The following is a 288,358-nucleotide window of genomic DNA, read 5'->3' on the forward strand; positions in this document are numbered from 1 at the left end:
CCTATCCGGGACCAAACGGATTGTGGAGAGCAAATGTGTTACTGTGTTAATTATTGCTGTGCTCCGTCCCCTCTGGCTTGCCCTATTGGGGACCAAAGGGATTGTGGAGAGTAAATGTGGTACTCTGTCGAGTATTACTGTGATCCGTCCCCTCTGGCCTGTCCTATCTGGGACCAAAGGGATGGTGGAGAGTAAATGCGGTACTCTGTCGAGTATCACTGTGATCTGTCCCCTCTGGCCTGCCTTATCCGGACCAAAGGGATTGTGGAGAGTCAATGTGGTACTCTGTCGAGTATCACGGTGATCCGTCCCCTCTGGCCTGCCCTATCAGGGACCAAAGGGATTGTGGAGACTAAATGTGGTACTCTGTCGAGTATCACTGTGATCCGTCCCCTCTGGTCTGCCCTATCCCGGACCAAAGGGATTGTGGAGAGTAAATGTGGTACTCTGTCGAGTATCACTGTGATCCGTCCCCTCTGGCATGCCCGGTCAGGGACCAAAGCGATTGTGGAGAGTAAATGTGGTACTCTGTCGATTATCACGCTGATCCGTCCCCTCTGGCCTGCCCTATCCGGGACCAAACGGATTTTGGAGAGTAAATGTGGTACTCTGTCGAGTATCACTGTGATCTGTCCCCTCTGGCCTGCCTTATCCGGGACCAAAGAGATTGTGGCGAGTCAATGTGGTACTCTGTCGAGTATCGCTGTGATCCGTCCCCTCTGGCCTACGCAGTCAGGGACCAAACCGATTGTGGAGAGTAAATCTGGTACTCTGTCGATTATCACTGTGATCCGGCCCCTCTGGCCTGTCCTATCCGGGACCAAAGGGATTGTGGAGAGTAAATGTGGTACTCTGTCGAGTGTCAGTGTGAGACGTCCCCTCTGGCCTACGCAGTCAGGGACCAAAGCGATCGTGGAGAGTAAATCTGGTACTCTGTCGATTATCACGGTGATCCGTCCCCTCTGGCCTGTCCTATCCGGGACCAAAGGGATTGTGGAGAGTAAATGTGGTACTCTGTCGAGTATCACTGTGATCCGTCCCCTCTGGCCTGTCCTATCCGGGACCAAAGGGATTGTGGAGAGTAAATGTGGTACTCTGTAAAGTATCACTGTGATCCGTCCCCTCTGGCATGCCCAGTCAGGGACCAAAGCGATTGTGGAGAGTAAATGTGGTACTCTGTCGATTATCACGCTGATCCGTCCCCTCTGGCCTGCCCTATCCGGGACCAAACGGATTGTGGAGAGTAAATGTGGTACTCTGTCGAGTATCACTGTGATCTGTCCCCTCTGGCCTGCCTTATCCGGGACCAAAGAGATTGTGGCGAGTCAATGTGGTACTCTGTCGAGTATCGCTGTGATCCGTCCCCTCTGGCCTACGCAGTCAGGGACCAAAGCGATTGTGGAGAGTAAATCTGGTACTCTGTCGATTATCACTGTGATCCGTCCCCTCTGGCCTGTCCTATCCGGGACCAAAGGGATTGTGGAGAGTAAATGTGGTACTCTGTCGAGTGTCAGTGTGAGACGTCCCCTCTGGCCTACGCAGTCAGGGACCAAAGCGATTGTGGAGAGTAAATCTGGTACTCTGTCGATTATCACTGTGATCCGTCCCCTCTGGCCTGTCCTATCCGGGACCAAAGGGATTGTGGAGAGTAAATGTGGTACTCTGTCGAGTATCACTGTGATCTGTCCCCTCTGGCCTGCCTTATCCGGGACCAAAGGGATTGTGGAGAGTCAATGTGGTACTCTGTCGAGTATCACTGTGATCCGTCCCTTCTGGCCTGCCCAGTCAGGGACCAAAACGATTGTGGAGAGTAAATGTGGTACTCTGTCGATTATCTCTCTGATCCGTCCCCTCTGGCCTGCCCTATCCGTGAACAAAGCGATAGTGGAGACTAAATGTGGTACTCTGTCGAGTATCACTGTGTTCCGTCCACTCTGGCCTGCCCTATCCCGGACCAAAGCGATTGTGGAGAGTAAATGTGGTACTCTGGCGAGTATCACTGTGATCTGTCCCCTCTGGCCTGCCCTATCCGGGACCAAACGGATTGTGGAGAGCAAATGTGGTACTGTGTTAATTATTGCTGTGATCCGCCCCTCTGGCTTGCCCAATTGGGGACCAAAGGGATTGTGGAGAGTAAATGTGGTACTCTGTCGAGTATTACTGTGATCCGTCCCCTCTGGCCTGTCCTATCCGGGACCAAAGGGATGGTGGAGAGTCAATGTGGTACTCTGTCGAGTATCACTGTGATCCGTCCCCTCTGGCCTGCCCAGTCAGGGACCAAAGCGATTGTGGAGAGTAAATGTGGTAGTCTGTCGATTATCACTCTGATCCGTCCCCTCTGGCCTGCGCTATCCGGGACCAAAGGGATTGTGGAGACTAAATGTGGTACTCTGTCGAGTATCACTGTGATCCGTCCACTCTGGCCTGCCCTATCCCGGACCAAAGCGATTGTGGAGAGTAAATGTGGTACTCTGGCGAGTATCACTGTGATCTGTCCCCTCTGGCCTGCCCTATCCGGGACCAAACGGATTGTGGAGAGCAAATGTGTTACTGTGTTAATTATTGCTGTGATCCGTCCCCTCTGGCTTGCCCTATTGGGGACCAAAGGGATTGTGGAGAGTAAATGTGGTACTCTGTCGAGTATTACTGTGATCCGTCCCCTCTGGCCTGTCCTATCTGGGACCAAAGGGATGGTGGAGAGTAAATGCGGTACTCTGTCGAGTATCACTGTGATCTGTCCCCTCTGGCCTGCCTTATCCGGACCAAAGGGATTGTGGAGAGTCAATGTGGTACTCTGTCGAGTATCACGGTGATCCGTCCCCTCTGGCCTGCCCTATCAGGGACCAAAGGGATTGTGGAGACTAAATGTGGTACTCTGTCGAGTATCACTGTGATCCGTCCCCTCTGGTCTGCCCTATCCCGGACCAAAGGGATTGTGGAGAGTAAATGTGGTACTCTGTCGAGTATCACTGTGATCCGTCCCCTCTGGCATGCCCGGTCAGGGACCAAAGCGATTGTGGAGAGTAAATGTGGTACTCTGTCGATTATCACGCTGATCCGTCCCCTCTGGCCTGCCCTATCCGGGACCAAACGGATTGTGGAGAGTAAATGTGGTACTCTGTCGAGTATCACTGTGATCTGTCCCCTCTGGCCTGCCTTATCCGGGACCAAAGAGATTGTGGCGAGTCAATGTGGTACTCTGTCGAGTATCGCTGTGATCCGTCCCCTCTGGCCTACGCAGTCAGGGACCAAAGCGATTGTGGAGAGTAAATCTGGTACTCTGTCGATTATCACTGTGATCCGTCCCCTCTGGCCTGTCCTATCCGGGACCAAAGGGATTGTGGAGAGTAAATGTGGTACTCTGTCGAGTGTCAGTGTGAGACGTCCCCTCTGGCCTACGCAGTCAGGGACCAAAGCGATCGTGGAGAGTAAATCTGGTACTCTGTCGATTATCACTGTGATCCGTCCCCTCTGGCCTGTCCTATCCGGGACCAAAGGGATTGTGGAGAGTAAATGTGGTACTCTGTCGAGTATCACTGTGATCCGTCCCCTCTGGCCTGTCCTATCCGGGACCAAAGGGATTGTGGAGAGTAAATGTGGTACTCTGTAAAGTATCACTGTGATCCGTCCCCTCTGGCATGCCCAGTCAGGGACCAAAGCGATTGTGGAGAGTAAATGTGGTACTCTGTCGATTATCACGCTGATCCGTCCCCTCTGGCCTGCCCTATCCGGGACCAAACGGATTGTGGAGAGTAAATGTGGTACTCTGTCGAGTATCACTGTGATCTGTCCCCTCTGGCCTGCCTTATCCGGGACCAAAGAGATTGTGGCGAGTCAATGTGGTACTCTGTCGAGTATCGCTGTGATCCGTCCCCTCTGGCCTACGCAGTCAGGGACCAAAGCGATTGTGGAGAGTAAATCTGGTACTCTGTCGATTATCACTGTGATCCGTCCCCTCTGGCCTGTCCTATCCGGGACCAAAGGGATTGTGGAGAGTAAATGTGGTACTCTGTCGAGTGTCAGTGTGAGACGTCCCCTCTGGCCTACGCAGTCAGGGACCAAAGCGATTGTGGAGAGTAAATCTGGTACTCTGTCGATTATCACTGTGATCCGTCCCCTCTGGCCTGTCCTATCCGGGACCAAAGGGATTGTGGAGAGTAAATGTGGTACTCTGTCGAGTATCACTGTGATCTGTCCCCTCTGGCCTGCCTTATCCGGGACCAAAGGGATTGTGGAGAGTCAATGTGGTACTCTGTCGAGTATCAATGTGATCCGTCCCCTCTGGCCTGCCCAGTCAGGGACCAAAACGATTGTGGAGAGTAAATGTGGTACTCTGTCGATTATCTCTCTGATCCGTCCCCTCTGGCCTGCCCTATCCGTGAACAAAGCGATAGTGGAGACTAAATGTGGTACTCTGTCGAGTATCACTGTGTTCCGTCCACTCTGGCCTGCCCTATCCCGGACCAAAGCGATTGTGGAGAGTAAATGTGGTACTCTGGCGAGTATCACTGTGATCTGTCCCCTCTGGCCTGCCCTATCCGGGACCAAACGGATTGTGGAGAGCAAATGTGGTACTGTGTTAATTATTGCTGTGATCCGCCCCTCTGGCTTGCCCAATTGGGGACCAAAGGGATTGTGGAGAGTAAATGTGGTACTCTGTCGAGTATTACTGTGATCCGTCCCCTCTGGCCTGTCCTATCCGGGACCAAAGGGATGGTGGAGAGTAAATGCGGTACTCTGTCGAGTATCACTGTGATCTGTCCCCTCTGCCCTGCCTTATCCGGACCAAAGGGATTGTGGAGAGTCAATGTGGTACTCTGTCGAGTATCACTGTGATCCGTCCCCTCTGGCCTGCCCAGTCAGGGACCAAAGCAATTGTGGAGAGTAAATGTGGTACTCTGTCGATTATCACGGTGATCCGTCCCCTCTGGCCTGCCCTATCAGGGACCAAAGGGATTGTGGAGACTAAATGTGGTACTCTGTCGAGTATCACTGTGATCCGTCCCCTCTGGTCTGCCCTATCCCGGACCAAAGGGATTGTGGAGAGTAAATGTGGTACTTTGGCGAGTATTACTGTGATCCGTCCACCCTGGCCTGCCCTATCTGGGACCAAAGGATTGTGGAGAGTAAAAGTGGTACTCTGTCGAGTATCACTGTGATCCGTCCCCTCTGGCCTGTCCTATCCGGGACCAAAGGGATTGTGGAGACTAAATGTGGTACTCTGTCGAGTATCACTGTGATCCGTCCCCTCTGGTCTGCCCTATCCCGGACCAAAGGGATTGTGGAGAGTAAATGTGGTACTCTGGCGAGTATTACTGTGATCCGTCCACCCTGGCCTGCCCTATCCCGGACCAAAGGGATTGTGAAGAGTAAATGTGGTACTCTGTCGAGTATCACTGTGATGCGTCCCTTCTGGCCTGCTCAGTCAGGGACCAAAGCGATTGTGGAGAGTAAATGTGGTACTCCGTCGAGTATCAACGTGATCCATTCCCTCTGGGCTGCCCTATCCGGGACCAAAGGGATTGTGGAGAGTAAATGTGGTACTCTGTCGATTATCACTGTGATCCGTCCCCTCTGGCCTGCCCTATCCCGGACCAAAGGGATTGTGAAGAGTAAATGTGGTACTCTGTCGAGTATCACTGTGATGCGTCCCTTCTGGCCTGCTCAGTCAGGGACCAAAGCGATTGTGGAGAGTAAATGTGGTACTCCGTCGAGTATCAAAGTGATCCATTCCCTCTGGGCTGCCCTATCCGGGACCAAAGGGATTGTGGAGAGTAAATGTGGTACTCCGTCGAGTATCAAAGTGATCCATTCCCTCTGGGCTGCCCTATCCGGGACCAAAGGGATTGTGGAGAGTAAATGTGGTACTCCGTCGAGTATCAAAGTGATCCATTCCCTCTGGCCTGCCCTATCAGGGACCAAAGGGATTGTGGAGAGTAAATGTGGTACTCCGTCGAGTATCAAAGTGATCCATTCCCTCTGGGCTGCCCTATCCGGGACCAAAGGGATTGTGGAGAGTAAATGTGGTACTCTGTCGAGTATCACTGTGATCCGTACTCTCTGGCCTGCCCTGCCATGGACCAAAGGGATCGTGGAGAGTAAATCTGGTACTCTGTCGATTATCACTGAGATCCGTCCCCTCTGGCCTGTCCTATCCGGGACCAAAGGGATTGTGGAGAGTAAATGTGGTACTCTGTCGAGTATCACTGTGATGCGTCCCCTCTGGCCTGCCCAGTCAGGGACCAAAGCGATTGTGGAGAGTAAATGTGGTACTCTGTCGATTATCACTCTGATCCGTCCCCTCTGGCCTGCGCTATCCGGGACCAAAGGGATTGTGGAGACTAAATGTGGTACTCTGTCGAGTATCACTGTGATCCGTCCACTCTGGCCTGCCCTATCCCGGACCAAAGCGATTGTGGAGAGTAAATGTGGTACTCTGGCGAGTATCACTGTGATCTGTCCCCTCTGGCCTGCCCTATCCGGGACCAAACGGATTGTGGAGAGCAAATGTGGTACTGTGTTAATTATTGCTGTGATCCGTCCCCTCTGGCTTGCCCTATTGGGGACCAAAGGGATTGTGGAGAGTAAATGTGGTACTCTGTCGAGTATTACTGTGATCCGTACTCTCTGGCCTGCCCTGCCATGGACCAAAGGGATCGTGGAGAGCAAATGTGGTACTGTGTTAATTATTGCTGTGATCCGTCCCCTCTGGCCTGCCCTGTCAGGGACCAAAGGGATTGTGGAGAGTAAATATGGTACTCTGTCGAGTATCAGTGTGAGACGTCCCCTCTGGCCTGCCCAGTCAGGGACCAAAGCGATTGTGGAGAGTAAATCTGGTACTCTGTCGATTATCACTGAGATCCGTCCCCTCTGGCCTGTCCTATCCGGGACCAAAGGGATTGTGGAGAGTAAATGTGGTACACTCTGTCGAGTATCACTGTGATCTGTCCCCTCTGGCCTGCCTTATCCGGGATCGAAATGATTGTGGAGAGACAATGTGGTACTCTGACGAGTATCACTGTGATGCGTCCCCTCTGGCCGGCCCAGTCAGGGACCAAAGCGATTGTGGAGAGTAAATGTGGTAGTCTGTCGATTATCACTCTGATCCGTCCCCTCTGGCCTGCGCTATCCGGGACCAAAGGGATTGTGGAGACTAAAGGTGGTACTCTGTCGAGTATCACTGTGATCAGTCCACTCTGGCCTGCCCTATCCCGGACCAAAGCGATTGTGGAGAGTAAATGTGGTACTCTGGCGAGTATCACTGTGATCTGTCCCCTCTGGCCTGCCCTATCCGGGACCAAACGGATTGTGGAGAGCAAATGTGGTACTGTGTTAATTATTGCTGTGATCCGTCCCCTCTGGCTTGCCCTATTGGGGACCAAAGGGATTGTGGAAAGTAAATGTGGTACTCTGTCGAGTATTACTGTGATCCGTCCCCTCTGGCCTGTCCTATCCGGGACCAAAGGGATGGTGGAGAGTAAATGCGGTACTCTGTCGAGTATCACTGTGATCTGTCCCCTCTGGCCTGCCTTATCCGGACCAAAGGGATTGTGGAGAGTCAATGTGGTACTCTGTCGAGTATCACTGTGATCCGTCCCCTCTGGCCTGCCCAGTCAGGGACCAAAGCAATTGTGGAGAGTAAATCTGGTACTCTGTCGATTATCACTGTGATCCGTCCCCTCTGGCCTGTCCTATCCGGGACCAAAGGGATTGTGGAGAGTAAATGTGGTACTCTGTCGAGTATCATTGTGATCCGTCCCCTCTGGCCTGTCCTATCCGGGACCAAAGGGATTGTGGAGAGTAAATGTGGTACTCTGTAAAGTATCACTGTGATCCGTCCCCTCTGGCATGCCCAGTCAGGGACCAAAGCGATTGTGGAGAGTAAATGTGGTACTCTGTCGATTATCACGCTGATCCGTCCCCTCTGGCCTGCCCTATCCGGGACCAAACGGATTGTGGAGAGTAAATGTGGTACTCTGTCGAGTATCACTGTGATCTGTCCCCTCTGGCCTGCCTTATCCGGGACCAAAGAGATTGTGGCGAGTCAATGTGGTACTCTGTCGAGTATCGCTGTGATCCGTCCCCTCTGGCCTACGCAGTCAGGGACCAAAGCGATTGTGGAGAGTAAATCTGGTACTCTGTCGATTATCACGGTGATCCGTCCCCTCTGGCCTGTCCTATCCGGGACCAAAGGGATTGTGGAGAGTAAATGTGGTACTCTGTCGAGTGTCAGTGTGAGACGTCCCCTCTGGCCTACGCAGTCAGGGACCAAAGCGATTGTGGAGAGTAAATCTGGTACTCTGTCGATTATCACTGTGATCCGTCCCCTCTGGCCTGTCCTATCCGGGACCAAAGGGATTGTGGAGAGTAAATGTGGTACTCTGTCGAGTATCACTGTGATCTGTCCCCTCTGGCCTGCCTTATCCGGGACCAAAGGGATTGTGGAGAGTCAATGTGGTACTCTGTCGAGTATCACTGTGATCCGTCCCCTCTGGCCTGCCCAGTCAGGGACCAAAACGATTGTGGAGAGTAAATGTAGTACTCTGTCGATTATCTCTCTGATCCGTCCCCTCTGGCCTGCCCTATCCGTGAACAAAGCGATAGTGGAGACTAAATGTGGTACTCTGTCGAGTATCACTGTGTTCCGTCCACTCTGGCCTGCCCTATCCCGGACCAAAGCGATTGTGGAGAGTAAATGTGGTACTCTGGCGAGTATCACTGTGATCTGTCCCCTCTGGCCTGCCCTATCCGGGACCAAACGGATTGTGGAGAGCAAATGTGGTACTGTGTTAATTATTGCTGTGATCCGCCCCTCTGGCTTGCCCAATTGGGGACCAAAGGGATTGTGGAGAGTAAATGTGGTACTCTGTCGAGTATTACTGTGATCCGTCCCCTCTGGCCTGTCCTATCCGGGACCAAAGGGATGGTGGAGAGTAAATGCGGTACTCTGTCGAGTATCACTGTGATCTGTCCCCTCTGCCCTGCCTTATCCGGACCAAAGGGATTGTGGAGAGTCAATGTGGTACTCTGTCGAGTATCACTGTGATCCGTCCCCTCTGGCCTGCCCAGTCAGGGACCAAAGCAATTGTGGAGAGTAAATGTGGTACTCTGTCGATTATCACGGTGATCCGTCCCCTCTGGCCTGCCCTATCAGGGACCAAAGGGATTGTGGAGACTAAATGTGGTACTCTGTCGAGTATCACTGTGATCCGTCCCCTCTGGTCTGCCCTATCCCGGACCAAAGGGATTGTGGAGAGTAAATGTGGTACTTTGGCGAGTATTACTGTGATCCGTCCACCCTGGCCTGCCCTATCTGGGACCAAAGGATTGTGGAGAGTAAAAGTGGTACTCTGTCGAGTATCACTGTGATCCGTCCCCTCTGGCCTGTCCTATCCGGGACCAAAGGGATTGTGGAGACTAAATGTGGTACTCTGTCGAGTATCACTGTGATCCGTCCCCTCTGGTCTGCCCTATCCCGGACCAAAGGGATTGTGGAGAGTAAATGTGGTACTCTGGCGAGTATTACTGTGATCCGTCCACCCTGGCCTGCCCTATCCCGGACCAAAGGGATTGTGAAGAGTAAATGTGGTACTCTGTCGAGTATCACTGTGATGCGTCCCTTCTGGCCTGCTCAGTCAGGGACCAAAGCGATTGTGGAGAGTAAATGTGGTACTCCGTCGAGTATCAAAGTGATCCATTCCCTCTGGGCTGCCCTATCCGGGACCAAAGGGATTGTGGAGAGTAAATGTGGTACTCTGTCGATTATCACTGTGATCCGTCCCCTCTGGCCTGCCCTATCCCGGACCAAAGGGATTGTGGAGAGTAAATGTGGTACTCCGTCGAGTATCAAAGTGATCCATTCCCTCTGGCCTGCCCTATCAGGGACCAAAGGGATTGTGGAGAGTAAATGTGGTACTCCGTCGAGTATCAAAGTGATCCATTCCCTCTGGGCTGCCCTATCCGGGACCAAAGGGATTGTGGAGAGTAAATGTGGTACTCTGTCGAGTATCACTGTGATCCGTACTCTCTGGCCTGCCCTGCCATGGACCAAAGGGATCGTGGAGAGTAAATCTGGTACTCTGTCGATTATCACTGAGATCCGTCCCCTCTGGCCTGTCCTATCCGGGACCAAAGGGATTGTGGAGAGTAAATGTGGTACTCTGTCGAGTATCACTGTGATGCGTCCCCTCTGGCCTGCCCAGTCAGGGACCAAAGCGATTGTGGAGAGTAAATGTGGTACTCTGTCGATTATCACTCTGATCCGTCCCCTCTGGCCTGCGCTATCCGGGACCAAAGGGATTGTGGAGACTAAATGTGGTACTCTGTCGAGTATCACTGTGCTCCGTCCACTCTGGCCTGCCCTATCCCGGACCAAAGCGATTGTGGAGAGTAAATGTGGTACTCTGGCGAGTATCACTGTGATCTGTCCCCTCTGGCCTGCCCTATCCGGGACCAAACGGATTGTGGAGAGCAAATGTGGTACTGTGTTAATTATTGCTGTGATCCGTCCCCTCTGGCTTGCCCTATTGGGGACCAAAGGGATTGTGGAGAGTAAATGTGGTACTCTGTCGAGTATTACTGTGATCCGTACTCTCTGGCCTGCCCTGCCATGGACCAAAGGGATCGTGGAGAGCAAATGTGGTACTGTGTTAATTATTGCTGTGATCCGTCCCCTCTGGCCTGCCCTGTCAGGGACCAAAGGGATTGTGGAGAGTAAATATGGTACTCTGTCGAGTATCAGTGTGAGACGTCCCCTCTGGCCTGCCCAGTCAGGGACCAAAGCGATTGTGGAGAGTAAATCTGGTACTCTGTCGATTATCACTGAGATCCGTCCCCTCTGGCCTGTCCTATCCGGGACCAAAGGGATTGTGGAGTGTAAATGTGGTACACTCTGTCGAGTATCACTGTGATCTGTCCCCTCTGGCCTGCCTTATCCGGGATCGAAGGGATTGTGGAGAGACAATGTGGTACTCTGACGAGTATCACTGTGATGCGTCCCCTCTGGCCGGCCCAGTCAGGGACCAAAGCGATTGTGGAGAGTAAATGTGGTAGTCTGTCGATTATCACTCTGATCCGTCCCCTCTGGCCTGCGCTATCCGGGACCAAAGGGATTGTGGAGACTAAAGGTGGTACTCTGTCGAGTATCACTGTGATCAGTCCACTCTGGCCTGCCCTATCCCGGACCAAAGCGATTGTGGAGAGTAAATGTGGTACTCTGGCGAGTATCACTGTGATCTGTCCCCTCTGGCCTGCCCTATCCGGGACCAAACGGATTGTGGAGAGCAAATGTGGTACTGTGTTAATTATTGCTGTGATCCGTCCCCTCTGGCTTGCCCTATTGGGGACCAAAGTGATTGTGGAAAGTAAATATGGTACTCTGTCGAGTATTACTGTGATCCGTCCCCTCTGGCCTGTCCTATCCGGGACCAAAGGGATGGTGGAGAGTAAATGCGGTACTCTGTCGAGTATCACTGTGATCTGTCCCCTCTGGCCTGCCTTATCCGGACCAAAGGGATTGTGGAGAGTCAATGTGGTACTCTGTCGAGTATCACTGTGATCCGTCCCCTCTGGCCTGCCCAGTCAGGGACCAAAGCAATTGTGGAGAGTAAATGTGGTACTCTGTCGATTATCACGGTGATCCGTCCCCTCTGGCCTGCCCTATCAGGGACCAAAGCGATTGTGGAGACTAAATGTGGTACTCTGTCGAGTATCACTGTGATCCGTCCCCTCTGGTCTGCCCTATCCCGGACCAAAGGGATTGTGGAGAGTAAATGTGGTACTCTGGCGAGTATTACTGTGATCCGTCCACCCTGGCCTGCCCTATCTGGGACCAAAGGGATTGTGGGGAGTAAATGTGGTACTCTGGCGAGTATTACTGTGATCCGTCCACCCTGGCCTGCCCTACCCGGGACCAAAGGGATTGTGGAGAATAAATGTGGTACTCTGTCGATTATCACTGTGATCCGTCCCCTCTGGCATGCCCTATCCCGGACCAAAGGGATTGTGGAGAGTAAATGTGGTACTCCGTCGAGTATCAAAGTGATCCATTCCCTCTGGGCTGCCCTATCCGGGACCAAAGGGATTGTGGAGAGTAAATGTGGTACTCTGTCGAGTATCACTGTGATCCGTACTCTCTGGCCTGCCCTGCCATGGACCAAAGGGATCGTGGAGTGCAAATGTGGTACTGTGTTAATTATTGCTGTGATCCGTCCCCTCTGGCCTGCCCTGTCAGGGACCAAAGGGATTGTGGAGAGTAAATATGGTACTCTGTCGAGTATCAGTGTGAGACGTCCCCTCTGGCCTGCCCAGTCAGGGACCAAAGCGATTGTGGAGAGTAAATCTGGTACTCTGTCGATTATCACTGAGATCCGTCCCCTCTGGCCTGTCCTATCCGGGACCAAAGGGATTGTGGAGAGTAAATGTGGTACACTCTGTCGAGTATCACAGTGATCTGTCCCCTCTGGCCTGCCTTATCCGGGATCAAAAGGATTGTGGAGAGACAATGTGGTACTCTGACGAGTATCACTGTGATGCGTCCCCTCTGGCCTGCCCAGTCAGGGACCAAAGCGATTGTGGAGAGTAAATGTGGTACTCTGTCGATTATCACTCTGATCCGTCCCCTCTGGCCTGCGCTATCCGGGACCAAAGGGATTGTGGAGACTAAATGTGGTACTCTGTCGAGTATCACTGTGATCCGTCCACTCTGGCCTGCCCTATCCCGGACCAAAGCGATTGTGGAGAGTAAATGTGGTACTCTGGCGAGTATCACTGTGATCTGTCCCCTCTGGCCTGCCCTATCCGGGACCAAACGGATTGTGGAGAGCAAATGTGGTACTGTGTTAATTATTGCTGTGATCCGTCCCCTCTGGCTTGCGCTATTGGGGACCAAAGGGATTGTGGAGAGTAAATGTGGTACTCTGTCGAGTATTACTGTGATCCGTACTCTCTGGCCTGCCCTGCCATGGACCAAAGGGATCGTGGAGAGCAAATGTGGTACTGTGTTAATTATTGCTGTGATCCGTCCCCTCTGGCCTGCCCTGTCAGGGACCAAAGGGATTGTGGAGAGTAAATATGGTACTCTGTCGAGTATCAGTGTGAGACGTCCCCTCTGGTCTGCCCAGTCAGGGAACAAAGCGATTGTGGAGAGTAAATCTGGTACTCTGTCGATTATCACTGAGATCCGTCCCCTCTGGCCTGTCCTATCCGGGACCAAAGGGATTGTGGAGAGTAAATGTGGTACACTCTGTCGAGTATCACTGTGATCTGTCCCCTCTGGCCTGCCTTATCCGGGATCAAAGGGATTGTGGAGAGACAATGTGGTACTCTGACGAGTATCACTGTGATGCGTCCCCTCTGGCCTGCCCAGTCAGGGACCAAAGCGATTGTGGAGAGTAAATGTGGTACTCTGTCGATTATCACTCTGATCCGTCCCCTCTGGCCTGCGCTATCCGGGACCAAAGGGATTGTGGAGACTAAATGTGGTACTCTGTCGAGTATCACTGTGATCCGTCCACTCTGGCCTGCCCTATCCCGGACCAAAGCGATTGTGGAGAGTAAATGTGGTACTCTGGCGAGTATCACTGTGATCTGTCCCCTCTGGCCTGCCCTATCCGGGACCAAACGGATTGTGGAGAGCAAATGTGGTACTGTGTTAATTATTGCTGTGATCCGTCCCCTCTGGCTTGCCCTATTGGGGACCAAAGGGATTGTGGAGAGTAAATGTGGTACTCTGTCGAGTATTACTGTGATCCGTCCCCTCTGGCCTGTCCTATCCGGGACCAAAGGGATGGTGGAGAGTAAATGCGGTACTCTGTCGAGTATCACTGTGATCTGTCCCCTCTGGCCTGCCTTATCCGGACCAAAGGGATTGTGGAGAGTCAATGTGGTACTCTGTCGAGTATCACTGTGATCCGTCCCCTCTGGCCTGCCCAGTCAGGGACCAAAGCAATTGTGGAGAGTAAATGTGGTACTCTGTCGATTATCACGGTGATCCTTCCCCTCTGGCCTGCCCTATCAGGGACCAAAGGGATTGTGGAGACTAAATGTGGTACTCTGTCGAGTATCACTGTGATCCGTCCCCTCTGGTCTGCCCTATCCGGGACCAAAGGGATTGTGGAGAGTAAATGTGGTACTCTGGCGAGTATTACTGTGATCCGTCCACCCTGGCCTGCCCTATCTGGGACCAAAGGATTGTGGAGAGTAAAAGTGGTACTCTGTCGATTATCACTGTGATCCGTCCCCTCTGGCATGCCCTATCCCGGACCAAAGGGATTGTGAAGATTAAATGTGGTACTCTGTCGAGTGTCAGTGTGAGACGTCCCCTCTGGCCTGTCCTATCCGGGACCAAAGGGATTGTGGAGAGTAAATGTGGTACTCTGTCGAGTGTCAGTGTGAGACGTCCCCTCTGTCCTGCGCAGTCAGGGACCAAAGCGATTGTGGAGAGAAAAAAGTGGTACTCTGTCGATTATCACGCTGATCCGTCCCCTCTGGCCTGCCCTATCCGGGACCAAACGGATTGTGGAGAGTAAATGTGGTACTCTGTCGAGTATCACTGTGATCTGTCCCCTCTGGCCTGTCCTATCCGGGACCAAAGGGATGGTGGAGAGTAAATGCGGTACTCTGTCGAGTATCACTGTGATCTGTCCCCTCTGGCCTGCCCTATCTGGGACCAAAGAGATTGTGGCGAGTCAATGTGGTACTCTGTCGATTATCACTGTGATCCGTCCCCTCTGGCTTGCCCTATCCCGGACCAAAGCGATTGTGGAGAGTAAATGTGGTACTCTGGCGAGTATCACTGTGATCCGTCCCCCCTGGCCTGCCCTATCTGGGACCCAAGGGATTGTGGCGAGTAAATGTGGTACTCTGTCGAGTACCACTGCGATCCATACCCTCTGGCCTGCCCTGTCAGGGACCAGAGGGATTGTGGAGAGTAAATGTGGTACTCTGGCGAGTATTACTGTGATCTGTCCCCTCTGGCCTGCCCTATCCGGGAGCAAACGGATTGTAGAGAGCAAATGTGGTACTGTGCTAATTATTACTGTGATCCGTCCCCTCTGGCCTGCCCTGTCAGGGAACAAAGGGATTGTGAAGAATAAATGTGGTACTCTGTCGAGTATCACTGTGAGCCGTCCCCCCTGGCCTGCCCTATCTGGGACCAAAGGGATAGTGGAGTGTAAATGTGGTATACTGGCGAGTATTACTGTGATCTGTCCCCTCTGGCCTGCCCTCTCCGGGACCAAACGGATTGTGGAGAGCAAATGTGGTACTCTGTTGAGTATCACTGTGAACTGTCCCATCTGGCCTGCCCTATCCGGGACCAAAGGGATTGTGGAAAGTAAATGTGGTACTCCGTCGAGTATCAATGTGATCCATTCCCTCTGGGCTGCCCTATCCGGGACCAAAGGGATTGTGGGGAGTAAATGTGGTACTCTGTCGAGTATTACTGTGATCCGTCCCCTCTGGCCTGTCCTATCCGGGACCAAAAAGAATGTGGAGAGTAAATGTGTTACCCTGTCGGGTATTACTGTGATCCGTCCCCTCTGGCCTGTCCTATCCGGGACCAAAGGGATTGTGGAGAGTAAATGTGTTACTCTGTCGGGTATTACTGTGATCCGTCCCCTCTGGCCTGTCCTATCCGGGACCAAAGGAATTGTGAAGAGTCAATGTGGTACTCTGTCGAGTATCACTGTGATCCGTCCCCTCTGGCCTGCCCTATCCCGGGCCAAAGGGATTGTGGAGAGTAAATCTGGTACTCTGTCGATTATCACTGAGATCCGTCCCCTCTGGCCTGTCCTATCCGGGACCAAAGGGATTGTGGAGAGTAAATGTGGTACACTCTGTCGAGTATCACTGTGATCTGTCCCCTCTGGCCTGCCTTATCCGGGATCGAAGGGATTGTGGAGAGACAATGTGGTACTCTGACGAGTATCACTGTGATGCGTCCCCTCTGGCCTGCCCAGTCAGGGACCAAAGCGATTGTGGAGAGTAAATGTGGTACTCTGTCGATTATCACTCTGATCCGTCCCCTCTGGCCTGCGCTATCCGGGACCAAAGGGATTGTGGAGACTAAATGTGGTACTCTGTCGAGTATCACTGTGATCCGTCCACTCTGGCCTGCCCTATCCCGGACCAATATGATTGTGGAGAGTAAATGTGGTACTCTGGCGAGTATCACTGTGATCTGTCCCCTCTGGCCTGCCCTATCCGGGACCAAACGGATTGTGGAGAGCAAATGTGGTACTGTGTTAATTATTGCTGTGATCCGTCCCCTCTGGCTTGCCCTATTGGGGACCAAAGGGATTGTGGAGAGTAAATGTGGTACTCCGTCGAATATTACTGTGATCCGTCCCCTCTGGCCTGTCCTATCCGGGACCAAAGGGATGGTGGAGAGTAAATGCGGTACTCTGTCGAGTATCACTGTGATCTGTCCCCTCTGGCCTGCCTTATCCGGACCAAAGGGATTGTGGAGAGTCAATGTGGTACTCTGTCGAGTATCACTGTGATCCGTCCCCTCTGGCCTGCCCAGTCAGGGACCAAAGCTATTGTGGAGAGTAAATGTGGTACTCTGTCGATTATCACGGTGATCCGTCCCCTCTGGCCTGCCCTATCAGGGACCAAAGGAATTGTGGAGACTAAATGTGGTACTCTGTCGAGTATCACTGTGATCCGTCCCCTCTGGTCTGCCCTATCCCGGACCAAAGGGATTGTGGAGAGTAAATGTGGTACTCTGGCGAGTATTACTGTGATCCGTCCACCCTGGCCTGCCCTATCTGGGACCAAAGGGATTGTGGAGAGTAAATGTGGTACTCTGGCGAGTATTACTGTGATCCGTCCACCCTGGCCTGCCCTACCCGGGACCAAAGGGATTGTGGAGAGTAAATGTGGTACTCTGTCGATTATCACTGTGATCCGTCCCCTCTGGCATGCCCTATCCCGGACCAAAGGGATTGTGAAGAGTAAATGTGGTACTCTGTCGACTATCACTGTGATGCGTCCCTTCTGGCCTGCTCAGTCAGGGACCAAAGCGATTGTGGAGAGTAAATGTGGTACTCCGTCGAGTATCAAAGTGATCCATTCCCTCTGGGCTGCCCTATCCGGGACCAAAGGGATTGTGGAGAGTAAATGTGGTACTCTGTCGAGTATCACTGTGATCCGTACTCTCTGGCCTGCCCTGCCATGGACCAAAGGGATCGTGGAGTGCAAATGTGGTACTGTGTTAATTATTGCTGTGATCCGTCCCCTCTGGCCTGCCCTGTCAGGGACCAAAGGGATTGTGGAGAGTAAATATGGTACTCTGTCGAGTATCAGTGTGAGACGTCCCCTCTGGCCTGCCCAGTCAGGGACCAAAGCGATTGTGGAGAGTAAATCTGGTACTCTGTCGATTATCACTGTGATCCGTCCCCTCTGGCCTGTCCTATCCGGGACCAAAGGGATTGTGGAGAGTAAATGTGGTACACTCTGTCGAGTATCACTGTGATCTGTCCCCTCTGGCCTGCCTTATCCGGGATCAAAGGGATTGTGGAGAGACAATGTGGTACTCTGACGAGTATCACTGTGATGCGTCCCCTCTGGCCTGCCCAGTCAGGGACCAAAGCGATTGTCGAGAGTAAATGTGGTACTCTGTCGATTATCACTCTGATCCGTCCCCTCTGGCCTGCGCTATCCGGGACCAAAGGGATTGTGGAGACTAAATGTGGTACTCTGTCGAGTATCACTGTGATCCGTCCACTCTGGCCTGCCCTATCCCGGACCAAAGCGATTGTGGAGAGTAAATGTGGTACTCTGGCGAGTATCACTGTGATCTGTCCCCTCTGGCCTGCCCTATCCGGGACCAAACGGATTGTGGAGAGCAAATGTGGTACTGTGTTAATTATTGCTGTGATCCGTCCCCTCTGGCTTGCGCTATTGGGGACCAAAGGGATTGTGGAGAGTAAATGTGGTACTCTGTCGAGTATTACTGTGATCCGTACTCTCTGGCCTGCCCTGCCATGGACCAAAGGGATCGTGGAGAGCAAATGTGGTACTGTGTTAATTATTGCTGTGATCCGTCCCCTCTGGCCTGCCCTGTCAGGGACCAAAGGGATTGTGGAGAGTAAATATGGTACTCTGTCGAGTATCAGTGTGAGACGTCCCCTCTGGCCTGCCCAGTCAGGGACCAAAGCGATTGTGGAGAGTAAATCTGGTACTCTGTCGATTATCACTGAGATCCGTCCCCTCTGGCCTGTCCTATCCGGGACCAAAGGGATTGTGGAGAGTAAATGTGGTACACTCTGTCGAGTATCACTGTGATCTGTCCCCTCTGGCCTGCCTTATCCGGGATCAAAGGGATTGTGGAGAGACAATGTGGTACTCTGACGAGTATCACTGTGATGCGTCCCCTCTGGCCTGCCCAGTCAGGGACCAAAGCGATTGTGGAGAGTAAATGTGGTACTCTGTCGATTATCACTCTGATCCGTCCCCTCTGGCCTGCGCTATCCGGGACCAAAGGGATTGTGGAGACTAAATGTGGTACTCTGTCGAGTATCACTGTGATCCGTCCACTCTGGCCTGCCCTATCCCGGACCAAAGCGATTGTGGAGAGTAAATGTGGTACTCTGGCGAGTATCACTGTGATCTGTCCCCTCTGGACTGCCCTATCCGGGACCAAACGGATTGTGGAGAGCAAATGTGGTACTGTGTTAATTATTGCTGTGATCCGTCCCCTCTGGCTTGCCCTATTGGGGACCAAAGGGATTGTGGAGAGTAAATGTGGTACTCTGTCGAGTATTACTGTGATCCGTCCCCTCTGGCCTGTCCTATCCGGGACCAAAGGGATGGTGGAGAGTAAATGCGGTACTCTGTCGAGTATCACTGTGATCTGTCCCCTCTGGCCTGCCTTATCCGGACCAAAGGGATTGTGGAGAGTCAATGTGGTACTCTGACGAGTATCACTGTGATCCGTCCCCTCTGGCCTGCCCAGTCAGGGACCAAAGCAATTGTGGAGAGTAAATGTGGTACTCTGTCGATTATCACGGTGATCCGTCCCCTCTGGCCTGCCCTATCAGGGACCAAAGGGATTGTGGAGACTAAATGTGGTACTCTGTCGAGTATCACTGTGATCCGTCCCCTCTGGTCTGCCCTATCCGGGACCAAAGGGATTGTGGAGAGTAAATGTGGTACTCTGGCGAGTATTACTGTGATCCGTCCACCCTGGCCTGCCCTATCTGGGACCAAAGGATTGTGGAGAGTAAAAGTGGTACTCTGTCGATTATCACTGTGATCCGTCCCCTCTGGCATGCCCTATCCCGGACCAAAGGGATTGTGGAGAGTAAATGTGGTACTCTGTCGAGTGTCAGTGTGAGACGTCCCCTCTGGCCTGCGCAGTCAGGGACCAAAGCGATTGTGGAGAGTAAATGTGGTACTCTGTCGATTATCACGCTGATCCGTCCCCTCTGGCCTGCCCTATCCGGGACCAAACGGATTGTGGAGAGTAAATGTGGTACTCTGTCGAGTATCACTGTGATCTGTCCCCTCTGGCCTGCCTTATCCGGGACCAAAGAGATTGTGGCGAGTCAATGTGGTACTCTGTCGAGTATCGCTGTGATCCGTCCCCTCTGGCCTGCCAAGTCAGGGACCAAAACGACTGTGGAGCGTAAATGTGGTACTCTGTCGATTATCACTCTGATCCGTCCCCTCTGGCCTGCCCTATCCGGGACCAAACGGATTGTGGAGAGCAAATGTGGTAGTGTGTTAATTATTACTGTGATCTGTCCCCTCTAGCCTGTCCTATCCGGGACCAAAGGGATTGTGGAGAGTAAATGTGGTACTCTGTCGAGTGTCAGTGTGAGACGTCCCATCTGGCCTGCGCAGTCAGGGACCAAAGCGATTGTGGAGAGTAAATGTGGTACTCTGTCGATTATCGCTGTGATCCGTCCCCTCTGGCCTGTCCTATCCGGGACCAAAGGGATTGTGGAGAGTCAATGTGGTACTCTGTCGAGTATCACTGTGATCCGTCCCCTCTGGCCTGCCCAGTCAGGGACCAAAACGATTGAGGAGAGTAAATGTGGTACTCTGTCGATTATCTCTCTGATCCGTCCCCTCTGGCCTGCCCTATCCGTGAACAAAGCGATAGTGGAGACTAAATGTGGTACTCTGTCGAGTATCACTGTGTTCCGTCCACTCAGGCCTGCCCTATCCCGGACCAAAGCGATTGTGGAGAGTAAATGTGGTACTCTGGCGATTATCACTGTGATCCGTCCCCTCTGGCTTGCCCTATCCCGGAGCAAAGGGATTGTGGAGAGTAAATGTGGTACCCTGTCGAGTACCACTGCGATCCATACCCTCTGGCCTGCCCTGTCAGGGACCAGAGGGATTGTGGAGAGTAAATGTGGTACTCTGGCGAGTATTACTGTGATCTGTCCCCTCTGGCCTGCCCTATCCGGGAGCAAACGGATTGTAGAGAGCAAATGTGGTACTGTGCTAATTATTACTGTGATCCGTCCCCTCTGGCCTGCCCTGTCAGGGAACAAAGGGATTGTGAAGAATAAATGTGGTACTCTGTCGAGTATCACTGTGAGCCGTCCCCCCTGGCCTGCCCTATCTGGGACCAAAGGGATAGTGGAGTGTAAATGTGGTATACTGGCGAGTATTACTGTGATCTGTCCCCTCTGGCCTGCCCTCTCCGGGACCAAACGGATTGTGGAGAGCAAATGTGGTACTCTGTTGAGTATCACTGTGAACTGTCCCCTCTGGCCTGCCCTATCCGGGACCAAAGGGATTGTGGAAAGTAAATGTGGTACTCCGTCGAGTATCAATGTGATCCATTCCCTCTGGGCTGCCCTATCCGGGACCAAAGGGATTGTGGGGAGTAAATGTGGTACTCTGTCGAGTATTACTGTGATCCGTCCCCTCTGGCCTGTCCTATCCGGGACCAAAAAGAATGTGGAGAGTAAATGTGTTACCCTGTCGGGTATTACTGTGATCCGTCCCCTCTGGCCTGTCCTATCCGGGACCAAAGGGATTGTGGAGAGTAAATGTGTTACTCTGTCGGGTATTACTGTGATCCGTCCCCTCTGGCCTGTCCTATCCGGGACCAAAGGAATTGTGAAGAGTCAATGTGGTACTCTGTCGAGTATCACTGTGATCCGTCCCCTCTGGCCTGCCCTATCCCGGGCCAAAGGGATTGTGGAGAGTAAATGTGGTACTCTGTCGAGTATCACTGTGAGCCATCCCCTCTGGCCTGCCCTATCCGGGACCAAAAGTATTGTGGAGAATAAATGTAGTACTCTATCGAGTATCACTGTGAGCCGTCTCCCCTGGCCTACCCTATCTGGGACCAAAGGGATAGTGGAGAGTAAATGTGGTACTCTGGCGACTATTAATGTGACCTGTCCACTCTGGCCTGCCCTATCCGGGACCAAACGGATTGTGGAGAGCAAATGTGGTACTCTGTCGAGTATTGCTGTGATCCGTCACCTCTGGCCTGCCGTATCCGGGACCAAACGGATTGTGGAGAGCAAATGAGGAACTTTTCGAGTATCACTGTATTCTGTCCACTCTGGCCTGCCCTATCCGGGACCAAAGGGATTGTGGAGAATAAATGTGGTTCTCTGTCGAGTGTCACTGTGAGCCGTCCCCCCTGGCCTGCCCTATCTGGGTCCGAAGGGATAGTGGAGAGTAAATGTGGTACTCTGGCGAGTATTACTGTGATCTGTCCCCTCTGGCCTGCCCTCTCCGGGACCAAACGGATTGTGGAGAACAAATCTGATACTCTGTCGAGTATCACTGTGATCCGTCCCCTGTGGCCTGTCCTATCCGGGACCAAAGGGATTGTGGAGACTAAATTTGGTACTCTGTCGATTATCACTGTGATCCGTCTCCTCTGGCCTGCCCTATCCCGGACCAAAGGGATTGTGGAGAGTAAATGTGGTACTCTGTCGAGTATCACTGTGATCCGTACCCTCTGGCCTGCCCTGCCAGGGACCAAAGGGATTGTGGAGAGTAAATGTGGCACTCTGGCGAGTATTACTGTGATCTGTCCCCTCTGGCCTGCCCTATCCGGGACCAATCGGACCGTCCAGGAGAGCTGCCTGTTCCTTGTACTGGGGCAAATCTGGACAAGGTCCCACTAAAAGCCTCCCAGTTACACCGTCCAGGAGAGCTGCCTGTCCCCGGTACTGGGACAACTCTGGACAAGGTCCCACTAAAAACCTCCCAGTTACACCGTCCAGGAGAGCTGCCTGTTCCCGGTACAGGGACAAATCTAGACAAGGTCCCAATAAAAACCTCCCAGTTACACCGTCCTGGAGAGCTGCCTGTCCCCGGTACTGGTACAAATCTGGACAAGGTCCCACTAAAAGCCTCCCAGTTACACTGTCCAGGAGAGCTGCCTGTTCCCAGTACTGGGACAAATCTGGACAAGGTCCCACTAAAAACCTCCCAGTTACACCATCCAGGAGAGCTGCCTGTCCCCGGTACTGGGACAAATCTGGACAAGGTCCCACTAAAAACCTCCCAGTTACACCATCCAGGAGAGCTGCCTGTCCCCGGTACTGGGACAAATCTGGACAAGGTGCCACTAAAAGCCTCCCAGTTACACCGTCCTGGAGAGCTGCCTGTTCTCGGTACTGGGACAAATCTGGACAAGGTCCCACTAAAAGCCTCCCAGTTACACCATCCAGGAGAGCTGCCTGTCCCCGGTACTGGGACAAATCTGGACAAGGTCCCACTAAAAACCTCCCAGTTACACCATCCAGGAGAGCTGCCTGTCCCCGGTACTGGGACAAATCTGGACAAGGTCCCACTAAAAACCTCCCAGTTACACCATCCAGGAGAGCTGCCTGTCCCCGGTACTGGGACAAATCTGGACAAGGTCCCACTAAAAGCCTCCCAGTTACACCGTCCTGGAGAGCTGCCTGTTCTCGATACTGGGACAAATCTGGACAAGGTCCCACTAAAAGCCTCCCAGTTACACCATCCAGGAGAGCTGCCTGTTCCCGGTACTGGGACAAATCTAGACAAGGTCCCACTAAAAACCTCCCAGTTACACCATCCAGGAGAGCTGCCTGTCCCCGGTACTGGGACAAATCTGGACAAGGTCCCACTAAAAGCCTCCCAGTTACACCGTCCTGGAGAGCTGCCTGTTCTCGTTACTGGGACAAATCTGGACAAGGTCCCACTAAAAGCCTCCCAGTTACACCATCCAGGAGAGCTGCCTGTTCCCGGTACTGGGACAAATCTAGACAAGGCTCCACTAAAAGCCTCCCAGTTACACCGTCCTGGAGAGCTGCCTGTCCCCGGTACTGGGACAAATCTGGACAAGGTCCCACTAAAAGCCTCCCAGTTACACTGTCCAGGAGAGCTGCCTGTTCCCAGTACTGGGACAAATCTGGACAAGGTCCCACTAAAAGCCTCCCAGTTACACCATCCAGGAGAGCTGCCTGTCCCCGGTACTGGGACAAATCTGGACAAGGTCCCACTAAAAGCCTCCCAGTTACACCGTCCTGGAAGCTGCCTGTTCTCGGTAGTGGGACAAATCTGGACAAGGTCCCACTAAAAGCCTCCCAGTTACACCATCCAGGAGAGCTGCCTGTTCCCGGTACTGGGACAAATCTGGAGAAGGTCCCACTAAAAGCCTCCCAGTTACACCGTCCAGGAGAGCTGCCTGTTCCCTGTACTGGGACAAATCTGGACAAGGTCCAACTAAAAGCCTCCCAGTTACACCGTCCTGGAGCCATCAAGCGCTCCTCATAGGTTCAGTCTGTCATTCCCTTTTCAGCCTCCCCAATGCATTGCGTAGAGACTGTCCGAGCTCTCTACCCATGATATTTCTGTATCACTGACAAGCAATGCAATGCTATCCAGTTTCCTGAGCCAGTGTCCACACATCCCTCTGGTGTCCTGAAAAGGGTTTCCTCCACACTCGCCATTTGTTCTTAGTCGTCACACCATCACGACAAAGACTGAGAAGTCTGCTCGCTGGTTTCCGACACAAACACTCTCACACACACAAAGAGACGGACAGACACACATGCGGAGACATATAACACATTGAGATGCAGACACTGTCATGGTTCGGTCCGTGAAACCCGCATTCCGGTTCATGTTTCGGTCCATGCTCCTTATTCCAGGTTTTCCGGGTTTTCCCAGTTTCTTTTGAGGCAGCTGATTCTTCTTTGGGCTGGTCTCATAAATAGCTTCAGGATTCAGCCTCTGGCTGCTGGATTGTTCCTGTCCTAACCCCCGTCTGTATCCCTTCCCTTCACCTTCCTCTTGCTTTGCCTTGCCTCGCCTGGAGCCTTGTGTTGCCTCGCCTTGCCTCGCCTGGAGCCTTGCATTGCCCTGCAACCTGTGTCTGGAGCGTTGCCTTGCCTCTGCCTGGAACCTTGCCTTGCGTTTGCTTGCAGACTTGCCTCACCTCGTTTTGACTCTGCCTGGAGTCTTGCCTCGCCTCGCCTCGCCTAGTGTTGCTTCTGCCTGGAGCCTTACATCGCCTCGCTTCGCCTTGCTCTGCCTCTGCCTGGAACCTTGTCTCGTCTTGCCTCTGCCTGGAGCCTTGCGTTGCCTCGCCTCGCCTTGCCTTGCTCTGCCTCTGCCTGGAGTCTTGCATCGCCTCGCTTCGCCTTGCCTCTGCCTGGAGCCTTTCCTCGCCTCGCCTTGCCTTGCTCTGCCTCTGCCTAGAGCCTCTGCCTGGAACCTTGCCTCGCCTGTGTCTGGAGCCTTGCCTCGCCTCGCCTGTGTCTGGAGCCTTGCATCGCCTTGCCTCTGCCTGGAGCCTTTCATCGCCTCGCTTCGCCTCGCCTCTGCCTGGAGCCTTGTCTCGTCTTGCCTGTGTCGGGAGCCTTGCCCTGTTAGGAACTACTCTTTGTGTCCACAACTCCGCTAGGCAGGTCCGCCCGTTTGCCGCTACCTAGCTTTGGGAACCGTCTTGTCGTGTTCAGCGTTCTGTGTAATGAGTCCCGTCCTGTATCCAAGGAGGGGTCCCGTCCCGGCTCTGTGTTCTGTGTAATGACTCACGGGCCTACGTCCTGTATCCAAGGAGGGGCCTTGGTTTTCCTTGTCCCTGTCTCTCCCTCGGCTCTGTGTTTTGCGTCCCTGTCTCTTCCTCGACCAAGTCAAGGCTTTGGGATCTCGTACAGTCCCAGTCAGGTCCAAGGTCCTTTGCCTGTTCAAGCCACGGCGTTGTGTTCTCGTCTTGTCATGTGCCTCGCTCAGCCCAGGTGTACCTTGCCCAGCCCGGTGCTGGGGTTCCCTTGTCCTGTCCAGGAGTCTCACGTCCAGTCCTGTGACTTTCCTTGTCCTGTGGCCACGTCTTGTCCGAGCCTGGTTCTGGAGTCCGAGCCCGAGGCAAGACCCAGGTTCTGGGTCCTTGTCCAGTCTCTGGCTGGGAGTCCAAGCCCAGGCTCCCAGTTCCCAGTTCCATGTGCTGCTTCCGCTATCATCGTCAAGTCCCAGCCCAGGCCCGGAATCCTTGTCTCGTCCGGAGCCTGTGTCGTGTCCAGCGTCCTTTCTTTCCCACTGTCCTTGCTTCCTTCTTACGCCTAGTCCTGTTCCTGGTAGTTCAGTGCCTTTGGGTCCGGATGACAGGGTTAGTGAGGCTCCCAGGGCTTGACTAAATGATCTCCAAACTTGTGAGACGAATTGGGGAGCCCGGTCAGAAATAATGTCAGAGGGGTGCAGGCGGAAGACGTGATGGTCGAGAAGGTCGGCTGTTCTCCGAGCTGTAGGGAGTTTGGGAAGGGCTATGAAGTGCACCGCTCTGGAGAAGCCGTCCACCACGGTGAGTACGACAGTGTTCCCATCTGAAGGAGGTAGTCCCGTAACAAAATCCAGCGTGATGTGAGACCAGCGGCGGCTCGGGACAGGTAGGGGACGAAGCAATCCAGCAGGTGGTCGGTGGGAGGCTTTTCCACGGGTGCAAGCAGAACAGACAGAGACAAAGGAACGGGAGTGTCCAAGGAGGGCCAGCAGACATGTCTCTTCAGGAGGGACAGAGTCCGATCGATCCCGGGATGGCAGGCGAAACGAGACGTGTGCCCCCACTGGAGAACCTGAGATCGAACGGAATCGGGCACAAAGAGGAGATTGGAGGGTCCGTTGCCAGGGTCAGGTTGAGTCCGTTGGGCCTCTTTATTTATGGCCTCGATCTCCCAGGTGAGGGCAGCCACTGCACCGGATGGTGGAAGGATGGTCTCGGGGTTGGGAAGGCCCTCCTCGGAAATGTATTGACGGGAGAGAGCATCGGGCTTCCCGTTCTTAGACCCCGGACGATAGGTGAGTGTGAACCTGAACCGGCCAAAACATAATGCCCCGCGGGCTTGGCGGGAATTCGGGCGTTATGCGGTTTGGATGTATGCGAGGTTCTTGCGATCGCTCCAGATGATGAACCGATGTTCCGCTCCCTCCAGTCAGTGCCTCCACTCCTCCAAAGCGAGTTTGACCGCCAGTAACTCCCGGTTCCCTGCGTCGTAATTTCATTCGGCGGGAGACCGCTGGCGAGGAAAGAAGTCACAGGGATGAAGTTTCTGATCAGGACCTGAACTTCGGGAGAGAAGCGCTCCCTCCCCAGAGTCGGAGGCGTCGACATCCACAATGAATCGACAAGAGGGGTCTGGTTGGACCAGGATGGGAGCGGAGGTGACACGCCTCTTCAGCTCTGAGAACGCTGAGTCAGCTTCGGGGTCCCAATGGAAAGGGGTCCTAGGTGGGTAAGGGGCGCCGCCACCCGACCATACTCCCTGATGAACCGGCGACAGAAGTTCGCGAAGCCCAGAAATGGCTGGAGTTGCCTGCGTGTCGTGGGTCATGGCCGCTCCGCCACCGCCCGGATCCTCTCGGGATCCGCTCTCACTCGCCCGCTCTCGGTGATGTTCCCTCAGGAGATGAACTCACACTTCTCAGCTTTAACCAATCATCTGTTCTCCCTAAGCCTCTGTAGCAACTGACGGACATGAACTGGAAACTGCTGGAGAAGATTAGGATGTCATCCAGATAAACAGACACAAAACGGTTAATCAAGACTCTTAGGAAATCGTTAATCAGGGCTTGGAAGATCAGCGGGGGCATTGGTGAGGCCAAATGGCATGACCAGGAATTCTAAGTGGCCTAGAGCGGTGTTGAATGCCGTTTTCCACTCGTCTCCCTCCCTTATTCTGGCCAGATGGCAGGCGCTTCGTGGGTCCCACCTGGAGAAGATGGTGGCTCCGTGAAGTGGTTGGAAAGTGGAGTTTATGAGGGGCAGTGGATACTCGTTCTTTATGGTTTATGATTTGGGCCTCGCTAGTCGATGGGCGACGTAATGAACCAACCCTGTTCCACACAAAGAAGATCCCTGCGCCCGCCGGGGAGGATAAGGGTCGGTAAATGCCCGCCGCGGGAGATTCGCTGATGTAATCCTCCATTACTTCCCTCTCTGGTCAGGACATGTTATAGAGCCGACTGGTGGGGAGAGGAGCTCCGGGGAGGAGGTCAATAGCACAATCGTATGGTCGGAGTGGAGGCAGGGAAAGGGCCCGGTGCCTACTATACACTTGCCCCAGGTCGTGGTACTCCGCTGGAGCCCCGGACGTGTCAGGGGGTTCAGTGGCAGACGAGGTCGCGGTGGCTTTTACAGGGGAAAGGGCCGACTGTAGACAAGCGGAGTGACAAAACGGACTCTAGCCGGCTATCTTCCCAGTGGACCAATCAATGTGGGAGTTATGGCGACTTATCCAGGGGTACCCAATAACTATAGGAGCTTGAGGAGAGGAAATTAGGTGAAATTGTACCTGTTCCCGATGGTTCCCAGAGAGAACCAAAGACAGTAGTGGTGTTCAGTGAGTGACTCGGGCCAGACGTCTTCCGTCCAGTGCCCGGGCTTCCAGAGGGGTATTCAACGGCTCCCGAGGAATTCCGGCCCGGGAAGCTGTGACTTCATCCAACAGATTCCCCTCGGCACCGGAGTCCACCAAGGCGGACAGAGACAGGGGCTGTTGGTGGTAGTTTACAGTAGCTTGGATCTATAGTAGCACGAAAATGGCCAGTTCATTCTGTTACACGAAGCGACTGAGGAGAACCCAAGTGCAGGACTCAGGCACGGAGATTGAGTTGGGATGCTTGCGCAGACGTGAACTTTGAACAGCGAGCAGGAGGAATCTTGACACGGAGCTCTGATACGGAGTCTGGACACGGAGACGGGGTTTTCAGATAATATCTGGAGCTGAAATTGGGGCACGATAGGGGATTAACCATCGGGAGCCTGACAGCATGAACTGATTTAATAGTTGCTTTAAATATTTACTTAACCCCGGTTTTACAGCCCAGTCTGTCTCTCTTAAACCCGGAGGAAAACAAAATCGAGCGGCTAGAGGAACTGAGCGGGTCAGGCAGCATCTGTGGAGGGAAATGGAGAATCGACATTTCGGAATGAATGATCTCGACCTTGAAAGTCGATTGTACATTCCTCTCCACAGATTCTGCCTGACATAGAAACATAGAAACTAGGTGCAGGAGTAGACCATTCGGCCCTTCGAGCCTGCACCGCCATTCAGTATGATCATGACTGATCATCCAACTCAGAACCCTGTACCTGCTTTCTCTCCATACCCCCTGATCCCTTTAGCGACAAGGGCCATATCTAACTTCCTCTTAAATATAGCCAATGAACCAGCCTCAACTGTTTCCTGTGGCAGAGAATTCCACAGATTCACCACTCTCTGTGTGAAGAACTTTTTCCTCATCTCGGTCCTAAAAGGCTTCCTCTTTTTCTTTAAACTGTGACCCCTCGTTCTGGACTTCCCCAACATCGGAAACAATCTTCCTGCATCTAGCCTGTCCAATCCCTTTAGAATTTTATACGTTTCAATAAGATCCCCCCTCAATCTTCTAAATTCTAGTGAGTATAAGCCTAGTCGATCCAGTCTTTCTTCATATGAAAGTCCTGCCATCCCAGGAATCAATCTGGTGAACCTTCTTTGTACTCCCGCTATGGCAAGAATGTCTTTCCTCAGATTAGGGGACCAAAACTGCACACAATACTCTAGGTGCGGTCACACCAAGGCCTTGTCCAACTGCAGTAGAACCTCCCTGCTCCTATACTCAAATCTTTTTGCTATGAATGTCAACATACCATTTGCCCTTTTCACCGCCTGCTGTACCTGCATGCCCACCTTCAATGACTGGTGTACAATGACACCCAGGTCTCGTTGCACCTCCCCTTTTCCTAATTGGCCACCATTCAGATAATAATCTGTTTTCCTGTTCTTGCAACCAAAGTGGATATCTCACATTTATCCACATTAAATTGCATCTGCCATGAATTTGCCCACTCACCTAACCTATCTAAGTCACCCTGCATCCTCTTAGCATCCTCCTCAAAACTAACACCGCCGCCCAGCTTCGTGTCATCTGCAAACTAGGAGATGCTGCATTTAATTCCCTCGTCTAAATCATGAATATATATTGTAAACAACTGGGTTCCCAGCACTGAGCCTTGCGGTACCCCTCTAGTCACTGCTCAGTTTCTCTGGCATCATGTTTCCTACTCGAGATTCCAGCATCTGCAGTCTCTTGTGCCTCTCTTTTCAGAATGTGCCCCTTTCAGTCCTGCCTCAGACTGAACCAGGCTCTTCTGTCCGTTTTCATTTCTGTTCTGCTTCTTCTTTAGCCCATCACGCCACCGGGACACAGGCTCGGCAGATTCCTCTGCCTAGGGCCGTGATTTGATCGGGCCTGTGGCTTCCCTCTATCCACACGATTCAATCGTCTTCCAGGGGAACGTCCTTCCGATCCCAAGGATGAGGCCTTTAGAGATTTAGTTGACGTTTCTGTCGCACTGGGCTTTTACGAGATGGGGTTGTTAGAACCATGCCCAACACTCCTCCGTTCGTAGCCGGGCTTAGGCAGTCCATGGCCGAGTTTTCATTTCTGTTAGGAACTACTGAATGTGTTTCTGATCCCACGCTGATATGGAAATGGCCACAATTCTTTCCCACTGAACATACGGAGTGACATAATATTCATTCCACGAGTCTGCAGCGCGCGTAGTGGACAATCGCGGTACTGCAGGGGATCAGCAGCTCCCCGAAAGTGAAAGCATTCTGAATCAGGAAGTGCCGGGAGTTAACATGGCTTCGAAAAGAAAGGCCGAGAGTTGGACCGAGGAGGTAATTTGTCCCGTCTGCCTGAATTTCTTCACCGATCCGGTTATACTGGAGTGCGGACACAACTTCTGTCGCTCTTGTATCACACAGTGTTGGGAAAGGGAGGAGAGAAACTCCTGCCCGAAATGTAGAGAGGAGTTTGCTGACCGCACCCTCAGGGTGAATCGGGCCTTAGCAAATCTGGCTGAAAAAGCACGAAATATAAACCTGAATCCCAAAGGGAAGAGAAGTAAACTTCACTGCCAGAAACATGAGGAAGAACTGAAGCTGTTTTGTGAAACGGACAAGACACTGATCTGTGTGATCTGTGCGGTTGCGCTGGAACACAGACAGCACCGCTTCAGGCCGATTAAAGAAGCTGTTACACTCTACAAGGTAAAACTAACTCGAATTTGATTCTCACCCCATCGTCTATTGTCCACGACAAGAGCCTCCATAAACAACATATCATCCCCCCACCGTTCGCCATCTCCAATCGGATTCTACCACGAAGCACAGGCCCACTCCCACCCTCCACCACTACAACTCTCCGCGCTCTATAGGGATCGCTCTCTGCATAACTCCCTTTTATTCACTCGCTCCTCCCCACTGATCTCCCTCCTGACAGCGATACCTGCAAACGGGACAAGTGCTACACCTGACTCCTACAAACCCCTGCCTCACCACCATTCAGGGCTCCAAACAGCCCCAAATTCCCCCCCCCTCCCCGTTTCTTCCATGGTCGATTGTCCTTTCGTATTAGATTCCTTCTTCTCCAGCCCTGACCTCTTCCACCTGTCCCCTCTCTGCTTCTCACTTCATCACCCCGTTCCTCCTCACGTTGTCTCACCCGTCACCTGTCAGCTGGTTCTCGTCCCCAACCTTTTTATTCTGGCTTCTGTCCCATTCCTTCCCAGCCCTAATGAAGGGTCTTATCCCGAAACACCGACTGTTTATTTCCCCTGAATAGATGCTGCCTAACTCACTGAGTTCCTCCGGCATTTTGTGTGATAATCGGGTTGATCACCTGTTTCTTTTGATGCATCTTTGTTTCTATTTCCTTCACTCTCTGACTTCCAGGATCAGCTAAAATCTTCCTTGGACTCTCTCACAAAAAAGAAATCAGATTTCCAGGAAAAGCAGCAGCAACAGAAAGAGAAGATTTCCGGAGTTCGGGTGAGGCTTCCTGAGCGGAATTTCTGATATTACTGTCTAGTTTTGCTCCATTTAATGCAGAATAGCCGAGTACCGCAGCTACAGTGACCTGGGTTCGATCCTGACCTCTCCTGCCGTCTGTGTGGAGTTTGCATGCTCTCCCTGTGGCCATGACGGTTTTAGACATATCCCAAGAACATGCTGGTTAAATGGTTAATTACAATTAACCCTGTGAAGGTGAGGGAGAGTGTGTGTGAATCAGGTGGGAGTTAATGGGTCAATGAGGGAGAATAGGTTTCAGGAAAACTTAAGGGAATGGGGTTGATGGGAATTTCTCAGAAGTAGTATGGACCCCAATGGACCGAATGGTCACTTTTATGTCATAAGGAAATACAACACAGCAATGCAGTAAACTAATCTTCACCTTTCATTCGACAGAAACAGTCACACAGCGTTCAGTCCCACATCACATCCCAGTTTGCTGAACTGCGCCAGATTATCACTGAGAAAGAGCAGAGCTTACTCAGGGATCTCGGGGAGGAAGAGGCGAGGATTCTAAATCCAATGGAGAAAAATCTTCTTAAGATTCAAGAGAATATAAGGATTATTCAGGAGGAAATCTCAAAATTAAAGGAACAGATGGATCAGAAAGATGGTGTGATATTTCTCAAGGTGAGGGATTACATTTCAATTTATTTCTGTCAAATTGAACTAAGTGAACAGTGGTATATTTGAAATAAACACAGCACAGCGGCCAATTCTACCAAATCAATTACCGCTGCTGGTGACCTCACACAGAGTGTTCTCCTTGTATGATGAACCTCCAATCACTCCGCTAATGACATTCTAAATATCGGAGATTGATATTCGATCCTTTATCAGCAACATACAATATTTAAGCGATGAATTTTCTGCATAATTAATCATAAATTAAATTGCAATTAATCTGTCAACAAAAGATATGACATCTGCCGGCCCCAGGCTCAAAACAGCCCAGAACAAAGTACAAATACGTAACTTATTCCCTTCGCTTTTACCACGTCCCCACTCACCTGACTGGTTTTCGTAATAAACACGTAACACAGAATACAATGCAGACAGAAAACAGACGTGTTGCTCTTACACACAGCATTTACAAATAGCAGTAAACTGTTTCTCACCAGACAATTGATGCAACTATTCAGGGTTGTTGTTGTCCCAAAACTGGACTTCCACAACTTCTGTACATCCCAGGACAGAATGTAATCTTCTCTGAAATGGTTTACTCTGATCATAACACAGAGCTGCTGATTGTGTCCTTAATTACCACAATATCCTCTAAAACTCTCATTAACACCCAGTTCTAATCACAGGCTGTGAGTGTTTCTGGTGCGGTGGGTGTGAGGGTCTCTCTGTCAATCAGTGAGAACAAAGAATTTGACCCACACATCAGACTTATCCTCCATATCCGGTTTCCGTCAGATTAGGGAAACTTTACATGTTTCTTTAATTTTTCGTTTAAGTTTCACATTAGAAACGTAGAAATATAAACATTGAAAACTTACAGCACAATACAGGCCCTTCAGTCATCAGATTACGGAAACTTTCACTGTCTCTACTTTTTTGGATAAGTTTTACATGGGATTGTGTCCCATTTTCTGTCATGAGCAGGCCATTAGGTGCATCTTCTATCAATTTCCCTGGCCCCTCACGTGTTTATCCAGCCTCCCCATTACATTCAATCTCTGATGTTCCATTTCAACTACTCCTGTGGCACGGAGTTCCACATCCTCTTCACTAAATTTCTTGTGGGATTTATTAAAACCTCCTGGCATTTTATCTTTGGCTGAAGGTCTCCCCATAAATAGAAACATAGAAACAAAGAAAACCTGCAGCACAATACAGTCTCTTTGGCCCACAATGCTGTGTCGAACATCTACTGACTTTAGAAATTACCTCGAGTTACCCATAGCTCTCTATTTTTCCAAGCTCCATGTACCTGTGTAGGAGTCTTGTGAAAGACCCTATCGCATCCGCCTTCACCTTCGTTGCCGGCAGCTCATTCCACCCATTCCAAAACACTTACCCGACATCTCCTCCGTACTACTTCCAAGCACCTGTGTCCTCTCGTGTTCGCCATAATGAGGTACTTTTTCCACCTTCATGCAATCAAATCCATCACTAATCTTAAATTGTTCCATCTTATCATTCTGACGCCTTATCCAGATGGTAATGCACAGCCTGTCCTGTCTTTCCTGTAAGTTTCATCCTCTCAGTAATGGTCTAACTTTCAGAAACTTTCCCTGTAATTTACCCCGTGGTTCTGTATTGCTGGTGTGTGTTTGTGACTGTGGGAGAGGGAATTTTCAACATCTTGTAATGATTTGGATGAAATTCAAGATGTGGACAGTAAGTCCAAGTCTAATCAGATTTGTGTTTTTATTTATTTCAGGAGGAAGCTCGTCAGAACAGGAGGTAGGACATGCTCTTTACTGAAACCCTGTATGGATTTGTAAAATAGTTCAAAATTCCAGTTTATCACCAGCAGTTTAATATTTACAGAATCAGTGATGATGTCCAGGAATTGTCAGTGACAGATGAGGCACTACCAGTTGAAAAATTCGATCACCTCTATTTGTTGAACACAGTGCTGAGAGAAACATTTGATGCTATTAACCGAGGTAAAACTTACAAAGATTCATTTTTACTTATTTATGAGACACAATTAAGTTATAAGTTGATGCAAGGATTGGCTGTGATAATGGACTGAAGGGGAACTGAAGTTTATTTCACATCAACCCCACCGACTGGGAGGCATCACTATCACATGGTCAGCTGGAGATGTCAGACCCCTGAACACACCAGCACAGGGCCACAATACAACCAATACACGGGACTGGCAAATGAACCACTGTGTCCTGATTCCAGACACACTGCACTAACACGCCAAGACATGAATTTGAATCCTACCACAGGAGCTATGAATTTAATACCGACTTGATGATATTGTAGGAATAAAAGCGGGTATCAGTGTGGTGACGGGGATTGTCAGGAAAATACACAAGTCCTTCGTGCGCTGTGAGTGCAGACTCTGACTGACACAGGGCTTCACCCCACCCCCTCCTGAACCCGCAACCCTCACTGATGTTAGATGGAGAAGTGGGGAGCTGTAGTGACAAGGGACGGAATTGTCAGGGGAACAGACAGGGGAATCTGTGGATGTGAAGGGGACACCCGAATGGTATGTTGCCTCCTAGGTGCCAGGGTCAGGGATGTCTCAGATCGTGTCTGCAGCATTTTGGAGAGTGAGGGTAAACAGCCAGATATTCTGGTACATTTTGAGACCAATTATACAGGAAGTAAAAGCAAAGAGGTCCTGAAAATAGAATTTGGAGAGCTTGGTGGAAAGTTCAGAAGCAGTACCTCCAGGGTTGTAATTTCTGGATTGCTGCCTGTGCCACGTGCTGGTGAGGGTAGAAACAAGACAATTTGGCAGATTAAAGCGTGGCTGAGAAGCTGGTGCAGGGGGCATGTTTTCAGATTCTTGGATCATTCGGATCTCTTCCGGAGGAGGAATGACCTGATTAAAAAGGATGGGTTGCACCTGGAGCTGAGCGAGAAAAATATTTTCACAGAGAGGTTTGATAGAGCTGTTGGAGAGGGTTTAAACTCATTTGGTGGTGGGGTAGGGTTGGGAACTGGAGTGAAGGGCTAGGACTGATAGTAAAAATGCAAAGGTCGCGTGCAGTCAGACTGTCAGGTAGGGCGGACAAATGAAAAGAGAATTTGCAGCCAGCAGGGTGAGTATCAGTGCATTAGGGATGCAGAATTAAAAAGGGTAGCAGATACAGTACAGAAAGTGTTATATCTCAATGCATGGAGTATGAGAAATAAGGTGGATGATCTTGTTGCACTATTACCGATTTCAGGTATGATGTTGTGGCCATCACGGAAACGTGGCTGAAGGACGGTTGTAGTTGGGAGCTGAATGTTCAAGGTTACACAATGTATCGGAGGAAGGAAGGAAGGCTGATGGGGTGGTGTGGCTCTGCTGGTAAATCAGCAGCAAGATGTGACATAGGATTAGAAGATGTTGAATCTTGCGGGTTGAGATAAGGAACTGCAAAAGTAAAAATGCCACTGACACCAGTCATATACAGGCCTCCCAACAGTCAGAGGGATGTGGGCCACTGATTACAACTGGATATAGAAAAGGCTAATGAAAAGGACAATGTTATGATAATCATGGGAGATTTCAACATGCAGGTCAATTGGGAAAATCAAGTTGGTAAAGGATCTCAAGAGAGTGAGTTTGTTGAATGCAATGTGATGGATTTCTAGAGCAGTTTGTCGTTGAGCCTACTCGGGGAACAGCTCTACTGGATTGGGTGTTATGTATTGAACCAGAGGTGAGTAGTTAAAAGAACCCTTAGGAAGCAGTGCTCACAACATGACTGAGTTCAACTTGAAATCTGATAAGGAGAAGTGAAGTCTGACATTGTAGTATTTCAGAGAAGTGAAAGAAATTACAGTGGTCTGAGAGAGGAGTTGGCCAAAGCAAATTGGAAGGAGATGCTGGCAGGGATGAGAGCAGAGCAGAAATGGTATCAGTTTCTGGGAAAGTGAGAAAGGTGAAGGATAGATGTATTCCAAAAACAAATAAATACTAAAATGGCAAAATAGTAAAACCGTGGCTGACAAGGGAAGACAAGTTAATGCAAAGGCAAAAGAGAGGGGATACAACTAAACAAAAATTAGTAGGAAGACTGAGGATTGGGAAGCTTTTAAATATCTACAGAGAGAAACTAAAAGGATGATTGGGTGGGAAAAAATAAACAAGAAATTGATTTGAATTTAATTGACTTTATTACTTACATCCTTCATATACATGAGGATGAAAAATCTTTACGTTACGTCTCCATGTAAATGTGCAATGTGCAAATTATAGTAATTTATGATGAATTATATGTATAACATGCTGGTCAATATAACATAGAAATACAGATGTGTCATCATGAGTTAATCAGTCTGCTGGCCTGGTTGAAGAGGCTGTACTCGGAGCCTGTTGCTCCTGGCCTTTAAGCTGTGGTAGCGTATCCCGGATGGTAGCAACTCATACAGTTTCTGGTTGGGCTGACTCAGGTCTCCAATGATCCCTCAGGCCCTTTTTACACACCTGTCTTTGTAAAACAAGTTAGCAAACAATATCAAATTGTTTTTCAAATATTGTAAAAAAAGAAAACACAGATGAGAGTGGATATAAGACAGCTAGAAAATAAGGCTGGATATATAACAACGCGGGATAAAGAGATGGCAGATAAACCAAATATTTTGCATCAGTCTTCACTGTGGAAGACACGAGCGCTGTGCCCGGTGTTGAAGAGTGCGAGGGAAGGGAAGTGAGTGCAGTTACTGTTACAAGGAAGAAGGTGCTCAAAAAGCTGAAAGACCTAAAGGTACATAAGTCACCCGGACCAGTTGAACACCCTAGTGTTCTGAAAGAGGTTGCAGTAGACATTGTGGAGGCATTTCAAATGATCTTTCAAAAATCACTGGTGCCAGACGACTGAAAAATTGCAAATGTCACTTAACTCTTTAAGTAAGGAGGAAGGCAACAGAAAGGAAATTATAGACCAGTTAGCCTCACCTCTGTGGTTGTGAAGAAGGTGATGTCAATTGTTAATTATGAGGTTTTGGAATACTTGGTGACACTGTATAAGATAGAATAAGTCAGCATGGCTTCATTAAGGGAATATCCTGCCTGACAAACCTGTTCGCAATCTTTGAGATTACAAGCAGGATAGATAAAGGGGATGTAGTGGATGTTGTATATTTGGAATCTCGGAAGGCCTTTGAGAATGTGCCACACATGAAGGTGGTAACCAAGTTAAGAGGCCAAGGTATTACAGAAAAGTTACAGGCATGGTTAGAACATTGGAGATTGGTAGGAAACAGCGAATGAGAGTAAAGGGATCCTTTTCTGGTTGGCTGCCAGTGACTCGTGTTCGACAGGGGTCAATGTTAGGACACCTTGATTTTATGCTGTATATCAAGATTTTGCTGATGGAATAGACGATAAGATATAGGAGCAGAAGTAGGCCATTTGGGCCATCGAGTCTGCTCCACCATTCAGTCATGGGCAGATCCAATTCTTCCAGTCATCCCCACTCCCCTGCTTTCACCCCATACCCTTTGATGCCCTGGCTAATCAAGAACATATCTATCTCTGCCTTAAACATAACTTGGCCTTAACAGCCAGTTCTGTCAACAAATTCCACAGATTTTCCACACACTGACTAAAATAATTTCTCCACATCTCAGTTTTAAAAGGACGTCCTTCAATCATGAAGTCATACCCTCTTGTTCTAGAGTAGATGGCTTTGTTTCCAAGTTTGCAGAAGATACGAAGATTGGTGGAGGAGCCGGTAGTGTTGAGGAAACAGTTAGGCTGGACAAGGACTTGAATGAGGAGAATGGGAAGGAAAGTGGCAAGTAATATACAATGTTGTAAAATGCATGGCCATGCACTGTGGTCGTAGAAATAATGTGCAGATTTATTATTCAGATGGGGAGAAAACCCAAAAAGCTGAGATGAAAAGGGACTTAGCAGTCATTCTGCAGAATACCCTAAAGGTTAACTTGCAGGTAGAGCCAGTGGTGAGGAAGGCAAATCCAATGTTAGCATTCTGTTCAAGGGGTTTATATAGCATTCAATTCAAGAGCAGGGATGTGATGCTGAGGCTTTATAAGGCAGTGGTGAGGCCTCACCTTGAGTATTGTGAACAGTTTTGGGCTCCTCATCTAAGAAAAGATGTGCTGGCATTGCAGAAGGTTCATTTCATAAGGATGATTCCAGGAATGAAAGGGCTATCGTCCAAAAAAGGCTTTGATAGCTCTGTGTCTGTACTCGCTGGAATTTAGAAAGATGAGGGGGGGGGGGGATCTCATTGAAACCTTTCGAATGTTGAAAGTCCTAGACAGAGTAGATGTGGAAAGGATGTTTCCCCTGGTGGTGGAGTTTAGGACAAGAGGGCACAGCCTCAAAATACAGGGGGATCTATTTAAAACAGATGTGAAAAAATTTGAGCCAGCGGCTGGTGAACTTCTGGCCCATTTGTGTGTGTTTGCCCCCCCCCATCCCTCTAACCATTTCCCATCTGTGTACCTGCCCAAATTTATATTAAAATATTTTATTTTTACCTGTTTCTACAGCGGCTGAGGGCAAATTCAATTTACCAACCTCCCTCTCTCTGAGAATGTTACCCGATAGACCACTGAGAAAAATTTCCCATTTCAATTTCAATCTGAGGCCTCTGGTTCTGTACTCCCATTTCTTTGAAAAAGAAACGTTATTTAAGCTCCTAATTAATTATTTACCTCGATAAGGGGTCACACCTGAACATCCTACACTACAGCTGAATAGCCGAAGCTTATCCACTCTCTGCTTTTAACCCAAGCCCCCAGTCCTGGTAACATCCTCCTGAAGCCTCCTGTCCAGTGTAATGACATCCTCCCCATATTCGGGAACCGGAAATGCAGACAATGCTCCAAGTGTGGTCTATCATCGACATCAAAGGCCTTGCTGAATTTCATGTGGACAGTGTGGAATAGGCTGATGAATACAGGAGTGAAGGTGTTTTTTTAGATTGGGACAAGAAGGGCGGCGTGGGAGCTAAATTCTGAAGGAAGGCAGTTCTGTAAAAAACTTTGCGTACAAGAACGGCGAGACTGCTCAGGACAGTGCCGAGAGTTTAAAAAGATGACCACCCTATACAGAGGGCAGCGGAGTGGGTGGCAGCAGAGTGTAGGGCTTTGGCTCAACGGGCTTAGGCGGTAACGGGAAGAGGCGAGAGCGAGGCACCGACTCTTTTTCTCCCCTTGGCAAATCGGCCTGGACGGACGGGGGAACAGCAGGGCACATTAGCTAACGGTTTAGAAAGTTCGTGTGCTTGGCGAAGTAAGTGGGTGAGTAGACCTATCTTTCTTTGTTTCATTCCTGTAGAATTAGGTAGCATGTCTGCAGGGTTAGTGCTTTGTTCAGGGTGTCAGATGTGGGAATCCTGGGAGACCTCCAGCCTCCCTGATAGCCACATCTGCACCAGGTGAACCGAGATTCAGCTCCTCGGAGACCGTGTTAGGGATCTGGAGCTGCAGCTTGATGACCTACAGCTTATTAGAGAAAATGAAGAGGTGATAGACAGGAGCTACAGGGAGGTAGTCATCCCTAGGCTACAGGGGTCAGAAAACTGGGTGACTGTCAGGAGAGGGAAGGGAAATGCCCGGATAGTGGAGAGCACCCCTGTGGCTGCCCCCCTCAGCAACAAGTATATCGTTTCGGATGCTGTTGAGGGGGATGACCTGACAGGGGACGGCCACGGGGACCGGGTCTCTGGCACTGAGCCTGGCGCTGTTGTGCAGGAGGGAGAAGAGGAATGCGGTAGTCATAGGGGATTCCATAGTCAGGGGAACAGACAGGAGATTCTGTGAGCCTGGTAGAGATACCCGCATGGTGTGCTGCCTCCCAGGTGCCAGGATACGGGGTGTCTCGGTTCGGGTCCATGATATCCTGAAGGGAGAGGGCGAGCAGCCAGCTGTCTTGGTACATGTTGGTACCAATGACATAGAGAGGAAAAGGGAGGAGGTCCTGAAGAGAGATTTCCGGGAATTGGGAATGAAGCTGAGAAGCAGGACCTCCAGGATAGTAATCTCAGGATTGATACCTGTGCCACGTGCTAGCGAGGGCAAGAATAGTAGGATCAGGCAGATGAATGCGTGGCTGAGAGACTGGTGCAGGGGGCAGGGCTTCAGATTCTTGGATCATTGGGATCTCTTCTGGGGGAAGTATTACCTGTTCAAAAAGGACGGGTTACACCTGAACCCGAAGGGGATCAATATCGTAGTGGGAATGTTTAATAGAGCTGTTAGGGAGGGTTTAAACTAATTTGGCAGGGGGATGGTCAACCGGAATGATAGAGCGGCGGAGGAGGAAAACAAATAAATCTAAGATAGTGAGCAGTAAAGATGTCAGGAAGGACAGGCAGGTGATGGGGCAAATTTGCAGCCAATGGGATGAGTTGCAGTGCAATCAAAACAAAAAGTACCAAATACTGGACTTAAGGTGTTATACTTAAATACACACAGCATAAGGAATAAGGTGGATGATCTTGTTGTACAGCTAAAGATTGGCAGCTATAATTTTGTGGCCATCACTGAGACGTGGCTAAAGGATGCATGTCTCTGAGAGCTGAACGTCCAAGGATACACGGTGTATCGGAAGGATAGGCAGGTAGGCAGAGGGGGTGGCATGGCTTTATAGGTAAGAAATTATATTAAATCATTAGAAAGAGGTGACGTAGGATCGGAAGAATCTTTCTGGGCTGAGCTAAGAAATCGCAGGGGTAAAAGGACCCTGATGGCAGTTATATACTGGCCTCCTAACAGCTGCAGTGAGGTGGACTACAAATTACAACAGGAAATAGAAAAGGCTTGCCAGAAGGGCAGTGTTATGATAATTGTGGGGGATTTTAACATGCGAGTGGATTGGGAAAATCAGTTCGACACTGGATCTCAAGAGAGAGAATTTGTAGAATGTCTACGAGATGGCTTTTCAGAACAGCTTGTTGTTCAGCCCACTAGGGGATCAGAGGTACTGGATTGGATATTGTGTAATGAACCAGAGGTGATTAGAGAGATTGAGGTGACGGAACCGTTAGGAGGCAGTGATCGTAACATGATTGAGTTCGCTGTGAAATTTGAGAAAGAGAGGCCGAAATCCGATGTGTCGGTATTGCAGTGGAGTAAAGGAAATTACAGTGGCGTGCGAGAGTAACTGGCCAAATTTGACTGGAAAGGTACACTAGCGGGAGGACTGTAGAGCAGCAGTGGCTGGAGTTTATGCGAGAAGTGAGGAATGTGCAAGACAGATATATTCCAAAAAAGAAGAAATTTTCGAATGGAAAAAGGTTGCGACCGTGGCTGACAAGAGAAGTCAAAGCCAAAGTAAAAGCAAGAGGGCATTCAAGGAAGCAAAAAATAGTGGGAAGACAGAGGATTGGGAAGTTTTTAAAAGCTTACAAAAGGAAACTAAGAGGGCCATTAAGAGGGAAAAGATGAACTATAAAAAGAAGCTGGCAAATAATATCAAATAAGATACTAAAAGCTTTTTCAAGTATATAAAGAGTAAAAAAACAGGTGAGAGTGGATATTGGACCGATAGAAAATGATGCTGGAGAAATTGTAATGGGAGATAAGGAGATGGCTGAGGAACTGAACGAGTATTTGCATTAGTCCTCACTGAGGAAGATATCAGCAGCATACCGGACACTCAGGGGTGTCAGGGAAGAGAAGTGTGCGCAGTCACAATTACGACAGAGAAAGTACTCAGGAAGCTGAATAGTCTAAGGGTAGATAAATCTCCAGGACCAGCTGTAATGCCCCCTTGTGTTTTGAAGGAAGTAGCTGTGGAGATCGCGGAGGCATTAGCAATGATTGTTCAAAACTCAATAGACCCTGGCATGGTTCCGGAGGAGTGGAAGATTGCAAATGCCACTCTGGTATTTAAGAAGGGGGCAAGGAAGCAAAACGTGAATTATAGACCTGTTAGCTTGACATCGGTGGTTGGGAAGTTTCTGGAGTCAATTGTCAAGGATGAGGTTACCGAGTACCTGGAGGCATATGACAAGATAGGACAAACTCAGCATGGTTTCCTTAAAGGAAAATCCTGCCTGACAAACCCATTGAAATTTTTTGAGGTAATTACAAGTAGGCTAGACAAGGGAGATGCAGTGGATGTTGTGTATTTGGATTTTCAGAAGGCCTTTGACAAGGTGCCGCATATGAGGCTGCTTAACAAGATAAGAGCCCATGGAATTACGGGAAAGTTACATATGTGGATAGAGCGTTGGCTGATTGGCAGGAAACAGAGAGTGGGAATAAAGAATCCCATTCTGGTTGTCTGCCAGTTACCAGTGGTGTTCCACAGTGGTCCGTGTTGGGGCCGCTTCTTTTTACGTTGTATATCAACGATTTGGATTATGGAATAGATAGCTTTGTGGTTAAGTTTGCTGATGATACAAAGATAGGTGGAGGGGCCGGTAGTGCTGAGGAAACAGAGAGTCTGCAGAGAGACTTGGATAGATTGGGAGAATGGTCAAAGAAGCGGCAAATGAAATACAATTTTGAAAAGTGTATGGTCATGCACTTTGGCAGAAGAAATAAATGGGCAGACTATTATTTAAATGGAGAGAGAATTCAACATTCTGAAATGCAACGGGAATTGGGAGTGCTCGTGCAGGATACCCTTAAGGTTAACCTCCAGGTTGAGTCGGTGGTGAAGAAGGCGAATGCAATGTTGGCATTCATTTCTAGAGGAATAGAGTATAGGAGCAGGGATGTGATGTTGAGGCTCTATAAGGCAATGGTAAGACTTCATTTTGAATACTGTGTGCAGTTTTGGGCTCCCTATTTAAGAAAGGATGTTCGGACATTGGAGACGGTTCAGAGAAGATTCACTAGAATGATTCCGGGAATGCGAGGGTTAACATATGAGGAACATTTGACCGCTCTTGGATTGTACTCCTTGGAGGTTAGAAGAATGAGTGGGAACCTCACAGAAACATGTCGAATGTTTAAAAGCATGGACAGAGTGGATGTGGCAAAGTTGTTTCCCATGGTGGGGGGAGTCTAGTACAAGAGAGCATGACTTAAGGATTGAAGGACACCCATTCAGAAGGGAGATGCGAAGAAATTTTTTTTAGCCAGAGGGTGGTGAATCTGTGAATTTCTTGCGGCAGTGGAAGCCAAGTCATTGGGTGTATTTAAGACAGAGATTGATAGGTATGTGAGTAGACAGGGCATCGAAGGTCATGGTGAGAAGGTGGGGGAGTGGGACTAAATGGGAGAATGGATCAGCTCATGATCAAATGGCGGAGCAGATTCGAAGGGCCGAATGGCTGGCTTCTGCTGCTTTGTCTTATGGTCTTATTTGAATGCACCAATATACGGAATAAGGATCTTGTAGCACAGGTAGAGTTTGACAGGTACAAACTTAGGCAGGTATGACTTTGGTCGAAGGAATAAAGGCATAGACAATTCTGTAAACAGGGTGAAAATTCAAAAATCAGAGGTGCAAAGGGACATGGGTGTCCTTGTGCAGGATTCCCTGAAGGTTAACTTGCAGTTTGTGTCAGTGGTAAGATTGGCAAACTCAATGTTTGCTTTCACTTCGAGAGGATTAGAGTACAAGAGCAAGGATGTAATGCTGAGGTTTTATAAGGCATTGGTCAGACCACACTTGGAGTATTGTGAGCAGTTTTGGGTCCCTTCTATCGGAAAACATACCGGCATTGGAGAGGGTCCAGAAGATTCACAAGAATGATTCCGGGAATGAAAGAGTTAACATATCAGTAGTGTTTGATGGTTCTGGGCCTGTACTCACGGGAGTTTAGAAGAAAGGCTGATTTATTATCCCTCTCAACCCTATTCTCCTGCCTCCTCCCCGTAACTTTTGAGACTCTGACTGATGAAGAAGTTTACTTATTAACTTCTGATTTAAAAATCAAATAGGAGAAAATCTGCAGATGCTGGTAATCCAAGCTATACAGGTCCTGATGAAGGGTCTCGCCAGATCTCTCTGACTCATGTCTGGAGAGAGTTGATGTTGGGAGGATGTGGGTGGGTCGAGAACGGTAAGCACAGCCTCCGACTATAGGGATGTCCATTTAGGACAGAGATGAGGAGGAATTCCTTTATCCACAGGATAGTGAATCTGCCACAGGCAGCTGTGGAGGCCAAATAATTGAGTATATTTAAAGCAGAGTAACACACACAAATTGTTGGGGGAACAGCAGGCTGGGAAGTTTCTATGGAAAAGAGTAAACAGTCGACGGTTCAGACAGAAACACTTCATCAAGACCTGTGTTGCTTAACGGTTCCTGCAAATTCATCCCCTGTCCTAATGAGGGGCTGCGGCAGATGGGGTTGTGGGAAAGGGGACAAAGTCATCCTCACCTGCCATCTTTGCCCCCTCTAGCTTCTCATTACGTCTACACACACAGTTCACCCAGGGGCTTTCCACCCCTCCCCCTCCTGGTTCAATCTGCCATTCATCTCTCCCCTACTGGTTCCCATTATCACCTCCTTTACTGTCTCAAACCATCACACTCCCCCACTTCACACTCACAAATGAATGTGAACATTGTATGACGGGCCTGTTCCTGTGCTGTACTGTTCTATGTTCTCTGTTCCCAGTTTCGAAGAATGAGAGGAGATCTCATGGAAATACAAAATTCTTTCAGGGGTCGACAGGCAGGAGTGTGGGAGGATGTTTCCCCTGTCTGAGGAGTCAAGGGCCAGGGGTCTCTCTGCTCTCTGTCCAGCGGAAACCCCCACGATCCCCGGGGCCGCGCCGCCCGAGTCTCCCCCGCCCCCCCCGATCCCCGGGGCCGCGCTGCCCGAGTCTCCCCCTGATCCCCGGGGACTCTCTAATTCTCTGCTTCTCCCCCCAGTCTCTGTCACCCTGGATGTGGAAACGGCGAGTCAATATCTCGAGGTGTCTGGGGATCGGAAGAGTGTGAGACGGTCCGGGACCCGAAGGGATCTCCCTGACACCGGGAAGAGATTCACAAACCGGGCTTGTGTGCTGGGATCGGAGGGATTCACATCGGGGAGACATTACTGGGAGGTGGAGGTGACGGGGATTCAGCTCTGGTGGCTGGGAGTTGCCGCAGAGTCTGTGGAGAGGAAGGGACGGTTCAGACTGAGTCCGGAGACTGGATTCTGTATCATCGGGCGGTATTATGACGTGTTACATCGGGATTGTGACGTGGACCGTGGTCCCCCCTCCCCCGAGTCCCGTCTCCCTGCCGGTCCCATCCCCGGGAGGGTGGGAGTTTATCTCAGTTACGAGTCCGGGACAGTTTCATTTTACAACGCGAAGACCAAGTCCCATCTCCACACCTTCACTGGGAATAAATTCATGGGGAAACTTTATCCTTTCTTCCGGACTGGGAATCGAAACCAGTGGCTGAGAATCTGCTCCGGTTCCACTCCGGGTCTGTAAACGGGTCGGGTCCCGGGACCGGCGTCAGGAGTAAAGTCCCTGTAAATATAAATGTGCGGAGAGTGCAGCTAAATACGTGGCTAAGGAGATGGTGCATGAGGGAGGGCTTCATGTTTCTGGACAATTGGGCTTTGTTCCCGGGAAGGTGGGGCCTGTCCCGACGGGACGGTTTGCCCCTGAACTGCAGGGAACTAACATTCTTGCGGGTAGATTTGCTAGTGCTGCTCCAGGGAACTTAACCTAGATTTGCAGAGGGAGGGGAACCAGAGTGTTAGAGCAGACAGTGAGGTGGAGGAGGACTGCGTGTGTAGACAGAAATAAAAGGTTTATACATGAGGTTGTAAATTAATTTTCAGAACTTTTGAAATTGTAGAAAACAAAGATTTCCAAAAGAAAATAATGAAGAACATGACCAGAACATATGTGAAAAAGTGGCTACTTCAGTTTTACACCTATCGCAATAATTGTTTATGTTAGGAAATATTTTGGATAGTCTCTCCTTTGTTAAATAGTAACAGTGAACAATTTTAAATTGAATTAAACACTCATTGGCACATATCAAAGAAGAACTGACAATCTTCATTAATAAAGATCATATTAAGTTCTCTCTCCCAAACTTGTTTAATCTTTAGTGATTAAGGGGATCTGTTTTTTTGCAGATTTATTTATTTTTATTTTGTGATGGTCGATTGATGACTTTGTAGAGTTAATTAGCAAATATTCTCTCATACACACTTACTGCAATATCTTCAGGTTAGACATTTTTACAAAAATGTTTATCTAACTTTCCATATATGCAAGAATCTGATTTGTTGGATACTATTTTGAATATGAATCCTTTAGTAAGAGGTTCCATTGGTAGAATTTATAATTTATTTTTAATACATTAATACAAAAAGATAACCTCCCACCTAAGGTTTATACATGATAGAAATATTCGTTGTTTCAGACGTGATAGAGGGGGAGGGATTAAAGGGGGAGGAGTGACATTACTAGTCAGGGAAAATATCACAGCTGTGCATAGACAGGACAGCCCGGAGGGCTTGTCTACAGAGGCCATATCAGTGGAGCTGAGGAACGGAAAAGGTGTGACCACACTAATAGGGGTGTATTATAGACCGCCCAATAGTCAGAGAGAATTGGAGGAGCAATTCCATATAAAGATAGTAGACCGATGTAAGAAACAGGAAGTTGTAATAGTAGGGGATTTTAACTTTCCACATATTGACTGTGACTCCCAACCTGTAATAGGGCTAGATGGCTTGGCGTTTGCGAAATGTTTTCAGGAATGTTTTCTAAATCAATATATAGAGGTACCTACGAGAGAGGATGCAATACTTGATCTCCTATTAGGGAACCAGACAGTCAGGTGACAGAAGTATGTGTAGGCGAACATTTTGGGTCCAGTGACCATAATGTCATCAGTTTGAAGTTAATTATGGATAAGGATAGGCCTGGTCCTCGAGTTGAGGTTCTAAATAGCAGAAGGGCTAATTTTGTGGAAATGACAAAAGATCTAGGAAGAGTGGATTGGGATAAGTTGTTTTTTTTCCTGACAAGGATGTGTTCAGTAAGTGGAAGGCCTCCAAATGTGAAATTTTGAGGGTGCAGAGTTCGCATTTTCCTGCCAGGATTAAAGACAAAGTTAACAGGCATAGGGAACCTTGGTTTTCAACGGATATTGGCGATCTGGTTAAGAAAAAGAGAGAAGTGTATAGCAGGTAGAGGCAACAAAGAGCAAATGAGTTACTTGAAGTGTATAGAAAATGTAAGAAAATTCTAAAGAAGGAAATCAGGAAGAAAAAAAAAAGACATGAGGTGGCTTTGGCAGATAATGTGAAGGAAAACCTGAAGGGTTTCTACAAGAATATTAAGAGTGAAAGGATAGTAAGGGACAAAATTGGTCCCCTAGAAGATCAGAGTGGTCGTCTATGTGTGGAGCCTCACGAGATGGGGGAGATCTTAAACAGTTTTTTTGCAGCAGTATTTACTCAGGAAACTGGCATAGTGTATATGGAAGGAAGGGAAACAAGCAGTAGTGTCATGGAACATTTGTAGATTAAAGAGGAGGAGGTGCTTGCTGCCTTACAGCGCATAAAGGTAGATAAATCCCCCGGGCCTGACTTGATATTTCCTCGGAACTTGAGAGAGACTAGAGTAGAAATTGCAGGAGCCCTGACAGAAATATTTAAAATGTCCTCAGCCACGGGTGCAGTGCCGGAGGATTGGAGGGTAGCTCATGTTATTCCGTTGTTTAAAAAAGGCTCCAGTAGTAAACCAGGTAATTACAGGCCAGTGAGCCTGACATCAGTAGTATGTAAATTATTGTAAGACGTTCAGAGAGATCGGATTTACAAATATTTGGACAGCCAAGGGCTGATTAAGGATAGTCAGTATGGCTTTGTGCATGGTAGATCGTGTTTAATGAATGTTGTAGAGTTTTTCGAGGAGGTGACCAAGAAAGTAGATGAAGGAAAGGCTGTGGATGTTGTCTACATGAACTTTAGTAAGGCCTTTGACAAGGTCCCACATGGGAGGTTAGTTCAGAAAGTTCAGACATGAGGTATCCATGGAGAGGTTGGAGAGATTGAAAGAGTGCAGAGATTTACTAGGATGTTACCAGGTCTTCAGGAGTTGAGTTACAGGGAAAGATTGAACAGGTTAGGACTTTATTCCTTGAAGCGTAGAAGAATGAGGGGAGATTTGATAGAGGTTTACAAAATTATGTGGGGTAAAGACAGTAAATGCGAGTAGGTTCTTTCCATTTAGATTAGGAACGATAAATACGAGAGGACATGGTTTTAGGGTGAAAGGGGAAAGCTTTAGGGGGAACATTAGGAGGAACTTCTTCACTCAGAGAGTGGTGGGAGTATGGAACGAGCTGCCATCTGACGTGCTAAATGCGGGATCACTCTTAAGTTCTAAGATTAAATTGGATAGGTACAAGGATGGGACACGGACTGGGTTCAGGTCAATGGGACGAGCGGAATAAAGTTTCCGCACAGACTAAAAGCGCCAAATGGCCTGTTTTCTGTGCTGCAGTGTTCTATGGAGTGAAATAAACACGACATGAGAATTGTCGATCGATTAATTTTAACTCGTTCACCGCATCCGTCAACTGAACAGAAACACCGGGGATTCAGCAGCAGCTGCGGGCGGCGGGTCCTGAGCTCCCCCGGGTCCTAAAGTCTACCCGTAATGAGACAGGTTAAGTGGGACAAGGTGCTGACCGGAAAAGACAGTGAAGATTGTTCATTAAGTTCATCTGCCATTTCTTTGTCCCCCATTACTACTTCACCAGCATCATTTTCCAGTGGTCCAGTATCAACTCTCATCTCCCTTTCACTCTTCATGTAACTGAAAACTAATCTTTTAGTATCCTGATTTATATTACTGGCCAGTTTGCCCTCATATTTCGTCTTGACCATTCTTATGCCTTTTTTCGTTGCCTTTTGTTGGATTTTAAGAGCATCCCAATAATCCAACATCCCACTCACCTTTGCTACCCTATATGTCATTTCCTTAGGTTTAACACAATTATTACATGCCTTTTCCAGCTCAAACTGTGAATTGATTTAAAGTCAGTCCCATAATATAATAGTTTTTATCTGAAAACTATCTACCCTCGCAAAGATTGTACTGAAGACTGCATTTGATTTTTCTTCAGCCTTGTATGCTTCACATTGAAATAGTATGTGTTTCGACAGTTTCATAATGACAAAATGCACACGACACAGAATGAAGTTTTCCGATTAGTTACAAGGCATAATTAAGCATAGTGTGGACATTTCTAAGTCATGTGAATATCATTCCTTCCCTTGTTTTAAGCCCTTCTTCTATAAACCCAACAGGTTTATGTATTCTGTAAAGGTGTCTGTCCTTATGTCCATTATCCTACGTCTTGCCATAAGCCCCTAATTCTTAACACTACCAACCCTTTAGCTTCTAATTTGCTAATTGTAATGTCTATATCCACAGCTTAACATGTAACAGCTTTTGTTGCTAAACAGTCAACATCATCATTTCCCTCAACAGTCTGATGTTCAGGGCCCATAATGTGCAGACATATAAATCAAACTTTATATATGAAATACCGTTTGACAAGTTTCCAACAGTCAATCTGACCTACTGCCAGAATGACCTGTTTAAGAATCATCAAAACCGAAATGTATTCTGAGCATATTATAAGGACCAATTTCCTCCACCCACTGTAAGCCTATACTGTTGGGAAAGAATTCTGCTTTTTATGCTGATAAATGACTATAAGTCATTTCATTATCATTACCTGCAATTCAGGCACACAAAAACAGCCACACCAACATCCCCAGTTAACTTATCTTTTGATTCCTCTGTGAAAATGGTTACTGTATGATAATAACTTTCATTAATATACCGATGAACCAACAGACTCTCAGGCAGAACCGAATCCGATCGTGTAACCTAAAATCAACTGAAGTCATTGGAAAAAACAAGGTGGGGTTACAGAGAAAGCTACAGTGGGACATATTGTATCATCAAATACACCCATATTCCCAGCGTGATAACCCAGCCACCCAAAACAAAAAACACTCTTCTTGTGATGTCCCCAACCATCCTCCAGCACACCTTTAACAGGATGATCATTTCCTTGCCCCCGCAAATTAATCCAGTATGTTGACATCAACTTGAACCTCTGTTACTTTGAGGGCATTTGTCCCATTGCAATCAGTAAAGCCAAAACAGGAGACAACATTACCGCACCAGAACACTATCTTAAAGTCTGTAATTGTATCACATACAAACATTTTTAAATTGAAGATGAAGCTGATCCATAAGCCACACAGACATAATCAAGAACAGATCAAATTAAACAAATATAATTGGTCAACAAAGATTTTCATGTTGCACCCAAGAATACCCACATAGATGTCTGAGGAGATTTCAAGCTCCTTTACATATATCAATTATTTTACTGATAGGTGCTTCCACGTCAGCTTATTATCCATCCACATACTGAGAAATCTTACCACTGACACTTCCTCAAGACATTGATCATATAATTTAAAATCAACTGCAAGTCTATTAATGCTGTTTGTAAACCACGTAATGTGTTTTAACGACTGAAAGCTTAAAATCCTCATCAATCTGCCCACTGTTTGACCTATTAATTGTAAATTACTATCAATACCTCTAATCTATGAAGCTACATCATCTGTATATTGTGATTTATCCAGGGTATCCCATTTTCCCATCTCAGAGAAAATATCATTAATCATAATATTAAATAATGAAGGGCTACAAATACTGTCTTGTGGGATCCCATTCTCTATCTCATAGAAACACAAACATAACATGCCGACCGGTACTTGGACAGTCCGTCCAGATAAAAAACTCAGAAGAATTATACAATGTCCCCCTCACTCCTAATTTAATCAAAAGTCCTTTCTTCCACATCATTTCCCTTTTCAGTATCAAGAAATACTGCTATTACAACATCTTTATTTAATTGTGCTTTCCGAATATCATCTTCCAAACCTAAAACTGAATCTAATGTCGTTTTACCCTTCCAAAATCCAATCTATTAAAACACTTTATCACCACTCTTTCCAAAATATAACTCAAGCACTTGAGTTATATATATTCCATAAGTTTACATAAATGAGACATTCACGATATAGGCCCTTAACTAGAAGGATCAAATAGGGATCTGCCAGGTTTTAGAATAGGCACTACTATTTCCATTTTCCATGAGGGAAGTAGATGCACAATTCAAACATTTAATATTTTCATAAAAGAGAATCATAAACAATTACAATTTCAAATATCACTCTTTCCTGGGGACACCTGACCTGCATTATTAATAGACATCTTAAATTCATAAAAATAAATCTCTCCATCATTGATACTATCATTGCTACAGCTGAAAACCAGCACATCAGGGTATTCACCGGAAAATATATCCCTACATTGTTTAATTTCTTCACTTAAATTGTCCTGATTGTGAATCTCAGCAAATGACCCAGCCAGTAACACAACCTTCCCTGTTTTAGTAGCAATCTTGCCGTCATTAATCAACACTGGAAATATTATGATCCCTACAAATCCCCCCCCCCATTTTCTAAATCATATCCCAAACAATTCCAAGTTTGATATCCGTTCCAATACTATCTCCATATAGCCTCCAGTAATTCGCCTCCTTCCTCACCACGGCCTTTTCCCTTTTACTGTTAATAATGTCACTCGGAGACTGATGCACCATCACATAAAAACTCACATTTCTCCCAATTTGCTTCCTGTCCCGTTAGAAATCCAAATCCAAACTCATAAAGACAGGAAGGCTGACTGACGTTCACATAAACTAATCACCCTCTGAGTTCCCATTTGAGCGACATGCACTGCAGCCAGTGACAGCAGGGGTCAGTGTTAAGTCTGTGCTACGATAGGCTGGAGAAAATCGGCCGATGATCAGCCCCTCTTCCGCTCCATCGCCATGGCGGAGATCAGCGAGTCGCTTCTGTCGCTGTCGCCGGCCTCGGCGCCCACAAGGACGGGTGTGATTCCCCTTCGCGCCTCGGTGGGTCTGTTTCGGTGACGTCTGTGGTGGCTGACGAAACATGCTTTGACAGGGAGCGAGCGAGGAGAATGACTACAACTCCCAGAAGGCCCCACTGATGACGTAGTGGTGTTGTTTAGGGGTAAGGTATAAAAGCAAAATGGAGGAAAATGTAATGCATTACGTTTTCTGTACTGTGTCGTGCCTTCAATAAAAAAATAAATTAAAAGAGAGATTCCAGCAAGAAATAGATAGAACATAGAACAGCTCAGTTCAGACCCTTCGGCCCCAAATGTTGAGCCGGCCCTTAAACTCTGCCTCCCTAAGCTTAAATTCCTCCATATATCTGTCTACTTGTCACAACCCTCCAATCCGAATGTACTCCGTCCACCACAACTCTCTGCTTTCTGCAGGCAAGCCAATTCTGAATTCACCTGGTCAAACATCCCTGGATCCCATGCCTTCTGACTTTCTGAATAAGCCTACAGTGTGGAACCTTATCAAATGCATTACTAAAATGCATGTAGATCACATCCACTGCACTACCCTCATGTATATACCTGGTCACCTCCTCAAAGAACTCCATCAGGTTTGTTAGACACGATCTGCCCTTCAGAAAGCCATGCTGACTGTCACTGATCAGACCATGATTCTCTAAATGCCAATATATCCTATCTTTGTGAATCTTTTCCAACAGCTTTCCCACCAATGGTCTATAATTATCCGGACAATCCCTACTACCTTTTTTGAACAAGAGGACAACTTTCGCCTCCCTCCAGTCCTCTGGTACCATTCCCGTGGACAATGAGGACATAATGATCCTAGCCAGAGGCTCAGCAATCTATTTCTGAGCAGATGCTCTCGGATGCAGAATTGGGAAGTGGCAGATGGAGTTCAACACAGAAGAAGAGATTCATTTCTGCAGATCAAATTTGAACACTGTGTGGAAGTTGGTAGTATTGTTAGGAAGGTGTCTGGTGTGATGACCTTCATCAACCGTGGGATTGAGTTCAAGAGCTGTGAGGAAATGTTGGAGCTATATTTCTCCTAACCTGTACATAAGTAATTGTACCCCAACACGGCAGGGCTGTGGGCTTAGTTGGACCCCACTTGGGAGTCCTGTGTTCAGTTCTGGGTGCCTCACTACAGGAAGGATGTGGATACTATAGAGAGTGTAGAGTAGATTTACAAGGATGTTGCTCTTGGATTGGAGAGCATGTCTTATGAGAATAGATTGAGTGAACTTGGCCTTTCCTTCTTGGAGTGACGGAGGATGAGAGGTGACCTGATAGAGGTGTATAAGATGATGAGAGGCTTTGACCATGTGGATAGCCAGAGGCATTTTCCCAGGCTTGAAGTGACTAACACGAGGGGACGTAGTTTTAAGCTGCTTGGAAGTCGGTACCGAGGGAATGTCAGGGGTAAGTTTCTTACACAGAGAGTGGTGGGTGCATGGAATGCACTGCCTGCAGCGATGGTGGAGGTGGATACAATAGGATATTTTAAGAGATTCTTAGATAGGTTCATGGAGCTTAGAAACATAGAGGGATATACGATCAGGAAATCCTAGGCAGTCTCTAGAGTAGGTTACATGGTCGGTACCACATTGTGGGCTGAAGAGCCTGTAATGTGCTGTAGATTTCTGTGTTCTGTGTCAAAGACAGGCAGAGAAATTAGTTTAAATGGACAGGAGGACAGCATGGAAAGGTTGGGCCGAAGGGCCTGTGTTAGTGCCGTAAGGGAGGGGTTCTGTCCCAACCATCGACTCTATTCCCCTCAACAGATGCTGCCTGACTTGACAACGTTCTTGAAAAGTTACATTCAGTTCCGCTTAGCATTCTGTACAAAGGATGTTTTGTGCTGGAAGAGTGCAGAGCAGATTCATCATGATTGAGGGGGCTTCTGTTCATAAGCCCATAAGGCATAGGAACAGAATGAGGCCATTCAGCCCATTGAGTCAGCAACCTTTTCATCATGGCTGATCCCAGATCACACTCAATTCCAGATATCTGACCTCCCGCCATATCCTTTGATGCCCTGACCGATCAGGAAACGATCAACTTCCGCCTTGAATATACCCACACACTCGGTCTCCACCGCAGTCTGTGGCAGAGCATTCCACAGATCCAATACACCTTGGCTAATAAAGAAAATAAGCTGCTTAACTCTGTTTGAAAAGGTGGCCCCTCGACTTTGTGGCTGTGCCCCACCACAGGAAATACCTTCTCCACATCCACCTTATCCAGTCCTTTCAACATTCGGTAGGTTTCAATGAGATACCCCCGCATTTTTCTGAGTTCCAGTGAGCACAGGGTCAAAGCTGCCAAGTGCTCCTCATATTTTAACCCCTTCATTCCCAAAATCGTCTTTCTGAACCTCCTCTGGACTCTCTCCAATGACAACACATCCTGTCTGAGATGTGGGGCCCAACGCTGTTGACAATACTCCAAGTGCGGCCTGACTCGTGTCTTATAAAGCCTCAGCATTTTCTCGTTGCTGTTATATTCATGGGGCGAGATTGGACTGTGTTGATCTACAGGGAGATCTTGGAATCCGAGTTCATAACTCCCGGATAGTGGATCCATTGTCAGGCAGTTATGTTGCAGTTGTATAAATCTCTACTTTAACCACACCTGGAGAATAGCATTCGAATACAGGAATAATGCGGAGGTTTTGGATGGTGAGTGGAAGAGGCTTAACAGGATGCTGCCTGGATAAAGTGAGACCGCACAATCTCGGGTAATTTTCTTTGGAGTGGCAGAGGCTGAGGGAGGTCTGACAGACGTTTACAGGAATGTGAGAGGCACAGGCAGAGTGGACAGCCGGGATTTTTTCTCTAAGGAGGAAATGTCCAATGCCAGTGGGCATGCACTTCAGGAGAAAGGGGGATCACATCCTCATTTGTCCTTTTTGCACTATTGAGGTATTTTGTAATTAGTGCATTTTGTATCTTTTCTCTGCACAGCTGCTGTTGAAAAACAAAACAACTAGAAAAGACAATGACGTTAAAAACCTGACTCAGGATGTTTAAAGGAGATTTGCGATTCAAGTTTTGTTTTTCATTCCCATAGTGGTGGGTATCTGGAGTGAATATCGGGTGGTGGTGGAGGCAGATGTGCAAGAGGCTATTAGATACCACGTGAATGTGAGGAGGATGGAGGGATGTGTTCCTTGTGTAGGCAGAAGGGATTGGTTTAGTAAGGCATGAAGTGACCAGTTCAATTGGTTCAGAACAACACAGTGAGCAGAAGGGCCAGTTCAAGGACAAGTACAGCAAGCAGAGCAGGTAAACTGGATAAAGTGATCCCAGTCAGAGAGCAGACTGTGACGTCAGTGGATATATGCCGGCATCACAGTTCTCTCACCAAAGATACTTCACTGCTGGATAAAATGAAGTTTGTGATGTTTATAACCAATGTGGTGAATTGTACTGATCAGACATCTCATCCTGCTGAGGAAATTAAAATTATTGTGAAAACTGCAGAAAGGTATCTTGGTGTAACTAGTGTTATGTGGGAAGCTGTGAATGAAGATCTGATTTGTGGGAGTTTCTGCATCCCAGTCTACTTGTGAAGATATGTAATGGGATTGAAATATTGAAGTGAAATGCAAGAAGCCTGATTTTACATGGTCAACACTTTAAGCAGTTTATGTCTGATTTGTCAGATCTTTCCAATGTTATATCCGTTCAGGAAACCTGCACATTTTAATATTTTATTCCTATGCAGGATTATATTGTCGTTTGGCTTGACAGGTTAGTTGGTAGGGGGGTGGTGTTGTCAGTTTTATAAGGAAAGGGGCAGAGTATAGTGTTGTGAATGGGAATAAAATGTTTCATGAACTTGTAGAAATTCTTGATTCAACAGGGATGTGTGTAATTTTCTTTTGTGAAAATATTAATTTTCTGAATCGTATTTGGAGGTTTGGTCATCTACTTTTCTCATGGAAAATGGTTGTACTAGTTCCCATTGTAAAACCTGGATCTCCCCGTCTGATCCTCCTTCTTGTAGACCAATATCATTAAAGTCTCATTTATGCAAACTTGTGGAATGTATGGTAATCGAGTGTTTGAATTATATTTTCGATAAAAGAGGTAATTTCACTTTTTATCAGAGGGGAATTTGGAACGGTAGAATAAGAGCAGAAGACAAAGGAGCAGAAGTCGGTCATTCGGCCCATCGAGTCTGCTCTGCCATTTTATCATGAGCTGATCCATTCTCCAATTCAGTCCCAACCCCCCGCCTTCTCACCATAACCTTTGATACCCTGGCTACTCAGATACCTAGCAATCCCTGCCTTAAATAACACTGGAATCAGTTTGGGTTTGGAAGATTATATTAGGAAAGTACAGTTAAATAAAGATGTTTTAATAGCAATATTTTTCATATTGAAAAGGCAAATATTTATCGAAGGATGGACTTTTGAGTAATTTTTGGAAATGCAATTGAGAGGGCTATTGTACATTTTTTTCTGATTGTTTCTACCTGTACGTCTTGTAAAGGCAAGTATGACATTGAATTCACTCAGGTCCAGAGTAGATGGATCACTCAGGCACCACTGAACACTGAGGAGCTGACCTTCCATTCAATGAAAATGACAATGTTTACTGTATGAAAAGAAGGAAACAAAATCTTTACATCAGTTTTAGTCCTTGTGGAAATCACCTTTGTTCCATCTTGATCTGGACCTTTCCACCTGTGAGAACATGTTTAGAACCATTCGCTTTGAGTACATAATGATACCAATTACCTTTGGCCTGGGTACCAAGTGACCTGTAGCGTTCTCATCACAAATATGCCCCACTCCAATGAGAACGAGGACTGCCCTCCCCATCATTGGCATTGCCTCTGATGGGCTCTCCACCGTCAATCACCTTTGTGGAGGGGCAGAGTAATTTGAAACTCTCCAGGGTTTGCCGTGTAACATCACATGCTCTTTGTAGTGCTGTCGTACATGACCAGAACTTGAAATAATACCAAGGTTTTCTCTAATTTATTTTTCTCACATCGTATGGACCGACCATTTGTCTGAAGGTTAAATGTTAATACAGCCTGAAAACAGCACGGCACAAACAAAATACCAGCTGTGCAGCAACAAAGGCTCTCTGTGTGGGAGCATTTCAGTTACTGCGCAGCTCAGAATAATATGGGACAGAGAATAATACTAATGGAAGGAATCAGACTGGGCCAAGTCACAAATTGAATGTCCCATTCTCACACAGAAAGGAAGACTGTTGGGGAATTAGATGGACAGACCAGTTGCCGGCACCATGAACAGTTAGAAGGTGAGTTCTTCCCCCAACTTGGGTTGATCCTCGCTGTAACAGTGTGCTGTCAGAGCTCAGAAAGGAGACTAAAATTATCTCATAATTAGCTCTGAACATTCATCAGATACAGGAGCAGGATGAGGTCGTTTGGCCCATCGAGTCTGCTCCACCATTTCATTACAGCTGATCCATTTCCCTCTCAGCCCCACTCGCCTGCCTTCTCCCCATATCCCTTCATTACTGACTAATCAAGAATCCATCACCCTCTTCCCTAAAATATACCCAATTACTTGGCCTCCAGAGCAACTCATAGCAACAAATCCCACAGATTCACCACACTCCAGTTAAAGAAATTCCTCCTCATCTCCATTCTGAAAGAACAAAGCTCGATTTTGAGGGTGTGTCCTCTGGTCTCAGACTCCCCCACTCTGGTAAGCATACTCTCCACATCCACTCTATCGAGACTTTTCAATGTTCGATAATTTCAATGAGGGCCCCTTCATTATTCTGAACCCCTGTGAGTAGAGGCCCCGAGCCATCAAATGTTCTTCATCTGGCAAACCTTATAATTACAGAAATATTTTTGTAAACTTCCTTTGAACGCTCTGCAATGTAAGCAAATCTGTTCTACTTAAGGGGCCTGAATCTGCTCTCAACAGTCCAAGTGAGGCCACACTTTATAAATACTCAACAACACATCCTTGCTTTTATATTCTCGTACTCTTCAACATTATTTCCTCTCCATTGAGAAAACAGTCTGCACTCTCATTGCTTCTAACAAAGTGGATGACCATACACTTCTCTGAATGAGGACTTTCATTCATTGATGTCTTTTGTAAATCTTTTTTACAGGTTAGAAATGGCAAAAATTGTGTACGGGAATTTTAAACGGAACAACATGTCAGTTTGCTGTTTCTGCCCAGATATTTAAGGAGTTACTAGATATTTAACAATCTATCACTGTTGATCCTTGGAGATGAAGAATTATGTCATCACAGCTGGAAAAGTGCTTTGTGTCTGAAATGAAGTTTTCTGTTGTAACTCACTGAAATCCACTGGAACCGGGGAGCTGAGAACACGCCAGCATTTATTCACTGGAGATCAGTTCTTCAACTACATTGATTGTGCAAGGGGTTTACTACATCTGACATTTGACTTATGACTTGACAAAGAACTGTGGGAAGGGATTCACTCTTCACTCACTCATCTGACCTGCATGCTCACCAGCGAGTTCACACTGATAAGATGTCATTCACCTGTGCTGATTGTGGGATGGGATTCACTCGGTCATTCAGCCTACTGACACACCAGCGAGTTCACAATGGTGAGAAGCCATTCACCTGCTCAGACTGTGGGAAGGGATTCACTCAGTCATCGCAACTGCAGAGACACCAGTCAGTTCACACTGGGGAGAAGCCATTCACCTGCTCAGACTGTGGGAAAGGGTTTATTCGGTCATCTCAACTGAAGGATCATCAGCGAATTCACACTGGGGAGAGGCCGTTCACCTGCTCAGTCTGGGACAGGATTCACTCATTCATCTGTGCTGAAGGTACATCAGATAATTCACACTGGGGAGAGGCCGTTCACCTGCTCAGTCTGTGGGACAGGATTCACTCATTCATCTGTACTGAAGGTACATCAGCGAGTTCACACTGGGGAGAGGCCGTTCACCTGCTAAGACTATGGGAAGAAATTCACTGACTCATCCAGGCTACAGGCCCACCGGCGAGTTCATACTGGGGAGAGGCCGTTCACCTGCTCAGACTGTGGGAAGAAATTCACTGACTCATCCAGGCTACAGGCCCACCGGCGAGTTCATACTGGGGAGAGGCCGTTCACCTGCTCAGACTGTGGGAAGAAATTCACTGACTCATCCAGGCTACAGGCCCACCGACGAGTTCATACTGGAGAGAGGCCGTTCACCTGTTCAGACTGTGGGAAGGCATTTACGCGGTCATCTCAAGTGATGGTACATCAGCGAATTCACACTGGGGAGAGGCCATTTTCCTGTTCTGAATGTGGGAAGAGATTCATTCATTTATCTGACCTACAGGTGCACCAGCGAGTCCACACTGGAGAGAGGCCGTTCACCTGCTCAGACTGTGGGAAGTCCTTTACTCGGTCAGTTGAACTGAAGACACATCAGCGAAGTCACACTGGAGAGAGGCCGTTCACCTGCTCAGACTGTGGGAAAGGGTTTATTCGGTCATATCAACTGAAGGTGCTTCAACGAGTTCACACTGGGGACAGACTGTTCGCCTGTTCTGAATGTGAAAAGAGATTCAGTCAGTCATCTGACTTACAGACACACCGACGAGTCCACACTGGGGAGAGGCCATTCTCCTGCTCCCAATGTGGGAAGAGATTCTCTCAGTCATCCCACCTTGTGACGCACTACCGAGTTCACTCTGGGGAAACTGTTTAAACAGGCGACAGGCTACAGGCTGGATATTTCACCATCACAGTTACTGAATCAAGTTCAAAAGTGACTGTTGGTGCCGAACTCGGCAATCATTGCTGCTGTTTATCAAACCCAGTTCTGCACTCTGGTCACTGGACATGGGAGGTATTCCTCAGCTAATGTTCACGTTTAATGGGACTGGAGTTTAACGGTTTGGATCTGTGACGCAGATGTCAGTTCTAATTTAAATCCTGTCCACATCAAATGAATCTCCTATCTCTCCCCTAACTATCATCTCCGATAACTGCCACAAGGCCTAAAGTAACACTTCCCTGTTAAGCGTCAGAGTGGACAGTGTTGCCGGCCTTTCTGTTGCCTCCATGCCCCAATGGGTCAACTCCCCACCCACCCAGAACTATCCAACAAGGTGTTCTGCTGAGGAGAACGCCCACAGGACAGCCCTGCACTGTCTTCCTAATGACCCTTACCTCTGCTGGTGGTCACGCTTCTCCTATCCGAAGCTTGTACTCTGGGTGTGGCCATCTCTTCAGATGTTTCATTGATAGTATCTTTAGGCTCCCGAATGATCCTGAGTACATCCAACTCCCTGAACCAGTCAGTCAGGGGCTGTGATTGGGTGCACTCCCTGCAAATAGTCATTGGAAAACTGTCAGATTTCCAGAGTTCCCACATCTGACAGGAGGAGCATCCCATCCTGACTGCTCTGCACCAAAATACACCACTGTGGGACAGGAATTAATTAACGAATGCAAGAAAATATCGAACTTGAATGGGTCAATGACAGTGGAAGTAGAGTGTTCAATTGTCTGCGTTTTTGCCATGAGGTCGAAGGAATAGAGGTTGCCATTTTGTGAAGCTGCTTTGTAACCCCAATTTTGTGAACTGATTGCTATGGGATATCCTAATCAGATCAACGGAACACAAGAAGTTACTGGGATTCCCATTGTAAGCCTGAAATCACTCTGACATAAACTGTGTATTATGTACACTGTCAGGTTTGCAAAAGGAATCTCGTTATCTCTGAACCTGAAGTCACTCTGAGATAAGGTGTGTATTATGTACACTGTCAGGTCTGCAGAAGGAATCACGTTATCTCTGAACCTGAAGTCACTCTGACATAAGGTGTGTAGTATGTACAGTGGCAGGTCTGCAGAAGGAATCTCGATATTTCTGCTGAGAGTCTGAGCGACACAATTTGTCTGTTTGGAACCATTGTTGAGGAGAACAAAAGAAATTACCCTTTGCATGAAGTTGTGTAGCCCTTGGACTGCATCCAATGGAAATCTGTTAGTCATCAGCCTGATGGACTTCAGCCAACAAGAATGAGATGCGTCCTCTGAACTGATAAGAGTTGTTTCAAATGTTTCAACCAAGACTTGCTTCAAAACAAGTAAAGAGTTTCAAATGCAAAGGTGTGATAACTCCTGAGACTAACCCTCACAAGGAAGAACCCCCATGGAAGGGACTGAGAGAAGAAATGATCGATCATTTGGATACAGTGGGATCCCCTGTTTCAGTGTTGTGAATTTGAGAAGTGGTCAGGGTGTGTATTAGTACAGAGGGAGCAGTGGAATTCATGTTTTAAGTTGTTAGCCTGGGGTCAACATAGTTACTTTGTTGTTTGTGCAGGAAAAATAAAGTGCGAGCTGTGATTAATTACGAGTTGCCTGGTGAGTTTCCAAACTGATCTCAGTTGATGAATGGTGAACATATTTTAGTGCCCTGCGGTGCACTCGAAAAGAAAGAAAAGTGGTCTGGGACCCTGGTGTCGAGTTGAACCACACAGTAGGTGTGAAAGGGAAAGGACAGGAAGAACCCAGGAAATCCGAGGATTTCAGAGATTACTTTCATGGTTAATTATTAAGGAAATGGTCAGATTATGATACGTGGTTAGGAAAGTTTGACAGCCAAGAGTCCGGGACTGTGGAGGAAGAATTGTGAAAAATAGTCAGTGAAAATAAATTAAAGAAATTATAAGGGATTAAAAATGTTGTAATGTGATGTTTGTTGGATGATCTAATTGAAGTGAAGAGAGAAAAAACTGAAACTGACAGGAATTGTGTAAGTGTAGGGAAGAGTTAGAAATTCTGAGGGAGCAGGATCAAGTGAATTTGTTCCACATGAGTCAGTTTCAGGCTCAGTGTGAAGCGTTAACAAGAGAAAATGAGAAAACTGAAGAGGAGTATAAACAGGAGGATACAGAATTAGAGAAAGGAAAAGTCAGGGTCAGGATTTACGGCTGTTGTGAATGTCGTGAAGAAATCGGCAGCTGAGAGGAAAGGCTGCGCTGATCGCAAGTGTTTAAAACAGATGGAAAATCTGCAAAGTGAACTCTCAGCTCGGAGAGGAGTGATATGTGCGAGGACTGACGATGATGGTGATGCAGATTGGGGTGATGAAGAGACGCTTGTATCACACACCGGGTTGCTCTCTTCAGTCACCTGATGAGGTAATCGTAGCCTTTGGCCAGGCGCAGATATGGTCAGGTAATGCCCAACCTTCATAGAGTGTTTCAACCCTTAACCACTACACTGTCCAGCTGGTGGATCTGAAGTGAGGGCCAAGTCACTGCCCATCTGTTAGTGACCTCCAGATCAACCCCTCTCTCCAGCTCCATACCCAGTCAGGGGCTCTTTCTGCTTCCTCCTCCATCCTGCCAGCTGCTTGCTTCTTGCTCTTTTCATCAAGGCCCAGCACAGACAGCAACCTCCATGCTGGCCGTGCCGGGAACCCACTACAGTCGATCTCCATGAGGAACAGCCACGTCTGCCATCCTTTGTCCCTGCACTTCGGGACTAACAGTACAAATACCAGGATTATTGGGGAAGTGGCCCGCCTCCCAGCAGGTTTTTCCGAGAGTGGGTGGAACCTTCAACACTCAGTGCCCCAATGGCGCCTGTAGTAATGGACGGACTGCAGGAGACACCAGAGCCGGGGGTGTGGGGCGTGTGTGACACGGTATTCTGTCCCTTTGACGTGGCCCAATTGAGTGCTGGAGTGGTGAATGAGAGATGATTCTCGGAAACTTTCCCGGTGCATTCAGCAGACAGGATTACTCACGGTTTATATGAAACGGAGGAAGGGAAGCTAACCCTTCTCTGTCTAACTTCAGTTTTCCCTTCAGCCCTGCCGGAGGAACAGGCACCCGCTCAGGGGACACGGGGTGATGTACAGAAGGCACCATTAGAAGCTGCTGGACTAATAGAGGTGACAGTGGAGGTTTTGCATGACTGCAGACAGTGGAAAGGAAGGAACTTTCTATATCTGTGACGAGGTTGTGGCCGGTTTTCTCGAGTGTTTTGGGTCCTACTTTGGATACGCAGAATTTGACTCCGTGACAGAGTAGGAACTGGCCGAGGAACTTGGTATCGCACAGTACCGAGGAGAGCAGAAGGGTGTGTGAAATGATTGATCCATTCAAATCCCACACATGCTGAAGCATGGGCTCTCAGAAGGATGATGCGAATGAGGGAGAAGGGATTGAGGGATAAAGGTACAGAGGAGGGTAAGGGGAAACAGGATTCTAAAACGACCCTATCACAGAACAAGGTTTGCAGTGGCAGAATGAAGGGAGACGGGGTGCTGATCAGGATGAGCTGCCACCGAGCTCAACAGCGCCGCCTAATGGCTGGGTTAGCAAACACGTGGTTGGAACACCTATGTTCCCACTGTTATGAGTACTGGATCCCCAAAGAAATGATGCAATTCTGGACACAAAGTTTATTTTGCCGTTGATCACCCACAGCCCAGGTGGATTGGGATTTGTCAGGATGTAACAGTGGCCCATTGCCCCTGGAAGGACAACTGTGTTACGTACAATGCATTGCCCATGATGCTGATGAAAAGCCACGACTTGTATCCAGAGTTACCTATGGGGAGTCCAAGTTGAATGTGTGTTCACCACGTGGTTGGATGGTGCCGCTGGACCGCTTGTAGAAACTAAAGTAGGAATCCCCCCCGTAAACTTTATTTGGAATGCCGGAGACTCTTGACCCACCCTAAACATGGCCACGTTCAATGCAACACTTTGGGAAAGAGAAGATACGGGACTGAACCGAGGGGATAAATTGAACTCGAGCTCTGTGGATACGTGTAGAGTCAGGCAGGGTCAGGCAGAGACAATGGGTCGATCCACACAGAGACACAGAAACACGCTGCACACTTTCTTATCCGCCTCTCCAGCGCTCCGCCGTGTTCTTTAACACATACGTGGTGATATGATTGAAACATACTCAACCCCCTACTAGACTTTATGGCCATGTATTAGGGTTAAGGGTGGGTCCTGGACAAGCACCGAAATGTTCTGACTGTGACTAAGTCAGTGAAGATGTTGGCGGGTTTTCTGGATATGGAAGTGTTTATTCACCATCACAAGCAGATCTTTTCTTGGCGACCCCCTCGTTAGAGTCCCCCAAACACAAACTAATCCAAGTGTTTATTCTTCCGAGGAGAATGGTAACAGTAGGTGATTCAATACAATTTTACTAGCTACAATGACATAATTTACTTCAATATTCTGTGTGTCTCAGTTGGCTCCATTGAAGTACATATTTACAGTGGGAGAACATTGAATTGATAAGAAACCACTAAAGGTTCAGTCACCTTTGTTCGGACAAACTAATTCACACAAACAGTCCAAACATTGCACTAGTTAATTATTTAATCGCAATCTGTCACCACGGGGATTACATCTGCCTGACACAATTGTTTTGTAAATAATTTTAAAACAGTTATTTTTAAATCTGTTGAAATGTGACCCTGTGGAGTCGCTAAATGGTATTTAAAACCCCAGACATGTGCTGCCTTAACATTTCATTCCGAGAGATCGCCTGTTGCACAGTGGGGACAGGTCACTGGACAGAGAAAATGCCTGCAATGTTGGATAGGTACGAGAGTGTAGGGAAAATATTGTACGTGTTCATCTCCGTCATTGGAGTTCCTGGTGAGTGAGCAGAGCAATTCATGTTTGGTATTTCTGTGTGTTAACCATGTACATCTGTTTATGATCATTTGACAGGTGATGATCATTGTACAAATATCGGTCAGAGATATCGATCCTGTCAGTTCAACACTCTGATTTATCATATTTAATGACAAGCGGAACTAAACTCCTGTCTCTCATCAAACTCACGGTATCGACCCGAACGTTGTTCTTGCCTTCAATGACACCTTGTCCGGAGTTGTCCCAGTGTGGGGACAGGCAGCTCTCCCGCAAGCTGGGACTGGGACGGGTTTACGTTGTAAAGTTCTCTGTGTCTGAGTTATTGACCAGAGAGAAACCCTGGTCCTGTGTTTCATGTCTCCCTGTGGAGTCTGTCACAGCCAGATCTCACTGCCTGTCGGTCAATAACTGGGTCTGTAAACACAAAGTACACAGCTGGGGTCAAAGCAACACGTACAGCAAGCTGGATGAACTCAGCAGGTCGGACAGCATCCGTGGAAACCAGCAGTCAACGTTTCGGGCCGAGACGCGTTTCCACGGATGCTGTCCGACCTGCTGAGCTCCTCCAGCTTGTTGTACGCGTTAATAATTGGGTCTGATCATCTGAACCAGTGTCCGCGGATCTGCTGACGAGAGTTATCGAATTGAACTGCGCTGTAGAATTAATCCATTAACGGAGCCGCTCAGCCTCAGGTTACTGAGTTGTTCCTGCTTTCCCTCTGAGACGCGTCGTAAATTGCACCGCTTCGTCCTGTAGAGAAGTCTCGGCCCAAAACCGAAGTTTGTTCAATTCCATGGACGCTGCCTGAGCTGCTGAGTCCCTCCAGTACTTTTTGTGTGTTGCTTCCCTCCGTATCATTTCTCGGCCCCATCAGATGCTGAGTTTCCAGGGGCCTGGTCAGTCACGGTTAAATCAGTGAAACCGGTCACGTTAGTGACTGGAATCGGGATCAGCACCGATCGTTGTTGTTCATGCAGTTCGCTTTTATCGCCGACGATTGTCCACACATTGTCTAATCTCCACACTGAAGAAGGCAGGTTGGAGACAGTGACCCATTAAATTAGCAGCCGTTCACAGACTGTAGTGCTCCAGACCTTTAGCTGAAACCCGATCCCTTGAGGAATTGTTTCAGTAATGCCCTCTGTCTGTTATCTCTCTCTCTCCCTCACTCTCTCCTCCCATCCCCCTCTCCCTTTCCCGATCCTCGCCTCCCCCCCTCCCCCTCCTCTTCTCCCCCTCCCCCACACACAGTGAATTTAGTGGCGATCGTGATCCTGTCCCGGGGAAAGTGCGGCCTCTCTACCTGCACCACTCGCTACCTGGTGGCCATGGCAGCGGCGGATCTACTGACCGTTGTCACCGAGGTCATTTTGGCATTACTTCCGGTGGAGTTTTCTGAGCATCACCCCTGTGTGCAGTGTTATCGATGTACTGAGGGGCACAGCCAGAGAGTGTTCTGTCTGGTTCACCGTCACTTTCACCTTTGACCGCTTTGTCGCCATTTGCTGCCAGAAGCTGAAAACAAAATATTGCACCGGGAAAACTGCGGCTGTGGTTCTAACAACAACCGCCGCACTGTCCTGTCTGAAAAACGTTCCCCGATACTTCACACGGGAACCCTGGATGATCATCGACAATATACCGTGGTTCTGTGAACTGATGGACAGTTATTTCACTGACCCCGGGTGGGTAGGATACGACCGACTCGATACGGTTTTAACTCCGTTTCTCCCTTTCGCTGTGATCCTGCTGATCAACGCCCTGACAGTCAGGCACATTTTGGTGGCCAGTCGGGTCCGTAAGAGGCTGAAAGGTCAGAGCAAGGGGGAGAACCGCAGTGACCCGGAGATGGAGAGCAGGAGGAGGTCTGTGGTTTTACTCTTCACCCTCTCCGTCGGCTTCATACTACTGTGGATGACACTGGTTGTAAATTTTATATATTATCAGGTCTCAGGAAAAGGATTCGATTTCAATGATTCTGAATGGATCTTTATCTACGTCGCGGTTTTGCTGCGTGATTTCAGCTGCTGCACGAACACATTTATTTACGCGGTGACTCAGTCAAAATTCAGGGACCAGATAATTAGGGCGGTGAAATATTCTGTCCCTTCGTTGTTTCACTTTATTAATACGCCCCGTCCTGAGCACAAGCGCTTTAAATCTTCGGAAGTTAGGTCGATGTGAGATAATTGTTAGGCTTGGTCATCCACTCTGGCGTTAAACTGATCCAATTTTGACTCCAGCGGACTCATAGAAGCCCTAAATTCAGTCTTGATATCAGTTATAATGTCCTGTCGATTCTGTTCCAGGATAGAGAGAATCTCGGCAGACAGAGACGTTGAAGCTTCTTTTTTCCCTGATTTAGGAATCTTTGTAACCATTGTGAGATAGATATATTCACAGGCAGATAAGAAAGACAAAAAAATTAGTAAGTTGTACTTACTTCAACGTAAGTACCGTTGAATCTTTAACAACTTCTGTAACTAAACAGTCAACCCGCTCAGTTACACCCAATTCTGAACGCACTCCCATTCTAACTGAACCACAATATTCGACAACACACCCCTACATCTGATCCGCGCACATCCGCAAATCGGTGTGTACCCCGTATGTAGCCTACATACCCTGTGTCTATCTGCAAATTACTGTGCATCCCATATTGGCCGACGCATTCCCAAATCCGCGTACACCCCAAATCCATGTCCAACCCCAAATCTGTGGGCTCCTCCAAATCCGCAAGCAACCCGCAAATCAGTGTGTTCACCCAAATCCACAGACATCCCCACCACTCGTGCTCCCCCAAATTCTCATGCAACGCCAAATCCGTCCGCCCCAAACACTCTGACACCTCGACGTGCACATTAGATTATTCCTGAGCAAGAATCTTTTCAGTGCATTGATAAGGAAAGTATCTATAAATGAAACGACCTTGAGATACGTCACAACTCCAAACCCGCAGACACCACAACTCTGAGTGACCCCGAAATCCGAAAAAATCCCTGTCTTGACCTATCACTCCTAATTCAACGAGCAACACCAAATCAGTGAGCATTCCCCATTTGCCGAGGTTCCCCTAAATCTACACAATCCACAAATCAGTGCGCACCACCGCATGCATAATGGGTTATGGAACAGTCGAAATCTGTTCAAATAGTTCAGAAAATGGCTGTCCTTACGCAACCGAAACCTAATTTGCAACTCTAGACCGGCTGACGTTACCAAATCTGGCTGTAACACTAAATTCGTGAGCACCCCCATATCTGCGCGCATCCCTAAAGAGGAGCGCACTCCATAATCCATCTGCACACCAACCCACTGAAAAATTAGCTAATCCGAAAGAATCATTTTCAAACAGTACTCAAAACGGCTGACTCGATATTAAACACTCGCACGCAACCCGGAATTCTTGTGTAAATCTAAACCGGCTGGCATACGCTGATTCGAGTGCAATCCCATATTCAACAACACACATCCCCGAATAAGAGCGCACCGCAAAATCTATGTCCACCAGTTGAAAGGGCAAAGTACAGAGGTTATAAACGTATTGGAAATTAAAACACGTCACAACTCCGAATCCGCAGTCTCCAAAAAATCTGTGATTTCAGCTACTGCACAAACACTTTTATTTACGCGGTGACTCAGTCAAAATTCAGGGGACAGATAATTAGGGCGGTGAAATATTCTGTCCCCTCCGTGTTTCATTTTATTAATAATGCTGCGTCCTGAGCACAAGCCGGACGCGGCCACAATTTCTCCAGTCCGGAGGCAAACTCCTCACATTCACCGCCTGATCTCTCATTTTTTATTCCGGGGCCGATTGACCAGCAGGTCTGGGACATTAGGATAGTGTGCTTCTGGGGAGGGGCAAACCACTGTCCTTGACTCGCCAGGTGTCAGTCAACGAACTACTCTGAAATGCCGGTCATCCATTGGTCTGTGAATATGTCCATCTATCCATATTCCCGCCCACCAACCTCACAGACCGACTTTCCCACAAGACAGCGGGAGTTCTAGTCTGGTGCTGGTTGGATAATCCAAAGTCAAACACACCAGTTTCCGCCTTCCCCTTGAATGATTTGCTAACGTGAATATAAATAGGGTGGGCTTTGAATACATGGTGGTTGACATTCCAAATTAATGGACGTTCCTGCCACTAACTGTTCTGGAATTTGGTGTAGAGAATTGAGAACTAAATCCCTCGTTGCTTCTTTGTTCTAATGAAAACTAAATCACCCCCAGAACCCTACAGATTGTACCAAGTGGAGATGGCGGCGCGACGGCAGCGCGCGCGGCCACTCCAGAATGAATATCTGTTATCTGTTAAGTAGGAGGCAGTGAACAATCCTGATTTGATGGGGATGGACGTGAGAAACACCGAGGAACATCTAGTGAAATTTCTGACATGCCTGTTTCGCTGCCGCTGCTACTGTGCGATTGAAAAATCTCCGGAGAGAAAGGCCCCGAATCTTCGGCTTTGCCTGTTGCTTGGCGGCCGGGGCCGAGGTCGAAGCGCTCGGCAGAGACAGTGCTCGGTGTCGGAGGCTCGAGGTTTTCGGACGGACTCAGAGTTGGCTGTGGTCGGATGTTTCCAGAGGCTGCATCCGGACATTTTGCAGCGCTGGAGGTTCATGGCACGAAGAGTTTTTCTTCCTTCTACCGTCTACGTGAGCTGATGGGCTATCGAGGAGTTTGAGGCTTTTATTTTTACCGTATCCATGATCTGTTCTTATCAAATTACGGTATTGCTTTGCACTGTTGTAACTATATGTTATAGTTATGTATTTTTGTCAGTTAGTCTTGGTCTGTCTTGTGTTTCTGATATATCATACTGGAGGAACATTGTATCATCTCTTAATGCATGCATTACTAAATGACATTAAACGAGGACTGAGTGCCCTCATAATCTAAAGTGAAACCCAATAGAGAGAATAACACATATCAAGGATGTTTCTTTTATACAAACTGTAATAATAATTTCACTTTGAACGGTGAAAATTGTTTTTTTTCCATTATTTAAATGTTAGGCAGTCATTTGGAGAAATTCTGAAAATGATATTTGCTCCAGGATATTCCAGGTGCACGTGGGAGAGTCAGTGCGTCAGAGGAACAGAACGGGTGGACAGCCTGAGGTTGAAATGTCCAATACCAGAGGGCACGTGCTCCGGGTGTAAGGGAGAACAGGGCCTCAACAGTCCTTTCTTGCACTGTTAGTTTATTTTGTAATTTGGTGTCATCTGTATATTTTCCTAACTGCTGCTGTAAAAAGCAAATGTTATTAGACGTTAATGTTAAACATGACTCAGAATGTTTAAAGGAGTTATGTGCTGCAGGTTTATTGGACAGCCGGTGTTTATCCCTTGGGTGAAAAGTCTAATACCAGAGGGCATGTATTCATGGTGAAAGGGGGAACACTACCTCGTTAGTCCTTTTTTGAACAATTTATTCTGTAATTTAGTGTAATTTATTCTGTAATTTAGTGTAATTTATTCTGTAATTTAGTGTAATTTATTCTGTAATTTAGTGTAATTTCCTGACAGCTGCTGTAAAAAGGACAACTTGCATCTGAGAGTGATGTTAAAGCTGACTCAGAATGTTTAAAGGAGATGTACGTTGCAAGTTATTTTCTCATACTCATAGTGGTGATTGACTGGATTGAATACCAGCGGTAGAGGTGGAGGCAGATGGAATGGGGGCTATCGGATGCCATCTCAATGTGTGGAGAATGGAGGGATGTGGACCTTGCATAGACTGAAGGGATTGGTTTAGTAAGGCAGGAAATGACCAGTTCAATTGGTTCAGAAGAACACAGTGAGCAGAAGGGACTGTTCCCTGCTGCATTGTTCTATGTTTTGGAGATCACATTTGGAGTACTGTGTGCATCTATGGACAGCCGCCACAGAAAGTTCGTGATTAATCGAGAAAGGCAGGACTAGCCGGGACTCAAGGACTAGAGTCAGAAGGAAATTGGATAGTGACTGTGTACTGACCCCAGAACTGAAGGTGACAGATTCCCCCCCTCCGCCACCACAAGCCCCATTGTTATGATGCCATTGTAGGGTAATGTAAAGGGTGATAAATGACATAAATTGTTCTTAATAGAAACTGCTACACATAAAGCACAAAAAACATGCTTTACTAGAACTAGAACTCCCGTCGGGCACCGCGTTCAATCGGCGGCAACTGCCGAACAACATGGATAATAAGCAGATATGGAAGCACCATATCAGTAAAATAATTGATAAATGTAAAGGAGCATTAAATATCTCCAGATATTTATGTGGGTATTCTTCAGGTGCAACACGGAAATATTTGTTGACCGTTTATATTTGTTTAGTTCGATCTGTACTTGATTATGACTGAATCAGCTTCATCTTCAAATTTAACATCTCTTGGTGTGCTACAAGCACAGGCTTTCAGGTTGTGCTGTGGTGCAGTTAGGTCGCCCCCTACTTCGGCTTTACTGGTTGAAATGGGACAATTGTTCTTACAATTACAGAGGTCGAAGTTGATGCTAACATTCCTTTATTAATTGGAGGAGACAAAGAAATGTTAAAGTTGTGTTGGAGATCTGTTGTGAACATCGCTCAAAGAGTGTTTTAAATTTTAGGTGCCTGGGTTCTTATCATGCTGGGAATATGGGTGCATTGGATTATGCAATATGGATTATGAAATATGCAAGATATTTCTCGCTAGCACCACTTTTTTTCAATTGTCGTTAGGATACACGATTTAATAAATTCTAAGGATTCTGTGCTGCCTGAGAGTTTGTTTGTTCAGCAGTATATTAATGGAAATTATTATCATAACACTAATCCCGTGAGCACCCCCATATGTGCGCGCATCCCTAAATAGGAGCGCACTCCATAATCATTTTGCAGACCAACCCGCTGAAAACTCCACATGCACATTAGCTAATCCGAAAGAATCATTTTCAAACAGTACACAAAACGGCTGACTCGATATTAAACACTCGCACGCAACCCGGAATTCTTGTGTAAATCTAAACCGGCTGGCATACGCTGATTCGAGTGCAATCCCATATTCGACAACACACATCCCCGAATAAGAGCGCACCACAAAATCTATGTCCATCCGTTGAAAGGGCAAAGTACAGAGGTTATAAACGTATTGGAAATTAAAACACGTCACAACTCCGAATCCGCAGTCTCCAAAAAATTCTGTGATTTCAGCTGCTGCACAAACACATTTATTTACGCGGTGACTCAGTCAAAATTCAGGGGACAGATAATTAGGGCGGTGAAATATTCTGTCCCCTCGGTGCTTCATTTTATTAATAAAGCTGCGTCCTGAGCACAAGCCGGACGCGGCCACAATTTCTCCAGTCCGGAGGCCAACTCCTCACATTCACCGCCTGATCTCTCAGTTTTTATTCCGGGGCCGACTGTCCCATTGACCAGCAAGTCTGGGATATTAGGATAGTGTGTTTCTGGGAAGGGGCAAACCACTGTCCTGGACTAGCCAGATGTCAGTCAACGAACTACTCTGAAATGCCGGTCATCCATTGGTCTGTGAATATGTCCATCTATCCATATTCCCGCCCACCAACCTCACAGACCGACTTTCCCACAAGGCAGCGGGATTTCTACTCTGGTGCTGGTTGGATAATCCAAAGTCAAACACACCAGTTTCCGCCTTCGCCTTGAATGATTGGCTAACATGAATATAAACAGGGTGGGCTTTGAATGCATGGTGGTTGACACTCCAAATTAATGGACGTTGCCGCCACTAACTGGTCTGGAATTTGGTGTAGAGAATTGAGAACTAAATCCCTCGCTGCTTCTTTGTTCTAATGAAAACTAAATTACCCCCAAAACCCTACAGATTGTACCAAGTGGAGATGGCGGCGCGACGGCAGCGCGCGCGGCCACTCCAGAATGAATATCTGTTATCTGTTAAGTAGGAGGCAGTGAACAATCCTGATTTGATGGGGACAGACGTGGGAAACACCGAGGAACATCCGGTGAAATTTCTGACATGCCTGTTTCGCTGCCGCTGCTACTGTGCGATCGAAAAATCTCCGGAGAGAAAGGCCCCGAATCTTCGGCTTTGCCTGTTGCTTGGCGGCGGGGGCCGGGGTCGAAGCGCTCGGCAGAGACGGTGCTCGGTGTCGGAGGCTCGAAGTTTTCGGACGGACTCAGAGTTGGCTGTGATTGGATGTTTCCAGAGGCTGCATCCGGACATTTTGCAGCGCTGGAGGTTCATGGCAGGAACATTCCTTCTACCGTCTGCGTGAGATGATGGGCTATCGAGGAGTTTGAGACTTTTTTTTTACCGTATCCATGATCTGCTCTTATGTGTTTTTTTGTCAGTTAGTTTTGGTCTGTCTTGTGTTTCTGTGATATCATACTGGAAGAATGCATGCATTACTAAATGACAATAAACGAGGACTAAGTGTCCTCATAATCTAAAGTGAAATCCAATAGAGAGAATAACACATATCAAGGATGTTTCTTTTATACAAACTGTAATAATAATTTCACCTTGAACGGTGAAAATTGTTTTTTTTCCCATTATTTAAATGTTAGGCAGTCATTTGGGGAAATTCTGAAAATGATATTTGCTCCAGGATAATCCAGGTGCACGTGGGAGAGGCAGTGCCTCAGAGGAACAGAGCGGGTGGACAGCCTGAGGTTGAAATGTCCAATACCAGAGGACACGTGCTCCAGGTGTAAGGGAGAACAGGGCCTCATTAGTCCTTTCTTGCACTGTTAGTTTATTTTGTAATTTAGTGTAATCTGTATATTTTCCTGACTGCTGTTGTAAAAAGCAAATGTTATTAGACGTTAATGTTAAACATGACTCAGAATGTTTAAAGGAGTTATGTGCTGCAGGTTTATTGGACAGCCGGTGTCTATCCCTTGGGTGAAAAGCCTAATACCAGAGGACATGTATTCATGGTGAAAGGGGGAACACTACCTCGTTAGTCCTTGTTTCAACAATTTATTCTGTAATTTAGTGTAATTTATTCTGTAATTTAGTGTAATTTATTCTGTAATTTAGTGTAATTTATTCTGTAATTTAGTGTAATTTCCTGACAGCTGCTGTAAAAAGAACAACTTACATAAGAGAGTGATGTTAAAGCTGACTCAGAATGTTTAAAGGAGATGTACGTTGCAAGTTATTTTCTCATACCCATAGTGGTGATTGACTGGACTGAATACCAGGGGTAGAGGTGGAGGCAGATGCAATGGGGGCTATCGGATGCCATGTCAATGGGTGGAGAATGGAGGGATGTGGACCTTGCATAGACTGAAGGGATTGGTTTAGTAAGGCAGGAAATGACCAGTTCAATTGGTTCAGAAGAACACAGTGAGCAGAAGGGACTGTTCCCTGCTGCATTGTTCTATGTTTTGGAGATCACATTTGGAGTACTGTGTGCATCTATGGACAGCCGCCACCTCGTGATTAATCGAGAAAGGCAGGACTAGCCGGGACTCAAGGACTAGAGTCAGAAGGAAATTGGATAGTGACTGTGTACTGATCCCAGAACTGAAGGTGACAGATTCCCCGCTCCGCCACCACAAGCCCCATTGTTATGATGCCATTGTAGGGTAATGTAAAGGGTGATAAATGACATAAATTGTTCTTAATAGAAACTGCTACACATAAAGCACAAAAGACACGCTTTACTGGAACTAGAACTCCCGTCGGGCACCGCGCTCAATCGGCGACAACTGCCGAACAGGATGGATAATAAGCAGACATGGAAGCGCCATATCAGTAAAATAATTGATAAATGTAAAGGAGCATTAAATATCTCCAGATATTTATGTGGGTATTCTTCGGGTGCAATACGGAAATATTTGTTGACCGTTTATATTTGTTTAGTTCGATCTGTACTTGATTATGACTGAATCAGCTTCATCTTCAAATTTAACATCTCTTGGTGTGCTACAAGCACAGGCTTTCAGATTGTGCTGTGGTGCAGTTAGGTCGCCCCCTTCTTCGGCTTTACTGGTTGAAATGGGACAATTGTTCTTACAATTACAGAGGTCGAAGTTGATGCTAACATTCCTTTATTAATTGGAGGAGACAAAGAAATGTTAAAGGTGTGTTGGAGATCTGTGGTGAACATCGCTCAAAGAGTGTTTTAAATTTTAGGTGCCTGGGTTCTTATCATGCTGGGAATATGGGTGCATTGGATTATGCAATATGGATTATGAAATATGCAAGATATTTCTCGCTAGCTCCACTTTTTTTCAATTGTCGTTAGGATACACGATTTAATAAATTCTTAGGATTCTGTGCTGCCTGAGAGTCTGTTTGTTCAGCAGTATATTAATGGAAATTATGGGGGCTATCAGATGCCATGTCAATGTGTGGAAAATGGAGGGATGTGGACCTTGCATAGACTTGCATATGTTAACCATTATTACACATGGATCAAAAAGTAACTTAATAGCTTTTTAAAAGCTATTATTAATGCTTTTTGAGAGAGTGATTTAGATGCATATCATATTTTTACTGAGTTAAGTATTGGTTGTAATTAGTTTTGCTACAATAAGTGTATGGAACATTGGAAAAAAAATGTTGTATTTCCCCATGGGGATGAATAAAGTATCTATCTATCTATCTATCTATCTATCTATCTATCTATCTATCTATCTATCTATCTATCTATCTATCTATCTATCTATCTATCTATCTATCTATCTATCTATCTATCTATCTATCTATCTACCTAATAGGAAATGCTGTTGTGGCTCATTTTTCTGCCTCAGTTGCAGGTAACAGCAAAAAAATAACTTACCAGTATCTGCAGCAGAATTGTTTGCCATCATTTTAGGTTTACAGTGGGTGGAGAAAATTTGTCCTTACAACCGTGTAATTGGCTCAGATTCCTTTTCTGTTTTTATGAGCCTTAAAACCGGTCATTCTAGCAGTAGGTCAGATTTACTGTTGGAAACTCATCAAACACTATTTCATATTGAAAGTTTGGTTCAAATGTCTACCCCTTATGGGCCCTGCACATCGCACTGTTGAGGGAAATGATGCGGTTGACTGTTTAGCAACAAAAGCTGTTAAAAATCAGCTGTGTGTGTAAACATTCCACTTAACACATCAGTAAGATTTTGTAACTTGTAAGATAATGGACTTAATGGCAGAGACCTTTGCAGAATACATAACCCTATTGGGACAATAGAAGAAGGGGTTAAAACAAGTAACGGACGCGGAATTGCCTATCCTCTGCATAATAATGCTTTATGTCTTGTTGGAAAACATCATTCTGCGACGTGTATGTTTTGTAATTATGAAACGGTTACACATATACTATTTCAGTGTGTCGCAAATAAGGTCGAAATAAATCAAATACAGACTTCTTTACAAACTTCGGGCGTTGATAGTTTTAACGTAAACTCATTATTAAGTTATGGGAGTGACTTTAAGTTAACTCGCATAATTGAGCTGGAAAAGCCATGTATTAGGGGTAATGTCACAATTGTATCGTGGGACATAAATATGCAGGAGGATTGGGAAAATCAGGTTGGTTAGGACAGCTTGTATTTGGGCCTACTCAGAGAAGAGCTATCTTTGATTGGGTGCTGTGGAATAACCCTGACCTTATTCGGGAGTTTAATCTAAAGGAAGCCTTAGGAGGTAGTAATCGTAATATAATTCAATTCATACTGCAATTTGAGAGGGCGAAGCCTCAGTCACATTTATCTGTCTCTCAATGAAATAAAGGGAATTACAGGGGCATGAGAGAGAAACTTGCCTCAGGTGAATTAGAGGAGGATACTGGAGGGGATGACGGTTGAACAGAGGTATCTGAAGTATCTGGTAATATTGTACAACGCATAGGATAGACATGTCCCACAGAAGAAGTTCTCAAATGGTAGGGGTAGGCATCCGTTGCTGACAAGGGAAGTTAAAGACAATGTGAAACCTAAGGAAATGACAAATAAAGTAGCAAAACTGAGTGGGGTGTTCGATTATTGGCATGCTTTTAAAATCCAACAAAAGGCAACTAAAAGAGCGATAAGAATGGTAAAGATGAAATATGAGGGCAAACCAGCCAATAATATAAAACAGCATGCGATTTTTTTTTCAATTACATAAACAATGAAAGGGATTTGAGAGTTGATATTGGACCACTGGAAAATGATGCTTGTGAGGTAGTAATGCGGGCAAAAACAATGGCAGATGAACTTAAAGAATACGTTGCATTAGCCACTGTGGAAATAACAGCAGGAGTGATTGACTTTGCTATTACAAATGAAAAAGTGGTAGACAGCCTCAAAGGTCTTAAAGTGGACAAGTCACCTGGACCAGATGGACTAGATCGCAGAGTCCCGAGAGAGGTTGCTGAAGAGATAATGGATGCATTGGTAATCACTTGATTCTGGAATGGGCCTGGAGACTGGAAAATGGAAAATTGCACTCTTTAAGACGGGAGGAAGGCAAAAGAAAGGGATTCTAGGCCAGTGAGCCTGACTTCAGTGGTTGGGAAAGTATTGTAGTCTTTGAGTTTTCAAGGTATTTGGAGACTAATGTTGAACTAATTCAATGTCAGCTTTGTTTCTGCAAAAGGAAATCGTGCCTGACAAATCCTTTAGAGGGCTTTGAGGAAGTGAAAAAGAGCGGTGGATATCATTTACAGAAGGCCTTTGATAAGGCACCACACATGAGGCGACTTTTCACAGAGTTTGCCGACAATTTAGATACTGGAATTGATGGCTTTCTGGCAAAGTTTGCAGATGGTATGAAGATAGGTGGAGTAGTAGGTGGTGCTGAGGAAGCAATGCGATTGCAGCAGAACTTAGACGAATTGGAAGATTGGTTAAAAAGTGGCAGAATGTATACAGTGCTGGGGAATGTATGATAATGCATTTTGGTCAAAGGAACAATAATGAGGGTTATTATTTAAATAGAGAGAAAATTCAAACATCAGAGGTGCAGGGGGACTCATTAATCTTCCTGCAAAAGTTGCAGCAGGTTATTTTGCAGATTGAGGCTATGGTAAAGAAAGGAAATGCAAAGTTGGCATGTCTTTGAAGGGGAATAGAATATTTAAGAAAGGAGATAATGCACGTGTCTCTGTAAGACACAAGTAAGACCGTACTTGGAGTTTTGTCAACATTTTGAATCCCAAATCTCAGAAGGCGGGGGGGGGAGTGGTGGCGGTGGTGTTACACTTTGAAACCTATCCAGTCTTCAAAGGACTAGATAGGGTGGACATGGAGAGATTGTTTTGTGTGGTGGGGTATCCAGACTAGAGGGCACAACCGCAAAATTGTAGGGATATATTTTTGAACAGAGACAAGGAGCAATATTTGCAGCCAAAGAGTAGTGACCCTGTGAAATGCTCTGTCGCAGACTGTTGGTATATTTAAGGCGGAAGGTTAGCATTTCCTGATCGATCCGGACATCAGTCCACAAAGGATATGGCGAGAAGGCAGGTGTATGGGTTTGAGTGGGATCCGGGATCAGACATGATGGAATGGCGAGGCGGAGTCGATGGGCTGAATGGCCTAATTCCGCTCCTATGTCTTACGGTCTTTCCAAGATGCACCTGACTCCCCTTTTCTAGTCAGCACCAACCCCAATTATCCAATTTAACCATGAAAGAATATCAGAGTGGACTTTAGGACCGGGGGGGGGGGGGGGTGGGGGCTCAGGACAACCGCCCGCGGCTGCTGCTGAATCCACAGTGTTTCTGTTCCGTTGACGGATGCAGTAAACGAGTTAAAATTAACGGATCGATAATTCTCATCTCGTGTTTATTTCACTCTCCGCGGATTCACAATCACTGGGTTTCATCTTCATTCACGAAGAGAGGATAAAGTTTCTCCGTGAATTTATTCCCAGTGAAGGTGTGGAGATGGGCCTTCGTCTTCGCGTTGTAAAATGAAACTGTCCCGGACTCGTAACTGAGATAAACTCCCACCCTCCCTGGAATGGGACCGGCAGGGAGACGGGATTCCAAGGTGGTGTCAACATTGATCACGTCATAACCCCGCTGGAACACGTCACAATAACGTCTGATGGCCCCGAATCGGGACTCTAGTCTCAGTCCGACCCCTCCTTTCGTTTCCACATACTCTGCGGCGATTCCCAGCAACATCCACCTCACAGTAATGTCTCCCTGCTGTAAATCCCTCTGATCCCAGCACACAAGCTCAGTCTGTGAATCTCTACCCGGTGTCAGGGAGATCCCTTCGGGTCCGGGTCTGTCTCACACTCTTCCGATCCTCAGACATCTCGAGCCACGGACTCGCCGTTTCCACATCCAGGGTGACAGAGGCTGGAGTGGTGGGGGAGAAAGCAGAGAATTGAAGAATCCCCGTGGACTATGGGAACACTCGGGCAGCGCGGTCCCAGGAATCGGGGGGAGACTCGGGCAGCTCTTGTCAACCAACTTGAGCTAGTCTCATTTACCAGTTATTCCTTTCCACCTTTCTTATTCACGTACCTGCCAAGAGCTATTTTTCAACATGTCACTCCACCCAACTCTGGAGTTGATCAAGTTGATCTCTAAACATAGAGATCCCTCTTCGTTGTTCACTGTACCGTGATTATTAGTGTTATCCACAAACCTACTATCTTTGTCACCTGCATTCTCACCCAAATCATTAATATAAATGACAAACAAACGCGACACCAGCACCGACTCCCGCAGGTCACAGGCCTTCAGTCCTCTGTTTAAAATACACTTGGACTGACACTGTAACAGGCAAAGCACAGAAGGAGACTGACCTAATGTCGACCATTGTGATGAGTATAGGTGGGTAAACAGGTCAGCACAGAGGTGATGGGCCAATGTGCAAAAATTCTATACTCTACAACGAATGGCTGTGTGACTTTAAATTAACTGTATGACGAGACTCCACAGACTCCCACCACCAGCTATCCCCCCCTACTCAGTTCTTCACTCCTCAGACAGGGGAAACATCCTCATTTAATCCTGCCTGTTGAGCCCTGAAATAATTTTGTGTTTCCCTGAGATCTCCTCTCGTTCTTCTGAACAGGGAACAGAGAACATGGAACAGTACAACACAGAAACAGGCCCTTCATTCAACGTTAACATTCATTTGTGAGTGTGAAGTCTGAAATGGGGGAATCAGAATCTGAAACAGGTTTATTATCACCGGCATGTGTCGTGAAGTTTGTTACGTTAGCAGCAGCAATTCATAATATCGAAGAGAAAAACAAAAAATTATTATTATTATTATTATTATTATTATTATTATTATTATTATTATTATTATTATTATTAAGAAGAAGAAGAAGAAGAAGAAGAAGAAGAAGAAGAAGAAGAAGAAGAAGAAGAAGAAGAAGAAGTAATTTTATAGTATAGGTACTATATATTGAATAGATTAAATATATAAATATTTTTTAAAAAGTGAAGTAGTGTCCAAGGGTTCAATGTCCATTTAGGAAGAGGAGAAGAAGCTGTTCCTGAATCGCTGAGTCTGTGCCTTCAGTCTTTTGTACTTTCTACCTGATGGTAACACTGAGACCAGGCCATGTCCTGGGTGATGGAGGTTAATAATGGACGCTACCTTTCTGAGACACCACTCCTTGAAGATGTCCTGGGTACTTTGTCGGCTAGTACCGAAGTGCAGCTTTCTGCAGCTTCTTCGGTCCTGTGCACCAACCCCCACCCCCACCCCGATACCAGATAATGACGCAGCCTCGCAGAACGCTCTCCGCGGTACATCTATAGAAGTTTTATTTTGAGAGTATTTGTTGACATCCCATATCTCTTCAAACTCCAAATGAACTGCAGCCGATGGCTTGCCTTCGTTAGGACTGCATCAGTATGTTGGGAGAAGTTTAGATCCTTAGAGATCTTGACATCCAGGAACTTGAAACTGTTCACTCTCTCCACTTCTGATCCCTCTACGAGGACTGGTATGTTATCGGTCGTCTTACCCTTTCTGAACTCCACAATCGTCTCTTTCATCTTACTGATGTTGAGTGGCAGGTTGTTGTTGCGACACCTCTCCACTAGTTGGCGCAACTCACTCCTATACGCCCTCTCATCATCATCTGAGAATGAGATAAGGATCCATTTGTCCTATTTTCCACAACCCCATCGTCGGCAGCCCCTAATTAGAACAGTGAAAAATTTGTAGCGACCCTTAAGCAACACAGGTCCTGATGAAGGGGTTCAGCCTGAAGCGTCGACTGTTTACTCTTTTCCATAGATGCTTCGTGACCTGCGAGTTCCTCCAGCAATATGTATTTGTTGCTCTGCTTGAAGTATTCTCAATTTGTTGCCCTCCACAGCTGCCTGTGGCAGACTCACTATCCTGTGGCTAAAGGAATTCCTCCTCATCTCTATTCACAATGGACAGCCCTCCAGGCATCTATGATAGGAAACATCCTCCTGACATCAACTCGATCCTGATAGGTTTTAGGGAGATCAGGCCGAGACCCTTCATCAGGACCGGTGTTGCTTGGAATACAGCATCTTCAGATTTTCTTGTGTTCTTATAAAGCGGAAGTTCGCAGGTTCTTGATAGTCAGGGCGTCAAATGTACGGGGAGCAGGCAGGAGAATGGCACTGAGAGGGATAACTGATCACCAGCCTTCTAAACTCCAGCGAGTACAGGTCCAGAACCATCAAACGTTTCTCATATGTTCACCTTTTCATTCCCGGAATCATTCTCCTTACCTCTTCTGGACCTTCCCCAATGCCAGTCCATCTTTTCCAATATGAAGGACCCAAAGCTGTTCAGAATACTACAAGTGTGGTCTGACTAATCCCTTATAAAACCTCTCCATTACATCTCCATTCATGTATTCTAATCCTCTCGAAATGATTGCTAACATTCAGTTTGCCGATCTTACCTCTGACTTAAAACTGCAATTTAACCTTTAGGGAATCCTCCACAAGGACACCCGTCTCTTTGCCCCACTGATTTTTTTGAAATTTCTCTCTCTATACAAAATCGTTTGTGCCTTCATTCTCCACCATGGACAATTTCCCTCCTCGGAAAAAGTAATCCATCCATTACTTATTTGCCCATTTCCTGATCTGTCTCTGTCCTTCCCCAGATTCCGAGCTTCTGCAGCACTACTTGCTCCTTCACCTTTCTTCATATCATCTGAAAACCCGATCACAAACGCATAACTTCTATCATACAAATCATTCTTTGTCTATCTTGGCTTTGTGTACCTCGAAAAATTCCAACACATTTTTCAGTCTTGATTTACCCTTAAAAGTTTCCATCGAACTCAATATATAAGTTTGCTGATGACACCACAATTGTAGGCCGTGTCTTGCGTAACGATGAGTCTGAGTACATGAGGAAATTAAGAACCCGGTGGCATGGTGCGAAGACAATAACCTATCCCTCAATCAGAAGGTGTAACGGACCGCACAACCCCATCTACATCGGTGGTGCGCAGGTGGGACAGGTCAAAAGCTTTAAGTCTCTTGGGGTGAATATCACAAATCACCTGACTTGGTCTAACCAAGCAGAGTCCACTGCGAAGAAGGCCCACCAGCACCTTTACTTCCTGAGAAAGCTGAAGAAATTTGACCTGTTCCCTAAAACCCTCACTAATTTTTACAGCTGCACCGTAGAAAGCATTCTTCTAGGGTGCATCACAACCTGGTATGGAAGTTGTCCTGTCCAAGACCGGATGAACATAGCCCAGCACATCACACAAACCAATCTTCCATCCTTGTACTCACTTTACACCGCACGCTGTCGGAGCAGTGCTGCCAGAATCAAGGACACGACCCACACAGCCGATACACTTTTTGTCCCTCTTCCCTCTTGGAGAAGGTTCAGGAGCATAAAGATTCGTACGGCCAGATTTGGGAGCAGCTTCTTCCGAACTGTGATAAGACTGCTGAACAAATCCTGACCCGGATCTGGGCCGCACCTTCCAAATATCTGGACCTGACTTGCACTACCTCACTTTCCCTTTTCTATTTTCTAATCATGATTTACAATTAAAATTTTTACTATATTTGCTTCGGTTTGTGCTTCAGCGAGCGCGAAGCGCAGCATCAAATATCACTGTGATGATTGTACGCTTTAGTATCAATTGTTTGGTGACAATAAAGTAAAGTAAGTAAAAGTAAAGTAAAGTGAAAGGGCCCTGATCGTGAGGATAGAGAGATGATCTTTCCTAGGGCTGAAATGGCTCACACCAGGGGCCAAAGCTTTCAGGTTCTTGGGAATATGTACCGAGTGGAAGTCAGACGAAAGTTTTTTTTCACATAGAGAGTGGTAGGTGCGTGGAATGCACTGCCGGCGGCGGCGGGGGAAACGGATACAATGGGGCATTTTATGAGTCTCTCAGATAGGTGCATGGAGCTTAGAAAAATAGAGGGCTATGCGCCAGGGAAAGGCGAGGCAGTTTCTAGAGTAGTTTACATGGTCGGCATAACATTATGGGCCAAAGGGCCTGTAATGTGTTGCAGATTTCTATGTCCTATGTTAAATGAATCCGTGTGGTCGCTGTCATATTTTTATCATCTGCCTCCATGTACCCAAATGCTTCTACTTAACAATGGACTCCATATCCTTCCCGAGAACACCACATTCATGCCAACTGATCAGATAAACTCACCTATCATTTTCTTTACTCGGCTGACGGGAGATTGATAGATGGCTATAAGATTATGAGAGGTATAGATGGAATGGATAGAGGGTATCTGTTTTCCAAGTTGACATGTGGAACACCAGAGGGCAGGCATTGAAGATGAGAGCGGGTAGGCTCAAGGGACATTTGAGTGGTAGGTTATTTTACTCAGTGAGTCTTAGAAACCTAAACTGCGCTACCTGCTAATTGATTCACCTATCAATCAATCAATCAATCAATCAATCAATCTATCTATCTATCTATCTATCTATCTATCTATCTATCTATCTATCTATATTATTATTATTATTATTATTATTATTATTATTAGTAGTAGTAGTAGTAGTAGTAGTAGTAGTGGTAGTAGTATTATATATTTTTATTTTTTTCTCTTCCTGAATGACTATCTCCCTCTAGCGTTGACACCCATTGCCATGAAGTGCTTTGAGAGACTTGTGCTCTCACACATTAAGGCTATAATCTCACCCGATCTGGACAAACACCAGTTTGCCTACCGGGCAAACCGCTCCACAGTGGATGCAATCTCAACAGCCTCCATATTGCTCTGACTCACTTTGAAGAACCGAACACTTATGTGAGGCTGTTATTTGTGGACTTCAGTTCTGCATTTATCCCCGATAAACTGGTAAGCAAACTGAAGACCCTTGGCCTTGGTTCCTCCCTGTGCTTATGGGTCATGGAATTTCTCACAGACCGACCACAGTAAGTCAGAATTGCTAGGCACACCCCCACCACCCTTATATTAAAATCAGGCACCCCACAGGGCTGTGTGCTGAGCCCTATGCTCTACAAACTCTTTACACATGACTGCACCCCCATCTGCACCTCCAACTCCATATTTAAATTTGCGGGCGATACCACAGTGATTGGCCTGATCTCGGACGAGGATGAAATAGCCTACACACTCGAGGTGGATTATCTGACGGAGTGGTGTAAGGACAACGACCTGGTCCTTAGCACTTCTAAAACCAAACAGATGATCATTGGCTTCAGGAGATCAAAGGACAGAGTAAACACCCCCCTCCATATACATGGAGAGGTAGTCGAAAGTGTGGAAAACCGAAAGTTCCTTGGAGTTATGTTGTCAAAACAGCTGACGTGGATCATCAACACCTCGCTGCTTGTAAAAAAGGCACAACAAAGACTCTTCTTCCTCAGAAAGCTGAAACAGGCCAAACTCCCACAAAGCTGTTGCTTCAGTTACAAAGAAGCACAATTGAAACCATCCTGACTGACAGCGCCACGGTGTGGTGTGCCAGCTGCACAGCCGCTGAGCGACAAGACTTGCATCGCGTGGTGAAGGCGGCCCAGCGAATTGTCAGGATGGAGCTCCCAGGACTGGACACCATCTATTCCAGCGGATTCAGGAGGAAAGCAATCAGCATAACCAGAGACACCACACACCCCGGTCACTCCCTGTCTGACGCGCTGCTGTCCAGCAAAAGGTTCAGGACACTAAAAGCCAGAACAAATAAACTGAGGAACATCTTCTACCCCAGAGCTGTGGCCTCTATCACACCACTCCCACAGAACAACGACTGAAACTGAGCACACACAAGGACTCAAATACTCGCACTGACGGCACTTTATGCATTACTGTGATATTCTGGTGCTGCTGCAACTTATTTTCTGCTACTTATCTATTTAATACTGTTTTTCTATTACTGTCTTGTTTCTATCTACCGCTCTATTTAATTGCCTGAGAGAAAGCCAAACGGAGTTTCATTGTATCTATGTATAATGACAATAAAGATCATTCATCCTTCCAGATTATGTATTGTATTGAACTTCTGCTGCTAAGTTAACAAATTTCATGTCACATGCCGGCTATAATAAACCTGATTCCGATTCGGATTCTGCTATGTTGGTAGAGGCAAATACATCAGAGTTTTTGAACAGACGTTTTGGCTGGGCACATGGATATCAGGAAGATGGAGGGAAATGGACATTGTGTAGGTAGAAAGGGTTAATATTTGTGTGCTTTTGCTTTGCCCTTTTAGCTGGCACACCACAACACCGAATAGTCTGTTTCATGTGTCCAGTGAAGCATAAACGTTTTGTCCGTTCCCCCCCTGCTCACCACAAAGTAATAGTTACGTTGTGATTATGCGGGCCGTGGGGAAATCATCGCTCTTGTGGTTCTTGATTTCTTCACTGGAGATTCAGTGTCACTCAACCCTGACACTTTTCTCTGCCACACGCCTTCATTAAATCGGTTCAATACTTGCCTTTATTGTGATCTTCCTCCTCCGTACACAAATGTTAATGTTTATGGTTGTGTATATAATACGCTGATGGAATTACCACACATGATTAATATTGGGTGGTGCTGGATGGTAGTGAATGAGTGCTCAGGTGCGGGTTGGGGTTTATAGGTATGTATAGGAAGGGCGAAGGTGATAGCTCAAGGGTAGGGTTGGTAAATGGAAATGCAGCCCTTCCCATGAGGAGAGAGAGGCGTGGAAGCGTCCCGGTGTTAACTTAGCTTGTTCGTGAGGCTGTGGCCAGGCATAGCCGGGATTCGCACCGGCTTAGTTGGGTTGTGGGCCCTTGGCCTTTAGGATTAGGTTGAAGGGTAGGTTTAGGGATGTATAAATGGGGCTGGAGGAAAGAGCGTTATGGAGTTCAGTGTCGGGAGATATGTGTGGCTCTGGCAGATAGTGTTGTGTCGGCATTTTAATCTGGCCCGTGACTTTCACTAACCTTGTCGAATATCACGTGGCTTAATTAACCAGAGTGCGCTGCACTGGGCTAGGTATTATGGGATTTGCAGGGGGAGTGAATGCTGTGATGAGAAGAGTGGGAAGATCATCCCTCTTGTGCTTCTTGATCACGCCACTCGAAATTCCCTATCATGCAACGCTGTCATTTTGCTCTGGCCCACGTCTTCTTTAAATTGGACGAACACTTGCCTTTATTGGGATGCTCTTCAGCCTTACACAGATTTAAAAATTATGCTAATGAATATGCTAAACTGATGAGATTACGAATTATGATGGATATGGGGTGATGTTCGATTGTAGGGAATGAGCCCTGAGGTGTAGATTAGGGTTTATAGCATTTGTAGGAGCGGAGTAGGTGTGAGGTGTAGGGGTAGGGTTGTGAGATGGAGATGCAGGCCTCACCATTGGGAGAAAGAGGAGAGGTTGGGACATGGTGTTAAATATTTTCGTTTGTGTGGCCATGGTTAGTGGCGGAGTAGTCCGTGTTAGTTGGGATGTGTGGGCCCTTGGATGTTAGGATTAAGCTGATGAGTAGGGTTGGGCGATGTTTATGTATGTGGGTGGGGTTGTGCAGCCACATGAAAATGTCTGATATCTTTCATTAACCTGGTTCAACACCACTTGGATTATTTAACTGGATGTGCGCTGGGACATCTCATCAGTCATGTAACCTGGGGTCTTTGTTAATCACCAAGCACCCTTGGACGGGCGACCCAGGCAGAACTGATCGAACCCGGCTTACGTTACTCCCGTACACCAAGATAATGAAAACCATGTCAGTTCGAAGCTTCCCATATCTTAGACCTCTTTATGTGGTATTATTTTACTATATGGGCAGTGGAACGTTTTGAGGCCTAGTTTTGAAGCTTCATCTCAAAGTGATCTTTATTTTGCTTCGGTGTCGGTGGGATCGCATGGGTTAAATTAGCCGAGTTTACTGGCGATTCAGCACCTCTCCACCCTGTCACTTTGAGTTAAGTGGTGACTGGTTTTCTGTGCTCCCAAATTTGGTTTGACTTACTGGTTCCCCGTCGTTTCTTGGGGAAAAGAGGAGTGATAAGTCTTTTTCATTGTTGTTTCGTGATCCGGGAGATGAGAAGCGTGGCTCTGTTTGGCTCGGTTGTGATTATGCTGCCAGTGGGAAAATCATCACTCTTGTGCTGCTTGATCTCCTCTCTTGAAACACAGTATCAACCAAACCTGCCACTTGGCTCTGGCCCACGTATTAGAGTTAGTTCAGATTGGGATTTTGGGAGAGGGGTGGGGATTTACAGCTCAGATTATGATTTAGAGTCAGGGATGTGGAGTGCTTCAGGTCTCCACATTTAGCTCTCGGGGACAGGGATGTGGCAGGTTAGAGGTCAGATTGTGTCTAGGGTGTGGGATGTGGGAAGTTAATGGTCATATTAGCGTTTTGAGACACGGCTGTGGTGGGATAGAGGTCAGGTTAGGGTTTAGAGGCAGGTATGTGGGATATTAGAGGTCAGATTAGATGAGGGGTTAGGTTCAGTGATGTGGGGTGTTGGAGGTCAGGTTAAAGTTCAAGGAGACTGATGAAAGGATTTAGAGTTTAAGTCAGGATTTAGTGTTCATATTATGGTAAGTAGCAGGGATGCGAAGATGTGAGAGTCCATTTTTACGTTTGGGATCAGGGAGCCGGGGAGCAGAAGACAGGTTGAGGATATGGAGAGTTAGAGCAAATTATAGTTTAAGGATGTGTGGGAGTTGTACTCCAGTAATTTGTTCCAATAAAAGTCTTAGATTTATCCTTAATGGTTGAGTTTTTAAACAAGACCAAGCAGACCTATTTTTATTAGAAGACATTGAAGGGACAATACCGAAACTTAAATTGAATAAGTATCAGAAAAAAATTATAAAAATTGCATTGGCAGTAGCCAAAAAAGTTATCGCAGTTACTTGGAAATCTGATTTATGTTTAACTATTGATCGTTGGAATAATGAAATGCATAGTTGTATTCCACTTGAAAAAATTACATCTAATCTAAGAAATGAATATGATATATTTTTGAAGATTTGTCTCCCATACCTACAAAAGATAGAATTAAGTACATAGGTCCTTTGAAGATAAAATTATAAAGTAATTGGGGAAAGTAAAAATAAATATTAAAATTATTTTGAAATCCATGGAGCATTTAGGGATCCTCCGATATCCAGGCAATCTTTCTTTCTTTTTTCTTTCTTTCTTTAGATAAGGGTTAAGGGGGGGAGGGTTAAGGGGAGGGGGAGGGTTAATATTATTTTTCTCATTATTTTATCATCACATTTATTCTTTGTAATTTTCTAAAATTTAATAAATAAATAAATATTTTTTAAAAAGCAGGATGTGTGCTATTAGAGTTCAAATTAGATTATGCTTCGGGACAGGAGTGTGGCAAATTAGAGTGCAGATTCTGATTGAGGGGCTGGGAAGTGATGTTGTCAGACGTCAGATTTATGCTTGGGGGCAGGGTATAGGGATTAGCAGTCAGTGTAGGATTAGTGACAGGTTTGCGAAGAGGTAAGCGATCAGGTTGGGTATAATGACAAGGGTGTGTGTGAGTTAGAGATCAGATGAGGGTAGTGTGACAGGTCGGTGTGTGGTGAGAGGTCAGTATGTGGTTCAGAGACAGCTGTGTTGGTGGGGTCTGATGTCAGATTACGGTTTTGGGGACCGATATATGGGAAGTCAGAGTTCCGATAATGACTTACGGTCAGGGATGCAGGGTGTTAGAGATGAAATTAACATTTAAGGAGAGTGATGTAGGGAGTTGGAGGGCAGATTAGAGTGTGGGGACTGAAGATTTGTATTGGCCCAAAGTTTAGACTTTTTACCGTTTTCCATAAATGATGCTTGACCTGCTGAGAGTCCCCAACATTTCGTGCGTGGCCTACCTGATCATCTGGTAATTTTATCCGTTTCCATTTGGTTGATTCTCGTTCTCCTGAATTCCAAGCCTGGCCAGCCTCTCCCTATAACACTGGTCAGCTTCTCCTGACAACGTCTGTGCGAACCTTATCTGCATTCTCTCTCATTCTCTCTCTCTCTCTCTCTCTCTCTCTCTCTCTCTCTCTCTCTCTCTCTCTCTCTCTCTCTCTCTCTCTCTCTCTCTCTCTCTCTCTCTCTCTCTCTCTCTCTCTCTCTCTCTCTCTCTCTCTCTCTCTCTCTCTCTCTCACACACACACACACACACACACAGAAATCTTTCTTGCTCTCGTTCTCCCAGTTTCCCTTTTCACAGGCCCCACGCATGCAGCTCACTGAACCAATCTTTCACGTCTTTCCTTTGTTAGACATTCCTATTTCCCTCCATCCTCTTGCGGACCAACACTGCTGCTTCCAATGCCCCCGTCAATTCGATAACCGCGTGGGAATAACGGGTTGAAGACTATGCAGTGAACGGGAAGATATGGATCCTGGAGTGGACACAATGAAACTGCTTCTGGGTTGCGCTCAGGCCGCGACTTTATTAATGAACTGAAGCACCGAGGTGATCAGGTATTTCACCGCGCTGATCACCTGCTCCCTGAATTTCGACTGAGTCACCGCATAAATAAATGTGTTCGTGCATAAGCTGAAATTCCGAAGCAAAGCCCCGACCTCATGAAATATCCATTCAGAGTCATTGAAATTGAAGCCAATTCCTCGGACCTGATAATATATGAAATTCACAACACAGGTCATCCACAGGAGGATGAAGTTGCCGGAGATGGTGAAGAGTAAAACCATAGACCTCCTCCTGCTCTCCATCTCCGGGTCACTGCGGTTCTCCCCCTTGCTCTGACCCTTCAGCCCCTTACGGACCCGACTGGCCACTAAAATGTGCCTGACTGTCAGAGCGTTGAGGAGCAGGATCATAACGAAAGGTAGGAACGGAAGCAAAACCGTATCGAGCCAAGCATATCCTAGCCACCCGGCGTCAGTGAAATAATTTTCCTTTATCTCACAGAACCACGGTACATCGTCGATGATCACTCTGGGTTCACAGAGGAAGTATCGAGGAACGTTTAACAGACAGGACAGTGCGCCGGTTGTTGTTAGAACCACAGCCGTAGTTGTTCCGGTGCAATATTTTGTTTTCAGCTTCTGGCAACAAATAGCAACAAACCGATCGAAGGTGAAAGTGACGGTGAACCAGACTGAACAGTACATGACAACGAACCTCAGCCCCTCGATAGCACTGCACACGGGGGTAATGTACAGATACTTCCACATCATATAATATTTTTTTATTCGAAACAAAATAACCTCCAAGATAACAGTCAGTAGATCTGCCGCTGACATGGCGATCAAGTAGCGAGTGGTGCAGGTAGAGAGGCCGCACTTTCCCCGGGACAGGATCACAATCGCCACTAGATTCACTGGAGAGAGAAAGAGGTGGAAGAGTGAAGATTGAAGAGGGAAGTTTGAAGAGGGAAGAGAGAAGAGGGAAATGGGAAGAGGGAATGACTGAACACATAATCTGGTAATTCACACAGCATCAGCTTTCAGCGGGACTGCGAAACCGGGTGCTGCACGACCTTCCTCAGTGTGGAGATAAGACATTGTGTGGCTCATCACGGGGGTTAACAACGAGCTGCATGACCGTCAAGCATCGGTGCTGATCCCGATTCCGGTCCTTGTTGAGGCCGATTTCAATGATTTAACCCTGCCCGACCAACCCTCTAGAAACCTGGCATTTGATGGGTCTGAGCAGAGATCCGGAGAGAAACAACGCACACAAAGCACTAGTGGTACTCAGCAGCTCGAGAAGCATTTTTGGAATTGAACAAACACCGAACTTGCCGGACGAGACCGTTCTTCATCAGGAAGCGATATCTCCGTTACCGCCGAATATCAGAGGGAAAGCAGGAACAACTTAGTAACTAGAGGCTGGGTGGCTCTAATAATACATTAATTATACAGGGCAGGTCAATTCGATAACACCCGTCAGCAGGTCCGTGGATACTGTCTCCAGTGATCTGGCCCAATTATTGACCAACATGTAGTGGAATATAACTGTGCGAGACACCACAGGGAGACGGGAAACACAGGACCAGGCGTTCAGTCTGATCAATAACTCAGAATGGGGGTCCAAGCCTTCAAGAGTTGAGTGCACAAACACCTATCATCTCTGGGAGGGAAGTCACATGCTTCTTCATAAGCCATCATGAAGGGGACCAGGATGACAATGCTTCGTTGTTGGTAGGTAGGGGTTAATACTTGACTTACAAGAGCACTTGTGAGTTATTTCCCGGCTGGACTAAGTCCTTAAACTACTGGAGAACAGTGCGGAAAGAACAGATGTTGTTTTCCCCCGGAAGCGATTAGTTTTTAGTTCCAAAAGCTCCTGCCACGTTTTGTCACCCTGCAACCTTATCCATCAATCTCTTTGAATTCTGGAGGACAGCATGTGTATAAACGTCTCTGTCCAGCAGACTTCATCGTGATCATTGTGTCTCCAATGCTGGAGGACAGCATGTGTATAAACGTCTCTGTCCAGCAGACTTCATCGTGATCATCGTGTCTCTAATGCTGGTGGACAGCATGTGTATAAACGTCTCTGTCCAGCAGACTTCATCGTGATCATCGTGCATATGATATTCTTTTTGTGTTCTGTCGCTGAGCAGTAGTGAACCATGTGATTGACCTATCAGAGTTCTCTTTGGGAACTAGTTGACTTGATCAGCATTTCTGATCTGGCTATTGTTCAAGATTGCATTTAATAAATTTCAAAAATAAATAGTGAACCTCAAAATGTAAAACTCTTCCAATCTGATCTTCAGGGAAAGCTGCCTTTCTTCAGCACCGGTCCAAATCTGGACAAAGTCCCATTAAAGCTCTTCCAGTCACACCTTCCCGGAGAGCTGCCAGTCCCTAGTATTGGTACTACTCTAGAAAAGGTGTCATGAAAGGAAGAACGGCAGTCAAGTCGATCCTGTGAGTTCGAGGAGATCCGGGTTGCGAGACGGTTGTCAGTAAATATGAACAATCAGTGTGTTCAATTGACAGAAAGTTGCACAATCTCTGACGGAAAGTTGTGCAATGATGGTCAAGCTGGAAGCTGGTAAAACGACCATAAACAGGTTCCCACCGGTTAACACACGGAAATACCAAACATGAACTGCTCCGCTCACTCACCAGGAACTCCAATGATGGCAATGAGCACGTACAGCATTTTCTCTACACTGATAAACCTATCCAACTTGCAGATATTTTCTCAGTCCAGTGATCTGTCCCCCTCAGCTACAGGCGATCTCTCGGAAGGGAATGTCGAGGTAGCATGTACCTGAGGATTTTAATACCTTTTCGTGACTGCACGGGGACAGGTTTTAATAGATTTCAAATTAAAGGATTCTAGATTATTTACAAACCAGTTCCAGCAGGTTCAATTCGCGCGGTGACTGATTGTGATTAATTTTTTGATTTAACTTTCAGACCATTTGTGGGAGCTAGTTTGTCCCAACAAAGGTGCCTGAACCTTCCGAGGTATCTCATCAATTAAATGTGCTTTCCACTGTAAATATGGACTTCAAATGAACTACTTGTCAGGCAGAGAATATTGAAGTCATTATGCCGTTGGAGCTTGTGAAATTGTATTGGATCACCTGCTGTTACCGTTCTCCACGAGAGTATAAAGGCGTGATTCAGTTTGTGTTTGCGGAGTATGCGCGTGTGTGTAGTGTTTATTTGTGTGAGTCTATGGGTGTGTTTGTGTTAATACTCTTTTACATTGATCAATTACTTTACAGACATGGTACTTTCATGTCATATTATTATCCATCCACATGGCTCGGAATATTATCACCGACACTTCTTCATGAGTTTGAGCAGATAATTTCAAATAACGTGCGGGTCTATTAATCCTATTTGTAAAACACACAACTTGAGTTTCAGCCACTGACAGCTGAAACCACGATCTGGTTCGACCTTATTATTCGCTAATTACACCCTGCGTGTCGGAACATTTAAATATCTGCCTCTAATCCAGAAAGCTCCTTCATCCGCAGATAGTGATTCTCCCACGCCAGTACCGACCTCAGAGAAAATACAATTAATCAGAATATTAAACAATCACTCTCTTGTTGGGTCCCATTCTCCATCTCATAGAAACCAGATATAACTTTCCAATCAATCCCTTGTGGCGGAGGAGAGACAGACGTTTTGTTTCGAAACGTAGAAACACAGAAAACCTACAGCACAATACAGGTCCTTCGGCCCACAAAGTTGTGCCGAACATGTCCCTACCTTAGAAATTACTAGGCTTGCCACAGACTTCTATCTTTCTAAGCTCTATGTACCTATCTAAAACTATCTTAAAAGACCCTATTGTATCCGTCTCCACCACCGTTACCGGCAGCCATTCCACGCATTCAGCACTCTCTGTGTGAAAAGAAAACTTACCCCTGACATCTCAGTACCTGCTCCCCAGCACATTAAGCCTGTGTCTTCTTGTGCGAAACATTTTAGCCCTTGGAATAAGCCTCTGACCATCCACACGATCAATGACTCTCATCATCTTATACACTTCTGTCAGATCACCCCTCATCCTCCGTCGCTCTAAGAAGCCAAGGCCGATTTCACTCACCCAAAGGCCGAGATCACTCCGTTTGCCATTGAATATGAAACTCATCAGCACGTCGAATTGACAGGACTGACATTTCTGACGGATATTTACACGGTGTTCATCAAGTTGGAAGCTTGTGAAACGAACATAATCAGCTGCATAGCGGTAAACATACGGAAATTCCAAACATGAAGTCTGCACACTCACCGGGAACTCCAATGGCGACAATAAACATGTACAATATTTTCTGCACACTCCTGTAACTCGCCAACATTGAAGACATTTTCTTTGCCCAGTTCTTCGCCCCCCTGTGCTACAGGCGATCTCACGGAATGAAATGTTACGGCTGCATAATCCTGGGGGTTTTAATATCATTTAATGACTCCACAGGGACAGGCTTCAACAGATTTCAAAATAAAGATGCTTAAATTATTTACAAACCGATTACGTCAGGCAGTGCAATCCCCACCATGCCAGACTGTGATTAATTTAGTGAAACTGCAAAGAATGGAAAATGCGATTGTACTGAGCCGTGTAAATTGGGAGTGGCATTCTCCCAGCAAGGGAGGCATTGTTGAAAGCACCATCAGACCCAGCTCATCACCTCTTGTTCGTGTCGGTGCGGCTGTCGTCCATCCGGTGAGGAATTCGGACCAGCAGATCCACTGGGAGTAAAACGACAGCTCCGCTATGATTCAGCACCAGTTCCCATCGTACGTCACCGGAAAGCAACCGTAAACACCAGCAAATGTGCAGATGCTGGAAATCAAATCAACATACGCATTTCAATTCTACTTCCCACTCCTATTCCGACACGTCAGTCCATGGCCTCCTCAACTGCGCAATGAGGCCACACTCAGGTTGGAGGAGCAACACCTCATGTTCCGTCCGGGTTGGTACCAACCTGATGGCATGAACATTGATCAATTGAACTTCCGGTAATGCGCACCCTGCTCCATTCACCATTTCCTCATTCCCGTATCTCTCTCTTGTCTTATCTCCTTACCTGCCCATCAACTCCCTCTGGTTCTCCTTTCTTCCATGATGCTCCATCTTGTCCTATCAGATTTCTCTTTCTCCAGTCATTTATCTCTTTCACGAATGAACTTCCCGCCTCTTAACTTCACCCCTGCCCCACTCCCGCTTTCACCTGTCTCCAACCACAATGTGAGTCTTATTCACTCTCCCACCTCACCCGCCTCTGTCTCTGAATTCTCATTTTTGTTCAAGTCCTGCTCAAGGGTTTTGGCCCGACACGCCGCGAATGCTCTCTTCCACAGAGACTACCTGGCCAGCGGAGTGAGTTCCTCCAGTATGTTGTGCGTGTTGCTTTGAATATATTTTCATCCTTCTTTCATGATTATCATCCACCCTTCCGAACCATCCCGGAGGTAGCCGAGGTACTTCGTCCTGGCTCAAAAGCATGTCTACGCTCATCATCTTTGAAATAAAAGTTTGCCATGAGAAAAGAAACGCGGCTGCATTCTATTTGAATTACTTCTACATGGAACAGCGAAAGGTCAAGCACAGGACCAGACACTTCGGGCCGCACTGTCTGTGCCAACCATGACGCCACACTAAACGGATCCTAAGTACTGTACATGATCCGTTTAGATAGATAGATAGATAGATAGATAGATAGATAGATAGATAGATAGATAGATAGATAGATAGATAGATAGATAGATAGATAGATAGATAGATAGATAGATAGATAGATAGATAGATACTTTATTCATCCCCATGGGGAAATTCAACCTTTTTTTCCAATGTCCCATACACTTGTTGTAGCAAAAACTAATTACATACAATACTTAACTCAGTAAAAATATGATATGCATCTAAATCACTAACTCAAAAAGCATTACTAATAGCTTTAAAAAATGTTCTTAAGTTCTGGCGGTTGAATTGTAAAGCCTAATGGCATTGGGGAGTATTGACCTCTTCATCCTGTCTGAGGAGCATTGCATCGATAGTAACCTGTCGCTGAAACTGCTTCTCTGTCTCTGGATGGTGCTATGTAGAGGATGTTCAGGATTTTCCATAATTGACCGTAGCCTACTCAGCGCCCTTCGCTCAGCTACCGATGTTAAACTCTCCAGTACTTTGCCCACGACAGAGCCCGCCTTCCTTACCAGCTTATTAAGACGTGAGGCGTCCCTCTTCTTAATGCTTCCTCCCCAACACGCCACCACAAAGAAGAGGGCGCTCTCCACAACTGACCTATAGAACATCTTCAGCATCTCACTACAGACATTGAATGACGCCAACCTTCTAAGAAAGTACAGTCGACTCTGTGCCTTCCTGCACAAGGCATCTGTGTTGGCAATCCAGTCTAGCTTCTCGTCTAACTGTACTCCCAGATACTTGTAGGTCTTAACCTGCTCCACACATTCTCCATTAATGATCACTGGCTCCATATGAGGCCTAGATCTCCTAAAGTCCACCACCATCTCCTTGGTCTTGGTGATATTGAGACGCAGGTAGTTTGAGTTGCACCACATCACAAAGTCCTGTATCAGTTTCCTATATTCCTCCTCCTGTCCATTCCTGACACACCCCACTATGGCCGTGTCATCAGCGAACTTCTGCAGATGGCAGGACTCCGAGTTATATTGGAAGTCTGATGTGTACAGGGTGAACAGGACCGGAGAGAGTACGGTTCCCTGCGGCGCCCCTGTGCTGCTGACCACCGTGTCAGACCTACAGTCTCCCAACCGCACATACTGAGGTCTATCTGTCAAGTAGTCCACTATCCAATCCACCATGTGAGAGTCTACTCCCATCTCCGTTACTTTGTGCCTTAAGATCTTGGGCTGGATGGTGTTAAAGGCACTAGAGAAGTCAAGGAATGTAATCCTCACAGCACAGCTGACCCCATCTAGGTGAGAGAGTGATTTGTGCAGCAAATACGTGATAGCATCCTTCACTCCCACCTTCTCCTTATACGCAAACTGAAGAGGATCCCGGGCGTGCCTGGTTTGTGGCCTCAGATTCTGTATTATCAGCCGCTCCATGGTCTTCATCACGTGCGACGTCAAGGCAACTGGTCTGAAGTCATTCAACTCCTTTGGTTGTGGTTTCTTCGGTACCGGGACAATACAGGATGTTTTCCACTGTCTGGGTACTCTTCTCTGCTCCAGGCTCATGTTGAAGATGCGCTGTAGTGGTTCTCCCAGCTCAGTCGCACAGGCCCTCAGTAATCGTGGGGAAACTCCATCCGGTCCAGCCGCCTTGCTGGTACAGATCTTCCTCAGTTGACCTTCCACCTGTGCAGCCGTAATCCTGGGCGTGGGCAAGGTCTCCTGTGAGTGGCTATTTTCCTGTGAGGGAAGTAAGCCTGGTGTGGAGTTCTGCGGTGAGGATGAGATTGTGCTGTTGAACCTATTGAAGAAGTTGTTCAGCTGGTTCGCTTTCTCCACATCTCCACTTATGTTTGCCCCCCGCTTTGCACCGCATCCGGTGATGATCTTCATCCCATCCCACACCTCCTTCATGCTTTTTTTTTGCAGCTTTTGTTCTAGCTTCCTCCTATACTTCTCCTTTGACCCCCTTATCTGTACTCTTAGTTCCTTCTGAACTCTTTTAAGCTCCAACCGATCACCATCTTTAAAGGCCCTCTTCTTCTGGTTTAGGAGGCCTTTGATGTGACTAGTGATCCAGGGCTTATTATTGGGATAGCAGCGAACAGTTCTAACAGGAACAACGGCATCCACACAAAAGTTAATATAGTCCGTTGTGCATTCAGTGACCTCCTCAACGCCCCCACAGAGCCCCCCTTGCAGTACATCCCAGTTAGTAGTATGTCCCACTGTACCTTTCTCTGTAACCCCACCTTGTTTTTTCCAATGACTTCAGTTGATTTTAGGTTACACGATTGGATTCGGTTCTACCTGAGAGTCTGTTGGTTCATCAGTATATTAATGAAAGTTATTATCATACAGTAACCATTTTTACAGATGAATCAAAAGATAAGTTAACTGGGGATGTTGGTGTGGCTGTTTTTGTGTGCCTGAATTGCAGGTAATGATAAAGAAATGACTTATAGCCATTTAACAGCATAGGAAACAGAATTCTTTCCCAACAGTATAGGCTTCCAGTGGGTGGAGGAAATTAGTCCTTATAATTTGCTCAGAATACCTTTCGGTTTTGATGAGTCTTAAACAGGTCATTCTGGCAGTAGGTCAGATTGACTGTTGGAAACTTGTCAAACGGTATTTCATATATTAAGTTTGATTTATATGTCTGCACATTATGGGCCCTGCACATCACAATGTTGAGGGAAATGATTATGTTGACTGTTTTACACCAAAAGCTGCTAAATGTTAAACTGCGGATACAGACCTTCCACTTAGCAAATTAGAAGCTAAAGGGTTGGTAGTGTTAAGAATTAGGGGCTTATGGCAAGACGTAGGATAATGGACATAAGGACAGACACGTTTACAGAATACATAAACCCGTTGGGTTAATAGAAGAAGGGCTTAAAACAAGGGAAGGAATGATATTGACATGACGTAGAAATGCCCACACCATGCTGAATTATGCCTTGTAACTAATTGGAAAGCTTCATTCTGTGTCGTGTACATTTTGTCATTATGAAACTGTCGAAACGCATACTATTTCAATGTGAAGCGTATAAGGCTGAAGAAAAATCAAATGCAGTCTTCAGTATAATCTTTGCGAGAGTAGATAGTTTTCTGATAAAAACTATTAAATTATGGGACTGACTTTAAATGAATTCACAGTTTGAGCTGGAAAAGGCATGTAATAATTGTGTTAAACCTAAGGAAATGACACACAGGGTAGCAAAGGTGAGTGGGATGTTGGATTATTGGGATGCTCTTAATATCCAACAAAATGCAACGAAAAAAGCCATAAGAATGGTAAAGACGAAATATGAGGGCAAACTGGCCAATAATATAAATCAGGATACTAAAAGTTTAGTTTTCAGTTACATGAAGAGTGAAAGGGAGATGAGAGTTGATACTAGACCAGTGGAAAATGATGCTGGTGAAGTAGTTTTGGGGGACAAAGAAATGGCACATGAACTTAATGAACAATCTTCACTGTCTTTTCCGGTCAGCACCACCCCGGTGTTTCTGTTCGGTTGACGGATGCGGTGAACGAGTTAAAATTAATCGATCGACAATTCTCAAGTCTTGTTTATTTCACTTCATAGAACACTACAGCACAGAAAACAGGCCATTGGGCGCTTCTAGTCTGTGCGGAAACTTTATTCCGCTCGTCCAATTGACCTGCAACCAGTCCGTAACCCTCCAAACCTCTCCCATCCATGTATCTATCCAATTTATTCTAAAACTTAAGAGTGAGCCGACATTTACCACGTCAGATGGCAGCTCGTTCCACACTCCCACCACTCTCTGAGTGAAGAAGTTCCTCCTCATGTTCCCCCTAAACCTTTCCCCTTTCACCCTAAAACCATGTCCTCTCGTATTTATCGTTCCTAATCAAAATGGAAAGAACCTACTCGCATTTACTGTCTTTGCCCCCCATAATTTTGTAAACCTCTATCAAATCTCCCCTCAGTCTTCTACGCTTCAAGGAATAAAGTCCTAACCTGTTCAATCTTTCCCGGTAACTCAACTCCTGAAGACCTGGCAACATCCTAGTAAATCTCTGCACTCTTTCAATCTCTCCAACCTCTCCATGGATACCTCATGTCTGAACTTTCTGAACTAACCTCCCATGTGGGACCTTGTCAAAGGCCTTACTAACGTTCACGTTGACAACTTCTACAGCCTTTCCTTCACCTACTTTGCTGGTAACCTCCTCGAAAAACTCTTCAAGATTCATTAAACACGATCTACCATGCACAAAGCCAGACTGACAATCCTTAATCAGCCCTCGGCTATTCAAATACTTGTAAATCCGATCTCTCAGAACATCTTAAAATAATTTACATACTACTGATGTCAGGATCACCGGCCTGTAGTTATCTGGTTTACTATTGGAGCCTTTTTTAAACAACGGAATAATATGAGCTACCGTCCAATCCTCCAGCACTGCACCCATGGCTGAGGACATTTAAAATATTTCTGTCAGGGCCCCTGCAATTTATACACTAGTCTCACTCAAGGTCTGAGAAAATATCAAGTCAGGCCCGGGGGATTTATCTACTTTTATTCGATGTAAGCAGCACACACCTCCTCCTCTTTAATCTACAAATGTTCCATGACACTACTGCTTGTTTCCCTTCCTTCCATATACACTATGCCAGTTTCCTGAGTAAATACTGATGCAAAAAAACTGTTTAAGATCTCCCCCATCTCGTAAGGCTCCACACATAGACGACCACTCTGATCTTCTCGGGGAACAATTTTGTCCCTTACTATCGTTTTACTCTTAATATACTTGTAGAAACCCTACGGGTCTGCCTAAACATTATCTGCCAAAGCGACCTCATGTCTTTTTTCCTTCCTGATTTCCTTCTTTAGTATTTTCTTACGTTATCTATACTCTTTAAGTAACACATTTGCTCTTTATTGTCTCTACCTGCTATACACTTCTCTCTTTTTCTTAACCAGATCGCAAATATCCCTTGAAAACCAAGGTTCCCTTTGCCTGTTAACTTTGTCTTTAATCCTGGCAGGAAAATGCAAACACTGCCCTCTCAAAATTTCACATTTGGAGGCCTTCCACTTACTGAACACATTCTTGTCAGGAAAAAAATCTTATCCCAATCCACTCTTCCGAGATCTTTTGTCATTTCCACAAAATTAGCCCTTCTGCTATTTAGAAACTCAACTCGAGGTCCAGACCCATCCTTATCCGTAATTAACTTGAAACTGATGACATTATGGTCACTGGACCCAAAATGTTCGCCTACACATACTTCTGTCACCTGACTGTCTGGTTTCCTAATAGGAGATCAAGTATTGCATCCTCTCTCGTAGGTACCTCTATATATTGATTTAGAAAACTTTCCTGAAAACATTTGACAAACTCCAAGCCATCTAGCCATTTTACAGTGTGGGAGTCCCAGTCAATATGTGGAAAGTTAAAACCCCTGCTATTACAACTTCCTGTTTCTTACATTCCCTCTGACTATTACAACCCTATTAGTGTGGTCACACCTTTCCCGTTCCTCAGCTCCACCCATATGGCCTCTGTAGACAAGCCCTCCGGGCTGTCCTGTCTACGCACAGCTGTGATATTTTCCCTGACTAGTAATGCCACTCCTCCCCTTTCATCCCTCCCCCTCTATCACGTCTGAAACAACGAATATTTCTATCATGTATAACCCTTAGGTGGGAGGTTATCTTTTTGTATTAATGTATTAAAAATAAATTATAAATTCTACCAATGCAACCTCTTACTAAAGGATACTTATTCAAAAGGATATGGTGGTGGACTTTAGGAGATCTAAGCCTCATATGGAGCCAGTGATCATTAATGGAGACTGTGTGGAGCAGGTTAAGACCTACAAGTATCTGGGAGTACAGTTAGACGAGAAGCTAGACTGGATTGCCAACACAGATGCCTTGTGCAGGAAGGCACAGAGTCGACTGTACTTCCTTAGAAGGTTGGCGTCATTCAATGTCTGTAGTGAGATGCTGAAGATGTTCTATAGGTCAGTTGTGGAGAGCGCCCTCTTCTTTGTGGTGGCGTGTTGGGGAGGCAGCATTAAGAAGAGGGACGCCTCACGTCTTAATAAGCTGGTAAGGAAGGCGGGCTCTGTCGTGGACAAAGTACTGGAGAGTATAACATCGGTAGCTGAGCGAAGGGCACTGAGTAGGCTACGGTCAATTATGGAAAACCCTGAACATCCTCTACATAGCACCATCCAGAGACAGAGAAGCAGTTTCAGCGACAGGTTGCTATCGATGCAATGCTCCTCAGACAGGATGAAGAGGTCAATACTCCCCAATGCCAATAGGCTTTACAATTCAACCGCCAGGAGTAAGATATGTTAAAGTGCCGGGGTTGATTGTATTTAATGTATTTAAGTAAACTAGTTAAGAACTTTTTAAAAGCTATTATTAATGCTTTTGAGAGAGTATTGTATGTAATTAGTTTTTGCTACAACTAGTGTATGGGACATTGGAAAAAATGTTGAATTTCCCCATGGGGATGAATAAAGTATCTATCTATCTATCTATCTATCTATCTATCTATCTATCTATCTATCTATCTATCTATCTATCTATCTATCTATCTATCTATCTATCTATCTATCTATCTATCTATCTATCTAAATAGTATCCAACAAATCAGATTCTTGCATATATGGAAATTTAGTTAATTATTTTTGTAAAAATTGTCTAACCTGAAGTTATTGCAGAAAGTGTGTATGAGAGAGAGAATATTTGCTAATTAACACTTCAAAAGTCATAAATCGACCATCACAAAATAAACGAAAATAAAAATAAATAAATCTGCACAAAGAAAAACAGATCCCCTTAATCACTAAAAATTAAACAAGTTTGGGAGAGAGAACTTAATATGACCTTTGTTAATGAAGATGGTCAATTCTGCTTTGATATGTGCCAGTCAGTGTTTAATTCAATTTAAAATTGTTCACTGTTACTATTTAACAAAGGAGAGACTGTCCAAAATATTTCCTAACATAGACAATTATTGCGATAGGTGTAAGACTGAAGTAGCCACTTTTTCACATAAGTTCTGGTCATGTTCTTCATTAAAATCTTTTTTAGAAATCTTTGTTTTCTACAATTTTCTAAAGTTCTGAAAATTAATTTACAACCTAATGTACAAACCTTTGATTTCTGTCTATACATGCAGTCCTCGCATAACCTTTATCCTCCTCCACCTCACTATCTGTTCTAACACTCTGGCTGCCCTCCCTCTGCAAATCTAGTTTAACCCCTCAAGCCTCCCCCCACCCCCCCCCCCCCCCGAGCAGCACTGGCAAATCTACCCGCAAGGATGTTAGTCCCCCTCCAGTTCAGGGGCAAACCGTCCCGTCGGAACAGGCCCCACCTTACCGGGTACAAAGCCCAATTGTCCAGAAACATGAAGCCCACCCTCCTGCACAATCTCCTTAGCCACGTATTTAGCTGCACTCTCCGCACATTTATATTTACAGGGACTTTACTCCTGACGCCGGTCCCGGGACCCGACCCGTTTACAGACCCGGAGCGGAACTGGAGCAGATTCTCAGCCACTGGTTTTCAACCCCTGTCGCGAAGAAAGGATAAAGTTTCCCCGTGAATTTATTCCCAGTGAAGGTGTGGAGATGGGACTTGGTCTCCGCGTTGAAAAATGAAACTGTCCCGGACTCGAAACTGAGATAAACTCCCACCCTCCCGGGGATGGGACCGGCAGCGAGACGGGACTCGGGTGAGGTGAGACCACGGGACACGTCATAATCCCGATAAAACACGTCATCAACCCGCCCGATGAACCAGAATCCCGTTTCCGGACTCAGACTGAACCCTCCCTTCCTCTCCACAGACTCTGCGGCGACTCCCAGCCACCAGTCGCGAATCCCCGTCACCTCCACCTCCCAGTAATGTCTCCCCGATGTGAATCCCTCCGATCCCAGCACACAATCCCAGTATGTGAATCTCTTCCCGGTGTCAGGGAGGTTCCTCCGGGTCCGGGACCGTCTCACACACTTCCGATCCTCAGACACCTCGAGCAGCGGATTCGCCGTTTCCACATCCAGGGTGACACAGACTGTGGGGAGAAACAGAGAATTAGAGAGTCCCCGGGGATCGTGGGGAGACTCGGGCAGCGCGGCCCTGGGATCGGGGGGAGACGGGCGACGCGGCCCCTGGGATCGGGGGGGTTTTCCGCTGGACGGAGAGCAGAGAGACCCCTGGCCCTTGACTCCTCAGACAGGGGAAACATCCTCCCTCACTCCTGCCTGTTGACCCCTGAAAGAATTTTGTGTTTCCATGAGATCTCCTCTCATTCTTCGAAACTGGGAACAGAGAACATAGAGCAGTACAGCACAGGAACAGGCCCGTCATACAATGTTCACTTTCCTTTGTGAGTGTGAAGTGGGGGAGTGTGATGGTTTGAGACAGTAAAGGAGGTGATAATGGGAACCAGTAGGGGAGAGATGAAAGGCAGATTGAACCAGGAGGGGGAGGGGTGGAAAGCCCGTGGGAGAACAGTGTGTGTAGACGTAATGAGAAGCTAGAGGGGGCAAAGATGACAGATAAGGATTACTTTGTCCCCTTTCCCACGACCCCATCCCCCGCCGCCCCTCATTAGGATAGGGGATGAATTTGCAGGAACCTTTAAGCATCACAGGTCCTGATGAAGTGTTTCAGTCTGAACCGTGGACTGTTTACTCTTTTCCATAGAAACTTCCCGCCCTGCTGTTCCCCCAACAATTTGTGTGTGTTACTCTGCTTTAAATATACTCAATAATTTGGCCTCCACAACTGCCTGTGGGGGAGATTCACTATCCTGTGGATAAAGGAATTCCTCCTCATCTCTGTCCTAAATGGACATCCTTATAGTAGGGGGCTGTGCTTACCGTTCTGGACCCACCCACATCCTCCCAACATCATCTCTCTCCTGACAGAGATCTGGCGAGACCCTTCATCAGGACCTGTGTCGCTTGGATTACCAGCATCTGCAGATTTTCACCTGTTTGATTTTTAAAGCAGAAGTTAATAAGTAAACTTCTAGATTAGTCAGAGTCTCAAAAGTTATGCGGTGGAGGCCGGAGAATAGGGTTGAGGGGGATAATAAATCAGTTATTCTTCTAAACTCCAGTGAGTACAGGCCCAGACGCAAAAAAAAACTCCTCATATGTTAACTCTTTCGTTCCCGTAATCATTCTTGTGAATCTTCTGCACCCCCTCCAATGCCAGCACATGTTTTCCGATAGAAGGGAACCAAAACTGCTCACAATACTCCGTGTGGTCTGACCAATATCTTATAAAACCTCAGAATTACATCCTTGCTCTTGTACTCTAATCCTCTCGAAATGAAAGCAAACAATGAGTTTGCCAATCTTATCACTGACACAAACTGCAAGTTAACCTTCAGGGAATCCTGCACAAGGACACCCATGTCCCTTTGCACCTCTGATTTTTGAATTTCGCCCTGTTTACAGAATTGTCTATGCGTATAATTCCTTCGACCAAAGTTGTACCTGCCTAAGTTTGTACCTGCCAAACTCTACCTGTGCTACAAGATCGTTATTACGTATACTGGTGCATTCAAATAAGACCATAAGACAAAGCAGCAGAAACCGGCCATTCGACCCTTTGAATCTGCTCCGCCATTTCATCATAAGCTGATCCATTCTCCCATTTAGTCCCACTCCCCCAGCTTCTCACCATGACCTTTGATGCCCTGGCTACTCACATACCTATCAATCTCTGTCTTAAATACACCCAATGACTTGGCTTCCACTGCCGCAAGAAATTCACAGATTCACCACTCTCTGGCTAAAGAAATTTCTTCGCATCTCCGTTCTGAATGGGCGCCCTTCAATCCTTAAGTCATGCTCTCTCGTACTAGACTCCCCCATCATGGGAAATAACTTTGCCACATCCACTCTGTCCATGCCTTTTAACATTCAAAATGTTTCTCTCAGGTTCCCACTCATTCTTCTAAACTCCAGGGAGTACAGTCCAAGAGCGTTCAAATGTTCCACTTCTGTTAACCCTCTCATTCCCGAAATCATTCTAGTGAATCTTCTCTGAACCCTCTCCAATGTCAGAACATCCTTTCTTAAATAAGGAGCCCAAAACTGCACACAGTATTCCAAGTGAGGTCTTACCAGCTCCTTATATAGACTCAACATCACATCCCTGCTCCTATACTCTATTCCTCTAGAAATGAATGCCAACATTGCATTCACCTTCTTCACCACCGACTCAACCTGGAGGTTAACCTTAAGTGTATCCTGCAGGAGCACTCCCAAGTCCCATTGCATCTCAGAACTTTGAATTCTCTCTCCATTTAAATAATAGTCTGCCCGTTTATTTCCTCTACTAATGTGCATGACCATACACATTTCAACATTGTATTTCATTTGCCACTACTTTGACCATTCCCCTAATCTATCCAAGTCTCTCTGCAGACTCTCTGTTTCCTCAGCACTACCGTCCCCTCCACTTATCTTTGTATCATCAGCAAACTTAGCCACAAAGCCATCTATTCCATACACCACTGGTAACTAGCAGCCAACCAGAATGGGATCCTTTATTCCCACTCTCTATTTCCTGCCAATCAGCCAACGCTCTATCGATATCCGTAACTTTACAGCAATTCCATGGGCTCTTATCTTGTTTAGCAGCCTCATGTGCGGCACCTTGTCAAAGGCCTTCTGAAAATCCAAATACACAGTATCCACTGCATCTTCCTTGCCTAGCCTACTTGTAATTACCTCAAAAAATTTCAATGGGTTTGTCAGGCAGGATTTTCCTTTAAGGAAACCATGCTGAGTTTGGCCTATCTTGTCATATCCTCCAGGTACTCCGTAACCTCATCCTTGTCATTTGACTCCAGAAACATCCCAACCATTTCTCAAGCTAACAGGTCTATAATTCACTTTTGCTTCCTTGCCCTTTTCTTAAATACCAGAGTGGCATTTGCAATCTTCCACTCCTCCAGAACCATGCCAGGCTCTATTGACTTTTGAACGATCATTGCGAATGCCTCCGCGATCTCCACAGTTACTTCCTTCAAAACACAAGGGTGCATTCCATCTGGTCCTGGAGATTTATCTACCCTGAGACTATTCAGCTTCCTGAGTACTTTCTCTGTCGTAATTGTGACTGCGCACACTTCTCTTCCCTGACACCCTTGAGTGTCCGGTATACTGCTGATATCTTCCTCAGTGAGGACTGATGCAAATACTCGTTCAGTTCCTCAGCCATCTCCTTATCTCCCATTACAATTTCTCCAGCATCATTTTCTATCTGTCCTATATCCACCCTCACCCGTTTTTTATTCATTATATACTTGAAAAAACTTTATCTTCTTTGATATTAGTTGCTAGCTTTCTTTTATAGGTCATCTTTTCCCTCTTAATGGCCTTATTAGTTTCCTTTTGTAAGCTTTTTAAAACTTCCCAATCCTCTGTCTTCCCACTAATTTTTGCTTCCTTGAATGCCCTCTCCTTTGCTTTTGCTTTGGCTTTGACTTCTCTTGTCAGCCACGGTCACAACCATTTTCAATTTGAAAATTTCTTCTTTTTTGAAATATATCTGTCTTGCACACTCCTCACTTTGCACATAAACTCATGCCACTGCTGCACTGCCGTCCTTCCCGCTAGAGTCCCTTTCCAGTCAAATTTGGCCAGTTCCTCTCTGGTGCCACTGTAATTTCCTTTACTCCACTGAAACACCGACACATCGGATGTCGACTTCTCTTTCTCAAAATTCACAGTGAACTCAATCATGTTACGATCACTGCCTCCTAACGGTTCCTTCACCTCAATCTCTCTAATCACCTCTGGTTCATTACACAATATCCAATCCAGTACCTCTGATCCCTTAGCGGGCTCAACAACAAGCTGTTCTGAAAAGCCATCTCGTAGACATTCTACAAATTCTCTCTCTTGAGATCCAGTGTCGACCTGATTTTCCCAATCCACTCGCATGTTAAAATCCCCCCACAATTATCATAACACTGCCCTTCTGGCAAACTTTTTCTATTTCCTGTTGTAATTTGAGGTCCACCTCACTGCAGCTGTTAGGAGGTCTGTATATAATTGTCATCAGGGTCCTTTTACCCCTGCGATTTCTTACCTCAACCCATAAAGATTCTTCCGATCCTATGTCACTCTTTCTAATGATTTAATATCATTTCTTACCAATAAAGCCACGCCACCCCCTCTGCCTACCTGCCTATCCTTCCGATACACCGTGTATCCTTGGACGTTCAGCTCTCAGAGACATGCATCCTTTAGCCACGTCTCAGTGATGGCCACAAAATTATACCTGCCAATCTGTAGCTGTACGACAAGATCACCCACCTTATTCCTTATGCTGTGTGTATTTAAGTATAACACCTTAAGTCCAGTATTTGGTACTTTTTGTTTTGATTGCACTGCAACTCATCCCAGTGGCTGCAAATTTGCCCCATCATCTGCCTGTCCTTCCTGACATTTTTACTGCTCACTATCTTAGATTTATTTCCGTTTTCCCCCTCCTCTACTCTATCATTCCGGTTTCCCATCCCCCTGCCAAATTAGTTTAAACCCTCCCTAACAGCTCTATTAAACATTCCCCCTATGATATTGATCCCCTTCGGGTTCAGGTGTAACCCGTCCTTTTTGAACAGGTAATACTTCCCCCAGAAGAGATCCCAATGATCCAATAATCTGAAGCCCTGCCCCCTCCACCAGTCTCTTAGCCACGCATTCATCAGCCTGATCCTACTATTCTTGCCGTCGCTAGCACGTGGCACAGGTAGCAATCCTGAGATTACTACCCTGGAGGTCCTGCTTCTCAGCTTCATTCCTAACTCCTGGAAATCTCTCTACAGGACCTCCTCCCTTTTCCTCTCTATGTCATTGGTACCAACATGTACCAAGACAGCTGGCTGCTCGCCCTGTCGCTTCAGGATATTCTGTACCCGATCCGAGACATCCCGTACCCTGGCACCTGGGAGGCAGCACACCATGCGGGTATCTCTACCAGGCTCACAGAATCTCCTGTCTGTTCCCCTGACTATGGCATCCCCTATGACTACCGCATTCCTCTTCTCCCTCCTTCCCTCCTGCACAACAGCGCCAGGCTCAGTGCCAGAGACCCGGTCACCGTGGCCGTCCCCTGTCAGGTCATCCCCCTCAACAGCATCCGAAACGATATACTTGTTGCTGAGGGGGGCAGCCACGGGGGTGCTCTCCACTATCCGGGCATTTCCCTTCCCTCTCCTGACAGTCACGCAGTTTTCTGACCCCTGTAGTCTAGGGATGACTACCTCCCTGTAGCTCCTGTCTATCACCTCTTCATTTTCTCTAATAAGCAGTAGGTCATCAAGCTGCAGCTCCAGATCCCTAACACGGTCTCCGAGGAGCTGCATATCGGTTCACCTGGTACAAATGTGGCTATCAGGGAGGCTGGAGGTCTCCCAGGATTCCCACATCTGACACCCTGAACAAAGCACTAACCCTGCAGACATGCTACCTAATTCTACAGGAATGAAACAAAGAAAGATAGGTCAACTCACCCACTTACTTCGCCAAGCACACAAACTTTTTAAACCGTTAGCTAATGTGCCCTGCTGTTCCCCCGTCCGTCCGGGCCGATTTGCCAAGGGGAGAAAAAGAGTCGGTGCCTCGCTCTCGGCTCTTCCCGTTACCGCCTAAGCCCGTTGAGCCAAAGCCCTACACTCTGCTGCCGCCCACTCCGCTGCCCGCTGTATAGGGTGGTCATCTTTTTAAACTCTCCGCGCTGTCCTGCGCAGTCTCGCCGTTCTTGTACGCGATGTTTTTTAAAAAAACTGCCTTCCTTCAGAATTTAGCTCCCACGCCGCCCTTCTTGTCCCAATCTAAAAAACACCTTCAGTCCTGTATTCATCAGCCTATTCCACACTGTCCACATGAAATTCAGCAAGGCCTTTGATGTCAATGATAGACCACACTTGGAGCATTGTCTGCATTTCCGGTTCCCGAATATGGGGAGGATGTCATTACACTGGACAGGAGGCTTCAGGAGGATGTTACCAGGACTTGGTACATTGGAAAAAATGTTGAATTTCCCCATGGGGATGAATAAAGTATCTATCTATCTATCTATCTATCTATCTATCTATCTATCTATCTATCTATCTATCTATCTATCTATCTATCTATCTATCTATCTATTCAGCTGTAGTATTGGATGTTCAGGTATGACCCCTTATCGAGGTAAATAATTCATAAGGAGCTTAAATAACGTTTCTTTTTCCAAGAAATGGGAATACAGAACCAGAGGCCTCAGATTGAAAGTGAGATGGGAAATTTTTATGACTGATCTATCGGGTAATATTCTCACAGTGAGGGAGGTTGGTAAATGGAATTTGCCCTCAGATGCTGTAGAAACAGGTAAAAATAAAATATTTTAAAATAAATTTGTGCAGGTGCACAGATGGGAAATGGTTAGAGGGACGGGGGGGGGGCAAACACACACAAATGGGCCATGCTCAAGAAGACATCTTAGTCTTGCAGATTGATGAAGTGGGCCGTGAGTTCAACATCCGTCAAACCCTCTCAGATCATCCTCCTGAGGAATCTCACCCCGGAGTCTGTCTGTGAAGTGTTGATGTGACGTCACCTCAGAGGGCAGCTCAGTGCCACAGAACAGACGGACTGGGTAAGGACGGCAGATTTCAATCCTAAATGGGAATTTGTGCCTGTTTCTGTGGCCGGGTGTCACACTCTGATAGTGTGTGTGTGTGTGTGTGTGTGTGTGTGTGTGTGTGTGTGTGTGTGTGTGTGTGTGTGTGTGTGTGTGTGTGTGTGTATGTGTGTGTGTGTGTGTGTGTGTGTGTGTGTGTGTGTGTGTGTGTGTGTGTGTGTGTGTGTCAAATTTCTTCGCATCTTATTTTAAATAGACCCCCCTCTATCCTGAGGCTGTGCCCTCTGGTCCTAAACTCCACCACTATGGGAAACATCCTTTCCACATCTACTCTGTCTAGGCCTTTCAACATTCGAAAGGTTTCAATGAGATCCCCCCTCATCTTTCTAAATTCCAGCCAGTACAGACACAGAGCTATCAAACGTTCCTCGTATGATAACCCTTTCATTCCGGGAATCATCCTTATGAAATGAACCTTCTGTAATGCCAGCACATCTTTTCTTAGATGAGGAGCCCATGTTCACAATACACAAGTTGGGGCTTCACAAGTCTCAGCATCACCACCCTACTCTTGAATTGAATACTTTTATAATCCCCTTGAATTGAATGCTAACATTGGATTTGCCTTCCTCACCACTGACTCTACCTGCAAGTTAACCTATAGGGTGTTCTGCAGAATGACTGCTAAGTCCATTTTCAACTCGCTTTTTGGGTTTTCTCCCCATTTGAAAAAAAAATCTGCACATTATTTCTACGACCAAAGTGCATGGCCATGCATTTTCCAAAATTGTATATCATTTGCCACTTTCCTTCCCATTCTCCTCATTCAAGTCCTTGTCCAGCCTAACTGTTTCGTCAACACTACAGGCCCCTCCACCAATCTTTGTATCATCTGGAAACTTGGAAACAAAGCCATCTACTCTAGGACAAGAGGGTATGAATTCAGGATTGAAGGACTTCCTTGTAGAACTGAGATGCGGAGAAATTACTTTAGTCAGTGTGTGGAAAATCTGTGGAATTTGTTGCCACAAGTGGCTGTGAAGGCCAAGTCATATTTAAGGCAGAGATATGTAGGTTCTTGATTAGCCACGGCATCAAAGGGTATAGGGTGAAAGCAGGGGAGTGGGGATGACTGGAAGAATTGGATCTGCCTATGACTGAATGGTGGAGCAGACTCGATGGGCCGAATGGCCTAATTATGTTCCTATATCTTATGGTCTATTCCATCAGTTAAATCTTGATATACAGCATAAAATGATCGTGTCCTAACACTGACCGCTGCGGAACACGAGTCACTGGCAGCCAACCAGAAAAGGATCCCTTTACTCTCATTCGCTGTTTCCTACCAATCAGCCAATGTTCTAACCATGCCTGTAACTTCTCTGTAATTCCATGGCCTCTTAACCTGGTTACCACCTTCATGTGTGGCTCCTTGTCAAAGGCCTTCTGAGATTTCAAATATACAACATCCACTGCATCCCCTTTATGTATCCTACTTGTAATCTCCTCAAAGAATCCCAACAGGTTTGTCAGGCAGGATCTTCCCTTAACGAAGCCACGCTGACTTGCCCTGTCTTGTCCAGCGTCACCAAGTATTCCATAACATCATACTTAACAATTGACTCCAATTTCTTCCCAACCACAGAGATGAGGCTGACTGTCTATAATTTCCTTTCTGCTGTCTTCCTCCTTACTTAAAGAGTTAAGTGACATTGGCCATTTTCCCGTTCTCTGACACCATGCCAGGGTCCAATGATTTTTGAAAGATCATTTGAAATACCTCCACAATGTCTACCACAACCTCTTTCAGAACACTAGGGTGCAGTTCATCTGGTCCGGGTGACTTATGTACCTTTAGGTCTTTCAGCTTTTTGAGCACCTTCTTCCTTGTAACAGTAACTGCACTCACTTCTCTTCCTTTGCACTCTTCAACAACGGACACAGTGCTCGTGTCTTCCACGGTGAAGATTGGTGCAAAATATTTGGTTTATCTGCCATCTCTTTATCCCGCGTTATTATATATCCGGCCTCATTTTCTAGCGGTCCTATATCCACTCTCATTTCTGTTTAATTTTTTTACAATACTTGAAAAACAATTTGATATTGTTTGGTAACTTGTTTTACAAAGACAGGTTTGTAAAAAGGGCCAAAAGGATCTTTGGAGACCAGAGTCACCCCAACCACAACCTGTACCAGTTGCTACCATGGAGGATACGGTACCGCAGCATAAAGCCAGGAGCAACAGGCGCCGGGACAGCTTCTTCAACCAGGCCATCAGACTGATTAACTCATGCTGACAAAACTGAATATCTATGTTATATTGACCAGCATGTTATACATATTATTTATCATAAATTACTATACATTGCACATTGCACATTTAGGTGGAGGCATAACATAAAGATTTTTAATCCTCATGTATATGAAGGATGTAAGTAATAAAGTCAATTCAATTCAAATCAATTTCTTGTTTATTTTCCCCTCCCAATCATTCTTTTAGTTCCTCTCTGTAGATATTTAATAGCTTTCCAATCTTCTGTCTTCCTACTAATTTTTGCTTAGTTGTATGCCCTCTCTTTTGTCTTTAGGTTAACTTGGCTTCCCTTGTCAGCCACGGTTTTACTATTTTGCTATGTTAGTATTTATTTATTTTTGGAATAAATCTATCCGTCACCTTCCTCATTTTCCCAGAAACTGACACCATTTCTGCTCTGCTCTCATCCCTGCCAGCATCTCCTTCCAATTTGCTTTGGCCAGCTCTTCTCTCAGACCGCTGTAATTTCTTTTTCTCCTCTGAAATACTATAATGTCAGATTTTACTGTCTCCTTATCAGATTTCAAGTTGAACTCAGTCATGTTGTGAGCACTGCTTCCTAAGTTTCCTTTTAACTATTCACCTCTGCTTCAATACATAAAACCCAATCCAGTAGAGCTGTTCCCCGAGTAGGCTCAACGACAAACTGCTCTAGAAAGCCATCACATTGCATTCAACAAACTCACTCTCTTGAGATCCTTTACCAACCTGATTTTCCCAATTGACCTGCATGTTGAAATCTCCCATGATTATCATAACATTGTCCTTTTCATCAGCCTTTTCTATTTCCAGTTGTAATCTGTGGGCCTCAACCCACTGACTGTTGTGAGGTCTGTATATGACTGGTGTCAGTGTCATTTTTACTTTTGCAGTTCCTTACCTCAACCCACAAGATTCAACATCTTCCAATCCTATGTCACATCTTGCTGCTGATTTACCAGCAGAGCCACACCATCCCATCGGCCTTCCTTCCTTCCTCCGATACATTGTGTAACCTTGAACATTCAGCTCTCAACTACAACCATCCTTCAGCCACGATTCCGTGATGGCCACAACATCATACCTGTCAATCTGTAATCGAGCAACAAGATCATCCACCTTATTTCTCATACTCCATGCATTGAGATATCACACTTTGTGTACTGTATCTGCTACCCTTTTTAATTCTGCATCCCTAATGCACTGATACTCACCCTGCTGGCTGCAATTTTCTCCTCTCATCTGTCCGCCCTATCTGACAGTCTGACTGCACGCTATCTTTGCATTTTTATCATCAGTCCTATCCAGAGTCCCTTCACTCTCATTCCCACACCCCCCCCCCCCGCCAAATTAGTTCAGACCCTCCCCAACAGCTCTATCAAACTTCTCTGTGAGAATATTGTTCTCCCTCGGGTCGAGGTGCGACCCATCCCTTTTGAGCAGGTCATTCCTCCACCAGAACAGATCCCAATGATCCAAGAACCTGAATCCCTGTCCCCAGCACCATCTTCTCAGCCATGTTTATCTGTCAAATTATCCTGTTTCTACCCTCACCAGCACGTGTCACAGGCAGCAGTCCAGAAATTACAACCCTGCGGGGGCTGCTTCTGAGCTTTCTACCAAGCTCTCCAAATTCTATTTTCAGGACCTCTTTGCTTTTACTTCCAATGTCATTGTCACAAATTTACCAAAATATCTGGCTCTTTTCCCTCCCTCTCTAAAATGCTGCGGACACGATCCAAGACGTCCCTGACCCTGGCAACCAGGAGGCAACATACCATTCGGGTGTCCCGTTCACATCAATAGATTCTCCTGTTTGTTCCCCTGATGATTCAGTCCCCGATCACGACCACTCCCCTCTTCTGCTACTAACGACAGTGAGAAATGCTGATCCGGAAGGGGGAAGACCTGTGTCAGTCAGAGTCTGCACTCACAGGGCACATGAAGGACTTGTGTATTTTCCTGACAATCCCTGTCACCACACTGATACCTGCTTTTATTCCCAACAATATTATCGTCAGTATTAAATTCCCAGTTCCTCTGGTAGATCCAAACTCATGTCCTGCTGTGGTAGTGCATTTGCCTGGGATCAGGACAGGGTGGTACATCTGCCAGTCCTGTGTATTGGTTGTATTGTGACCCTGTGCTGGTGTGTTCAGGGGTCTGATATCTCCAGCTGACAATATGACAGTGATGCCTCCCAGTCAGTGGGGTTGATGTGGAACAAACTTCAGTTCCCCTTCAACCCAGTATTACAAACAATCTTTGCCTCAAATTGGAACTAAATTGAGCTTAATAAACAAGGGGAAATGAACCTTTGTAAGTTTTACCTCGATTAATAGCAGCAAGCGTTTCTCTCAGCACTGTGTTCAACAAATAGGGGTGATCGAATTTTTCAACCGGTAAGGTCTCATCTGTCACTGCCAATTCCTGGACATCGTCATTAATCCTGTAAATATTAAACTGCTGGTTATAAATTGCTATTCTGAACTATTTTACAAATCCATTAAGGGTTCAGTAAAGAGCCTGTCCTACCTTCTGTTCCGACGAGCTTCCACCTGAAATAAATAAAACACAAATCCGATTAGACTTGGACTTACTGTCCACATCCTGAATTTCATCCAAATCATTACCAGGTGTTGAAAATTCCCACTCCCGCAATCACTCACACACACGGACAACACAGAACCACAGGGTAACTTACAAGGAAAGTTTCTGAATGTCAGACCATTACTGAGAGGATGAAACTTACAGGGAAGACAGGACAGGCTGTGCATTTTCATCTGTATATGACGTCAGGCTGATAGGATGGAGGAATTTAAGATCAGTGATGTATGTGATTGTGTGCGGGTGGAGGAAGTACCTCTATTTATGGGGAGACTTGTGATGTGATGTAATTCCAGATGGATTTTAACAAATTCCACTAGAAATTTAGTGAAGAGGATGTGGAACTCATTGCCACAGGAGTGGTTGAAATGGAACAGCAGAGATTGAATGTAATGGGGAGGCTGGATAAACACGTGAGGGACCAGAGATTTCGGGGCACTGTTGCTGGTTGTTGTGAGTAGGTGGCAGGAGGATTGTGCAGAGGGGAAATTGAGAGGAGGAAATGGGCCGAATGGCCTGGTTATGTTTTGAAAGATTGAACATTCATTTGAATGTTATCTGTAAAAGTAAAGAGACAGTAATACTTTCCCGAATCTAGCGGAAACCTGATATAGAAGATAAGTCTGATGTGTGTGTCAAATTCTTTGTTCTCACTGATTGACAAAGAGACCCTCACACCCACCACACCAGACACACTCACAGCCAGTGACTGGAACCGGGAGTTAATGAGAGTTTTAGGGGATATTTAATGCAGAATTAAGGACACAGTCAGCAGCTCTGTGTTACAATCAGAGTAAATAATTTCAGAGAAATTTGCATTCTGTCCTGGGATGTACAGAAGTTGTGGAAGTCCAGTTTTGGGACAACAACCCTGAATAGTTGCATCAATTGTCTGGTGAGAAACTGTTTACTGCCATTTGTAAATGCTGTGTGTATGAGCAATGCATCTGTTTTCTGTCTGCATTGTATTCTGTGTTACGTGTTTATTACGATAACCAGTTACGTGAGTGGGGACGTGGTAAAAGCGAAGGGAATAAGTTACGTATTCGTACTTTGCTCTGCACAGTTTTGAGCTGAGGACGGGCGGATGTCATTCTGTTCTTGACCGCTGTGTTGCAGCTTACTTTACAATGAATTACCCTGAAGTTTCATCGCTTCAGGATTGTATTTTGCTAATGAAGGACTGAAAGCGTATCTTGGACATTGTGAAATGTCATTATTGGAGTGATGGGAGGGCGCATCATGCAAGTATAACAACTTGTGTGAGGTCGCCAGCAGCGGCAATTGATTTGTTAGAATTGGCCGCTGTGCTGTGTTTATTTCAAATATACCACTGTTCATTTAGTGCCCTTTGACAGAAACAAATTGAAATAGAATCCCTCACCTTGAGAAATATCAAACTGTCTTTTTGATCCATCTGTTCCTTTACCTTCAAGATTTCCTCCTGAATAAACCTTATATTCTCTTGAATCTCCCGAAGATTTTTCACCATTGGGTTGAGAATCCTCTTCTCTTCTTCCCTGAGATCCCTGAGTAAGCTCTGCTCTTTCTCAGTGATAATCTGGCGCAGTTCAGCAAACTGGGATGTGACGTGGGACTGAAGGCTGTGTGACTGTTTCTGTTGAATGAAAGGTGAAGATTAATATACTGCATTGCTGTGTTATGTTTCCTTTTGTCGTTAAGTTCGGTCTATTAGAGTCCATGCTACTTCTGAGTGCATTCCCGACAACACCATTCCCTCAAGTTTTCCTGAAACCTATTCTCACTTTTTGACCCATAAACTCCCATCTGATTCACACACACCCTCCCCACCTTTACAGGATTAATTGTAATTAACCATTCATCCAGCATGTCCTTGGAATGTGTCTGAAACTCTCATGGCCACAGGGAGAGCATGCAAACTCCACACAGACAGCAGCAGAGGTCAGGATCGAACCCAGGTCACTGGAGCTGCGATACTCGGCTATTCTGCATTGAATGGAACAAAACTCGACAGTAATATCAGAAATTGCGCTCAGGAAGCCTCACCCGAACTCCGGAAATCTTCTCTTTCTGTTGCTGCTCCTTTTCCTGGAAGACTGATTTCTTTTTTGTGAGAGAGTCTAAGGAAGGTTTTAGCTGATCCTGGAAGTCAGAGAGTGAAGGAAATAGAAACAAAGATGCATCAAAAGAAACAAGTGAACAAACCCGATTATCCCACCAAATGCCGGAGGAACACAGTGAGTCAGGCAGCATCTATTCAGGGGAAATAAACAGTCGGTGTTTCGGGATGAGGACTGGGAAGGAATGGGACAGAAGCCAGAATAAAAAGGTTTTGGATGAGAACCAGCTGACAGGTGACGGGTGAGACAACGTGAGGGGGAAAGTGGCGGAGGGTGATGAAGTGAGAAGCTGAGAGGGGACAGGTGGAAGAGGTAAAGGGCTGGAGAAGAATGAATCTAATACGAGAGGACAATCGACCATGGAAGAAACGGGAGGAACTGGGCTGTTTGCGGCCCTGAATAGTGACGAGGGAGGAGGTTAAGAGTCAGGTGTAGCACTTGTCCCGCTTGCAGGTGTCAGTGCCAGGAGGGAGATCAGTGGGGAGGAGCGAGTGGATCAGGGCGATACAGGACGTGGAGCGATCCGAATAGTGAGCCGAGAGTTGCGGGGTGCGGAGGTGGGCTGTGGGACGGAGAGATGCTAGAATCCCGTTGGAGATGGCGGAAGTTGCAGAGAGTGATGTGTTAGTTATAGAGGCTCGTGTGATGATATGTAGGACAAAGGAAATATTTTAAGTATTGAACTAACGTTAGTTTTTACCTTGTAGATTTTAACCGCTTCTTTAATCGGCTTGAAGCGGTGCTCTCTGTGTTCCTCCGCCACTGCACAGACCAGACAGATCAGTGTCTTGTCCGTTTCACAAAACAGCTTCAGTTCTTCCTCATGTTCCTCGCAGTGAAGTTTACTTTCCTTCCCTTTCGGATTCAGGTTTAGATTTCGAGCTTTTTCAGCCAGATTTGCTAAGGCCCGATTCACCCTGAGTGTGCGGTCAGAAAACACCGCTCTACATTCCGGGCAGGAGTTTCTCTCCTCTCTTTCCCAACACCGTGTGATACAAGAGCGACAGAAGTTGTGTCCACACTCCAGTATAACCGGATCGGTGAAGAAATCCAGGCAGATGGGACAAATTGTCTCCTCGGTCCAACTCTCGACCGGTCCTTTCGAAGCCATGTTAACTCCCAGCACTTCCTGATTCAGAATGCTTTCACTTTCGGGGAGCTGCTGATCCTCTGCAGTACCGCGATTGTCCACTACGCGCGCTGCAGTCTCAGGGAATGAACATTCTGCTGCTGGATATGTTCAGTGGAAATTCTGGCTATTTCTATGTTAGTGTGGGATCAAAAACAAATTAAACAGGGAAAAGATAAGAAAACGCCCAATGGACTGTCTAAGCCCGGCTACGAGCGTAGGTGAGTTGGCCATATGCCCAGCAACCCCATCTCGTAAACACCCAGAGCGACAAAAAACGTTGGCTGAATGTCCAAAGCCCCCATCGCTCCGATCGGAAGGAGCTTCCCCTCTAAGACGATTGAAGTCATACGATCATCCTCGGCCTGGACAGGGGACTCTGGCGAGCTGCTGCTGGCGGCCTGTGCCCCATTAGGCGTGATGGGCTAAAGAAGAAGCAGAACAGAAGTGAAGCCAGAGAGGAGAGCCTGGTTCAGTCGACTGTCTAAGGCAGGGCTGAAAAGGGCAAATTTTGAACACAGAGGCACAAGAGACTGCGGATGCTGGAATCTCGAATTAGAAACATGATGCTGGAGGAACTGAGCGAGTCAGGCAGAATCTATGGAGAGGAATGTACAATCGACTTTCCAGGTCGAGATCCTTTATCTGAACTGTCTCAACCCGAAATGTCGATTGTCCATTTCCCTTCACAGCTGCTGCCCGACCTGCTGAGTTCCTCCAGCAACTCGTTTTTTTTTTAAATCTTTCTGCATATCTAAGAGAGTCAGAGTGGAGTACAAAACGGTGGATAAGTAAACAGTGAAAACATGCCATTAAACTGGGGATGCGGAGAGAATATTGTGCTGTGAGGGGAGAGATGCAGTGGTGATGACCGACCTGTGGCTGCAGGAAAAAGCACAGGACTGGACATTCTACGTCACAGGGTGGAAAATGTTATTTTTTCGGTGAGGTCCTGATTTCAACAGCCCTTCGTGAGAAAAACTTCATGACTTGACCCATGTCCGTCCCGTCTCCAATAGAAGGCCTGGTCTCCTTCACTCTGGACACAGATCAGATGTTGATACTTTTTTTGCATCAAAATAAGCTTTATATAAAATATTTAGAATGATGAAACTTTCCAATACCTTTACCCAATGAATTTACATTCGTTGTCTATGGGGTATTCTGTTGTCTGTTGTCGCTCATGTGCCCCCTGGGGTGCTGAACAGTAATTGAGAGGCTTCCTCAGCCAACCCGGCCTCTCCCAGTCGAGTAGTAGAGGGACCCGATAGTTCCAATGGCGTCCCTGTAGTTCGGAATGTGCCAGTCGGCAGCATTCCTGTACGACAGTGGTTCCCAACATTTCGTGCCAAAGACCAATACCAGTAACCGTGGACCCCAGGTTAGGAACCGCTACTCTCCGGACATCTCGACGTGATGACAGGCCAAAAAGTTTCGGACATCTTTCCCCGAGTTGATGATCTTCCAGCAGCACTCGCTGTCCGTTTTCCTGCGCGTCCTGGGAACAGCCCGAGGATCAGTGAGCCTTCTGTCACGCAGCTGCTGTGGCACAGACCATTGCATCTTTCTCCACAGATCTTCGCCAGCCCACAGTCCGCAAAGAGGCGAGTGACCGTCTCGTCTCCACGGCAGTAATCTCGGGGCAGCGCGCTGTGGGAGTGATCTCCGGGCATGCAGCAAGGACCAGATTGGGAGGGACTCTCTCGCCGCCAGACAGGCGAGGTTGGTGCCTGTTGGTGAGATCTGGTGATGAGGCATTCTGCCAGATGGTCTGGACTGTCTGATCAGGGAACCACTCCACTGTGTCCACCCAGTCCTTCTCCTGCAGTAACTGCAGGACATTCCGTGCTGACCACTGTTTGGTGTTCTTGTGGTCAAAGCTGCTGGTCTGAAAGAACTGTGACCAATTTCATTAACACAAGGTTTACATGGAGAAGCTTCCTGACTGAGACAGACACAGTCTCACGGGGTATTTACAGGGTAGGGACAGGAATGATATTTCTCTTGGCTGGGCAGTGGAACCAGTGATCACAGACTCAAAATCCGTGATCACCTCAGCAGGACTGAGATGAGGAGAAATTTCCCCAACACAGTGCGTGAATATTTGGAATTTTCTCCACAAGGTCAAAGATCAGCCATGTTCTGAGTGAGGGGAAGAATAGCGCAATGGGCTGAATGGCCACGCCTGCTCCTGTTACTTATTTTCTAAATCACGAGTGTACCTTTGCACCTTGTTCTCCCTTGGCCTTCAGCCTGTCGGATTGCACAGGGGAGCGGTGAGAGCTCCGGAGATCCATCAGCAGCCGCTGCGGTTATTTCATGCTCTTGTTATTTATCGCTGTTTCTCCATATTTGCATTTGCACAGTTTGTTACCTTCAGCACTCTGGCTGATCTTTCACTGCCTGCTTCTGTTACAGTTACTATTCTATACTTTTTCTAAGTATGTCCGCAGGAAAATACTTCTCGGGGTTGTATGTGGTGATTTATCTGTACTCTGGTAATAAAATGTACTTTGAAATTTGAGTTTCGGGAAACTTGCTTTAATTCTGAGAACAAACTGTGACTGACATCTCCAGCTCCCAGCAGCAGCCCGGCCTCACACACTCACAGCCAATCAGCGATCACCGTTGGGAGAAGACTGCTCTCATTGGCTGAGGGGTGTCAGTGGGCGGGTTGCCGGGCGCCCAGCCTGGCCGGAGTTTGGAACCGGGACCGAGTGAAGCCGCAGACCGGGAGCTGCGCCTCGGGTTTCGGCTGCACCACCGGTGGGTCTTGAATCCTTTCAAAGGCAGAGCTGAAGAGACTGGCGGAGATTCCGTGAGATGTTTCAGCTACACGGAGGGCGCTCGGCCTTTCCCCGCCGAGGATCGGGGCCTATTGTCTGGAGTTGTCTCCCAGAACCGACCCTTCCTGCTGGGAGACGGGAGCTGCCCCGCAGCAGATGCCGATGGATCTCCGGAGCTCTCACCGCTCCCCTGTGCAATCCGAATCGCTGAAAACCAAGGAAGAACAAGGCGTAAAGTGAAACTCGTGCTTTAGAAAATAAGTAACAGGAGCGTGCCGGGCCACTCGGCCCGTTGCGCCTATTCCACCCTTTCCTCAGAATAGTATTTTCTTTTTAAATCTTTTTATTGATTTTAAACAAACAAAAATGAAACATGAATACAAAGAGCTTGAGAGTACATAATTAATAGGTTAAGGTATAAATACAAATAGATGATAATAACCTCCCGAACTCATAGTGGTTACAAAAAATAGAGAAAATAAGAAACCCTCCCCCCCCAAAAAAATGAAATAAAACCTAACCGACATGGGCCTTTGCATTATATCAATTATACACAGTAGCGTCAATAATTCCGCACCTCCATCCAAATAATTAAGGATAATAAAAGTAAGGTTTAGGAAAAGTCAGTTTAGCTCATATGAAAATGTCGAATAAATGGTCTCCAAGTTTCTTCATATTTAACTGAAGGTTCAAAGACAACACTTGTAATTTTTTCTAAACTCGAGCAAGAAATAGTTTGAGAAAACCACTGAAATATAGTTGGAGGATTATTTTTTTCCAGTTCAATGGGATAGATCTTCGAGCCATTAATGTAACGAATGCAATCATCCGCCGGGCTGAGGGGGGGGATAAACGACTATTATCCACCATTGGTAAACCGAAAGTTGCAGTAATAGGATGCAGTTGCAATTTGATATTCAGAACTGTTGAAATAATACCAAAATATCTTTCCAATATTTTTACAAACAGGGGCAAGACCAGAACATGTGGGTCAATGAAGCGACTTCAGAATGACATGTGTCACTGGTTGGACTAACATAAGAATAAAATCAAGCGAGTTTATCCTTGGACATGTGAGCCCTATGAACAACCTTAAATTGTATTAGGCATGTTTAGCACAAATAGAAGAAGAATTGACTAATTGTAAAATTTTCTCCCACTGCTCTGTGGGTATAAGGCAGTGAAGTTCTTTTTCCCATTCCTTCTTAATTATTTCTGATTCTCCAGGCTGTAATTTCATGATCATATGATAAATGATGGCTACTTAACCCTTCTGGCAAGGATTCAGAGCTAGAATTTTTTTCTGTAATGTATATTGGTCATAATTTCAGAAAATACTAACATTCAAGAAATTTCTCACTTGCAAGTATCTAAAAAAATGAGTTTTAGGCTGGATAGCTGTTCAAAGGACATAAAACTGTTATCTAAAAATAGATCACGAAAACATGTCATACCTTTTGTTTTCTATAACACAAAGGCTTGGTCCATAAAAGAGGGCTGGAAAAAGAAGTTAGATATAATAGGGCTTGATTATTCAAGCCAAAGAATTTACGATATTGAAACCATATTCTTAATGTATGTTTAACTATAGGATTAGTTATTTGTTTATTCGGTTTAGATAAAGCAAAAGGAAGGGAAGATCCTGAAATAGAAAACAATGAGAAGTCTTGTACAGATTTACACTCCAAATTTACCCATTGTGGGCAAGGTACTATGACCGATTCTTGTGTCCAAAATATTAAATATTGAATATTAACTGCCCAATAGTAAAATCTCAGGTTTGGCAGAGCAAAACCACCTTCCTTCTTAGGCTTCTGTAAATATTTTTTACTTAATCTAGGATTTTTATTCTGCCACACATACGAGGATATTTTGGAGTCAATAATATCAAAAAAAAGATTTAGGAATACAAATTGGTAATGCTTGGAATAAATATAAAAATTTGGGTATTACTATAATCTTGATAGTATTAATTCGACCAACCAATGACAGAGATAATGGGGACCACCTGGTAACAAGTTGCTTGATTTGTTCATTAAAGGTAAAAAATTAACTTTAAACAAACCCTTATGTTTCTTGGTAATTTTAATACCCAAATAAGTAAAATGATCAGTGACAACTTTAAATGGTAATTGTTTATAAATTGGAACTTGCATATTTAATGGAAACAATTCACTGTTATTAAAATTCAGTTTGTAGCCAGAGAAGCTACTGAACTGAGCAAGCAAGGATGAAACAGCAGGAATAGATCTCTCAGGGTGAGATATGTATAGCAACAAATCATCAGCATATAATGATAAATTATAAGTACCTTACCCACGGGTAATACCAAAAATATTACGTGATTCACGAATGGCAACGGCTAAAGGTTCCAAAGCATGTCAAATAATAGAGAACTTAAAGGGCAGCCTTGCCTCGTACCACGGGACAACTGAAAAAAAGGAGATCTTTGATTATTGGTAAGAACCGAAGCCAAAGGTTCATAATACATTAATTTAATCCATGATATAAATTTCAAGCTAAAATTAAAATTCTGCAACGTATTAAATAAATATAGCCATTCAACTCTATTGAACGCTTTTTCAGCATGTAAGGAAATGACATTCTGTTATATTAGATGAAGAAGTATAAATTATATTAATTAATTTTCTATTGTTAAAAGATGAATAACAGATTTTAATAAATCCGGTCTGATCTTCAGAGATAATTTGAGGTAATCAATTTTCTAATCTAGTGGCCAAAATTTTGGTAAAAATCTTAGAATCCGTATTCAGCAAGGATATAGGCCGATAGGATGCACATTCAGTGGGGTCTTTATCGTTTTGAAGAATTGGAGAAATGGAGGCATAATAAAAAGATTGTGGTTATTTACCTACAGTTAACGCATCTTTAAAAATTTTACAAAGCCAAGGAGCGAGTATAGAAGAAAAGGATTTTAAAAAATCAGCAGTATAACCGTCCGGACCAGGGGCTTTACCTGAATTCATTAAAAAAGGGAGTGGGTTCCCCTTTCCAGACCCTGTCCGGGGACATGTGCCACTCCTCAGGGTTATACATGGAACCTCTCGGACAGGGACAGGGAGTGGGTTCCCATTGCCAGACCCTGCCCGGGGACTTGTGCCACTCCTCAGGGTTATATATGGAACCTCTCGGGCAGAGCCAGGGAGTGGGTTCCCCTTTCCAGACCCTGCCCGGGGACTTGCCTGCACTCCTCAGGGTTATATATGGAATCTCTCGGACAGTGACTGGGAGTGGGTTCCCCTTTCCAGACCCTGCCCGGGGACGTGCCACTCCTCAGGGTTATATACGGAACCTCTCGGACAGGGACAGGGAGTGGGTTCCCCTTTCCCAGGCAGACGCCCGACGGTGACCGGGAGCCACCAGAGGGGCTGATGTAATACAAACCATGGCACGGTTGGTCACTGAGGTAAGGGAACCCATTTGAATGACAGCCCGACTGCATGCGGATTTTGGTGAATTTACCCGATAACTACAGAAAAAAAGGAGAATCCCTTGCGTACTTTATAGCTCGTTTTAAGGATACGGGAGAGTCCAACGCCGGCAAACACCTGGACAGATCAGTACGTCCAGCTGGCAGTGTAGACTTTTCTGAACTGTCTCAGACCCAAGCCTGCCCACTCCTTTAAGTTAACTAAACTCAATTCGCTGTGTCAGACCTGGCCCCAGGGTGACATAAATTCTGATGAATAGGGAGCGCAATTGACTCTTTAAAGGGACTGGGGGAAAGTGAGAGTGTGCACAGAGAACCGGTAGTGAGGAGATGGAGTTCGGGTCCCGACGAAGAACCCAGAACGGGTGGCAGGATCGTGCGGACGGTGCAGATGAAGAGGACACTTGGCTAAGGACAGAAACGGGGTTTGTAGAAAGTGGGGACATTGGGCCAGAGATTGTCGCACTGCAATCACAGACAAGAATAATAAGGGGCAGGAAGAGAGCACGGATCACAGTAATACTCGACAGAGTACCACATTTACTCTCCACAATCCCTTTGGTCCTGGATAGGGCAGGCCAGAGGGGACGGATCACAGTGATACTGGGCAGAGTACCACATTTGCTATCCACAATACCTTTGGTCCCGGATAGGACAGGCCAGAGGGGTGGATCACAGTGATACTCGACAGAGTACCACATTTACTCTCCAGAATCCCTTTGTTCCCGGATAGGGCAGGCCAGAGGGGATGGATCACAGTGATACTCGACACATTACCACATTTACTCTCCACACACCCTTTGGTCCCGGATAGGGACAGGTCAGACGGGACGGATCACAGTGATACTCGGCAGAGTACCACATTTACTCTCCACAATCCCTTTAGTCCCGGATAGGACAGGCCAGAGGGGACGGATCACAGTGATACTCGACAGAGTACCACATTTACTCTCCACAATCCCCTTGGTCCCGGATAGGGCAGGCCAGAGGGGACGGATCACAGTGATACTCGACAGAGTACCACATTTACTCTCGGCAATCCCTTTGGTCCCAGATAGGGCAGGCCAGAGGGGACGGATCACAGTGATACTCGACAGAGTACTACATTTACTCTCCACAATCCCTTTGGTCCGGGATAGGGCATGCCAGAGCGGACGGCGATACAGGCGGCTGTGATCAGGCTCACCACACAGGCAGACTCCTTTCCCACTGCTGTAATCAGGCAGAATGTACAAGAGCCTCAGGACTCGCCCCACCAGGGTCAGGGACAGTTACTACCCCTCAACCATCAGGCTGTGGAACAACACAGGATAACTGCACTCACCTGCTGTCCATAGAGATGCTCCCACAACAAATAATCGTACTGGGACTGTCTTAAATTTAGTGAAATAAGAGGTGGTTTGACTGAGACAGATCGCATTCCTGTCTCAGAATCAGAGAAATACAATCTCACAGGATATTTACAGCGGAAGGGCTGGAATGATGTTTCCCATAAGGTGTGGAACCAGCACTCACAGACTCAAAATCCGAGGACAACTCAGCAGGACTGAGATGAGGAGAAATTTCCTCACCCAGAGTGCAGTGAATCATTGCAATTATCTCCACAAGGTTTCTAAATTGAATAGACATATCCTGGGGCTCAGCGGTGATGGAATGTTGCAGGAAAGTGGTGCTGAGGTCAAAAGTCAAGCATGTTCTGAGTGAAGGGCAGAAGAGCCGGAAGGGGCCGAATGGCCACGCCTTCTCTATTTCTGATTTTCTGAAACACGAGTTTGCCTTTGTGCCTCACTGTTTCTCGGCCTGTCAGATTGAACAGGGAGCGCTGAGAGTGCCGGACATCTATCGGCAGCCGCTGCTGTTATTTCATGTTCTCGTTATTTATGTGCATTGGCGACGTTTGTTGTCTTCTGCACTCTGGCTGATCTTTCAGTGATCCAGATATAGTTACCATTCTGTAGCTTTGCTCTGTATGTTTGTAGGTGTTGGATGTGGCGACTTATATGTACTCTGTTAGTTTTTGGAATAGTCACTTGGGGGGCCTGAGGTGGAGGAGTATTTGGGGCTTATTTAAAATTATACATAGATATTATCCAACCAATGTTTATTTGACAAGGGTTAATTCTGATATTGAAACTAACTGTTCTTTTTATGGTTTATATCCAGAGGATTTATTTCATTTGATTTGGGATTGCGAATATGTTAAAACATTCTAGGTTGATATTTGTCAATAAATAGATCAATATATTAATGTGGATTTTACTTTTTGTTTCCAAAATGTCTTATTTGGGTTTACTAATAACACCAAATCTCACAGGGATAATTTCTTTATCATAAATCTTTTCTCAATTTACAGCAAATTTTATATCCGTAAATGCAAATACAGCAATAAGAAACCTTCATTTATATTTTTAAGTCAGACTTCAAAATATAGGTTTATACTCTGAAAACTTCCCATAAACAGAAAGCTGTAAAGACTGTATAAATCTGTCAATGTTTTGCTTTACCTCTGTAAATGTTCCTGTTTTGTGACTCCTCTTAGATGTAGTTCCTTCTGTCCAAGAGTATTTAGAGTGGATTTCCTTGTTTACTTGTATATTTAAAGTTAATGGTTATATATTTGTTGCTGCTTATGTGTGATTCTTTGGAGTTGTTAGCATATGTTTAGTGTTTCTGTTTTTGTTTGTGTTCAATAAAAATAAAAAAAAAATAAAAAAATTACTTTGAACTTTGAGCCTCGCGGAACTTGCTTTGATTCTGAGAACAAACTGTGCCTGACATCTCCAGCTCCCAGCAGCAGCCCGCCCTCGGATACACTCACAGCCAATCAGGGAACACCACTGTGAGGACCTTGCCTCCATTGGCTGAGGAGTGTCAGTGGGCGGGACGCTGTGCGGACCGAAGTTTGGAATCGGGAACGAGTGGACCCGGTGAGAGACCCGGGACTGGGAGCAGCTCCCCAGGTAAAGGCTGCAACAGCGGCCGGAGTTTTGAATCCTTCCGATGGCGGAGGTGAAGATTCGGGCGGTGATTCCGTGAGATGTTTCAGCCTCACAGAGGGTGCCCGGTCTTTCCCCGCCGTGGATCGGGGCCTATTGTCTGGAGTTCCCTCCCAGTCCTGTCTCCTGCTGCTCGGATACCTGACCTGGCCCGCAGCGGCTGCCGATGGAACTCCGGTGCTGTGAGCGCTCCCCTGTGCAAAAGGACAGGCTGAAGGTCAAGGGAGAACCAGGCGCAAAGGTAAACTCGAACTTTAGAAAAAGTAAACAGGAGCAGGCCATTCGGCCCTTTGCGTCTGTTCTGCCTTTCACTCAGAACATGTCTGATCTTTGAGCTTTGCGCAACGTTCCCAACATCGCAGAGCCCCAAAATTTGTGCTTCGAGTTTAGAAACCTTCTGGAGAAAATTCCAAAGATTCGCTGCCCTCTGGGTGAGGACATTTCTCCTCATTTCAGTCCTGCTGAGGTGAAATCGGATTCTGTGACCCCGGTTCCTCACCACAGCCTAAGGAAACATCATTCCTGCCTCTACCCTGTCAATACCCTGTGAGACTGTGTCTGTCTCAGTCAGACGGCCTTTTATTTCTCTAATTTTGAGTCAGGCCCGGTCAGTATAATCTCTCCGAGGACACTACTTCACCTCCTAAATCAATCTGGGAAATGTTTTCTTCATTCCCTTCAACCCTCAGGCTCACTCCGGGAGGGAGACCAGACCTGTGCACAGTGCTCACACCAGGACCCCATATACCTTCAGAGGAGATCTTCATTGTATTCAAACCTTCCTTCCCATTCAATGCTCTTCATTTAATATCGAACTCAAACAGTGAACAGACACAACACAGCCTCAGCCATGAATTTGAAGGGCAGGTGTTGCAACAGTTTGAGCTTCATACCGGGAGCCACGGAGCAAGCAGGGTGTCACAAAGGGAGGAATGTGGGAGTGTTGTATGTCTGAGCCCAGCTGTGTGTGTTTGTGTATCAGAATCAGGTTTAATATCACCTGCATATGTGGTGAAATTTGATAATTTGTTTCAACAATATTTAGTAATATAAACTACAAATTACAATTAGTATGTTTAAAATTATATTTAAAATGTAGTGCAAAAAGTGAGGGAAAATCCTGAGGAGGTGTTTATTGGCACATTGTCCATTCAGAAATCTGATGGTGGGGAAGAAGCTGTTCCTGAACCGGTGAGTGTGTCTCCAGGGTTCTGTACATCCTCCTTGATGGTAGCAATGAGAAGAGGTCATGTCCTGGGTGATGGGGGTCCTTAATGATGGATGCCACCTTTTTGTGGATTCATCTTTTGAATGTGTACTGGATGCTGTGGAGTCCAGTGCCCATGAAGGAACTGGCTGAGTTTACAACTTTCTGCAGCATTTTCCGATCCTGTGCAGTGGCCTCTCTACACCAGGCAGTGATGCAACCAGTTAGAATGCTCTCCACAGTACATCTGTAGAAATTTGCAAGTGTCTTTAGTGACAGACCGATTCCCCTCAATCTCTAAATGAAATTTAGCCGATGTTGTGCCTTCATTGTAATTGTTTCAATATGTTGGGCCCAGGATAGTTCCTCAGAGATGTTGACAGGCAGGAAATGAAAACTGCTCACCCTTTTCACTTCTGATCCCACGATGAGGATTGGTGTGTTTTCCCTCGACTTCCCCTTCCTGAATCCACAATCAATTCCTTTGTCTTCCTGAAGCTGAGTGCAAGGTTGTTGCTGCGACACCACTCAACTTGCTGATCTATCTCACTCCTGTACTCCTCCTCGTCACCATCTGAAATTCCACCAACAATAGTTGTGTCATCGGCAAGTTTATAGATGAGCCTAGACACACAGACGTGGGTGTGGAGAGAGTAGAGCAGTGGGCTGAGCACGCATCGTTGAGGTTGCCAGTGTTGATTGTCAGCAAGGAGGAGATGTTATTTCTGATCCACACAGACTGTGGTCTCCTGGTGAGGATCCAGTTGCAGAAGGAGATACAGAGGCCCAGGTTTTGGAGCTTGTTGATTACAATTGAGGGTCTGATTGTGTTGAATGCTGAGCTGTAATCAGCAGCCTGACTTGTGTATTGCTGTTGTCCAGGTGATCTAAGGCTGAGTGGAGAGTCAGTGAGATTGCATCTGCTGTAGGTATATTGTGGTGATTGGCAAATTGCACTGGGTCCAGGTCCATGCACAGACAGGAGTTGATTCTAGTCATCACCAACCCCTCAAAGCACTTCATCACAGTAGATGTGAGCACCACTGGGTGATAGTCACAGTTCACTGTGTTGATATTTTGGGCTGTGGTGTGATTGTTGCCCTTTTGAAGTGTGTGTGTGTGTGTGTGTGTGTGTGTGTGTGTGTGTGTGTGTGTGTGTGTGTGTGTGTGTGTGTGTGTGTGTGTGTGTGTGTGTGTGTGTGTGTGTGTGTGTGTGTGTGTGTGTGTGTCTGTGTGTGTGTGTGCGCGTCTGTGTCTGTGTCTGTGTGTTTGCTTGAAACAGGGAGCCACAGAATCCGAAGCTCAGTTCAATTCAAGAATATTTCTTTTAACAGGGTTGCCTCAAAAGAGGTGTCAGAGTGATGGATGACCATTCAGGTCAGAACAAAATTATTTACTCAGCTGATGGTGAACCTTTGAAACTCACAACTCACTCTTGTGTTTGCGAGAGACATTTACAAATTTGAATGTAGAATTGAGAATTACCACAGTAAATTCATTATTTTTATAGTTTTATTTTTTTGTGAGCATGCTCGGTAAATCCAATAATGGAAACAACGAAGGACCAACAGGACGGACCGAAAAAATACAACAACGTGCAAAGGACAACAAACTGTGCGAATTGAAATGAAAAATATATAATAAATAAACAAGAAATAAATATCAAGAACGTGAGATCAAGAGTCCTTGAATGTGTCTGTTGGTGGTGGGAATCGTGTAAATGCTAGAATTTGTGTAAAATTATCCGCTTTGGTTCAGGACATGAATTTAATGTCATTCTCGCCTTCCAAAATCCACTCTAATATAACGCAATATCACTTCTCTTTTCCAAAGTATAACTCAAACGCTCGATTACCTGACATTCCATCAGTTTACATAAATGAAACATTAACGGTATAAGCCCACAACTGGAAGGATCAGATGGGGATCTCCCAGATTTTCTAATAGACACTACTGCTGCCATTTTCCATGGGGAAGGAAGATGATCTAACCTCCAAATACGATTCAAAAATGATAACATTTTCTCAAGAGAGCTGTCAGTCATATGTCTGGTCATACGATCATCCTTTCATGGGGATGCCTAACCTGCATTAATAATGTTCTTAAATCCACACAAAAAATACTCGACATCAGTGATACTATCATTGCTACATCTAACTTCCAACACATCAGGGTATTCACTGAAAAACATATCCCTATATTGTTTAACTTCTTCACTTAAAGTATCGTGATTACCAATCGCAGCAAATGACCCAGCCAGTAACACAACCGTCCCCATTTCTGTAGCAATCATCTTGCCCACATTAATCGGCACTGGATTATTATGATCCCTTCGAATTCTCCAATTTTCTCAATCATTCTTCAGACATCTTCAGGTTTAATAACCCTTCCTGTATTATCTCAATATGATTCCAGTAAATCACCTCCTTCCCCACCATGGGCTGTGCCGTTCTATTCTAAATAATGTCACCTGGAAACTAAGCCACCATCACAGAAAACACTGGATTTCTCTCAATTTGTTTTTCCAAAAATTCTACCCCGATATAATTCCAATCTCAAGCTAAAGCCTTGCAAACAGATAAAGAGAATGTTGACTCAATGTTCCCTAAGTAAAAGGCAAACTAAAGGCAGGAGAATGATCAGTCCCCAATGTTTCATCACCCATAGCAAACCACATACAGACTCCAGCAAGTATGTTCGAAACGAATGTTAAATCTTTTGGCTTTTCAGGATTATTATGGACATTAAATCTAGTGGTAACAACCAGGATACCCGTATCCATATAACATCCGGAGGTTTGACAAATCAGAAATAAACTTCTTACAGTATTAACCTTTAGAAATTAGGGTTCTCATACTCCATTGCAATATTTTTAATCCCATTATGTACCTTCACAAGTAGACTGGCAGCTTGATTTACAGCTTCCCATGTAACACCAAACACCAAAATATCTTCCTGCAGCTTTCACAATAATTTAATTCCCTCAGTATGACGAGATGTTTGATCCGGACGATTCACCACATCCGTTACAAACATCAGAAAATTCATTTTATCCACAAGTGAAGTATCTTTATTGAGAGAACTGTGATGACTACTTTTAATCACTGACGTCAGTCTGTTTGCTGGTTGGGAACACTGAATCAACATTCCCTTTATCTGTTTGCAAGGCTGACTGACGTTCATCTTGAGAAATTATCGTGTGAGCTCTCATTTGATCGACAGGCATCTCAGCCACTAAAAGCAGGGAACTGAAGTAAGTCTGAGCTACGATAGGCCGGGTTGAAATCTGCATCTGACCATAACCCTCCTCTTCCGCTCCGTGCCCATGGCAGAGTTTACCGAGTTGTGATGCCCGACGGGAATTGTAGTTCATATCAAGCGCGTGTTTATGCATCACGTACACAGATTTTGTCACACTTTGCATTACCCGACAATTGCACCGTAACAGTGGTGGCGGAGAGGAGAATCAGTGTTGCATCGCACTCAGATTTGGGATCAGTGCACAGTCACCATCCAAGCAACACACACAAAATGCTGGAGGAACTCAGCAGGCCAGGCAGCCTCTATGGAAAATGCACAGTCGACGTTTGGGGCCGAAACCCTTCGGAAGGACTGGAGAAAAAAAAAAGCGGAGGAGTAAATTTAAAAAGTGAGGGGAAGGGGGAGCGAAACACTAGGTGATAGGTAAAAGTGGGAGGGGAAGGTTCATTGGGAAGTTGGTTGGTGAAAGAGACAGAAGGCCATGAAAGAAAGAAAAAGAGGAAGGACGAGCAGAGAGAGGCGATGGGGACGTGCGTGAAATGGAAGAGATGCGGTTGAGTGCAGCGTTTATGGTAGAAAGGTAGCCCCTTTCTTTGAAAAAGGAGGATACCTCCTTGATTACTGCAGATGTTCTCTTGTTTGCGACAGTCACCTTTAAACATTCCGAGTCAGGTTAAATATTAACCTATTACTCAGTGTTTGGAGTCGATTATTAAGTAGGTGGTTTTGGGGTTCCTGGAGGCACATGATAGAATAGGCCGTAGTCAGCATGGTTTTGTCAGTGGAAAATCTTGCCTGAAATTTTGTTGGAATTCTTTGAAGAAATAACAATCAGGGTAGACGAAGGAGAAAGAGAGGATGTTGTCTGTTTGGATTTTCAAAAGGCCTTTGACAAGGTGCCACACATGAAGTTGCATAACAAATTAATAGCACATGGTATTAGACAAAAGCTGCTAGTATGTAGAAAACATTGGCTGTTTGGCGGGTTACGAAGCGTGGGAATAAAGGGAACCTTTTCTGGTTGGCTGCCGGTAACTAGTGGTGTTCCACAGCGGGCTGTGTTGGGACCTCTTCTTTTTACATTATATGTCAATGGCTTGGATGGCGGAATTGAGAGATTTGTGGCCAAGTTTGCGGATGATACAAAGATAGGTGAAAGCGCAGATAGACTTGTGGAAGTAGAGAGGCTACAGTAGGTGTTAGGCTTATTAGAAGAAAGGGTAGAATGTAACAGATGGAATATATTGTCAAGAAGTGTATGGTCATGTACTTTGGTAGAATAAATAAAAGGTAGACTATTTATCAGGTGATAGAATTTTTTTTTAAATGAGGCGCAAAGGATCTTGGGAGTCTTTCTTCAGGATGACATGAAGGCTAATTTGCAGGTTGAGTCGGTGATGAGGAAGGCAAGTGCGGTGTTGGCATTCACCTCGAGAAGACTAGAATATAAAAGTGAGGAGGGAATGTTGAAACTTTATAAACCACAGGTGAAGCCTCTCTTGGAGTATTGTGAGCAGTTTTGTGCCCCTTATCTTCGGAAGGATGGGCTGAAGTTGGAGAGGTTCCTGGATTGATCCGCTTATCGTATTAATAGCCAATGTGGATCTTCATTTGGTTTTATCACGTGTAGAATCATCTGCTCTTATGATGGTCAATGTGACAAAAGCTCAATTTATGGCCCAATCTATGACCTGCCTAGGAATTATGGAGCTCTATTCCCGGATTTCTCTGTTCTCCCATACTCCTCAATTGCCGACCATTCACTGTGCATGTCCTTCTCTGCTTGGTCCTCCCAAAGTGCAATACCTCTCACTAATCTGCATTCAATTCCATCTGTCATTTTTAGAAATTCTTTCCAGCTGCTTAATTCATGCTGGAAGTTTTGATCACCTACTTCGCTACCTACTCACGCTCTGAATTTAGGTGTCATCTGCAAAACCAGTTTACCTGATTACTATTGATATCCAAATGCTTCTATATCCTGTCTCTTAAAACGTCTTCCAATAAGTTACCCAGGAACGATGGCAGGCTCACCTGCCTATAATTTCCAGGTTTATTCTTCGAACTTTCCTTGATCATCGGAAGCTAATCTCCAGCACCTCACCTGTGGCTGAGGACATTTTAAATCCCTCTGCCAAGGTCTCTGCAATTTCCGCATTAGCCACCGACATGAACCGGGGAGGACACCCTATCTAGACCTGGGCATTCATCCACCATAATTTGTCGCAAGTCGGCAAACACCCCTTTCCCCATAATCCGTATATGGTCCATAACCTCAGTGCTGTTCTGCCCCATTTCCTTTGTCCATGTGCCTGTTGCTGAAGCACATACAGATACAAAACATTTAAAATATCTTCCCCGTCTCTCTTGGAAGACTATTCTGACACCATGTTTGTCCCTTGCAATCCTCGTGCTCTTCGTACATCTCCAGAGACCCTTTGGATTCTCCTTCACCTTGTCTGCTCGAGAAAGCCCATGCCTTCTCATGTTTTCCTATACCTCCCGAGTGACTCATTTTATCCGAGCTGTCTATGCCTCTTTCGTTTTCTTAACCAGACCATCAATATCCCTCTAAAATGAAGATCCATGAAGCCTTGGCCTTTATTCCAACAGGAACATATGAGCTCCGCACTTTCAATGTCTTCAACTTAGAAAGCATTGTTACCCAATCTCCACCGGCCTGAACTCTGCTGATGACATCGAAATTGTAGTGTTTCCAAACTACAGTCAGATTCCGAGGACCAGTTATATCAATCTTCACAATTATCTTGAAACTGATATAACTATGATCACTAGATACAGAGTTTTCCCGGGCACACATTTCTGTCACTTGTAAACTACGACCTCCAGCATCTCATCCACTCACTGAGGAACACTACTTCCTCGATCCGAGGTGTTTCTCACCCTGGCCTGTGAGATTCAACATACCTTTCCGGAGTCTCATTCTCGTCAACAGAACCACAGTCTGTCCCCCTAACTGATGAATCCCCGCTTAGTACTGCTGAAAGGATGTGTAACCATTTGTAATGATTTGGAAACGTATGGCCTAATTAGGGACAAAAAGTAGAATTAGAATCATAGAGAAGTACCGCAAAGAATCAGGCCATTTGCAACGCGCAGGTCACGCTGAACCATGGAATAGTCCTGTATGCCCCTACCATTTTGTACCTATCCACACTTCGCTTAAACCTTGTAATCGAGCTCACAATGACCAGCTGCTGGCAACTATTTCAACTATTGAGCGAAGAGGCTACCTGCATGTTCCGTTTAAGCTTTCCACTTTTCACCATTAGCCCATGACTTTTGGTTGTAGTCCCACACAACGTCAGCAGAAAAATCTTGCCTATCTATACCCCCTTAATTCTGTACACCTCTATCAAATTTACTCTCAATCTTGCACTTTGCAAGGATAAAGTTTTAAGCTATTCAGTCTTTATCTCAGATAATCCAGACCTGGCAACATCTTTGTAAATTTCCCCTGTGCTCTTTCAACCTTAGTTACAACTTTCCTGCAGCTAGGTGACGATAACCGAACACAGATCTCGTAGCAAGGCCTCATCAGTATCTCACACGTTACATCCCATCTCCTGTAATCGATACATTGATTTATGAAGGCCAATGTTCCGAACAATCTGTATCCTTTTGAAGCCACTTTGAATGAATTATGGACCTGTATTGCCAGATCCGTTTGATCTTCTACACTCCTCAGTGCCCTTCCGTTCACTTGGTAAGACCGACCCTGTTTGGTTCTATGGAAGAGCAACACCTCCCTCTTGTCTGCACTGAATTCGATCTGCTATTTTTCAGCCCATTTTTCCAGCTGGATCAGATCAAGCTGAAACAAACATGAAAACCTTTTTCACTGTCCACTACACCCCCAATCCTGGTGGCATTCAGAAACTTGCTGATGTACTGTATCATATTATCATCCAGATCGTTGATATCGATGGTAAACAACAACGGACCCAGCACCGATCGCTGCGGCACTCCACTGGTCACAGGTCTTTATTCAGAGAGGAGACCATCTAATACCACACTCTGGCTTCTCACACAAAGCAAATGTGGCAGCGTCGGCGCATCTGAGGGTATGACCAATCTCAGGTTGTTTCATTTATAATTACCTTAATAATGAATACACTTCGGAGTTTGAACTTTGTTCTTGCTATCTTGTAGGGTGGAGCAGCTACTTGCGAACTGTTTGAAATCATTCTTGCTCTGGGATGCACACAGACTTAGAAATTAATTGGTGTAGGTCGATTCGAGGTGTGACGAATCTGAAGGTTGTTTAACTTTAAAGTTTCATTAACTTTATTGATAAATACAGTTTGAATTCTGAACTTTGTTCTTGCTGTGTTTGTCAGGTGGAGGCAGGTATTTTGTAAACGGTTTGAAATTGTTCTTGCTCTGGGGTAATCTAATGTGCAGGTGGGGTGTCAGCGTGTTGGGGCTGCACACTGATTTGGGGGTGCAGACTGATTTTGTGCACACAGGTTTAGGGGTGTCCTTAAACAGGGGCTGCACTCTGTTTTGGGGGTGTCTGTGGATTTCACTCTGCACAGTGACGTGTGGGGTGCATTCGGATTTAGGGGTGCACACGGATTTTGGGATGCACACAGATCTAGGAATGTGCTGGCCAGTTTGTGGGCACACACTGATATGGGGTGTGTTCTCAAATGTGAGGGTGCACACGAATTTGGGAGTGCGCACAGATTTGTGTGCCGCGTTTTATTTGGAGCGTACACACGGATTTGGGGGTGTAGATCGCATTAGCAATGTTATAAACCTCAAAGTACTTTATGAATAAATACAGTTTGAACTTGAACTTTGTTTTTTGCTATTTTTGTAAGGCGGAGGCAGCTATTTGGTGAACTGTGTGAAATGATACCTGCTCTGGGATAATCTGATGTGCATTTGGGGCGTCACACTTCGCTATCAGGTGTGGGGAGAGTACCCGACGAGGTCCCCTGTTGAAAGACAAACCGACGGACGGCAAGCCGCAACAGCAAGGAGTTTTATTTCGTGCCAGAGGGAAAAGTACAAAAGCTGCCGAAAACGTGTGTAAAGAAAAATATATTTATAATGAAACAAATGAAAACAAACGCCAATGCACAAAAAGTACAAATATCCAGACACTTTCTCGACGACAAACTTTGTCTTTTAACTTTTCCTTATAACTATTCCCCAACCGTCAAATCCAACCTCGCAACGAAAGACTGGGGGTCTAAATCTGCCTCCGCCTGGCTGAGATTTTAACATGCTAGCGTTTTATTTCACAACATATGCCACTGTTAAATCCATAGATCAGTGTACATATGCTCAGATGAATATAAAGTAATAATGCCCTCCCCACCAGTGGTGTTACCTGTTCAGGGTGTGGGGCACCTGACCCCACTAACCCGGGTATTATTTCAGGACCCCTCAAACAGTCCTTCTGGTCTTTTGGGGCCGTTCTGCTGTCTACAAACCCCTGTAACGGTATGAGTGAAAACAAATGGAAGTGTTTGGCATGACTGTGTCTAGAATCCTTATTTTAATGAGTTATAGACCAGCAGTGCAAGTTAAATGAAAGGATCGTTTTGATTAGCCAAGCCAGTCATTGTTTCACTATGCGGTGTGTAAATGGTGAACTCCCAAGAACTGCGGCACGGGAGGGAAAAGGGCGTGAACCACTGGGGAAACTAAACCATGGACAGAACGAGGGGGAGTGACCAGCCGGGCAAAGGGTCAAGGTTAGCGGAGAATTATCATTACCAACCTGTTCAGTCACAGTCTGTTTCGTTGCTGTACTGTGTCTGTGACTGACTCTAACGTGAAAGGAACAACAGGAAGATTGGCCGGAGAGTTTATTTCTATGCCGTAGTGTCTGCGAGTGACTCGAATGGGGGAGATGCGGCAGGAGGATGGGCCGAAATGCCTCTTCCTGTGCTATAGTTTCTACTGATGGGATAGAATGGGTACCTTGATGGGCTGAAGCGTCTCTCCCAGCGCTACAGTGTCTGTGGACAGTGGGATAGAACGAGCAGGAAGATGGGCTGAAAGATTGTTTCTGTGCTGTCTTGTCTGTGTTTCAATGTAATGGGATAGAATTCGCATGATGATGAGCCTAATGGCCTTCCCCACCCTTTCTCTCTCTCTCTCTCTCTCTCTCTCTCTCTCTCTCTCTCTCTCTCTCTCTCTCTCTCTCTCTCTCTCTCTCTCTCTCTCACGTCTGTGCCTGACCCTAATGTGACATGGACAGCAGGATAATGGGCCTAACGGTCTATGTGGTGTTGTGTCTGTAATTGACTCTCACAGCCAGGATGATGTACGAAGGGTCTGCTTCTGAGTACAGAGTCCGCAGCTGTTAAAAATATTCCTTATCACACACACACTCTGATAAGGGACACAAAGCAGCTTCTCATGCAACAAACACTTCTTTGTTCATACTTTATTCTCTCAGCACGACTTGTCAGGCTGCCAATAACTCAGTTACGTTTTGCCCTTTTAACTCTGCATATAATTTCCCAACGTTAGAGTCAGTCGCAAACAGGACAGCACATAGACTACCCTTCGGCCCGTCACCCTGTTGTTCCTCTCACGCGAGAGACAGTCAAAGAAACCGCAGTGCAGAAACAAACGCTTTGACCCATCAGCGTGTCGTACCTGTCCCGTGAGAGTGAGGTTGTTTTTTATAAATATTTATAGATACTTTAATAATAAATACACTTCGAAGTTTGAACTTTGTTCTTGATATTTTTTTAAGGTGGGGTAGGTATTTGGGAAATGTTTGAAATGACTCTTGCTCTGGTATGATCTAACGTGCATTTGGAAGGTTTGAGATTTGGGAATGTACACAGATTTGAGGGATGCGCATAGTTAAGTGGGTGCACACTGATTTGGGGGTGCTCACAGATTTGAGGGATGCGCATAGTTAAGTGGGTGCACACCGATTTGGGGGTGCTCACAGATTTGAGGGATGCGCATAGTTAAGTGGGTGCACCGATTTGGGGGTGCTCGCAGATTTGAGGGATGCGCATAGTTAAGTGGGGGCACACCGATTTGGGAATGTACACAGATTTGGGGGATGCGCATAGTTAAGTGGGTGCACACCGATTTGGGAATGTGCACAGATTTGGGGGATGCGCATAGTTAAGTGGGTGCACACCGATTTGGGGGTGCTCACAGATTTGGGAATGTACACAGATTTGGGGGATGCGCATAGTTAAGTGCCTGCACACCGATTTGGGAATGTACACAGATTTGGGGGATGCGCATAGTTAAGTGGGTGCACACCGATTTGGGGGTGCTCACAGATTTGGGAATGTACACAGATTTGGGGGATGCGCATAGTTAAGTGGGGGCACACCGATTTGGGAATGTACACAGATTTGGGGGATGAGCATAGTTAAGTGGGTGCACACCGATTTGGGAATGTACACAGATTTGGGTGATGCGCATAGTTAAGTGGGTGCACACCGATTTGGGAATGTACACAGATTTGGGGGATGAGCATAGTTAAGTGGGTGCACACCGATTTGGGGGTGCTCACAGATTTGAGGGATGAGCATAGTTAAGTGGGTTCACACCGATTCGGGGTGCTCACAGATTTGAGGGATGCGCATAGTTAAGTGGGTGCACACCGATTTGGGAATGTACACAGATTTGGGGGATGAGCATAGTTAAGTGGGTGCACACCGATTCGGGGTGCTCACAGATTTGAGGGATGCGCATAGTTAAGTGGGTGCACACCGATTCGGGGTGCTCACAGATTTGAGGGATGCGCATAGTTAAGTGGGTGCACACCGATTTGGGAATGTACACAGATTTGGGGGATGAGCATAGTTAAGTGGGTGCACACCGATTTGGGGGTGCTCACAGATTTGAGGGATGCGCATAGTTAAGCGGGTGCACACCGATTCGGGGTGCTCACAGATTTGAGGGATGCGCATAGTTAAGTGGGTGCACACCGATTCGGGGTGCTCACAGATTTGAGGGATGTGCATAGTTAAGTGGGTGCACACCGATTCGGGGTGCTCACAGATTTGGGGATGCGCATAGTTAAGTGGGTGCACACCGATTCGGGAATGTATACAGATTTGGGGGAATAGCATAGTTAAGTGGGTGCACACCGATTTGGGAATGTACACAGATTTGAGGGATGCGCATAGTTAAGTGGGTGCACACCGATTCGGGAATGTAAACAGATTTGGGGGATGAGCATAGTTAAGTGGGTTCACACCGATTCGGGGTGCTCACAGACTTGAGGGATGCGCATAGTTAAGTGGGTGCACACCGATTCGGGGTGCTCACAGATTTGAGGGATGCGCATAGTTAAGTGGGTGCACACCGATTCGGGGTGCTCACAGATTTGGGGGATGCGCATAGTTAAGTGGGTGCACACCGATTTGGGGGTGCTCACAGATTTGGGGGTGCACACTGATTTGGGGGTGCTCACCGATTTGAGGGATGCGCATAGTTAAGCGGGTGCACACCGATTCGGGGTGCTCACAGATTTGAGGGATGCGCATAGTTAAGTGGGTGCACACCGATTCGGGGTGCTCACAGATTTGAGGGATGTGCATAGTTAAGTGGGTGCACACCGATTCGGGGTGCTCACAGATTTGGGGATGCGCATAGTTAAGTGGGTGCACACCGATTCGGGAATGTATACAGATTTGGGGGAATAGCATAGTTAAGTGGGTGCACACCGATTTGGGAATGTACACAGATTTGAGGGATGCGCATAGTTAAGTGGGTGCACACCGATTCGGGAATGTAAACAGATTTGGGGGATGAGCATAGTTAAGTGGGTTCACACCGATTCGGGGTGCTCACAGACTTGAGGGATGCGCATAGTTAAGTGGGTGCACACCGATTCGGGGTGCTCACAGATTTGAGGGATGCGCATAGTTAAGTGGGTGCACACCGATTCGGGGTGCTCACAGATTTGGGGGATGCGCATAGTTAAGTGGGTGCACACCGATTTGGGGGTGCTCACAGATTTGGGGGTGCACACTGATTTGGGGGTGCTCACCGATTTGGGGGTGCTCACAGATTTGGGGGTGCACACCGATTTCGGGGTGCTCACAGATTTAGAGGTGCACACCGATTTCGGGGTGCTCACAGATTTAGAGGTGCACACCGATTTCGGGGTGCTCACAGATTTGGGGGTGCTCACCGATTTGGGGTCGTGAGGAAAAAGAACGCTTTTCATTTTTCATACCTTAATAACAGATGCACTTTGAACTTTGTTCTTGATGTTAGTTTAAGGCGGAGGCAGCTATTTACTGAGCAGTTTTTAATGATTCTCGCTGATTCTTGAAATGATTCAAATGAACTGTTTGATGCTGTTCTTGCTCTGGGATAATCTAATTTTCACGTGGGGGTGTCAGCGGGGTTGGGCTGCACACGGATTTGAGAGTGCAGATAGATTTGTGTTTGCACACAGATTTAGGGATGTCGGTGGATTTGACGGTGTACACTCATTTGTGGGATGCATTCGGATTTGGGGCTGCACATGGATTTTGGGATGGGCACAGATCTAGGGCTGTGTCGGCTAATATGGGGATGTGCATAAATTTATGTGTGTATTGTCGAATAAGCGCGTGCACTCGAATTTGATTGTGTGGATAGATTTGGGTGTGTGGGTAGATTTGGGGTATGCACGGATTGGGGTGTGATGAATCTCAGGGTACTTTAATAAATACGGTTTGAACTTTGAACTTTGGTTTTGCTATTCTGTAAAGGTGGAGGCAGCTAATTTGTGAACTGTTTGAAATGGTTCTTGCTCTGGGAAAATCTCATGTGTATCTGGGGGTGTCACACCTCGCTATCAGGTGTGGGGAAGTGTACAGGACGAGGGTCACCAATTGAAAATCAAACCAGCACCAGCACGTTAGTGCAAGGGGTTTTATTTAATGCAAGATGGAAAAAGTACAAAAGCTGCCAAAAGGTTGTGCTGAAGAAAAGTATTTACAAAGAATCAAATGAAGACATGCTTATGTAGAAAAAAAAATTACAAATATACAGTGGCTTGCACCACAGTAACAACATTTTTTTTTTTTGAACTTTCCGATATAACTTTCTCTCGGCTCCAAAGGTGGTTACAGCCGAAGGGTGGTAGTGGGGACGAGTTCCCACTGCTAAACAATGCTCTTCATGGTGCGCGTTTCAAACAGCTTCTGACAACCAGATCCGACTCCTGGCCTTCACGTGGCGGAGCTGTTCTCACTGACAGGAGAAGAGGCAAAGGAGGGCCACTGGCGCCTTAAAACCAGTTGCCCCGGGCGGATGGGGTTCGTTAACCACAGATGGTTGCTCATCTGGGAGAGGGAAAACTCCGATTTCAAACCTCCGTTTCCACTAGCGGTGTTACCTGTGCAAGGTGTGGGTCACCTGACCCCACTAACCCAGGTATCATTTCAGGACACCACAGACGGTCCCTCGGATCTTTGGGGGCCATTCTACTGTCTACAAACTGCGGTAACCGTGTGAATGAAAATAAATGAAAGCATTAGAAATGACTGAGTCTGGAATCATATTTTTATCATTTACAGACCAGTAGAGCAGATTAACTGAAGGTCTGTGTCTCTTTCGTCTCTGCTGCGGTGTTTATACCGGGTCATGTCGCCTTCGGACCAGCCTCGGCGTTCTCAACCGATTCAGCCTGAGAAGTATCGGAGGACAGTGTTGAAGTCACTTCCTGATGATTCTGGCCATTTGGGGTTTGAACAGACCAATCGATTGCTCAGAGATTGGTTCTACCGGCCGCTAATGAAGCTGGAGGGCGAAGAATACAGCAAGTGGTGCATTCGATCCATAAGACGGAAGAGACTGTCTACGCGGGCAGCTCCCTTGTCACATTTGCAGAGTGCAGGGCCTCTGGACCTGGTGTGTATGGATTTCCTGTTGATAGACCCCGATGCAGCAACGCGGCCAATGTATTAGTCATCACGGACCACTACACCAGATATGCGCAGGCTTTCCCTACCAAGGATCAGAGGGCGTCCACGGTGGCCAGATTTTCATGGGAGCTCTATTCATTTATTACGGCCTCCCCAGGCTGATCATAGTGATCAGGTTGGAATTCTGAGAGTAGGCTTATGAGCATACACTGCTACAACTGTACAAGTAAAGAAGCTACCGGGACTCGCCATGTTATCTGATGTCGGGCATGATCAGGAACAGTCAACATGGATTTGTGCGTGGAAGGTCATGTTTGACAAACCTTATTGAACTTTTTGAAGAGGTTACTAGGAAACTTGACGATGGTAAAGCACTGGATGTTGGCTATATGGACTTCAGTAAGGCCTTTGACAAAGTTCCACATTGAAGGCTAGATAGGAAGGTTCAATCGTTAGGTATTAATATTGAAATAGTAAAATGGATTCAGCAGTGGCTGGATGAGAGGTGCTAGAGAGTAGTGGTGGATAACTGTTTGTCAGGTTGGAGGCCGGTGACTCGTGGTGTGCCTCAGGGATCTGTACTGGGTCCAATGTTGTTTGTCATATACGTTAATGATCTGGAAGATGGGGTGGTAAATTGGATTAGTAAGTATGCAGATGATACTAAGATAGGCGGCGTTGTGGATAATGAAGTAGGTTTGCAAAACTTGCAGAGAGATTTAGGCCAGTTAGCAGAGTGATCTGAAAGATGGCAGGTCATCTTTCTGAAATTTGAAATGTCATCTGAAAGATTCATTGGAGAGAGTCCAGAGGAGGTTCACAAGGATGATTTCCGGAACGAAGGGGTTAAAATATGAGGAGCACTTTGCAGCTTTGACCCTGTGCTCACTGGAACTCAGAAAAATGCGGGGCATCTCATTGAAACCTACCGAATGTTGAAAGGACTGGATAAGGTGGATGTGGAGAAGGTATTTCCTGTGGTGGGGCACAGCCACAAAGCTGAGGGGCCACCTTTTCAAACAGATGTAAGCAGGATTGTTTTTTTTATTATTAGCCAGGCAGTAATGGATCTGTAGAATGCTCTGCCACAGACTGCGGCAGAGGCCAAGCGTGTGGGTATATTCAAGGTGGAATGTCATCGTTTCCTAATCAGTCAAGTCATCAAAGGATATGGCGATAAAACAGGTGTATGGGTTTTAGTGCGATCGAGGATCAGCCATGATGGAAATGCGGCAGACTCGATGGGCTGAATGGCCTGCGTCTGTTCCTATCACTGAAGGTCTCTGGACACAAGCCCCCTCATACATGATGAACCTCCTCTGCTGTCTTCCAGCACAAAACATCCTTCGTACAGAATGCTCAGCAGAACTGAATGCAACTTTTCAAGAATGTTGGCAAGTTAGGCAACATCTATTGAGGGGAATAGAGTCGATGTTTGGGACAGAACCCCTCCCTTACGGCTCTGACACAGGCCCTTCGTCCCAACCTTTCCAACCTGTCCCGGTGTCTATTTAAACTAATCCCTTTGCCGGCCCTTGATATAGAACATAGAAATGTACAGCACATTACAAGCCCCTCGACCCACAATGTTGAGCCGACCATGTAACCTACTCCAGAAACTGACAATGCTCTTCATTTAATATCGAACTCAAACAGTGAACAGACACAACACAGCCTCAGCCATGAATTTAAAGGGCAGGTGTTGCAACAGTTTGAGCTTCATACCGGGGGCCACGGAGCAAGCAGGATGTCACAAAGGGAGGAATGTGGGAGTGTTGTATGTCTGAGCCCAGCTGTGTGTGTTTGTGTATCAGAATCAGATTTAATATTACCGGCATGTGTGGTGGAATTTGTTGTTCGAGACAGCAGTACATTGAAATACATAGAAATAAAAAATATAAATTACAGTATGTATAAATTTAAATTTAAATGTTAGTGCAAAACGAGAGGGAAAATACTGAGGATGTGTTCATGGGTTCATTGTCCATTCAGAAATCTGATGGAGGGGAAGAAGCTGCTCCTGAGACGTTGAGTGTCTCTTCAGTGTCCTGTACGTCCTCCTTGATGGTAGCAATGAGACAAAGGCATGTCCTGGGTGTTGGGGGTCCTTAATGATGGATGCCACCTTTTTGTGGCATCATCTTTTGACTGTGTCCTGGATGCTGTGGAGTCCAGTGCCCATGAAGGAGCTGGCTGAGTTTACAACAGTCTGCAGCATTTTCCGATCCTGTGCAGTGGCCTCTCCACACCATTCAGTGATGCAACCAGTTAGAATGCTCTCCACAGTACATCTGTAGAAATTTGCAAGTGTCTTTAGTGACAGACCGATTCCCCTCAATCTCCGAATGAAATATAGCCGATGTTGTGCCTTCATTGTAACTGCATCAATATGTTGGGCCCAGGATAGTTCCTCAGAGATGTTGAGAGGGAGGAAATGGAAACTGCTCACCCTTTTCACTTCTGATCCCACGATGAGGACTGGTGTGTGTTCCCTCAACTTCCCGTTCCTGAATCCACAATCAATTCCTTTGTCTTCATGATGCTGAGTGCAAGGTTGTTACTGTGACGCCAGTCAACTTGCTGATCTATCTCACTCCTGTACTCCTCCTCGTCACTGTCTAATATTCCAGCAACAATAGTTGTGTCATCAGCAAGTTTACAGATGAGCCTAGACACACAGACGTGGGTGTAGAGAGAGTAGAGCAGTGGGCTGAGCACGCATCGTTGAGGTGTGCCAGTGTTGATTGTCAGCAAGGAGGAGATGTTATTTCTGATCCACACAGACTGGGGTCTCCTGGTGAGGATCCAGTTGCAGAAGGAGGTACAGAGGCCCAGGTTTTGGAGCTTGTTGATTACAATTGAGGGTCTGATTGTGTTGGACGCTGAGCTGTAATCAGCAGCCTGACTTGTGTATTGTTATTGTCCGAGAGATCTAAGGCTGAGTGGAGAGCTCTCATGTTCGACGACACAACCCTTATTCTGCGCACACCCCCAAATCCGTCTGCATCCGCCAAAGTCATGTGCCTACAAACCACCAATCCATAGCTCAATCACCAACTCAGTGCGCACCCACACATGCTGACACCCCCCGCAAACATAACCCTCAGAGCACGAATTATTTCAAACAATTCAGGAAATGGCGGTCTCAGTATTAAACATCCCCACTCCAGATCGGCCGACACATCCAATTCTGGCTGTCACTCAAAATCCGTGTACAGCCGCATGTGAACCTCCATATTGGACGACACAGCCCTAAGTCTGCACAATTCGCGAATCAGTGCCTACCGCCACATTGGAGAATGTGTCCGTGCGCAAACCCAAATCCCTAAATGTGCGCTATCCCCATTTCAGTGCGCACCCCAAATCCCTAAATGTGCGCTATCCCCATTTCAGTGCGCACCCCAAATCCCTAAATGTGCGCTATCCCCATTTCAGTGCGCACCCCAAATCCGCTGACACCCCAGATGCACTTTAGATGATCTCAGAAGCAGAATCGTGTCACAGTTCAGAAAGTGGCTGCCTCGACAATGAAATTCTAATTCAATCCATACTCGCCATGCCCATCCCCAAATCTTTGTGCATCCCCCAAAGCCGAGGGCAACCCTACATGCACAACAGTTTATCCCAGGACAAGAATCATTTCAAACAGTTCAGAAAATATCTTCCTCAGCATGAAACAATAGCAAGAACAAAGTTCAACGTGCAAAGAGCAAAGACTTGCTGTACATTCCCAAACCAAAAGCTGTGGATGCACCATGAGTTATATCGTCTGCTGAAGCCTAAATCTGTGGCATTCAAATCCGCCGACACATGTCTGTTAGAAAACCAGGTATGACTTGCGCAGGGCTGCTTAAAGCGAGAAGAGACTATTTCGAACGAGAATGGAGGCGACATCGGATGTACAGCAGCTCTGACAGGGTTTACTTCCTGCAAAGCCATACTCAATAGTATGCAAACACGAGGAAATCTGCAGATGCTAGAAAATTAATCAACACCCACAAAATGCTGGTGGAGCACAGCAGGTCAGGCAGCATCTATAAGGAGAAGCACTGTCGACGTTTCGGGCCGAGACCACTCGTCAGGACTAACTGAAAGGGAAGATAGTAAGAGATTTGAAAGTAGGAGGGGAGGGGGAAATGCGAAATGATAGGAGAAGACCGGAGGGGGTGGGGGGAAGCTGAGAGCCAGACAGGTGATTGGCAAAAGGGATACAGAGGTAGAGAAGGGAAAGGATCATGGGACGGGAGGCCTAGGGAGAAAGAAAGGGGGAGGGGAGCACCAGAGGGAGATGGAGAACAGGCAGAGTGATGGGTAGAGAGAGAGAGAAAAGAAAACCAACTAAATTGTCAGGGATGGGGTAAGAAGGGGAGGAGGGGCATTAACGGAAGTTAGAGAATTCAATGTTCATGCCATCAGGTTGGAGGCTACCCAGCCGGTATATAAGGTGTTGTTCCCCCAACCTGAGTGTGGCTTCATCTTGACAGTAGAGGAGGCCATGGATAGACATATCAGAATGGGAATGGGACGTGGAATTAAAATGTGTGGCCACTGGGAGATCCTGCTTTCTCAGGCGGACAGAGCGTAGGTGTTCACCGAAACGGTCTCCCAGTCTGCGTCGGGTCTCACCAATATATAAAAGGCCACACCGGGAGCACCGGACGCAGTATACCACACCAGCCGACTCACAGGTGAAGTGTCGCCTCACCTGGAAGGACTTTCTGGGGCCCTGAATGGTGGTGAGGGAGGAAGTGTAAGGGCAGGTGATGCACTTGTTCCGCTTCCAAGGATATTTGCCAGGAGGGAGATCGGTGGGAAGGGATGGGGGGGACGAGTGAACAAGGGAGTAGCGTAGTGAGCGATCCCTGCGGAAAGCAGAAGGGGGGGGGGGGGGAGGGAAAGATGTGCTTGGTAGTGGGATCCCGTTGGAGGTGGCGGAAGTTACGGAGAATTATACGTTGGATCTGGAGGCTGGTGGGATGGTAGGTGAGTACAAGGGGAACCCTATCCCGAGTGGGGTGGAGGGCGGATGGGGTGAGGGCAGATGTGCGGGAAATGGGAGGGATGCGTTTCAGAACAGAGTTAATGGTGGAAGAATAGAAGCCCCTTTGTTTAAAAAAGAAAGACATCTCATTCGTCCTGGAATGAAAAGCAGATGCGGCGGAGACGGAGGAATTGTGAGAAGGGGATAGCATTTTTGAGAGAGACAGGGTGGGAAGAGGAATAGTCCAGGTAGCTATGAGAGTCTGTAGGCTTATAGTAGATATCAGCAGATAGGCCGTCTCCAGAGATGAAGACAGAAAGATCAAGAAAGGGGAGGGAGGTGTCGGAAATGGACCAGGTAAATTTGAGGGCAGGGTGACTGTTGGAGGCAAACTTAATGAAGTCAACGAGCTCAGCATGCGTGCAGGAGGCAGCGCCAATGCAGTCGTCGATGTAGCGAAGGAAAAGAGGGAGACGGATACCCGTATAGACTTGGAACATGGGCTGTTCCACAAAGCCAGCAAATAGGCAGGCATAACTGGGACCCATGAGGGTGGTCATGGCTACACCCTTGGTTTGGAGGAACTGGGAGGAACCAAAGGAGAAATTATTGAGAGTAAGAACTAATTCCGCTGGATGGAGGAGAGTGGTGGTAGAGGGGAATTGGTTAGGTCTGGAATCCAAAAAGAAGCGAAGAGCTTTGAGACCGTCCGGGTGGAGGATGGAGGTATATAGGGACTGGACGTCCATGGTGAAAATAAGGCGGTGGGGGCCAGGGAACTTAAAATCATTGAAAAAATTCAAAGCGTGAGAAGTGTCACGAACATAGGTGGGAAGTGATTGAACAAGGGGGGATAAGGCAGCGTCAAGGTATGCAGAAATGAGTTCGGTGGGGCAGGAGCAAGCTGAGACAATAGGTCTACCTGCACAGGCAGGTTTGTGGATCTTGGGTAGGAGGTAGAAACGGGAAGTGCGGGGTGTGGGAACTATGAGGTTGGTGGCAGTGGATGGGAGATCCCCAGAGCTGATAAGGTTGGTGATAGTATAGGAGACAGTGGCCCGGTGCTCCTTAGTGGGGTCATGATCAAGGGTATAAATAAGAGGAGATATCAGAGAGTTGTCGCTGTGCCTCGGCCAGGTTGAGGTCAGTACACCAGACAACAGCAGCTCCCCCCTTATCAGCGGGTCTTATAGTGAGGTTGGGATTGGTGCGGAAGGAGCGGAGAGCAGAGCGTTCGGAAGGAGTGAGGTTGGAATTGGAACAGGGTGTGGTGAAGTCAAGACGGTTGATATCCCGTCGGCAATTAGCAATAAAGAGATCCAGAGGACCAGAGCGGGGTGTCCATGAAGAGGAGGAGGGTTGAAGACGGGAGAAGGGTTCATCGGTGGGGGTAGGAGAGTCCTTGCCTAAGAAATAAGCTCGGTGACGGAGCCGGCGGAATATGAGTTCAGCGTCATGGCGTACGCGGAACTCGCTGAGGTGTGGGCGAAGAGGCATAAAGCTGAGGCCCTTATTGAGGACAGAGCGCTCTGCCTCAGAGAGTTGAAGGTCGGAGGGAATGGTAAAGACCCGGCACTGATGACGGATGGGATAAGATGGGGGAGGGAGGCTGGTACTGTCAGTGGAGAGGGAAGGGTTGAGGTGGGTGGAAGATGGAGCCTCTGAGGGCCCGGGAGCTGACGATGGGATCTGAGAGAGAGTGGATTGCAGAGTGGTGGTGGGGGAAGTGGAGAACGGCCTTTAATAAAGCCCGTTTGAATCATAGAGATGATTTTAGTTAAAAATATTTTCAGGATAAAGGGATCGAAAATCGCGGAGATGAACAGCAATAAAAATAATCCGGGATTCCATAATGGGGGTAAAAAAAAGAAAAAAAAAACAAAATTACAAAGCCCAGAAAAAAAGTCGATATCTATCGACGCAAGCCCCAGGAAAAGCATCGATGCTGTTATAGCTCCGCCTACGTGAATTTAAAAAAAGTAATCTCTGTCTCCCTCTCCCGGACATAAATCTCATTACAGTCGACATATATCTCAGTATAGTTAACGTGAAAGGATAGTGTTTTTCCTATAAAACAAAACGACCTTCAATTTGAAAGCAACCTTCACAGTATTAGATAATGGAAGAAAAATACATCCAAAACAATTCTTGAAATATTTGCACAAAAGAAAAACAATCGCCATCTTTAAAGTATCCAATCTATCTTGAAAACACAAGAAAAACCAAATAATTACTTAAAAGATCTTCAATAAAGCATACGGAATAAAAACAAACAATTAATTCATTTAAATGCTGCAAAAAGAAAAAGAAGTTCTAGATTGTTCAAACTGAACTACAGCCTATCAACAGTTCTCCCACTATATCTTCTGAGGTTAAAACCGTCCAAACCAGTCTTTTTCAAAAATAAAAATGAATTTTAAGCTAAAAACATTCTGTAACCACCAGATCTTCCAGTCTTATCATTCTTTGCACCGCGAGACACTCAAGCCATTATAAATCATTCAAACTTCAGGCTTCAGACTCGTCGTGGTTGAAATATTTGCACAAAAGGAAAAACAATCACTATCTTTGAAATATCCAGTCTTTCTTTAAAACGTAAAGAAATCCAAGCAATTACTGAACAAAAAAACTTTAAAAAAGCATACAGAACAAAAAAAAAACAGTTGGTTCATTTAAATGCTGCAGAGAGAAAAAACTAGATGGTTCAGAATTTTCTAGACTCTTTCAACAGTTCTCCCGCTATATCTTCGAAGGTTAAAACCTTCCGAACCAGTCTTTTTCGAAGCTAAGAATATATTTTATGGTAAAAATATTCTATAACCATTAAATCTTCCAATTTCATTGCTTTACACCACGAGACAATCAAATTATTATAAATTATTCAAACTTCAGATTCGCCATCGGACTCGTCAGACAAAGAGTTAATAAAACGCAATGCTTCGGCTGGATCATCAAAAATACAAACTCCAGAATTTTTAACAAAAAAACCTTAATTTGGCTGGCTATTGTAATAATGGAAAGAGCTTTTTTTGAAAAGCTAATTTCATAGAAGAGACAAATGCAGCACGTTTCTTAACAATTTAACGTGGAAAATCTTGAAAAAAACGAACTTCTGAACCTTGAAATTGAAATAATCTTTGTTTTAATGCAAGTTTAATAATGCGGTCCTTGAAACGCACTCCCTTCATCTACCACCGGACAAACACCCAGATCACCCTGGTGTCAGGCAGGTGACGTGAAACGCACTCCCTTCATCTCCCACCGAACAAACACCCGGATCACCCTGGTGTCAGGCAGGTTGCGTGAAACGCACTCCCTTCATCTCCCACCGAACAAACACCCAGATCACCCTGGTGTCAGGCAGGTGGCGTGAAACGCACTCCCTTCATCTCCCACCGAACAAACACCCGGATCACCCTGGTGTCAGGCAGGTTGCGTGAAACGCACTTCCTTCATCTACCACCGGACAAACACCCAGATCACCCTGGTGTCAGGCAGGTGACGTGAAACGCACTTCCTTCATCTCCCACCGAACAAACACCCGGATCACCCTGGTGTCAGGCAGGTTGCGTGAAACGCACTTCCTTCATCTCCCACCGGACAAACACCCAGATCACCCTGGTGTCAGGCAGGTTGCGTGAAACGCACTTCCTTCATCTCCCACCGGACAAACACCCAGATCACCCTGGTGTCAGGCAGGTGGCGTGAAACGCACTCCCTTCATCTCCCACCGAACAAACACCCAGATCACCCTGGTGTCAGGCAGGTGACGTGAAACGCACTCCCTTCATCTCCCACCGAACAAACACCCGGATCACCCTGGTGTCAGGCAGGTTGCGTGAAACGCACTTCCTTCATCTCCCACCGGACAAACACCCAGATCACCCTGGTGTCAGGCAGGTGGCGTGAAACGCACTCCCTTCATCTCCCACCGAACAAACACCCGGATCACCCTGGTGTCAGGCAGGTGGCGTGAAACGCACTCCCTTCATCCCCCACCGAACAAACACCCAGATCACCCTGGTGTCAGGCAGGTGGCGTGAAACGCACACATTTCATCTCCCACCGGACAAACACCCGGATCGCCCTGGTGTCAGGCAGGTAGCGTGAAACGCACTCCATTCATCACCCACCGGACAAACACCCAGATCACCCTGGTGTCAGGCAGATGGCGTGAAACGCACTCCCTTCATCCCCCACCGAACAAACACCCAGATCACCCTGGTGTCAGGCAGGTGGCGTGAAACGCACTCCCTTCATCTCCCACCAAACACACACCCGGATTACCCTGGTGCCAGTCAGGTGGCGTGAAACGCACTCCCTTCATCCCCCACCGGACAAACACCCGGATCACCCTGGTTTCAGGCATGTGGCGTGAAACGCACACCCTTCATCTCCCACCGGACAAACACCCGGATCACCCTGGTGTCAGGCAGGTGGCGTGAAACGCACTCCATTCATCTCCCACCGGACAAACACCCGGATCACCCTGGTGTCAGGCAGGTGGCGTGAAACGCACTCCCTTCATCTCCCATCGAACAAACACCCAGATCACCCTGGTGTCAGGCAGGTGGCGTGAAACGCACTCCATTCATCTCCCACCGAACAAACACCCGGATCACACTGGTGTCAGGCAGGTGGCGTGAAACGCACACCCTTCATCTCCCACCGAACAAACACCCAGATCACCCTGGTGTCAGGCAGGTGGCGTGAAACGCATTCCCTTCATTGAACAGCTCACATTCCAATGCACCCCTTATCTCTAACCATGACGCAAACACTCCTTCTATAGAAAGAACATTGTTAGCAGTGAAACAGGGTGCTACACTGTCCCCCTCCAAAATTAATCATGTTGGTGTGACATTGGAATAATTTGCCACCCCTTCATGCAAAGCACGCAGACCAGCCCAGGTGTAAATGGCAGTGACACAGGTCACCAAGGCGATAGGTGCCACATTCTGTTCCCCCGGTGTTCCATAGGCCAGCCTATCTCGTAGTCTTCTGTTCTTTGAGACCTCCTTACCCCGTCATCTGCTTCTTCATGTTCAGAAACTCTGGTCCACGTGCCGAAGCCGCCCCTGGTCTGTCACTCCTGCCCACCTGAAACTCAGAACCCTCTGCCACTTGGCTGAGCCCCACTTCATTCCTTCCCGGCGTCCCGCTGAAATCCAGTCTGTCCACAGATAGACATCCCCCCACTCCTCCGATTTCATCTAACTCACCACTCACCGTGAGAAGGGTTAGGAATCTCTTCCTAAATCAGTGGGGAGTTAGCAAAAGGCACCTTATACCACACCCCCATTTCCTTATCCTCCGAAATAGTATCCCTTTTAGGGGCGGGACCCGGTATAATCTCTCCTTCAGTCGCTCCGTGTCGCCACAGAATCCTCTCACTAGTTGTAGCCTCTGGGTCAACCCGCAACTCTTGTCCCAGAGGCTGAAGGTGGTTCCGATGGAAATTTTGACAGGCCCGTTCTCATCCTCTGGTTTCACCCGGAAAACTGGTACGTTTGACATCTGACTCTCCACAACACAGGCCCTGCTGTCAGCCAACTTACACTTCCCAGTCAGCATCGAATTCCTTATGAGGACTCGGTCTCCCGGCATGAGTTGGGAGAACCGAACCTTTTGATCAAAACTCCTCTCACAAAACGCTGGAGGAGCTCAACAGCTCAGGCAGCATCCATGAGAAAGAATAAACGGTCGGCGTTTTGGCCCGAGACCCTTCGGCAGGGCTGAGAAACAACGGGGAATCAGAATCAGAATCAGGTTTATTATCACCGGCATGAAACTTGTTAACTGAGCAGCAGTTAATCATGTTGCTGTTAACATGAATAAGTAAATCAAATACAGTATAGTATATTGAATAGATTTTTAAAATGTGCAAAAAAACAGAAATACAGTATATTAAAAAAGTGAGGTCGTGTCCAAGGGTACCATGTCCATTTAGGAATCGAAGGAACGAAGCTATCCCTGAATCTCCTAGTGTGTGTCTTCAGGCTTCTGTACCTCCTACCTGAGAGTAACAGTAAGAAAAGGGCATGCCCTGGGTGCTGGATGTACCCAGAAGAAGCCAACATTTTAAAAAAAAATAACGGGTGGGGAAAGAGGCTAGCTAGAAGGTGACAGGTGAATCCAGGTGGGTGGGAAAGGTCAAGGGTTGGAGGAGAAAGAATCTGATCGGAGAGCAGAGTGGATCAGAGGAGAGAGAGAGGGAGGAGGGGACCCGGGGGGAGTAATAGGCAGGTGAGAAGTAAAAGGTCAGAGTGCGGAATAGAGGAAGGCGGGGGTGGGGCTGGGGATGGTCTATCGGAAGGCGAGGTCAATATTCATGCCATCACGGGGGTCTCATCGCTGCACAAGAGGAGGCCCTGGATCGACACGTCAGAACGGGGATGGAAATCACTAGTAAAAGGTTTGGCCCTGGGAAGTTCTGCTTGTGCCGGATGGTGTGAAACTGCTCGTCGAAGTGTTCCCCTAATTGATGACGTCACGCTCAGGATGGAGGAGTAACACCTTATATTCTGTCCTGGTTCCCTCCAACTTGATGAGCTGAACCATAGCACCAGTCTTGTCTGTTGAATCCAGAGCCCCAAGGGAAACTGACTCTCCATCTGAATGATGGTCTTTTTGACCTCCTGAAGACCTGTTTTTGAGTAACAGTAATGTTCCGCTGCTCTCCTATGCCCACTTCCCCAGCTGGTCTTCACCCCACTGTAACCTCAGACAACCCTCACCTCCCCCACACACCAGTTCTGGTGACATCCACAATCTCACTAACTGTTCGATCTGCATTCCCCTCCAAATCATTCACACACGTGACCAGCACCAGTTCACTGCAAGGTGACAGAAAGAAGTGAGAGTAGAGCTCAGCTCAAACAAAGAAGACAAGTGAAACAAAGAGCAGGAGAGCGGTGGTGGAGGGGAACTCGTTGGGTCTGGTGTCCAGAAGGAAACGGAGAGCTCTGTGACTTCCCTGGTGGGAGGTGGAGGTGTACATGAACGGGGTGTCCACAGTGACAGTAAGATGATCGTGGCCAGGGAACATGAAATCGTCGAAAAAATTTCTCCTGTGTTGCTTCGATTTCCGGCATCTGCAGATTTTCGCCTGTTTGTGACCGGGAAATTCCGTTTGTTGTGGACAGAGCAAAGGTACTTGACAAAGTGGACTCCCGATCTACACTGGGCCTCACTGACGTAGCGGAGGCTGAACCAGCAGCATCAGGTAGAGTAGATCAACCTGACAGACTCACAGGTGAAGTGTTGCCTCACCTGGAAGGACGAATAGAGCTGAGGGGGAAAGAAAATGGGAGCGTGTTGAACTTCCCTCGCTTGCAAGGATATGTTCCAGGAGGGAGATTAGTGGGAAGAGAAGAATGGAATCCTTGTGGAAAGCAGAAAGTGGAGAGGGAATGTAAAGATGGGAAGGTAGGAAGAGGTTTAGTGAAGATCACCATGCAAATCGATAGGTTTACTAAATCAGCCAGTGTGAATGTGTTTTGTGAGCCCTGCCACCTGCCACGGTCGGTGTCTTTCTCGGGTCAGCTGTCACCTGAGTGCGCCGGGGTGGACGGTGGAGGGTTTTCCAGAGATGGCGAGTGGCGGAGGGGTGAGGCAGGTTTACAGAATGGTGATGGGTGTAGGGTCAGAAGGGTTTTCACAGATGGTGAGGGCTGCAAGGATCGGAGGTGTTAACAGAAATGGGGAGTGTCTGGGTTGGAAGGGTTTTCACAGGGGGTGTTAACAGAAATGGGGAGTGGTGTAGGGGTTGGAAGGGTTTTCACAGGGGATGTCTTAATAAGCTGGTAAGGAAGGCGGGCTCTGTCGTGGGCAAAGTACTGGAGAGTTTAACATCGGTAGCTGAGCGAAGGGCGCTGAGTAGGCTACGGTCAATTATGGAAAACTCTGAACATCCTCTACATAGCACCATCCAGAGACAGAGAAGCAGTTTCAGCGACAGGTTACTATCGATGCAATGCTCCTCAGACAGGATGAAGAGGTCAATACTCCCCAATGCCATTAGGCTTTACAATTCAACCGCCAGGACTTAAGAACTTTTTAAAAGCTATCATTAATGCTTTTTGAGATAGTGATTTAGATGCATATCATATTTTTTTACTGAGTTAAGCATTGTATGTAATTAGTTTTGCTACAACAAGTGTATGGGACATTGGAAAAAAGTTGAATTTCCCCATGGGGATGAATAAAGTATCTATCTATCTATCTATCTATCTTAACAGAAATGGGGGGTGGTGTAGGGGTTGGAAGGGTTTCACAGGGGGTGAGGGGTGCAGGAATGCTTCTCCACCACTGTGGAAATGTACTTCACTTGTCGCACCAAAATGGCCTGCAACCAGCTGGAACCTGTGTTGTATCAGAGACCTTTGCTAATAATGTTCGTGCAACATGGTACCTGAGCACTAGAGTGCAGACCCGCAGCTGTGATTCAGCAGACAACGGAGTGCACCCTGTCCGTGAACTTGTGTCCATCGGGGTGACCGTACTGTCTGTGTTTTGTTTTCGGACAAAGCTAGTACCAGCTCTTGTGCATCGCTCATCGTCCCTTCTGCCAGTAAATATAAAAGCGCTTATGATCGATCCACTCGGTGTTCGTGGTTGTTGGTCTGGAAGACGGAGTGAAAAGCTGCTGAACACCATCTCCTACCTGGACACTCACTCTTACCTGCACCCGCAGCGTCCTCCGCATCGCTTCGCCATCTCACCACTACACCGCTCGTCGTAGGAAATGAAATACTCATTCCGTACATTGAGTCTTCTCCACCACTCGAATTTCCCTCTAAACTCCATACTGCTGCTTTCTCCACGTCAGCTTCGACACCGTTATTAATCAACAACCCACCATTTATTGACTTAGAGTTCGGACAAACTTGGGCTGTTTTCTCTGGAGTGAAGGAGGATCAGGGTGACCGGAAAGAGTTTGATTAGATTACGAGAGGTATAGACAGAGTAGATAGCTGCCATTTTTAACCTTCTGCGTCAGAATGTCTAATCGCAGACAGCATGCATTTGGAGAGATGAGGGAGCTGTGGAATTCATTGCCACGGACGGCTCAGAGGCCAAGTCATCGGGTTTATTTAAAACAGAGGCTGATCAGTGCTTGATCAGTAAAGGTGTCAAAGGTCATGGGGATAAGGCAGGGAATGGGGTTGAGAAGGAAGATAAAAGACACTGGGACAGGTACAGAAAAAGGAAACATTAGAGGGAGATGGGTCAAGCACAGGGAGATGGGACAGACTCCGATAGGGGTTCTTGTCTGGCACGGAGCAGTGGGGCTGATCACCGGTTCATTTTCCACTCTCGGACCTTCACTGAGACCATTTCTCATCAGTACACGTTTCACAAACAGTACATTTCAATGTTCAAGTTCAAAGTAAATTTATTATCAAAGTGTGTTAACCAGATGTTATCGAACAATTCCTTTTCTTGTTGACAAGGCAACTTAACGCTCACCCCCAGCCTGGGGGAGGGAATGGGACCAATTCCAGAGGGGGAGGGTTGCGTGAGTCTGGGACTTTGTGAAGAAGTCCTAACTCCATCCTCTTCATTCCGCTTTCCCCTTCTCACTCCCGTCCCTCCCACTCCACTGATGTGTTTGTGTGTGTGTGAGAGAGACAGAGAAAAAGAGAGAGAGAGACAGCGTGAGAGAGAGACCTGTGTGCCTAGTCACACTGCATCAACGACGTGCTCTTCCCACCAACACACTCACACTCCTCTGTACACAGCAATCCTCACCAGCTCGAATAATCCAAAAATCTTATACCCTCCCTCCTGCACCAACTCTTTAGCTACGTGTTAAACTGTATAATCTTCTGATCCCTGCCACATCACACAGATGGCAGTCCTGAGATCACAGGCCTGGAGGAGCTGTCCTTTCAATTAGCACCTCACTCCCTGAACTCCCTTTACAGAACCTCGTTACACTACCAGCCCATATCATTGTTACCCACATGGACCACGACCTTCACTGTCCCCCCCCCTCCTGAGGAATGCTGAGCACTCGACCTGAGGTGACCCAGATGCCAGCATGCAGGAGGGAACACACCATCCTGGAATTTCATTCTCACCTACAGAACATCCTGTCAGTTCCCTGAGCTAACAAGCCACGTATCACCACAGCTCACCACGTCTCCTCCCTTCCCTTCTCAGTCTCAGAGCCAGACTGTGCCAGAGACCCTGTTGCTGAATCACCTCTGACCACAGCTCACCTCGTCTCCTCCCTTCCCTTCTCAGTCTCAGAGCCAGACTAAGTGCCAGAGACCCTGTTGCTGAATCACCTCTGACCACAGCTCACCTCGTCTCCTCCCTTCCCTTCTCAGTCTCAGAGCCAGACTAAGTGCCAGAGACCCTGTTGCTGAATCACCTCTGACCACAGCTCACCTCGTCTCCTCCCTTCCCTTCTCAGTCTCAGAGCCAGACTAAGTGCCAGAGACCCTGTTGCTGAATCACTTCTGACCACAGCTCACCTCGTCTCCTCCCTTCCCTTCTCAGTCTCGGAGCCAGACTAAGTGCCAGAGACCCTATTGCTGAATCACCTCTGACCACAGCTCACCTCGTCTCCTCCCTTCCCTTCTCAGTCTCGGAGCCAGACTAAGTGCCAGAGACCCTGTTGCTGTGACTTTCCTTTGCCAGGTCATCCCCTCATCCCTGACTGTACCTAAAGTGATACCTGTGTTGTTCAGAGGGATGGACACAGAGGTAAACTGCTCTCTCTGTTTCCCCCTTCCCCTTCCTGACAGTCACCCAGTTTCCTGTGCCGTGCACCTTGGGTGCAACTACCTCTCAAATGTCCTACCTATCACCCCTTCAGCCTCCCGAATGATCTGGAGTTCATCCAGTTCCAGCTCCAACTCCGTAATGTGAATTGTTCGGAGCTGAAGCTGGATGCCCTTCTCACAGGTGTAGTTATCAGGGACACAGGAGGGTCCCCTGCCTTCCCACATCCCACAAAGCAGCTTTCCATCATCCCGCCTGTCATCTCCACTGTTCCAACTGAGAAAATGTAAAGAAGGGGCAAAAAAAATTCTACCTCCATCATGATTTTGCCTTCTCCAACTGACTGCTCTCACCACTGAAACCTCAAAGAATTAAAGCCTCGAAGTCTCCGCTCCAACTCTGTCCACTCCAACAATGACCACTCCACTTTCTCCTGCTAATGAAGTTTTTCTTGATAATCCATCCTGACAGTGGAGTGGCCACTGCTGAAAGCTCAAAAATAACCTGCCCTGAACCACTGCCTTTAATACTCCATTGGTGAACCTGAGTGAATTACGTCCTCTCAAGCTTCTGATCTCTCTGATTCACAATGGGTCAAAGCTTGATATGGCGACACAAGGATGAATTACTGATTGAAACCCATCCCTTTATTCAGTGACCCCCAGTAAAGTACTTTATAAAAAGAGGATTGAACTTCAAATGGAGCACTGTTTGTTATTATCCTCCTCGATTGAAAATCAGTTAATTAAATCCAGAACCCAGTTTTAAGCACTTATTGGCTAATCAATTGAAAAACTGCTTTGGTTAAACGACAAATCATTAAGATTCATAAACGAGATGGCACTTTGACGATTGATCATAAAGAGATAAATAAAGCCTTTCAAGATTTTTATAACTTTTTATATCAATCAGAATTTGTTGAAGATTCTTCCATAATGGTTGCATTTTTAAGAAAATTGAATATCCCAAAATTAACAGCAGAAGATTGTGTATTTCTAGACTCACCTATTACGGAAAACGAAATAAAAGAGGTTATTTTTCAATGAATTTGGCTAAAGCCCCTGGTCTGGACGGTTATACTGCTGAATTTTTTAACTCCTTTTCTTCCATACTCACTCCTTGGCTTTGTGAAATTTTTAAAGATGCGTTAATTGTAGGTAAATTACCACAATCTTTTTATAGTGCCACCATTTCTCCAATTCTTAAAAAAAATAAAGACCCCACTGAATGTGCATCCTATCGGCCAATATCTTTGCTGGATACGGATTCTAAGATTTTTACCAAAATTCTGGCCACTAGATTAGAAAATAAATTACCTCAAATTATCTGTGAGTATCAGACCGGATTTATTAAAAACTGTTATTCATTTTTAACATTAGAAAATTAATTAATATAATTTATACTTCTTCATCTAAAATACCAGAAAGAGCGTTCGATAGAGTTGAATGGCCATATTTATTTAATACATTGCAGAATTTTAATTTTAGCTTGAAATTTATATCATGGATTAAATTAATATGTTATAATCCTTTGGCTTCAGTTCTTACCAATAATCAAAGATCTCCTTTTCTTCTGTTGTCCCGTGGTACGAGGCAAGGCTGCCCTTTAAGTCCTCTATTATTTGACATTGCTTTGGAACCTTTAGCCGTTGCCATTTGTGGATCACCTAATACTTTTGGAATTAACCGTAGGGAAGGGACTTAAAAGTTATCATTATATGCTGATGATTTGTTACTATTCATATCTGGCCCTGAGAGATCTATTCCTGCTATTTTATCCTTGCTTGCTCAGTTTAGTAGCTTTTCCAGCTACAAACTGAATTTTAATAAGAATGAATTATTTCCATTAAATATGCAAGTTTCAATTTATAAACACTTACCATTTAAAGTTGTTACAGATCATTTTACTTATTTGGGTATTAAAATTACCAAGAAACATAAGGGTTTATTTAAAGTTAATTTTTTACCTTTAATTGAACAAATCAAGCAACTTGTTACCAGGTGGTCCCCATTATCTCTGTCATTGGTTGGTTGAATTAATACTATCAATTAATATTTATTCCAAACATTACCAATTTTTATTACTAAATCTTTTTTTGATATTATTGACTCCAAAATATCCTCGTATGTGTGGCAGAATAAAAATCCTACATTAAGTAAAAAATATTTACAGAAGCCTAAGAAGGAAGGTGGTTTTGCTTTGCCAAACCTGAGATTTTACTATTGGGCAGTTAATATTCAATATTTAATATTTTGGACACAAGAACCGGTCATAGAACCTTGCCCACAATGGGTAAATTTGGAGTGTAAATCTGTACAAGACTTCTCATTGTTTTCTATTTCAGGATCTTCGCTTCCTTTTGCTTTATCTAAACCGAATAAACAAAGAACTAATCCTATAGTTAAACATACATTAAGAATATGGTTTCAATTTCATAAATTCTTTGGCTTGAATAATCAAGCCCTATTATATCTAACTTCTTTTTCCAGCCCTCTTTTATGCACCAAGCCTTTGTGTTATGGAAAAACAAAAGGTATAACATGTTTTCGTGATCTATTTTTAGATAACATTTTTATGTCCTTTGAACAGCTGTCCAACCTAAAACTTTTTTTTTACATACTTGCAAGTTAGAAATTTCTTGAATGTTAGTACTTTCTGAAATTATGTCAAATGGACACTACAGAAAAAATTCTAGCTCTGAATCCTTGCCAGAAGGGTTAAGTAGCCATCATTTATCATATGATCATGAAAATACAGCCAGGAGTATCAGAAATAATTAAGAAGGAATGGGAAAAAGAACTTCACTGTCTTATACCCACAGAGCAGTGGGAGAAAATGTTACAATTAGTCAATTCTTCTTTTATTTGTGCTAAACATGCCTAATACAATTTAAGGTTGTTCATAGGGCTCACATGTCCAAGGATAAACTCGCTCGATTTTAATCTTATGAAAATCCAACCTGTGACAGATGTCATTCTGAAGTCGCTTCATTGACCCACATGTTATGGTCTTGCCCCTGTTTGCAAAATTATTGGAAAGATATTTTTGGTATTATTTCAACAGTTCTGAATATCAAATTGCAACCGCATCCTATTACTGCAATTTTCGGTTTACCAATGGTGGATAATAGTCGTTTATTCCCCCCCAGCCCGGCGGATGATTGCATTTGTTACATTAATGGCTAGAAGATCTATCCTATTGAATTGGAAAGAAATTAATCCTCCAACTCTATTTCAGTGGTTTTCTCAAACTATTTCTTGTTCGAGTTTAGAAAAAATTACAGGTGTTGTCTTTGACACTTCAGTTAAATATGAAGAAACTTGGAGACCATTTATTCAACATTTTCATATAAGCTAAAACTGACTTTTCCTAAACCTTACTTTTATTGTCCTTAATTATTTGGATGGAGGTGCGGAGTTATTGACGCTACTGTGTATAATTGATAAAATGCAATGGCCCATGTCGGTTAGGATTTTTTTCATTTTTTTTGGGGGGGAGGGTTTCTTATTTTTTCCATTTTTTGTAAATACTATGAGTTTGGGAGGTTATTATCATCTATTTGTATTTATACCTTAACCTATTAATTATGTACTCTCAAGCTCTTTGTATTCATGTTTCATTTATGTTTGTTTAAAATCAATAAAAAGATTTAAAAAGAAAGGACTATTCTGAGGAAAGGGTGGAATAGGCGCAACGGGCCGAGTGGCCAGGTCTGCTCCAGTTACTTATTTTCTAAAGTCCGAGTTTACCTTTGCGCCTTGTTCTCCCTTGGCCTTCAGCCATTCGGATTGCACAGGGGACCGGTGAGAGCTCCGGAGATCCACCGGCAGCCGCTGCGGGCCAGCTCCCGTATCCCAGCAGCAGGGGACAGGACTGGGAGTAAACTCCGGACAATAGGCCCCGATCCACGGCGGGGAAAGACCGGGCACCCTCTGTGTGGCTGAAACATCTCACTGAATCTCCGCCCGAATCTTCACCTCCGCCATCGGAAGGATTCAAAACTCCGGCCGCTGTTGCAGCCTTTACCCGGGGAGCTGCTCCCAATCTCGGGTCTCTCACCGGGTCCACTCGTTCCCGATTCCAAACTTCGGTCCGCTCAGCGTCCCGCCCACTGACACCCCTCAGCCAATGGAGGCAAGAGTCTCCCAGTGGTGTTCTCTGATTGGCTGTGAGTGTATCCGAGGGCGGACTGCTGCCGGGAGCTGGAGATGTCAGTCACAGTTTGTTCTCAGAATCAAAGCAAGTTCCCCGAGGCTCAAAGTTCAAAGTAAATTTTATTATTATTTTTAAATTTTTAAATTTTTTATTAAACACAATCAAAAACAGCAACACTAAACATATGCTAACAAAGCCAGGGAGTCACACAAAAGTAGCAACAAATATATAACTATTAACTTTAAATACACAAATAAACAAGGAAATCCGCTCAAAATATTGTTGGACAGAAGGAGTCTAATTCTAAGAGGAGTCACAAAACAGGAACATTTACAGAGATAACCCAGAACGTTGACAAATCTGTACAGTCTTTACAGCCTTCTGGCTATGGGAAGTTTTCAGAGTATAAAAGTATAGTTTGAAGTCTGACATCAAAATATAAATGAAGGTTTCTTATTGCTGTGATTGCATTTATGGATATAAAATTTGCTGTAAATAACAAAAGATTTATGATAAAGAAATGATCCCTATGAGATTTGGTGTTATTAGTAAACCCAAATAAGACATTTTGAAAACAAAAAGTAAAATCCACATTAATATATTGATCTATAAATTGACCAACATCAACCCAAAAAGTTTTAACATATTCAAAATCCCAAAACAGATGAAATAAATTCTCTGGATATAAACCACAAAAAGAACAGTTAGTTTCAATATCAGAATTAACCCTTGTCAAATAAACATTGGTTGGATAATATCTATGTATAATTTTAAATAAGCCCCAAATACTCCTCCACCTCAGATTCCCCAAGCGACTATTCCAAAAACTAACAGAGTACATATAAGTCGCCACGTACAACTCCTACAAACTACTTCCTGTAGAAGTAGTAAAGGCCAGTTCAGTTGTGTCATTTAAGGTAAAATTGGATAGGTATATGGACAGTGTTACGTACCCGTGACACGTGACAGTGGTACCCTTGTCACGTGACTGGGGTTGAAGTTATACTGGACATGAGGTAATGGTGGAGTGATGTCATTTTCCCGCCAGTAGAGGTCATGTGACAGGTTTTTTCTGCAGGGTATAAAAGGAAGACCCACCCTGTCAGGTGGGGCAGTTCGTGGCTGGATTTGCCAAGATGACTTCATGTTACTGTGTGATTTAATGTGATGACGCAGTTTAGTTAAAAATGAAGTTTTTATATAATGCCTAAAGTTTAAAAGGTCAGAGCCAACGGTTTCTTTGCTAATGGAGAGTGAAGTTTGGAGATCAAGAAAAATCGATTTTCGATGGATTGACTTCGACCTTGTGTGATCCTCATTCGGAAGGATTTCGTTTACTATTCTCACGATAGTCTCCGCTGGGAAAAGCGGGAGATTTGAGAATATTTTGGAAGGAAGGTCAGTCACTTTAAGTTGCTATATTTAATAAAATTCGACGTGGGAGTTCGACGCTGGGAATCGAAGGACATCGACGTGGAAGAGAATTTACGTCGCTTTAAAAAGTCTCTCCTTTTAAAAGTACCGTGAGCTTTTGAACTGTCGGCATATCATTTTAAAGTCTGTTTTCTTTCGGCATACCGTTTTAACGAACTGAGTTCTTTTCAATACCGCTTTGAAGACTGTTTGGGACTGCAACGCTATTAGGGACTGTTTGAGCAGCTGAGCTCGGATCATTGTTTGGGTTTGTTTACATTTGAAGGGTGGTTTGTTATCAGTGTTTAATAAACGTGTTATTCGTTATAAAACCCCTTGCCTAACTCATCTATATTATTGTTGCCCGAATACGTAACAACAGGAAAGGAGTGGAGGGTTATGGGCTGAGTGCGGGTAGGTGGGACCAGGTGAGATTAAGAGTTCGGCACGGACTAGGAGGGCCGGAATGGCCTGTTTCCGTGCAATGATTGTTATATGGTTATATGGTTATACAGAGCAAAGCTACAGAACGGTAACTACACCTGGATCACTGAAAGATCAACCAGAATGCAGAAGACAACAAACTTCGCCAATGCAAATAAACAACGAGAACATGAAATAACAGCAGCGGCTGCCGATAGATGTCCGGTGCTCTCAGCGCTCCCTGTTCAATCTGACAGGACAAGAAACAGTGAGGCACAAAGGTAAACTCGTGTTTCAGAAAATCAGAAATAGAGAAGGCGTGGCAATTCGGCCCCTTGCAACCTTTCTGCCCTTCACTCAGAACATGCTTGACTATTGACCTCAGCACCACTTCCCTGCAACTTCCCATCACCGCTGAGCCCCAGGATATGTCTATTAAATTTAGAAACCTTGTGGAGATAATTGCAATGATTCACTGCACTCTGGGTGAGGAAATTTCTCCTCATCTCAGTCCTGCTGAGTTGTCCTCCGATTTTGAGTCTGTGACCGCTGGTTCCGCACCTTATGGGAAACTTCATTCCAGCCCTTCCGCTGTAAATATCCTGTGAGATTGTATTTCTCTAATTCTGAGACAGGAATGTGATCTGTCTCAGTCCAACCACCTCTTATTTCACTCATTTGGAAACAGTCCCAGTACGATGATTTGTTGTGGAAGCATCTCTATGGACAAGTGAGGGCAGTTATCCTGTGTTGTTCCACAGCCTGATGGCTGAGCGGTAGTAACTGTTCCTGACCACGGTGGGGCGAGTCCTGAGGCTCTAGTACCTTCTACCTGATTACAGCAGTGAGAAAAGAGCCTGCCTGTGTGGTAAGCCTGATCACAGCTGCCTGTATCACCGTCCCCTCTGGCCTGACCTATCCGGGACCAAAGGGATTGTGGAGAGTAAATGTTGCACTCTGTCGAGTATCACTGTGATCCGTCCCCTCTGGCCTGCCCTATCCGGGACCAAAGGGATCGTGGAGAGTAAATGTTGCACTCTGTCGAGTATCACTGTGATCCGTCCCCTCTGGCCTGCCCTATTCGGGACCAAAGGGAATGTGGAGAGTAACTGTGGTACTCTGTCGAGTATCACTGTGATCCGTCCCCTCTGGCCTGCCCTATCCGGGACCAAAGGGATTGTGGAGAGTAAATGTGGTACTCTGTCGAGTATCGCAGTGATCCGTCCCCTCTGGCCTGCCCTATCCGGGACCAAAGGGATTGTGGAGAGTAAATGTGGTACTCTGTCGAGTATCGCAGTGATCCGTCCCCTCTGGCCTGCCCTATCCGGGACCAAAGGGATTGTGGAGAGTAAATGTGGTACTCTGTCGAGTATCGCAGTGATCCGTCCCCTCTGGCCTGCCCTATCCGGGACCAAAGGGATTGTGGAGAGTAAATGTGGTACTCTGTCGAGTATCGCAGTGATCCGTCCCCTCTGGCCTGCCCTATCCGGGACCAAAGGGATTGTGGAGAGTAAATGTGGTACTCTGTCGACTATCACTGTGATCCGTCCCCTCTGACCTGCCCTATCCGGGACCAAAGGGATTGTGGAGAGTAAATGTGGTACTCTGTCGAGTATCACTGTGATCCGTCCCCTCTGGCCTGCCCTATCCAGGACCAAAGGGATTGTGGAGAGTAAATGTGGTACTCTGTCGAGTATTACTGTGGTCCATCCCCTCTGGCCTGCCTCTTATTATTCTTGTCTGTGATTGCAGTGCGACAATCTCTGGCCCAATGTCCCCTCTTTCTACAAACCCCGTTTCTGTCCTTAGCCAAGTGTTCTCTTCATCTGCACCATCCGCACGATCCTGCCACCCGTTCTGGGTTCTTCGTCGGGACCCGAACTCGATCTGCTCACTACCGGTTCTCTGTGCACACTCTCGCTTTTCCCCAGTCCATTTAAAGAGTCAATTGCGCTCCCTATACATCAGGATTTATGTCACGTGGGGCCAGGTCTGACACAGTGAATTGAGATTAGTTAACTTAAAGGAGTGGGCAGGCTTGGGTCTGAGACAGTTTAGAAAAGTCTGCACTGCCAGCTGGACATACTGATCTGTCCAGGGGTTTGCCGGCATTGGACTCTCACGTTTCCTTAAAACGAGCTATAAAGTACGCAAGGGATTCTCCTTTTTTCTGTAGTTATCGGGTAAATTCACCAAAATCCGCATGCAGTCGGGCTGTCATTCAAATTCGTTCCCTTACCTCAGTGACCCACCGTGCCATGGCTTGTATTACATCAGCCACTCTGGTGGCTCCCGGTCACCTTTGGGCATCTGCCTGGGAAAGGGGAACCGAATCCCTGTCCCTGTCTGAAAGGTTCCATATATAACCCTGAGGAGTGGCACAAGTCCCCGGGCAGGGTCTGGAAAGGGGAACACACTCCCTGGCTCTGCCCGACAGGTTCCATATATAACCCTGAGGAGTGGCAAAAGTCCCCGGGCAGGGTCTGGAAAGGGGAACCCACTCCCTGTCCCTGCCCGATAGGTTCCATATATAACCCTGAGGAGTGGCGCAGCTCCCCGGGCAGGGTCTGGAAAGGGGAACCCACTCCCTTTTTCAATGAATTCAGATAAAGCCCCTGGTCCGGACGGTTATACTGCTGAATTTTTAAAATCCTTTTCTTCTGTACTAGCTCCTTGGCTTTGTAAAATTTTTAAAGATGCGTTAACTGTAGGTAAATAAGCACAATCTTTTTATGATGCCTCCATTTCTCCAATTCTTAAAAAAGATAAAGACCCCACTGAATGTGCATCCTATCGGCCAATATCCTTGCTGAATACGGATTCTAAGATTTTTACCAAAATTTTGGCCACTAGATTAGAAAATGCATAACCTCAAATTATCTCAGAAGATCAGACCAGATTTATTAAAAACTGTTATTCATCTTTTAACATTAGAAAATTAATTAATATAATTTATACTTCTTCATCTAAAATACCAGAATGTCATTTCCTTAGATGCTGAAAAAGCGTTCGATAGAGTTGAATGGCCATATTTATTTAATACGTTGCAGAATTTTAATTTTAGCTTGAAATTTATATCATGGATTAAATTAATCTATTATAATCCTTTTGCTTCAGTTCTTACCAATACTCAAAGATCTCCTTTTTTTCAGTTGTCCCGTGGTACGAGGCAAGGCTGTCCTTTAAGTCCTCTATTATTTGACATTGCTTTGGAACCTTTAGCCGTTGCCATTCGTGAATCACCTAATATTTTTGGTACTACCTGTGGGTAAGGGACTTATAAGTTATCATTATATGCTGATGATTTGTTACTATACATATCTGACCCTGAGAGATCTATTCCTGATATTTCATCCTTGCTTGCTCAGTTTAGTAGCTTTCCTGGCTACAAACTGAATTTTAATAAGAGTGAATTATTTCCATTAAATATGCAAGTTCCAATTTATAAACACTTACCATTTAAAGTTGTCACAGATCATTTTACTTATTTGGCTATTAAAATTACCAGGAAACATAAAGGTTTATTGAAAGTTAATTTTTTACCTTTAATTGAACAAATCAAGCAACTTGTTACCAGGTGGTCCCAATTATCTCTGTCATTGGTTGGTCGAATTAATACCATCAAGATGATAGTATTACCCAAATTTTTATATTTATTCCAAGCATTACCAATTTTTATTCCTAAATCTTTTTTTGATATTATTGACTCCAAAATATCCTCGTATGTGTGGCAGAATAAAAATCCTACATTAAGTAAAAAATATTTACAGAAGCCTAAGAAGGAAGGTGGTTTTGCTTTGCCAAACCTGAGATTTTACTATTGGGCAGTTAATATTCAGTATTTAATATTTTGGACACAAGTATCGGTCATAGTACCTTGCCTATAATGGGTAAATTTGAAGTGTAAATCTGTACAAAACTTCTCATTGTTTTCTATTTTAGGATCTTCGCTTCCTTTTGCTTTATCTAAACCGAATAAACAAATAACTAATCCTATAATTAAACATACATTAAGAATATGGTTTCAATTTTGTAAATTCTTTGGCTTGAATAATCAAGCCCTATTATATCTAACTTCTTTTTCCAGCCCTCTTTTATGGACCAAGCCTTTGTGTTATGGAAAACAAAAGGTATAACATGTTTTCATGATCTATTTTTAGATAACAGTTTTATGTCCTTTGAACAGCTATACAGCCTAAAACTCATTTTTTTTAGATACTTGCAAGTTAGAAATTTCTTGAATGTTAGTATTTTCTGAAATTATGTCCAATGGACATTACAGAAAAAATTCTATCTCTGAATCCTGGCCAGAAGGGGTAAGTAGCCATCATTTATCATATGATCATGAAAATACAGCCAGGAGTATCAGAAATAATTAAGAAGGAATGGGAAAAAGAACTTCACTGTCTTATACCCACAGAGCAGTGGGAGAAAATTTTACAATTAGTCAATTCTTCTTCTATTTGTGCTAAACATGCCTAATACAATTTAAGGTTGTTCATAGGGCTCACATGTCCAAGGATAAACTCTCTCAATTTTATTCTTATGTTAATCCAACCAGTGACAGATGTCATTCTGAAGTCGCTTCATTGACCCACATGTTCTGGTCTTGCCCCTGTTTGCAAAATTATTGGAAAAATCTTTTTGGTATTATTTCAACAGTTCTGAATATCAAATTGCAAACACATCCTATTACTGCAATTTCCGGTTTACCAATGGTGGATAATAGTCTTTTATCCCCCGGCAGCCTGGCGGAAGATTGCATTTGTTACATTAATGGCTAGAAGATCTATCCTATTGAACTGGAAAGAAATTAATCCTCCAACTATATTTCAGTGGTTTTCTCAAACTATTTCTTGTTCGAGATTAGAAAAAATTACAAGTGTTGTCTTTGTCCCTTCAGTTAAATTTGAAGAAACTTGGAGACCATTTATTCAACATTTTCATATAAGCTAAACTGACTTTTCCTAAACCTTACTTTTATTGTCCTTAATTATTTGGATGGAGGTGCGGAGTTATTGACGCTACTGTGTATAATTGATATAATGCAATGGCCCATGTCGGTTAGGATTTTTTTCATTTTTTTGGGGGGGAGGGTTTCTTATTTTCTCCATTTTTTGTAACCACTATGAGTTTGGGAGGTTATTATCATCTATTTGTAGTTATACCTTAACCTATTAATTATGTACTCTCAAGCTCTTTGTATTCATGTTTCATTTATGTTTGTTTAAAATCAATAAAAAGATTTAAAAAGAAAGGAATATTCTGAGGAAAGGGTGGAATAGGCGCAACGGGCCGAGTGGCCAGGCATGCTCCTGTTACTTATTTTCTAAAGCACGAGTTTACCTTTGCGCCTTGTTCTCCCTTGGTTTTCAGCCGTTCGGATTGCACAGGGGAGCGGTGAGAGCTCCGGAGATCCATCGGCAGCCGCTGCGGGGCAGCTCCCGTATCCCGGCAGGAAGGGACGGGTCTGGGAGACAACTCCAGACAACAGGCCCCGATCCTCGGCGGGGAAAGGCCGGGCGCCCTCCGTGTCGCTGAAACATCTCACGGAATCTCCGCCAGTCTCTTCAGCTCTGCCTTCGAAAGGATTCACTACCTGCCGGTGGTGCAGCCGAAACCCGAGGCGCAGCTCCCCGTCTCCGGACTCACTCGGTCCCGTTTCCAACCGTCCCGCCCACTGACACCCCTCAGCCAATGGGAGCATCCTTCTCCCAGCAGTGATGGCTGATTGGCTGTGAGTGTGTGAGGACGGGCTGCTGCTGGGAGCTGGAGATGTCAGTCACAGTTTGTTCTCAGAATTAAAGCAAGTTTCCCGAAACTCAAATTGCAAAATAAATTGTATTATCAGAGTCCAGATAAGTCAGCACATACAACCCCCAGAAGCATTTTCCTGCGGGGATTCCTGCGGAGATGAAATTTCTCCTCATCTCAGTCCTGCTGAGGTGATCACGGATTTTGAGTCTGTGATCCCGGGATCCACTGCCCAGCCAGGAGAAACATCATTCCTGCCCCTACCCTGTAAATACCCTGTGAGACTGTGTCTGTCTCAGTCAGGAAGCTTCTCCATGTGAACCTTGTGTTAATGAAATTGGTGACAGTTCTTTCAGACCAGCAGCTTTGACCACAAGAACACCAGACAGTGGTCAGCACGGAATGTCCTGCAGTTACTGCAGGAGAAGGACTGGATGGACACAGTGGAGTGGTTCCCTGAGCAGACAGTCCAGACCATCTGGCAGAATGCCTCATCACCAGATCTCACCGACAGGCACCAAGACCTCACCTGTCTGACGGCGAGAGGGCCCCTCCCAGTCTGATCCTTGCTACATGCCCGGAGATCAGTCCCACAGTGCGCTGCCCCGAGATTACTGCAGTGGAGACGAGAGTGCCCCTCCCAGTCTGATCCTTGCTGCATGCCCGGAGATCACTCCCACAGCACGCTGCCCCGAGATTACTGTATCGGGGACGAGACGGTCACTCGCCTCTTTGCGGACTGTGGGCTGGCGAAGATCTGTGGAGAAAGATGCAAGGGCCTGTGCCACAGCAGCTGCGTGACAGAAGGCTCACTGATCCTCGGGCTGTTCCCAGGACGCACAGGAAAACGGACAGCGAGTGCTGCTGGAAGATCATCAACTCGGGGAAAGACGCTTAAAACTTGTTGGCCTGCCATCAAATCGAGATGTCCGGAGAGCAGGGGTTCCCAACCTGGGGTCCACGGTTACTGGTATTGGTCGATGGCATATAAATAAAAAGTTTACGAAGCCCAGTAGTACAGGAATGCTGCCGACTGGCACATTCCAGACTACAGGGACACCATTGGAACTACAGGGATCCTCTACACTGGACAGGGAGTGGCCGGGTTGGCTGAGGAAGCCTCACAGTTATTGTAGTAGTGAACCACCCCAGGGGGGCACTTGGCTTTTCCTTTCAGCGCAGGACTTCAATCGTCTTCCAGGGGAAGGTCCTTCCGACCGCAGGGATGAGGCCTTTGGAGATTCAGCTGACGTTTTTGTCGCACTGGGTTTTTAAAGAGATGGGGTTGCTGGCCATATGGCCAACCCTCCTCCGCTCGTAGCCGGGCTTAAGACAGTCCATGGCCGCGTTTTCTTATCTGTTGCCCGTTTAATGTGTTTTTGATCCCACACTAACCAGAATTTCCACTGAACACATCCAGCAGCAGAATGTTCATTCCCTGAGACTGCAGCGCGCGTAGTGGACAATCGCGGTACTGCAGGGGATCAGCAGCTCCCGGAACGCGAAAGCATTCTGAATCAGGAAGTGCTGGGAGTTAACATGGCTTCGAAAGGACCGGCCGAGAGTTGGACCGAGGAGGCAATTTGTCCCGTCTGCCTGGATTTCTTCATCGATCCGGTTATACTGGAGTGCGGACACAACTTCTGTCGCTCTTGTATCACACGGTGTTGGGAAAGGGAAGAGAGAAACTCCTGCCCGGAATGCAGAGAGGAGTTTGCTGACCGCACCCTCAGGGTGAATCGGGCCTTAGCAAATCTGGCTGAAAAAGCTCGAAATCTAAACCTGAATCCCAAAGGGAAGGAAAGTAAACTTCACTGTGAGGAACATGAGGAAGAACTGAAGCTGTTTTGTGAAACGGACAAGACACTGATCTGTCTGATCTGTGCAGTGGCGGAGGAACACCGAGAGCACCGCTTCAGGCCGATTAAAGAAGCTGTTAAAAACTATATGGTAAAAACTAACGTTAGTTCAATACTTAAAATATTTCCTTTGTCCTACATATCATCACACGAGCTTCCATAACCAACACATCATTCTTTGCTACTTCTGCCATTTCCAACGGGATTCTAGCATCTCTCCGTCACACAGCCCACCTCCGCACCCCGCAACTCTCCGCTCTCCATACGGATCGCGCTCTACGTCCTGTATCTATCCACTCGCTCCTCCCCACTGATCTCCCTCCTGGCACCGACACCTGCAAGCGGGACAAGTGAATCACCTGACTCCTAACCTCCTCCCTCGTCACCATTCAGGGACGCAAACAGCCCAGTTCCTCCCGTTTCCTCCATGGTCGATTGTCCTATCGTATTAGATTCCTTCTCCTCCAGCCCTTTACCTCTTCCACCTGTCCCCTCCCAGCTTCTCACTTCATCACCCTCCCCCACGCTACCCCTCACATTGTCTCACCCGTCAGCTGTCAGCTGGTTCTCATTCCCAACCTTTTTATTCTGGCTTCTGTCCCGTTCCTTCTCAGTCCTAATGAAGGGTCTCATCCCGAAACACCGACTGTTTATTTCCCCTGAATAGATGCTGCCTGACTCACTGAGTTCCTCCGGCATTTTGTGTGATAATCGGGTTTGATCACCTGTTTCTTTTGATGCATCTTTATTTCTATTTCCTTCACTCTCTGACTTCCAGGATCAGCTAAAATCTTCCTTAGACTCTCTCACAAAAAAGAAATCAGAATTCCAGGAAAAGGAGCAACAACAGAAAGAGAAGATTTCCGGAGTTCGGGTGAGGCTTCCTGAGCGGAATTTCTGATATTACTGTTGGGTTTTGCTCCATTTAATGCAGAATAACAGAGTATCGCAGCTCCAGTGACCTGGGTTCGATCCTGACCTCTGCTGCTGTCTGTGTGGAGTTTGCATGCTCTCCCTGTGACCACGAGGGACTCCGACACATCCCAAGGACATGCTGGATGAATGGCTAATTACCGTTAACCCTGTAAAGGTGGGGGAGGGTGTATGTGAATCAGGTGGGAGTTAATGGGTCATTGAGGGAGAATAGGTTTCAGGAAAGCGTGAGGAAATGGAGTTGACGGGAATGTCTCAGAAGTAGTATGGACCTGAATGGACTGAATGGTCACTTTAATGTCATAAGGAAATACAACACAGCAATGCAGTAAACTAATCTTCACCTTTCATTCGACAGAAACAGTCACACAGCGTTCAGTCCCACATCACATCCCAGTTTGCTGAACTGCGCCAGATTATCACTGAGAAAGAGCAGAGCTCACTCAGGGATCTCAGGGAAGAAGAGAAGAGGATTCTTAATCCAATGGAGAAAAATCTTCAAGAGATTCAAGAGAATATCAGGTTTATTCAGGAGGAAATCTTGAACTTAAAGGAGCAGATGGATCAAAAAGATGGTGTGATATTTCTCAAGGTGAGTTATTAAATTTTAATTTGTTTCTGTCAAATTGAACTAAATGAACAGTGGTATATTTGAAATAAACACAGCACAGCGGCCAATTCTACCAAATCAATTGCCGTGCTGGTGACCTCACACAGAGTGTTCTCCTTGCATGACGAACCTCCAATCACTCCGCTAATGACATTCGGAGACAGATATTCGATCATTTATCAGCAACACACAATCTTTAAGCGATGAATTTTCAGCATAATTAATCGTAAATTAAACTGCAATGAATCGGTCAACGATGTGGACAGTAAGTCCAAGTCTAATCAGATTTGTGTTTTTATTTATTTCAGGAGGAAGCTCATCGGAACAGGAGGTAGGACATGCTCTTTACTGAAACCCTGCACAGATTTGTAAAGTAGTTCAAAAATTCCAGTTTATCACCAGCAGTTTAATATTTACAGGATTATTGACGATATCCAGGAATTGTCAGTGACAGATGAGGCCCTGCCGGTTGGAAAATTCGTTCACCCCTATTTGTTGAACACAGTGCTGAGAGAAAAACTTGATACCATTAAGCGAGGTAACATTTACAAAGATTCATTTTTCGCTGTTCACGAAACACAGTTATGTTATAAGTTGAAGCAAGGATTGGCTACGATAATGGACTGAAGGGGAACTGAAGTTTATTCCACATCAACCCCACTCACTGGGAGGCATCACTGTCACATGGTCAGCTGGAGATGTCAGACCCCTGAACACACCAGCACAGGGTCACAATACAACCAATACACAGGACTGGCAGATGAACCACTGTGTCCTGATCCCAGGCATACTGAACTAACACACCATGACATGAATTTGAATCCTACCACAGATGCTGGGAATTTAATACCGACTAAAAACGGGTATCAGTGTGGTGACCGGGATTGTTAGGGAAATACACAAGTCCTGCGTGCCCTGTGAGTGCAGACTCTGACTGACATAGGAATTCCCTCTTCTGGATCAGCAAATCTCACCGTTGTTAGAGGGAGCAGAGGGGAGCAGTAGTGATCGGGGACTCAATTATTCGGGGAACAGACAGGAGAATCTATGGACAAGAATCAGACACCGGAATGCTATGTTGTCTCCTAGGTGCCAAGGTCAGGGACGTCTCGGATCGTGTCTGCAGCATTTTGGAGAGGGAGGGTCAAGAGCCAGCTATCATTTTGCAACTTGGGACCGATTACATAGGAAGCAAAAGCAAAGAGGTCCTGAAAATAGAATTTGGAGAGCTTGGTAGAAAGCTCAGAAGCAGTACCTCCAGGGTTGTAATTTCTGGATTGCTGCCTGTGCCACGTGCTGGTGAGGGTAGAAACAGGATAATTTAACAGATAAACATGGCTGAGAGGATGGTGCAGGGGGCAGGGCCTCAGGTTCTTGATTCATTGGGATCTCTTCTGGTGGAGGAGTGACCTGCTCAAAAGGGATGGGTTGCACCTGGACCCGACGGAGCACAATATTCTCAGAGAGAGAGGTTTCATAGAGCTGTTGGTTAGGGTTTAGACTAATTTGGTGGGGAAAGGGGTTGGAACTGGAGTGAAGGGATAGGACTGATGGTAAAAATGCAAAGATAGCGTGCAGTCAGACTGCCAGATAGGGAGAACAGATGAGAGGAGAAAATTGCAGCCAGCAGGGTGAGTATCAGTGCATTAGGGATGCAGAATTAAAAAGGGTAGCAGATACAGTACACAAAGTGTTATATCTCAATGCATGGAGTATGAGAAATAAGGTGGATGATCTTGTTGCACTATTACCGATTGTCAGGTATGATGTTGTGGCCATCACGGAGTCGTGGCTGAAGGATGGTTGTAGTTGGGAGCTGAATGTCCAAGGTTACACAATGTATCGGAGGAAGGAAGGTCGGGTGAGGGGGTGACGTGGCTCTGCTGGTAAATCAGCACCTACATATGACATAGGATTGAAGATGTTGATTCTTGTGGGCTGAGGTAAGGAACTGCAAAAGTAAAAATGACACTGACAGCAGTCATATACAGGCCTCCCAACAGTCAGTGGGTTGAGGCCCACAGATTACAACTGGAAATAGAAAAGGCTGATGAAAAGGATAATGTTATGATAATCATGGGAGATTTCAACATGTAGGTCAATTGGGAAAATCAGGTTGGTAAAGGATCTCAAGAGAGTGAGTTTGTTGAATGCAATGTGATGGCTTTCTAGAGCAGTTTGTCGTTGAGCCTACTCGGGGAACAGCTCTACTGGATTGGGTGTTATGTATTGAACCAGAGGTGAGTAGTTAAAAGAAACCTTAGGAAGCAGTGCTCACAACATGCTGAGTTCAACTTGAAATTTGATAAGGAGACAGTAAAGTCTGACATTGTAGTATTTCAGAGGAGTGAAAGAAATTACAGTGGTCTGAGAGAGGAGTTGGCCAAAGCAAATTGGAAGGAGATGCTGGCAGGGATGAGAGCAGAGCAGAAATGGTGTCAGTTTCTGGGAAATTGAGAAAGGTGAAGGTTAGATGTATTCCAAAAATAAATAAATACTCAAATGGCAAAATAGTAAAACCGTGGCTGACAAGGGAAGAAAAGTTAATGTAAAGGCAAAAGAGAGGGAATACAACTAAACAAAAATTAGCAGGAAGACGGAGGATTGGGAAGCTTTTAAATACCTACAGAGAGGAACTGAAAGAATGATTGGGATGAAAAAAATAAACAAGAAATTGATTTGAATTCAATTGACTTCATTACTTACATCCTTCATATACATGAGGATTAAAAATCTTTATGTTACATCTCCGTCTAAATGTGCAATGTGCAATTTATAGTAATTTATGATGAATAATATGTACAACAGACTGGTTAATATAACATAGAAATTCAGTTGTGTCAGCATGAGTTAATCAGTCTGATGGCCTGGTTGAAGAAACTGTCCCAGAGCCTGTTGCTCCTGGCTTTTAATCTGTGGTTTAGATAGCATTCAATCCAAGTGCAGGGATGTGATGCTGAGGCTTTATAAGGCACTGGTGAAGCCTCACCTTGAGTATTGTGAACAGTTTTGGGCTCCTCATCTAAGAAAAGATGTGCGGGCATTGCAGAAGGTTAATTTTATGAGGATGATTCCAGGAATGAAAGGGTTATCATACAAGGAATGTTTGATAGCTCTGTGTCTGTACTCGCTGGAATTTAGAAAGATGGGGAGGGGATCTTATTGAAACCTTTCGAATGTTGAAAGGCCCAGACAGAGTTGATGTGGAAAGGATGTTTCCCATGGTGGTGGAGTTTAGGACAAGAGGGCACTACCTCAAGATAGAGGGGGGTCTATTTAAAACAGATGCGAAGAAATTTGAGCCAGCGGCTGGTGAATTTGTGGAACTTGTTGTGTGTATTTCAGGCAGAGCTTGATAGGTTCTAGATTGGACACAGCATAAAAGGTTACGGGGAGAAGACCAGGGAGTGCGGCTGAGGAGGGAAAAAAAGGATCAGCCATGATTGAATGGCAGAGCAGTCTCGATAGGCAAATGGCCTAATTCTGCTCCTATGTCTTATGGTTATCAGACCACTACATTGAAGCATTGTGAGAATGAGCTCAGACACACCAACAAGCATTGACATGGGTCAAGATTTCATCTCGGGAGAAGCACACACAGCATAACCGGCCTGGCAAAGCTCCCTCACACACATACACAGGAAGGATTGGCAGATTGTAGTCAGAGCCTCAGCAATGTACGTTGTTATTTCCCTCAGTAACCTGGAAACTAATCTCCTCAGAGACAGTCATTTATTCATTTAAACAACTCAATTAAGTGTGACACACGGCCACAGAAATAGGCACAAATTCCCATTTAGGATTGAAATCTGCCGTCCTTACCCAGTCTGTCTGTTCTGTGGAACTGAGCTGCTCTCTGACGTGACGTCACATCAACACTTCACAGACAGACTCCGGGGTGAGATTCCTCAGGAGGATGATCTGGGAGGGTTTGATGGATGTTGAACTCACGGCCCACTTCATCAATCTGCAAGACTAAGATGTCTTCTTGAGCATGGCCCATTTGTGTGTGTTTGCCCTCCCCATCCCTCTAACCATTTCCCATCTGTGTACCTGCCCAAATTTATTTTGAAATATTTTATTTTTACCTGTTTCTGCAGCGTCTGAGCACATATTCCATTTACCAACCTCCCTTATTTACCCGATAGACCACTCAGAAAAATTTCCTGTCTCACTTTCAATCTGAGGCCTCTGGTTCTGTACTCCCATTTCTTGGAAAAAGAAACATTATTTAAGCTCCTTATGAATTATTTACCTCGATAAGGGGTCATACCTGAACATCCTACACTACAGCTGAGTAGCCCAAGCTTATCCACTCTCTGCTTTTAACCCAAGCCCCCAGTCCAGGTAACATCCTCCTGAAGCCTCCTGTCCAGTGTAATGATATCCTCCCGATATTCGGGAACCGGAAATGCAGACAATACTCCAAGTGTGGTCTATCATCGACATCAAAGGCCTTGCTGAATTTCATGTGGACAGTGTGGAATAGGCTGATGAATACAGGACTGAAGGTGTTTTTTTAGATTGGGACAAGAAGGGCGGCGTGGGAGCTAAATTCTGAAGGAAGGCAGTTCTGTAAAAAAATTCGCGTACAAGAACGGCGAGACTGCGCAGGACAGCGCGGAGAGTTTAAAAAGATGACCACCCTATACAGCGGGCAGCGGAGTGGGTGGCTGCAGAGTGTAGGGCTTTGGCTCAACGGGCTTAGGCAGTAACGGGAAGAGGCGAGAGCGAGGCACCGACTCTTTTTCTCCCCTTGGCAAATCGGCCTGGACGGACGGGGTAACAGCAGGGCACATTAGCTAATGGTTTAAAAAGTTCGTGTGTTTGGCGAAGTAAGTGGGTGAGTTGACCTATCTTTCTTTGTTTCATTCCTGTAGAATTAGGTAGCATGTCTGCAGGGTTAGTGCTTTGTTCAGGGTGTCAGATGTGGGAATCCTGGGAGACCTCCAGCCTCCCTGATAGCCACATCTGCACCAGGTGAACCGAGATTCAGCTCCTCGGAGACCGTGTTAGGGATCTGGAGCTGCAGCTTGATGACCTACTGCTTATTAGAGAAAATGGTGAGGTGATAGACAGGAGCTACAGGGAGGTAGTCATCCCTAGGCTACAGGGGTCAGAAAACTGGGTGACTGTCAGGAGAGGGAAGGGAAATGCCCGGATAGTGGAGAGCACCCCTGTGGCTGCCCCCCTCAGCAACAAGTATATTGTTTCAGATGCTGTTGAGGGGGATGACCTGACAGGGGACGGCCACGGTGACCGGGTCTCTGGCACTGAGCCTGGCGCTGTTGTGCAGGAGGGAAGGAGGAGAAGAGGAATGCGGTAGTCATAGGGGATTCCATAGTCAGGGGAACGGACCGGAGATTCTGTGAGCCTGGTAGAGATACCCGCATGGTGTGCTGCCTCCCAGGTGCCAGGGTACGGGATGTCTCGAATCGGGTCCAGAATATCCTGAAGGGAGAGGGCGAGCAGCCAGCTGTCTTGGTACATGTTGGTACCAATTACATAGAGAGGAAAAGAGAGGAGGTCCTGAAGAGAGATTTCCAGGAGTTAGGAAGGAAGCTGAGAAGCAGGACCTCCAGGGTAGTAATCTCAGAATTGCTACCTCTGCCACGTGCTAGCGAGGGCAAGAATAGTAGGATCAGGCTGATGAATGCGTGGCTGAGAGACTGGTGCAGGGGGCAGGGCTTCAGATTCTTGGATCATTGGGATCTCTTCTGAGGGAAGTATTACCTGTTCAAAAAGGACGGGTTACACCTGAACCATAGCGGGAATGTTTAATAGAGCTGTTAGGGAGGGTTTAAACTAATTTGGCAGGGGGATGGGAAACCCGAATGATGGAGTAGAGGAGGGGGAAAACAGAAATAAATCTAAGATAGTGAGTAGTAAAGATGTCAGGAAGGATAGGCAGGTGATGGGGCAAATTTGCAGCCACTGGGATGAGTTGCAGTGCAATCAATGCAAAAAGTATCAAATACTGGACTTAAGGTGTTATACTTAAATACACACAGCATAAGGAATAAGGTGGATGATCTTGTCGTACAGCTACAGATTGGCTGGTATAATTGTGTGGCCATCACTGAGACGTGGGTAAAGGATGCATGTCTCTGAGAGCTGAACGTCCAAGGATACACGGTGTATCGGAAGGATAGCCAGGTAGGCAGAGGGGGTGGCGTGGCTTTATTGGTAAGAAATGATATTAAATTAGAAAGAGGTGACGTAGGATCGGAAGAATCTTTATGGGTTGAGCTAAGAAATCGCAGGGGTAAAAGGACCCTGATGGCAGTTATCTACAGGCCTCCTAACAGCTGCAGTGAGGTGGACTACAAATTACAACAGGAAATAGAAAAGGCTTGCCAGAAGGGCAGTGTTATGATAATTGTGGGGGATTTTAACATGCGAGTGGATTGGGAAAATCAGGTCGACAATGGATCTCAAGAGAGAGAATTTGTAGAATGTCTACGAGATGGCTTTTCTGAACAGCTTGTTGTTGAGCCGACTAGGGGATCAGAGGTACTGGATTGGATATTGTGTAATGAACCAGAGGTGATTAGAGAGATTGAGGTGAAGGAACCGTTAGGAGGCAGTGATCGTAACATGATTGAGTTCACTGTGAAATTTGAGAAAGAGAAGCTGAAATCCGATGTGTCGGTACTTCAGTGGAGTAAAGGAAATTACAGTGGCACGAGAGAGGAACCGGCCAAATTTGACTGGAAAGGGACACTAGCGAGAGGACAGCAGAGCAGCAGTGGCTGGAGTTTATGCGAGAAGTGAGTAAGGTGCAAGACAGATATATTCCAAAAAGTTAGAAATTTTCGAATGGAAAAAGTATGCAACCGTGGCTGACAAGAGAAGTGAAAGACAAAGTAAAAGCAAAGGAGAGGGCATTCAAGGAAACAAAAATTAGTGGGAAGACAGAGGATTGGGAAGTTTTTAAAAGGTTACAAAAGGAAACTAAGAAGGCCATTAAGAGGAAAAAAGATGAACTATAAAAAGAAGCTAGCAAATAATATCAAAGAAGATACTAAAAGCTTTTTCAAGTAAATAACGAATAAAAAACAGGTGAGAGTGGATACAGGACCGATAGAAAATGATGCTGGAGAAATTGTAATGGGAGATAAGGAGATGGCTGAGGAACTGAATCCTCACTGAGGAAGATATCAGCAGTACACCGGACACTCAAGGGTGCCAGGGAAGAGAAGTGTGCGCAGTCACAATTACGACAGAGAAAGTACTCAGGAAGCTGAATAGTCTAAGGGTAGATAAATCTCCAGGACCAGATGGAATGCACCCTTGTGTTTTGAAGGAAGTAGCTGTGGAGATCGCGGAGGCATTAGCAATGATCTTTCAAAAGTCAATAGATTCTAGCATTGTTCCGGAGGAGTGGAAGATTGCAAATGCCACTCTGGTATTTAAGAAAGGAGCAAGGAAGCAAAAAGTGAATTATAGACCTTTTAGCTTGAGAAATGGTTGGGAAGTTTCTGGAGTCAATTGTCAAGGATGAGGTTACCGAGTACCTGGATGCATATGACAAGATAGGCCAAACTCAGCATGGTTTCCTTAAAGGAAAATCCTGTCTGACAAACCCATTGAAATTTTTTGAGGAGATTACAAGTAGGCTAGACAAGGGAGATGCAGTGGATGTTGTGTATTTGGATTTTCAGAAGGCCTGTGACAAGGTGCCTCACATGAGGCTGCTAAACAAGATAAGAGCCCATGGAATTACGGGAAAGTTACGTACGTCGATAGAGCGTTGGCTGATAGGCAGGAAACAGAGAGTGGGAATAAAGAGATCCCATTCTGGTTGTCTGTCAGTTACCCGTGGTGTTCCACAGGGGTCCGTGTTGGGGCCGCTTCTTTTTACGTTGTATATCAACGATTTGGATTATGGAATAGATGGCTTTGTGGCTAAGTTTGCTGATGATACACAGATAGGTGGAGGGGACGGTAGTGCTGAGGAAACAGAGAGTCTGCAGAGAGACTTGGATAGATTGGGAGAATGGTCAAAGAAGTGGCAAATGAAATAAAATGTTGAAAATTGTATGGTCATGCATGTTGTTAGAAGAAATAAATGGGCAGACTATTATTTAAATGGAGAGAGAATTCAAAGTTCTGAAATGCAACGGGACTTGGGAGTGCTCGTGCAGGATACCCTTAAGGTTAACCTCCAGGTTGAGTCGGTGGTGAAGAAGGCGAATGCAATGTTGGCATTCATTTCTAGAGGAATAGAGTATAGGAGCAGGGATGTGATGTTGAGGCACTGGTAAGACCTCACTTGGAATACTGTGTGCAGTTTTAGGCTCCTTATTTAAGAAAGGATGTTTTGACATTGGAGAGGGTTCAGAGAAGATTCACTAGAATGATTCCGGGAATGAGAGGGTTAACATGTGAGGAACATTTGACCGCTCCGTGGAGTTTAGAAGAAGGAGGGGAAACCTCACAGAAACATGTCGAATGTTAAAAGGCATGGACAGAGTGGATGTGGCAAATTGTTTCCCATGGTGGGGTAGTCTAGTACGAGAGAGCATGACTTAAGGATTGAAGGGCGACCATTCAGAACGGAGATGTGAAGAAATTTTTTTTAACCAGAGGGTGGTGAATCTGTGAATTTCTTGCGGCAGTGGAGGCCAGGTCATTGGGTGTATTGAAAGCAGAGATTGATAGGTATGTGAGTAGCCAGGGCATCAAAGGTCATGGTGAGAAGGTGGGGGAGTGGGAATAAATGGGAGAGTGGATCAACTCATGATAAAATGGCGGAGCAGATTCGAAGGGCCGAATGGCCGGCTTCTGCTGCTTTGTCTTATGGTCTTATTTGAAAGCACCAGTATACGTAATAAGGATCTTGTAGCACAGGTAGAGTTTGGCAGGTACAAACTTAGGCAGGTACGACTTTGGTGGAAGGAATAAAGACATAGACAATTCTGTAAACAGGGCAAAATTCAAAAATCAGAGGTGCAAAGGGACTTGGGTGTCCTTGTGCAGGATTACCTGAAGGTTAACTTGCAGTTTGTGTCAGTGGTAAGATTGGCAAACTCAATGTTTGCTTTCATTTCGAGAGGATTAGAGTACAAGAGCAAGGATGTATTTCTGAGGTTTTAATAAGGCATTGGTCAGACCACACTTGGAGTATTGTGAGCAGTTTTGGGTCCCTTCTATCGGAAAACATGTACTGGTATTGGAGGGGGTCCAGAAGATTCACAAGAATAATTCCGGGAATGAAAGAGTTAACAAATGAGGAGTGTTTGATGGTTCTGGGCCTGTACTCATGGGAGTTTAGAAGAATGGCTGATTTATTATCCCTCTCAACCCTATTCTCCCGCTTCCTCCCCGTAAGTTTTGAGACTCTGACTAATCAAGAAGTTTACTTATTAACTTCTGCTTTAAAAATCAAACAGGAGAAAATCTGCAGATGCTGGTAATCCAAGCTACACAGGTCCTGATGAAGGGTCTCGCCAGATCTCTCTGACACCTGTCTGGAGAGAGTTGATGTTGGGAGGATGTGGGTGGGTCGAGAACGGTAAGCACAGCCTCCGACTATAGGGATGTCCATTTAGGACAGAGATGAGGAGGAATTCCTTTATCCACAGGATAGTGAATTTGCCACAGGCAGCTGTGGAGGCCAAATAATTGAGTATATTTAAAGCAGAGTAACACACACAAATTGTTGGGGGGGGGACGTCACGTGATGACGTGGGATCGAGACGCGGAAATCCAGCTCTCCCCTAAAAAAAAACTAATAAATTAATGTTTAAGTGAAGAAAAGTTAGTAAATATTTCCTAAAAACTACGTCTAAACTACTCAGGATTTTCCTTAGATATGCCTCCTAAACAGACAAGGAAGAAAACTATTACTTTGCAGATAGTACAAGTTGAGCCGGCCACCATGAAGAAGCCTCGGACTCAAGTGCATCTCAATCTGGCGATACAGAACAGAAATCACCCGCAGCATCAACAGTCTCCAAGAAGGAACAACAGGAACTGCGCGTGCGCGCAGGAAAGAGCATGCGCAAACATCAGATATTGAACTACAAATCCCAGCTACCATTGGAAGCGGAAGTGAGAATGAACCCGCGGTGGATTCGGAATCTCTGGAACATACAGATGAAGATGAGGAGGTAAAAGAAGAACAACAGGAAGAGATTGGAGGTGGAAGTTATTCCGGACACATAAGAGTTCCTTCTTTGGTGCAAATAATGCATGAATTAAAAGAATTTAAAAAAATTAAAATAATACAAGAAGATATTAAAAATATGAAGGCTATGTTTGACAAAATGGTGAAAAAACTGGAGAAAATGGACAAGGAAGTTAAAAACCTGGAAGAAATAACGGGAGACACTATTGAGAGAGTGAAGAAAATGGAGGATAATACTCTTGCCTGGACATCAGAAAGAAAACGACTGTTGGAAAAAACAGACGTGCTTGAAAATTTTAGTAGACGAAATAATATTAAAATTGTTGGTCTTAAAAGAAGGGATAGAGGGAGAAGATCCAATAAAATTTTTTGAAAAATGGATCCCGGAAAATTTGGAAATGGAAGAGGGAACCCAGTTGATTGAAATCGAAAGGGTCCACAGAGCTTTAAGATCAAAACCCACGACCAATCTGATAAAATGCTTAAGATATCAAGATAAAGAAAAGATCCTGAAGGCGGCTGCCCAATATGCCAGAAAGAAAAATGAGCCATTGATGATAGAAGGGGAAGCAGTTCTTTTCTATCCTGATATAAGTTATGACCTTTTGAAGAGAAAGAACAGATTTAAGCCAGCGAAAAATGTTTTATGGGAAAAGGGTTATAAATTTATATTGCGCCACTCAGCAACACTGATAATTTTTTTGGATGAAGGAAAAAGAAGATTTTTTACTGATCATCGGGATGCAGAGGAGTTTGCACAAGAACTCCCAAATATTCGCTTGTCACAGTAAAGATTTAAATGTGAAACAGATTAAAGATGAAGACAGGGTCACTGAAGTGAGTTGATGGACATTAAGGACAGAAGAATATTTAAATATACTTTTAATTATATGATACAGGGGGAGAAAAGTAAAAATTTGAGAAATATTAATCGAGAGTAGTGATATTATTTTTTCTTATATATACTTTTTTCATGATACGGGGGAGCTGAGGGAACTTCAGATCGATCGCTACGGGATTCACGTGTGTAATCATGGCGTTTGCCATGACCCGCACTACGGAGGGGGGTAATGTTGTGTTTTTTTTATTCACAAAATTAGCAGGGGTTTTATTTTTCTTTTATCTTTCTTTCTTTCTTTGCCTGGATGATCGGAGGGGAGACACATAGCAACATGGAGAATTTTAAAATAATTCACCAAGGTACTATGAGAGTTGAAATATTATGTATTATTATAGACTGGAGTAACCACGTTAAACATAATGGCTAATTTACTGATTTTTTTAAGTTTTAATGTTAATGGGCTTAATGGACCGGTGAAAAGAAAAAGAATTTTAACATACATTAAGAAAATGAAAATAGATATAGCTTTTATACAAGAAACACCTATAACAGAGATAGAACATCAGAAATTAAAGAGAGATTGGGTCGGAAATGTTATAGCAGCTTCATTTAATTCAAAAGCGAGGGGAGTTGCAATTTTGGTCAACAAAACTTTACCAATTAAAATACAAAATGTATTAATTGATTCTGCAGGAAGATATGTAATTATACATTGTCAAATCTTTTCAGAACTATGGACTCTTATGAATATTTATGCACCAAATGAAAACGATATCAAATTTATACAGGAGGCTTTTTTGAATTTGGCTGACGCACAGGATAAAATATTAATAGGTGGAGAATTTAACTTTTGTCTAGACCCAGTTTTAGATAGGTCAACAAAGGTTGTTACAAAACCAAAAGTAGTAAAATTAACTTTATCATTGATGAAAGATTTAAATTTCATTGATAAATGGAGAAGAATTAACCCAAGAGAAAGAGATTATTCATTTTATTCAACTAGACATAAAACTTATTCAAGGATAGATTTTTTCTTACTATCAACAAATATTCAAGACAGAGTGAAAAATATGGAATATAAAGCAAGAATATTGTCAGATCATTCCCTCTTGATAATGACAATGATAATGATGGATAAGGAGAAATCGATTTAAAGATGGAGATTTAATTCAATATTATTAAAACATCAAGATTTTTGTGATTTTATGAAAAAACAGATTCAAGTTTTTTTAGATACAAACTCACATTCAGTTGATGATAAATTTATACTATGGGAAGCGATGAAGGCATATTTGAGAGGCCAGATAATAAGTTATACTTCTAAAATTAAGAAGGAATATATGGTAGAAATAGATCAATTGGAAGAAGAGATTACAAAATTAGAAAAAGAATCTCAAAGATATATGACAGAAGAAAAACAAAGACAACTTGTTAATAAGAAACTATAATATAATACACTTCAGACATACCGAACAGAAAAAAGCAATTATGAGAACTAAACAGAGATATTATGAACTAGGTGAAAGATCACACAAGATTCTTGCTTGGCAGTTAAAAACAGACCAGGCTTCCAAAACGATAAATGCAATTAGAACAATTGTAAAAAAAAATATTTATAAACCTTTATAAACTTTTAAATTTTTTTATTCTGAATTGTATCAATCAGAATCACAAAATGATATTGTTGAGATAGAAAGGTTTTTATCACAAATAACTCTCCCAAAATTTAATTTGGAAGAACAGAAGGGATTAGATGTGCCTTTTACATTAAAAGAGGTCGAAGAAGCTCTAGGATCACTTCAGAGTAATAAATCTCCAGCGGAAGATGGTTTTCCGCCTGAATTTTACAAAAAGTTTAAAGATTTATTAATTCCTCCTTTTATGGAGCTAATACACCAAGCGGAAAGAACGCATAAACTTCCAGAATCTTTTTCGACAGCTATTTTAATAGTATTGCCAAAAAAAGACAGATCTTTTAAAACCAACATCATATAGACCTATTTCTTTGTTGAACACGGATTATAAAATAATAGCAAAGATTTTATCTAACAGATTATCTAAATACTTACCAAAATTAATACACATGGACCAAACAGGATTTATTAAAAATAGACAATTGGCAGATAATGTAAATCGGTTACTTAGCATAATTCATTTGGCACAAAAGAGGGAAGAAATCAGTGTAGCAGTTGCTTTGGATGCAGAAAAAACATTTGATAGATTGGAATGGGATTTTTTATCTAAGATATTGGAAAAATATGGATTAGGAGTATCTTTTATAAAATGGATTAAAACCTTAAATACTAACCCCAAAGCTAAAGTGGTGACAAATGGCCAAATTTCAACATAATTTCAGTTAACAAGGTCAACTAGTCAAGGTTGTCCATTATCACCTGCTTTACTTGTGTTGGCGATAGAACCATTAGCTGAATTAATTAGAACTGACTCAGATATTGCGGGTTTCAGAGTTAATCTGGAGGAATATAAGATTAGCTTATTTGCTGATGATGTTCTGATTTATCTAACTAACCAATTACATTCGTTGCGTAAATTATCTTCTAGATTGGAAGAATATGGGAAAATATCAGGGTACAAAATGAATTGGGATAAAAGTGAAATTCTACCACTTACTGAAGGAGATTACAGTCAATGTCGATTAATAACTCTATTTAGATGGCCAATAAATAGTATAAAATATTTAGGTATAAGAGTTGATAATGATATAAAGAATTTATATAAATTAAATTATTTGCCACTATTGAAAAAAATTCAAGAGGATCTTGATAAATGGATGATGTTACCAATAACATTAATAGGTAGAGTCAATGCTGTAAAAATGAATATATTCCCTAGATTACAATATTTATTCCAAACATTACCAATACAATTTTCAAAGAAATTTTTTAAAGAGTTAAATAAATGTGTGAGGAAATTCCTTTGGAAAGGTAAGATGTCAAGAATATCGTTGGAAAAATTGACATGGAAATTTGACCTAGGAGGGTTACAATTACCAAATTTTAAGAATTATTACAAAGCAAATCAACTTACATTTATTGCATCTTTTCTTGATGAAGATAAACCAGCATGGATTAGAATAGAATTAGACAAAATAGGAGAAAATATACCAGAAGATTTTATATATAAATGGGAATCTAAATGGATACGGGAAAAGAAAGAATCTCCTATACTAAAACATTTGATTGATTTATGGAATAAGATAAATGTTGATGATGAGATAAAGAAATCTTTATTAGCAAAGAGACCTTTAATTCAAAATAAACTTATCCCTTTTACAATGTATAATCAACTTTTATATAATTGGTTTCACAAAGGGATTAGATATATAGGAGACTGTTTTGAAGGAGGTATATTATTGTCATTTGTCCAATTAAAGAATAAATATAAAATATCAAATAACACTCTTTTCTGTTATTTCCAATTAAGGACTTATTTAAGAGGTAAACTGGGTCAAACAATGTTATTGCTGAAACCTAATGAAATAGTAACTTTAATTCATAAAGGAAAAATTTAAAAAAATATTTCTGGTATGTATAATTTGATTCAAAAACAGGCAATTAAACAAGGAATTCATAAGTCAAGACAAAATTGGGAAACTGATTTGAATATTAAAATTGATGAAACAAGTTGGTCAAGATTATGTCTTGACAGTATGACAAATACAATAAATGTTCAACTAAGATTAGTACTATATAACTTTTTACATCAAATATATATTACGCCACAAAAAATAAATAGATTAAACTCAAATTTATCTGATCAATGTTTTCGATGTAATCAAGAAATTGGTAATTTTTTACACTGTACTTGGTCTTGTTCTAAAATTCAACCTTTTTGGACAAATTTAAGAGTTTTACTGGAACAAATTATTGGAATACAACTTCCACACAATCCAATATTGTTTTTACAAGGCGATATTGAAGGGATAAAATCCAAATCCAAATTGAATAAACATCAGAAAGAATTCATAAAAATTGCATTGGCAGTAGCAAAAAAGGCTATTGCAGTTACTTGGAAATCGGATTCATACTTAAGTATAGATCGTCGGAAGAATGAAATTCTTAGCTGCATTCCATCTGAAAAAATTACTTATAATTTAAGAGATAAATATGAAATATTTCTGAAAATTTGGCGCCCTTATTTACAAAAAATAGGATTAAATATATAGGTGCTCCGAAGATAAAATTATTGGTTATCTGGGGAAAGAAATAAATATACATATTAAAGCTATTATGAACTCCATGGAGCATGTGGGGATCTTCCCATATACAGGCATTCTTTCTTTATTTATTTATTTTTTCTTCTTTTTTTTCTATCGGGATGTTGGGGAGAGGGGGAAGGTTTTTTTTCTTTCTGTAACCTATTTGAAAATTAAAGTAACACACACAAATTGTTGGGGGAACAGCAGGCCGGGAAGTTTCTATGGAAAAGAGTAAACAGTCCACGGTTTAGACTGAAACACTTCATCAAGACCTGTGTTGCTTCAGGGTTCCTGCAAATTCATCCCCTGTCCTAATGAGGGGCTGCGAGGGATGGGGTTGTGGGAAAGGGGACAAAGTCATCCCCATCTGCCATCTTTGCCCCTTCCAGCTTCTCATTACGTCTACACACACAGTTCACCCACAGGCTTTCCACCCCTCCCCCTCCTGTTTCAATCTGCCATTCATCTCTCCCCTACTGGTTCCCATTATCACCTCCTTTACTGTCTCAACCCATCACACTGCCCCACTTCACACTCACAAATGAATGTTAACATTGAATGAAGTGCCTGTTCCTGTGCTGTACTGTTCTATGTTCTCTGTTCCTTGTTTAGAATGAGAGGAGATCTCATGGAAACACAAAATTCTTTCAGGGGTCAACAGGCAAGAGTGAGGGAGGATGTTTCCCCTGTCTGAGGAGTCAAGGCCAGGGGTCTCTCTGCTCTCCGTCCAGCGGAAAACCCCCCGATCCCCGGGGCCGCGCTGTCCGAGTCTCCCTCCGATCCCCGGGGCCGCGTCGCCTGAGTCTCCCCCCGATACCCGAGGCCGAGCTGCCCGAGTCTCCCCCCCACCCCGATCCCCGGGGCCCCGCCGCCCGAGTCTCCCCCCCCCCGATCCCCGGTGCCGAGCTGCCCGAGTCTCCCCCCGATCCCCGGGGCCGCGCTACCCGAGTCTGCCCCCGATACCCGAGGCCGCGCTGCCCGAGTCTCCTCCCGAACCCCGGGGCCGCGCTGTCCGAGTCTCCCCCCGATCCCCGGGGCAGCGCTGTCCGAGTCCCCCCTCCCCCCCCCCCGATCCCCAGGGCCGCGCTGCCCGAGTCTCCTCCCGATACCCGAGGCCGCGCTGTCCGAGTCTCCTCCCGATCCCCGGGGCCGCGCTGTCCGAGTCTCCTCCCGATCCCCGGGGCCGCGCTGTCCGAGTCTCCCCCCGATCCCCGGGGCAGCGCTGTCCGAGTCTCCCCCCGATACCCGAGGCCGCGCTGCCCGAGTCTCCTCCCGATCCCCGGGGCCGCGCTGTCCGAGTCTCCCCCCGATCCCCGGGGCAGCGCTGTCCGAGTCCCCCCGCCCCCCCCGATCCCCAGGGCCGCGCTGCCCGAGTCTCCTCCCGATCCCCGGGGCAGCGCTGTCCGAGTCCCCCCGCCCCCCCCCGATCCCCAGGGCCGCGCTGCCCGAGTCTCCTCCCGATCCCCGGGGCAGCGCTGTCCGAGTCTCCTCCCGATCCCCGGGGCCGCGCTGTCCGAGTCTCCTCCCGATCCCCGGGGCCGCGCTGCCCAAGTCTGCCCCCGATACCCGAGGCCGCGCTGCCCGAGTCTCCCCCCGATCCCCGGGGCCGCGCTGCCCGAGTCTCCCCCCGATCCCCGGGGCCGCGCTGTCCGAGTCTCCCCCCGATCCCCGGGGCCGCGCTGCCCGAGTCTCCCCCCCCCCCCGATCCCCAGGGCCGCGCTGTCCGAGTCTCCCCCCGATCCCCGGGGCCGCGCTGCCCGAGTCTCCCCCCGATCCCCGGGGCAGCGCTGTCCGAGTCTCCTCCCGATCCCCGGGGCCGCGCTGTCCGAGTCTCCCCCCGATCCCCAGGGCCGCGCTGCCCGAGCCTCCCCCCGATCCCCAGGGCCGCGCTGTCCGAGTCTCCCCCCCCCCATCCCCAGGGTCGCGCTGCCCGAGTCTCCCCCCCCCCCCATCCCCGGGGCAGCGCTGCCCGAGTCTCCCCCCCCCCCCATCCCCGGGGCAGCGCTGCCCGAGTCTCCCCCGCCCCATCCCCAGGGTCGCGCTGTCCGAGTCTCCCCCCCCCATCCCCGGGGCAGCGCTACCCGAGTCTCCCCCCCCCCCCATCCCCAGGGTCGCGCTGCCCGAGTCTCCTCCCGATACCCGAGGCCGCGCTGCCCGAGTCTCCCCCCGATCCCCGGGGCAGCGCTGCCCGAGTCTCCCCCCGATCCCCGGGGCCGCGCTGCCCGAGTCTCCTCCCGATCCCCCGATCCCCAGGGCCGCTCTGCCCGAGTCTCCTCCCGATCCCCGGGGCCGCGCTGCCCGATTCTCCTCCCGATCCCCGGGGCCGCGCTGCCCGAGTCTCCTCCCGATCCCCGGGGCCGCGCTGTCCGAGTCTCCCCCCGATCCCCGGGGCAGCGCAGTCCGAGTCTCCTCCCGATCCCCGGGGCCGCGCTGCCCGAGTCTCCTCCCGATCCCTGGGGCCGCGCTGTCCGAGTATCTCCCCGATCCCCGGGTCCCCGCTGCCCGAGTCTCCCCCCGATCCCTGGGGCCGCGCTGTCCCAGTCTCCCCCCCCCCCCATCCGCGGGGACTCTCTAATTCTCTGCTTCTCCCCACCCCCCCCCACCCCAGTGTCTGTCACCCTGGATGTGGAAACGGCGGGTCCGGAGCTCGAGGTGTCTGAGGATCGGAAGAGTGTGAGATATACCGGGATCTGGAGGAATCTCCCCGACACCGGGAAGAGATTCACAGACTGGGAATGTGTGCTGGGATCGGAGGAATTCACATCGGGGAGACATTACTGGGAGGTGGAGGTGACGGGGAATCGGGTCTGGTGGCTGGGAGTCGCCGCAGAGTCTGTGAAGAGGGAGGGACGGGTCAGTCTGAGTCCGGAGAGCGGAATCTGGGTCATCAGGCGGTTTGGTGACGTGTTATATCGGGATTGTGACGTGTTCGGTGATCTCACCTCCCCGGAGTCCCGTCTCCCTGCCGGTCCCATCCCCGGGAGGGTGGGAGTTTATCTCAGTTACGAGTCCGGGACAGTTTCATTTTACAACGCGGAGACCAACTCCCATCTCCACACCTTCACTGGGTATAAATTCACGGGGAAACTTTATCCTTTCGTCGCGACCTGGTATGAAAACCAGTGGCTGAGAATCTGCTCCGGTTCCGCTCCGGGTCTGTAAACGGGTCGGGTCCCGGGACCGGCGTCAGGAGTAAAGTCCCTGTAAATATAAATGTGCGGAGAGTGCAGCTAAATACGTGACTAAGGAGATGGTGCAGGAGGGAGGGCTTCATGTATCTGGACAATTGGGCTTTGTTCCCGGGAAGGTGGGGCCTGTTCCGACGGGACTGTTTGCCCCTGAACTGGAAGGGGACTAACATCCTTGCAGGTAGATTTGCCAGTGCTGCTCGGGTGGGGGGGGGGGGGGTTAATCTAGATTTGCAGTGGGAGGGGAACCAGAGTGTTAGAGCAGATAGTGAGGTGGAGGAGGATAAAGGTCATATGAGGACTGCATGTATAGACAGAAATCAAAGGTTTGTACATTAGGTTGTAAATTAATTTTCAGAACTTTAGAAATTGTAGAAAATAAAGATTTCTAAAAAGATTTTGATGAAGAACATGACCAGAACATATGTGAAAAAGTGGGTACTTCAGTTTTACACCTATCGCAATAATTGTCTATGTTAGGAAATATTTTGGACAGTCTCTCCTTTGTTAAATAGTAACAGTGAACAATTTTAAATTGAATTAAACACTGATTGGCACATATTAAAGAAGAATTGACCATCTTCATTAACAAAGGTCATATTAAGTTCTCTCTCCCAAACTTCTTTAAACTTTAGTGATTAAGGGGATCTGTTTTTTTTTTGGAGATTTTTTAATTTTTATTATCATTTATTTTGTGATGCTCGATTGATGACTTTTGAAGAGTTAATTAGCAAATACACTCTCATACACACTTACTGCAATATCTTCAGGTTAGACATTTTTTACAAAAATAATTATCTCAGTTTCCATATATGCAAGAATCTGATTTGTTGGATATTATTTTGAATATGCATCCTTCAGTAAGAGAATTTGTAATTCTCATTGGTAGAATTTATAATTTATTTTTAATACATTATTACAAAATGATAACCTCCCACCTAAGGTTTAAACATGATAGAAATATTCGTTGTTTCAGACGTGATAGAGGAAGAGGGATGAAAGGGGGAGGAGTGGCATTACTAGTCCGGGAAAATATCACAGCTGTGCGTAGACAGGACAGCCCGGAGGGCTTGTCTACAGAGGCCATATGAGTGGAGCTGAGGAACGGGAAAGGTGTGACCACACTAATAGGGGTGTATTATAGACCGCCCAATAGTCAGAGAGAATTGGAGGAGCAAATCTGTATAAAGATAGTAGACCTACTTTCATACCCTTCCTCTTAACTAAGGTTTTTTTTTCGGTCCCTTGCTTTCAGCTCTTTTTTTTGGTAGTAGGCATTATTATTTTCTGTTTTTAAGTGTATTTACAGTTTTGGGGGTTTGAATGTCCTGATTTATGGACTGGAGTTGTGGTTGGACTGCAGTTTTTTTTGTTACGGGGCTTGGGGAGGATACTAATTTTACATGTCTTCAATTTGGGTGCTTTCTCAATTATCTTTTTTGTATTATATTATTATTGTATGTTTATTTTTGCACTGTATTAATTTTCTTCATTTTGATTTGGGTTTTTTTTCTATCTGTAGCGATGTAGAAAATGCATAAAAAAACTAATAAAAAAAATAGTAGACCGATGTAAGAAACAGGAAGTTGTAATAGTAGGGGATTTTAACTTTCCACATATTGACTGGGACTCCAAAAAACTGTAATAGGGCTCGATGGCTTGGAGTTTGTGAAATGTTTTCAGGAAAGTTTTCTAAATCAATATATAGAGGTACCTACGAGAGTGGATGCAATACTTGATCTCCTATTAGGAAACCAGACAGTCAGGTGACAGAAGTATGTGTAGGCGAACATTTTGGGTCCAGTGACCATAATGTCATCAGTTTCAAGTTAATTACGGATAAGGATGGGTCTGGTCCTCGAGTTGAGGTTCTAAATAGCAGAAGGGCTAATTGTGTGGAAATGAAAAAAGATCTAGGAAGAGTGGATTGGGGTAAGTTTTTTTCCCCTGACAAGGATGTGTTCAGTAAGTGGAAGGCCTCCAAATGTGAAATTTTGAGGGTGCAGAGTTTGCATGTTCCTGCCAGGATTAAAGACAAAGTTAACAGGCATAGGGAACCTTGGTTTTCAAGGGATATTGGCGATCTGGTTAAGAAAAAAGAGAGAAGTGTATAGCAGGTAGAGGCAATAAAGAGCAAATGAGTTACTTAAAGACTATAGAAAACGTAAGAAAATACTAAAGAAGGAAATCAGGAAGGATAAAAAAAAGCCATGAGGTGGCTTTGGCAGATAATGTGAAGGAAAACCTGAAAGGTTTCTACAAGTATATTAAGAGTAAAAGGATAGTAAGGGACAAAATTGGACCCCTAGAAGATCAGAGTGGTCGTCAATGTGTGGAGCCTTACGAGATGGGGGACATCTTAAACAGTTTTTTTGCAGCAGTATTTACTCAGGAAACTGGCATAGTGAATATGGAAGGAAGGGAAACAAGCAGTAGTGTCATGGAACATTTGTAGATTAAAGAGGAGGAGGTGCTTGCTGCCTTACAGCGCATAAAGGTAGATAAATCCCCCGGCCCTGACTTCATATTTCTTGGGACCTTGAGAGAGACTAGAGTAGAAATTGCAGGGGCCCTGGCAGAAATATTTAAAATGTCTTCAGCCACGGGTGCAGTGCCGGAGGATTGGAGGGTAGCTCATGTTATTCCGTTGTTCAAAAAAGGCTCCAATAGAAAACCAGGTAACTAAAGGCCAGTGAGCCTGACATCAGTAGTATGTAAATTATTGGAAGATGTTCTGAGAGATCGGATTTACAAGTATTCGGACAGCCAAGGGCTGATTAAGGATAGTCAGTATGGCTTTGTGCATGGTAGATCGTGTTTAATGAATCTCGAAGAGTTTTTCGAGGAGGTTACCAACTAAGTAGGTGAATGAAAGGTTGTAGATGTTGTCTACATTAACTTTAGTAAGGCCTTTGACAAGGTCCCACATGGGAGGTTAGTTCAGAAAGTTCAGACATGAGGTATCCATGGAGATGCTGGAGAGATTGAAAGAGTTCAGAGATTTACTAGGATGTTGCCAGGTCTTCAGGAGTTGAGTTACAGGGAAAGATTGAACAGGTTAGGACTTTATTCCTTGAAGCGTAGAAGAATGAGGGGAGATTTGATCGAGGTTTACAAAATTATGTGGGGTATAGACAGTAAATGCAAGTAAGTTCTTTCCATTTAGATTAGGAACGATAAATATGAGAGGACATGGTTTTAGGGTGAAAGGGGAAAGCTTTAGGGGGAACATTAGGAGGATCTTCTTCACTCAGAGAGTGGTGGGAGTGTGGAATGAGCTGCCATCTGACGTGGTAAATGCAGGCTCACTCTTAAGTTTTAAGAATAAATTGGATAGATACATGGATGGGAGAGGTCTGGAGGGTTACGGACTGGGTGCAGGTCAATGGGACGAGCGGAATAAAGTTTCCACACAGACTAGACGCGCCAAATGGCCTGTTTTCTGTGCTGTAATGTTCTATGGTTCTATGGAGTGAAATAAACACGACATGAGAATTGTCGATCGATTAATTTTAACTCGTTCACCGCATCCGTCAACCGAACAGAAACACCGGGGATTCAGCAGCAGCTGCGGGCGGCAGGTCCTGAGCTCCCCCGGGTCCTAAAGTCCACCCGTAATGAGACATGTTAAATGGGACAAGTGGGGGCGGTGCTGACCGGAAAAGACAGTGAAGATTGTTCATTAAGTTCAGCTGCCATTTCTTTGTCCCCCATTACTACTTCACCAGCATCATTTTCCAGTGGTCTAGTATCAACTTTCATCTCCCTTTCACTCTGCATGTAACTGAAAACTAAACTTTTAGTATCCTGATTTATATTATTGGCCAGTTTGCCCTCATATTTCGTCTTGACCATTCTTATGGCTTTTTTCGTTGCCTTTTGTTGGATTTTAAGAGCATCCCAATAATCCAACATCCCACTCACCTTTGCTACCCTATATGTCATTTCCTTAGGTTTAACACAATTATTACATGCCTTTTCCAGCTCAAACTATGAATTGATTAAAAGTCAGTCCCATAATTTAATAGGTTTTATCTGAAAACTATCTACCCTCGCAAAGATTGTACTGAAGGCTGCATTTGATTTTTCTTCAGCCTTATATGTACACGACACAGAATGAAGTTTTCCAATTAGTTACAAGGCATAATTAAGCATAGTGTGGACATTTCTAAGTCATGTCAATATCATTCCTTCCCTTGTTTTAAGCTCTTCTTCTATAAAACCAACAGGTTTATGTATTCTGTAAACGTGTCTACCTTACGTCCATTATCCTACGTCTTGCCATAAGCCCCTAATTCTTAACACTACCAACCCTTTAGCTTCTCATTTGCTAAGTGGAAGGTCTATATCCAGAGCTTAACATTTAACAGCTTTTGGTGCTAAACAGTCAACCCCATCATTTCCCTCAACAGTGTGATGTGCAGGGCCCATAATGTGCAGACATATAAATCAAACTTCCCTTGTTTTAAGCCCTTCTTCTATAAACCCAACAGGTTTATGTATTCTGTAAACGTGTCTGTCCTTACAAAAAACACTCTTCTTGTGATGTCCCCAACCGTCCTCCTGCACACCTTTAACAGGATGATCATTTCCTTGCCCCCGCAAATTAATCCAGTATATTGACATCAACTTGAACCTCTGTTACTTTGAGGGCAATTGTCCCAATGCAATCAGTAAAGCCAAAACAGGAGACAACATTAGCGCACCAGAACACAATCTTAAAGTCTGTAATTGTATCACATACAAACATTTTTAATTTTTAGATGAAGCTGATCCATAAGCCACACAGACATAATCAAGAACAGATCAAATTAAACAAAATAAACAAATTAAACAAATATAATTGGTCAACAAAGATTTTCATGTTGCACCCAAGAATACCCACATAGATGCCTGAGTAGATTTAAAGCTCCTTTACATTTAGCAATTATTTTACTGATAGGTGCTTCCACGTCAGCTTATTATCCATCCACATACTGAGAAATCTTATCACTGACACTTCCTCAAGATATTAATGACATAATTTAAAATCAAGTGCAAGTCTATTAATGCTGTTTGTAAACCACATAATGTGTTTTAACGACTGAAAGCTTAAAATCCTCATCAATCTGCCCACTGTTTGACCTATTAATTGTAAATTGCAATTAATACCTCTAATCTATAAAGCTACGTCATCTGTATATTGTGATTTACCCAGGGTATGCCATTTTCCCATCTCAGAGAAAATATCATTAATCATAATATTAAATAATGAAGGGCTACAAATACTGCCTTGTGGGATCCCATTCTCTATCTCATAGAAACACAAACATAACATGCCGACCGGTACTTGGACAGTCCATCCAAAAAAAACCTCAGAAAAATTATACAATGTCCCCCTCACTCCAAATTTAATCAAAAGTCCTTTCTTCCATATCATTTCCCTTTTCAGTATCAAGAAATACTACTATTACAACATATTTATTTAATTGTACTTTCCGAATATCATCTTCCAAATCTAAAACTGAATCTAATGTCATTTCACTCTTCCAAAATCCACTCTAATAAAACACTTTATCACCAGTCTTTCCTAAATATAACTCAAGCGCTTGATTACCATACATTCCATAAGTTTACATAAATGAGATATTCACGATATAGGCCCTTAACTAGAAGGATCAAACGGGGATATGCCAGGTTTTAGAATTGGCACTACTATTTCCATTTTCCATGAGGAAAGTAGATGCACAATTCAAACATTTAATATTTTCACAAAAGCAAATTATATACAATTAAACTTTCAAATATCACTCTTTCCTGGGAAAACCTGACCTGCATTATTAATAGACGTCTTAAATTCATACAAAGAAATCTCTCCATCAGTGATACTATCATTGCTACAGCTGACCTCCAGCACATCAGGGTATTCACTGAAAAACATATCCCTACATTGTTTAACATCTTCACTTAAATTATCCTGATTATGAATCTCAACAAATGACCCAGCCAGTAACACAACCTTCCCTGTTTAGTAACAATCATTTTGCCCTCATTAATCAACACTGGAATATTATGATCCCCACAAATCCCCCCATTTTCTAAATCATATCCCAAACAATTCCAACTTTGATATCCCTTCCAATATTATCTCCATATAACCTCCAGTAAATCACCTCCTTCCTCACAACGGCCTTTGCCCTTTTATTGTTAATAATGTAACTCGGAGACTGGTGCACCATCACATAAAAACTCACATTTCTCCCAATTTGCTTCCTGTCCCGTTATAAATCCAAATCCAAACTCATAAAGACAGGATGGCTGAGTGACGTTCACATAAGCTAATCACCCTCTGGATTCCCATTTGAGCGACAGGCACTGCAGCCAATGGCAGCAGGGGTCTGTGTTACGTCTGAGCTACGATAGGCTGCAGGAAATCGGCCCATGATCAGCCCCTCCTCTTCCGCTCCATCGCCATGGCTGAGTTCAGCGATTCGCTTCTGTCAGTGTCGCCGGCCTCGGCGCCCACAAAGACGGGTGTGATTCCCCTTCGCGCCTCGGTGGGTCTGTTTCGGCGACGTCTGTGGTGGCTGACGAAGCATGCTTTGACAGGGAGAGAGCGAGGACTAATGACTACAGCTCCCAGAAGGCCCCACTGATGACGTTGTGGTGGTGTTTCGGGGTAAGGTATAAAAGCAAAATGGAGGAAAATGTAATGCATTACGTTTTCTGTACTGTGTCCTGCCTTCAATAAAAAAATAAATTAAAAGAGAGATTCCATCGAGAAATAGATAGAACATAGAACAATACAGCACAGTACAGGCCCTTCGGCCCACAATGTTGTGCCGACTCTTAAACTCTGCCTCCCTAAGCTTAAATTCCTCCATATACCTGTCTAGCTGTCTCTTAAACTTCACTAGTGTGTCTGCCTCCACCACTGACTCGGGCAGTGAATTCCACGCACCAACCACTCTCTGAGTATAAACCTTCCTCTAATATCCCCCTTGAACTTCTCTCCCCTTACCTTAAAGCTATGTGCTCTTGTATTGAGCAGTGGTGCCCTGGGGAAGAGGCCCTGGCTATCTATTCCCCTTAATATCAACTATACCTCTATCATTTCTCCTCTCATCCTCCGTCTGTCCAGAGAGTAAAGCCCTAGCTCCCTTAATCGCTGATCATAATCCATACTCTCTAAATCAGGCAGCATTCTGGTGAATTTCCACTGTACCCTTTCCAATGCTTCCACATCCTTCTTATAGTGAGGTGACCAGAACTGGACAGACTATTCCAAGTGTGGCCCAACCAGAGTTTTATAGAGCTGCATCATTACATCGCGACTCTTGAACTCTATCCCTCGACTTATGAAAGCTAACACCCCATAAGCTTTCTTAACTACTCTGTCTACCTGTGACGCAACTTTCAGGGATCTGTGGACATGTAGCCCCAGATCCCTCTGCTCCTCCACACTTCCAAGTATCATGCCATTTACTTTGTACTCTGCCTTGGAGTTTGTCCTTCCAAAGTGTACCATCTCACACTTCTCCAGGTTGAACTCTATCTGCCACTTCTCAGCCCACTCCTGCATCCTATCAATGTCTCTCTGCAATCTTTGACAATCCTCTGCACTATCCACAACACCACCAACCTTTGTGTCTTCTGCAAACTTGCCAACCCATCCTTCTACCCCCACATCCAGGTTGTTAATAAAAATCACGAAAAGTAGGTGTCCCAGAACTGATCCTTGTGGGACACCACTAGTCACAACCCTCCAATCCGAATGTACTCCCTCCAGCACAACTCTCTGCTTACTGCAGGCAAGCCATTTTCTGAATCCACCTGGTCAAACATTCCCGGATCCCATGCCTTCCGTCTTCCTGAATAAGCCTACCGTGTGGAACCTTACCAAATGCATTACTAAAATCCATGTAAATTACATCCACTGCACTACCCTCATCTATATGCCTGGTCACTTCCTAAAAGAACTCCATCTGGCTTGTTAGACATGATCTGCCCTTCAGAAAGCCATGCTGACTGTCACTGATCAGACCATGATTCTCTAAATGCCAATAGACCCTAACTTTGTGAATCTTTTCCAACAGCTTTCCCACCACAGATGTAAGGCTCAATGGTCTATAATTATCTGGACTATCCCTACTCCCCTTTTTGAACAAGGGGACAACATTCGCCTCCCTCCAATCCTCCGGTACCATTCCCCTGGACAATGAGGACATAATGATCCTAGCCAGAGGCTCAGCAATCTATTTCCTCGCCTCGGATGCAGAACTGGGAAGTGGCAGATGGAGTTCAACACAGATGAAGAGATTCATTTCTGCATGTCAAATTTGAACACAGAATATATTATTAATGGTAAGAGTCTTGGCAGTGTGGAGGGTCAGAGAGATCTTGGGGTCCATGTCCATACGACATTCAACGCTGCTGTGGAAGTTGGCAGTGTTGTTAGGAAGACTTCTGGTGTGATGGCCTTCATCAACCGTGGGATTGAGTTCATGAGCTGTGAGGTGATGTTGAGGCTATATTTCTCCTAACCATACATAAGCAATTGTACCCCAACACGTCAGGGCTGTGGGCTTATTTGGACCCGACATGGGAGTCCTGTGTTCAGTTCTGGTGACCTCACTACAGGAAGGATGTGGATACTATAGAGAGTGTAGAGTAGATTTACAAGGATGTTGCTCTTGGATTGGAGAGCATGCCTTATGAGAATAGATTGTGTGAACTTGGCCTTTCCTTCTTGGAGTGACGGAGGATGAGAGGTGACCTGATAGAGGTGTATAAGATGATGAGAGGCTTTGACCATGTGGACAGCCAGAGGCATTTTCCTAGGCTTGAAGTAACTAACATGAGGGGACGAAGTTTTAAGCTGCTTGGAAGTCGGTACTGAGGGAATGTCAGGGGTAAGTTTCTTACACAGAGAGTGGTGGGTGTATGGAATGTACTGCCGGTAGCGATGGTGGAGGTGGATACAATAGGATATTTTAAGAGACTCTTAGATAGGTTCATGGAGCTTAGAAACTTAGAGAGATATACGATCAGGAAATCCTAGGCAGACTCTAGAGTAGGTTACATGGTCGGTACAACATTGTGGGCTGAAGAGCCTGTAATGTGCTGTAGATTTCTGTGTTCTGTGTCAAAGACAGGCAGAGGGATTAGTTTAAATGGACAGGAGGACAGCATGGAAAGGTTGGGTCGAAAGGCCTGTGTTAGTGCCGTAAGGGAGGGGTTCTGTCCCAACCATCGACTCTATTCCCCTCAACAGATGCTGCCTGACTTGACAACGTTCTTGAAAAGTTACATTCAGTTCCGCTTAGCATTCTGTAGAAAGGATGTTTTGTGCTGGAAGAGTGCAGAGGAGATTCAACATGATTGAGGGGGCTTGTGTTCATAAGTCCATAAGGAATAGGAACAGAATTAGACCATTCAGCCCATTTCGTCAGCCACCTTTCCATCATGGCTGATCCCAGATCGCACTCAATTCCAGATATCTGACCTCCCGCCATATCCTTTGATGCCCTGACCGATCAGGAAACGATCAACTTCCGCCTTGAATATACCCACACACTCGGCCTCCACCGCAGTCTGTGGCAGAGCATTCCACAGATCCAATACACCTTGGCTAATAAAAAAAAAATAAGCTGCTTACCTCTGTTTGAAAAGGTGGCCCCCTCAACTTTGTGGCTGTGGCCCACCACAGGAAATACCTTCTCCACATCCACCTTATCCAGTCCTTTCAACATTCGGTAGGTTTCAATGAGATGCCCACGCATTTTTCTGAGTTCCAGTGAACACAGGGTCTAAACTGCCAAGTGCTCCTTGTATTTTAACCCCTTCATTCCCGAAATAATCTTTCTGAACCTCCTCTCGATTCTCTCCAACGACAACACATCCTGTCTGAGATGTGGGGCCCAACACTGTTGACAATACTCCAAGTGTGGCCTGACTCGTGTCTTATAAAGCCTCAGCATTATCTCTTTGCTGTTGTATTCATGGAGCGAGATTGGACAGTGTTGATCTGCAGGGGGATCTTGGAATCCGAGTTCATAACTCCCAGATAGTGGTTCCATTGTCAGACAGTTATGTTGCAGTTGTATAAATCTCTAGTTTAACCACATCTGGAGAATTGCATTCGAAGACAGGAATAAGGCGGAGGATTTGGATGGTGAGTGGAAGAGGCTTAACAGGATGCTGCCTGGATAAAGTGAGACCGCACAATCTCGGGGAATTTTCTCCGGAGTGGCAGAGGCTGAGGGAGGTCTGACAGACGTTTACAGGAATGTGAGAGGCACAGACAGAGTGGACAGTATCATTGTATTGTCTGGCGTACTGACCTCTACCTGGCCGAGGCACAGCGACAACTCTCTGATACCTCCTCTTATTTACCCCTTGATCATGACCCCACTAAGGAGCACCAGGCCATTGTCTCCAATACCATCACTAACCTTATCAGCTCTGGGGATCTCCCATCCACTGCCACCAACCTCATAGTTCCCACACCCCGCACTTCCCGTTTCTACCTCCTACCCAAGATCCACAAACCTGCCTGTCCAGGTAGACCTATTGTCTCAGCTTGCTCCTACCGCACTGAACTCATTTCTGCATACCTTGACACTGTCTTATCCCCCCTTGTTCAATCTCTTCCCACTTATGTTCGTGACAGTTCTCACGCTTTGAATTTTGTCAATGATTTTAAGTTCTCTGGCCCCCTCCGTCTTATTTTCACCATGGACGTCCAGTCCCTATATACCTCCATCCCCCACCTGGACGATCTCAAAGCCCTTCGCTTCTTTTTGGATTTCAAACCTAACCATTCCCCTCTACCACCACTCTCCTCCGTCTAGCGGAATTAGTTCTTACTCTCAATAATTTCTCCTTTGGTTCCTCCCACTTCCTCCAAACCAAGGGTGTTGCCATGACCACCCTCATGGGTCCCAGTTATGCCTGTCTTTTTGTTGGCTTTGTGGAACAGTCCATGTTCACAGTCTATACGGGTATCCGTCCCCCTCTTTTCCTTCGCTACATCGACGACTGCATTGGCGCTGCCTCCTGCACGCATGCTGAGCTCGTTGACTTCATTAACTTTGCCTCCAATTTTCACCCTGCCCTCAAATTTACTTGGTCCATTTCCGACACCTCCCTCCCCTTTCTTGATCTTTCTGTCTCCATCTCTGGAGACGGCCTATCTACTGATATCTAATATAAGCCTACAGACTCTCACAGCTACCTGGACTATTTCTCTTCCCACCCTGTCTCTTGCAAAAATGCTATCCCCTTCTCAAAATTCCTCTGTCTCTGCCGCATCTGCTCTCAGGATGAGGCTTTTCATTCCAGGACAAAGGAGATGTATTCCTTTTTTAAACAAAGGGACTTCCCTTCTTCCACCATCAACTCTGCTCTCAAACGCATCTGTCCCATTTCCCGTAGATCTGCCCTCACCCCATCCGCACGCCACCCCACTCGGGATAGAGTTCCCCTTGTCCTCACTTGCCACCCCATCAGCCTCCAGGTCCAACGTATAATTCTCTGTAACTTCCGCCACCTCCAACGGGTTCCCACTACCAAGCACATCTTTCCCTCCCCCCCTTCTGCTTTCCGCAGGGATCGCTCCCTACGCTACTCCCTTGTTCACTCGTCCCCCCCCCCCCCCCACACACACATCCCTTCCCACCGATCTCCCTCCTGGCACTTATCCTTGTACGCGGAACAAGTGCTACACCTGCCCTTACACTTCCTCCCTCACCACCATTCAGGGCCCCAGACAGTCCTTCCAGGTGAGGCGACACTTCACCTGTGAGTAGGCTGGTGTGGTATACTGCGTCCGGTGCTCCCGGTGTGGCCTTTTATATATTGGTGAGACCCGACGCAGACTGGGGGACCGTTTCGCTGAGTCCGCCAGAGAAAGCAGGATCTCCCAGTGGCCACACATTTTAATTCCACGTCCCATTCCCATTCTGATATGTCTATCAATGGACTCCTCTACTGTCAAGATGAATCCAAACTCAGGTTGGAGGAACAACACTTTATATACCAGCTGGGTAGCCTCCAACCTGAAGGCATGAACATTGACTTCTCTAACTTCCGTTAATGCCCCTCCTCCCCTTCTTACCCCATCCCTGACATATTTAGTTGTTTGCCTGTTCTCGATCTCCCTCTGGTGCTCCCCCCCCCCCCTTTCTTTCTCCCATGGCCTTTCCCTTCTCCAGCTTGGTACCACTTTCTCCAATCACCTTTCCAGCTCTTAGCTTCATCCCACCCCCTCCGGTCTTCTCCTATCATTTCGCATTCCCCCCTCCCCCCACTACTTCCAAATCTCTTACAAACTTCACTTTCAGTTAGTCATGACGATGGGTCTCGCTCGAAACGTCAACAGTGTTTCTCCCTATAGATGCTGCCTGGCCTGCTGTGTTACACCAGAAATTTGTGTCTGTTGTTTGAATTTCCAGCATCAGCAGATTTCCTCATGTTTGCAGCCACTGTTGAATCCATTTTACTACTTCAATATTAATACCTAACGGTTGAAACTTCCTAACTAACCTTCCATGCGGAACCTTGTCAAATGCCTTACTGAAGTCCATATAGCCAACATCCACTGCTTTACCATCGTCAAGTTTCCTAGTAACCTCTTCAAAAAGTTCAATAAGGTTTGTCAAACATGACCTTCCACCCACAAATCCACGTTGACTGTCCCTGATCATGCCCGACATCAGATAACATGGCGAGTCCCGGTAGCTTCTTTACTTGCACAGTTGTAGCAGTGTATGCTCATAAGCCTACTCTCAAAATTCCAACCTGATCACTATGGATCAGCCGGGGGAGGCCATAATAAATGAAATACAGCTCCCATGAAAACTTTGGCCACCGTGGACGCCCTCTGATCCTTGGTAGGGAAAGCCTGCGCATATCTGGTGTAGTGGTCCGTGATGACTAATACATTGGCCGCGTTGCTGCATCGGGGTCTATCAACAGGAAATCCATACACACCAGGTCCAGAGGCCCTGCACTCTGCAAATGTGACAAGGGAGCTGCCCGCGTAGACAGTCTCTTCCGTCTTATGGATCGAATGCACGACTTGCTGTATTCTTCGCCCTCCAGCTTCATTAGCGGCCGGTAGAACCAATCTCTGAGCAATCGATTGGTCTTTTCAAACCCCAAAATGGCCAGAGTCATCAGGAAGTGACTTCAACACTGTCCTCCGATCCTTCTCAGGCTGAATCGGCTGAGAAGGCCGAGGCTGGTCCGAAGGCGACATGACCCGGTATAAACACCGCAGCAGAGACACAGGCCTTCAGTTAATCTGCTCTACTGGTCTATAAATGAAAAAAAAAAGATGATTGCAGACACAGTAATTTCAAATGGTTTCATTTATTTTCACTCACACGGTTACCGCAGTTTGTAGACAGTACAATGGCCCCCAAAGATCCGAGGGACCGTCTGGGGTGTCCTGATATAATACCTGGGTTAGTGGGGTCAGGTGACCCACACCTTGCACAGGTGACACCGCTGGTGGGGAGGGCATTATCACTCTATATTCAACTGAGCATGTGGACACTGATCTATGAGCTTAGCTGAAGCATTTGTTGTGCGAAAAATGTTATTACTGTCCGGTCACGTGACCCTCAGACCAACAGTAGAATTTCCTGGTCCTTCTCGGCCAGGCAGAGGCAGAGTTAAACCCCTAGTCTGCCTTTGCTGGAGATGGTTTAGAGGTTGGATGTGACGGTTGGTCTATGTGTGGCCTCTGTCGGTCGTGGTCGGCCATGGGTACTGCGCCTCCAGTAGTCACCGGGAGTGACCTCTCCAGGGCGTGGTCCACCATGGGTACTGCGCCTCCGATAGTCACCGGGAGTGGCCTCTCCAGGGTGCAAGCCAGGGCAGAGTTGATATGGAGATCCGCCTGTTGCCCATGCAGTGGGACCCCCCCCCCACCCCCACGCTGATGACAGGTCCAAAGCAACGACGAAAGTCGATACTGTTTGGTGACAGCCGCATCGCAGGAGCTGCCGTGCCGGTGCTGGGTACAGCAGTCAGCCGCCTTCGGGACTCCGACCCGGGATTTTTCCTCGGAGATTACTCCCAAAGCCTTTCCCGTGAGCGGGTACAGCCGCAAGGCAGCGGAGTTTTGAAATCGGAGTTTTCCCTCTCCCAGATGAGCTATCATCCGTGGTTAACGAGCCCCATCCGCCCGGAGCAACTGGTTTCAAGGCGCCAGTGGCCCTCCTTTGCCTCTTCTCCTGTCAGTGAGAACAGCTCCGCCACGTGAAGGCCAGGAGTCGGATCTGGTTGTCAGAAGCTGTTTGAAACGCGCGCCATGAAGAGCATTTGTTTAGCAGTGGGAACTCCTCCCCACTACCACCCTTCGGCTGTGACCATCTTTGGAGTCTAGAGAATAGTTATATGGGAAAGGTAAAAAAAAAAGTTGTTATTGTGGTGCAAGCCACTGTATATTTATAGTATTTTTCTACATAAGAATGTTTTCATTTGTTTCTTTGTAAATACTTTTCTTCAGTACAACTTTTTGGCAGCTTTTTTACTTTTCCATCTTACATTAAATACACCCCCTTGCACTAACGTGCTGGTGCGGACTGATATCGGTTTGATTTTCAACTGGTGACCCTCGTCGTGTACACTACCCATCACCTGATAGCGAGGTGTGACACCCCCAAATACACGTTAGATTTTCCCAGAGCAAAACCCATTTCAAACAGTTCACAAATTAGCTGCCTCCACCTTACAGAATAGCAAAACCAAAGTTCAAAGTTCAAACTGTATTTATTAGAAAAGTACCGTGAGATTCATCACACTCCAATCCGTGTGTACCCCAAATCTACAGACACACCTCCAAATCTACCCACATACCCAAATCTACAGGCACACCCCCAAATCTACCCACACACCATATCTGACCGGACAATCAAATTCGAGTGTACGCGCTTATTCGATAATACAGCCATAAATGTAGACACATCCCCATATCAGTGTATATCCCCATATTAGCCTACACATCCCTAGATCTGTGCCCATTCCAAGATCCATGTGCAACTCCGAATCCCAATGCATCCCACAAATCAGTGTGCATCGTCAAATCCACCGACATCCCTAAATCTGCGTGCAAACATAAATCTATCTGCTCCCTGAAATCCGTGTGCAGCCCAACCCCGCTGACAGCCCCACCTAAAAAATAGATTATCCAGAGCAAGAACAGTATCAAACAGTTCACAAAATAGCTAGCTCCACCTTACAAAAGTAGCAAGAACAAAGTGCAAAGATCAAAATGTATTTATCAATAAGGTACCTATGAATGAAACAACGCTGAGATTCATCACACCTCAAATCGACCTGCACCCCCTAATCCCCCACATTCGCTGCCACACCCCTAAGTCTGTATACTTTCCCAAACCTGTGTGTAGTCCTAAACCCACTGACACCCCACATACACATTAGATTATCCCACAGCAAGAATCATTTCAAACTGTTCAGTAATTAGCTGCCTCCACCTTAAACTAACATCAAGAACAAAGTTCAAAGTGCATTTGTTATTAAGGTATGAAAAATGAAAAGCGTTCTTTTTCATCACGACCCCAAATCTGTGAGCACCCCCGAATCGGTGTGCACCCACTTAACTATGCGCATCCCCGAAATCAGTGTACATTCCCAAATCCGTGCTCACCCCAAACCCACTGACACCTTCAAAGTGCACATTTGCAATGTGCAAAGTGCACATACCAGAGCAAGAATCATTTCAAACATTTCCCAAATACCTACCCCACCTTAAAAAAATATCAAGAACAGTTCAACGTCCAAAATGTATTTATTATTACAGTTTTTACAACCTCACTCTAACGGGACAGGAACGACACGCTGATGGGTCAAAGCGTTTGTTTCTGCACTGCGGTTTCTTTGTCTCTCGCGTGAGCGGAACAACAGGGTGACGGGCCGGAGGGTAGTCTATGTGCTGTCCTGTTTGTGACTGACTCTAACGTTGGGAAATTATACGCAGAATTAAAAGGGTTAAAGCCTAACTGAGTTATTGGCAGCCTGACAAGTCGTGCTGTGAGAATAAAGTATGAACAAAGAAGAGTTTGTTCCATGAGAAGCTGCACAGTGTCCCTGATCAGAGTGTGTGTCTGATAAGGAATATTTTAAACAGCTGCGCACTCTGTACTCAGAAACAGACCCTTCGTACATCATCCTGGCTGTGAGAGTCAATTACAGACACAACACCACATAGACCGTTAGGCCCCTTATCCTGCTGTTCATGTCACATTAGAGTCAGGCACAGACGTGAGAGAGAAGGAAAGGCGTTTCGGCACATCATCATGCAGATTCTGTCCCATTACATTGAAACACAGACACGACAGCACAGAAACACTCTTTCATCTCATCTTCCTGCTCGTTCTATCCCATTGTCCACAGACACTGTAGCACTGGGAGAGACGCTTCAGCCCATCAAGGTACCCATTCTATCCCATTATCAGTCGAAACTATAGCACAGGAAGAGACATTTCGGCCATTACTCCTGCCGCATCTCTCCCATTAGAATCAGTCACAGATACTACGCAATAGAAACAAACTCTCCGGCCCATTTCCCTGTTGTTCCTTTCACGTTAGAGTCAGTCACGGACACAGTACAGCAACGAAACAGACTGTGACTGAACAGGTTGGTAATGATAATTCTCCGCTAACCTTGACCCTTTGCCCGGTTAGTCACTCCCCCTCGTTCTGTCCATGGTCTAGTTTCCCCAATGTTTCACGCCCTTTTCCCTCCCGTTCCGCAGTTCCTGGGAGTTCACCGTTTACACAGCCCACAGTGAAACAATGGCTAGCTTGGCTAATCGAAACAATCCTTTCATTTAACTTGTACTGCTGGTCTATAACTCATAAAAATAAGGATTCTAGACACAGTCATTCCAAACAGTTTCATTTGTTTTCACTCACACCGCTACAGGAGTTTGTAGACAGCAGAACTAACTGGGTCAGTGGGGTCAGGTGCCCCACACCCTGCACAAGTAACACCACTGGTGGGGAGGGAGTTATTCCTTTATATTCATCTGAGCATGCGTACACTGTTCTATGGATTTAACTGTGGCAATACTGTGAAATAAAACGCTAGCAATGTTAGAATCTCAGCCAGGCGGAGGCAGTTTTAAACCCCCAGTCTTTCGTTGCGAGGTTGGATTTGACGGTTGTGGAATAGTTATAAGGGAAAGTTAAAAGACAAAGTTTGTCTTTGAGAAAGCATCTGTATATTTGTACTTTTTGTGCATGGGCGTTTGTTTTCATTTGTTTCTTTATAAATATTTTTTTCTCTGCACACGTTTTCGGCAGCTTTTGTACGTTTCCCTCCGGCCCTACATAAAACTCCTTGCTGTTGCGGCCTGCCATCCGTCGGTTTGTCTTTCAACAGGTGACCTCGTCGGGTTCTCTCCCCACACCTGATAGAGAAGTGTGACGCCCCCAAATGCACATCAGATTATCCCAAAGCAGGTATCATTTCACACAGCTCACCAAATAGCTGCCTCCGCCTTACAAAAATAGCAAAAAAAGAACAAAGTCCAACTTCAAGATTTATTTATCCATAAAGTACCTTGAGAGTCATCACATCCGAAATCGACCTACACCCTCAAATCCGTGTGTACACTGCAAATGCAACGAGGCACACAAATCTGTGCGCTCTCCCACATTCGTGTGCAACCTCATATTTGATAACACACCCCAGATCAGTGTGTGCCCACAAACTGGCCGACACACTCCTAGATCTGTGTGCATCCCAAAATCCATATGCACCCCACACGTCACTGTGCAGAGTGAAATCCACCGACACCCCCAAAACAGTGTGCAGCCCCTGTTTAGGGACACCCCTAAACCTGTGTGCAAAAAATCTATCTGCACCCCTAAATCAGTGTGCAGCCCCGACACGCTGACACCCCACCTGCACATTAGATTACCTCAGAGCAAGAACAATTTCAAACCGTTTACAAAATACCTGCCTACACCTTACAAAAACAGCAAGAACAAAGTTCAGAATTCAAACTGTATTTATCAGTAAAGTAACTTTGAATGAAACAACCTTGAGATTCGTCACACCCCGAATCGACCTACACGCCCTACTTCCCCATGTTTGCTGACATACCCCTGAACCTGCGCTTATCCCCAAATGTGAGCACACTCCTCAACCCAGTCACACCTCTCATACATGGAATATTATCTCAGAGCAATAATCATGCCAAACTGTTCAGTAAATAGCGGCCTCCACCTTAAACTAACAGCAAGAACAAAGTTCAAGGTGCATTTATCATTAAAATATTCAAAAATGGAACAATCTTGTGTTTTGTCAAAGTACTAATTCCGCAGAAACGCCGAATCCGTGTGCACCCACATATCAGTGTGCACCTCCAAATCTATGTACACTGCCGAATCCGTGCGCACCCCAAACCCGCTGACACTCTCCACATGCCCATTCGATTATCCCAGAGCAAGAATCATTTCAAACAGTTCACAAATAGCTACCCCACCCTAAAAAATAGCAATAACAATGTTCAAACTTCGAATTGTATTCATTATTAAGGTATCTATAAATGAAACGACCTTGAGATTCGTCACACCCTCAGATGCGCCGACGCTGCCACATCTGCTTAGTGTGAGAAGCCAGAGTGTGGTATTAGATGGTCTCCTCTCTGAATAAAGGCCTGTGACCAGTGGAGTGCCGGAGCGATCGGTGCTGGGTCCGTTGTTGTTTACCATCGATATCAACGATCTGGATGATAATATGATACAGTACATCAGCAAATTTCTGAATGCCACCAGGATTGGGGGTGTAGTGGACAGTGAAAAAGGTTTTCATGTTTTTTTTTCAGCATTATCTGATCCAGCTGGAAAAACGGGCTGAAAAATAACAGATCGAATCAGTGCAGACAAGAGAGAGGTGTTGCTCTTCCATAGAACCAAACAGGGTCGGTCTTACCAAGTGAACGGAAGGGCACTGAGGAGTGTAGAAGATCAAACGGATCTGGCAATACAGGTCTATAATTCATTCAAAGTGGCTTCAAAAGTATACATATTGTTTGGAGCATTGGCCTTCATAAATCAATGTAAATCAACGTCTAGAAGACTATTTAATGGTTCAGCGTGGCCTGCGCGTTGCAAATGGCCTGATTCTTTGCTGTACTTCTCTATGATTCTAATTCTACTTTTTGTCCCTAATTAGGCCATACATTTCCAAATCATTACAAATGGTTACACATCCTTTCAGCAGTACTAAGTGGGGATTCACCAGTTAGGGGGACAGACTGTGGGTTCTGTTGGCGAGAATGAGACTCCGGAAAGGTATGTTGAATCTCACATGTCAGGGTGAGAAACAACTCGGATCGAGGAAGTCGTGTTCCTCAGTGAGTGGATGAGATGCTGGAGGTCGTAGTTTACAAGTGACAGAAATTTGTGTCCGGGAAAACTCTGTATCTAGTGATCATAATTCTGTCAGTTTCAAGATAAATGTGAAGATTGATATAACTGGTCCTCGGAATCTGACTGTAGTTTGGAAACACTACAATTTCGATGTCATCAGCAGAGTTCAGGCCGGAGTAGATTGGGTTAAAATGCTTTCTAAGTTGAAAACATTCAGCAGTGCAGAGTTTATATGTTCCTGTTGGAATAAAGGCCAAGGCTTCAGGGATCTTGATTTTAGAGACATACTGAGAGTCTGATTAAGACGACGAAAGAGGCCTAGACAGCTCGTATGAAATGAGTCACTCGTGAAGTATAAGAAAACATGAACTACTTCACAGAGAATCAAAAAAGGAATCAGCAGCAATCAAAGAAGGTTTACTCGAGCAGACAAGCTGAAGGAGAATCCCAAGGGTCTCTAGAGATATGCAAGGGACAAACAGTCTTCCAAGAGAGACGGGGAAGATATTTTAAATGTTTTGTGCCTGTATGTGCTTCAGAAACAGGCCATGGACAAAGGAAATGGGGCAGAACAGCACTGAGGTCATGGACCATATACGGATTATGGGGAAAGGGGTGTTTGCCGACTTGCGACAAATTATGGCGGATGAATGCCCAGGTCCAGATAGGGTGTCCTCCCCGGTTCATGTCGGTGGCTAATGCGGAAATTGCAGGGACCTTGGCAGAGGTATTTAAAATGTCCTCAGCCACGGGAGAGGTGCTGGAGATTAGCTTCCGATGGTCAAGGAATGTTCTAAGAATAAGCCTGGAAATTAGAGGGAAGGGAGCCTGACATCAGTCGTGGGTAATTTATTGGAAGACGTTTTAAGGCACAGGATATAGAAACTTCTGACTATCAATAATATTCTGGTAAACTGCTTTTGCAGATGACATCTAAATTCAGAGCGTGTGTGGGCAGCGACGTAGGTGATCAAAACTTTCAGCATTAATTAAGCAGCTGGAAAAATTTCTAAAAATGATAGAAGGAATTTAATGCAGTTTAGTGTGAGGTGTTGCACTTTGGGAGGACCAAGCAAAGAAGGTCATACGGAGTGGATGGTAGGGAATTGAGGAGTACGGGAGAATAGAGGAATCTGGGAATACAGGTCCATAATTGCTAGGCAGGTCACAGATTGGGTCATAAATTGAGCTTCTATCACATTGAACATCATAAGAGCAGATGATTCTACACGTGATAAAACCAAATGAAGATCCACATTGGCTCTTAATACGATAAGGGGATCGATCCAGGAACTATTTATGTGAACATCCTGTGAGCCCTCTCCAACGTCAGCCCATCCTTCCTAAGATAAGGGGCACAAAACTGCTCACAATACTCCAAGTGAGGCTTCACCGCTGGTTTATAAAGTCTCAACATTCCCTCCTCGCTTTTATATTCGCGTCTTCTCGAGGTGAATGCCAACACCGCACTTGCCTTCCTCATCACCGACTCAACCTGCAAATTAGCCTTCATGTAATCCTGAAGAAGGACTCCCAAGACCCTTTGCGCCTCATTTAAAAAAAAATTATCACCTAATAGATAGTCTACCTTTTATTTATTCTACCAAAGTACAAGACCATAAACTGCTTGACAATATATTCCATCTGTTACATTCTGTCCTTTCTTCTAATCTGCCTAACACCTTCTGTAGCCTCTCTACTTCCTCAAATCTATCTGCGCTTTCACCTATCTTTGTATCAGCCGCAACCTTGGCCACAAATCACTCAATTCCGCCATCCAAGCCATTGACATATAATGTAAAAAGAAGCGGTCCCAACACAGCCCGCTGTGGAACACCACTAGTTACCGGCAGCCAACCAGAAAAGGTTCCCTTTATTCCCACGTTTCGCAACCCGCCAAACAGCCAATGTTTTCTACATACCGGCAGCCTTTGTGTAATACCATGTGCTCTTTACTTGTTATGCAGCGTCATGTGTGGCACCTTGTCAAAGGCCTTTTGAAAATCCAAACAGACAACATCCTCTATTTCTCTTTCGTCTACACTGATTGTTATTTCTTCAAAGAATTCCAACACAATCATGCTGACTGCAGCGTATTTTATCATGTGCCTCCAGGAACCCCGAAATCACCTACTTAGCAATCGACTACAAACCACCGAGTAATACGATAACATTTAACCTGACTCGGAATGTTTAAAGGAGATGTGCGATGCAAGTTTTCTTTTCATACTCATAGTGGTGGGTGCCTGGAATGAATGCCCGGGGAGGTGATGGAGGCAGCAGACGCGATAGAGGCTATTAGATACCACGTGAGTGTGAGGCGAATGGAGGGATGTGGACCTTTTGCAGGCAGGAGGGTTTGGTTTAGTAAGGAATTGAATGACCAGTTCAATTGGTTCAGAACAACACAGTGAGCAGAAGGGCCCGTACTGCTCCATGTTGGTGAGATCACAGCTGGAGGACCGTGCGCACCTCTGGTTGATCACCTCTGGAAGGACGTGATTAACCCGGAACGGCGGAGAAGGGATTCACGGCTTTTGCCGCCCGGACTGTAGGACTCGAGTCAGAAGGAGACTGGACAGTGACTGTCGGAAACAAGAGAAAATCTGCAGTTATCAAGGAGCTATCCTCCTTTTTCAAAGAAAGGGGCTACCCTTCTACCATCAACGCTGCCCTCAACCGCATCTGTTCCAATTCACGCACGTCTCCATCGCCTCTCTCTGCTCCTCCTTCCTCTTTTCCTTTCTTTCATGGCCTTCTGTCTCTTTCACCAACCAACTTCCCAATGAACCTCCCCCTCCCATTTTTACCTATCGTCTAATGTAGGCTCTCCCCTCCCCTCACTTTTTAAATCTACTCCTCAGTTTTTTTTTTCTCCAGTCCTGCCGAAGGGTTTCGGCCCCAAACGTCGACTGTGCATTTTCCATAGAGGCTGCCTGGCCTGCTGAGTTCCTCCAGCATTTCGTGTGTGTTGATTGGATAGTGATTGTGCACTGATCCCAAATCTGAGTGATGCAACACTGATTCTCCTCTCCGCCACCACTGTCACGGTGCAATTGTCGGGTAATGCAAAGGGTGACAAAATCGGGTGTACGTAATGCATAAAAACGCGCTTGGATATGAACTACAACTCCCGTAGGGCCTCACGCTCAGTCGGTGGAAGCTGCCGATCTGGAGGGACCGCGAAGCCATCTGCTATAGTTCAATATGTCGCCTCCTCGCTCGCCGGGACTTTTCCTTCAGAAACACTCCTCCTCAGCCACCACAAACAACGCCGGACGGACTCACTGAGGCGTCGAAGGACAACAACGTCGGTGAACTCTGCCATGGGCACGGAGCGGAAGAGGAAGGGTAGTGTATGGTGCAGATATCAACCAAGCCTATCGTAGCTCAGACTTACCTCTGTTCCCTGCTTTTAGTGGTTGAGATGCCTGTCGGTCAAATGAGAGCTCACACGTCATCAGCCTTGCAAACGGTTAAAGGGAATGTCGATTCGGTGTTCCAGAGAACCAGAGAACAGACTGACGTCAGTGGATATATGTCGTCATCACAGTTCTCTCAATAAAGATACTTCACTTGTGGATAAAATGAAGTTTGTGATGTTTATAACGGATGTTGTGAATTGTACTGATCAGATATCTCGTCATGCTGAGGAAATTAAAATTATTGCGAAGTCATCAGTGTTACACGGGAAGCTGTAAATGAAGCTCTGATGGGCGGGGTATCCGTATCCCAGTCTGCTTGTGAAGGTACATAATGGGATTAAAAATATTGCAGTGGAGTGTGAGAATCCTAATTTCTAAAGGTTAATACTTTAAGAAGTTTATTTCCGAATCAGAATCCTTTATTATCGCCAAGTATGAGGACACATACAGGGAATTTGATGCCGGTTTCCCTGAGCTCTCACTGTACAGAATTAAAAACAAACAAAACAACAGTGCAAATAATCATAAAATATATACAATGATGTCCACCTCATTGAATGTACAGGTGGACTTGATATATAATAGACTAAAATTCAAGTGTTCATAAGACTGATGGCATACGGAAACAAACTGTTCTTGTACCTATTTGTCCTGGCATACAGTGATCGAAAGCGCCTACCAGAAGGAAGGAGTTGGAACAGGCGATGTCCAGGGTGTGATGGGTCTACAAAAATGGTGCTTGCACGCTTCCTGACTCTAGATGTATATAAGTCCTGGATCTAGCGCAGCTTCACACCAATAATCCTTTCCGCAGCCCTGACGGTTCTTTGGAGTATATTCTTGTCTTGTTTGGTAGCTGATCCAAACCAGACAGTGATGAACGAACAGAGAACAGACTGGATTATTCCTGAATAGAATTGAATCAGCAACTCCTGAGGCAGGTTGTACTTCCTGAGTTGACGGAGGAAATACAACCTCTGCTGAGCCTTTTTGATAAGAGTGTCCGCGTTGGGTGTCTGATGCACCATCAATAACTCTAGGAGACGGGAGGCGAACGATAGGCTTTTATTACCTGCAAGAGACCACGATAAGTAGCAAGAGACCACGATAAGTAGCAAGAGACCACGATTAGTAGCAAGAGACCACGATTAGTAGCAAGAGACCACCACACAACATCCTGGAGACTGAGGGAGGAGCAGTGCCTCCAACCGCCTTTATACAGGGGTCTGTGGGAGGAGCCACAGGAGCAGTCAGCAGAGGGGCGTGTCCAGACAGGTATATGTAGCTTACCACAGTGTCCACTTCAGGTCCTGGGAGATTGTGACACCCAGAAATCTGAAGGTCTCCACGACAGACACAACACTGTTGAGTATAGCGAGTGGGGGGGGGGGGGGTTACTGGGGGGCTCCTCCAGAAGTTCACTGTCATCTCCACAGTCTTGAGTGTATTTAGCTCCAGATTGTTCTGACCTCACCAGAGGACCAGCCGTTCCACCTCCCGTCTGTATGCAGACTCATCACCGTCTCGGATAAGGCCAATGACAGTTGTGTCGTCTGCAAACTTCAGGAGTTTAACAGATGGATACTGTGAGGTGCAGTCATTAGTGTAAAGGGAGAAGAGCAGTGGGGAGAGCACACATCCCTCGGGGGCACCGGTACTGATTGTCCGGGTGCTAGAGATGATGCTCCCCAGCCTCACGTGCTGCACCCTGTCAGTCAGGAAGCTTGTGATCCACTGACAGATGGCGGGGGAGAGAGTAAGCTGGGTGAGTTTGGAGTGGAGGATTTCTGGGACAATGGTGTTAAACGCCGAGCTGAAGTCAACGAACAGGACCGTCACAGAAGTTCCTGGTTGTCGAGTTGTTGTAGAATGTAATGCAGTCCCATGTTGACCACATTATCCACTGACTTATTTACCGATAAGCAAACTGCAGGGAGTCCAGCAGGGGCCCATGATGTCCTTCAGGTGAGCCGACACTCGTCTCTCAAAGGACGTCATGACCACAGATGTCAAAGCAACAGGCCTGTAGTCATTTAATCCCTGGATAGTGGGTTTCTTAGGGACTGGAATGATAATGGAGCGCTTGAAGCAATGAGGGATTTCACACAGCTCCAGTGATCTACTGAAGATCCGTGTGTAGATGGGGGCCAGCTGATCAGCGCAGGTCTTCAGGCAGGAGGGCGACGCACCGTCTGGGCCTGGCGCTTTCCTGGTCTTCTGCCTCCGGAACAGCTGACTCACCTCCCTCTCACAGATCCTGAGTGCAGATACAAGGGAGTTGAAATGAAGAACAAATTTCTGATTTGTTAAACCTCCGGATGTTATATGGATGCAGGTATCCCGGTTGCTACCACCAGATTTAGTGTCCATAATAATTCTGAAACGGTAGAAGATTTAACATTCGTTTCGAACATACTTGCTGGAGTCTGTATGTGGGATGTTATGGATGATGAAACATTGGGGAGTGATCATTTTCCTGTCTTTATAAGCCTGAGTTTGGATTTATATCCGGGACAGGGAGCCAGTTGTAGGAGGTGGAATTTCTGGTAAAACAAATTGAGAGAAGTTAAAGGTTTTCTGTGATGGTGTCTCAGTCTCTAGGTGACATTATTTAGAATAGAACGGCACAGGCCATGGTGGGGAAGGCGGTGATTTACTGGAATCGTATTGAGATAATTCTGGAAGGGATATTAAACTTGAAGATGTTTGAGGAATGACAGAGAAAATTGGAGAATGTGAAGGGATCATAATATTCCAGTACTGATTAATGTGGGCAAAATGATTGTTACAGAAATGGAGACGGTTGTGTTACTGACTGGGTCATTTGCTGCGATTCGTAATCACGATAATTTAAGTGAAGAAGTTAAACAATGTCGGGATCTGTTTCTAAGTGAATACCCTGATGTGTTGGACGTCAGCTGTAGCAATGATAGTATCACTGACGTCGAGTATTCTTGTGTGAATTTAAGAATATTATTAATGCAGGTTAGGCATCCCCATGAAAGGATGATCGTATGACAAGACATATGACTGACAGCTCTCTTGAGAAAATATTCACAGTTTTGAATCGTATTTGGAGGTTAGATTATCTTCCGGCCCCATGGAAATGGCAGCAGTACTGCCTATTATAAAATCTGTGAGATCCCCATCTGATCCTTCCAGTTGTGGGTTTATATCATTGAATATTGGCATGAACATTGACTTCTCTAACTTCCATTAATGCCCCTCCTTCCCTTCTTACCCCATCCATGACATATTTAGTTATTTTTTTTCTCTCTCTCTGCCCATCACTCTGCCTGTCCTCCATCTCCCTCTGTGCTCCCCTCCCCCTTTCTTTCTCCCGAGGCCTCCCGTCCCATGATCCTTTCCCTTCTCCAGCTCTGTATCACTTTTGCCAATCACCTTTCCAGCTCTTAGCTTCATCCCATCCCCTCCGGTCTTCTCCGATCATTTTGTATTTCCCACTCCACCCTCGCCCACCCCCCCCCCCCCCGACTACTTTCAAATCTCTTAGTATCTTTCCCTTCAGTTAGTGCTGACGAAGTGTCTCGGCCCGAAACCTCGACAGTGCTTCTCCTTATAGATGCTGCCTGGCCTAATGTGTTCCACCAGCACTTTTTGTGTGTTGTTTGAATTTCCAGCATCTTCATATTTCCTCCTGTTATATCGTTAATGCCTCGTTTATGTAAACTGATGGAATGTCTGGTAATCGAGCGCTTGAGTTATATTTTGGAAAAGAGAAATGATAGAGCGTTTTTTTTAAAGCTATTATTAATGCTTTTTGAGTTAGTGATTTAGATGCATATCATATTTTTACTGAGTTAAGTATTGTATGTAATTAGTTTTTTGCTACAACAAGTGTATGGGACATTGGAAAAAAGGTTGAATTTCCCCATGGGGATGAATAAAGTATCTATCTATCTATCTATCTATCTATTTATCTATCTATCTATCTATCTATCTATCTATCTATCTATCTATCTATCTATCTATCTATCTATCTATCTATTATCTATCTATCTATCTATCTATCTATCTATCTATCTATCTATCTATCTATCTATCTATCTTTTACTGGAGTGATTCATGATACTGAACCAAAGGGGATAAATTTACAGAAATTCTCTCACGCCAAGACTGAACAATTCCCAACAACCAATGGACACATTCAAGGACTCCATCTCACGTTGTTGATATTTATTTCTTGTTTATTATTATATTGTTTTCTCATTTCAATTCGCACAGTTCGTTGTCCTTTGCACATTGTTGTGTTTTTTTTCGGTCCGTCCTGTTGGGTGTGGTCTTTCATTGTTTCCATTATGATTCTTGCATTTACTGAGCATGCTCACAAAAAAACTAAAACTATAAAAATAATAAATTTACTGTGTTCATTTTAAATTGTACATTCAAATTTGTAAATGTCTCTCTCAAACACAAGAGTGGGTGCGAGCTCCAAAGGTTCGCCATCAGCTGAGTAAATGATTTTGATCTGACCTGAATGGTCATCCATCACTGTGACCCCTCTTTCGAGGCAGCCCAGTTAAACGAAATATTCCTGAATAGAAATGAGCCTTGGATTCTCTGGCTCTCTGTTTCAAGCAAACACACACACACACACACACACACACACACACACACACACACACACACACACACACACACACACACACACACACACACACACACACACACACACACACACACACACACACACACACACACACACATCCCCAGTCTGGCTGCTGATTGCAGCTCAGCGTTCAACACAGTCAGATCCTCAATTGTAATCAACAAGCTCCAAAACCTGGGCCTCTGTACCTCCTTCTGCAACTGGATCCTCACCAGGAGACCCCAGTCTGTGTGGATCAGAAATAACATCTCCTCCTTGCTGACAATCAACACTGGCACACCTCAACGATGTGTGCTCAGCCCACTGCTCTGCTCTCTTTAAACCCACATCTGTGTGGCTAGACACATCTATAAACTTGCCGACGACACAACTATTGTTGGTGGAATTTCAGACGGTGACGGGGAGGAGTACAGGAGTGAGATAAATCAGCAAACTGAGTGGTGTCACAGCAACAACCTTGCACTCAGCATCATGAAGACAAAGGAATTCATTGTGGATTCAGGAAGGGGAAGTCGAGGGAACACACACCAGTCCTCATTGTGGGATCAGAAGTGAAAAGGGTGAGCAGTTTCCATTTCCTGCCTGTCAAAATCTCTGAGGAACTATCCTGGGCCCAACATATTGATGCAGTTACAATGAAGGCACAACAGCGGCTGTATTTCATTCGGAGATTGAGGGGAATCGGTCTGTCACTAAAGACACTTGCGAATTTCTACAGATGTACTGTGGAGAGCATTCTAACTGGTTGCATCACTGCCTGGTGTGGAGAGGTCACTGCACAGGATCGGAAAATGCTGCAGGAAGTTGTAAACTCAGTCAGCTCCTTCATGGGCACTGGACTCCACAGCATCCAGGACACATTCAAAAGATGATGCCACAAAAAGGTGGCATCCATCATTAAGGACCCCCATCACCCAGGACATGCCTTCGTCTCTTTGCTACCATCAAGGAGGGTGTACAGGACCCTGGAGACACACTCACTGGTTCATGAACAGCTTCATCCCCACCATCAGATTTCTGAATGGACAATGTGCCGATAAAACACTTCCTCGGGATTTTCCTTCTCTTTTTGCACTACATTTAAAATATAATTTTATACATACTTACTGTAATTTGTAGTTTTTATTTCTAGATATTGCAATGTACTGCTGACAAAAAATTCACCACATATGCCGGTGATATTAAACCTGATTCTGATACACAAACACACACAGCTGTGCTCAGACATACAACACTCCCACATTCCTCCCTTTGTGACACCCTGCTTGCTCCGTGGTCCCCGGTATGAAGCTCAAACTGTTGCAACACCTGCCCTTTAAATTCATGGCTGAGGCTGTGTTGTGTCTGTTCACTGTTTGAGTTCGATATTAAATGAAGAGAATTGAATGGGAAGGAAAGTATGAATAGCAGAATAAAGATCTCCTCTGAAGGTGTATGGGGTCCTGGTGAGAGCGTACATGGAACACTGTGCACAGGTCTGGTCTCCCTCCCGGAGTCAGCCTGTGGGATGAAGGGAATGAAGAGAGGTGATTTGGTGTCCTCAGAGAGATTACACTGACTGGGCTCTGACTGAGACCGACACCGTCTCACAGTGCATTAACAGGGTGGGGGCAGCAATGACACCTCTGTCCTGGGAAGGATTCACCCGGCCGGTTTTGCAGCCTTTACCCGAAATTTAGCTCCCAATCTCCGGCCTCTCTTCGGGTCCACTCGCTCTCAGTTCCAAACCTCGGACCGCTCCGAACATTCAGCATCCCGCCTACTGACACTCCTCAACCAATAGGAGCAGGACTCTCCCAGCGGTGCCGTTGATTGGCTGTGAGTGTGTCTGAGGACGGGCTGCTACCGGGAGCTGGCGATATCAGTCACAGTCTGTTCTCCGAATCAAAGCAAGTTCCCCGAAACTCAAAGTTCAAAGTAAATTTTATTATCAGAGAGCAGATAAGTCACCACATACATACAACCCCGAGAAGCACTTTGCTGCGGAAATAAGGAGAAAATCTGCAGGATAGTAACTATAACTGGATCAGTGAAAGACCAGCCAGAGTGCAGACGACAACAAACTGTGAAAATGCAAATATAAATAAATAGCAATAAATAATAGGAACATGAAATAACCGCAGGGGCTGCCGACGGATCTCCGGAGCTCTCACCGCTCCCCTGTGCATTCTGACAGGCTGAAGGCCAAGGGAGAACAAGGCGCAAAGGTAAACTCGTGGTTTAGGAAATAAGAAAAAGGAGGTGATGTGGCTATTCGGCCCCTTGCGCCTGTTCTGCCCTTCACTCGGAACATAACACTACAAGAACATAAGACATCGGTGCAGAATTAGGCCATCTGGCCCATCGAATCTGCTCCGCCATTCAATCACAGCTGATCCTTTTTTCCCTCCTCACCCCCAGTTCCTGGCCTTCTCCCCGTAACCTTTGATGCTGTGTTCAATCAATAACCTATCAATCTTTGCCTTAAATACACCCAACGAGGTAGCCTCCACAGCTGCATGTGGCAACAAATTCCACAAATTCATCACGCTTTGTCTGAAGACATTTCTCCGATTCTCAGTTTTGAAAGGGCGCCCCTCTGTCCTGAGGCTGTGCCCTCTTGTCCGAGACTCTCACACCATGGGTAACATCCTTTCCACATCTACTCTGTCTACCTGTTAACATGCAAAAGTTTTCAGTCAGATTCCCCTCACCATTTTGAATACAACCGAGTACAGACCCAGAGCCATCAAACGTCCCTTTCATACCTGGAATCATCCTTGTAAAATTCATCTGAACCCTCTCCATGTCTGACCTTTGACCTCAGCACAACTTTCCTGCAATGTCCCCACCAGAGCAGAGGCCCAGAATATGTCTATTAAATTTAGAAACCCTGTGGAGGAGATTCCAAAGATTCGCTACAGTGGTGAGGAAATTTCTCCTCATCTCAGTCATGCTGAGGTGAACCGTGATATTTAGTCTGTGAACCCTGGTTCCACAGCCCAGCCTGGGAAAACATCATTCCTGCCCCAATCCTGTCAATATCCTGTGAGATTGTGCCTGTACCTTTTACTTCTCTAATTCTGAGACAGGCCCAATGCGATCAGTCTCAGTCAAACCACCTCCGATTTCACTCATTTTGATACGATGAATGGTTGTGGGAGCATCTCAATGGACGGTAAGTGAGTGTAGTCATCCTGTGTTGTTCCCGAGCCTGATGGTTGAGGAGTAACTGTTCCTGAACCTGGTGGTGCGAGTCCCGAGGATGTTGTACCTTCTCCCTGATTTCAGCAGCGAGAAAAGAGCCTGGCCTGGGTGGTGAGCATCTCTGATGATGGAAGCTGCTCTACTCCGACAGCGTTTCATGTAGACGTGCTCAGTGGCTGGTTGGGCTGGTTGGAATATAATAGATTGTGTCGGTTCATCGTGCCAAACCGTAACTTGCTGGGGGAGTGGGGCCCTCCCAGTGTGATCCTTGCTGCATGCCCGGAGATCACTCCCACAGCGCGCTGCCCTGAGATTACTGCAGTGGAGACGAGAGGGCCCCTCCCAGTCTGATCCTTGCTGCATGCCCGGTGATCACTCCCACAGCGCGCTGCCCGAGATTACTGCAGTGGAGACGAGAGGGCCCCTCCCAGTCTGATCCTTGCTGCATGCCCGGAGATCACTCCCACAGCGCGCTGCCCCGAGATTACTGCAGTGGAGACGAGAGGGGCCCTCCCAGTCTGATCCTTGCTGCATGCCCGGAGATCACTCCCACAGCGCGCTGCCCCGAGATTACTGCAGTGGAGACGAGAGGGCCCCTCCCAGTCTGATCCTTGCTGCATGCCCGGAGATCACTCCCACAGCGCGCTGCCCCGAGATTACTGCAGTGGAGACGAGAGGGGCCCTCCCAGTCTGATCCTTGCTGCATGCCCGGAGATCACTCCCACAGCGCGCTGCCCCGAGATTACTGCAGTGGAGACGAGAGGGGCCCTCCCAGTCTGATCCTTGCTGCATCCCCGGAGATCACTCCCACAGCGCCCTGCCCGGAGATTACTGCAGTGGAGACGAGAGGGCCCCTCCCAGTCTGATCCTTGCTGCATGCCCGGAGATTACTTCCACAGCGCGCTGCCCCGAGATTACTGCAGTGGAGACGAGAGGGGCCCTCCCAGTCTGACCCTTGCTGCATGCCCGGAGATCACTCCCACAGCGCGCTGCCCCGAGATTACTGCAGTGGAGACGAGAGGGCCCCTCCCAGTCTGATCCTTGCTGCATGCCCGGAGATCACTCCCACAGCGCGCTGCCCCGAGATTACTGCAGTGGAGACGAGAGGGCCCCTCCCAGTCTGATCCTTGCTGCATGCCCGGAGATCACTCCCACAGCGCGCTGCCCCGAGATTACTGCAGTGGAGACGAGACGGTCACTCAACTCTTTGCGGACTGTGGACTGGCGAAGGTATGTGGAGAAAGATGCAAGGGTCTGTTCCACAGCAGCTGCGTGACAGAAGGCTCACTGATCCTCGGGCTGTTCCCAGGACGCGCAGGAAAACGGACAGCGAGTGCTGCTGGAAGATCATCAACTCGGGGAAAGACGCTCTAAACCTTTTGGCCTGCCATCACACCGAGATGTCCGGAGAGCAGCGGTTCCCAACCTGGGGTCCACGGTTACTGGTATTGGTCTTTGGCATAAAAATGTTTGGGAACATCTGTCGTACAGGAATGCTGCCGACTGACACATTCCAGACTACAGGGACACCATTGGAACCATCGGGTCCCTCTACTGCTCGACTGGGAGAGGCCGTGTTGGCTGAGGAAGCCTCTCAATTATTGTTCACCACCCCAGGGGGCACATGAGCGACAACAGACAACAGAATACCCCATAGTGAACGAATGTAAATTCATTGGGTAAAGGTATTGTAAAGTTTTATCATTCTAAATATTTTATATAAAGCTTATTTTGATGCAAAAAAAAGTATCAACATCTGATCTGTGTCCAGAGTGAAGGAGACCAGACCTATTGGAGACAGGACGGACATGGGCCAAGTCATGAAGTTTTTCTCACGAAGGGCTGTTGAATTCAGGACATTACCGAAAAATTAACATTTTCCATCCTATGACGTAGAATCTCCAGTCCTGTGCTTTTTCCTGCAACCACGGGTCGGTCATCACCACTGCATCTCTCTCCTCACAGCACAATATTCTCTCCGCATCCCCAGTTTAATGGCATGTTTTCACTGTTTACTTATCCACCGTTTTACACTCCACTCTGACTCTCTTAGACCTGGAGAAAGATTAAAAACGAGCTGCTGGAGGAACTCAGCGGGTCAGGCAGCATCTGTGGAGGGAAATGGACAATCGACATTTCGGTTGAGACAGTTCAGATGAAGGATCTCGATCCGGAAAGGTCCTTCCGATCGGAGCGATGGGGCCTTTGGAGATTTAGCTGACGTTTTTTGTCGCTCTCGGTGTTTACGAGATGGGGTTGCTGGGCATATGGCCAACTCACCTACGCTCGTCGCCGGGCTTAGACAGTCCATTGGGCATTTTCTTATCTTTTCCCTGTTTAATTTGTTTTTGATCCCACAATAACAAGGAAATAGCCAGAATTTCCACTGAACACATCCAGCAGCAGAATGTTCATTCCCCGAGTCTGCAGCGCGCGTAGTGGACAATCGCGGTACTGCAGGGGATCAGCAGCTCCACGAAAGTGAAAGCATTCTGAATCAGGAAGTGCCGGGAGTTAACATGGCTTCGAAAGGACAGATCGAGAGTTGGACCGAGGAGGCAATTTGTCCCATCTGCCTGGATTTCTTCACCGACCCGGTATCACTGGAGTGTGGACACAACTTCTGTCGCTCTTGTATCACACGGTGTTGGGAAAGGGAGCAGAGAAACTCCTGCCCGGAATGTAGAGAGGTGTTTGCTGACCGCACCCTCAGGGTGAATCGGGCCTTAGCAAATCTGGCTGAAAAAGCTCGAAATCTAAACCTGAATCCGAAAGGGAAGGAAAGTAAACGTCACTGCGAGGAACATGAGGAAGAACTGAAGCTGTTTTGTGAAACGGACAAGACACTGATCTGTCTGGTCTGTAGAGACGCGCAGGAACACAGAGAGCACCGCTTCATGCCGATTAAAGAAGCTGTTAAAATCTACACGGTAAAACTAACATTAATTTAACACTTAACACATTTCCTTTCTCCTACATACCATCACACGAGCCTACATAACCAACACATCATTCTCTGCAACTTCCACCATCTCCAACGGGAGTTTAGCATCTCTCCGTCCCACAGCCCACCTCCGCACCCCACAACTCTCCGCTCTCTATACGGATCGCGCTCTACGTACTGTATCGCCCTGATCCACTCGCTCCTCCCCACTGATCTCCCTCCTGGCACTGACACCTGAAAATGGGACAAGTGGGACCTGACTCCTAACCTCCTCCCTCGTCACCATTCAGGGCCGCAAACAGCCCAGTTTCTCCCGTTTCTTCCATGGTCGATTGTCCTCTCGTATTAGATTCCTTCTTCTCCAGCCCTTTACTTCTTCCAGCTGTCCCCTCTCAGCTTCTCACTCATCACCCTCCCCCACGTCCCCCCTCACGTTGTCTCACCTGTCAGTTGGTTCTCATTCCCATCCTTTTTATTCTGGCTTCTGTCCCATTCCTTCCCAGTCCTAATGAACGGTCTCATCCCGAAACACCGACTGTTTATTTCCCCTGAATAGATGCTGCCTGACTCACTGAGTTCCTCCAGCATTTTGTGTGATAATCGGGTTTGATCACTTGTTTCTTTTGATGCATCTTTGTTTCTATTTCCTTCACACTCTGCCTTTCAGGATCAGCTAAAATCTTCCTTAGACTCTCTCACAAAAAAGAAATCAGACTTCCAGAAAAAGGAGCAGCGACAGAAAGGGAAGATTTCCGGAGTTCGGGTGAGGCTTCCTGAGCGGAATTTCTGATATTACTGTCGAGTTTTGCTCCATTTAATGCAGAATAGCCGAGTATCACAGCTCCAGTGACCTGGGTTCGATCCTGACCTCTGCTACTGTCTGTGTGGAGTTTGCATGCTGTCCCTGTGACCACGAGAGACTCCGACACATCCCAAGGACATGCCGGATGAATGGCTAATTACCGTTAACCCTGTAAAGGTGGGGAGGGTGTGTGTGAATCAGATGGGAGTTTATGGGTCAATAAGTGAGAATAGGTTTCAGGAAAACGTGAGGGAATGGTGTTGACGGGAATGCACTCAGAAGTAGAATGGACTCTAACAGACCGAACTGAACGACAAAAGGAAACAAAACGCACCAATGCAATATGTTAATCTTCACCATTCCTCCGACAGGAACAGTCACACAGCCTTCAGTCCCACGTCACATCCCAGTTTGCTGAACTGCGCCAGATTATCACTGAGAAAGAGCAGAGCTTACTCAGGGATCTCAGGGAAGAAGAGAAGAGGATTCTCAATCTAATGGAGAAAAATCTTCTAGCTCTTCAAGCGATTATAAGGAGTATTCAGGAGGAAATCTCAAAGTTAAAGGAACAGATGGATCAAAAAGACAGTGTGATGTTTCTCAAGGTGAGGGATTATATTTCAATTTGTTTCTGTCAAAGGGCACTGAATGAACAGTGGTATATTTGAAATAAACACAGCACAGCGGCCGATTCTAACAAATCAATTGTCGCTCTGGCGACCTCACACAGAAGGCAGTGAAGGCCAAGTCTCTGGATGCTTTCAAGAGAGAGTTAGATAGAGCTCTTATAGATAGCCGGGTCAAGGGATATGGAGAGAGGGCAGGAACGGGGTACTGATTGTGTACGATCAGCCATGGTCACAGTGAATGGCGGTGCTGGCTAGAAGGGCCGAATGGCCTACACCTCCACCTATTGTTTATTGTCCCAAAACTGGACTTCCACAACTTCTGTACATCCGAGGACAGAATGCAAATTTCTCTGAAATTATTTACTCCGATCATAACACAGAGCTGCTGACTGTGTCCTTAAATACCACATTAAATATCCTCTAAAACTCCCATTAACTCCCATTTCCAGTCACATGCTGTGAGTGTGTCTGGTGCGGTGGGAGTAAGGGTCTCTCTGTCAATCAGTGAGAACAAAGAATTTGACCCACACATCAGACTTATCTTCTGTATCCGGTTTCCATCAGATTAGGGAAACTGTTATTGTCTCTTTACTTTTACAGATAACATTCAAATGAACGTTCAATCCTTCAAAACATAACCAGGCCATTCGGCCCATTTTCTCCTCTCAATTTCCCTGCTTCACAATCCCCCACCCACCTACTCACCACAACCAGCAACAGTGCCCCGAAATCTCTGGTCCCTCACGTGTTTATCCAGCCTCCCCATTACATTCAGTCTCTGCTGTTCCATTTCACCCACTCCTGTGGCAGCGAGTTCCACATCCTCTTCACTAAATTTCTTGAGGAATTTGTTAAAATCCATCTGGAATTACATCTCCCCACGGGTCTCCCCATAAATAGAGGTACTTCCTCCACCCGCACACAATCACATACATCACTGATCTTAAATTCCTCCATCCTATCACACTGACGTCATGTCCAGATGAAAATGCACAGCCTGTCCTGTCTTCCCTGTAAGTTTCATCCTCTCAGTAATGGTCTGACATTCAGAAACTTTCCTTGTAAGTTACCCTGTGGTTCTGTATTGTCCGTGTGTGTGAGTGACTGTGGGATTGGGAATTTTCAACACCTTGTAATGATTTGGATGAAATTCAGGATATGGACAGTAAGTCCAAATCTAATCGCATTTGTGTTTTATTTATTTCAGGAGGAAGCTCGTCGGAACAGAAGGTAGGGCATGCTCTTTACTGAAACCCTGAATGGATTTGTAAAATAGTTCAGAATAGCAATTTATAACCAGCAGTTTAATATTTACAGGATTAATGATGATATCCAGGAATTGTCAGTGACAGATGAGACCTTGCCGGTTGAAAAATTCGATCACCTCTATTTGTTGAACACAGTGCTAAGAGAAACGCTTGATGCTATTAATCGAGGTAAAACTTACAAAGATTCATTTCTCCTTGTTTATGAAGCTCAATTTAGTTCCAATTTGAGGCAAAGATTGTCTGTAATACTGGGCTGAAGGGGAACTGAAGGTAATTCCACATCAACCCCACCGACTGGGAGGCATCACTGTTACATGGTCAGCTGGAGATGTCAGACCCCTGGACACACCAGCACAGGGTCACAATACAACCAATACACGGGACTGGCAGATGAACCACTGTGTCCTGATCCCAGGCAAATGCACTAACACACCAGGACATGAGTTTGGATCTACCAGAGGAGCTGGGAATTTAATACTGACGATAATATTGTAGGGAATAAAAGCAGGTATCAGTGTGGTGACAGGGATTGTCAGGAAAATACACAAGTCCTTCATGTGCCCTGTGAGTGCAGACTCTGACTGACACAGGTCTTCCCCCTTCCGGATCAGCATCTCTCACTGTTGTTAGAGGCAGAAGAGGGGAGTGGTCGTGATCGGGGACTGAATCATCAGGGGAACAGACAGGAGAATCTATTGGTGTGAACGGGACACCCGAATGGTACGTTGCCTCCTGGGTGCCAGGGTCAGGGATGCCTCGAATCGTGTCCGCAGCATTTTAGAGAGGGAGGGAAAAGAGCCAGATATTTTGGTAAATTTTGGGACAATGACATTGGAAGTAACAGCAAAGATGTCCTGAAAATAGAATTTGGAGAGCTTGGTAGAAAGCTCAGAAGCAGCACCCCCAGGGTTGTAATTTCTGGATTGCTGCCTGTGCCACGTGCTGGTGAGGGTAGAAACAGGATAATTTGACAGATAAACATGGCTGAGAAGATGGTGCTGTGGACAGGGATTCAGGTTCTTGGATCATTGGGATCTGTTCTGGTGGAGGAATGACCTGCTCAAAAGGGATGGGTCGCACCTCGACCCGAGGGAGAACAATATTCTCACAGAGAGTTTTGATAGAGCTCTTGGAGAGGGTCTGAACTAATTTGGTGGGGGCGAGTGATGCTCGGGAACTGGAGTGAAGCGATAGGACTGATTGTAAAAATGAAAATATAGCGTGCAGTCAGACTGTCATATAGGGCGGACAGATGAGGAGAGAAAATTGCAGCCAGCAGGGTGAGTATCAGTGTATTAGGGATGCAGAATTAAAAAGGGTAGCAGATATAGTACACAAAGTGTTATATCTCAATGCATGGAGTATGAGAAATAAGGTGGATGATCTTGTTGCTCGATTACCGATTGTCAGGTGTGATGTTGTGGCCATCACGGAATCGTGGCTGAAGGATGGTTGTAGTTGGGATCTGAATGTATCGGTGGTATAGGAAGGTCGGGTGAGGGGGTGGCGTGGCTCTGCTGGTAAATCAGCAGCGAGATGTGACAGAATTGGAAGATGTTGAATCCTTCTGGGTTGAGGTAAGGAACTGCAAAAGTAAAAATGACACTGACACCAGTCATATACAGGTCAGTGGGTTGAGGCCCACAGATTACAACTGGAAATAGAAAAGGCTGATGAAAAGGACAATGTTATGATAATCATGGGAGATTTCAACATGCAGGTCAATTGGGAAAATCAGGTTGGTAAAGGATCTCAAGAGAGTGAGTTTGTTGAATGCAATGTGATGGCTTTCTAGAGCAGTTTGTCGTTGAGCGTACTCGGGGAACAGCTCTACTGGATTGGGTGTTATGTATTGAACCAGAGGTGAGTAGTTAAAAGAAACCTTAGGAAGCAGTGCTCACAACATGACTGAGTTCAACTTGAAATCTGAGAAGGAGAAAGTAAAGCCTGACATTGTAGTATTTCAGAGGAGTAAAAGAAATTACAGTGGTCTGAGAGAGGAGTTGGCCAAAGCAAATTGGAAGGAGATGCTGGCAGGGATGAGAGCAGAGCAGAAATGGTATCAGATTCTTGGAAACTGAGGAAGGTGAAGGATAGGTGTATTCCAAAAATAAATAAATACTCAAATCGCAAAATAGTAAAACCGTGGCTGACAATGGAAAACAAGTTAATGTAAGGGCAAAAGAGAGGGCATACAACATAACAAAAAAGTAGTAGGAAGACGGAGGATTGGAAAGCTTTTAAATATCTACAGTGAGGAACTGAAAGAATGATTGGGATGAAAGAAATAAACATGAAATTGATTTGAATTGAATTGACTTTATTACTTACATCCTTCATATACATGAGGATTAAAAATCTTTACGTTACATCTCCGTCTAAATTGCAATGTGCAATTTATAGTAATTTATGATGAATAATATGTACAACAGGCTGGTTAATATAACATAGAAATACAGTTGTGTCCACATGATTTAATCAGTCTGATGGCCTGGTTGAAGAAGCTGTCCCGGAGCCTGTTGCTCCTGGCTGTTAATCTGTGGTTTAGAATAGCATTCAATCCAAGAGCAGGGATGTGATGCTGAGGCTTTATAAGGCACTGCTGAAGCCTCACCTTGAGTGTTGTGAACTTGATCTCCTCATCTAAGAAAAGATGTGTTGGCATTGCAGAAGGTTCATTTCATAAGGATGATTCCAGGAATGAAAGGGTGATCATACGAGGAACGTTTGATAGCTCTGTGTCTGTACTCGCTGGAATTTAGAAAGATGAGGGGGGTCTCATTGAAACCTTTCGAATGTTGAAAGGCCTAGACAGAGTAGATGTGGAAAGGATGTTTCCCATGGTGGTTGAGTTTAGGACAAGGGGGCACAGCCTCAAGATAGAGGGGGGTCTATTTAAAACAGATGCGGATAAATTTGTGCCTTGTTTGTATTTAAGGCAGAGCTTGATAGGTTCTAGATTGGACACAGCATCAAAGGTCACGGGGAGAAGACCACGGAGTGGGGCTGAGGAGGAAAAATAAGGACCAGCCATGATTGAATGGCGGAGCAGACTCGATAGGCAAATGGCCTAATTCTGCTCCTATGTCTTATGGTGATCAGACCACTACATTGAAGCATTGTGAGAATGAGCTCGGGCACACCAACAAGCATTGACATGGGTCAAGATTTCATCTCTGGAGAAGCACACACAGCATAACCGGCCTGGCAAAGCTCCCTCACACACGTACACAGGAAGGACTGGCAGATTGTAGTCAGAGCCTCAGCAATGTACGTTGTTATTTCCCTCAGTAAGCTGGAAACCAATCTCTTCAGAGACGGTCATTTATTCATTTAAACAACTCAATCACGTGTGACACATTGTCAACACACTCCAGACATGTGATGACACACTGTAACATACATATTCTTCAATGTGCACACTCTCCTTCAATGTGTATACACACCACACGGATATTTACCACAATCAACACACACACAGACACACACACACGCACGCACCCATGCGCGCGCACACACACACACACACACACACACACACACTATCAGAGTGCTACACACGGCGACAGAAATAGGCACAAATTCCCATTTAGGATTGAAATCTGCCGTCCTTACCCAGTCTGTCTGTTCTGTGTCACTGAGCTGCCCTCTGACGTGACGTCACATCAACACTTCACAGACAGACTCCGGGGTGAGATTCCTCAGGAGGATGATCTGGGAGGGTTTGACGGATGTTGAACTCACGGCCCACTTCATCAATTTGCAAGACTAAGGTGTCTTCTTGAGCATGGACCATTTGTGTGTGTTTGCCCCCCCCCCCATCCCTCTAACCATTTCCCATCTGTGTACCTGCCCAAATTTTTTTAAAATATTGCAGTTTTACCTATTTCTACAGCGTCTGAGCGCAAATTCCATTTACCAACCTCCCTCTCTATGACAATGTTACCCGATAGACCACTCAGAAAAATTTCCCATCTCACTTTCAATCTGAGGCCTCTGGTTCTGTACTCCCATTTCTTGGAAAAAGAAACGTTATTTAAGCTCCTTATGAATAATTTACCTTGATAAGGGGTCATACCTGAACATCCTACACTGCAGCTGAATAGCCCAAGCTTATCCACTCTCTGCTTTTAACCCAAGCCCCCAGTCCTGGTAACATCCTCCTGAAGCCTCCTGTCCAGTGTAATGACATCCTCCTCATATTCGGGAACCGGAAATGCAGACGATGCTCCAAGTGTGGTCTATCATCGACATCAAAAGCCTTGCTGAATTTCATGTGGACAGTGTGGAATAGGCTGATGAATATAGGACTGAAGGTGTTTTATTAGATTAGGACAAGAAGGGCGGCGTGGGAGCTAAATTCTGAAGGGAGGCAGTTTTTTTTTAAAAAAACTTCGCGTGCAAGAACGGCGAGACTGCGCAGGACAGCGCGGAGAGTTTAAAAAGATGACCACCCTATACAGCGGGCAGCGGAGTGGGTGGCTGCAGAGTGTAGGGCTTTGGCTCAACGGGCTTAGGCGGTAACGGGAAGAGGCGAGAGCGAGGAACCGACTCTTTTTCTCCCCTTGGCAAATCGGCCCAGACGGACGGGGGAACAGCAGGGCACATTAGCTAACGGTTTAAAAAGTTCGTGTGCTTGGCGAAGTAAGTGGGTGAGTAGACCTATCTTTCTTTGTTTCATTCCTGTAGCATTAGGTAGCATGTCTGCAGGGTCAGTGCTTTGTTCAGGGTGTCAGATGTGGGAATCCTGGGAGACCTCCAGCCTCCCTGATAGCCACATCTGCACCAGGTGAACCGAGATTCAGCTCCTCGGAGTCCGTGTTAGGGATCTGGAGCTGCAGCTTGATGACCTACTGCTTATTAGAGAAAACGAAGAGGTGATAGACAGGAGCTACAGCGAGGTAGTCATCCCTAGGCTACAGGGGTCAGAAAACTGGGTGACTGTCAGGAGAGGGAAGGGAAATGCCCGGATAGTGGAGAGCACCCCTGTGGCTGCCCCCCTCAGCAACAAGTATATCGTTTCGGATGCTGTTGAGGGGGATGACCTGACAGGGGACGGCCACGGTGACCGGGTCTCTGGCACTGAGCCTGGCGCTGTTGTGCAGGAGGGAAGGAGGGAGAAGAGGAATGCGGTAGTCATAGGGGATTCCATAGTCAGGGGAACGGACCGGAGATTCTGTGAGCCTGGTAGAGATACCCGCATGGTGTGCTGCCTCCCAGGTGCCAGGGTACGGGATGTCTCGAATCGGGTCCAGAATATCCTGAAGGGAGAGGGCGAGCAGCCAGCTGTCTTGGTACATGTTGGTACCAATGACATAGAGAGGAAATGGGAAGAGGTCCTGAAGAGTGATTTCCAGGAGTTAGGAATGAAGCTGAGAAGCAGGACCTCCAGGGTAGTAATCTCAGGATTGCTACCTGTGCCACGTGCTAGCGAGGGCAAGAATAGTATGATCAGGCAGATGAATGCGTGGCTGAGAGACTGGTGCAGGGGGCAGGGCTTCAGATTCTTGGATCATTGGGATCTCTTCAGGGGGAGGTATTACCTGTTCAAAAAGGACGGGTTACACCTGAACCATAGCGGGAATGTTTAATAGAGCTTTTAAGGAGGGTTTAAACTAATTTGGCAGGGGGATGGGAAACCGGAATGATAGAGTGGAGGAGGGGGAAAACAGAAATAAATTAATATAGTGAGCAGTAAAGATGTCAGGAAGGACAGGCAGGTGATGGGGCAAATTTGCAGCCAATGGGATGAGTTGCAGTTCAATCAAAACAAAAATTATCAAATACTGGACTTAAGGTGTTATACTTAAATACACACAGCATAAAGAATAAGGTGGATGATCTTGTCGTACAGCGACAGATTGGCAGGTATAATTTTGTGGCCATCACTGAGACGTGGCGAAAGGATGCATGTCTCTGAGAGCTGAACGTCCAAGGATACACGGTGTATCGGAAGGATAGGCAGGTAGGCAGATTGGGTGGCATGGCTTTATTGGTAAGAAATGATATTAAATCATTAGAACAAGGTGACATAGGATCGGAAGAATCTTTATGGGTTGAGCTAAGGTCTGAGATGCAACGGGACTTGGGAGTGCTCGTGCAGGATACCCTTAAAGTTTACCTCCAGGATAATTCGGTGGTGAAAAAGGTGGATGCAATGTTGGCATTCATGAGCAAGGATGTGATGTTGAGGCTCTATAAGGCAATGGTAAGACCTCACTTGGAATACTGTGTGCAGTTTTGGGCTCCTTATTTAAGAAAGGATGTTCTGACAGTGGAGAGGGTTCAGAGAAAATTGACTAGAATGATTCCGGGAATGAGAGGGTTAACATATGAGGAACATTTGACCGCTCTTGGACTGTACTCCGTGGAGTTTAGAAGAATGAGGGGGAACCTCACAGAAACATTTCGAATGTTAAAAGGCATGGACAGAGTGGATGTGGCAAACATGTTTCCCATGATGGGGGAGTCTAGTACGAGAGAGCATGACTTAAGGATTGAAGGGCAACCATTCATAACGGAGATGCAAAGAAATTTTTTTGCCAGAGGGTGGTGAATCTGTGAATTTCTTGCGGCAGTGGAGGCCAGGACATTGGGTTTATTTAAGGCAGAGATTGATCGGTATGTGAGTAGCCAGGGTATCAAAGGTCATGGTGAGAAGGTGGGGGAGGGGGAATAAATGGGAGAATGGATCAGCTCATGATAAAATGGCGGAGCAGATTCGAAGGGCCGAATGGCCGGCTTCTGCTGCTTTGTCTTATGGTCTTATTTGAATGCACCAGTATACAGAATAAGGATCTTGTAACACAGGTAGAGTTTGACAGGTACAAACTTAGGCAGGTATGACTTTGGTCGAAGGTATTAAACGCAGAGACAATTCTGTAAACAGGGGGAAAATTCAAAAATCAGAGGTGCAAAGGGACATGGGTGTCCTTGTGCAGGATTCCCTGAAGGTTGACTTGCAGTTTGTGTCAGTGGTAAGATTGGCAAACTCAATGTTTGCTTTCATTTCGAGAGGATTAGAATACAAGAGCAAGGATGTAATACTGAGGTTTTATAAGGCATCGGTCAGACCACATGGAGTATTGTGAGCAGTTTTGGGTCCCTTCTATCGGAAAACATGTGCTGGCATTGGAGGGGGTCCAAAAGATTCACAAGAATGATTCCGGGAATGAAAGAGTTCACATATGAGGATTGTTTGTTGGTTCTGGGCCTGTACTCATGGGAGTTTAGAAGAATGGCTGATTTATTATCCCTCTCAACCCTATTCTCCCGCCTCCTTCCCATAACTTTTGAGAATCTGACTAATCAAGAAGTTTCGTTATTAACTTCTGCTTTAAAAATCAAACAGAAGAAAATCTGCAGATGCTGGTATTCCAAGCTACACAGGTCCTGATGAAGGGTCACGCCAGATCTCTCTGACACCTGTCTGGAGAGAGTTGATGTTGGGAGGATGTGGGTGGGTCGGGAACGGTAAGCACAGCCTCCGACTATAGGGATGTCCATTTAGGACAGAGATGAGGAGGAATTCCTTTATCCACAGGATAGTGAATCGGCCACAGGCAGCTGTGGAGGCCAAATAATTGAGTATATTTAAAGCAGAGTAACACACACAAATTGTTAAAACAGCAGGCCGGGAAGTTTCTATGGAAAAGAGTAAACAGTCGACGGTTCAGACTGAAACAATTCATCAATACCAGTATTGCTTAAGGGTTCCTGCAAATTCATCCTCTGTCCTAATGAAGGGCTGCGGGGGATGGGGTTGTGGGAAAGGGGACAAAGTCATCCTCATCTCCCACCTTTGCCCCCTCTAGCTTCTCATTACGTCTACACGCACAGTTCACCCACAGGCTTTCCACCCCTCCCCCTCCTGGTTCAATCTGCCATTCATCTCTCCCCTACTGGTTCCCATTATCACCTCCTTTATTGTCTCAAACCATCACACTGCCCCACTTCACACTCACTAATGAAAGTGAACATTGTATGAAGGGCCTGTTCCTGTGCTGTACTGCTCTATGTTCTCTGTTCTCAGTTTCGAAGAATGAGAGGAGAACTCATGGAAAATCTTTCAGGGTTCAACAGGAGTGAGGGAGAATGTTTCCACTGTCTGAGGAGTCAAGGGCCAGGGGTCTCTCTGCTCTCCGTCCAGCGTAAAACCCTTGGGGAGACATTAATTGTCCACGCGCTTTCGTCGAGTCAAAGGTTTTTATCGGCTTTTCCCTCGGTCCCGGAGCCCCGCTGCCCGAGTCTCCCCCCGCTCCCCGGGGCCGCGCTGCTCGAGTCCCCCCCCCCGATCCCCGGGGCCGCGCTGCCCGAGTCTCCCCCCGATCCCCGGGGCCGCGCTGTCCGAGTCTCCCCCCCGATTTCCGGGGCCGCGCTGCCCGAGTCTCCCCCCGATCCCAGGGGCCGCGCTGCCCGAGTCTCCCCCCGATCCCCGGGGTCGCGCTGTCCGAGTCTCCCCCCGATCCCCGGGGACTCTCTAATTCTCTGCTTCTCCCCCCAGTCTCTGTCACCCTGGATGTGGAAACGGCGCATCCGGAGCTCGAGGTGTTTGAGGATCGGAAGAGTGTGAGATGGACCCGGACCTGGAGGAATCTCCCTGACACCGGGAAGAGATTCACAAACTGGGAATGTGTGCTGGGATCGGAGGGATTCACATCGGGGAGACATTACTGGGAGGTGGAGGTGACCGGGATTTGGTTCTGGTGTCTGGGAGTCGCCGCAGAGTCTGTGAAGAGGGAGAGAGGGGTCAGTCTGAGTCTGGAGACCGGATTCTGGGTCATCGGACGGTATGGTGACGTGTTACATCGGGATTGTGACGTGACCCGAGTTCTCCCCTCCCCCGAGTCCCGTCTCCCTGCCGGTCCCATCCCCGGGAGGGTGGGAGTTTATTTCAGTTACGAGTCCGGGACAGTTTCATTTTACAACGCGGAGACCAAGTCCCATCTCTACACCTTCACTGGGAATAAATTCACGGGGAAACTTTATCCTTTCTTCGCGACCTGGGATGAAAACCAGTGGCTGAGAATCTGCTCCTGTTCCGCTCCGGGTCTGTAAACGGGTCGGGTCCCGGGACCGGCGTCAGGAGTAAAGTCCCTGTAAATATAAATGTGCGGAGAGTGCAGCTAAATACGTGGCTAAGGAGATGGTGCAGGAGGGAGGGCTTCATGTTTCTGGACAATTGGCCTTTGTTCCCGGGAAGGTGGGGCCTGTTCCGACGGGATTGTTTGCCCCTAAACACCAACATTCTTGCGGGTAGATTTGCCAGTGCTGCTCGGGGTGGGGGGGGGGGGGTTAAACTAGATTTGCAGAGGGAGGGGAACCAGAGTGTTAGAGCAGATAGTGAGGTGGAGGAGGATAAAGGTCATGCGAGGACTGCATGTATAGACAGAAATCAAAGATTTGTACATTAGGCTATAAATTAATTTTCAGAGCTTTAGAAATTGTAGAAGATAAAGATTTCCAAAAAGATTTTGATGAAGAACATGACCAGAACATATGTGAAAAAGTGGCTACTTCAGTTTTATACCTATCGCAATAATTGTCTATGTCAGGAAATATTTTGGATTGTCTCTGCTTTGTTAAATAGTACCAGTGAACAATTTTAAATTGAATTAAACACTGATTGGCACATATCAAAGAAGAATTGACTATCTTCATTAACAAAGGTCATATTAAGTTCTCTCTCCCAAACTTGTTTAATCTTTAGTGATTAAGGGGATCTGTTTTTTTTTGCAGATTTATTTATTTTTATTATCATTTATTTTGTGATGGTCGATTGATGACTTTTGAATAGTTAAATAGCAAATATTCTCTCTCTCATACACACTTACTGCAATATCTTCAGGTTAGACATTTTTCACAAAAATAATTATCTAAGTTTCCATATATGCAAGAATCTGATTTGTTGGATACTATTGTGAATATGAATCCTTTAGTAAGAGAATTTGTAATTCTCATTGGTAGAATTTATAATTTATTTTTAATACATTAATACAAAAAGATAACCTCCCACCTAAGGTTTATACATGATAGAATTATTTGTTGTTTCAGACGTGATAGAGGGGGAGGGATGAAAGGGGGAGGAGTGGCATTACTAGTCAGGGAAAATATCACAGCTGTGCGTAGACAGGACAGCACGGAGGGCTTGTCTACAGAGGTCATATGGGTGGAGCTGAGGAACGGGAAAGGTGTGACACACACTAATAGGGGTGTATTACAGACCGCCCAATAGTCAGAGAGAATTGGAGGAGCAAATCTGTATAAGGATAGTAGACCGATGTAAGAAACAGGAAGTTTTAATAGTTGGGGATTTTAACTTTCCACATATTGACTGGGACTCCCAAACTGTAATAGGGCTAGATGGCTCGGAGTTTGTGAAATGTTTTCAGGAAAGTTTTCTAAATCAATATATTGAGGTACCTACGAGAGAGGATGCAATACTTGATCTCCTATTAGGAAACCAGACAGTCAGGTGACAGAAGTATGTGTAGGCGAACATTTTGGGTCCAGTGACCATAATGTCATCAGTTTCAAGTTAATTATGGATAAGGATAGGCCTGGTCCTCGAGTTGAGGTTCGAAATAGCAGAAGGGCTAATTTTGTGGAAATGAAAAATGATCTAGGAAGAGTGGATTGGGATTTTTTTTTCCTGACAAGGATGTGTTCAGTAAGTGAAAGGCCTTCAAAGGCGAAAATTTGAGAGTGCAGAGTTTGCATTTTCCTGCCAGGATTAAAGACAAAGGTAACAGGCATAGGGAACCTTGGTTTTCAAGGGATATTGGCGATCTGGTTAAGAAAAAGAGAGAAGTGTATAGCAGGTAGAGGCAACAAAGAGCAAATGAGTTACTTAAAGAGTATAGAAAACGTAAGAAAATACTAAAGAAGGAAATCAGGAAGGAAAAAAAGAAGACATGAGGTGGCTTTGGCAGATAATGTGAAGGAAAACCTGAAGGGTTTCTACAAGTATATTAAGAGTAAAAGGATAGTAAGGGACAAAATTGGTCCCCTAGAAGATCAGAGTGGTCGTCTGTGTGTGGAGCCTTACGAGATGAGGGAGATCTTAAACAGTTTTTTTGCATCATTATTTACTCAGGAAACTGGCATAGTGTATATGGAAGGAAGGGAAACAAGCAGTAGTGTTCATGGAATATTTGTAGATTAAAGAGGAGGAGGTGCTTGCTGCCTTACAGCGCATAAAGGTAGATAAATCCCCCGGGCCTGACTTGATATTTCCTCGGACCTTGAGAGAGACTAGTGTAGAAATTGCAGGGGCCCTGACAGAAATATTAAAAATGTCCTCAGCAGTGCCGGAGGATTGGAGGGTAGCTCTTGTTATTCCATTGTTTAAAAAATGCTCCAACAGTAAACCAGGTAATTACAGGCCAGTGAGCCTGACATTAGTAGTATGTAAATTATTGTAAGATGTTCAGAGAGATCGGATTTACAAGTATTTGGACAGCCGAGGGCTGATTAAGGATAGTTAGTATGGCTTTGTGCATGGTAGATCGTGTTTAGTGAATCTTGAAGAGTTTTTCGAGGAAGTTACCAACAAAGTAGATGAAGGAAAGGCTGTGGATGTTGTCTACATGAACATCTGGAAAGGTCCCACAGGGGAGGTTACTTCAGAAAGTTCAGACATGAGGTATCCATGGAGAGGTTGGAGAGATTGAAGGAGTGCAGAGATTTATTAGGATGTTGCCAGGTCTTCAGGAGTTGAGTTACAGGGAAAGATTGAACAGGTTAAGACTTTATTCGTTGAAGCGTAGAAGAATGAGGGGAGATTTGATAGAGGTTTACAAAATTATAAGGGATATAGACAGTAAATGCGAGTAGGTTATTTCCATTTAGATTAGGAACGATAAATATGAGAGGACATGGTTTTAGGGTGAAAGGGGAAAGCTTTAGGGGGAAAATTAGGAGGAACTTCTTCACTCAGAGAGTGGTGGGAGTGTGGAACGAGCTGCGTTCTAACGTGGTAAATGCGGGCTCATTCTTAAGTTTTAAGAATAAATTGGATAGGTACATGGATGGGAGAGGTCTGGAGGGTTACGGCCAGGATGCAGGTCAATGCGACGAGCGGGATAAAGTTTCCGCACAGACTAGAAGCGCCAAATGGCCTGCTTTCTGTGCTGTAGTGTTCTATGGTTCTATGGAGTAAAATAAACACAGGATGAGAATTGTCGATTGATTAATTTTAATTCGTTCACCGCATCCGTCAACCGAACAGTAACACCGGGGATTCAGCAGAAGCTGCGGGCGGCGGGTCCTGAGCGTCCCTGGGTCCTAAAGTTCAACCGTAATGAGACAGATGAAATGGGACAAGTGGGGGCGCTGCTGACCGGAAAAGACAGTGAAGATTGTTCATTAAGTTCATCTGCCATTTCTTTATCCCCCATTACTACTTCACCAGCATCATTTTCCAGTGGTCCAGTATCAACTCTCATCTCCCTTTCAATCTTCATGTAACTGAAAACTAAACTTCTGGTATCCTGATTTATATTATTGGCCAGTTTGCCCTCATATTTCGTCTTGACCATTCTTATGGCTTTTTTCGTTGCCTTTTGTTGGATTTTAAGAGCATCCCAATAATCCAACATCCCACTCACCTTTGCTACCCTATATGTCATTTCCTTAGGTTTAACACAATTATTACATGCCTTTTCCAGCTCAAACTGTGAATTGATTTAAAGTCAGTCCCATAATTTAATAGTTTTTATCTGAAAACTATCTACCCTCGCAAAGATTGTACTGAAGACTGCATTTCATTTTTCTTCAGCCTTGTACGCTTCAGATTGAAATAGTATGTGTTTCGACAGTTTCATAATGACAAAATGTACACGACACAGAATGAAGTATTCCAATTAGTTACAAGGCATAATTAAGCGTATTGTGGACATTTCTATGTCATGTCAATATCATTCCTTCCCTTGTTTTAAGCCCTTCTTCTATAAAGCCCCTAATTCTTAACACTACCAACCCTTTAGCTTCTAATTTGCTAAATGGAAGGTCTATATCCACAGCTTAACATTCAACAGCTTTTGGTGCTAAACAGTCAACATCATCATTTCCCTCAACAGTGTGATGTGCAGGGCCCATAATGTGCAGACATATAAATCACACTTTATATATGAAATACCATTTGACAAGTTTCCAACAGTCAATCTGACCTACTGCCAGAATGACCTGTTTAAGACTCATCAAAACCGAAATGTATTCTGAGCAAATTATAAGAACCAATTTCCTCCACCCACTGTAAGCCTATAAGGTTGGGAAAGAATTCTGCTTCCTATGCTGATAAATGGCTATAAGTCATTTCTGCAATTCAGGCACACAAGAACAGCCACACCAACATCCCCAGTTAACTTATCTTTTGATTCATCTTTAAAAATGGTTACTGTATGATAATAACTTTCATTAATATACTGATGAACCAACAGACTCTCAGGCAGAACCGTATCCGATCGTGTAACCTAAAATCAACTGAAGTCATTGGAAAAAAACAAGGTGGGGTTACAGAGAAAGCTACAGTGGGACATATTGTATCATCGAATACACCCATATTCCCAGCGTGATAAGAACCCAGCCACGCAAAACAAAAAACACTCTTATTGTGATGTCCCCAACCATCCTCCAGCACACCTTTAACAGGATGATCATTTCTTTACCCCCGCAAATTAATCCAGTATGTTGACATCAACTTGAACCTCTGTTACTTTGAGGGCAATTGTCCCATTGCAATCAGTAAAGCCAAAACAGGAGACAACATTACCGCACCAGAACACAATCTTAAAGTCTGTAATTGTATGAAATACAAACATTTTTAACTTGAAGATGAAGCTGATCCATAAACCACACAGACATAATCAAGAACAGATCAAATTAAACAAATATAATTGGTCAACAAAGATTTTCATGTTGCACTCAAGAATACCCACATAGATGTCTGAGGAGATTTAAAGCTCCTTTACATTTATCAATTATTTTACTGATAGGTGCTTCCATGTCAGCTTATTATCCATCCACATACTGAGAAATCTTACCACTGACAATTCCTCAGGACATTAATGACATAATTAAAAATCAAGTGCAAGTCTATTAATGTTGTTCGTAAACCACGTAATGTGTTTTAACGACTGAAAGCTTAAAATCCTCATCAATCTGCCAACTGTTTGACCTATTAATTGTAAATTGCAATTAATACCTCTAATCTATATAGCTACATCATCTGTATATTGTGATTTACCCAGGGTATCCCATTTTCCCATCTCAGAGAAAATATCATTAATCATAATATTAAATAATGAAGGGCTACAAATACTGCCTTGTGGGATCCCATTCTCCATCTCATAGAAACACAAACATAACATGCCGACCGGTACTTGGACAGCCCATCCAAAAAACACTCAGAAAAATTATCCAATGTCCCCCTCACTCCTAATTTAATCAAAAGTCCTTTCTTCCACATCATTTCCCTTTTCATTATCAGGAAATACTGCTATTCAACATCTTTATTTAATTGTGCTTTCCGAATATCATCTTCCAAACCTAAAACTGAATCTAATGTCATTTCACCCTTCCAAAATCCACTCTTATAAAACACTTTATCACCACACTTTCCAAAATATAACTCAAGCGCTTGATTACCATACATTCCATAAGTTTACATAAATGAGACATTCACGAGATAGGCCCTTAACGAGAAGGATCAAATGGGGATCTGTCAGGTTTTAGAATAGGCACTGCTATTTCCATTTTCCGTGAGGAAAGTAGATGCACAATCCAAACATTTAATATTTTCACAAAAGCGAATTAGAAACAATTTCAATTTCAAATATCACTCTTTCCTGGGAACACCTGACCTGCATTATTAATAGACTTCTTAAATTCATACAAAGAAATCTCTCCATCAGTGATACGATCATTGCTACAGCTGACTTCCAGCACATCAGGGTATTCACTAAAAAACATATCCCTACATTGTTTAACTTCTTCACTTAAATTATCCTGATTATGAATCTCAGCAAATGACCCAGCCAGTAACATAACCTTCCCTGCTTCAGTAACAATCATTTTGCCCGCATTAATCAACACTGGAATATTATGATCCCCACAAATCCCCCCATTTTCTAAATCATATCCCAAGCAATTCCAAGTTTGATATCCCTTCCAATATTATCTCCATATAACCTCCAGTAAATCACCTACTTCCTCACCACGGCCTTTGCCATTTTATTGTTAAGAATGTAACTCGGAGACTGATGCACCATCACATAAAAACTCACATTTCTCCCAATTTGCTTCCTGTGCTGTTATAAATCCAAATCCAAACTCATAAAGACAGAAAGGCTGACTGACGTTCACATAAACTAATCACCCTCTGAGTTCCCATTTGAGCGACAGGCACTACACCCCAATGACAACGGGGGTCAGTGTTAGGTCTGAGCTACGATAGGCTGGAGGAAATCGGCCCATGATCAGCCCCTCCTCTTCCGCTCCATCGCCATGGCGGAGATCAGCGAGTCGCTTATGTCGGTGTCTCCGGCCTCGGTGCCCACAAGGACGTGTGTGATTCCCCTTCGCGCCTCGGTGGGTCTGTTTCGGTGACGTTTGTGGTGGCTGACGAAACATGCTTTGATAGGGAGCGAGCGAGGACCAATGATTACAACTCCCAGAAGGCCCGACTGACGACATTGTGGTGTTGTTTCGGAGTAAGGTATAAAAGCAAAATGGAGGAAAATGTGATGTATTGCGTTTTCTGTACTGTGTCGTGCCTTCAGTAAAAAATTAAATTATTAGAGAGATTCCAGCGAGAAATAGAACATATAACAATACAGCATAGTACAGGCCCTTCGGCCCACAATGTTGTGCCGACCATTAAACTCTGCCTCCCTAAGTTTAAATTCCTCCATATACCTATCTAGTAGTCTCTTAAACTTCACTAGTGTATCTGCCTCCACCACTGACTCCGGCAGTGCATTTCACGCACCAACCACTCTCTGAGTATAAAATCTTCCTCTAATATCCCCCTTGAACTTCCCCCCCGTTACCGTAAAGCCATGTCCTCTTGTATTGAGCAGTGGTGCCTTGGGGAAGAGGCGCTGTCCACTCTATCTATTCCCCTTAATATCAACTATACCTCTATCATTTCTCCTCTCATCCTCCTTCTCTCCAGAGAGTAAAACCCTAGCTCCCTTAATCTCTGATCATAATCCATACTCTCTAAACCAGGCAGCATTCTGGTAAATCTCCTCTGTACCCTTTCCAATGCTTCCACATCCTTCCTATAGTGAGGTGACCAGAATGGACAGAGTACTCCGTGTGCCCCTACCGGAGTTTTATAAAGCTGCATCATTACATGGCGACTCTTAAACTCTATCCCTCGACTTATGAAAGCTAACAACCCATAAGCTTTCTTAACTACTCTGTCTACCTGTGAGGCAACTTTCAGGGATCTGTGGACATGTAGCCCCAGATCCCTCTGCTCCTCCACACTTTCAAGTATCCTGCCATTTACTTTGTACTCTGCCTTGGAGTTTGTCCTTCCAAAGTGTACGACCTCACACTTCTCCAGGTTGAATTCTATCTGCCACTTCTCAGCCCACTCCGGCATCCTATCAGTGTCTCTCTGCAATCTTTGACAATCCTCTGCACTATCCACAACACCACCAACCTCTGTGTCTTCTGCAATCTTGACAACCCATCCTACTACCCCCACATCCAGGTCGTTAATAAAAATCACGAAAAGTAGGGGTCCCAGAACTGATCCTTGTGGGACACCACTAGTCACAACCCTCCAATCCAAATGTACTCCCTCCACCACAACTATCTGCTTTCTGCAGGCAAGCCAATTCTGAATCCACCTGGTCAAACATCCCTGGTTCCCATGCATTCTGACTTTCTGAATAAGCCTACCGTGTGGAACCTTATCAAATGCATTACTAAAATACATGTAGATCACATCCACTGCACTACCCTCATCAATATGCCTGGTCACCTCTTGAAAGAACTCCATCAGGCTTGTTAGACACGATCTGCCCTTCAGAAAGCCATGCTGACTGTCACTGATCAGACCATGATTCTCTAAATGCCAATAAATCCTATGTGGATACTATAGAGAGTTTTAGATACTATAGATTTTCAAGGATGTTGCTCTAGGATTGGAGAGCATGCCTTATGGGAATAGATTGAGTGAACTTGGCCTTTCCTTCTTGGAGCAACGGAGGATGAGAGGTGACCTGATAGAGGTGTATAAGATGATGAGAGGCTTTGACCATGTGGATAGCCAGAGGCATTTTCACAGGCTTGAAGTGACTAACACGAGGGGACGTAGTTTTAAGCTGCTTGGAAGTCAGTACCGAGGGAATGTCAGGGGTAAGTTTCTTACACAGAGAGTGGTGGGTGCATGGAATGGGCTACTGGCAACGGTGGTGGAGGTGAATACAATAGGCTATTTTAAGAGATTCTTAGATAGGTACATGGAGCTTAGAAACATGCAGGGTTATACGATCAGGAAATCCTAGGCAGTCTCTAGAGTAGATTACATGGTCGGTACAACATTGTGGGCTGAAGAGCCTGTAATGTGATGTAGATTTCTGTGTTCTGTGTCAAAGACAGGCAGAGGGATTTGTTTAAATGGACAAAAGGACAGCATGGAAAGGTTGGGCCGAAGGGCCTGTGTTAGTGCTGTAAGGGAGGGGTTCTGTCCCAACCATCGACTCTATTCCCCTCAACAGATGCTGCCTGACTTGACAACGTTCTTGAAAAGTTACATTCAGTTCCGCTTAGCATTCTGTACAAAGGACGTTTTGTGCTGGAAGAGTGCAGAAGAGATTCATCATGATTGAGGGGACTTCTGTTCATAAGTCCATAAGCAATAGGAACAGAATTAGGCCATTCAGCCCATTGAGTCAGCCACCTTTCCATCATGGCTGATCCCAGATCGCACTCAATTCCAGATATCTGACCTCCCGCCATATCCTTTGATGCCCTGACTGATCAGGAAACGATCAACTGCCGCCTTGAATATACCCACATACTTCGCCTCTACCGCAGTCTGTGGCAGAGCATTCCACAGCTCCAATACTCTTTGGCTAATAAAAAATATATCCTGCTTACCTCTGTTTGAAAAAGTGGCCCCTCAGCTTTGTGGCTGTGCCCCACCATAGGAAATGCATTCATGGGGCGAGATTGGACTGTGTTGATCTACAGGGGGATCTTGGAATCCGAGTTCATAACTCCCAGATAGTGGTTCCATTGTCAGGCAGTTATGCTGCAGTTGTATAAATCTCTAGTTTAACCACATCTGGAGAATTGCATTCGAATACAGGAATAATGCGGAGGTTTTGGATGGTGAGTGGAAGAGGCTTCACAGGATGCTGCCTGGATAAAGTGAGACTGGACAATCTCGGGGAATTTTCTCCGGAGTGGCAGAGGCTGAGGGAGGTCTGGCAGACGTTTACAGGAATGTGAGAGGCACAGACAGAGTGGACAGTCTGGATTTTTTCTCTCAGAAGGAAATGTCCAATGCCAGTGGGCATGCACTTCAGGAGAAAGGGGGAACACATCCTCATTGGTCATTTTTTGCACTATTTAAGTATTTTGTAATTTAAGTGCAATTTTGTATCTTTTCTCTGCATAGCTGCTGTTGAACAAAAACAATTAGAAAAGACAATGATGTTAAAAACCTGACTCAGGATGTTTAAAGGAGATTTGCGTTTCAAGTTTTGTTTTTCATTCCCATAGTGGTGGGAGTCTGGAGTGAATGTCAGGGGTGGTGGTGGAGGCAGATGTGATAGAGGCTATTAGATACCACGTGAATGTGAGGAGAATGGAGGGATGTGTTCCTTGTGTAGGCAGAAGGGATTGGTTTAGTAAGGCATGAAGTGACCAGTTCAATTGGTTCAGAACAACACAGTGAGCAGAAGGGCCTGTTCAAGGACAAGTACAGCAAGCAGAGCAGGTAAACTGGATAAAGTGATCCCATTCAGAGAACAGACTGTGACGTCAGTGGATATATGTCGTCATCACAGTTCTCTCACCAAAGATACTTCACTGCTGGATAAAATGAAGTTTGTGATGTTTATAACCGATGTGGTGAATTGTACTGCTCACACATCTCATCCTACTGAGGAAATTAAAATTATTGTGAAAGCTGCAGAAAGGTATCTCGGTGTAACTGGTGTTATGTGGGAAGCTTTAAATGAAGTTTTGTTGGCTGGGGTATCTGTTTCCCAGTCTACTTGTGAACAAACATAACAGGATTAAAATATTGCAATGAAATGCGAGAACTCTGTTTTATAATGGTCAAGACTTTAAGAAGTTCATTTCTGATTTTCTGTTTCTTAGGATGTTATATCTGTTCAGGAAACCTGCACATTTTAAGTTTTTATTCCTGTGCAGGATTATATTGTTGTTAGGCTTGACAGGTTACTTGGTAGAGGGGTGGTGTTGCCAGTTTTATAAGGAAAGGGGCAGGGTTGATGCACCGACACAACGTATTGGATTCGGCCCGGTACATCTCGGGTGGATCCTCCCAAACATCGAGTTCATCGGCATGAAACGCTGTCATAGAAAAGCCACATCCATCATCAGAGATGCTCACCACCCAGGCCAGACTCCCTTCTCGCTGCTGCAATCAGGTAGAAGGTACAAGAGCCTCAGGACTCGCACTAGGTTCAGGAACAGTTACTAAACCTCAGCCACCAGGCTCTTGAACAATACCGGAGAAAAACACTCGCTTGCTCATCCATTGAGATGCTCCCGCAACCAATTATCGCACTGGGCCTGTCTCAGAATTAGAGAAATGAGAGGTGGTCTGACTGGGACAGACTCATTCTCATAGGGTATTTACAGGGTAGGGGCAGGAATGATCGCTCCCCTGGCTGGGGAGTCTCACAGACTCAAAATCCTAAGGTCCCCACCCAGAGTGCAGCGAATCTTTGAAAATTTCTCCACAAGGTTTCTAAATTCAAAGTGCAAATTTGGCTGCTCCGCGATGCTGGGAACATTGCAGGAAAGTGGTGCTGATCGGGCATGTTCTGAGTGAGGGCCAAAGCAGCGCAAGTGGCCGAATCGCCACCCCTGCTGCAGTTTCTTGTTTTGTAAAACACGTGTTGACCTTTGCGTCCTGTTCTCCCTTGGCCTTCAGCCTGTCGGATTGCTCCAGAGAGCTCCAGAGATCTATCAGCAGCCGCTGCGTTTATTTCATGTCTCGTTATTTATCGCTATCTCTGCATATTTGCTTTTGCACAGTTTGTTGTCTTCTGCGCTCTGGCTGATCTTTCACTGATCCTGGTATAGTTACTGTTTGTAGATTTTCTGTGTATATACGCAGGAAAATAAATCTCGGTGGTCAATTTGCGACTTATCTGTACTCTGATAATAAAATTAACTTTGAAATTTTGAGTCTTGGGAAACTCCTTTGATTCTGATAACAAACTGTGACTGACATCTCCAGCTCCCCTGATTACTGCAGATTTTCTCTTGTCTGCGACAGTCACTGTCCAGTCTCCTTCTGATTCGAGTCCTGCAGTCCCGGCGGCAAAAGCCGTGAATCCCTTCTCCGCCGTTCCGGGTTAATCACGTCCTTCCAGAGGTGACCAACCAGAGGTGCGCACGGTCCTCCAGCTGTGGTCTCACCAACATGGAGCAGTACGGGCCCTTCTGCTCACTGTGTTGTTCCGAACCAATTGAACTGGTCATTCAATGCCTTACTAAACCAAACCCTCCTGCCTGCACAAGGTCCACATCCCTCCATTCGCCTCACACTCACGTGGTATCTAATAACCTCTATCGCGTCTGCTGCCTCCACCACCTCCCCCGGCATTCATTCCAGGCACCCAGTGTGAAAAGAAAACTTGCATCGCACATCTCCTTTAAACATTCCGAGTCAGGTTAAATGTTATCCTATTACTCGGTGGTTTGCAGTCGATTATTAAGTAGGTGGTTTCGGGGTTCCTGAAGGCACATGATAAAATAGGCCGTAGTCGGCATGGTTTTGTCAGTGGAAAATCTTGCCTGAAATTTTTTGGAATTCTTTGAAGAAATAACAATCAGTGTAGACGAAAGAGAAACAGAGGATGTTGTCTGCTTGGATTCTCAAAAGGCCTTTGACAAGGTTCCACACATGACGCTGCAAAACAAATTAAGAGCACATGGTATTACACAAAAGCTGCTGGTATGTAGAAAACATTGGCTGTTTGGCGGGTTACGAAGCGTAGGAATAACGGGAACCTTTTCTGGTTGGCTGCCAGTAACTAGTGGTGTTCCACAGCGGGCTGTGTTGGGACCTCTTCTTTTACATTATATGTCAATGGCCTGGATGGCAGAATTGAGCGATTTGTGGCCAGGTTTGCGGATGATACAAAGATAGGTGAAAGCGCAGATAGATTTGAAGAAGCAGAGAGGCTACAGAAGGTGTTATGCATATTAGAAGAAAGGGCAGAATGTAACAGACGGAACATATTGTCAGGAAGTGTATGGTCATGTACTTTGGTAGAATAAATAAAAGGTAGACTATTTATTAGGTGATAGATTTTTTTTATAAATGAGGCGCAAAGGGTCTTGGGAGACTTTGTGTAGGATTACATGAAGGCTCATTTGCAGGTTGAGGCGGTAATGAGGAAGGTAAGTGCAGTGTTGGCATTCACATCGAGAAGACTAGAATATAAAAGCAAGGAGGGAATGTTGAGAATTTATAAACAACTGGCGAGGCCTCACTTGGAGTATTGTGAGCAGTTTTGTGCCCCTTATCTTAGGAAGAATGGGCTGACGTTGGAGAGGGCTCACAGGATGTTCACATGAATGGTTCCTGGATAGATCCCCTTGTCGTATTAAGAGCCAATGTGGATCTTCATTTGGTTTTATCACGTGTAGAATCATCTGCTCTTATGTTGGTCAATGTGACAAAAGCTCAATTTATGACCCAATCTGTGACCTGCCTAGCAATTATGGACCTGTATTCCCAGATTTCTCCATTCTCCCATACTCCTCAATTGCCTACCATTCACTGTGTATGTCCTTCTCTGCTTGGTCTTCCCAAAGTGCAACACCTCTCACTAATCTGCATTAAATTCCATCTGTCATTTTTAGAAATTCTTTCCAGCTGCTTAATTCATGCTGAAAGTTTTGATCACCTACTTCGCTACTTGCTCACGCTCTGAATTTAGGTGTCATCTGCAAAACCAGTTTACCAGAATACTATTGATATTCAGAAGTTTCTATATCCTGTCCCTTAAAACGTCTTCCAATAAGTTACCCACGACTGATGTCAGACGCAACTGTCTCTAATTTCCAGGCTTATAATTCGAACTTTCCTTGATCAACGGAAGCTAATCTCCAGCACCTCACCCATGGCTGAGGACATTTTAAATCCCTCTGCCAAGGTCCCTGCAATTTCCGCATTAGCCACCGACATGAACCGGGGAGGTCACCCTATCTGGACCTGGCCATTCATCCACCATAATTTGTCGCAAGTCGGCAAATACTCCTTTCCCCATAATCCGTATATGGTCCATGACCTCAGTGCTGTTCTGCCCCATTTCCTTTGTCCATGTGTCTGTTACTGAAGCACCTACAGATACAAAAAACATTTAAAATATCTTCCCCGTCTCTTGGAAGACTGTTCTGATTGCCAATGGATACTTGTCACTTGCAATCCTCGTCCTCTCCGTATATCTCCAGAGACCCTTGGGATTCTCCTTCAGCTTGTCTGCTCGAGAAAACTCATGCCTCCTTTGATTCCTGCTTAATTCCCTGTGAAGTAGTTCATGTTTTCTTATGCTTCCCGAGTGACTCATTTCATATGAGCTGTCTATGCCTCTTTCGTCGTCTTAATCAGACTCTCAGTATGTCTCTAAAATCAAGATCCCTGAAGCCTTGGCCTTTATTCCAACAGGAACATATAAACTCTGCACTGCTGAATGTTTTCAACTTAGAAAGCATTGTAACCCAATCTACACCGGCCTGAACTCTGCTGATGACATCGAAATTGTAGTGTTTCCAAACTACAGTCAGATTCCGAGGACCAGTTATATCAATCTTCACAATTATCTTGAAACTGATAGAATTATGATCACTAGATACAGAGTTTTCCCGGGCACACATTTCTGTCACTTGTAAACTACGACCTCCAGCATCTCATCCACTCACTGAGGAACACTACTTCCTCGATCCGAGGTGTATCTCACCCTGGCGTGTGAGATTCAACAATCCTTTCCGGAGTCTCATTCTCGCCAACAGAACCCACAGTCTGTCCCCCTAACTGGTGAATCCCCGCTTAGTACTGCTGAAAGGATGTGTAACCATTTGTAATGATTTGGAAACGTATGGCCTAATTAGGGACAAAAAATAGAATTAGAATCATAGAGAAGTACAGCAAAGAATCAGGCCATTTGTAACGTGCAGGCCACGCTGAACCATTAAATAGTCCTCTCTACCCCTACCATTTTTGTACCTATCCACACTTCGCTTAAACCTTGTAATCGAGCTCACAATGACCCGCTGCTGGCAACTATTTCAACTATTGAGCGAAGAGGGTACCTGCCATGTTCCGCTTAGGCTTTTCACCTTTCACCATTAGCCCATGACTTTTGGTTGTAGTCCCACACAACGTCAGCAGAAAAATCTTGCCGATCTATACCCCCTTAATTCTGTAAAACTCTATCAAATTTACTCTCAATCTTGCACTTTGCAAGGATAAAGTTTTAAGCCATTCAGTCTTTAACTCAGATAATCCAGACCTGGCAACATCTTTGTAAATTTCCCCTGTGCTCTTTCAACCTTATTTACAGCTTTCCTGTAGCTCAGTGACGATAACTGAACACAGATCTCGTAGCAAGGCCTCATCAGTATCTCACACGTTACATCCCATCTCCTATAATCGATACATTGATTTATGAAGGCCAATGTTCCAAACAATCTGTATACTTTTGAAGCCACTTTGAATGAATTATAGACCTGTATTGCCAGATCCGTTTGATCTTCTACGCTCCTCAGTGCCCTTCCGTTCACTTGGTAAGACCGACCTTGTTTGGTTCTATGGAAGAGCAACACCTCCCTCTTGTCTGCACTGAATTCGATCTGTTATTTTTCAGCCCGTTTTTCCAGCTGGATCAGATCATGCTGAAAAAAAAACATGAAAACCTTCTTCACTGTCCACTACACCCCCAATCCTGGTGGCATTCAGAAACTTGCTGATGTACTGTATCATATTATCATCCAGATCGTTGATATCGATGGTAAACAACAACGGACCCAGCGCCGATCGCTGCGGCACTCCACTGGTCACAGGCCTTTATTCAGAGAGGAGAAAATCTAATACCACACTCTGGCTTCTCACACAAAGCAAATGTGGCAGCGTCGGCGCATCTGAGGGTATGACCAATCTCAGGTTGTTTCATTTATAGATACCTTAATAATGAATACACTTCAGAGTTTGAACTTTGTTCTTGCTGTCTTTTAGGGTGGGGTAGCTATTTGTGAAGTGTTTGAAATCATTCTTGCTCTGGGATAATCTAATGGGCATGTGGAGAGTGTCAGCGGGTTTGGGGTGCGCACGGATTCGGCAGTGCACATAGATTTGGAGGTGCACACTGATATGTGGGTGCACACGGATTCGGCAGTGCACATAGATTTGGAGGTGCACACTGATATGTGGGTGCACACGGATTCGGCAGTGCACATAGATTTGGAGGTGCTCACTGATATGTGGGTGCACACGGATTTGGCGTGTCTGCGGAATTGGTACTTTGACAAAACCCAAGATTGTTTCATTTCTGAAAACCAATGATAAATGCACCTTCAACTTTCTTCGCTATCAGTTTAAGGTGGAGGCCGCTATTTACTGAACAGTTTGACATGATTATTGCTCTGAGATAATATTCCATGTCTGCGGGGTGTTACTGGGCTGAGGAGTGCGCTCAGATTTGGGGATAAGCGCAGATTCAGGGGTGTGTCAGCAAATATGGGGAATTAGGGGCTGTAGGTCGATTCGGGGTGTGACGAATCTCAAGGTTGTTTCATTCAAAGTTACTTTACTGATAAATACAGTTTGAATTCTGAACTTTGTTCTTGCTGTTTTTGTCAGGTGGAGGCAGGTATTTTGTAAACGGTTTGAAATTGTACTTGCTCTGGGGTAATCTAATGTGCAGATGGGGTGTCAGCGTGTTGGGGCTGCACACTGATTTAGGGGTGCAGACCGATTTTGTGCACACAGGTTTAGGGGTGTCCTTAAACAGGGGCTGCACACTGTTTTGCGGGTGTCGGTGGATTTCACTGTGCACAGTGATGTGTGGTGTGCACTGGGATTTAGGGGTGCATATGGATTTTGGGATGCACACAGATCCAGATGAATATAAAGTAATAATGCACTCCCCACCAGTGGTGTTACCTGTGGGGCACCTGAGACCACTAACCCAGGTCGCTTCAAACAGTCTTTCTGGTCTTTTGGAGTCGTTCTGCTGTCTACAAACCCCTATAACGGTGTGAGTGAAAACAAATAAAACTGTTTGGAATGACTGTGTCTAGAATCCTTATTCTTATGAGTTATAGACCAGCAGTGCAAGTTAAAAGAAAGGATTGTTTTGATTAGCCAAGCTACCCATTGTTTCACTGTGCGGTGTGTAAACGGTGGACTCCCAAGAGTTGCGGAACGGGAGGGAAAAGGACGTGAAACACTGGGGAAACTAGACCATGGACAGAACGAGGGGGAGTGGCTAACCGGGCAAAGGGTCAAGGTTAGCGGAGAATGAGCATTACCAACCTGTTCAGTCACAGTCTGTTTCGTTGCTGTACTGTGTCTGTGACTGACGCAAACATGACAGGAACAACAGAGAAATGGGCCGAAGAGTTTGTTTCGATGCCATAGTGTCCGTGACTGACTCGAATGTAGGAGATGCGGCAGGACAATGGGCCGAAATGCCTCTCCCTGTGCTATAGTTTCTACTGATAATGGGATAGAATGGGTATCTTGATGGGCTGAAGTGTCTCTGCCAGTGTTACAGTGCCTGTGGACAATGGGATAAAACGAATAGCGAGATAGGCTGAAAGAGTGTTTCTGCGCTGTCGTGTCTGTGATTCACTGTAATGGGACAGAATCTACAGGATGATCGGCCGAGTGGCCTTTCCTTCTCTCTCTCTCTCTCTCTCTCTCTCTCTCTCTCTCTCTCTCTCTCTCTCTCTCTCCACAGCTGTTAAAAATATTCCTTATCACACATACACTCTGATAAGGGACACTGTGCAGCTTCTCATGCAACAAACACTTCTTTGTTCATACTTTATTCTCACAGCACGACTTGTCAGGCTGCCAATAACTCAGTTAGGCTTTAACCCTTTTCATCCTGCATATAATTTCCCAGCGTTAGAGTCAGTCACAAACACGACAGCACAAGACTACCCTTCGGCCCGTCACCCTGTTGTTCCTCTCACGCAAGAGACAGTCAAGGAAACCGCAGTGCAGAAACAAACGCTTCGACCCATCAGCGTGTCGTTCCTGTCCCGTGAGAGTGAGCAATGGTGTTACATTTATAGATACTTTATCAACAAATACACTTCGAAGCTTGAACTTTGTTCTTGATACTTTTTTATGGTGCGGTAGGTATTTGGGAAATGTTTGAAATGATTCTTGCTCTGGTATAATCTAATGTGCACTTGGAAGGTGTCAGTGGGTTTGGGGTGCGCACGGATTCTGGAATGTACACAGATTTCGGGGATGCGCATAGTTAATTGGGTGCTCACAGATTTGGGGTCGTGATGAAAATGAACGCTTTTCATTTTTCATACCTTAACAACAAATGCACTTTGAACTTTGTTCTTGATGTTTGTTTAAGTTGAAGGCATTCTTGCTGTGGGAGAATCTAATGTGTAAGTGGGGTGTCAGTGGGTTTAGGAGTGCGCACAGGTTTGGGGAAGTCTACAGACGTAGGGGTGTGGCAGCGAATGTGGGGGTTTGGGGGGTGCAGGTCGGTTTGAGATGTGATGAATCTCAGGGTTGTTTCAGTCATAGGTACCTTATTGATAAATACATTTTGAACTTTGAACTTTGTTCTTGCTACATTTGTAAGGTTGAGCTAGCTATTTTGTGAACTGTTTGATACTGTTCTTGCTCTGGATAATCTGATTTTCAGGTGGGGGTGTCAGCGGGGTTGGGCTGCACACGGATTTCAGGGAGCAGATAGATTTATGTTTACACGCAGATTTAGGGATGTCGGTGGATTTGACGGTGCAGACTGATTTGTGGGATGCATTGGGATTTGGAGCTGCATTTGGGATTTTGTGATGGGCACAGATCTAGGGATGTGTTGGCTAATATGGGGATATACACTGATATGGGGATGTGTTTAAATTTATGGGTGTATTATCGAATAAGCGCGTACACTCGAATTTGATTGTCCAGACAGATATGGTGTGTGGGTAGATTTGTGGGTGTGTCTGTAGATTTGGGTGAGTGGGTAGATTTGGGAATGTGTCTGTACATTTGGGGTACACACGGATTGGGGTGTGATGAATCTCACGGCACTTTTCTAATAAATACAGTTTGAATTTTGAACTTTGGTTTTGCTATTCTGTAAGGTGGAGGCAGCTAATTTGTGAACTGTTTGAAATGGCTTTTGCTCTGGGAAAAGCTAAAATGTATTTGGGGGTGTCACACCTCGCTATCAGGTGTGTACACGACGAGGGTCACCAGTTGAAAATCAAACCGATATCAGTCCGCACCAGCACGTTAGTGCAAGGGGTTTTATTTAATGCAAGATGGAAAAGTAAAAAAGTTGCCAAAAGATTGTACTGAAGAAAAGTATTTACAAAGAAACGAATGAAAACATATTCTTATGTAGAAAAAAATACAAATATACAGTGGCTTGCATCACAACAAAAACTTTGTTTTTTATCTTTCCCATATAACCATTCTCTAGGCTCCAAAGGTGGTCACAGCCGAAGGGTGGTAGTGGAGACGAGTTCGCACTGCTAAACAAATGCTCTTCATGGCGCGCGTTTCAAACAGCTTCTGACAACCAGATCCGACTCCTGGCCTTCACCTGGCGGAGCTGTTCTCACTGACAGGAGAAGAGGCAAAGGAGGGCCACTGGCGCCTTGAAACCAATTGCTCCGGGCAGATGGGGCTCGTTAACCACGGATGGTTGCTCATCTGGGAGAGGGGAAACTCCGATTTCAAACCTCCGCTTCCACTAGCGGTGTTACCTGTGCAAGGTGTGGGTCACCTGACCCCACTAACCCAGTTATTATTTCAGGACACCCCAGATGGTCCCTCGTGTCTTTCGAGCCATTCTGCTGTCTACAAACCGCTGTAACAGTGTGACTGAAAATAAATGAAACCATTAGAAATGACAGTGTCTGGAATCATATTTTTATCATTTATAGACCAGTAGAGCAGATTAACTGAAGGCCTGTGTCTCTCATGTCTCTGCTGCGTTGTTTATACCGGGTCATGTCGCCTTCGGACAAGTCTCGGCGTTCTCAGCCGATTCAGCCTGAGAAGTATCGGAGGACAGTGTTGAAGTCACTTCCTGATGATTCTGGCCATTTGGGGTTTGAAAAGACCAATCGATTGCTCAGAGATTGGTTCTACCGGCCGCTAATGGAGCTGGAGGGCGAAGAATACAGCAAGTCGTGCATTCGATCCATAAGACGGAAGAGACTGTCTACGCGGGCAGCTCCCTTGTCACATTTGCAGAGTGCAGGGCCTCTGGACCTGGTGTGTATGGATTTCCTGTTGATAGACCCCGATGCAGCAACGCGGCCAATGTATTAGTCATCACGGACCACTACACCAGATATGCGCAGGCTTTCCCTACCAAGGATCAGAGGGCGTCCACGGTGGCCAAAGTTTTATGGGAGCGGTATTCATTTATTACGGACTCCTCAGTCTGATACATAGTGATCTGATTGGGATTTTGAGAGTAGGCCTATAAGCAAACTTGGAGAAGCCGAGGACTACTCCTCATCACCAGCAGGATGATCCCCAGCATGAAAGGTTTAATCTGTTTTGACACTGGCCAGGAACCTTGGAAATCAGCAAAAAGAGCCCGTGGAGTCAACATATTTGGCATCTGGTCCACTGCTACTAGTGTACAAGTAAAGAAGCTACCTGGGAGTCGCCATATTATCTGCTGTTGGGCGTGAGGCGAGGCTGCCCGTCGACCTCTTTTTTGGAACTGGCCAGGAAGACCTACTGCCGAAGGCTTATCTGAAGTCTAATGTGAGGAGGGAGCTGAAAAAAGTTTGATTACTTAGCTGAGGTCGCAGCTGCCAAGCAGAATCAAGGACATAGGCGGACGTATCATCCAAAGGTTAGGTTCTCCCAGCTCAGGCCGGGAGACCGAGTCTTCATAAGGAATTTGGGGCTACCTGGGAAGCATAATTAGGCTGACCACTGGGCGGCTACGCCCGATGTAGAGGATTGTCTTCCAGGTGAAACAAGAGTTTGGGAACGGGCCTACCAAGATTTTCCATCGGAACCACCTTGTCTGGGACAAGAGCTGCGTGTTGACTCAGCGCCCGATATGGAGCCGACACCTTTTAAGAGGATTGTGCAGAGAATCGGAGGAGCAACAACAGGAAAGATTAGACCGTACTCCGCCCCTGAATGGGATATGGACTCGGCGGATGAGGAAATGGGGGTGTGCTATAGGCTGTCTTTTGTTACCTCCCCACTAATTGAGGGAGAGATTCCCAACCCTTCTCACGCTGAGCCAGGTGAAATCGGGGGAACTATCTGTGGAGAGGCTGGGTTTCATGAAGGGGGTGATGAGGGGCTCATTCACGTGACAGAGGGATCCGAGTTGTGGGGGGGCTCGAGTGATAGACGGGGGAGTCCTCTCCAGATAGGCCAGCGGTATCCCACGGAGTGCCCAAACCTGAAGGAGTAGATGACGGGGTAAGGAGTTCTCAAAGTATCAGGGATCCCAGATGGGCTGGCATATGTAGCTCCGGGGAACAGGGCACTACGTCTTTCCCCCTTGTGAGGAAAGTCAGTACTCTGTAGAAAATGGACTGGAGTTTCTGACATCACGAAATTCTTTTGAACAGAGTGTGAATAATGCCGGATGAAAAATTACTCCAAAGTCATGGGGACATGATCATTGTGGAGGGTGGAGAGTGTAATGCCCTGGTTCAGATGGTTCATATTTATTTCTCTGGGATGCTGGTCTGTTCTGTCTACGCTGCTTGTTTGGGTGACTGTGGAAGATAAGAGATAGGAGAGTTGTATCCCATCCGGTTAGGATGGCTAGGTCTAGGGGAGGTTTCTCCGGTGAGGTTGGGCTTGGGACTTGATTGAGGAAGAAGAGTGAAGACGCCGAAGAGAGGAGGCTGTAGGAGTCGACCCGGAGTGGGGCCGTGATTGGACGAAGCCCAGAGGGATCGAAGGAGGATCCCGAAGGGGAAACTGTGAGCTCCAGCTTGTGCGTATTAGACCGCTTCAATAAACCGGACACGTTTGTTGTTCTTTTCTTTACTAACCCTTTAATCAAATTAAAAGCTGGATCTTATTATTTCTGTGAGGAGTACTGTCCGTTATTTCGTGGCACTTATAGTGGCATGCAAAAGTCTGGGCACACGGTGAAAATCTCTGTTACTGTGAACAGTTAAGCGAGTAAATGAGGACCTGATTTCTAAAACGCATAAAGTGAAATATGACACATTTCTTTAATATTTTAAGCAAGATTACTTTTTTATTTCCATCCTTTACATTTTCAAAATAACAAAACTGGAAAAGATCCCGAAGCAACAATTTGGGCAGTCTGCATGTTCAGTACTTAGTAACACCCCCTTTGGCAAGTGTGATGTTTGCTTCCAGAATTTGCTGGCATTTCATTGAATTCTGTCTTCCCTCTGCCAGTGAAATGTTCCCTGTGCCACTGGCTGCAACCCAAGCCCAGACATGATCAATCTACCCCCGTGCTTAACAGTTCTTTTCATGTTTTTTCTCCAAACACAACTTTGCTCATTGCGGCCAAAAAGTTCTATTTTAACTTCATCAGTCCACAGGACTTAGTTTCAAAATGCATCAGGCTTGTTTAGATGTTCCTTTACAAGCGTCTGACACTGAATTTTGTGGTGAGGACGTAGGAAAAGTTTTCTTCTGATGACTCTTCCATGAAGGTCATATTTGTGCAGGTGTCACTCCACAGTAGAACAGTGAGCCACCACTCCAGAGTCTGCTAAATCTTCCTGAAGGTCTTTTCCAGTCAAACGGGGGTTTTGATTTTCCTTACTAACAATCCTATGAGCAGCTCTTTCGGAAAGTTTTCTTGGTCTTCCTGACCTCAACTTGACATCCACCGTTCCCGTCATCTGCCATTTCGTAATTACATTAGCACCTGAGGAAACGGCCACATGAAAACGCATTGCTATCTTCTTATAGCCTTCTCCTGCTTTGTGGGCATCATTTATTTAATTTTTCAGAGTGATGGGCAGCTGCGTAGAGGAGCCTAAGGCTGCTGATTGTTGGGACAAGGTTTGAGGAGTCAGAGTATTTATAAATCTTTGAAATTTGCATCACCTGGCCTATCTTAAAGATGACTGTGAACATGCCATAGCCATAACAAGCTAATTAAGGTCTGAGAACTTGGTGAAAGTTATCTGGGAGTTCAAGTCTCTTGGGGTGGCTAAACTTTCCTTTTCTTCACTCTAAAACTGTACAAAGCAAAAATATTACACTCATAACAATAAGTGTGAAGCGGTTCATTTCGGTAGGTCAAATATGATGGCAGAATATAATATTAATGGTAAGACTCTTGGCCGTATGGATGATCAGAGGGATCTTGGGTTCCGAGTCCATAGGACACTCAAAGCAGCTGCCCAGGTTGACTGTGGTTAATAAGGCATGTGGTGTATTGGCCCTCATCAATCGGGGAATTGAATTACGAGCCCAGAGGTAACGTAGCAGCTATATATGCCCCTGGTCAGTACTTGGAGTACTGTGCTCAGTTCTGGTCGCCTCACTACAGGAAGGATGTGGAAGCCATAGAAAGGGTGCGGCGGAGATTTACAAGAATGTTTCCTGGATTGGGGAGCATGCCTTATGAGAATAGGTTGAGTGAAATCGGCCTTTTCCCTTTGGTAAAGGAGGATGAGAGGTGACCTGATGGAGGTGTATAAAATGATGAGAGGCAGTGATCGTGTGGATAGTCAGAAGCTGTTTCCTTGGGCTGCAATGGTTTCCACAAGAGGACACAGGTTTAAGGTGCTGGGGAGTAGGTACAGAGGAGAAGTCAGGGGTAAGTTGTTTATTCAGAGAGTGGTGAGTACGTGGAATGGGCTGCCGGCAACGGTGGTGGAGGCGAATACGATAGGTCTTTTAAGAGACGTTTAGATAGGCACATGGTGCGGAGTAAAATAGAGGGCTGTAGGTAAACCTAGTAATTTCTAAGGTAGCGATATGTTCGGCACAAATTTGTGGGCCGAAGGGCCTGTATTGTGCTATAGGTTTTCTATTTTTCTAATCTCGCTTCAGATGCAGAGTTCTCCCTAGCACACACTCCCGTCACCCCTGAACTATGACCCCTAACTTCTCACCCTCTCCCTGAAGAATACTACTTCCGCAATTGGAGATGTCCCTGACCATGGCTCGTGTGATTCAACAGACTTTTCCGAAGTCTCATTCTCGTCAACAGAACCCACAGTCTGTGCCCCTAACCAGTGAATCCCCGGTCAGTCCTGTTAAAAGGATTCGTAACGATTTGGTAAAGTATGGCCTAATTAGGAACAATAAATAGAACTATAGATTCATAGAAAAGTAAAGCAAAGAAACTGTCATGTTCCCCTTCAGCTCTCGGCCTTTCACCATTAACCCATGGCTTCTGGTTACAGTCCCACCCAACCTCAGAGGAAGAATCTTGCTTCCATTTACCCCGACTATACACCCCACAATTTTGTGCACCTCTATCAAGTTTGCTCTGACTCTTCCACGTTGCAAGCATGAAAGTCCTGTGCTCTTCAGGTCTTGGGATGAGCCACAGGAGCAGTCAGACAGGTATATCTAGTTCACCACAGGTATAACTCAGGTAATGCAGACCTGGCAACATTCTTGTAAATTCTCCCTGCACCCGTTCAAACTCATTTACAACTTTCCTGTAGGTAGGTGACCACAACTGCGTACAATACTCCTACCGAGGCCTCACCAATACCTTATACATTACATCCCATGTCCTGCACTCGATAGTTTGATTTATCAGGCCAATCTCCTGAATACCTGCGAAGCTTTTCAATGAATTATAGGCCTGTATTCCCAGATCCTTTGATCTTCCACAGCGTTCAGTGTCCTTCCGCTCACGTTGTAAGACCTATCCTGTTTGGGTCTGTGAAAGCGCAACACCTCTCTGTTGTCTGCATTAAATTCCGTCTGCTATTCTTCATCCCATTTTCCAGCTGGTTCAGATCCTGCTGAAAACAATGAAATCTTTCTTCACTGTTTACTACACCCCCAAACTTGTTGGCTTCTGCAAATTTGCTGATCCGGTTTATCACGTGATAACCAGATCGTTGACATAGATGACAAACAACAACGGACCCAACACCGATTCCAGCACATCACCGGTCACAGGTCTTCAGTCAGAGAGGCAACAATCTACAACCACCATCTGGCTTCCTGCACAAAGCCGATTTGGGAGTGTCAGTGGATTTATGACTGTGACTAATCGCAAGTTTGTTTCATTTATAGATACTTTAACAACACATAAAGCATCCAATAAAACTTTGAAAACTTTGCAGTTTGAACTTTGTTCTTGATATATGTAAGGTGGGGCAGCTATTTGTGAACTGTTTGAAATGAGTCTTGTTTGGGATAATCTAATGTGGAGGATGTCAGCGGGCTTTGGGTGCGACAGATTTGGGAGTGCACATAGAGCTGCGGGTACACACTGATATGTGGCTGCACACAGGTTTGGTGTGGAGGTAGCACTGTGACGAAACCCAAGATATTTTAAAAATAAATGCACTTTGAACTTTGTTCTTGCTACTAGTTTAAGGTGGAGGCAGCTACTTACTGAACAGTTTGAAATGACTCTAGCTCTGGGATAATCCTCTGCGGGGTGTCACTGGGTTCAGGACTGCGCACAGGTTTAGGGATGAGCGCAGATTTAGGGGTGTTTCGGCGAATGTGGGGTTTTAAGGGTTGTGGGTCAATTGGAGGCATGATGAATCTCAACCCTGTTTTATTCATAGGTACTTTACTAACAAATATAATTTAAATTCTGAAATTTCATCTTGCTATTTGTCTAAGGTGGAGGCAGCTAATTTATGAACTGTTTGAAACCGTTATTTATTTGGGATGATCTAATGTGTGCGTGGTGGTGTCACCGGGTTTGGACTGCGCACGGTTTTGGGGGTGCCAGTGGATTTGGCAGTGCACACTGTTTTATGGAGTGCATTGGGATTTGGGGATGCACATGGATTTTAGGGTGTGTACGTATCTAGGAATGTGTCGGTCAGTATTTGGGAGGACACAGATATGTTGAGTGCGTAAATTTAAGGGTGTGTTGTCCATATGCGGGTACACGCATGTCTTTGATTCACTGTGATAGAAACATGGAATACCTACAGCACAATACAGGCCCAACGGCCCACAAAATTGTGCCGAACGTGTCCCTACCTTAGAAATTACAAGGCTTACCGATAGCCTTATATTTTACTAAGCTACATGTACCTATCCAAAAACCTCTTAAAAGACCCTTTCGTTTCGGCCTCCTCCAGCGTTACCGGCAGCCGATTCCACGCACTCACCACTCTCTGAGTTAAAAACTGCACTCTGACATCTCCTCTGTACCTACTCCCCAGCACCTTAAACCTGTGTCCTCCTGTGGCAACTATTTCAGCTCTGAGAAAAACCCTCTGACTATCCACACGATCGATACCTCTCAGCATCTTGTACACCTCTATCAGGGCACCTCTCATCCTCCGTCACTCCAAGGAGAAAGGGCCGAGTTCACTCAACCTATTCACATAAGGCATGCTCCCCAATCCAGGCAACATCCGTGTAAATCTTCTCTGCACCCTTTCTATGGCTTCCACATCCTTCCTGTAGTGAGGCGAGCAGAACTGAGCACAGTACTCCAAGTGGGGTCTGTCCAGGGTCCTATAAAGCTTCAAAATTACCTCTGGGCTCCTAAATTCAATTCCACGATTGATGAAGGCCAATACATGTATGCCTCCTTAACCATAGAGTCAACATGCACAGCTGCTTTGAGCGTCTTATGGACTCACACACCAAGATCCCTCTGATCCTCCACACTGCCAGGAGACTTACCATTAATACTATATTCTGCCATCATATTTGACCTGCTAAAATCAACCACTTCACACTTATCTGGGTTGAACTCCATCTGCCAGTTCTCAGCCCAGTTTTGCATTCCATCAATGTCCCGCTGTAACCTCTGGCAGCCCTCCACACTATCCAGAACACCTCCAACCTTTGTGCCATCAGTAAACTATCCCATTCCTCCACGTCCTCATCCAGGTCATTTATAAAAATCACAAAGAGTAAAGCTCCCGGAATAGATCCCTGAGGCACACCGCTGGTGACCGACCTCCATGCAGAATATGATCCGTCTGCAACTACATTTTGCCTTCTGTGGGCAAGCAAGTTCTGGATCCAAAAAACAATGTCCCCTTGGATCCCATGCCTCATTACTTTCTCAGTAAGCCTTGCATGGGGTACCTTATCAAATGCCCTGCTGAAATCCATATGCCCTACATCTCCTGCTCTTGCTACATCCATGTGTTTAGTCACATCCTCAAAAAATTCAATCAGACTCATGAGGCACCAGCCTTGACAAAGCCATGCTGACTACACATCGTCATATTATACCTCTCCATCAACTTACCAACCACTGAAGTAAGACTCACTAGTCTATAATTTGCTGGGCTATTAACTCCCTTTCTTTAATAAGGGAAAACATCCGAACCTTCCAATCCTGCGGAACCTCTCCCGTCCCCATTGATGATGCAAAGATCATCGCCTGAGGGTCAGCAATCACCACCCTCTCTTCCCACGGTGACCTGGGGTACATTTCGTCCGGTCTCGGCGACTTATCTAATTTGATGCTTTCCAAAAGCTTTAGCACATCCTCTTTCATAATGTCGACATGCTCTAGCTTACCAGGCTGCTGCAAGCCATCACGACAATCACTAATATCCTTTTCCATAGTGAATACTGAAGTAAAATATTCATTAAGTACCTCTGCTATTTCCTTTAGTTCCAAACATACTTTCCCACTGTCACCCTTGTTATTTTACACATAACGTCTCATCCTCTTGCTCTTCACATACTTGTAGAATGCCTTGGGGTTTTTCTTTATTCTGCCCGCCAAGGCTTCTCATGGCCCCTTCTGGCTCTCCTGGTTTCCTTCTTAAGTTCCTTCCTAGTAGCCTTATAATCTTCTAGCTCTCTAACATTACCTATCTCCCTGAATCTTTGGTAAGCTTTCTTTTCTTCTTGACTAAATTTATTACAGACTTTGTACACCACGGTTCCTGTACGCTGTGTCATTGGAACGTACCTACACAAATATTCCCTGAATATTTGCCACGTTTCTTCCGTACTTTTCCCTGAAAACATCTGTTTCCAATTTAAGCCTCCAATTTCCTGCTTGATAGCCTCATAATTCCACTTACTCCTTTTAAGCGCTTGTCTAACTTGTCTGTTCCTATCTCGCTCCGATGTTATTGTAAAGGAGATAGAATTATGATCACTATCTCCAAAATGCTATCCCACTGAGAGATCTGACACCTGACCAGGTTCATTTCCCAATATCAAATCAAGTTGAGTCTCTCCGCCTGTAGGCTTATCTAGATACCGCGTCAAGAATCCTTCCTGAACACACCTAACAAACTCCACCCCATCTAAAGCGCTTGCTCTAGGGAAATGCCAATTGATATTTGGGAAATTAAAATTTCCCATCAGGACAACTCTGTTATTATTACACCTTTCCGGGATCTGTTTCCCTACCTGCTCCTCGATATCCCTGTTACTATTAGGCGGCCAGTAAGAAAACACCCAGTAAGGTCATTTATCCCTTCCTGTTCCTAACCTCCACCCACAGAGAGTCCGTAGACAATCCCTCCATGATGTCCACCTTTCTGCAGCTGTGACACTATCTCTGATCTACAGTGCCATGCACCCATCTCTTTTGCCTCCCTCCTAATCCTTTCTGAAACATCTAAAACCCGACACTTGAAGTAACCCGTCTTGTCCCTGAGCCATCCAATTCTTTGTAATGTTCACCACATCATATCTCCAAGTACTGATCCATGCTCTAAGCTCATCCGCTTTCCTCACAACACTTCTTGCATTAAAAGAGACACTTATCAATCCTTCGGTCTGAGCGTATCCGTTCTCTATCACCTGCCTATCCTCCTTCTCTCACTGTCTACATACTTTCTCTATTTGTGATCTAACCTCCTCTACCCCAGTCTCTTCAGTTCGGTTCCCTCCCCACACCAATTCTAGTTTAAACTCTCCCCAGTAGCTTTAGCAAACTTCCCTGCAAAGATATTGTTCCCCTTGGGATTCAAATGCAACCCGTGATTAGACAGGATCTGAAGGAAGATGGCCCGAAGAGCCTTTTTCTATGGTGACGTGTCCGTGAATGACCTTAACGGGCCAGGACCGGAAGTAGGCCTGGCGTTCTGTTTCTGTGCTGTCGTGTCTGTGAATTACATGAACCGGACAGGAACGATAGATTGAATGGCCAAAGCGTCTATTTATGTGCTGTAGTGTCTGTGATTGAATCTGATGTGGCGGCAGCAGTAGGATGATGGGCCGAATCGACACTTCCTGTGCTGTCTTGTCTGTGAAGGACACTAACGGGATAGAACGGCAGGATGCTGGGCCGAAATCTCTGGCTCTCTGCTGTGCTGCCTGTCAGTGATTCTAACCATACGAAACGACCGACGGGTTTATTTTCAAAGCTGTGGAGTCGGTCTCTGATTCAGAGAGGACAGGAACAGCAGTTTAATGGGCCAAAGGGTCTGTTTCTGTGGTCTAATGTCTGTGACTAACCAGACAGAACCAGCATGATAATGGGCTGAAGGGTCTGTTTTTGCGATGTCTTTTCTGTAATTGTTAATTGAGTGTAACAAGATAGCAAGGACAGGATGATGGGCCGAGAAGTCCTTTCCGAGGTCTTGTGTCTGTGACTGACTAACGGGACAGGATTGTCAGGATGATGGGCTAAAGCGTCTATCTCTGTGGTGTTATGTCTGCAGTTGACCGTAACAAGAGAGCCACTGCGGGATGATTGGCTGTACGTCTGTTTCTGCGGCGCCTTGTCTGTAATTGAGTGTAACAAGATGACAACGACAGGATGATGGGCCGATTGGTCTTTCCCTGTGGTCTGTTGTCTGTGACTGATTCTGAAAGGACAGGATCAGCAGGATAATGTGCTATCTGGTGTTGTGTCTGTAATTCACTCTCACAGCCGGGATCAGCAGGATAATGAGTTTAATGTCTATGTGGTGTTGTGTCTAATTGACTCTCACAGCCAGTAACAGCAGGATAATGGGCCTAACGGTCTATGTGGTGTTGTGTCTGTAATTCACTCTCACAGCCAATAACAGCAGGATAATGGGCCTAACGGTCTATGTTGTGTCGTGTTCGTAATTGACTCTCACAGCCAATAGCAGCAGGATAATGGGCCTAACGGTCTATGTGATGTCGTGTCTGTAATTGACTCTCACAGCCCGGAAAAGCAGGATGATGGACTGAAGGATCTATGTCTGTGGCTGACTCTAACGGGATAGTAATAGTAGGATGATGGACCGGGTGGACTGTCTCTGTTGTGTCCGGTCTGTGCCTTAATTTCACTTGACAGGAACGACAGGGTTGACGGGCCATGCGCTATGGATATTTGACTGTCCGTCGTGGGGGAGAAACGATGGGGTGACGGGCCGAATGAACTGTTTACGTACTGTAACGTACTTACCCCAACGCAATTTTAGGATCAGAAATAAATGGGTTAGAGTACACTGGGGTATGGCTACAGATACGGAGAGGGGCATCGGAGAAGGAGTGGGTAAAGAAGACGGGGTGCGCTGCAGGAGAGCGAGGGGTAACAGAGACAGTGAGAGGGAACTCGAAGAAACCCAAGTTGGACTGGACAAAATTGCATGGAATGCATTCAGGGACGCAGTTGATTCTCTTTCATGGCAACTATCGAACAGCAAACTACATGCAGCTGGTTGACAACAAGCAGACAAAACACTGAAGCGCAACCTGCCACTCAAGACTAATTTTCTGCATTTCCGTTTAGACTCTCTGCAGATCTTTTCACAGTCAGTGATGGGCACGGTGAAAGGATTCACCAGGACATTGCCGTCGTGGACAAACGGCATCAGGGCAACTGGAAGCATCAACGTTGGCTGGGTATGGTTGGGCACTTTAGTGAGGAGCCTCTGACACTGAGTGCAATCGAAAATCATCAACAAATTTAACAAGTTCAGTTGACCTATTGAAAAACTTTAGAACCGTTATGCAATTAAACGCATTATGCTTTCAAAACAGTTAATTTCCTGTTTGTACAAAATCCTTCGTGATACAAGTGCACTGAAGTTATTTTTGTTTTTAGCTTCAATCACTCTAACGTTTTAAAAAAATTATATTTCTGAGAAAGCAACACTTTCAAAAAAATGCTGTCCGGTCTAATAAATGTACTTCAAGCTTTGACCAGCTAAACTTCAAGAATCTTCTCCAATAATTTTCTCACTACTGCAATGCCATTCGCTGGACTATCATTTCCAACGTTATCCCTACCCACTTTGCTGAACAAAGGAATAACATTTGCCTCCCTTCAATCATCTGCTTCTACTCCTGTGGCCAGCGAGAATATGAAGATCATCGCCAAAGGCGAAGCAATCCCGATTCCCGAAGCAACCTGGGTATATCCGAAATGGCCCTTGGGACTTACCTGACCTAACGTTTTTCAAAGTTTCCAACACATCCTCTTTCTTAAACACTAAGTGCACGGCAGATGCTGTGGTCAAATCAACACGTACAAAACCTGGATGAACTCGGCAGGTCCGGCAGCATCCGCTGAAAGGAGCAGACAACGTTTCGGGCCGAGGCCCTTCGACAGGACTGAAGAAGGAGGGGGCGGTGTCCCTATAAAGAAGGCGGGGGGGGGGGGAATGTGCCAGATGAAAAACCAATCAGAGGAAAGATCAAGGGGAGGAGGGGAAGCAGGGAAAGGATAGGCAGGAGAGGTGAAAAAGGAAAATAAGGGGAAAGTACTATGGGTAGTAGAAGAAGGCAGAATCATGAGAGAGGTGATAGGCAGCTGGAAGAGGAGACAGAGTGAAAGTGGGATGGGGGAAGGGAGAGGGAGGGAATTAACGTAAGTTGGAGAATTCGATGTTCAAACCAATTCCCCTCTGATAAAATATGAAATCACCTCTTTGATCGGAAACATAATTCAAACGTTGGATTACCATATATTCCACAATTTTACATAAATGAGACGTTAATGATATTGGCCTATAACAAGGAGAATCAGACGGGGAGCTCCAGGTTTTAGAATGGGCACTACTAAAACCATTTTCCATGAGGAAAGTGGATGGCCAAACCTCCAAATACGATTTAGAAAGTTAATATTTCCGCAAAAGAAAATCATATACATTCCTGTTGAATCAAGAATTTCTACTACAAGTTTCTCATATATTTTATTCCCATTCACAACTCTATACCCTGCACCTTTCCTTATAAAACTGGCAACTGTCAAGGCAAACGACAATATAATGACACACAGGAATAAAAACTTGAAATGTGCATGTTTCTGAGGAGGGCTAAGGGACCGGTGACCCCTTTTTCCATCCAAGGGGGTCAGTGTGGACATGGTGGAGGATTACAAATAACTGGGAATACGAGTTGACAATAAACTGGACTGGTCAAAAAACACTGAGGATGTCTACAAGAAGGGGCAGAGCCGCCTCTATTTCCTGATGTGACTGAGGTCCATTACAATCTGCCGGATGATGCTGAGGATGTTCTATGAGTCTGTGGTGGCCAGTGCTATCATGTTTGCTGTTGTGTGCTGGGGCAGCAGGCTGAGGGTAGCAGACACCCACAGAATCAACAAACTCATTCGTAAGGCCAGTGATGTTGTGGGGGTGGAACTGGACTCTCTGACGGTGGTGTCTGAAAAGAGGATGCTGTCCAAGTTGCATGCCATCTTGGACAATGTCTCCCATCCACTCCATAATGTACTGGTTAGGCACAGGAGTACATTCAGCCAGAGACTCATTCCACCGAGATGTAACACAGAGCGGCAGAGGAAGTCATTCCTGCCTGTGGCCATCAAACTTTACAACTCCTCCCTCGGAGTGTCAGCCACCCTGAGCCAATAGGCTGGTCCTGGACTTATTTTGACTTGGCATGATTAACTCATTATTATTTAATTATTTATTATTTTATATTGCTATATTTCTTCATTATTCTTGGTGCGGCTGTAATGAAACCCAATTTCCCTCGGGATCAATAAAACATATCTGTCTGTCTGTCTGTCTGTCATGTACAGGTATAACATCGGAAGAATCTGAAAAATCAGAAATAAATTTCTTAAAGTCATGACTATTATAAATCAGAGTTCTCGCATTTCATTGTAATATTTAAATCCTATTATGTATGTTCACAAGTAGACTGGGATACAGATACCCCACTCAACAAAACTTCATTTAAAGCTTCCGACAAAACACCAGTTACACCAAGATACCTTTCTGCAGCTTTCACAATAATTTTAATTTCCTCAGTAGGATGAGATGTGTGATCAGTACAATTCACCACATCGGTTATAAACATCACAAACTTCATTTTATCCAGCAGTGAAGTATCTTTGGTGAGAGATGCCGGCATATATCTACTGACGTCACAGTCTGTTCTCGGAGTGGGATCACTTTGTCCAGTTTACCTGCTCTGCTTGTTGTACTTGTCCTTGAACAGGCCCTTCTGCTCACTGTGTTGTTCTGAACCAATTGAACTGGTCACTTCATGCCTTACTAAACCAATCCCTTCTGCCTACACAAGGAACACATCCCTCCATTCTCCTCACATTCACGTGGTATCTAATAGCCTCTTTCACATCTGCCTCCACCACCACCCGATATTCACTCCAGACACCCACCACTATGGGAATGAAAAACAAAACTTGAAACGCAAATCTCATTTACCATTCTGATTCAGGTCTTTAACGTCATTGTCCTTTCTAATTGCTTTCTTTGCAAAAGCAGCTGTGCAGGGAAAAGATGCAAAATAACACTAAATTGCAAAATACATAAATAGTGCAAAAAGGACCAATGAGGATGTGTTCCCCCTTTCTCCTGAAGTGCATGCCCACTGGCATTGGACATTTCCTCCTTAGAGAAACAATCCCGGCTGTCCACTCTGTCTGTGCCTCTCACATTCCTGTAAACGTCTGTCAGATCTCCCTCAGCCTCTGCCACGCCAGGGAAAATTACCCGCGATTTTATCCAAGCAGCATCCTGCGAAGCCTCTTCTAATCACAATCCAAAACCGCCGTATTATTCCTAAATGAGAATACAATTCTCCAAGTTTCCTGGTCGGTCAGCGCATCAGAGGATATGGTGAGAGATCAGGTGTATGGAATTGAGTGCGACCTGGGATATGACATGACAGGAAGGCAGCAGACTCGATGGGCTGAATGGCCCAGTTCTGCTCCTATGACTTATGGTCTATGGACACATGCGCCCTCAATCATGATGAATCTTCTCTGCAGTCTTCCAGCACAAAACACCATTTCTGTGCAGAATGCTAAACGGAACTGAATACAAATTTTCAATAATGTCAAGTCAGGCAGCATCTGTTGAGGGGAATAGAGTCGATGTTTGGAACAGAACCCCACCCTTACGGTACTGACACAGGCCTTTCGGCCCAAACTTTCCATGCTGTCTTGTTCATTTAAACTAATCCCTCTGCCTGCCTTTGACACAGAACATAGAAATCTACAGCACATTACAGGCCCCTCGACCCATAATGTTGTGCCGACCATGTAACCTACTCCAGAAACTGCCAATGGTTTTCATTTAATATCGAACTCAAACAGTGAACAGGCACAACACAGCCTCAGCCATGAATTTAAAGGACAGGTCTTGCAGAAGTTTGAGCTTCATACCGGAGTCCACGGAGCAAGCAGGGTGTCAGAAAGGGAGGAATGTGGGAGTGTTGTATGTCTGAGCCCAGCTGTGTGTGTTTGTGTATCAGAATCAGGTTTAATATCACCCGTACATGTGGTGAAATTTGTTGTTGTTTTGTGACGGCAGTACATTGCAATAAGGAAGTATGTATAAAATTAAATTTAAATAGAGGGGGAAAATATTGAGGAAGTGTTCATGGGTTCATTGTCCATTCAGAAATCTGACGCTGGAGGGGAAGAAGCTGCTCCTGAACCGGTAAGTGTGTCTTCAGAGTTCTGTATATCCTCATTGATGGTAGCAATGAGACGAAGGCATGTTCTGGGTGATGGGGGCCCTTAATGATGGATGTCACCTTCTTGTGGCATCATCTTTTCAATGCATCCTGGATGCTGTGGAGTCCAGTGCCCATGAAGGAACAGGCTGAGGTTACAACTTTCTGCAGCATTTTCCGATCCTGTGCAGTGGCCTCTCCACACCAGGCAGTGATGCAACCAGTTAGAATGCTCTCCACAGTACGTTTGTAGAAATTTGCAAATGTCTTTAGTGACAGACCGATTCCCCTCATTCTCCGAATGAAATATAGCTGATGTTGTGCCTTCATTGTTGGGCCCAGGATAGTTCCTCAGAGATGTTGACAAGCAGGAAATGAAAACTGCTCACCGTTTTCAATTCTGATCCCACGATGAGGACTGGTGTGTGTTCCCTCGACTTCCCCTTCCTGAATCCACAATCAATTCCTTTGTCTTAATGATGTTGAGTGCAAGGTTGTTGCTGCGACACCACTCAACTTGCTTATATATGGCACTCCTGTACTCCTCTTCGTTACCATCTGAAATTCCCCAACAATAGTTGTGTCGTCGGCAAGTTTATAAATGAGCCACACAGACGTGGGTGTAGAGAGAGTAGAGCAATGGGCTGAGCACGCATCGTTGAGGTGTGCCAGTGCTGATTGTCAGCAAGGAGGAGATGTTATTTCTGATCCACACAGACTGGGGTCTCCTGGTGAGGATCCAGTTGCAGAAGGAAGTACAGAGGCCCAGGGTTTGGAGCTTGTTGATAACAATTGAGGGTCTGATTGGGTTGAACGCTGAGCTGTAATCAACAGCCTGACTTGTGTATTGCTATTGTCCAGGTGATCTAAGGCTGAGTGGAGAGACAGTGAGATTGCATCTGCTGTAGATATATTGTGGTGATCGGCAAATTGCAGTGGTTCCAGGTCCATGCACAGAGAGAAGTTGATTCTAGCCATGACCAACCGCTCAAAGCACTTCATCACAGTAGATGTGAGCGCCACTGGGGAATAGTCATTGCGGCAGTTCACCCTGCTCTTTTTGGGTTCTGCTATGATTGTCACTATTTTGAGTGAGTGTGTGTGTGTGTGTGTGTGTGTGTGTGTGTGTGTGTGTGTGTGTGTGTGTGTGTGTGTGTGTGTGTGTGTGTGTGTGTGTGTGTGTGTGTGTGTGTGTGTGTGTGTGTGTGTGTGTGTGTGTGAGAGAGTGTGAGTCTGTGTCTATGTCTCAGGACGGGCTGCGGCCGGCAACTGGAGATGTCCGTCACAGTTTGATCTCAGAATCAAAGGAAGTTCCCCGAATCTCAAAAATAAGTGACCAAATTGACCACATTCCTGCGAATATACACAGAAAATCTATAGAATAGTTACCCTACCAGTATCAGTGAAAGATCAGCCAGTGTTCAGAAGACAACAAACTGTGCAAATGCAAATATGGAGAGATAGCAATAAATAACGGGACATGAAATAACCGCAGCGGCTGCTGATGGATCTCTGGAGCTCTCACCGCTTCCCTGTACAATCCGACTGGCTGAAGGTCAAGGGAGAACAGGGCGCAAATGTCAACACGTATTTTACAAAACATGAATCTGCAGCAGGGGTAGCGATTCGGCCCCTTGCGCAGCTCTGCCCCGCAGTCAGAACATGCCCGTTCTTTAACCTCAGCGCCACTTTCATGCAACGTTCCCAGCCTTTCAGAGCCTCTAAATTTTCTCTTTGACATAGAAACAGCATGGAGAGAATCCCAAAGATTCGCTACACTCTGGGTGGGGACCTCAAAATTTGAGTCGGTGCGTCTCCCCAGCCAGGGGAGACATCATTCTTGCCCCTACACTGTAAATACCCTGTGAGAATGAGTCTGTCCTAGTCAGACCACCTCTTGTTTCTCTAATTCTGAGACAGGCCCAGTGCCATAATTGGTTGCAGAGGCATCTCAATGGATGGGCAAGCGAGTGTATTTCTACTGCACTGTTCAAGAGCCTGGTGGCTGAGGTGTATTAACTGTTCCTGAACCTTGTGCGAGTCCTGGGGCTCTTGTACCTTCTACCTGATTGCAGCAGCGAGAAAAGAGCCTGGCCTGGGTGGTGAGCATCTCTGATGATGGACACTGCCTTGCTGCGACAGCGTTTCATGTCGATGTGCTCAGTGTTTGGGAGGGATCCACCGGGGATGTACCGGGCCGAATCCAACACCTTGTGTCAGTATCCAACGACTTTGTTCATCGCGATCCCTGTGAACCTTTCAGACCAGCAGCTTTTGTTTTGCAATTCAAATCGTTATTATTATTTATTCTTATTTTACAAAGCAGCACAGCATATTATAGAGCAGGTATAGTACAGCATATTTACACAGCCACACCGCAGGTAAAGGCTACACAGGCAGAAAGGGAAGGGGTGGCCACTAGACAGCGTAGCAGTAGGCAGGTAGTGCAGAGTCCTCTGAGGTCATCTCCCTCCTAAACAGATATACTGTTGGGGGAGATGTCTCATCAGGGGAAGGCAGTAGCAGCCGAGTTCATTGCACCATGGGTGGCTCTGCGGCACAGGAGGGAAGGAAAAGGAGTGGGAGAGCTATAGTGATAGGGGATTCGATTGTAAGGGGAATAGATAGGCGTTTCTGTGGCCGCAAACGAGACTCTAGGATGGTATGTTGCCTCCCTGGTGCAAGGGTCAAGGACGTCTCTGAGCGGCTGCAGGAAATTCTGGAATGGGAGGGTGAACGGCCAGTGGTCGTGGTGCACATAAGTACCAACGATATAGGTAAAAAACGGGATGAGGTCCTACAAGGTGAATTTAGGGAGTTAGGAGAAAAACTAAAAAGTAGGACCACAAAGGTAATAATCTCTGGATTGCTACCAGTGCCACGTGCTAGTCAGAGTAGAAATAGGAGGATACTTCAGATGAATACGTGGCTTGAAAAATGGTGCAAGGGTGAGGGATTCAAATTTCTGGGGCATTGGAACCAGTTCTGGGGGAGGTGGGACCGGTATAAACAGGACGGTCTGCACCTGGGCTGGACTGGAAACATTGTCCTAGGGGGAGCGTTTGCTACTGCTGTTCAGGAGGCTTTAAACTAACGTGGCAGGGGGATGGGAACAAGTGCAGAGAGACAGAGGGGTGTAAAATGAGGCTAGAAGCAAAAATGCCAGGAGCATTCGTTTCAAGGTGGATGAATTGAATGTGCAGATAGTTATTAATGGATATGATATAGTTGGGATCACAGAGACATGGCTCCAGGGTGACAAAGGATGGGAGCTCAACATCCAGGGATATTCAATATTCAGGAGAGATAGACAGGAAAGAAAAGAAGGTGGGGTAGCATTGCTGGTTAGAGAGGAGATTAACGTAATAGACAGGAAGGATATTAGCCTGGAGGATGTGGAATCGATATGGGTAGAGCTGCATAACACTAAGAGACAGAAAACGCTGGTGGGAGTTAGGTCACCTAACAGTAGTAGTGAGGTTGGGGATGGCATTAAACAGGAAATTAGAAATGCGTGCAATAAAGGAACAGTAGTTATAATGGTGACTTCAATCTACATATAGATTAGGTGAACCAAATTGGTAACGGTGCTGAGGAAGAGGATTTCTTGGAATGTATGCGGGCAAGTTTTCTGAACCAACATGTCGAGGAACCAACTTGAGAGCAGGCTATTCAAGATTGGGTATTGAGCAATGAGGAAGGGTTAGTGAGCAATCTTGTCGTGCGAGGCCCCTTGGGTAAGAGTGACCATAGTATGGTGGAATTTTCATGAAGATGGAGAGTGACATAGTTAATTCAGAAACAGAGGTTCTGAACTTAAAGAAGAGTAACTTTGAAGGTCTGAGACGTGAATTAGCTAAGTTAGACTGGCAAATGATACTTAAAGGGTTGACGGTGGATATACAATGGCAAGCATTTAAAGATCGCATGGGTGAACTACAACAATTGTTCATCCCAGTTTGGCAAAAGAATAAACCAGGGAAGGTGGTGCACCCGTGTCTGACACGGTAAATTAGGGATAGTATCAAGTCCAAAGAAGAAACATATAAATTAGCAAAAAGAAAAGCGGCACACTTGAGGACTGGAAGAAATTCAGAGACCAGCAGAGGAGGACAAAGGGCTTAATTAGGAAAGAGAAAAAAGATTATGAGAGAAAGCTGGTAGGGAACTTAAAAACTGACTGTAAAAGCTTTTATAGATACGTGAAAAGAAAAAGATTGGTCAAGACAAATGTAGGTCCTTTACAGTCAGAAACAGGTGAATTGATCATAGGGAACAAAGACATGGCAGACCAATTGAATAACTACTTTAGTTCTGTCATCACTAAGGAGGACATAAATAATTTTCCCGAAATAGTAGGGGACCGAGGGTCTAGTGAGATGAAGGAACTGAGGGAAATACATGTTAGTAGGGAAGTGATGTTAGGTAAATTGAAGGGATTAAAGGCAGACAAATCCCCAGTGCCAGATGGTCTGCATCCCAGGGTACCAAGGAGGTAGCCCAAGAAATAGTGGATGCATGAGTGATAATTTTTCAAAATTCCTTAGATTCTGGATTAGTTCCTGAGGATTGCAGGGTGGCTAATGTAAAAGGAGGGAGAGAAAACCGGCGAATTATAGACCAGTTAGTCTGACATCGGTGGTGGGGAAAATGCTAGAGTCGGTTATCAAAGATGTGATAACAGCACATTTGGAAAGAGGTGAAATCATCGGACAAAGTCAGCATGGATTTGTAAAAGGAAAATCATGTCTGACGAATCTTATAGAATTTTTTGAAGATGTAATTAGTACAGTGGATAGGGCAGAGCCAGTGGATGTGGTATATTTAGATTTTCAAAAGGCCTTTGACAAGGTCCCACACAGGAGATTAGTGTGCAAACTTAAAGCACACGGTATTAGGGATATGGTATTGATGTGGATAGAGAATTGGTTGGTAGACAGGAAGCAAAGAGTGGGAGTAAACGGGACCTTTTTAGAATGGCAGGCAGTAATTAGTGGAGTACCGCAAGGCTCAGTGCTGGGACCCCAGTTGTTTACAATATATATTAATGACTTAGACGAGGGAATTAAATGCAGCATCTCCAAGTTTGCGGATGACACGAAACTGGGCGGCGGTGTTAGCTGTGAGGAGGATGCTAAGAGGATGCAGGGTGATTTGGATAGGTTAGGTGAGTGGACAAATTCATGGCAGATGCAATTTAATGTGGATAAATGTGAGGTTATCCACGTTGGTTGCAAGTGCAGGAAAACAGATTATTATCTGAACGGTGGCCGATTAAGAAAAGGGGAGCTGCAACGTGACCTGGGTGTCATTGTGCACCAGTCATTGAAGGTGGGCATGCAGGTACAGCAGACGGTGAAAAAGGCAAATGGTATGTTGGCATTAATAGCAAAAGGATTTGAGTACAGGAACAGGGAGGTTCTATTGCAGTTGTACAAGGCCTTGGTGAGACCGCACCTAGAATATTGTGTGCAGTTTTGGTCTCCTAATTTGAGGAAAGACATTCTTGCCATAGAGGGAGTACAGAGAAGGTTCACCAGATTGATTCCTGGGATGGCAGGGCTTTCATATGAAGAAAGACTGGACCGACTAGGCTTATACTCACTGGAATTTCGAAGATTGAGGTGGGGGGATCTTATTGAAACGTATAAAATTCTAAAGTGATTGGACAGCAAGATGCAGGAAGATTGTTTCCGATGTTGGGGAAGTCCAGAACGAGGGGTCACAGTTTAAGGATAAAGGGGAAGCCTTTTAGGACCAAGATGAGGAAAAACCTCTTCACACAGAGCGTGGTGAATCTGTGGAGTTCTCTGCCACAGGAAACAGTTGAGGCCGGTTCATTCGCTATATTTAAGAGGAAGTTAGATATGGCCCTTGCGGCTAAAGGGATCGGGGTTATGGAGAGAAAGCAGGTACAGGGTTCTGAGTTGGATAATCAGCCATGATCATACTGAATGGCGGTGCAGGCTCGAAGGGCCGAATGGCCTACCCCGCACCTAATTTCTATGTTTCTATGTCTATGTTTCTATCCCATGACAGGAAAACATATAAAACTAAGAAACTGAAAAAAAAACTTCTAATTTAAGTTTAAATTAACATACAACCAAAATTGATCCCACACGTCTTGCAATTTTCCCTCACTGTTAATTCTTCCCAACTTGTGTTCATACGATGAAATCTTAACCATTTCCTCAGTCCATTCCCTCACAGTGGGACATCTGGGTCTTTTCCAGCTTTGCAGTCTTGCAGCTGTGATAAGAGCCACTTTTAAAATAGTAAATTTGTCATTGTTTACATTAGGTATCATTGTCCTTCACTCAGGAGACAAAGCCGTGGGAATAAGGGCAGTGTAGGACCCGACCAATTCCCCAACAAGTCAAGAACTTTACACCAAAATGGACGAACCATGGAACACTCCCAAATCATGTGAAAATATGTGCCCACCTCATTTTTACATTTCCAGCCTAAATGATTATCAACAATCCCCATTTTGTAGATTCTAGTTGGCGTCGAATAATATGTGTACTATGTTATACTGAATAAATTTCTCTCTCGCTTCCCTAATATGTCTACCCATATTTGATAAAATATATGACCACCCATTATCTTCAATAACACTTCCAAGATCCTTCTGTCATACTGCTTTGAGATAGTTACACGGTTTACACACAGAGTGCTTGAACATTTTATAAAACACTGATGCTTTATGAGCTTCCTTTGGTATTTTAAAGTATTCAGTTAAAGAGTTAATTTGTGGGCCACGATTCTTGAATATGTTACTAACGCAATATCTTATTTGTAAATACTTCCAGAAATTCCCTTTATCTACCCTGTGACGTAGAATGTCCACTCCTGTGCTCTTTTCTGGAGCCACGGGTCTGTCATCACCACTGCATCTGTCTCCTCACTGCACAAAATTCTCACCAGACGCCCAGTTCCATAGCATGAACTAATTTAATAGTGACTTCAAATACTTAATTACCTATCATTTTACGAAGAGGCCAGACTCGCTTTAGACCTCGAGAAAATTAAAACCAGTTGCTGGAGGAACTCAGCGGGTCAGGCAGCATCTGTGAATGAAAATGCAGAATCGACATTTCAGGTTGAGACAGTCCAGATGAACAATATAATGTTCATTCCTTGAGTCTGCAGCGCGTGTAGTGGGCAATCGCGCTACTGCAGGGAATCAGCAGCTCCCCGAAAGTGAAAGCATTTCTAATCAAGGAGTGCTGGGAGGTAACATGGCTTCGAAAGGACAGGTCGAGAGTTTGATCGAGGAGGCAATTTGTCCCGTCTGCCTGGATTTCTTCACCGATCCGGTGTCACTGTTTTGTGGACAAAACTTCTGTCGCTCTTGTATCACACGGTGTTGGGAAAGGGAGGAGAGAAACTCCTGCCCAAAATGTAAAAAGGTGTCTGCTGACCACACCCTCAAAGTCAAACGGACCTTAGGAAATCTGGCACAAAAAGTTCGAAATCTAAACCTGAATCCGAAAGGGAAGGAAAGTAAACGTCATTGCGAGGAACATGAGGAAGAACTGAAGCTGTTTTGTGAAACGGACAAGACACTGATCTGTGTGATCTGTGCAGTGGCGGAGGAACACAGAGAGCACCGGTTCAGGCCGATTAAAGAAGCTGTTAAAATCAGCATGGTAAAAACTAACGTTAATTTAATACTTAACACATTTCCTTTGTCCTACATACCATCAGACGAACCTCCATAACCAACACATCATTCTCTGCAACTTCCGCCATCTCTAACGGGATTCTAGCATCTCTCCGTCCCACAGCCCACCTCCTCACCCCGAGCTCTTCGCTCTCTATACGGATCGCTCCCCGTACTGTATCGCCCTGATCCACTCGCTCCTCCCCACTGTTCTCCCTCCCGGCACTGACACCTGCAAGCGGGACAAGTGCTACACCTGACTCCTAACCTCCTCCCTCGTCACCATTCAGGGCCGCAAACAGCCCAGTTCCTCCCATGTCTTCCATGATCGATTGTCCTCTCGTATTAGATTTCTTCTTCTCCAGCCCTTTACCTCTTCCACCTGTCCCCTCTCAGCTTCTCACTTCATCACCCTACCCCACGTTCCCCCCTCACGTTGTCTTACCCGTCACCTGTCAGCTGGTTCTCATCCCCAACCTTTTTATTCTGGCTTCTGTTCCATTCCTTCCCAGTCCTAATGAAGGGTCTCATCCCGAAACACCGACTGTTTATTTCCCCTGAATAGATGCTGCCTGACTCAGTGAGTTCCTCCGGCATTTTGTATGATAATCGGGTTTGATCAACTGTTTCTTTTGCTGCATCTTTGTTTCTATTTCCTTCGCTCTCTGATTTCCAGGATCAGCTAAAATCTTCCTTAGACTCTCTCACAACAGAGAAATCAGACTTCCAGGAAAAGTAGCAGCAACAGAAAGAGAAGATTTTCGGAGTTCGGGTGAGGCTTCCTGAGCGGAATTTCTGATGTTACTGTCGAGTTTTGCTCCATTTAATGCAGAATAGCCGAGTATCGCAGATCCAGTGACGTGGGCTCGATCCTGAATCCTGGTGCTGCCTGTGTGGAGTTTGCATGCTCTCCCTGTGGCCAGACATATCCCAAATACATGCCGGATGAATAGTTAATTACAATTAACCCTGTGAACGTGGGGATGGGTATATATGGATCTGGTGGGAGTTAATGGGTCAATAAGGGAGAACAGATTTCAGGAAAACGTGAGGGTATGGTGTTGACTGGAATGTCTCAGAAGTACTATGGACCCCAATGGACCGAATGGTCGCCTTCATGTCATCAGGAAATACAACACAGTAATACAAAACTAATCTTCACCTTTCATTCGACAGAAACTGTCACACAGCGTTCAGACCCACATCACATCCCAGTTTGCTGAACTGCGCCAGATTATCACTGAGAAAGAGCAGAGCTTACTCAGGGATCTCAGGAAGGAAGAGGAGAGGATTCTAAATCTATTGGAGAAAAATCTTCGTAAGATTCAAGAGAATATCATGTTTATTCAGATGGAAATCACTAAGTTAAAGGAACAGATGGATCAAAAAGACAGTGTGATATTTCTTAAGGTGAGGGATTACATTTCAATTTATTTCTGTCAAATTGAACTAAATGAACAGTGGAATATTTGAAATAAACACAGCACAGCGGCCAATTCTACCAAATCAATTGCCGCTGCTGGTGTCCTCACACACAGTGTTCTCCTTGCATGACGAACCTCCAATCACTCCGCTAATGACATTCTAAATATCGGAGATAGATATTCGATCCTTTATCAGCAACGTACAATATTTAAGCGATGAAATTTCAGCATAATTAATCATAAAATATTCTGCAACGTGTTGGTAAACAAAAGATATGGCATCTGCCAGTCCCAGGCTCAAAACAACCCAGAACGATGTACGAATACATAACTTATTCCCTTCGCTTTTACCACGTCCCCACTCATGTGACTGGTTTTCGTAATAAACACGTAACACAGAATACAATGCAGACAGAAAACAGACGTGTTGCTCCTACACACAGCATTTACAAATGGCAGTAAACTGTTTCTCACCAACAATTGATGCAACTATTCAGGGTTGTTGTTGTCCCAAAACTGGACTTCCACAACTTTTGTACATCCCAGGACAGAATGCAATCTTCTCTGAAATGATTTACTCTGATCATAACACAGAGCTGCTAATTGTGTCCTTAATTACCACATTAAATATCCTCTAAAGCTCCCATTATTACCCAGTTCTAGTCACAGGTGTGACTGTGTCTGGTGCGGTGGGTGTGAGGGTCTCCCTGTCAATCAGTGAGAACAAAGAATGTGACCCACACATCAGACTTATCCTCCACATCCGCTTTCCGTCAGATTACGGAAACTTTCACTGTCTCTAATTTTTCGGATAAGTTTTACATGGGATTGTGTCCCATTCTCCATCATGAGCAGGCCATTCGGTACATCTTCTCCTGCCAATTTCGTCTCTGCCACAAGCCTCCTCCCACCTACTCATCACACCTATCAACAGAGCCCCGAACTCCCTGGTGCCTCATGTGTTTATCCAGCCTCCCCATTACATTCAATCTCTGTTGATCCATTTCAACCACTCTTCTGGCACTGAGTTCCAAATTCCTTCACTTTTTTTTCTGGGATTTATTAAAAACCACTAGGCATTTTATCTTTGACTGAAGGCCTCCCCATAAATAGAAACATAGAAACAAAGAAAACCTACAGCACATACAGTCTCTTTGGCCCACAATGCTGTGCCGAACATCTACTTACTTTAGAAATTACCTCGAGTTAGCCATAGTTCTCTATTTTTCTAAGCTCCATGAACCTATGTAGGAGTCTCTTGAAAAATCCTATCGCATCCACCTCCACCTTCGTTGCCGGTTGCCCATTCAACCCATTCCAAAAAACTTACTCCTGACTTCTCCTCTGTACCTACTTCCAAGTAGCTTAAATCTGTGTTCTCTCGTGTTAGCCATAAATGAAGTACCTTCACCAACTGTACAAGCTCAAATCCATCATTAATCTGAAATTGTTCCATTTTATCATTCTGACATCTTATTCAGATGAAAATGCACAGCCTGTCTTGTGTTTCCCGTAAGTTTCATCCTCTCAGTAACTGTCTGACTTTCAGATATATTCCCTGTAATTTTTTCCATGGCTCTGATTGTTCGTGTGTATGAATGACCGCAGGAGTGGGAATTTTCAACACCTTGTAATGATTTGGATGAATTTCAGGATGTCACTGTCTAATCAGATTTGTGTTTGATTTATTTTAGGAGGAAGCTCGTCGGAACAGGAGGTAGGGCATGCTCTTTACTGAAACCCTGTATTGATTTGTACAATAGTTCAAAATTCCAGTTTATCACCAGCAATTTAATATTTACAGGATTAATGACGATGTCCAGGACTTGTACGTGACAGATGAGGCCCTACCGGTTGAAAATTTCATTCATCCCTATTTGTTGAACACAGTGCTGAAAGAAACACTTGATACCATTAATAGAGGTAAAACATAAAAAGATTAATTTTTCCTTCTTTATGAAGCTCAATTGTTGTAGTTTGAAGCATGGATTGGCTGTAATACTGGGCTGAAGGGGAACTGAAGTTTATTCCACATCAACCCCACTGAGTGGGAGGGATCACTGTCACATGTCACATGTCACATGTCACCGTCATGGTCAGCTGGAGATGTCAGACCCCTGAACACACCAGCACAGGGTCACAATACAACCAATACACGGGACTGGCAGATGAACCACTGTGTCCTGATCCCAGGCATACTGCTCTAACGCAGCAAAACACGAGTTGAATCTTACCACAGGAGCTGGGAAATTAATACCGACTTGATAATATCGTAGGGAATCAAAGCGGGTATCAGTATGGTGACCGGGATTGTCAGAGAAATACACAAGTCCTTTGAGACCAGTCATATACAGGCCTCACAACAGTCAGTGGGCTGAGGCCCCCAGATTACAACTGGAAATAGAAAAGGCTGATGAAAAGGACAATGTTACGATAATCATGGGAGATTTCAACATGCAGGTCAATTGGGAAAATCAGGTTAGTAAAGGATCTCAAGAGAGTGAGTTTGTTGAATGCAATGTGATGGCTTTCTAGAGCAGTTTGTCGTTGAGCCTACTCGGGGAACAGCTCTACTGGATTGGGTGTTATGTATTGAACCAGAGGTGAGTAGTTAAAAGAAACTTTAGGAAGCAGTGCTCACAACATGACTGAGTTCAACACGAAATCTGATAAGGAGAAAGTAAAGTCTGACATTGTAGTATTTCAGAGAAGTAATGGAAATTACAGCGGTCTGAGAGAGGAGTTTGCCAAAGCAAATTGGAAGGAGATGCTGGCAGTGATGGGAGCAGAGCAGAAATGGTGTCGGTTTCTGGGAAAATGAAGAAGGTGAAGGATAGACGTATTCCAAAAATAAATAAATACTCAAATGGCAAAATAGTACAACCGTGGCCGACAAGGGAAGTCAAGTTAATGTAAAGGCAAAAGAGAGGACGTACAACAAAAATTAGTAGGAAGACATAGGATTGGGAAGCTTTTAAACCTACAGAGAGAAACTAAAAGAAAAATTAAATGTGCCTTGATTTGCCTATACTACTTACATCCTTCATATACATGAGGAGTAAAAATCTTTGCGTTACATCTCCATCTAAATGTGCAATGTATCATTTATTGTAATTTATGACGAATAATGTGTTCATCATGATAGTCAGGATAACACAGAAATATTGCTGTGTCAGCATGAGTTAAGCAGTCTGATGGACTGGTTGAAGAAGCTGTCCCGGAACCTGTTGGTCCGGGATTTAATGCTGCGATACCGTATCCCGGATGGTAGCAACGAGCACAGTTTTTAGTTGGGGTGATTCGGGTCTCCAATATCCTTCAGGCCCTTTTTACACACTTGTCTTTGCAAAACGAGCTAGGAGACAATATCAATTTGTTTTTCAGGTATTGTAAAAAAAATGAAATGAGAGTGAATTTAGGCCCGCTAGAAAATGAGGCCGGATATATAATAACGGGGGATAAAGAGATGACAGGTAAATTAAATGAGTATATTGCATCAGTCCTCAATGTGGAAGACACGAGCACTGTGCCAGGTGTGAAGGATGCAGTTACTGTTACAAGGGAGAAGGTGCTGAAAAAGCTGAAAGACCTAAAGGTACATAAGTCACCCGGACCAGATGAACTGCACCCTAGTGTTCTGAAAGAAGTAGCGGTAGACATTGTGGAGGCATTAGTAACAATCTTTCAAAAGTCGTTGGACCCTGGCATGTTGCCAGAGGACTGGCAAATTGCAAATGTTACTCAACTCTTCAAGTAAGGAGGAAGGCAGCAGAAAGGAAATTATTGACCAGTTAGCCTCACCTCTGTGGTTGGGAAGAAGCTGGTGTCAATTATTGAGTATGAGGTTATGGAATACTTGGTGACACTGGACAAGATAGGACAAGTCAGCATGGATTCGTTAAGGGAATATCCTGCCTGACAAACCTGTTGGGATTCTTTGAGGAGATTACAAATAGGATAGATAAAGGAGATGTCGTAGATGTTGTATATTTGAAATCGCGAAGGCCTTTGACAAGGTGTCACACATGAGGGTTAAGAGGTCATGGTATTACAGAAACGTTACAAGCATGGTTGGAACATCAGCTGATTGGTAGAAGACAAGTAAAGGGATCCTTTTCTGGATAGCTGCCACAGACTCGTGTCCCTCAGGGGTCAGTTTTAGGACACCTTCATTTTATGCTGTATATCAAGATTTAGCTGATGGAATAGACCATAAGATACAGGAGCAGCAGTAGGCCATTCGGCCCATCTAATCTGCTCCACCCTTCAATCATGGGCAGATCCAATTCTTCCAGTCACCCCACTCCCCTGCTTTCACCTCAAGCCCACTGGTGCCCTGGCAAATTAAACAATATATCTATCCCTGCCTTTAATATGACTTGGCCTTCAGAGCCACTTGTGACAACAAATTCCACAGGTTTACCACCCGTTGAATAAAGTAATTTCTCTGCATCTCAGTTCTAAAAGGACGTCCGTCAATCCTGAAGTCATATCTTCTTGTCCCAGAATAGATGGCTTTGTTTCCAAGTTTGCAGATGATACTAAGTTTGGTGGCGGGGCCGGTAGTGTTGAGGAAACAGTTAGGCTGGACAAGGACTTGAATGAGGAGAATGGGAAGGAAAGTGGCAAATGATATACAATGTTGTAAAATGCATGGTCATGCACTTTGGTCGTAGAAATAATGTGCGGATTTTTTTTCAAAAGGGGAGAAAAACCAAAAGCTGAGATGAAAATGGACTTAGCAGTTATTCTGTAGAACACCCTAAAGATTAACTTGCAGGTAGAGTCAGTGGTGAGGAAGGCAAATCCACTGTTAGCATTCAATTCAAGGGGTTTAGATAGCATTCAATTCAAGAGCAGGGATGTGATGCTGAGGCTTTATAAAGCACTGGCGAAGCCTCACCTTGAGTATTGTGAACAATTTTGGGCTCCTTATCTAAGAAAAGGTGTGCTGGCATTGCAGAAGCTTCATTTCATAAGGATGATTCCGGGAATGAAAGGGTTATCATACGATGAACGTTTGATAGCTCTGTGTCTGTACTCGCTGGAATTTAGAAAGATGAGGGGGGATCTCATCGAAACCTTTCGAATGTTGAAAGTCCTAGACAGAGTATATGTCTAGTAGATGTAGGTGAGGGGTTTATGTGACGGGTGGGATGTGGGTGAGGGGTTTATGTGACGGGTGGGATGTGGGTGAGGGGTTTATGTGACGGGTGGAGTGTGGGTCAGTGGATTTTTCCCATGGCAGTGGAGTTTAGGACAAGAGGACACAACCTCAAGATGGAGGGGCCTCTATTTAAAAATGCGAAGTAATTTGAGCCAGTGGCTGGTGAATTTGTGGAACTTGTTGTGTGTATTTAAGGCAGAGCTTGGTAGGTTCTAGATTGGACACAGCATCAAAGGTTACGGGGAGAAGGCCAGGGAGTGGGGCTGAGCAGGAAAAATAAGGATCAGCCATGATTGAATGGCGGAGCAGACTCGATGGGCAAATGGCCTAATTCTGCTCCTATGTCTTATGGTTATCAGACCACTACATTGAAGCATTGTGAGAATGAGCTCGGACACAGCAACAAGCATTGACATGGGTCAAGATTTCAACTCTGGAGAAGCACATACAGCATAACAGGCCTGGCAAAGCTCCCTCACACACATACACAGGTAGCATTGGCAGATTGTAGTCAGAGCCTCAGCAAAGAACGTTGTTATTTCCCACAGTAACCTGGAAACCAATCTCTTCAGAGACAGTCATTTATTTATTTAAACAACTGAACCACGAGTGGCACATTGTGAACACACACCAGACATGTGATGACACACTGTAACATACAAATTCTTCTATTTGCAAACTCTCCTTCAATGGGTATACACACCACACGGATATTTACCACAATCAACACACACACACACACACACACACACACACACACACACACACACACACACACACACACACACACACACACACACACACACACACACACACAGGTAAATCACAAAGATTAAGAGGTATTATTATACAGGGAGGATGAGGGAACCGTGTTTGACAGGGAAGTCAGAATCAGCATAGAAGTGAAAGAGAGGGCTTACAATGGAGCAGAAATCAGCAGGATGTCGGAGTATCGAGACTTTGATAATCAACAGAAAAGAATTACAAAGCCATAAGGAGAGAAAATGAGATATGAGAGAAAGCTTGCCTCAATACTCAAGAGGACACAAAAATGTAAAGAGTAAAAGAGAGGCGTGAGTGTATATTGGACCCCTAGAAAATGATACTAGAGAGGAGAAATGTGACAAAGGACATGGCAGAGGTACTTATTTAATATTGTGTGTCAATCCTCACTGAGAATGATACTCGCTGTATGTCAGAAATGTGAGTGTGTCGGGGACGGATCTGAGTGTTGTTGCTGTTACTGAGGAGAAATTGCGGGGGACGATTGAAGGTCTGAAGGTACCTGGACCAGGTGGACTACACCCCAGTGTTCGGAAAGAGTTAGCTGAAGAGAATATGGGGACATTAGTGATGATCTTTCAAGAATCACTAGATAGTTGGTCATTCAAGCCGACTGGAAATTGGAAAAGTCACTTCACACTTTAAGAAGCGAGAACAGCTGGGGAAAGCAAATTACAGGTGAGTTTGTCTGGATGTGGTGTGCTTGGGAAGATGTTGGAGTCCAGTATTAAGGACGAGCTTTCGGGTACATGGAGGCGCATGATAAAATAGGGCCAAGACAGCATGCCTTCCCTTAAGGGGAAATCTTGCCTGACAAATCCATTGGAATTCTTCGAGGAACACAAAGCCAAGATAGACAGAAGGATGATTTGGATGACAGAATTGTTGCCTTTGTGGCCAAGCTTGCAGACGATATGAAGATAGGTGAAGGGGCAAGTAGTGCTGCAGAAGCTCGGAATCTGGGGAAGGACAGAGACAGATCAGGAAATGGGCAAATACGTGACAGATGGATTATCGAGTAGGGAAGTCGTGCATTCACTTTGGTAGAAGGAATAAAGGCACGGGCAATTTTGTAAACAGAGAGAAAATTCAAAAATCGGAAGTGCAAAGGTACCTGGGGCTTCCGGTGCAGGATTCCCTGAAGGTTAACTTGCAGTTTGTGTCAGTGGTAAGATGGGAAAACTCAATGTTTGCTTTCATTTCGAGAGGATTAGAATACAAGAGCAAGGATGTAATGTTGAGGATTTATAAGGCATTGGTCAGACCACACTTGGAGTATTGTTAGCAGTTTTGGGTCCATTCTATCGGAAAAGATGTGCTGGCATTGGAGAGGGTCCAGGTGGTTAACAAGAATGATTCTGGGAATGAAAGAGTTAACATATGAGGAGTGTTTGATGGTTCTGGGCCTGTACTCAATGGAGTTTAGAAGAATGTCTGATTTATTATCTCCTCAACCCTATTCTCCCACCTCCTCCCCATAGCTTTTGAGGATCTGACTAATCAAGATGTTAATTTATCAACCTGCTTTAAAAATTAAACAGGAGAAATTCTGCAGACGCTGATAATCCAAGCTACACAGGTCCTGAAGAAGGGTCTCGCCAGATCTCTCTGACACCTGTCTGGAGAGAGTTGATGTTCGGATGATCCGCAGGATAGAGAATTTGCCACAGGCAGCTGTGGAGGCCAAACAATTGAATATATTTGAACATATTAAAGCGGAGTAACACACACAAATTGTTAGGGGACCAGCAGGCCGAGAAGGTTCTGTGGAAAAGAGTAAACAGTCCACGGTTCAGACTGAAACACTTCATCAGGACCTGTTTTGCTTGAGGCTCCCTGCAAATTCAACCTCTGTCCTAATGAGGGGCTGCGGGGGATGGGGTTGTGGGAATGGGGACAAAGGGATCCTCATCTGCCATCTTTGCCCCCTCCACCTTCTCATTACGTCTACACACACAGTTCACCCGCAGGCTTTCCGCCCCTCCCTCACCTGGTCTGGTTGAATCTGCCATTCATCTCTCCCCTACTGTTTACCATTATCACCTCCTTTACTGTCTCAAACCATCACACTCCCCCACTTCACACTCACAAATGAATGTTAACATCGAG

At 45.6% G+C, this 288,358-nt stretch overlaps 1 protein-coding gene across 1 annotated transcript; it reads left to right on the forward strand.

Moving 5' to 3' along the window:
- The first annotated feature begins 25,668 nt into the window (after positions 1-25,668).
- Positions 25,669-213,093, forward strand: LOC140723701 (zinc-binding protein A33-like). The gene is made up of 8 exons (XM_073038257.1): positions 25,669-25,756; positions 30,337-30,491; positions 31,176-31,271; positions 31,689-31,922; positions 33,682-33,704; positions 173,544-173,662; positions 190,925-191,426; positions 213,012-213,093. The coding sequence occupies exons 1-8, from the start codon at positions 25,669-25,671 to the stop codon at positions 213,091-213,093; spliced, it is 1,299 nt and encodes a 432-aa protein (XP_072894358.1).
- Positions 213,094-288,358: the final 75,265 nt, after the last annotated feature.

The sequence above is a fragment of the Hemitrygon akajei genome, unplaced genomic scaffold, assembly GCF_048418815.1.
Source record: "Hemitrygon akajei unplaced genomic scaffold, sHemAka1.3 Scf000127, whole genome shotgun sequence".
NCBI classification, from domain to species: Eukaryota; Metazoa; Chordata; class Chondrichthyes; order Myliobatiformes; family Dasyatidae; genus Hemitrygon; species Hemitrygon akajei.

Coding starts and splice junctions, on each gene's coding strand:
- LOC140723701 (XM_073038257.1), top strand. CDS start 25,669: ATGGTCGAGAAGGTCGGCTGTTCTCCGAGCTGTAGGGAGTTTGGGAAG. Junction 25,757..30,336: donor TGGAGAAGCCGTCCACCACG/GTGAGTACGACA, acceptor TGAATCCCAAAG/GGAAGAGAAGTAAACTTCAC. Junction 33,705..173,543: donor GAAGCTCGTCAGAACAGGAG/GTAGGACATGCT, acceptor TAATATTTACAG/GATTATTGACGATATCCAGG.